Raw genomic sequence first — 275,408 nt, 5'->3', positions numbered from 1 at the left:
AGTTCAGCAAGTAGAAATAGCAGAACACAAGCCAAAAGAGGCGCTAAATAGGATCCTTAAGTTTTAAATTTTACTGGAGACAGGGGTGATGTGTTTTGGAACTGACTATGGGTTTTAAACTGCAGCTTATTAGACCCATGTGCACAATAGGCAACATTTTTTAAAGTTGTATTAGACAACAGACACCTTTATCGGCATTAGAATGGACAGATTGTGGCAGGTGGATCTGAACAAACTGTGCTTCACCCTTTTAAATGTGGTTTATTAATTTCACTATATGACTGTAAAATGCAGCATTTTCCTCGTCGCTTTCACCACCAAATAAAATGTCATCGTGTCCACCAGGAAATGTCTCCAATCAGTGGCAAATTTTCATCAGCAGCCATACTGACAAGTCAAGTAGAAGTGTAATGAGAAGTTGTGCTGGTTTCCTGCACTGCCGTGTGCTGCTGGTGGCTGTTTCCAGGCTTTATCTGAGGAAAGCAGTGGCAACTCTGCTCTGCAGTACAATGTGCACAATATGTCATTATTCAAGGCACTACTGCACCTTTTTATAAAGTCCATGAAAAAGGACAGCTCTAAACTGTTAGAATGTTCTGCTTGTTCTCAGTATTTCTGCACAGCTCTTCACAGATTTTCTTTGTCTTGGATATTTTCCTCAAAGTAAAACAATGTGTGAATATTACAAGGTCTAGAATGAGGCTTAGTTTCAGTTTAGACTTTGTTGAGACTCCTTAAATAGCCACTTATAGTGAAAGGATTATGTGATTAAATACTAGAAATTAACAATATTCATTTAATTTATTCATTTATTAATAAAAGAAAAAGAAGAAAACATTGAAGCAAAAGATACGAACAGAGCCAGTTTCTCCAAATCTCACCTCTATTATAGTGGTGCTCCTGTGTGTTAATATGAAGCTCTGAGTGGAACCGAAGTTTACTTCCCATTTCTGCTCAGACGCAACTTTGAAGAATGTGATTGGTGGCCCCCAGTACTTTGATGGATTGCTTTGGCCGACTGAATTAGATGTCTCTGGAGTTGTTTTCTTTCGCCTTTAGGAATTGAATGAGCCAAAGAGGTATGACAAAACAGATTTTACAGTGCTCTCAGTCATGGTTTGTGCATGTTATTATGTCACAATTGACTTTGGTGAGCAGGCACCAAAAGTGGAGAATCAGCAAAAAGTCTTTTCGTGGCACTACCCTTATAATATAGACCTAAATCTGGCTATGAACAGACTTTTTACTCTCCTTCCCATTAGTGAGCAGTTGGACCCTCTGACTGTGTGTGGGCTCGATTGTTGTGCTTGTGTTGCTGCTTCAGCTGTTCTGGTACTTATTCATGGAGTGAAACTTCCAAACAGGCCTCTTTCATCCGCTTGTCTCTGTCCTCAGGGTCTCTCCACCTTCTTTATCACTGCTCAAAGCATTCACAACCAACTGGTTGACACTGTTTGTATGTGTCTACAAACCCCTTGTAAAAAGGGAATGGCCAAACTGGCCAAAAAAAAAAGCCCTCTGCCATCCCAGCTAAACAGTTTTTCTTGAGCTTTTGGGCTTTACACAAAGGCATTGTCCTCTCAACCTTTTGGTTTCTTCCATGCACTTTCATGTGGATTCTAGCTCTACCACTTCTTCCTTCCCAAAACTGAATCTGATGGCTGAACAAAAGCTTTTTACCTGCATACTATTACTGTATTCTACTACTACTACTAATGTGATTGCTGTCATTGTTGTATACCATGGCTCAAGTGAAACCCTTTGCAAAACATGAATGAAAATTGCTATTGGATTGTATGTCGCATTGTGGAGGGACAAGCAAAATGTTACTTTGATTCCCCCAGGAACTGACAATAAAATTGGCTTTGACTTGACTAATTTGAATATCAGTCAAAATTGATATAAAAATGATAAATATATCAAAAATAGCAATAAACTACAGTTTTAGTCCTGATGCTAGTATTGTCAACCCTTGAAATTGAAGCCTTAAGTCCACATTGTGTTTTACTGGTGGGACTTTGTAACATACCGACATGACTTCTAATCAATACCTCTATTATGCCAGATTTTTTTTTACAATGAACACAATTAATGAGTGATTATTTTTTGGTGCTTGTGATGTGTCCCAGGTGATTAAACAAATCGATGATGTGATCATTCATGTTGCATCCATCACTGTCTGGTTCATGTGACTGATAAGACCCATTCCAACATTTCCCCTGTATTAAAAAACTGGAATGGCTTTTACATTTTATACACTAATAGAAATCAATTCTTCTTCACCTTCCCTAAAACATCAGTTGCCCGTGGCGGCGCATCACAACTTCCCTGACAAAAGAAATAATTAGTGGAAAACAGCAGTTCTATCCTGGTGTGAAATGATTTCCTTGACTGATGAATTACTTTGTATTGTATTGGTGCATCATCTTTTGTGCTCACTAATACCCAATGATGTATTTCCAGCACTAGTATTGGCAGATTAAACGGGACACTGATGGTCCGCCCAAAACATTTTGAACTTTAAATATTACTTTACTGAGTTCTGGTGAATTTTTTATGCACCAATTGATGCCTTTTCTGTATCAGTTTATATCGGAAATGCCTTTATTTATGGGAAGGAAAACATAAAATCCCGGCCTCAGGTGCTTCAGGATTCATTTTGTGTTTGTAAAAAAGCAATTGCAGTTGAAAATTACTTTTCTTATTCTGAGTTGATCCACTATGGACATGTGTGCCCTTTCCCATTTATGCCATCTTCAGTGCTGGTAAACAGTTTGTGTGTGTTTGTGTGTGTGTTGTGGCAGGGGTAATCATGTTTGCCACAAAAGATTCAGTGTTTGTATGAGCTCATAATTCATATTCATGTTTTGGTGTTTACAAAAAAGAGCTGAATAAAAAGACCTGTAAAAGCGAAGTCTTTTACTTCTTCCATATTTTTATTTGAGGTATTTTTATTCATTGTGTACTTGGTTTAATTCTTGTTTTCTTAAATGTTCGTGGAAACTGGCCAACACTGATAGAGAACAGGCGTGTTTTTAGCAGGCCGTAGGCTGCCACTTTTCTAGTGCAAACACCTCGATACAATTACCATATAGCATGAAATTGGGGCTCAGCTTGTGAGCCACAATCTCTCCCATATAAAGACACGATGAAAGAAAATAGCCATTTCCTGTGAGTTAACCATTTGGCTATGTAGTATAGCTCTTAATCAAAGCAGCAGAGCACAGCACAGTTAGCACAACTGTGACTGTGGCTGGAAGGTGTAACCGCTCTTCATCCAGGGACACGCAGCGTTTAATTGGTTAAAGAAGCTCAAGCCCCTGCTCTTTTAAATTGCATGGTTGAAGTGCCCCTTTGAAAAAATTAAGACATAATAATCGTCATAATTATAGTGTTGCTGTTGTCACCGATGCTTCTGCAGTTATTGCTATGATTATTATTATAGAAACTCCTGCCAGCCTCTCATTCAATAAGAGCCGACTTCCTCTTCAGCATCAGGATCTATTTCCTCTAGTGGGTGAGTTAGTTGTTAGGGACTTGAGGAGAATCTTCTTTCCTTTTTTGTTGATGAATATGACATCAGCTGATGTCCAGTTTTTATTGATTGAATCAGTTTTCATCGTAACCCTGGACTTCAGTTTCTATACACTGAATTTCAGACGTACGAGGTCATACATCATTGTTGGGCAGCAACCAGTTGTTAGCACTGCATCTATTAAAGCATTCATACTCAGGTAGCCCACCTCTCCACATACTTTGATGCCTGTGATAAGCACCATTGCCGAAGTGAATGCTAGAGGGGTAAACATGCTCCCTGCCATGAGTGCTGTTTGCATGTCATGCTGTATACAGCTGCAAAACACAACTCGGTATCCTATAAATGACAGATTGTTCATGGTGTTTTTGGAGCGATGAATTTCAGATTCTCGTGTCTTATCACACTTGTCCACATGGTCTTCTCTTCAGGCCCGCTGTACATTATACATTACAGCTGGCTTATATACTCTGTGGGCTGTCATGAGTTTACACAACACTTATCTTTTATTAAACAGTTGTGTCAATGCTTATGTTCAACTTGTATGTATTTGGATGAGGGCTACATGCATGTGCATAATTTAGGAAGTCCCTAGACTCTAAAAACAGCCAATATTTCTCACCATTTCCCTGCACATTTCTACTGAATGTGGTTGTTTAAACGTGGGTCATAGAGATCTCAGGTTTTGATGGAAATTTTTGGCACAAGAAAAAGGAAAGTCCACACACCAACAAAAGCTCCAGAGCAATAATTTATTATCACCCAAAAGGGGAGTGACGTTTCCTGTTGAAAATCCTTCCTCAGACTAAAACAGGTGGGAAAGCAAACCTCTAATATACTCACATGATGAGTCACCTGATTGATCATGTGACAAAATATACACGTTAGTGCACAATATTCAAAAAAGTTACATCATTATAGAACACACAATATGAAAAGAAAAGAGAAAAATGTGTGCACAAGCATGCTATGGTAACAGTAACATGACATAACATAAAAAAAACATCATACAGTCATGTGATGGGTACCAGAGGCTTCTTGATACGTTCATATCAGGTGATAAACAAGAAAAAAAAGGAGAAATGTCACCAAAGTAACAGGAACTTTTTGGCACAAACATTTATTTGGACTTGAGGATGAGCAGTTTACGTTGTGGTGGTCAAAGGTCAAGGCTTTGGTGACCTCACTAAATATGGTTTTGGCCAAGTGAACATGATATCTGAGTAATTCCTTGCAAGTTTTTTTGCAAAATCAGTACAAACATTAACTTGGATTCATGGACCAACTATTATGGCTAGCAGTTAAAGGTCAAGATCACAGTGACCTCACAAAACATGTTTGTAGTCTTGTGGCTACACTATTTCTGTAACACCTTAAGGAAATTCCTTTAAATCTGAAATATACATTCACCTGGACTGAGGGATAATGGATTTGATTTAGTTGGATAAAGGTCAAGGTCACTAAGCACATTTAAGTCATTACTCAGGATGTGACACAGCAATTATGACAAATTCCATACATGGCTAATAGTTAAAGCAGAAGTAATCTATATAATCACTTCTATAGAGTGTTTGGTCTGAAACACGGGTCTGTCAGTCACTCTGCTCTGCTGTAAGCCGAGGAGAAAACTTTCCTTGTATCCTACAACCTTTATCCAATGAGGAGAGAGAACGGCATAAAGGGGCGGTCCTCTCTGTGTGTGCAGCCAAGGGATGCGCGTGAATGTGGTGACGTAGGGACGAGGACGGGGACTGCTAACTCCATCTGCTGACAGGAAGTTAGCCAAAACCACCGGATGGCTTACTTCTGCTTTAATATCGTAATGTCGTTGTTTCTTCTTTTCTTGGTAAAATGATAGTTGTATAGATTTTGTCATAATCTCTGCTGTTTTACACAGTCAGAGAAGAGTAACTACAGAAACAAGCTGCGTTTAATTTGTAGGTCAAACTTTGACAAAATCAATTTTGTGCAAGTTTGTGGATGATTAGGGTTTATGTAAAATCTAAAAAAAAAAAATCATTTAGGTATTGCAGTCTGTTTGTAAAATGTGAAGGACACAAACTACAAATAATAAAAGTCTCATCTTCATCCTATCCATTTTCACTAATAAGCTAGTTTCACAAAGTAACCTTTAATTGAAAACATATTAGTATGCGATTTAAAGGTATTTTAACCTCATCAAATTGTGTTTCCACTGGAGTTGGAGGCTCCGCTCTATTATAATTGGATATAGCTACAGCCTGATTTATGTGGTTTAACAAACTAAAATGTTGGAAGATCAAAACAGCTTTGACTAGGTGGAGTAGTTTGTTCTCATCCTTGACTTTTTCAGCATTTAAATCTTTTTCTTCACCCTAATCATACATTTTTATGACTCAATAATTTCACATGGGAAAATGGAGTGAAAAATATGTAACTCTCAAGCCAGTTTTAAACCAAAATATGTAGCTCCAACATGCTGGCCCAGCAGTGGAGCACCAAGCAGCAGGGATCTCAGTGACATGATTGCCTGAATGGAGTCACTGTGGGTTGATTTTAATCATGATACTCAGACTGTGACAAGGTGTCAGTCACAAACAATATTCCCCCGGACATCAGACACTGTCTGATTAAACTGATGTCTTTTCACATGTAATACAATACTCATCAATCAAGCTTACTACCACACAATAGCTGAATCCATCTCAGTGGATGTGATGTAATGTGTTTTGTGATCACACGGTGAAAATGCTCAGGGCGACTCCACAGACTCATTCAACATTCAAACACCCTTCCTCTGACTACGACCTCATCTCTGTGTGAATCCTCCATGATGATACCCTAAAGATCCCCTATATAAATAATGATAATACTGAACAATCCCTTTTGTCTTAATCCACATCTCCCCCTTTGTTGTGTAAATACATGCTGTATTCTGTGTATCTGCTCTGCATATACAGTGAGAAAAGCACGCAAATGTGTATGCCTCTATAATTATAAATCAATTATCAGCATCTCCATCAATATGTGTACTGTGCACATGCTGACCATTTGTAGTTATAGATGTCACCACAGCAGAAACAGAGACACAGCAGAGATGGATGTTCTGCTCTTTTCATTTTCATATTTATTTAAAAAAAAGTAAATTTGCCAGCTTATCCGTACTTATTATTCAATGCTTTTTATGGTTCTACATTGGCCAGTGTTAATAAATAACACTTCAGCTGCTATCACAGCTTGTGGTTAAGAAAATAAATAAATAATAAAAATCAAACACCCTTCATCAAGAATAGCTTTAAATGTGCTGGTCTTAAATAGTTATCATCAGAGAGTACAAGGGCCTTTAAAGCACGCCCCATGCCTCTAAACCTAGGGGTCAATGATGCAATAGATAAAAAAAGTAAATCATTTAATGAATATATAAATAAAATAAAACAGGCATAAGAGGAAAAATATTAACATTATCTTCCAATTGCACTGATGCTGAAATAACAACTACAGTATAAACGTGCAGAAAGTAAAAGCCACACAGCAGACATTTCTACATCTATCTAGGCCCTAAATGCACTTAAATCATTCATTTGCATGCAATCAGCAAATCGTGGCCGTACTTAAAGCTTTTGGGCATTTTCTTTCCGCTGATAGTAAGCACAAAACTGGGTTGTAGCTGGGAACAGCAGGGACATTGTAGCCAATCAACAGTAATGGGAGGAGGTAAGAGGGGAAAAAGGACAGCGAGGCTCAGCGTGCAGCAGATAAGGACCACTAGACACACTCACACCATAGGTGAAAGTGTTGCTTTTTGCTTGTCTTGCACACTTACCTATGCATATGCCTATGGTGGCTATATGAATGGCAGTTAGATCAGCCTCAGGCAACATGCCCTGTCTCAAGAGATGGCTCATCAAAATGAGTGACAGTGTTGGATGGGGAACTTTGAACTGCTGAGGAGGAAATGAAGAGGCTGAAAGCAGACAGTTGTAGGATGTGCAGCAACTTCTGTCTTCTCTGGCTAGATTAGAGTGCCTCTTGTTTTTGGGGGCTGCGAGTCAGTGATAGTATCTCACACTTTTGTTTGCAGCAAGAGACAGTTGTTGACTCTACAGTACTGTGGAGGGATTCCCTGCCTCTGCACATTTCCGTCTTTCCTGACAAGCTTTCCTGCAGGCTGGAACAACAGCATGTGGAGTACTTTCCCTTGTTCGTCATCGTTCTGTCTTTGGCTCGGGAAGAGTTTTACATCTCCTAAAAGCAAAATGTTTCACATTTTGAATCTAAATGCCGTCTGAAACAAGAATCCAATCATGAGTGGGCTTCTCTGCATAATGTGTTTGTCCATGTTGTTCTTTATGGCATTATTCACCTCCAAATAACCATAACTGAGAGCTTGTGTTGTTTGTTTTCACTTTTGTAACACAGAAACCTTTCTGCTGCATGTTGCCTTAATAAAAGCAAACTGGTCTACTAGGTAAAATAATAGTAGATATCCTGATGACTAATTGCTCCATAATTTAAGCGTTGCGTCAGATCACTACAGTGCCAACGTGTAAATAATCATAGTGATTATTATAGATATGTTTCAGGGTGAAATAATGACCTTGAAAGCCTGTGTAAATGTGTGTTGTTAGATATAACAGTTATTTTTTGAACCATTGTATTTGTTGTTTTTGTTGTTGTTTTTTGATTAATAATACTTTTAAAAATTCAGATCCATCATTTAATTTCACTCAGCACAAAATTCTAATTAACGTGTCTAGCACCATAAATGTCACCCCCACCCCCCTGCAATCTGTAATCCCTGAGGAGTTCACAAACACTGATTAATTCTATTAGAACAGCCTCTTTTGTTTTGGCATTATTGAAAGCAACAGGGACAACACCTCAACACTTCCAGCCTGACTAATGAAATGAAGTAAAGTGACATTTTGGAGTGAAAATCAGGTTAGACTTTCTCCAAAATGTACAATGAACAGTTGCTGGGGAAGGTTTGAATACCTGCGGATGTGCCGCCTGCAGGAAGTCAGTGATGTGCTTTTGATAAAAGATAGAGAGCCACGGTGCAGTGGTGTGGTGGATCCAAGAATCAAAAGACTGATAAACGCTGTGAGATCCTGCCAGTTCAGCAGAGGACACTTGCTACTTGTTTAGAGTGCACTATGCCAGATACAATATTGTTAAAGGGCGGCATGTGGAATATTTGCATGCATTCTTACATCGTTCACACACTGGGCTTCTACCAAAAATGTGGGACTAAAAAAAAATTGGCTCTCATACCTCGAGGATAAGCTGCTTCAAAGCATTGGCATTATATTTAAATTATGCTAATTAAATTAAACAAAGACCATTGCCAAGCAAAGCTCGATGGTTCCCACACACCTGTTCAGTGCGGATGGAACATTTGGTTAATTTTGAAGCAATTTGGCTTCACAGGCATGTCTGTCGATGGCAGTTTTCTGTATTCCAAAGCATAAACTGCTGTTTTGTAACATTTTATGTCAAATTTTCTGCATTTTGGATAACAGAAAAACCAAAGCAGCAACTCTTAAAAACGAGGGCAACTGATTGTTAAAAGTTGTGATGAATGTAATACTTGAGTGTACATTGTATTTGTTCCAGTGTAATGGTAATATGGGGGAATGTTTACTGACCCAGGGCAAGAATGGCTTAGTGAAGTAGGAACATGCGTCATTACAGCATTAGCAAAAAGAAACAGAGCAACTTTAATCATTTCATTTCGGTACCATTGCACTAACAAACACAGTTGAGACATTACTCCTTCACATGAGAGCTGCTTCTGCTAGTATTCCTGGAAAGATGGTAAAAAAAACAGCGTAATATAAAATGTAAGCTATTCTGTTTCCCACTGCTCTGAACATGAGACGCACCTTGAGATCAAAGTCACAGTGGAGTAGCACGTTGGGTTATATCACACAGCCATGGTTCAGACAGGGTGAGAGCTCATTTCTCCTATAGACAACGTCTGAGGGGCCTGTTGAGCATTTCTCATTCAGCCATAGATTCAAGCGAGTATGGTCTTACATGCTGCACTATACAGTACACTCTTAATTTCAATCTCTGTGCGGCATTTGCACATGGTTCACCAATCATTGTCTCTCCATCCGCCCCAGCTCTATCTTTCCCCGGGGAAGCTGCTCGACTCCAAGAAGCAGATCCTTCTTTAGAGCATCTCCTCTGTGCTATATTCATACAGGGATGCCTTAAGTGAAGGCGCTGATAAAATGCGGCTGGATATGTCATCATCTATTACATCTTTAACAGTGGGATTCCCTCCTGCAGCAGTTACACTAGCTTAGCTTCAGGAAATGAGTGGAAAGCTAAGTAGCAGTAATCCCAGCTATGTTTAAGATTTCATGCAGTTCCACGAATGATCAACACCCATTCTTAAAAGGAAGACAGCTCTTAATAATTGATGCATCTTGTTGTGTATTCCTATTCTGGGTTATGGTGGACCTTGGTCTGCGTACACTGGTCAGAGGGGGACAAACACAACACAAACACAGAAAGGCAGTTTAGATTCTCCAGTGACTTGCTTGGCACAATGGAGGAAGAACACGCCATTTGCAGCAGAAGTGATTGCTGTAAAAAGACTGCAAGGAAAGCTCTGCTTTCTCTAGAATGTCAAAATATAAATACTATGCCCTGTTGTGTTTACATTTAATTGACTTAAAATGTGTTGGAACACGGTCAACTCTAAGACATTTAATTCAGATTTATGATGTCGACTGAAAATGAGCTTCCCCCTATGAAAGGCCAGCAGCTGCAACTGATTTCCAGATAGGCTAGGATACTGCTCCTCTACTCTGCTCCTCCTGAACAGATCTGTGATGTAATTATTGTGCTGCAGGAAAAAAAACCTTGAGATTGAAAGACATTAATAACCCTAATTCAGCACTCGATAGAGTACCGTTGTTGCCAAAAACACCAGGAAACTAACTAAAGTGAACTGCGGTGCTTTTCAGGTGTGTTTCTATTATGTCACCACACAACAAAAACCTCCCTGTGTGTCATATCAACCAAAATTCAAAAACTCTCAATTTGTGAGATCCCCTCCCACCAAAAACTGCAGCAAATTAAACGTGAAAAACTGCATTTTAAGTTAAAAGTGTGAACTTTTCAAAGGCTGAAGACGAGACACTCCATTAATCTTCAGCCTCTCTAACTCCAGCCTGTTTGTCAGGATGCTTAGAGTTTTTGACAACTGCTACAATCCTGCAGCTAAGCCTGCCACACATCAAATACTGTTCTCAACAATGAGCAGACTGCTTGAATTCAAATAATGTTTATCCTGGGATCTGGCACATGCATTCCACTCATAATCACCCCAACAATCACAAGTTACAATTTCGCACCACTGGGTCTTCTCTTCTCCTTGTTATCTTGAAGCATTAGGAAGTATTATTTCACTTGACGAGAGTCTGTCAAGTGGGGAGTTTACGATCTTAAAATGACCCCAACATGTCATTTGGGATTTCTAAAACAATCTGTATCCATTGTGGGAGGATGCAGCAGGACAGAGTAAAGAGATGCACACAGTAGGAGACGATGAGAGCAATGTGTGCAGACAAACAGACTGAGAACAGCACAGACACAGACTGAGAGTGACCCACACACACACTGCAGCAGCCAGTGGAGACAAAGGGAGGGCCATCTGTCAGGCAGCCACTGAAGTAAATCTGTGAAGTGTGTTAATTATATCAGTGAGTGCATTAGCGTTCTGGGATAAGTAATATAACGGTATAATCTCTAAAAGATTACAAAAAGGTGAGGTTGTTTTACTGGGCTCCACAGCATTCATTAATGTTGGCTAAGCTGTCAAGACGTCTGCTGCTACACGCCTTCCTTCTGCCGCGCTGCTCACCTGAAAGCTCGGCTGTCACTTGCCTTCTAGTGCTGCTGCTGTACATAGAATATTTCAAAAGCTCCACCTCCACCCCCCCCCCCCCCCCCCCCCGCCCCCCGCCCCCACCTGTGGGCTCCGAGCCTCCGGAGAGAAAGTCATTGTCGTCACTCCCCAACAACCCGCTGTGCTGAGCTTTGCTGCTTCTGAGGGAGGAGTGACAAGGTCAGAGCCTGGATGACAAATATCAGCGCTGTACAGTCAACATTCACATAATGATCTGTTCCATGCACGTCGGCTCAGTCGATTTCTCATTTGAAAAGGCCAAAAACTAAAAATTGGAGGGAGGTTTTTGTCTGTGTTTCAAGTGGGAAGAGAGAGGATTATAAAACAGCAGTGCAGAGGCTGATAGTGGATTTTTAAAGGCTGGTATAATAACGATAATTTGGAGGAGGCAAACGCCGATAGCCAATTAATCGATTGAACAGCAGCTCTGTCAACGTCAGCACATTAGTGACGTCATACATTTCAACCACAATAAGCCCTTTTGTCCCTCGCCATCTCCCTTTTAAACAGAGCAGCTCAGCTCTAGATAGCTCCAGGTAGCTTCTTTTGTATTTAGTGGCTTTGAGTATTAATTATGTCAGTGTCCTTCTGTGTGGAGATCTGGTAAGATGATGTAGCCTGTGGAGCTCGTGCAGTCGTCATGATATCTGCCAAATGTATCTACCTTTAGCACTATAAAAAACATTGTTTCAGAGGTGAAATATTCCACACACAACAGATATTTCACTCATGGGATTACATATTTAAAGGGATAGTTCACTCAAAATTGAAATTTCACTCATTATCTACTCACCAGTCAAACTATTCAATTGTCTGTGGCTGTTGTTATCTATATGTTTAGGTTGTCTACCCTGTTGCTCTGCTCCCTTACACAGCTCCTACAGCTGATAGTCCACAACACAACAGTGTGTTGTCTTGCTTAAAGGGATAGTTCACCCAAAATTGAAATTTCACTCATTATCTACTCACCCTCATGTGGACTAAGGGCTGGGAGAAGTTTCAGAGTCCTCCGTGGCTTCTCTGAGTTACAGGGGGTCTCGGCGTAGCACTGCATGTCAATATAACGGTTGCAAATGGATACCAACTGTCTTCGTAACAAAAAGACACACCAAAAAACATCCAAATACCTCCATGCTGCTCGTATGTAATGTCCGTCTTGTATTGAAGCCCTGAAATGCAAAATTGTCCTGAAAAAAATTAAATAAGTCTATATTTCAAGCTGGTTTTGTAGCAGAAGCTTCGACAGTTGGATACAGTTGGTATCCATTTGCAACCGTTATATGGACATGCACTGCTACGCCGAGACCCCCTGTAACTCAGAGAAGCCACGGAGGACTCTGAAACTTCTCCCAGCCCTTAGTCCACATGAGGGGGAGGAGATAAATAAGTGAAATTTCTATTTTGGGTGAACTATCCCTTTAAAATTTGCTTTAAATCAGAAATAGTTGTTTTGACATGATGGAGAGAAGCAGCCTCAAGCATGTGTCCTAATGAATCAGTGATATGACTACAGGTTGTCACCTACATGAAGGAACCAGAGGCAGCCCAGTCAGTTCAGTCTGTATACTTACTTACATGCAGAACAAGGTGTGGCTGTGTGGCTGTGTGGCTGTGTGGCTGTGCTTTAGCAGCTTTAAATGTGAAGAGTGCAGCAGAGAGAACTGGCAAGAGACACAGGAGAAGAGATTTTTACATCTAACACCATCAATCCTCTCAACAAAAACAGTTAATAACATTCCTCAGTGGGAGTTCACGGTGCGGTACAGTATGTGCTCCTCAATAAAAACCAGGTAATTCAGATTAGTGGAAATATATTAAACAAAAATGGATAAAAATGATTTCTCATTTTGCCCTATCTCAGCCGTCTCTGCACAGCGGTCCAACATGCTACAGGAGACGGTCTGTGGCTGGGGGACTTGGAGCTGCACAGCTTACTGCGTAATGTGGACCAAAGGTGCTCAAATGTTCCCTGCGTTGTGAGATAAGTCCTGCAGTCTGTAAATTGATAAACGCCTTTATCGTGCTGGCACCCAACTGTTTAGCTGTTGTTGTGATTCCCGCTCAGGATTAGTACTGTATCTCATCTGGCAGGAGCCGGTGAAACATATACTGCTGATAGAACGAGAGCGGCGCACCTCGGTCCTCAGCCTGCCCGTCACAGGTACCAGCAGATATAGATATCATTAGGATATTACTGTGAAAGCACACCAAATTGAAAGCTGCGTGAAAACAATCAACCTACAGTTTCTGTGAAAACAGTAGAGCCAAATTTCCTCCGTTCCTTCTCTGAGTTACGGGGGGGTCCGCGCAGCAGTATTTGTCCATATAATGGTTGTGAATGGATACCAACTTTCTTCGTCCAAAAAGACACACCAAAAAACATCCAAATACCTCCATAGTGCTCGTCTGTAATGTCCCTCTTGTATTGAAGCCGCGACATGAGAAATTGTTCCAAAAAATATTAAATAAGTCTATATTTTAAGCTTGTTTGTAGCGGAAGCTCCCAGTGTCTCAGTTCACTGCTCTTCCTGTGTCAGTGCAGATCTCTCATGATTTGTACTGACCGGCAGAAAAATTTCTCATGTCGGGGCTTCAATACAAGAGGGACATTACAGATGAGCAGTATGGAGGTATTTGGATGTTTTTTGGTGTGTCTTTTTGGACGAAGAAAGTTGGTATCCATTGACAACCATTATATGGACAAATACTGCTGCGCGGACCCCCCCCGTAACTCAGAGAAGGGACGGAGGACTCTGACAACTCTCACAGCTCTTAGTTGACATGAGGGTGAGTAGATAATGAGTGAAATTTGAATTTTTGGGTGAACTATCCCTTTAAGAACAGTTTGATCAGTCGCAATTACATTCTCTTTAGATCAAACCACGTGATCTGGGCCGGTGAGGTCACCGTCATCAGTATTCCCTGCTACACTTGGCCTCTGACAACCTCCGTCCTGTAGATTACAGTCTCTGGTGCTTCAAAGAGCATCATGACAAGCCCCCCCCCCCCCCCCCCCCCCCCCTGGCTCCTAACAACTGCCTGTACTTCCACTCCTGGATTGACACTTTAAATGAAATAACCATTGAACAAGTGGAGAAGAGGCCATCTTTTGTCTGCACAGAGGCATCTGTACCCGCTGAGTGTTAGATAACAAAGAGCCATAGGGGGCCTTCGTCGTGGTGATGGGGGTTTTGGCGGTGTGGGGGAGGAAGACGCTCCACTCAGAAATGTCACGCCTGTGATTGTCTCTGGTGTTTTATGCCAGAGATGCAGCCTTCATATCTTTTGAACGCGCATCAGCGGATGAGATGCCTCTGGTTGTGTGTTTCCGATGTGTTGGGTTCACAGCAGCAAAGGGAGTCAGAGGGGCGTAGAGTATATCTCACTGTAGGGACAACCATGGTTGACAGATTTACAGGAGATTGGTTTCAAGCTGTAAAGCTGAAACCACTATTTGTGGATGTGCAATACTGCATCTAAAAAAGACAAATGCAAAGAATTATAGAAAGTGTGTAGTGAGCGACCGTGAGGCTCCCTACAACACCAGTCTGTTGTGTGTTCAGCACTCTGCGGCCTTAAGTTGTTAAAAACTTGACCTATTTAAATCTTCTCCCCTGATCATTTCTTGTCACTACAATGTTGCTTCCATATTTTGTCTTTAGTGGTGTATGCACATTATATGTTTCCCACTTATCTCTCTGTGGGAAATGTACCAGCAGGATATTTACACCGCACACTGTCATGAGCAAATTCAATCTGCAGCCAACTGATTGAGCAATTTGCTCAGCAATTGAGCACAATAGGCCATTGGTGAGCAGGAATACTAATGTATATCACAGACACAGAAATAACAAGGAGTTGCAAGAAAAAAAGTAAACTGCAGTGAGGTTGTATTTTTACCACTGATGATGGTAAACACTGTCAAGAGGCCATTCAGGCCTTCAACTTCCAACTCACTCATTCATATCACGCTTCATTACAGGTATACAGTAATGTTTTGCTCCAGTTGCTATTATTACAAAGTTCTCAATTACAAAACCAAAATTAGCTGCGGTTTTTGATTTGTAAATGTGGACTGTTTTTCTCTTTACTATTGTCTCATCTTCTAACCCACAGTAGGCTGAGGAAGCAAACATGGAGGACACAGACAGACAGCAGTGAAGGGGCAAGCAGATCAGAATACAAAGGGTGTGAAGCAGAGTGATACCACTACATGTGATCCTTTACAAGTGACAGGCGGCTGTTGTCTTTGACCGAGGCTGACTGTGAAGGTCAGGGGACGAGCTGCTGACGGCCGGTGGACAGGTGTGGAAAGGCAGGGTGAGAGTGACAGGAGGGTTAGTGTGTGCAACACGGACCGATCACACCAGGAAGAGAGGAAAACACAGGGTCTAGTGGTTGTCATGAAGTTTTACTGTGTTTCATGGGCATGAGCTGCATTTAACTTGACTTTTAATGGAGGACTTTTATTTCCACAAAGAGATTCCAAATCAAACTAAGTGCCCTTGCTAAAATGCTTATTCAGTGTTTTCTAGTGGACCACTTCACACTGAAATTTCTAAATAACTTTAAACCACAGTGATTTAATATTGTTTACAGTATAAACAATGTTCCATCCAGTACACAAGACACATCACCTTGAATTTAACTGAAATGCATTTTAAAGTAAAGCACAAAGAGTCTCAAATATGTCTTTCTGCAAAACAAATGAGAACAAATTACTCCTCGAATCCTTCTTGTAAACTGTTGAAAACGGAAGATGGCGTTTACAATGAATATAATTAAATCCCTTGAAATGTGCATTGTCTCATGCAGAAAGCAAAATCTCAGTGAAAACAAACAAGGCAGCAGTGAGGGTTTAAATGCACAAACTTTTCTGCCTTGAAAAACTCAACTATGCTGATGAGATGATTCTGAATATCTTACACATGTGCCATAATAAAGATCATGTTGTTCAACCCACAGTGGCATAATGTTGAGGACAGCAAAGACACCCCACTCCACGTGGACATCTGAATTGGTGTCAACAAGTCTGAGGAAAGTCCGACCCAAGACATTAATGACTTTCTACTGACACTGCAGTATCCACTGGGAGGGTGAAGGGTTTCTGATATGAATACCGAATGGAAAAACAAGAAACAAGACATCCAGGACTCAAACAGTGGGATTTAAAATAGGTTATTGGGTGTGCACATACCCTCTGAAGGGATGAATAATGTAAAATAGGCTGGTTAGTTGTCAAATGAAAGTCCTTGTAGATTTGGGTTACTGTGATCTGCTTGGTAAAACTGACTTTGTTCTCATTAACAGTTCAAGGCGAAGCTACCTATTTACGAGTTCTCCACCATGACTTCTTTAATCCTCTTATATTAGCCCTGATTTCGGACGCACAAGAAATGAGACAGAATGATTTTTGCATGAGGCCTGACCTACATGACAGGAGAGAATAACTAAACTAGGCGACAGTGCTCTGATGCAGAGAAAAAACTGGCCCGGCTCCATGTTATTGTATTATTAAACTGTTTGAGCATCTGCCGGAGTGACCAGTGACATGGTGTGCTAGGTGATGCTGTTGCCAGACATGTGCACGCATAAATATGGGACAAGCTGGGAGCAGTTGACAGATGTAGCTCGCGTTAGTTTGGTCTAACAGAGCAGAGGTTGCAAGAGAAATGGTGGAGAGGCGGAGGTAAAGATTGTGAGAACGCCACTTAATCGCACCGTTTGGGATCCGTCTGGGATGCGTCTGGCACTCTTTAACTCTTCACCTCATATTTCTGTGATGAAAGACATGGGAGTATTATTCCTTCCATTTATTTCTTTCAAAAAATTAAAAATAAAAAGCTAATTTGAATCATCAAGTTTTGCCATCAATTGTCTGTAGTAAAAGGGACCAGAACCACTGGGTCATAATTGTTGCAAAATGAACTTGACATTAATTTGTGTGGTGATGACGGGGGCACCTATGACTTCATGGCCGGTGGGGGAAAAAAAAAAATCTGCGCTTTGACCCATTCCTGCTCTCCACCATCACTCTGGATCAAATTAAAAGGCCAGAGTCGATGTCTTGCCTCGGCAGTATAAGCCCCTCTTGTCAAAACGTTACAAGTCATTTGCTGTTATTGTGCGACATTTAATCCAAGTCATGATATTAGCATAATTTCCTGACCTGTCTTCTTAACCTCTAGTCACCTTTAATTGGTCAAAGCCTTTTAATGCCCATGTTTCTCATTGCTCTCAGTGTGTCTCTTCTAATTGTTATGGCTGCTGGATACTGCTGCTGCTGGACATGTAATAGATAGTTACTGTAAATACCCACATATAGGACACCATCTAATTAACAGTTCACAGCACTCAAATGAAAAAGCTTTTCCTGAATCTCTTGGTGCGTTTGACACACTCACCTTCATGCTTATTACTATTGATGTGGGTTGTAGCAGGATTGTCCAGTTTGGACAGCGTGCAGCCGCAACAACAAGCCATCAGGGCTGTGCTGCTGAGCAGCAGATGCCATCAGTGACAGATATGTGGACCCTGCAGCACTTTGCCGTGTGTGAGCTGTGTGCTCCTGTCTTCTCTGGGTAATGGTGTCTTGGAGATGTGTTAACCCTTGGTGGCATGTGCATCGTCCGGTGTGGCAGTTTGCAGCCGCGCTGTCGGCCAGGACACGGCACGTCCCGTTGAGAAGAGTGATTAGGTCTTTAACTGTGTCCCACACCCACGGGACAGTGGAAGATCTCAGAATGAGTGGCAAAGAAATGTGAGTTTCATACACAGGTACCTGCAGATTCCTATTAGTGTCCAGTCATGAATCTCTGAGGGGGGACGAGCAGCCTGGCATATGGAAAGGTAGAAGGTGATTTGTATTTTCTGTAGACATTGCAAACAAACCTAAACTATCATTAGTCTTTTTCTCTGCCTCTCCTCTTCATCTCGCCAGCTCCCATACTTAATTTCCTTGATGAGACGCACACTGAAATAGGAAATGTGATGAAATACCATCTCGATGTAAATTGTTTGACAAGAGGATCCAGGCAATAAAGGCCACACTCATAATGCAAGTCTTAATTCTCAGTTCTGATTGAATGCTTCTAAAGAACAATATCAGCCACTCAAGGTACTCAGGCAGGCATATACTGTATACTGTACTAGTTAATTGCTTTCTTTGCACCTCCACAACTCCTTCATTATAGAAGCTGAATGAAACCAGATGTTCAGATGGAAGTCCCATTGCTACAAGTCATACAGTAAATCTATGTCATACATTAAAGTGGCCCAAATCTACATGTCAAAGTGAAATGTCAGATTTAAACGGACATGAGTCATGTGTTACATGAAGGATAAAAATATTGTTGGATTCATTAACGTTTTGTCTTCCATGTGAATGTGACCAGTGTGAGCAAAACATCTAGAGCAGGTTTAAGAGTTTTAGTTTCAAAGACATGAACACAGCTGGCAGCCATAGACTCAAAGTCTGCTACACTTTGTTCAGCCTGTATAGTCTATAGTAGGTCTGGCATGGATCACTCCTTATCGAGTAGTGATTAACTTCCAGCTTCACTCCACAGAGAACCTTCATGAGGTAGTCTGTTTATATTTCAGTGTGAAATGACCAAAACATGTGGAAACATTGCTACTAATAAATAGATGTAAACTGTATAAACTCTGACAGTGTGTTTGCTGTAAAGTGCTTTAATCTCCTTGTTTATGTGATGTTATCTAGCATTTCAAGAAACAGGATGTCTTTATGTAAAGTATTCACTGCAGAGCAACAAACAAACACATCCATTCTGGTTCAATACAACAACGACTATACATGTGTAGATTTTTCAGCCCCACGTGCCGGACACAACACATCCCCATTAATCCATCCCATTCCCTGTCCTAAATTAACAGGCTACAGACTCTTTACCTCCATGCATACTAAACACCTTCACTTCCCTCCATAAATGTTGAGCCAGATTGTGTTTTCCCCATCCTCCCATCCTCTTATTTGCCAACTTGTGAGCTACACTGAGCCTCAGCCTCAGCCTGGCCTTTAGGACGCTGCAGAGGAGGGGCAGATTCTTCTATAGACCCCGTCCACACCCCACTCCCTGTTTTCTTTTTTTAAATTCCAGAAAATAGACAGTAGGTTATATTTAACACAACTTCCTGACCTGGAAAACAGGTTCAGGCCAAGAATTCACAGCTCTGTGTGCAGCAGCTGACTGCAACTCTCCTGTTATGCTGAAAGATACAGTATGTATTCTATCCAGGGCTGACTAATCCATAATTAGAGAACATCATATCCATCCAGTGTAGGGTTTAAGGATGTTTTTTTCCATGAGCACAACAGTGTAGTTTACTGACAACAAATGATGCACTGTGTTTTAAAACTGTTGCACTTTTACATTTGATCTGCAGTAGATGTGTTTGAAATGAAGCTTGGGAATATGATTCAGAAATTCAAATGCTACAATTTAAGTTAAAAGCTTGACACTGAAAAAATATACCCTTTGAATTAAAGCATTTTTTATTTTTTATTTCTCAACTCAAAGGGTTGTTTGGCCTCCGCTGACAGGAAACATGCCCCTGGCCAAAGGTAATGGTGACACCGTTGAATAAACAATTTTCATGAGCCACCCGGTGAAGGAAAACACTTTGCAGCCTCTCGGCACCTATAACTGAAAGTATCTCATAGCAGTACAAGCTCTCAGTTGTTTTATTTCTGTCTTCATGCCATGGGTATGAGGTTTGTGCTCCACTTTCTTCAATACTTCAGTAGTAAATGAATATCTTTCCTTACATGTCCTTGGGTTTGCTGATGACAACACAGTAGTATCCAATAGGTTATCTGGCAGCAGGATAAAAGGTGATAGATTTCTGCTAAACATCAATAAGATTATTACTTTAAGGTCAAACCAATCCCATTATGACATTTTAGGCCGTTTAGATGTCATGGTAGCTTTGTTTGCTGCATTGAAATTTTAAAATCTGATTACTGAGACATATTTGAGCCGAGTGATTGAAAAGATGTAGATGCAGATGTACATAAAACTTTACTTGTATGACCACTGGCACAGAAATTCACCACCATTGTGTATGTTTGACTGAAGTGACAGGATTCATTCAGATAAGACTGCTGTTGTAAACAGTCTGTGATGGGTGAAGGCTGCTGTGAACGATGCCAGCGAAGAAGATAAAAACTTGTTTCTCCCTCTTGAGTCTGCCATGTGTTTGATAGTTTCCAGCTAGACGGCTAAACTTAATTAAATTGCTAAAGGGCACATGATTTGCATTTGCATGCAGCCCAAAGAGCAAGACGGGCTGCAATCAGATTTGTGATTTGGCAAATGGAGATCCAGTTATGTGGCGAGACAGAACTGTGTGGAATTGCATGTGGATTTTATTTGGATACGAGGCACTCGTAACAAGAGGTGTAAATGGGACTGTTGACACGTTGACAAGTTAGTTTTTGGCCCAGTTCTTACGATATGGCTCTTATCCAGATATGAATCAGGTCTGATAGATGTGGAACACCGAGATACTTCAAATTGATGTTTTTTTCCCCCTCCAACTCACCTTCTGAGCAGCAGTATCTGTCAAACATCTTTCACAGTGCTGGATCCAACTGGATCCTGGCTAAATCCTATGGATAGAAGATATTTAAAGTTACATGGTCAACAATTTAAAAAAAAAAAAATGTTTGTGTGTCGGACTAACTTTGTGCAAGGCTCAACTGCTGCAATGTGCAGTTTAAAAGAAAGAACAGACATTGCTTCAGGGCCTATGAAAGGTGAATCCGATGAATCCGGGTGTGAAGAAAAAAATAATAAAGCTTGATAACATGAGAGCAGTACAAGGAATACCAATGAGAGACCTCAAAGATATTTGTCATTGGCAGGAGTAAGCCCATCTCCTAGCTAAGCTGATATAAAGACTTCACTCGTATTTGCTCTTGCTCACGGTTGCAGAAGCAGAATATACTTCATTAAACGACTACGCCTTGACGTACAGAGTCAATTTCTCCGACAATCCCTTGCTGCCCAGTTGTCTGCACTATTGTTGTAATACAATTCGAATGGTTTCATGAGGATCCTTTCAATGGTTGCATCTCGTGTGCAATGTGGCGGCAAAATAATCATTTGGATGTCATTACCTTTTGTAGAGAGATAATGGCATTAAAGCCTTATGATCCCCATCCAAGACTGCTGTATGCCCAGCAGAACTTAGACACAACAATGGTTCTGTAGCTTCATCTACTGCGATTTGACTAAACAAATGAGATTATTTCTGCCCCTGGAGCTTTTTGAGTTAGCGAAGCACTGAAATGTATAGACACAGGAAGACAGAGAGGTGGGGCGCTGCTGCTGACATGTCTCCAGGCTAACTAGACCGGGGCCTTTCTGAGACAGCTGCAGACACAAGAGGAGAGGGCTGAACACAGGTCACTGGAGATTGTCCCCCTGTAGAAAGTGGCTGCTTCAGGTGGCTGCCTGTGTCATGCGTCGCCATCCAGCGCATTACACGGCTCCGTCCATGTGCAGGGCTCCATCGCTCTGCTCCGACATAACGGCTGCTTTCAAAACCGCATACTACCGTACTGCCTACTACATACTGCGTTAGTATATACTGTATACTGCATACTGAATGTGGGATTCAGTATGCTACTTCAGCAGACCGACACCGTTCACACCGCAGTATGCAGTATACAAGTTTCCCAGAATGCATTTCACAGCAACCGGTAGCGGTAGCTGTAAAACAGGGGAAAAGCTGTTTTATTTCCCGCTCTAGCGCTGTTATTATGTAACTTTATAAAGTGTTAATATTTTTTCGTGCGAGAAAGTAACTGTTGAGATCCCAAATATACGGCCAGTTTATCCAAATAACGGCTGTTTAGAAGTTTGCTCCGATGTTTTTCGGAGAAGTGAAGCTCCGCTACGACCGGGACATCAGAGAGGCAGCAGCCGGTCTGCGGAGCTGCTCGGCCGGCCAACCTCCGTCGTCATCCCGGGGGAGAAAATGATCGCTAAGTAACTTACCCGCAGGTTTTTAGAGGTTTACCACCGGCTGGTTAAATTATTTTTAGGAGGTAAATGTTGGTCTCATTGATGAAATCTAACAATTGTGGCAGTAGCATTAGTTTGTTTGAATGAAAAGTGAAGCTTCCTGTGGGTATTGGACAGAAGAGCAGCTGCCTCGGGGCTCTGTACGTACAGAAATCACCACATTTACATCAATAAATAAATGTTTTACAATGAACCGATCAGTCTACATTAAGTTTTATTTTATTAATTAAATTTTATAACATAGTTACGGTACACAGCTTTGTTGTTGTTGTTTTTTTTAACACGGCTTTGGTTACGGCAGATAACTTCTACGCTGGTTAGACGTCAGGGGAGCATTGCATTGTGGGATACAGTACGCAATGTAGACTTGTCAGATGCATACTGGAGATACAGTATTTCCTGAATAGGGATGGGTACTGAAATTCGGTACTTTTTTGGTACCGACCGAATTCCCACCAAAGTACCGAGTATCGATTCACATAAAGTCAATCGGTACCACATTTCGGTACCTGAACGCACCTTCGTTGTGCAGTCTGCATGAGCCCCGCACACTCGCGCCCGCCCCCTTCTCTCTCTCTCTCCCTCTCTCTCTCTCTCTCTCTGAAATGAGACGTGGAGAAGCGGTAGCGCCAGTCCGTCGTTTTAAATCGCTACGTGAAAAACAGCCGTCCGTCATTTAACGTGAAGAACGGACTGTTGTGACAATCCATACCGAAGCGGTCCGGTCCCGAGTCCCGCTTCTCATCACAGCGGCGCCATTCAAGTCCTCGTCACGTAGCCTAATGAGAGCACATCTAAACGAGGATGAAGTCTCCCACTCTCCTCTCGTTAAAACGTGAAGTCCACATGTTACAGAGTTTGCACTGCCGTTTCAGTTGTTTTTTTTATTTGACAAAGTTTCACACAGAGCTTTCTGATGGCTGTAGGAGTCTCTCCATGTTTCTCCTTTTCCCACAGTAAAAACTGACATTTTTTCAGACAAGACGATAGTCTCAAACAATTTTTTTAGTTTTTAGTTTATTCGTTGAATGACCATTCCATTATATGAAAATCATTGCCCATCCCTAAAACATAAAATACTCTTAAAGGCCGAGGAGTTGTGATGTTGTTAAGAGGTAAATATTCAAATTTTAGACTTTTTTTTATTTTTATGTAATTACCACACACACAAAAAGTACAGATTGCCGGTATCGGTTCCCAGGTACCGAGTATCGATACGATACCGTAACGATTCAAATGCAAAAGGTACCCATCCCTATTCCTGAATCAGTACGACATCCGGGAATTTTTCGCGTACTGCAGATTTTGCTGTTGTTTGCATACTGCATACTGCATTTTGGCCAAATCAGTACGTACTAGCGGTATAGTATGCGGTTTTGAATACAACCAACCTCTGATCTCGTACCAGGAAGTCCAGCTCTAATGAGGACAGACAAATATATTACAGATGGAGGGCATGTGTGCAGAACCAGGATGAGACTTTCTTAAAAATTTGATCATCATGAATATCGGTGTCGATTACATATCAAGTGGCTCTAGTGGTGAGCCAGTCGCCAGGCTTAATCATGTTTAATCATGCCCAGCTGATTTAAATTGCAGAAGGCAACTGATTTTTAAACAGAGCGTCATTAAATCAAATCTGACTTGTCATTTTGCGAGCGCTGTTGCAGGGGCAAACAGCTGGTACTGTTAAGTAGGCTGCAGAAATTTCAAGGAGTTTTAGGATTAAGTCAAAACATAAACCCACATATGTTTTCTAGGACAGATTCATGGTTGAAATGCAGAATTCAAATATATATATATATATTTTTTCAAGCAGATGTCATGTTGCAGCTTTGAACGTGAATGTTACACTGTCCCATTAAAACACATTGCACTGTATGTAGGTCAAGGAGCTTGTATGTGATGGGGGACAGTGCATATGAAGATAGTGGTACTATACTAAAAAAAAAAGTGACTCTCGTGTTTCCTCTGACAAAACTGTTGTGACAGATGTCAAAATATTGGGACATTCAGCTTGATGGTGGGTACACATCAGTTTGTGAGTCACAAAGGAGAGACGGAGGAAGACATGATGGAGAGACAGATGGAAGGACACTGGAGAGAGGCCTGTCTCAAATTAAAAATGGCCAAAACGGATACCCGAGTAAATATTTGCCCTTCTGGGGCGACTGTAATGCCTACACACATGAGCACAGCATGAACACGTCTACACCCATGGATTTATGTATTCAGTCAGTGCTCCAAGTAATAACTACACACCTGAAATATCCCACATTTCACTGCCTGTGACTGACGGAAATGAGTTAGCGGCTCCATTTGCTATTCATCCAGCCAAACACGAACAGTCTTTTTATTCAAAGTTTTAGTTGTTGGCTGACTTCCCACTTGACTGCCACATGCTACCGTTGAGGCAGTCAACACATCTTGCTTTCCTTTTATTCTTTCCGAAAACAATCAAGCGTTCTCTATGATTTCAACAGGGAGGAAGCAGAGATTGAGTGGTGACTGAAGACAGACAGCGCAGTGCTGAGGTTTGGAGAAACAAAAGGGAAAAGGGAGCAGCTCAGTGACTCGCGTGTGTGAGTTTTTGCCTGGCTTAAATTAGTAAGAAGCCTTGAAATGGTTCTCCAAGAAACAGTCAAGGTGAGCTTAGCTTTATAGTGTGTCTAATTCCTAATGATTCCCCCAATCAAAAAGAACACAGAGCCATTTGTACTTAGTTTAATATAATCGTAAGACTGGTATTGCAGTTCATCCTGCCATGATGGGGGCTGGTGCATTAATAACTTATTTGGAGGTAATATAGATCTGCTGAGAGAGAAAAAAGGAAGTCAAAGCATAATGGCCCTTCTGTGAGAGGCACTGTTGCTGCCATAGCAACTGCTACCTGTTTCCACTCTATGATCTGATTGCTTAAGTTGGTCTCCACCCCTTCCCTAAATCCTGTGCACATTTGGCCCAGCACCATGAGTAGTTTTTCACAAGTACAACCAATGTTTAATTTCTTTTCTTCTTTAATCATTTCCATATGCATTGAAGACGAAAGATGCAAGAAATTAATGAGGAGCTGCAGCCACCTTAACAGTGTGAGAGGAAGCAGGTCAGCCAGGATGTTTTGTGGGGAAATAAGCAGGTAGTGGAGAGATGGGTTTCCCTGAAAAATCTTGTTTCATCCTGTTGGTGTATAGCGCAGATAATGAGAGGCTGCGCCCTCAGATCCTAAGGTGAGGCTCTGCACTGATTGCATGTCCTCATTTTAAATCTTACAAATACAAATCCAGTCGACAGGCGCTTCATGAAATCAGCGCAGAACAAGTGTGGTTCATCTTTTCTCTTTCATGGACGTGCTATTCCAGTTTCTACTCCATTAAATAATGTTTTGCAAAATGCACATATATATTGTCTGTGATTTTAGATGAAAAGATTGGGTCCAATCTTCCGACTGTGCATTAAAAATGGAGCTGGAGGCATGCAGGACGTGAAGACCTGACACAGACGGAAATATGCCTGCCAACACCTCCACCAGCACCATTTACTAGACTTCCTGTGGAGCTTTCAGCGTGTCTGTGACAAGCATCTTTGTCAAGTTGTTAGTTCCAGCCCATAAATTCCCCTAAAATAATCACATTGTTCACAGCCATTCAAAGTGAAGAAAAGGAAGAAAATAAATAAGATATAATGGGGTATTTAGTTAATAAGCTTTGCATGTATTGGTTAGTGTGTTTGTGATCTATAGAGAGACTGACGAGCTAAGCTAATATCCTCCTGGCTTTAGCTCTACACTTAATGTACAGACACGAGATTGCTATTGATCCCCTCGTCCCCCTGGGGAAGAAAGCAAATAAGTGCATTTCCCAAAATGTTGAACCATGCCTACTGATATCAGGCACTCTGTATGTGATTGGCCATCTGTTTTACATATGGCACATACAGCCAAATGACTGGAGGGTAAAAACATTGACATTCACATATAAGAACCCACAGCAACTCCTATGCAGCTGGTTGAGTAAATACTTAGTGGAGATCTCCCACACTGACTTGCTCCAGCTTGTTACTGCATCCAGAGCTGGTCAGTAGAGGAGAGTGTGGCTCCCGATGATAATCAGAGTTATAGCCACTGAACACACAGCGTGGTTTTTAACAGTTGGCTACACTTGCCCTTTTTTTTTTTTTTTTGGTCTCACACTCACACAGAGTTAACACATGGCTTATACCCAGTGAGCTGTATCAGTCTCTCCTATCGGCCTGTACAGAACATGTATCTATTTAAATGATGCTCGCTGGGGACAAGGAATGGTCATTTTTTGTAAATCGGCGTGCCTATCTTCTGCAGCGCTACAGCTCCCACCTGTTCACACACCGGAGACACGCTTGGGCTATAAGTGAACTGACGAGGGTGTTGTGCTGGCTCAGCAGTTACCACCGCGGCCTCACTGCGAGGTGTTTGTGGGTTTGAGTCGTGGCCGGTTCCCCTCCTGTCTGTGTGGGTTTGTCCTGCTGTCCTCCCACCATCCGAACACACACAGCTCAGGTCAACACGGATCTCCAAATCGTCCACAAGTGTAAACTCGTTGTCTATGAATTGTAACTTTTTTCCTCCTGCTGTTCACTCGGTGCATGCTGGGGCTTCCATTTCCCCCACGACTTAAAACAGAAACAGGCAGCCATTGAAAATTGATGGTGTAAATCCAAGAAGGATACAGTAATATTTTAGAGGATGACAGAAGAGTTTTACAGGGCTGCATCTAATTTGAATAATGTGTTTTGTCACTGTCCATTGACATGTTAAGAGATTTTCATATTTTAGTTTTGTCTGCCCTTGTATTAGTTCAGACAATTTTATAATTCATCGGATCCTTTGCTGGCTTTGAAACCTTTTTGAAACCCAGTTGGATCAGCTGAAAAATGTATAAATGCTTGGTTTCTCCTTAGTTCCTGAAAAATAGAGATGTTGAACATCCACAGTTCTTACATAACTACAGTCATATAGTCATATATCATATAGACATAATAACACCATGAGATATGGAGCTGTGTGTGTGCTTTATATGAGGCCGAATCTAAAGATGATGTATAAACACCATGTACTGCATACGGAACTATCTCATGCATTTATATGAAAGAAAGAAGTATGCATACGCATGGAAATCAGATCACTGCTAGACACATTCAGACTGAAATATTGAGGCCTTGCTTCTCTGGGACACTTTTATGGAGCATCTAATATATTCACTTATCAGTTTCAAAAAATGTCATTGAACATCAACTAAGATAAATGCTTTTGTAGTTGAATTATGAAGGAATCACATTAGCAATGTTCAGATGCAATTTTCAGCTCTTTCAAGTCATTTCAAACATCTGTTGAAGTTGGGATTTTACATAATTTAACAACAAAATCAAGTGGGATCTCTGTTTGTATCTGTGTGTCAAAGCCCCTGCTCACAAAGCCTGCATGGATTGACGAGTCATTTTCCTGCCACGTTTCTTCACTGTTGCAAACGTGTGAGTCCTCCTTCCACCGCTAAACTACACAACTTCCACACGTGCACATATATACCTGATATATTTCTACGTTGCATCAGCAAATGTTCATGTATAAAAGCTCAAAACAGACATGAATCATCTGCGCCGCGATGCAGATTTGTGGATTAGCCCTTCATCACGCTGTGTCTCCAGGGTGCAATCATGTCATTCACAGTGGCGCTAATAAATACCAAGCTCATTTCACACCACGTTTTGCTTCGATGTTGATGATATCAGAAGCATTATCCGTTTCTGCCTGTGTACTGTACCAACGGAGAGAAGAGCATTGGCCGGGGTTAGTCAATCCATCAGCTGTGTGTTTTTCTCTGTGTGCGAGAGGAGGGTTAAACTGTGAAGTCTACATAAACAGATGGTATGACAAATAGATGATAAATGGAAATGGAAAGTAGAAGTGGAGGTTGGGGTGCTGTGGTGTCCCAGCACACTGGTGGAAGAGAAAGAGACATTATGGAGAATTATTTCAGGAGCCCTTCTCCATTAAGTAGAAAGGGTTTGGTTTGTGTGTCACTTATCGTTTAAGGAGAGAAAAAAAATCACTCGACTGTAAAGTATTTCTGTTTTGTAATTACCTGGAATCTCGTTGAATTATCTTGGTTTTTTTTAATGCACCATTCAGTTTGTGACAGTTTAACTACTCATGCCTGATTGCGGAGGAGCTCTTTCATTTTGGCAGCAGGCCAGTTGGAAGAATTGCTAATTATTACCACAGGTTAACCGCTTAAGCAGCGTGTACGTGTGTGTCTCTGTGTGTATGTGTGCTCCATATCTGGGTATAGTACTTCTCTCCCTTCTACATCAATATGGAATCATCAGTAATGCTGGCTTTAAAGGGATGGTTCACCCAAAATTGAAATTTCACTCATTATCTACTCACCCTCATGTGGACTAAGGGCTGGGAGAAGTTTCAGAGTCCTCCGTGGCTTCTCTGAGTTACAGGGGGTCTCGGCGTAGCAGTGCATGGGGTGCTTCCCGGTTCGTCAAATTTGGACGAACCAGGGTCTGTCCTCTTCCCAGTTCGTCCAAATTTGACGAACCGAGAAGAGGAGCTTCGAGAAGCTTCCGCTACAAACAAGCTTGAAATATAGACTCATTTAATTTTTTTCGGGACAATTTCGCATTTCGGGGCTTCAATACAAGACGGACATTACAGACGAGCAGCATGGAGGTATTTGGATGTTTTTTGGTGTGTCTTTTTGTTACGAAGACAGTTGGTATCCATTTGCAACCGTTATATGGACATGCACTGCTACGCCGAGACCCCCTGTAACTCAGAGAAGGCACGGAGGACTCTGAAACTTCTCCCAGCCCTTAGTCCACATGAGGGGTAGTAGATAATGAGTGAAATTTCAATTTTGGGTGAACTATCCCTTTAATGTGTAAACTCACCATGACCAAGTTTCAGGAGTTTTGACGTTGCATTAGAACAGAAAGTTGGATGACATTTAAAGTAAAACCTGCATGTTTGAACTGGCTCAAGTCATTTAAGTGTATGTTTCTGTCAAACAGTGTAGGTCAGGGTTGTCAAACTCTGTCTGTGGAGCAGCCACACTGAGAAATTAGAGAGCAATTAAAACGTCTGTCTGTAGAATCCACTCAGATCGAACATGAGAACTGTTTGAAACTCAAGTACGGCTTTGAAGATGGAGAAACACTTTCATGTTTTAATTCTTGCAACTCTTAATACGCTCATTCATGCCGTGTATTTACCTCCTGCAGTTAGCGCTCACATACCACACTGTACTTCACCCCGCGCACAGACCTTCGCGCAGGTTTTACTGAGTGTGCGCTGGCAGTGGATTCGCAGAATCGTGTCACTCGATTTGTTGAGACGTTCGTTTTGACCGAGGGTGACAAATAGGAAGAATTACCAATCATTGCGATCTGCAGGGGTCAGTGGACGCTAATGAGTGGTAGCCATTTTTCAGACTTCATTAATCGCACATTGCAGCGAGTAATAAATGCTCCTCACAGCAGTGTTATTGGCTGGTGGGCAGAGCAAACAGCCACAGTCATTGATCAGACTCAGAGGAACCACATCTGCTGTTTTGGTTTGCATGGTTGCTCTCTGCCTCATCTCCGTGCCCCTGCTTAGATTTCCTCTGACCTTGGGGATTCAGCGTTTCCTGCTTTCTGTAATGGCGTCTCCCCCAGCTGCCTTGTATTCATAACGCCGTTTTTATTATCATCAAAGGGGCTTTCAGGTGTCTCAGTAAGCTGAGGTGTGTGCACCTTAAATGGAAGGCCTGCCTCTTTGTGCCCACAAACATCTCGTGAAAAAAAAAATCTTCACCTTGTTGACAATGTAATTCAATGGTTGCAGACTCAACAAAGCAAGTAATGGTGATTGCATTTGAATGTAGACAGAAGTCTATTTCCACAGCGATTACGAACTATGTACAGCCATGATGTGACAGGTGGCTAATGGGGCACTGTACAGCAATCATGTGTTTGAGCTTCATCATAAAATGCCACTTGCTTCTACAAATAACACTCCAAAAACTCTTATCACCAAAACATCAAAAGCATAATTGAAAAGCACTTCTCCTTCAAGGACGCCTCAACAAAGTAGATGTTTTCTTGCCAGTTTGTACATGGACATTGCATGCTTCCATCCTGCTTAAAACAATGTACACAAAATGAAAAGAATCCTAACACCAGTATGAAATGTCAAGTCAAGTGTGTCCACCTACACATAAAGAATACAATATGTAATTATGCAGACTGTAAACATTTTCTGAACATGCCACCTCTAATGTGATTCTAGGGTTTTTACTTTGCATCACAGATTCTGCTCAGCAAAACTTGCTGCCTCTGTTGTTCTGCTTATTATAGTAAGTTTCCAGCGTGATTGTATCAGACCTGTGATTACTCTCGCTGTTCCTCTGCTAATCTCTGGGGCCCAAGGCTAAGCTTATTAAGCCCCTTGATAACAATTTAACAGGATCACCTTTTGACCATCAGCCTGCCCTCCTCTGCGCTGATGACATTATTGCTACCAGATTTCTCAAAAGGTGATGGAGAGTTGAGGCTCCCGCTTCTGCTATAATTATAACAATTTCAGCTTTCTATTTAAACATGGCAAACATTCAGCCACTGAGGAAAATAGCACCCCTTTATATGTAAGTCCTATATAATTACAAAACATAAGAATCCAAATATAAATGGGATCTCAATATTTTATCTTTACCCCATGTCTATAGTGAGTAGACTGTAGCTTATGGATTCTTCCTCCAAGTTACTGAACTATAATATTAGTGGAAATGTGTGTCTCACGTTGTTTAGAATCATGTCTCCGCATTAGATTGTATTGAGACAGGGCTAGATTGAGTCCTATTGATCTGTCAGCCATTTCTAAATGTATCTAGATGCATCGGATTGCTGTGTGTGTTGAGATGTGAATTTAATCGGTCTCGGTGGGTGAGCTGCATCCCTCTCATCGCTGCTGCTGCTTCTCAGACATCCTTAATGTGGTGTCACGGCCCTAAAGCCTGCACCTTTTCTAGTGGGTAGCATTTTCTACACCCGCTGATTTTACTGATTGCTGAGCGACTGCTGTTAAAGAAGCTGATCAGTAAAAGTGTCCTGCATATGGTTTCTGTGTCTATCTACATAGGTTTGTATGTGCATCTGGTAGAACAGGAAGCTTTAGTGAGACTTTTCAAAATAAGAATTTAGAAAAAGTTGCGAAAGAACACTAAAGCGAGTCTAAAGCTAAGTTGAATTTTCAGGTCAGATTCCAAGATGAATTAAAGCTCAGTTGAATTTTGAAAATGTGAAACAGGATTTTTAGACTTTTTCATAATAATAATTAAAGGAATAGTTCACTCAAACTGAAATTTCACTCATTATCTACTCACCCTCATGTCGACTATGGGCTGGGAGAAGTTTCAGAGTCCTCCGTGGCTTCTCTGAGTTACAGGGGTCTCGGCGTAGCAGTGCATGTCCATATAACGGTTGCAAATGGATGGTTGCAACTGTCTTTGTAACAAAAAGACACACCGAAAAACATCCAAATACCTCCATGCTGCTAGTATGTAATGTCCGTCTTGTATTGAAGCCCCGAAATGCGAAATTGTCCCGAAAAAAATTAAATAAGTCTATATTTCAAGCTTGTTTGTAGCGAAAGCTTCTCGAAGCTCCTCTTCCTGGTTCGTCAAATTTGGACGAACTGGGAAGAGGACAGACCCTGGTTTGAAATATAGACTTATTTAAGTTTATTTTGGACAATTTCGCATTTCGGGGCTTCAATACAAGACGGACATTACATACGAGCAGCATGGAGATATTTGGATGTTTTTTGGTGTGTCTTTTTGTTACGAAGACAGTTGGTATCCATTTGCAACCGTTATATGGACATGCACTGCTACGCCGAGACCCCCTGTAACTCAGAGAAGCCACGGAGGACTCTGAAACTTCTCCCAGCCCTGAGTCCACATGAGGGGGAGTAGATAATGAGTGAAATTTCAATTTTGGGTGAACTATCCCTTTAAGCAAGACAACACACTGTTGTGTTGTGGACTATCAGCTGTAGGAGCTGTGTAAGGGAGCAGAGCAACAGGGTAGACAACCTAAACATATAGATAACAACAGCCACAGACAATTGAATAGTTTGACTGGTGTAATCAGTGATCATTGGTTCAATTTGCAGTGGATTGGACTTAACGCACAACGCAGGCCCCTGAAGCAAGAAAGAAGGGAAGGTGGCAGCAGTGCAGCTCGGCAGACCATCACTACATAGAAGATAGTAGTGTCACTGATGCCTATAAACTGGAGATTGTAAACCCAACTTTCAATATAATGACAATGGAGGCTTTGCTGTACAGCAGGACACGGCCCTGTGACTGTTGATTTGACACCATGCAGAACACCCTCTGTAACCTTGGATCAAATGATTAACAAATTGAATCCCTCTGACATCACCACCCCCTTTTAATTTCTGTATAAGTAAGCGTATCAAAGTTAACAGCATTCCCTTTAAGAGCAAAGGAAAGGTGGAGACTGCTGATAAGAAGAGTAGAATGGCTTAGAAATTACATGCTTTATAATAAAATCCTTTCAGATTTCAAAAAGTTGCCACTTGTGGACCTTGGATGAACCTTCTGCAATGAGATACTGAGGAGGAAAGCTTCACTGCCTCCTGAATGTTGTCAACCAAGGCCTTGTTCAGACTGCAGCCCAGATCCAATTTTTTTTTTTTTTTTTTTTTTTTTTTTTTTACAAATCAGAGTCCGATCTTACTGACTGACAGTCCACATTACATACTGCAAGTGATTAGATCTAATCTGCGTATGGTTTTTGGCTATTCAGACTGTCCAAAAAATCAAACTAGGTACAATCTAGACATGCTTAAAATACAATTTGGAGTGGCAGTGTGAACAGGGAGCAGAGGGTATTTCTGCTATTGTTTTGGGTCACCTGTTTTTTATCCTTGTTAATCCAACCAAGATAAAAGATAAAAAAAAAAAAAAAACTAGTCTTAACCAAGACAGCAGCCTCAGGTTCAGTCACGGAATAAAGTAAAGCTGAATAAATTCATAAAAGAACAACAGAGCAGGTGAGCAGATAAAAGTGTGAGGACAGAAACAGACTTAGAAAGGAGCTGCTATACTGTACATTCAGCTGCCAATTTATTCATTTCCTTCAATAAATTCTAGCCTCACACAGATTTGTTGAATTTATTTTTTGCAGTTTTTATTGGAACAGCTTCAACCTGTATGCAGATAGCTGCTTCGCACCATAACAGTTGATGCAAGATACATTAAAGCACAGCTGGCCTGAGAGTATATACCCACTTGTCAGTGCTTAATGCACCCAACTGTTAGTCCTGAAGATAACCAACTTTTCAAAGGTAATATAGATGCTGACAGCTGAACACAAGGGAGGAAAACATATAAAGCGGCATTAAGATATCCTTAAAAACTAAATCTGCACCTACACTGGGATTCTGCCCACCAAATTTCAGTCAACTCTTTTTAAATGGAAATAGACAAAACTTGGTTGAACAGAAAGGCTGAAAACATAACCTCCCCCTGAAACTAAATTAATCCTCTCCCAATGTGTATTTTAATTTCTGTGCATTTCTAGAAATGGATTAAATGAATCAGAGATCCCCTGACAGGGTTTAGCTGGCTCAGTCTTCTCAGTTGCCAAGATAATAGACTCCATCTTGGGTTTGGATGTCCAGATACATCCGTGTTTTCCTTGACTGGCGCCTTGTTTGTCAAATTATGGAAAGAGACAGGCCTTTGGAAGCTTTTAATATGAAGCAAGAACAGTCCAATTTAAAATCAAAAACCATCTTTAAAAGCTGTCAGACACTGAAACGGAGAAAAAAACCCTCTCTGCTGACCTGAGAACTTCATATATGAACCTTCAAGGATAATTTCAGTTTTTTACAACCTGGACCTTATTTCTAGCATAAAATAAGATCATTTACTCACCCAGACAACTTTGGTGTCATTTGGAGTCGTTTTGACAAAATTAGCCCCAGTGGAGCGGCGCGTATCCATATAATGCGAGAACACGGGGCAGCGCAATGCAGCCTCTAAATAACACATTATCCGCCGCAAAACTCGTTCATTTCGCCAATATGTTGTTATGATACACTAGTGCTATTCCCCTCCGAGCCCGTGGTGGCATGTTATCAACATCCGGGGTCTGTAGGTTGACCTACTGACCTCTGATCTGGATGATGTCATCTCCGACCGCTGCCCGGCTCATTCTGATAATAATCATTCTGCTTTGGTATTCAGGTCCATTTTTATCTCAACTAGCCGGAGCTTTAGTGAGTCCAGGTTGAGGAGAGGAAGCCTGTGGAAGCTGAACTTCATCCAGCTGCTCATTTTGTTCTGACAGGTCAGAAACACGCAGAAACGAACCGTAGCATTAGCGGTAGCAAGTTAGCCGCGCCGCACCGCGGTCGGAGATGACATCATCCAGGTCGGAGGTCAGTAGTCAACCTACAGGCGCAGCATGTTGATAACATGCCACCACGGGCTCGGAGGGGAATATCACTAGTGTATCATAACAACATATTGGTGAAATGAACGAGTTTCGCCGGAGATAATGCTTTATATAGAGGCTGCGCTTGGGTGCCCCGAGTACTCGCATTATACGTATACGCGCCGCTCCACTGGGGCTAATTTCGTCAAAACGACTCCAAATGACACCAAAGTTGTGAGTAAATGATCGTATTTTATGCTAGAAATAAGGTCCAGGTTGTAAAAAACGGAAATTCTCCTTTAAGTATCGATTTAGTTTTCTCCTCTGTGTTATTTAACCAGAATGGGTTCTTCTCAGAATCCATCCATTATCTATGTTCCTGCTTGAGAGAGGCTCCTTCACATTCACAGCCTTCTGTTATTCAGGGTTAAAACTTAGTCAACTCTTCACTTGTTCCCTTGGTAACACTAGTGAATCTGAGTAATAGGCCTACCTGCCTCAAAGTTATCACCACTAGATTCACAGCTGAAAGGTATTTTTTTGCACTATAAATACAGGTATTTGAACACTACATCAGATTAATGACTGGTGATCTGGGATGTAATTATGCTGCTAAATCCGACTGAACTGTACTTTGCCGCTTCATTTTTGTTTACTTTTTTGAATAATTCAGTACCCCAGCATTTCCCACATGATGTTATGACATGATAGAAGTAAAATAGTAAAGCCTCCAGCCACTTCTGTGTAGGCTTGGGCAGATGCCTCTTTTTCTGATGCTATCATCAGCATTGCCACATCTCTAGCCAGTGTCTCTCTCCCAGGAGCTTTAGATGTCCCCTGCAGCTGCCCGTCCGTCTCACCCGCAGCCATCCTCAAGCCTGGCCTCTTTTCATGCTGGCGGTTTGAAGCATGGCTCAGCTCCCCCCCTGGCCCTCCTCCACCAGACCACTTCCAGCACAAAACCTGAGGACAAGTCTGAGGTCAGGAACTCTGAAAGCGAGAACTCTGCCTTAGCACCGAGATGAAATTCAAATCACACTTGATCTCCCATCATTGCTCTGCTTGTATTTCAGAGTTGTGCTGAAGCTACTAATGCAACCGGCGGTGGTAAAAGTTAACTATAAACCTCACCTTGAAAGTGAGAGCTCTATTCTATGTTCAGTGTTGCAACATAGCAGAATAGACAGCCCGCAGTCTCACAATCCACAGTTCACTGTATCTAACAGGCAACAGTTGTCCCATTTAATTGTGAAGGCGCTTGATTATTTCATTTCTTTCAACTCAGGCACGCACCAGAATGACAAACGCGCTCTGTGTTGTAAGCTCAGCTCTGCAATGCAGTGTCTCATTCATCCGGGTTCATGTGAGGCCTTGCATTTTAAAAACTCAGATCAGATCCTTGTGAGGAATACTGACTGTTGCAGCTCCACTGGAGCCCAGCAGGTCCCTCGAGGGGCTGAGAAAAAACTGAATTTGGCGATTGGAAGGTCTGCGCTTCAGTTTGGCACGTGGACACATCTTACTTCACTGTGTGTGTGTGAAAGGAGTTAAATGTATGATTGGTTTGCTGGAGAGGGCCAAGAAACTAGAGAGAATTGCCACGAGCAATTAAGAAAGCTCTGAGTCAGTGTGCTGCTTCTGCACCATTTTCCAGTGAACAGTCATTAGTCAATACACTCGCGGTGTGAAACAAGACAGATAAATAGATTGTTATCTAGCTAGGTGAGACAGAGATGAAGACATATGAATATTCAGTCTTTCATAGTGACTTTCTCTAACCAATATTCCTGAAATTTGAAATGTACAAAACAGGACAGTACGTCTGCTTGCATGAGTGCGTGTGTTCGTGTTTACGTAGCAAACTTTGACATTATTTATCTGCTCTGTTGAGTTTTCCCACTTACACTGCCTGCTGAGATAATGTTCATGTTAAAATCAGTCTAGCTTTTTTTTCTTGTTTTTGTTGATTTTTTTCTACTTTGCAAAGCCGCCTCTTATCTTGTACAACATTTTCTATCCCACGTTAATATTTTTAGCACCAATTTTAATTCTCACATCCTGTTTTGTGTGTGATTCCAGGGATGGGGGATTGGAGGAGTGGATTTGAATAACGTGACATATGGGTGTGAATATTAATGTACTGTAAATGTGCTCTGAATGTGATATTATGAATTAGAGAAATCTGCTGTCTAAGGTTTCTGACATTTCTGAACCACTGGTGCATTCTTGGTTAACAACTCCAAGTAGCTACTTGACAGTTTGGCAGGATGATGCTCTACTTTCCCCGAGACAAAATAGAAAAGAAAATCAGAAGTAATAGTGAGGAAAATCATGAAATAATGATACTTTCCAACTAAATTACATGGTATAAGGGAGCACTTTATTTAAGGAGACATAAATTCTGAAAGTGTTAAGGCATCTCAAGTCCTCCTGACAATATCAGCATCCTTTATGAAAACGCCTCTCAATAATAATATGTTACAGGCATAATAACTGTTTGATGTGGATAACGTGCATGTATTTATATGTTTGTTGATAAATCAGTGTTTTTGGTTGTGGCTCAAATTCAGTTTTTGTTTGACCAATGCACATTTTCGAAGGAGACAGGACAGCACTTTGATAACATTGACTGAACTGCACATTTTTTAAGTGGTGAGATGGAGATTGAAGTACTTACACTCTGTTATATGGTGGCATTGGGCAGACCTGAGGTTGTTATGGCTTTCAGGCTTCTCAAAGGAGCTGCATCCTTCATGTTTGATGCACATCGCACAGAAAAGAGTGGGGAGAACTTGGTTACTTCATCAAGCATTGTTTCTGCCTGGAGTGGATGTCAGTGTTGTCAAAGCAATGGTTGAAGTCTAAGATGAAACATAAGTGAGAGGCATTTGATTTTAGTTTCTTTGTTGTTGAGGCAGTAATTTATCCCAGGAGGTTTTTTTCTGTCTGCCAAAACAATATTGTTTTTCATGGAATCTGGTAAATACCATTGATGAAGTGGGCTTGCGTCTTTTCTGCTTTATTTCTGAAACTTGTTGATGGAGCTACAATTTCACCGATACACATGTAAGCCACTGTTTGGGAATGTTAGCATTGAGGTGGTATGAGCTGTTGCTTTTAGCTTGTGAAATAGTGTGAGGATGGATGGCTCTTTTGATAAATCTGCTCTGAGTCAGGTTATTTTTGTGTGATTTTTGTCTGTTTTGCTCTCTGCTATCAGTTTTACTGCTGGAAATTCATGCACACAGTATTGTGATGGTTCACTACTCTCTTGGTGTGTAAGACCTTTTTCCACAATGTGTAACATTAGTTATGTAGATGCATTATTTACACAGAGGAAAAGGGTTGTGCCTAAAAAGTGATGAGGTAAACATGACTACCTTGTGAACTTTGAGCCAGTTCTGCTACAACTTCCTAAATTACACTGAGTTCCTGCTTAAACCTCATTAGATACATCTATTTAGTGCATGTGTATATTACATCTGTGATGTTTTTGATGCTTTCCCACCGGTCCCTCTATGAGCTACACTATGTTTATGAGGTCACAGCTAAGCAGTGTGCATCACTGGCAGTGATTAGATAGAGGCTTGATTGTCTTTATGCATCTGAAAGTACACAGGGGATGATCTTAATTTTAAATTAAGGGCTTGTCAAGAAAGATCGCATTGCGAATGACTTGCTCCCCTCTGAAAGAGAATTACAAAGGAAGGCATGAAGCTGCTAAATCTCCTCTTATTCCTATGAAACGAACACAGCAACACATTAACATCTTCAACAGGGCATGTGCTCGAATGCCTGACATCCATTTTTTGGGCACCTGCATGTTTTCCCATTTAAAAACAAGAGGGATGAATGAACAGGAATGCACTGCAGCAGATAACACAGTACAAGTGGCTATGTTAAAAAATTTAACCACATCAGAGAGAGCGTGCACCTTCCTTTTGGTTTAAAAGCCTCTGTGGCAGAAATCACAAAGGCTGTCGGAGAACAATAACAGAAAATAGTGAGCCCACTGAGGCATTTCACTTGCCAAGTGATAATGAGAGCTTCTCTACAGATATATAGCTACAGTACAATTCAGCATTATATACGGTGTAGAAATACACACATGCACAAACAAAGATTGGAATGTAGTCAACGTGGGATAAAGGATAATGTTTGGAGAATGTATGTTAAATTACAGTGAGATTTGGGATGGGAGAACATGCATCATGAATGTGAAGCAGGGATTCCATGATAGATGGATGAGAAGAAACAGAGATGGGGACAGACATCTCAGCACTTTACACAAAGAAACAAAGATTAGAGAAAAAGGGCTTCTGGGTTTTAAACGTGAAGATAGGAGCATTGGGGTGTTAACGTGATGGCTGCATGTCATCAGGCCTTCATCTCCAGCAGCCATGAGACATTGTCCTGGAGTTTCCTGCAATGTGGGGAAAAAGACCCCATAACTACTGAGGGATTTAGAGTGAAATTGAATGTTGTCTTTTGTACCCAGCTCGGTTACTACTGTAGGTACGGTGTTTGAAATGAGAGATAAAACAAGGAAATCACCCAGCAGGCATCGAGCAATGATTTTCTCATCTATCACAAGGGATCATTTCATTCCAATTTGTTGCTAGAAGGAGGAAATAAAAGCATATAATCATCTCAAAGGCCGTCCTCCCCTTGCTTTACAAAAAAATCTTTTGTTGTCTGGAAAATAAACAATAAATACGGGTGGCCGTTTGCTGTGTTGACACAGTGGGTGTTCTGCACCCCATGGCTCTAAATACCTTTGTGAACTTATTAAAAATGAAAGAGAGTGAGTTTACTTTAAGATAAATCACGAACTAGGACAGCCTGAAAGGGATTTTAAACCAAGGATATTTACTGCAGGTATTTACAACAGTAAACGACACAAATGAACATTCAAACAAGTTATACTAATTACATTAATGAACACTTATTCCTTATTCTTAAAGAAAGACCTTCACCTTTTTTTTTTACTCTTCCCAAGGAGGTACTTTCAATTAGATGTTGTAGTGAATTAGCCCGTCACACATCCTGAAGGCTCCTTCTGCTTTCCACACTGATAATGTTGGACAGGGTGTGCAGTGTGACTGTGTGCAGCTTGACTCTGTGAAGAGACAGACCTCTGGAAGTGCTAACTCATGTCAAATTAAGACACAGTTTGGTTAAAAAGAGAATTCTACAACTTAATTTTAATTAACACATACTAAATGATTCAAAATGCTGATAAATCTGCATCTGATGAGCTGCCCAATGCCTGGAACTATGGGTAACTAACAGGCCAGTCGCTTAGAGACAGAAACATTTTAACTCAGGGTGCAATGAGCACAAACTCACATTTCCCTTTGATTTCTTTTTTTTAAGGGCTTCAAATAATCCTTTGTCTACAAAATGTCAGAAAATGGTAGAAAGTCAACATCTACAAACACCAAAATATGCAAAACAAAGAAAAGGAGCCAATTCTCTGGAGAAACTGCAAATGACTTAAAAAAAAAACTGAAACGAGAAATGAATTATTAAATTAGTTGGTAATTTAAATCAGTACATTCAAATTTGCTTAGTGATATGGAATTACTATTGTTAGCAGTGTTACTAATAATCTTTATCTTCAAGATGATATCTGTATAAATGTATAACTTGGATACAAAAGATACAAAACAAGAAAGTTTAAAAAATCTTCACATTAGAGTAGCTTGAAGCAGAATATACGAATCATTCTTTGCCACTAATCACAGCACAATCTTCATCAAATATGAATGATGATATTTATCTATCAGTAACCATTCAATGTCAATGTCATGTTGTCCAGTGATATGGTCTGGATGTGCAGAGTCCTGCATGTGTGTGTGTGTAAAGAGGAGAAACATCTGAAGTCGCTGTCGGTGTCAGTTTATCTCAGCCTGATGGGTAAATTCACTCCTTTAAATACCTTCAGAAGCTTCTGAAGTCGCCGTCTTTACTCCGCACTTTCACATTGCTATGGTTACAGGCAGTGTTCAAGGCTGTAACTGCCTAAGGAAATATAGCCCACTCTATTTACTTCTTCATACCCAAAGTTCTAATTTCACTCGGCTCAGCTGTAACATGTACGGCATACACTCAGATTCACTCACACAGTAATTATACTTTTCAGTCCCATACACTGAATTGTAGTCTGTGACTCACGGAGTTGCTTGTGTATGAATTACAATGATTACCCTGCTGTATATAATCTGTGGCCGTTTGCTCATGCAACACAAAAGATTTAATCAGAGATATTGGAATCAAGAGAAAGATGAATAGTGTGGCCTGTGACATAAACACTGCTTCCAAACTCTATTAGGAGAGTGCTGACAGTCATTAATTATTAATTGTGCCCGTACGTCTATTTTTGTCAAGAATGTGCTACTTTCTAGGCAGATTTGGTGACCAGTTTTGATATCAGACTGTTTCTTTGGGGGTTTTTACATGTCAGCCGCCCTGACAGCTCATTTCAAGAGGCCTTGTATCATTAGCAGACTCAAGTAGGTCTGCTTATTTCACTTTCAACTCTTGTTCTGGGTTATTGTTCATATCACACCTGATAGTTAATCCACTCCAAAGGTGGTGATGTTAGAAACTTCATAATCTGCTGCAATTTTCTTTTTCCTAACCATTTTTATCGTAGTGTACCTCCCCTTGTCACCTCTATTCAAACTTATATAGTTGTTCTCCCTGACACCATCTGATGTTCTGATTTAAGAAATGGTTTGAAATATGAGCACCATATTACACTCTGAATTTTGCCCCCCTGATTAAAAATACCCAAAAATATTTGAGTGATTGGTAATTGGTGTCAAATACAGGCACTTAAACCATTAAGCCATTGCTGAGGATATACTGTAGTAAAGGCTGCTCACGCTAAGCTAGTCATCCATGAGCTTGCCTGGAGGGCCAGTCTTCCCAGAATGCAGAAGAACTTTAGCTAAATCCTCGCCTGGAAGCAGCCTCCGAACCACTATTGACAATCCAGGAATTAATTTTTTCAATTGAGTGTCTAGACCTGCTTCCTGTGTTGGCCGTTTTCAGCGACGAGGACTCTTTTAGGTCCACGACTGCATGTTACAGTAAAAAGCGCCCAACAATGATAGTGGAATCTGTCCTTGTTTGAAATACCAGTGCACTTAAATGTGAAGAAACAGACGGCAGCTGAAAGTTTTGAACAAATCGAGATACAGTAGATACCTTCAAGCCTTCAAGATTTTCATTTTGGAAGAAAAATTCTGACCTGTCTGCACCCAGAACTATACAGTCTGTGTGGAAAGGATCTGGCTGTTTGTGTTGTTCTAATGCTGGGACCGACATTATAATAGGTTATTATACTTACTTATATACTATACAGTAAATGTACTTTGCTAGTGTAGTTGTCATCCTAAATCTTTTAGTCTTCCTCAGCAATGTCAGCATCAGTCCCCAAAGATGCAGTGTTTGGAAGCCTGCAGCAATGCCTCTGATTTAATTGGTCAGACTGTAAATACTTCAAGAATCAAGAGTGAGCAATTAAGTGTGAAATAAACAAATGACAACTCAATATCTAAATATCACTATTTCACCATATAATACCTACCATACTAACGTGATTGTGGTAAACATAAACAACTCTATTTTCCTTATCCGTACCATTACAAATCTTACCAAATAGCATTTTACCACTTCTTTAGCACCGTGCAAATCAGCTGTGATTTTCCTCACATTTCATAGTGAAAACAGACAGAAATCCCCCAAAACAATACTTGCATTGGAGACTCAAGTTGTTAAAGTAGGTAATATGCAACAGTGCCATCTCCATGATAAGGCGCTGTATGCCATGTAATTTATCAATCTAGAAAAATTGATCTGCCTGCCTCTAGAATTGGCTCTTGTTATGCAGACACCCACCCCAACGCCACACATACAATATCCAGTATAATCAAATCTTAGCAGACACAGTATGTATGCAAACCAGAAAATGAAACCTACGCCTTCTGTCTGTGTCTGTGTGTTTTCAAAATATTACTCGTCCCCGCTCCTCAATACACTGTGTGACTTATTGACTCACTCCCTGCAAAGCCCAACTGCACTGTTTGCTGTCAGGTTGCAGGACTGCAAGGGAATCTATATCAGAAAAAGAACCAGGTGGGGGGCAGTCTTTCCCTGTAGGGCCTCCTACCTCAGGAACCTCTTGTCCTTGTCAGTGGTTCGGACTTGACAGTTTTCACATCCATGCTGCAGACCTGGAATTCAGCACGGCTTGCAACCTGCAGCATGTGCTTGACTGTCTTTTCCTGCAGACTGTGCTGGTATTGTTGGCGGCCTGGATGTGATTAGTGGATGTGCTGTTGTGTGTGCCCACACACACAGGCAGTGATATATTGCACACATGCGCAACCACAAATACACACACTCTGGCTCTGTCTCCCTCTAATGCAAATGAGCTCTGCCTGTCTTTACTGCACTTGTTTGTCCTATATCTTACTTGTATCTTTTGGATTTATTAAAAATGTTCACAGCTTTTTTTCAAACGTTTCAGCAGTTCTATAGAAATATTACCCACTTAGCATGAATTGACCTCCAGTGTAATCATATCCGCTGTGAACTCATATTGGACAGTTAAAGCATTATTGCAAGGAAGTGATTCTGTTCTGTTATTCTGAATGCTGCTGTCTGAAGCCATGCTCAATGTAGCACTAGAAACCACTGTAGCCTACTGGTAGCGACTAGCAGATTGGCATCATATTAAGTATGGACATTGATGCCTCCCTCAAGACAAATTATAATAACTCTGTTTTCCCTTGTGATTTTTCATCTGCTGCCACCATCTGGCTCAATTTTCACTTTGTCAAATCATTTGATCAATATTAGTTCATGGCTAATTAGTAAGTGTTACCATGCTAACATCATCACATGGTGAACATGGTACAGTAAACATCACAATTACTTAAGCAAGTTAGCATGCTGGTGTACTGTAGGAAGCATAGGCTACTTTGAGCTAAATGCTAAGTCTAGCATCACAGAGCTAGTGATCTGGTGACTGTTGTTAAACATGTAGTACCAGTGTTTAAGAAAGCTTTCTTGCCATTCCCCGTATAATTAAGGTTTGACATGGTTCATGATGGCAGATATGATTAAGCTGTTTTCCATAGTTAGGCAACTAAAACACTTGGCAATGCTGCAGTGCACTGACACAGGCATGTACATAATTAAATTACATAAATTGTTTACTCCGCTGACTAAGAAACCTATTCATGTAGTTTATACAGGAAGCTCGGGCTGATTTCAAACCAAGTGAAAGAAACACAAGACCCACTGGAATTTTTCCTTAGAAATCAAGTCATATTAGCGACGTACAGTAGGAATATTTGCACAAAGTGCTTATAAAGTAGGCTATATGACTGTTAAGTTGTGGTAGCTTAGCCTTGCCATCATATGGTTCCCTGAATAGTCATGAGATAGATTTTCATATTTTACACTCCAGCTGGTGTCTTTTCTTTTCAATCAGTCACTGGCTGCTCTCCTTGGCTTCAGAGGAACGTCTGTGTTCTGCTGTAATCCCAAACCACAAATCCCCATAGACGCTCGCTGCTGCTAGGCCACTGTGATGAGCCTGCAGTCCATGAGGTCCGGGATTTTTGTGGGAATCCAGAGCTCTCAATTAAATCTTAAAGCAAGGTTGCTGCAGAGTATGTGTGATGACAGTGGTGCTTCTGAGACTTGTCTGAACGCTGTCTGCTTTGTGTGTGGGTGTCTCTTGGCTGAGGAGACCCAGTTATCTGCCTTAAAGGGAATTGCTGGTATAAACCACAACTTAAAAGATGGATATCTTTCACTTTTCCTCCATTGCCAAGTAAATACCTGGTATGAGTGAGATTACATCATTTAAGATATGCTTTTAATTTGACTTCCTGGTAATCTTACATAAGAACACATAAGAAGCTTGTTTTGAAAAAACACCAAATTATTAATTTAAATGAATCATAAATAATCACTCAAAGGGATTTGATGACTATGAACGTCTCATTATTTTAAAGCTAAGTAAATTGTGAAATCACACCTCAGACAATTAGCATCACCCTGAATATTCTGAATTGCAGTCATGGTTTGGTATTACTGAAACTGTTGAATTGAGCTTCCCCACCCACCATGCTGTACTAAAAGCCAATTCCACCAGCCTCAGTTGTGTGGTCATTAAAATGATTCCGATTGCTGCATCATTGGATATCTCCACATCAAAAGGCAGGAACCAGGGGATTAGCCTGTGGTCCTAGAGAATGCCCCCCGCAAATTAAAGGCTTATTTTGTTGGACTCACACAGAGTGGGGACGCTGGCTCCAAAAACTGTTTAAATATTGGGAGGCCATCTGTGAAAATGAACCAATCCTTGGGGTGTGTTTAATATTAAGTTTTGAAATTAAAAAAACATTTAAAGTTTAAATTGGACCTGATGTTGGTGGGTTAATTATGGATCATGGTTTGGCCTCCTCTTCAACTGCCATAGATAACTGTACACCTCACCATGGTGATCCTGCTCCACACTATTTATAGATTAGAAGATAATTAGTGTTGGATGTCATCTAACTTCTTTTCATTACTGTCTTAGTTTCAGCTACCTGATCATTTGTGCTCAGGTTTTCAAAGGTGTTGTTTGCAAACGTTGCTTTTGCTACATACTGTAGGTAATGTTAAGAGCTGTTCACATGTTGGTCTAGAAGAATTGTGGAGTGGAACAGCACAGCCAATAATAACTCACCTCCATCATGTGTTTCCATCTGTTGAGGTTAGCACACTCCTGTCTCTCCGTTAGCAAAAGTGCAGTGTTTCTTTTATCTCTCTGCATGTTTTGTGGACACTGGACAGGACACCATACACACTTGATTTCCATTGTAATTATCTGAATCTAATTGAAGTGACATCAGAATTCAGAATTTGAATCATGTAAGTTTGCTTGATTATTATGTGTTAGCCCTGAGATAGACTGCCTAAGTTTGTTTACATAAAACACTCAGTACACACTGGGACACAGAACCCCTGTCCCAAAAACTTCAATTATCTGGTTAAGAATTCTTAAAATTACATCTATTGTGCACCTTACCCCTCGGAGGAAAATCCAAGTCTATGAATATGCAAATATCCCTCATTTCCAAAGATAAACCACTGAACAAAATGCATTTTACTTCCAATTGAAGTAACAAAGAGCAAAACATGTTTTTGAATGAAATGGGACAAAGTAAAAAAATAAAACATTACATTTTTCATTTGACAAATAGCCCTTAATAGAAGCATTAAATGTTTCACTGGACAAATAGTCCTTTTTAAAAACATTACATGTTTCATTTTTGGATTGAATGACACAAAATGAGTGCCATGTTTCTATTAAGCAAGTACTGACTTAGTTGGTAAATTTGGGATCAGTGGATAAAAAGATATAGATGTGTCTTGTTGCAAATCCAGAAAGGTACGCCCCAAGTCAGCTTTATGCCTCATCAATTAGCCCAGAATAGAAAGAGGCCAGAGGTACAGGTATCAATCTGACTCTGAGTCGACCTACCACAGAGAACTGGCCAGAGTGAAAGTTTGATGACTCAAATCTGATGCACCAACATAAACAGTGACGTTAATAATATGATGAAGGAGGAAATGAGACTTTTGAGTCACTGAAATGTCAGGGAAGAGTGATGCTGCAACATCAGTTCAGATGCATAACATCTTTTACCCATGCGTATAATACCAAAGGGCCAACACAGAATACTCTTCTTGCATTGTGAATGCATGAGCATCATGTCAGATTCTTTTGCCATGTCCAGCATGATGCGATCACCAGTGAATAGGTCAGATTGTTGTTTCAGAGCTGTACATCCATAATGTTTTCTGTCTATAGCTGACAGTTTACTAACACTTGCCCTAATGATAGTGATGATAATAGATTTCCCTCATAAACTCCTGTCGAGACACCCAGGGACACTTCACAAATCCAATAAGACAAGATGAGATAAAACCTTAAGCAGCAACAATGAAATATATAAATATTTGAATAAAATCATAGTGTGCACTTCACAAAGTGCCAGAAAATGCCTTAGGTGAATTCTAAATAGTCTAAATGGGTGGGTTTTCAGGTGTGACTTAAAAGATTCAACAGATGTGCAGTGCCACAGGCCCTGAGGGAGAGCTGTGTAAAGGTTAGGCCAGCTCCTCTGAAGGCCCTGTCATCCACGCTGCAGAGCCTGGGGGGGGGAAGTGAAGAGTGGATGTGCATCGCAGCTACGTGGAGATGGAGTCGGTGTGTACGGATGGAGAAGATTAGATAGGCAGGGAGGCGCCAAGCCATTGACAGATTTGTAAACAAGGAGAAGTACCTGGAAATGGATGCAGTGTTTAGCCAGGAGCAGGTAGCGTGACTGAAGGTGGGGGGGGTACTGTACTCTATTAACCCCCCCGCGTGATTACACCAAGGAGACGGACATTAGAGTAATCAGGTTGGGTTGTAATGAAGGCGTGGAAGAGAGTCTCTGCAAAGGAGGGCGTAATCTGGAAATGTGACTCATTTATCCTATTGCTAAGCAACAACCGTGCACAATAGATGCATGGTTGATGTCAAGAGTTTCAAGGTTGCTGTCTTAAGAACAAGGGGAGGAAGGGGTTAAAGCTGCTTTACTGTAATAATGTGACTAACTACGTAGTGTTACTTTTTAATCATACATACTCACCTATTTAAGATTTTTTTTTTACACAGGATTGTAATTTTCAAACCGATCAGCTGGAAACAAAGAATGAATAAATCAAACTATCTTTGCTTGTGCCTGGTATTTCATTAGCACTGAGGCTGAAACTCACCTTAGCTTAGTTTTAAAGGTGTAAAACCACATTAGCATGTATTAATCACAGTCTTACTACTCTTCCCCCTTTGTGTCTTTCTGTCAACAGCTGCTGTAAAGTGTCATTTGAAACCTAATGAGACAGTATCACCCCGTCACCTACGGTAAAGGAGAGGTTTTGAGGCAACTTTTAGCTTTGCAGCAAAGAAAGTGCTTATCTGTAAGAAAAGCTGGAGATACCATCTCGCTGTCTGTTTTCTTCTTCCTCTCTCTGTCAAAGTCTGAGCACTTACATAATTTGAGGGTGAATGAGGGCTCGCCTTTAGAAGCCCACCTTGATGATTGCACTTTTGAATTCTCTGCATGAAGAAAATAACAAAATTATACCTTTATGCTTGAATTGCAGTAATGGGTTAGACTCTTCTCCAGATAAACTAGTGGGTGGAATGTAAGTATGAAAGACGAGTTGTGCAAGTGTTTTGATCATCTGTTAGTGATGCATGATTTCACAAACTGCTCCCCTGACTTCATGCTGTGAATGACATGTCTTTGACAACACTTACAGAACAGCAAAGCAAGTGGCCTAAGGTGTGCAAAATGAAATGTGCTGCTTAATTGGTACTGCTCTTCTATCTCTCTTACAACAGAATACCTGTAAATAATGTCTACATTTGGAGTTAATGCACTAAATAGTATTGACCTCCAATGGAAAAAAGAAAAATGAAGCTTCACTCTCAACATTTTGTAGTACTTTGTGTAAAAAATAGTAAATGACATTTTTACATTGTGCAGGCAAAAGCAGATGGGTGAGACTTCAGTGTAGTTGTAACTCAGACAATTGTGGCTTCAGAAAATGATGTTTGTGTAGTTCATTGTGAGGATTGTCTATCAGCAGTAAAAAGAAAAATGCTGCTGGCATCAACGCCCCCCTTGTCCAATCTGAGGAAACATCTACCTCATTTAAGGCAAATTTATCGTTTCTGTGACTGTGCAGTGTTTGCGTTGTTCTCTGCTACACTTGGCAGAGTGACAACCTCCAACCATTTATAGTAACCGCAGCAGCAGCGCAATTCATCAACCGAGGATGAAGGGTCCACTGTACGCTATTAAATATTGTGAAAAATAAGACAGTGAAATTTTTTGGAGCTTGTTAATATTTGCCTCGTCGGACAGCATGAGTTTAAATCAGAGGATATGTTTTAATGTAAAATGAATTTAAATTAGAATTATTTTCCTTTTTTTTGTTTTTTTTTCTTACATTTTCACAGATAATTTAGTTCCATTTTGCAGTACTAGTACAATAGTTCGCTCTAGTCAGCTAAAGCTTCCGCCTTAATATTGCTCAGGGTGCTATCTATCTTCATGCTGAGGTGGATATCAATTAGGTGAGCCAACCATGTAATTGATTTCCACCCTGTTACCTTGAGCTCTGGTATTTGTGATGTTCAGACAGCGCTACTGTTGCCTGTCTTTTTCTGCTGCCTTGTGTCAACACCTCCACACGTACATGCACTTTATTACAATCATAGGAATAAATATGATCTATGTAATTCATTTAGGACACATGAGCTGCTGCTCATTGTGATTTCATTAACTTTAGCTCTGCGCGGACACCGGGTCATTACCAACTCACTATTACAGCCATTACAATGAAATCAGATATCAGAACAAATTACATTTTTTGTCCAATCTTAATGACGTCTGATCTGCAGTGACTGCTGCCTGACCGGCCAGCCTCTCACGTGAGAGGAAAAAGGTCGAGCGCACCTCTCGGCTCTTGACAATTTGAATAATTCACCCAGATGTGTGGAGCCGATTGGTCCTGCGACCTGTGTCTGTGCGGTCTGCCTCACTGTATGCACCGAGGAGATAAGAACCTGAATCACAGACAAGAGATACCTTGGGGAGGCTTGAGGAGCGGAGAGGCGAGCGTAAACCCGGGGTCAACCAGCAGGCCCAGAGTGACAACTCGTGGCGAGGAGATGTGGGACACTTGCAAGATAAGCCGGGCTTTTTGATAGGTCGAGTTTTGAGGGAATATGATAAACTGAGATTTTAAGGTGTGAACGCCCCTAAGTTAAAAAGGAAATGAAACCAATTTGAAACAGTACATCATAAATCTGAGCCAACAATGACGAGGGATATAAGAGAATCCATCAGACGCAGAAAATGCTTAAACAGAATAATTAAGACTGTGATTACTTTCAGCGCTAAGATATTTGCATTTGTCTTTCCTCCCTCAACACATCAAGGAGCTGAATTGTTTAATTTCAGGTATTCTTATTAAATTCAGTCTAGCAGATTGATGGCATATTCTGTGACATAAATATCAGCAGCTGCTTAATTTGGATCGCTTGAGGTGAAATTAGCTGAATATCTCATTCCATTCTGTGTTTTGTGCCCCGGTTGTCAACTCAACTTTCCAACTTAGTGGTAATACTTTACCTCGGGACCACCTCACGTTCTTATCTCTGTAATAAAAAAATGTATTAAGGCAGGATAGAACTTTTGTATTGTCGGACATCACAGCTCATGCTTCTTTGTAGCGTGTGAGCGTGGTTGTGATTTTTTTTGCTGGATGCTGGTAAGACTTTATTTTTCTTTATCTAAGCGGTATCAGCTGGATCGTTATGTTCACAGTAACTCAGAAAATTAGATTTGAATGAAATGCTGAAGTGATTGCAGCAACAATGGGAAATGCCAGTGTGTTTTTCCACTGATAAACCCGATAGAGGAAAACATATTATTGTGAAAGATTATACTCTCCGAGGCGAGATTTCTCACGCTCAGCACGTACACTGTGTTGAGATCAAGAAATCTAAGTGTGAGTCTGTTTACCTGGATGTCATTCATGAAAGCAGTGGTCCACAGAGCGAGGGGAGTGGATTCTGACTACCCCCCCCCCCCCCCCCCCCTTCTCTCCTTTCACCATCCTCTTTGATATTCTGTCAACAAAAACTATGAAGGGTTACTCATGGAAATAAAGAGGCAGAAAGGGAGGTCATTTTAGTCGCAGCCTGCAGGTCCAATAATTTGTTTTGTGGTCCTTGTGGGTTGTGGCGTACTCTAAAGGCAGCTCTGCTCAATGCTTCAAGGTTAACACTGAAGTGCTGTTTTCATCTGCACATTCCTGGAAAAGCAAAGTGCCTCAGTCACTAAAAGCTCCTGTCTGTTTCTGCCGCTCTGCATGTGTCTGTGTGTGTGTGTGTGTGTGTGTGTGTGTGTGTGTGTGTGTGTGTATGTGTGCGCGCATGCACATTCGCGCCTTTTCTTTTTGCCCACACACATGTGCCATCTATCAAAAGGCCCCTCTGTTCCCTGAACTGGAAAAAGAAATGCTATTCCACCACAAACTGTTGCGATATACAAACACAGGCGTTCTCTGTTCAGCATCAGGCTAAGTTAAGCTAAACCCGGGTCGTGCCGTCGCCGAGGGTTACCTCGGAGAAACTCTGTGTGCGTCAGGAGGAAATTGACATCTTGACTGCTCTCAAATTATTACCCTGCAGTATGTCACCATGATGAAATGACTCAACAGTTTCCCATGTCGTAGATCATGCACTGATGAGCCGTCCATTGCCTCCCTGCATAACCATCAGAGGTGAAAGTGAGAAGGAAACTCCTCTCACACTGACCAGCGGTGAACATCAAGGCCAACAACAGACGTGCAGAACGGCTATCACACCTTCCAGTTTGCAGGTCCACCTGACATGACGATTCTGAATTTCTTTCCATGTGAGAAGTCTCTGCAGGAAGCTGTTTGATCACTGCTGAGGAAAAAAAAGGAGAAGATGAAGAGGAGGAGGAAGAAGAAAAGAGCTCATTAAAATGTGTGGCTGTGTGTGTGGAGGGGAGGAGAGTAGCCTGATTTTTTTTCAAGCATCATAAGTTTGAGTTTTATCTCTTTTTTTTTTTTTGCTTGATGCATCTTTTGTTTCCCTGAACACATCTCGGTGGCTGACTGATCTGAGGGATTCCACTCCTTTTGAATGGAGATGCAGCAATGTTCAAATCCAACTTATGACAAGCGCCTTTTTGAAATTTGATTCACTCGGCCATTTCCCTGCGATTCCACACTCCTCAGACACAGAGTGTTGAACAAATGAGCCTGCTCCCTGTCATCTGGGCCCCATCAGGTATCAAAGGTATCGGCCCTGTGTCACTTATGTTGTATGTGACAGTTTGACAGCAGAAAATGCTATTAGCGGGGTGCTGCTTTTCCTTTCCGTCTGCACTATTGTCCTCCAGCTGGTTTGGAGAACGCCATCAGCATCATGTACTTTGCATTGATTATGTTTCCACTTGAGTGCAGTAAAGCAAAAGGAAGACAAACATAGGGTAAAAGGGGTTTCAGCAGGAAATTACATTGCCCTGATGTCCGTGGAACTTGATTTGGTTTATACGGTAATCTTTTTCTTCTTTTTTCAGTTGATTTAGTCTTTGGCTTCCTTTTGTTTTGTAAGCTTACTTAAAATCTTACTTTTACAAAAATAGTCAAAGCTCGAGGGCCACTTACTGGCTTTTCTCATGTGATGACAACTGAGATCAAGGGACATAGTTGACCAAGCAAGCAAGCATCCATGCTGTATAATGGTGCCAATACACCATTGTTTTTGTTTTTTTAACATATAATGCATATTAATATGTTTATCTTATTCATTACAAAGCTGCCTGTTTAATATTTCTCTATGCTGTCAGTGTGTAATCCTGCTAATACACACAACTTCAGATCTAATGGAGCTGCAAGGAGAAAAAAAGACTCACATCTCACTTTCTTTCCTCTGCAAGTTGCTTTTATGTCAAACTGACGCTTGTCAGGACGTGTTGGAAATTCGCAGCACGTGTTAATCACACATTATTGCGCTGCAAAATCGACATAGACTACGCATTCAGCCGATGCTGCCAATGAACTGCAGATGTTACGCGGAGATGTGCCAATCAACTAATGATGAGCATCAGACAAGTGAGGGCTCAGATGGTCTAAAACCGTTCGACTGATTAAAAGGGTGGTTCAAGTTTCTCTTGCTGCCTCAGCTCATACATAAAACATGATACAATGTTTTTGTTTTTGTCTTAAAAGAGGTAATTTAGGGCTGGAAAATAACTCGGTGTCATTTTTTAATCAACTTGTTGTGCGACTGGATCCAGATCAGTGAATTTCTTATGTTTTTATTTTACATGTGTTTTTTTCTGATAGCACAAAGTTAAAATAACCAATTGATCAATTTGTCCATCAGCAGTTATTTTTGATAACTGGTTGGTCGTTACAGTAGTTTTTACACAGCAGTGCCAGTCGTCTTCTGGTTTCTAGTTGCTGTGCTACTTAATTTTTGCTCCCACATAGTTAGCTGAAGTCCATATCGCTCCAGGTTATTGCCACGGTGTGTATCAATGCTGCAGCACAAGTGACATGACAGGCTGTAATGTAAGAGGACAGGTGACGCACAGTGGGGGGAGGCTTCCCTTGAGACACACTGTGAACCAGGTAGGAGATTGTATGTGTGAAATGTCATTTTGAATCAGCAAATCGGAAGACCTTCAGAGGCAGCGTAACGCAGCCTCGCTGTGTGGAGATACGTGCGGGAAGATTACGAGGACAAATTCTTTGTGTGTGTGTCACTGTGGGAGAGGTGTGTTTGACAGCGTGAGGTGTCGGAAAGTTAGCGACATGTACTGTTACTAAACTGATACAAATACATGTGCTCATTCAAAAATGAAGCCTGTGAGTGTTTCTTTTTAATTATTCAGTATAACTTTTCTCAGTCACAAAACAAATATCTTTACCTATTAGGTTGTGACAGTGAAATACTTATAAAGAATGCTAGAACAAAGCTTTGAATTTGTATTGTACATTTTTCTCTCACCATACTTTCAGTGCTAATTGTGTTAATTATACAGTATTACTTTCACATTGCTCATTGCTAATTGAAAAAAAAAACGTCATTATTTATTAAAGCACAGGAATATACTTAACTTTATAAAGAAAAAGTTTTATAAAGTTTGAAATTGCAGGACAATAAATATAGTGGAGGATGGTAAGAATTTCCCTCAGACAAGTCTGTGAGGAATCAGACCCTATTGTAACTTGTCTACATTTTCCCAGCAATTTACAGATGGCATTTTAGAATCTACTTGGCCCAGACTGATAATATCTCAGTAATGATTGGCTGGATTACCGTGAAATTTGGTGCAGACATTCATCAATCTCAAAGGACGTATCTTACTCTTACTCAGTTTGATGATCCCTTGACAGTCTAACAGAGCCACTATGGCTGTAGAACAGTACAAGATGGAAAAAATGAAGAAATTTAAAATGCATATCTAGATAATAATTCATTCATACCATTTTTTTTTTACTTTTTATGTTGAAAAGCATTCCTTTCTGTTGGTATTATCTTGGCATAATCATAATTAGGTCTACCTCCCCATGATGCTTAATTTACTTCAGGGGGACATTTTAACACAGAAAGGTAATGAAAAACACTATGTGACTCAATCTAACATGTTAAATTCAAATGGGAACGCCTGTTGTTGCCTTCATAGTCACATTTAGTCCTCTGCATAAGGGCATCTATTGCAGTTCTGCTTTAACAGCATACTCAATCAGAATAAAAAGAGTTGCCTTAAAACACAAATCTGATCTGGAGCAGCATGACGTGTTCAGTCACTTCCTGGTTTTAATACTTTGAATGTCCATCCATCCATGATAAAGTCTGAGTTAACGAATGATTTCCGTCAGTGTCTTCTGTCCTGTTGTCCAGTGTTTCCACACTTTGACTGTACAGGGTCAAAGCTAACATTTTAAATATACTGTATTAGGCCAGTTATATGCAACAGACCTCTGTTCTTCCCTTCAGTCAATGTGTTTTTCTCATTATTTCCTCAGGATGTGACACTGGTCAGGGGGCTACTATCTCAAGCCAATTAAAAAAAAAAATCCATGAAACGCACACACACACACACACACACACACACACACACACACACACACACACACACACACACACACACACACACACACACACACACACACACACACACACACCAAACACACTATCTAATCACGCAATATACCATGCATTATTAAGCAGGGGTTTGAATAAAACATAAAGGTTAGTGTTTTCCCAAATTATTCTCAGAGGGAAAAAAGGGGAAGAAAGACTGAACATATTTGTATGGTGCTGTCCTGCAGCTTGAATTAATGGGACTTTAATGTTTGTGCTTTAATGTCTGTGCTACGTGCTTTCAACAGTAAACCCGTTTGTTTTTTGTTTTTTTTTCTACTGGTCATCTGTACTGATGTGCTTGGTACCAAATTAACCACTGAAATTCAACAACTCTTGATTCCAGTTTGGAAAAAGTCTTCTGCACATGCAGTCTAACCCTAAGACACACACACACCCCTCCACATAGGCAATGCACAAACAGTAGTTTACATTGACCTGTATGGTGACAGATCAATGATGTATAAATATTTATTTCAGAAAATGATAGTCTTACAGTTACAGCCTATAGCTGGTCGCTGATGATTTACCTCAAAAACAAAATATCAGTATAGACTCATCTGTTAGTTTTTTCGTCCACAAGTTGTGGTGGATTGGTTTCTGCATCTGTTGTTGCCGCCTTTTGTTATTGATACTTCAACTATCAATGTATATTCTTTCCCTCTCTATGAGCAGTTTTCATAATTTTGTAATCAGGTACTGATTATCAGGACATCTCATCTACATGAACATAACGTATCAGATTCAGCTTTTTGTTCTTGTTCCAAAAAAAGGTGAAAGATATCACAAAGACCACCAGAGAAGTTGCTCTTTAACGTTGGGTATTTATTTGTAACTGTGACTCAGGAGATTTGGAAACATTTGATTTAAAGCCCCTTGGTATCAAAGTAAAATATTGTGTTGGAAATTGCTCTTTCCATTAACCACAGGGTAAGATAAAGGCAGTAGGAAAACAGCAGAGGACAGAGGCTAATACTACCTCTAGGAAATATAGCTGTTTCACGGTTTAACAGAGATTTACCGTCCAATGATTATGTTCCCCAGAGACAGGACCACCCTTTGAATAAGACACAAAATGGTGCAAGATAGAGCGCTCGTCAATAAGTCATTGGAGGTCAGCTTACTGTTTGTGGGTGTGAAACTGGTGGCTAATCAAGTAAATAGAGTTAAAGTATTGGCTGTTTAAGGTGTTAAGGCAAACAAATGATCTGTGAAGGACACTGTGATGAACATCACAGATGTGAGAAGTAATCACATGTGTCTGTACTTAAACTGTCTTTAAAAATGTATGAGAGGATCTTCACTATAAGTGACACATTCTGTTTGACATTGGCAACTGAATCAAGCAAACCAAAGAATCAATTTTAAATTGCAGAAGCATGTAAAGCACATGAGATTCTGCATGGAAACACACTTTCTGTCCCTTTTCTACATCAATGAAACCATTATTGATCTGGTTTTCTTTTGTAATGTTCATGGATGGAACATTAATGACGTGACTCAATCAGACCAGAACAATGTTGTTGTCTTGACCCTTTGTAGGAAGATGTCATCATTGATGCATGGTCAGACACACACCAAACATAAGGGAGTATGAGTCCCATATGTCAGGCCATCCAGTCATTGCTATGCTGGTAATACAGACATGTCCAGCTTGAATAAAGATCCATCCTCTCTGGCAAAAGCCAAATAGCTGCTGTGTAGACAGAGTTGGATTTCAATATGAGCAAAACATATCACAGTTGACACAGGCAAATTGAAAGCATAGGTTGTAGTGCATGAGCGAGACTGTCCCCAGCTGGGGCAACCAAATGATCCAAACCCCCCACACCCCCCAGCTCAGGAGTGGGAGAAGAAGCCTAATAGCTGATTGATGCAATGTGCCCTCTGGCGGCCATGCTGGAAGTCCACTGCTTTTGGCAACAACAGCTGAGAACAGCTGATCCCATTTGTAAGCTTATGACTTGGCTGCCTCAACAATATGGAGTAGACATGGCTAATTTCAGTTATGTTTCTAGTTGGGGACTGATGATTTAATTACCGCTGCATCTGTAATATCGTCCGCCTGCTGCACCCCCGTGATAAGATGGCTCCAGACGAACTTTCTAAAATGCATTTGTGAAAAAGTTTGATGCCCAAAGCAATTCCATTGTTATTATGGTGGCATGATCATGTTGATATTGTCTTTAATCACTATATGAAAACATTCATGCGTCATTAAAATGCAATATAATTAGTCTAATTAAGAAATATATTACTTTAGGGTGCATATTTCTCTATGGAGGTGTTCATTAGCAATGACTTGTGTTATTCATTTTGTGGTAGTCAGTGCAATTTGACATTGCATGATTTTCTCTGATGGATTTTTTGTCTCTGTTAACCTGTCAGCCTTGCTTTTGAGCGAAAAGAGTCTTGAGGTCACACTTCACGTGGTGAAGTTTTTAATCCATTTTGTTTGTCCGATAGTTAACAGAATATCTCACGAGTAGGCCATAGTCCAAGGAGGAAAACATTTTTGCACACATTTGGCTTTTGCTAGGGTGAAACCAGAATCAGCACCATGGACAGCGCTTTGTGTCATACAGTAGTATACTGTAGGACTCAGGCCTGGAATTTCGTCATTTTAGGGGCAGGGCCACTTGGCCTTTCGTGTTGTCAATTTTTTGAGGGCACAAAGGCCAAAAGCCAGGGCAGCAAGGCCATAAAATAAAACAATGATTTTAAATCCACGTCTTTAATGAATTTACTAACTACCGGTATCTGTTAAATTAATATATAAAACGGGCTCAAGCAAACCAGAAATGTTCTACTTTAAATTCATTTATGCATTTAATTTTTTGCATAAGGGTCCAGTCCTATGCAGCTATGTTTTGAAATTCCTATCTTACTTGTTCACTATTGCACTGGGCGATATGAGAAAAAATCATATCACGATAATTTTTTTTCATTTGACATCAATTTATATCACGATATAACTCAAATCACTATTTGGTCAAGCTTAAATATTCCCTTATTGTCACAAGTGAGATTTTAAGTTATCAGAAGGTTATTTTGTGATTTTTTTTTTTTCCTGTCAAAAATTAAACATGACAGATGTAATGATGAACATTATACAATAGTATCATATAAATAAAACAGATGTTAGTATAGTAGCTTGCCTGGGTCTGGGCAGTGTTCAGGTCGGCACAGTTGATCTTTACACCTGAGTGCAGTGCGTTTGTGTCGGTGTGAACACAACAGTCGCTCTGGGCTGAGCAGCAGCAGCAGCAGCAGCAGCAGCAGAGCGGCCGCACCGTGACCGCGTCCGTGTTGGGTGAACGCGGCCGGACGTCGGTCTGCTCCAGCTGTCTGGTGTCTCCATTGTGAAAGTTTAGCGTTACTTCAGAGTTAATGACGCACCACGCATCTTTTCACGGTCAGTCATCCGAGTTCTCCTTGACTCCTTCACATTTTCTTCCGAGGCAAAACTCTTCTTTTATTGTTTCTATTTTTTTTTTTTACCGGCGGTGTCCCTCTGCTGACGTGCACAGCTGTAGCAGCCCAAACACTTAGCACGTGTTGGCTCTTTTCCAGCCACATGATTGGTTCGGCGGGTGGGGTGTGTTTGATGAAGTCACCTGGTTGGCCGGTGATAGATTGGTCATCAAACTGTTGTTATAGCCGCCCGAGCGGTTTATGCCAGGCTCGAATCAAACCCACCCCGTGATGATGCTGCCAGAATGTCATCGAAATACGCATTGTTCTTTCTTAAAAGACGCAGGTGTCAAAGCCGTGTTGATAGGAAAGAGGCAACGGAGAAAACCGCAAAATCTACCGGGGCAGTGCGGGTGGGGCATCAAGGCCACTGTGGCCTTAGGGCAGATATTTTTTTCAAGGGCACAAGGCCAAATCGGACGGGCACGAGGGCCATGGCCCTCGTGGCCCTCGTGAAATTCCTGCGCTGGTAGGACTGCAATGAAACTGCTGTACATTACATGTAGTTTGAGAACAAATGAAAAAAAATCACTTGTTGAAGGTACTTTACATTTCACAGCAGTAATATATACTACAAATACTTTGGTTATGACATGATGTTAATTCAACCTGTTTCAGAACTCCTGTACTCATGATCATCCCCTGTACTGCCCCTCGGCAATCCCTGATGTTCTTAAGGTCAGAAGAACATCTCACTTAAAGGTCTAGAGAAAGGATTCAGTTCTGGTCTTGCTTGCTCATTGTCATTATATTGACACAAAAGTGAAGTCAATTATCATACAGTAACTGCCTTGTCTGCCTTACTGGTTAGTCTGTAAAGCATACGTGGGTCTGACATTTCAGTGGAACAGCTCTGGCCCCTTCCTCAGATGTCGACATTGCCTAACAAGATCCCCTCTCTGCTCTCCTGTGCAGCCGGCGCCCCCGCCCCTAGGTTCTGCTCTGGCAGGTATCCCATCTGACATTCAAATGGAGACTGCCCTGTGAACAAGACCTGCAAGGTATTTGCAGGTGCATTGATCCCACTCGAGCTTGGATTTCCTAATGGACGGATCGGATGCAGCCAGGCGGTACAACCAATGTCGTTTCTCCTGATTAACCCTCTCCATCTCCTCATTTAACTGAGAATTGAAGGCCAAAATGCAGTGTCACCTAGAAAATACAGAGACCCCGGGAATCAGATGAACTGGGGAATGACACAGAGAATGATAATTCTGCGAAACCCCATGCATGAGGATATCGCAGTGGCAGCTGAGAAGAAGCTATCTACAATTAACAGCATGGTATTTTCCAAAGGAAGACCAGAAGCGATGGGAAACCGACGAAGAATTCCCTAAGTAATTTTCATTGACTCAGTGAGGGAGAGTTAATGCAGGGATCTTAGCAAGTGGTAGAAACTAGTGAACCCCATTATGCACTAATCCGCTTTGACAGAGTTGGATTTGGGCCATTCCAGGACATCGTTCACCTTTTATAGCTGCACACACATACAGGAACCCTCTAGGATGTATTGCAGGAAGCAGACACAGCAGAAATCCATCATTTCCTGTATTTTGGCTTGAGGGATAGTTGTTGCCCAAAAGTCTTTGAGCACTGGACAGATGCTGAACATGCTTGTGCTTGTTCTGGGAATATGCCTGGATGAGAACCAGGAACACAAACACTCAGGTTTGCCATGCTGACAACAGGAGTGACGTGTCTCTCCCTGGATGTGCACAAGGGTACAAATCCAGAGGAGCTGTGCTGATCTGTCTCGGTAAATAGTGTCTCCCTGGAGATCATCAAATTCAGACGCCAGCTGTGGGAGAAGACATTGATTTTTAATATTATGCAGAGGGTAATGATCAATGCAGCGATGGGGGACGGTCGCCATCAGGCATGCCCACAAAGTAAGGCAAGTTTTCAGATATGTTCTTCAATTTTTGCTCCCTTCACAGTGGAGACAGGATGACAGCGCAGTCACGAAGATGATTCAGAGGGTGAGAAATCACTCATTACCTCCTGAAGACCTCTCAGACTTCTTCATGCTCTGGAGGCACACTGGTCTAGCTGACAACCTTGGCGTGGAAAGCAGAAACCATGGGAGGGCTCCTGGAGAGGTTTTTAGACAAATACCGGCACTATGGACACTGCTGCAGCTGCCCAACAGTCCATGAAGCCGTAAATATCCTCGGACCAGGAGACGCCCAGGGGAATGGAGAGATGAAATGAGATCTCCTTCTGGTGACAACCCTCCAGGACCAGGATAAGTGAGATCGCAATGAGATGAACTTTAACTGACACCAATGGACATTGATCAAGAGCAGTGACTTTAATGGCTCCCTATAGGCAACACAAGTGAATTCCCCACTCCTCACTTGGGAATATGGGATGTTATGGGTATCTAACCCAGTCACAGACCATATATTAAGGGGGTTTGGACCAGAACAACTTATTGTGTCAATAGGTTTGGTGTTTGAATCACCTGCCTCACCAGCAAAAAAAAAAAATCCCTTTTTTTACCTCACATGAGGATTTATTTCCATGTTATTCTGTATGTGTAGCGTAATTTGAGGATGTTTTACAAATATCTACTGTGTGCTACTGTGTCACACGTAGTTACTGTTGCTACCAATGCCGTTTTACATGTATTCATTTTTAAACAAGACTGATTTAGTTAGAAACAAACAACAAAACCTGTAAAGAGGATTTTAAAACATTCCCCCTTGCTGAATGTAATCTGCAATTCCATTGCCTTTTTATCTTATTATTTAGGAAGCATTTATTCTCTAAAGCGAATCTCCTAAACACTTTTCATCCTAACCCCTTATGGAGAAAAACAGAGTTGCACAATTGATACTAACATTTGAATGATCTGAATAACTTCCTCCGCTGGAAGTCCTCAAATATAGTTCTTTTCTTGAGAATCTTCAAATGCTCGCGGCGGGGTAAAAGGAGCACAGTGAATTCCTGGGAGGGAATGACTGTTGACAGCCTGTCAGGTTCAAAGGCATCTTCAGAGCAGGACATTACCTCTATTCCTAAGCAGTAAACAATGCAGTCAGACTCATCATACGCATTAGCAAAGCCGATAATAAAAGATGTGATCTATACAGAAATATGAATAAGCACCGAGATATCACAGTGCTGCAGTTGTGTCAGTCATTTTCTATTATTTATGAAAATCAATTGAGAAACCAACCTCAGGGTGATGCAAATTGTTATTGTGAAAACAATGCATTCAAAATGGCATAATTACGGAGCCATTTGGGGAATGTGAGGAGTTTGAAATGGGTCTAAATTTTTGCCATGAGCCATGAACAGTTTAGACAGTAATGAATGATGTTGTTTGGGATTTTGTAGGAGCGATTGTGAGATTTTTTGGATTGAACTATGTGTTGCAGATGCTTATATAAGTAGCATGGAAAACACACTTTCCTTACCCTTTCCAACGGTAACCCCCCCGTCCTCCCCCCTTAACTTCCACTTCGTTCTCACTCTCCCTTACTTTCCTTTCATCCTCACACTGAGCCACACACATAATAGACATAGACATCAATTTTCAAGGATTATCATTACACTATATATCCACACACATTTTCAATGACGACTGATTTTTTTTTCTTCCTTTTTGAACTTGTCAACCTCTCTGGTTTGTATTGTTAAGAAGAATCAATCGTGTTCGGGGGAAGTAGATGGCTGCCTTAAATAATGCCACAACCCTCCTTATCCTGAAGCAGCTGAATAAGAAACCAGAGTGTGTGTCTGCATTTGTCAACTTGGGCCATCCTCTACATGGAGCAGAAAACGGCTGAACTGAACTGAGCTCCACTTTGAGAAAATTGGATACACTTGTCAGTTCAAGAGACATCTAAATGTGTGATTAGCCCTTTAATAACTCTGACGTGTTTAAAAACAGCCACTTAAACAGAATTACAACAACTTAATTGTGGGAAAACTGGGAAGTCTCCCTTTAATAATGTAACAGCATTGATGTGTCTCTCATGGAAAAAAAAAAAAAAGGGACTGCAAGTAGGAAACTGATGTTTCAAGATACAGCTATTGCTGTTTCCTTCCCCCTGCATGATCAAAGCTGTAGCAGTGATGCAGGCATATAGGAAATATGAGTCGCTGTATTGTTCCATATTTAGCACACATCAAATCTCATTTGTGATGAATATGCATTTAAAATGGGAAAACCAATAAGCAATAATGGCTTTAACCTGGATTTACATCATATTGTGACCTCATCTGTGCTTGGTTGCTATGTTGCCGGCTTTCTGTTTTTTTATTTTTATAAATTCAAACCAAATGCCAAATCTGGCAAATTAAATGAGGTGATTACAGTGTACCTGGAGAGTGTTTTTCACTCATATTCTGATATCAGTGAGTGGTGCTTCCCATAACACCAGGCTGGCCCGGTGCCTAAAGCACTACTGTCCCTTGTGAACTGTAAAATAAGGGATTCATCCACTGCCCACGGAGGTATCAAGTTGAAGTAGTGCTCTAACTCACCCATAAATGATGAGCCTGGTGTTTGGTTTGTTTGCTCTTGTGTGCCGCTGGTGGAAGACATCGGGGTGGCGCCTCCCTCTCCTCCTCCTCCTCCTCCTCCTCCTCTGCCTCCATCCCACCCTCCCATCTCATCGCTCCCTGGGGTGTGTCTATGGCAGCGCCTCTCATCTCCACGCCGTGTAGCCCATTTGTGTGTGTTGTGTGTGTTTGTGCGGCGTGCGCTGCTGTTGCCGCCGCCGCCTCCTCCTCCTCCTCCTCCCTCTGCCTCCTATCTGCATCTGCTGCAGAGCTCAGCCAACACGCATATAAGCCTCTATCCTGTTTCCTCACCACCTTTCCCATCTCTGCCCACCAGAACCTGTCCTGTCTTCTCTCGTTGCTGCTGACGAGGGAGTGAGCGCGCGTGCACCTTCCAGCTGTGGGGTCTGGATGTTGGCGGGTGAGGGGGGGAGGCGCAGGAGTTGAGGGGGAGACATGGGGCAGTCACTAGTCATCACTTTGGAGTATTGAGGACGGCGGTGAACCGGAGGAGAGAGCCGGATGGGATAGGAGCCGTGAAACCCACATCAGTCACCGCGGATTGAGCAAGACCCCCTCCCTCTCTACCTCCCTCCTCTCTCTCTCTCTCTCTCTCTCTCTCTCTCTCTCTCTCTCTCTCTCTCTCTCTCTCTCTCTCTCTCTCTCTCTCTGTCTCTCCCTAGTCTGCAGCCTCCAAGAACAGCCGCCGCATCATTTTTTCAGAGCAGCAGCCCCCTCCCTGCCCCTCCTCCCTCCATCCTCTCTCTTCTCTCCATCTCCCTCTCTGCTGCCTGCACCACTGTGGGAATGCAGCGGAGGTAAACGAATCCAGAGGCTCCCTCTTTTTTTCTTCTTTCTTCTTTCTTGTTCTTGTTCTTCTTCCTCCTCCCATCACACGGCGGGTCTGTCACCCTGGTGACGGACTGCAGGCTGACGGCTCCGGAGACGCACGCGGGCTGTCACTCCGAGAAATCAAGAGTCTGGGGGGTGGTCGGACCTGGATCAGTTGGATTTTAGCCCCGCTTCTCCGGACACCAACGCCACCCTGTCTCCCTGGCACATCAGACCAGAAGCCCCCCCTCCTCCTCCCTCCGCTGCCCCCCCTTTTCCAACCGCACGCGCCTCTCTGCCCTGCCTCGTTCCGGCGGCTTCCACCGGCTTCTCTGTCGCCACTGGATTACCGACAGCTGGAGCCGAGCGGGCAGGGAGAACTAGGGGGCTGAGGAGGCAAAACTTGAAGTAGCCGACAAAGACACCTGCAAGAGGGGGGAGGAAGCCCTCTGGTGCGTGGAGAAAAGGTCAGAGGAACTCATCTGAAGCCTGGGAGAATAAAGGAATTAAGGGCCAACCAGTGGTTTGATGTTTTCAGGACCTTATGCGGCCGATAATCAAGAAATTGAGAGTGGTGAAGGGTGCTGCCTTAGCCTGGGTTGTTGATGTACGCACGCTCACACGCACATGGATTTACAGCTCCAGTCTGAAGCTCACCACGCATCGGATCGATATCCTTCTCCGTTCTTTTCTTCCCCTTTTTTTTTTTTTTTTTTTTTCGTCGGCTATTTTTTTTAACAAGGGACTGAAGCATCCTGGGATTTATCATCGCTTCGTTAGTGCTGAACTACAGTGAGGCGCCCCCTCTCACCTGTCCGTAACCTGCGTGCTCGTGTGCTCCTGTGGAAGTGTGTATATTCTTGTGCATATTTGTGTGTGTGCATGACTGTGTGTGTATGTGTGTGTGTGTGTGTGTGTGTGTGTGTGCGTGCATGGGTATGCTTGGTTTGTTGTCCGCCAGAGGGAGTGTAGGTTATATGGCTTGTGTATGCATCTGAGTGCTGTGCCAGCTTTTAATTAGTAATACGTGACTGTGAGTGATTGTGTCTGCTTGTACTTGTGGGTGCTTGTGCGTAAGTACATGTTTTACATTTGTGCATGTAGGTATATAGGCTAGGCATTGTGCAGGTACTTACTTAAGATGCCCAGCGTTTCTTTTGCACCACGTCCCCTTCCTCGTACATGCCCTTGTGTCATCTGGCCACCTGTTTGACCTCCCCAACACCCTAAGAGACCAAAAAGCTCCGGCAGGATGAGTGAGCGCTCCGGTGCGAGCACTATAGCAGCGATGACGCTGGAAGAGCCGGGGGCTGAACAGGCATCTCCCCGAGCCCCGGGCCCTCTGCGCTGTGGCCCTTGTGCTGTGTGGCCTCGCCAGCAGACCTGGCTGTGTGCCGTGCCCCTGGTAATGGGCTTTGTGGGACTGGGACTCAGTCTCATGCTGCTGAAATGGATTGTGGTGGGATCTGTCCAAGACTATGTGCCCACCGATCTGGTGGATCCTAAAGGTAGCATAGGACAGGACCCTATATTTCTCTCCAAACCCAGTGCCATGCCCAAGGGGCCCGACATCTCCACCTCCACCACCACGTCAGCTGCCTCTACCACAGCCATGGTGTCCACCACCACGCCGCTAGCTGCGGACGGAACCGCCCCGGCACCAAGAACTCGATCAGGGCCGCCGGCAAATCACTCGGCCAACGGCAGCACTGCCAACGGAGATGGCAACCGTGCCCCGCACCTTCACAATCGTGTTAGCGGTCGCACTAGCGGTACCGTGGTTACCACCTCCACCACCCGCGCCGCCCGACTCACCCCGCCGCCCAACGGTAAAGAGGTCACGCCTCGCAGCACGGTCAGGAAAGGAAACGGACCTAACGGAGCCGGAAACTCAAAGCCGGGACAGACTTCTGCTGTCGTCACCACCACGGCGTCCACTTCCACTGCTGCTACTGTAAAGACGAGCGCCAAGCTGCAGCCCACCACCTCCCAGCCAGCGGCGCCGGTCAAACCCACGTCACGCTGGAACCACGGGCGCCCAGGCAAAGGCCCAGCGACACGCCCACATCACCGCTTCAGAACACGTAAGTTTACTTTCCTGGTTGGAGTTGGAGGTGTGAGGTTGTATGAGTGCGTGCAGTTGTGTGAGGTTCTCCGTGGAAGTTGAGGTGAGTGCATCACAAGAGCTCTTTTCTGGGCCTTCATGTCAGTAATAATAGTATGTCACTATAGCTACCAGCTATCATGTAGAACTGCCTCCTTGCTTGGGTTAAAAAAAAATGCTTTGATATGACTCATGGTCTGAGAATATAAATTATTTCTCTTTATATCTACATGGAAAGTGGATACTCCGGCAGCTTAACATTAATCGTATTCATTAGCACAGAGAGATATCAAGGGATATTCTCAGTATTTTCACCCCTCTCGTCTTTATCTTTTACTCGTGCATTAATCCGATATGAATCTTACCTCCAGAGGAGTTTTTTTTGTGCACTAGTCTAAGTACCATTAAAGGCAGCTGCTCCATCTAGTAGAAATGAGTTTGTTTTGTCAGTTGGAGCTGGGATGTTAAAGCTTTGTGATGTGTGCTTTGACCAAGAATGACATGTTTGTGTTATGAAAACAAATAACAGGCGCTGGTAAGGTGTCGGAAGTAGGAGAAAGGTTAGCTCTCACCTCCTGTCTAGAGGAATCAGATACAGCAAGGCCACACATCCCATTTAGATGAGAGGATACTTGGAGCAGAGTGTCGCAGGTACAGCTTTTACACTGCGGGGAGGTACAGAGGGGGAGAGAGGAAACGAGGAGGCTCAGAGGGGGAAAATAGATATAGGGATGAGCATGGGGTTGGATAGGACAAGTGGAAATAGACGAGGTGGGAAATGGGGGGAAAAAAGGAGGGAAGCGCTTTGAAAAACAACATCGAGCTGAAGAGGACGGCGAGGGGAGGAAGAGAATGCAGGAAGCATAACAAAGCAGGAGAATGAAGAGTGGGAGCTGTGAGGAGAGAGATGGCAGATGGAGTGGGCTAAGTGAGGGAAAGGCTTGAGGGAGATAGAGGGTATCAAGCAGGGGAGCTGTGAATTTTGCAAATTTTGCATTGTGAAAAGAAGGAAGGCTTCCTGATTATTCATTCCACAGGGGACATGTTTTTAACATCACAAGGTATTTTTTTGCCGATGTGGGCGGGGCAGGATATGCAAGTGTAATCATGAGCAATGACTGGATATGACAAGGTGGATTTTTTCTTTTCTTCCTCAAACCCGGGATGCTCTGTTGTGTTGGAACATTATATTTCATTTGCGGCTTTGGCTTATGGCTCAGTCATCTCAGTTACGTTTCATATTCACCTTAGGTTTGTAACAAGGCAAAAGCCCCACTGACAAACAAGTGCTGTGATCAACATATCACAGCTAAAATATGGGCTAAACGGATTTGCCATGGGAGCGAATTATGAAACGGTTTCAGTTAGTTTCCTGTTTGTTTTTTTCATCAAAGTGCTCCAGTCCAGTGGCAAAACATTAAAATGAAAACTGACACCGTTTCCTCATATTTCTGCTGTGTATCATATGTTTGGACAATGGTTCCGGTTGCCTACATCCTCTCATTTATCTGCTGGTTGCGTCAATGGCATCGATTCCACGAGCAAACAGTGTCAAGTGACATCATTTTCTTCTTCTTTACCTCAGGGCAGAAATATTTCCAGCAGGTTGCTGGACATTAGATATTGAACCATCTGTACTCTGTTGGCAGCTTCATATTTGTGGAGAAAATAACTTTCTAGTTCCCTCAGCTGAAGGAGAACATGGGTTACATGGGGAGCCTGAATTCAGCCAGCACTGACAATGGTGGTGAGGGATTATAGACATGGCCATGGATAGTCTTCAGACTCCTCCTGCAGCATAATCCACTGCTCCAGAGTCAGTGACGTCACTGGACAAAGAGCTGCTAAACAGCTGAAAGCGGCCAAACGGGGCTGCCCCCTTGTGTGACCATCAGGAGGCATCTGTCTGTACTGTATGCTATGAAAGGCCACTGGCCTAAAAAGCTACCGCATACTTAGCAAAGCTGCCCCTCAGTTAATAAAAGCTTTCAGATGGACAAATGCTGCTCATGGGCAGCTGATGTTTTTGATAGGTCTCCAGCCTCCATGTCGACACCATGCAGACTGGCCTGACATTTTGGCCCACTTGTTGAATCCTTATCCCTGTGTCTAATAAATATCTCTCAGGCATTTCACAGGCACGACAACACATCTCTGCCACGCTCGCTGGCTTTTAAATGAATGGGCACATTTTTGCAGTAAACTGTGTGTTGCCAAGTTTAAATGAAACCCTTACAAAAAAAAAACCTCAAACCCAGTGAACCAAGAATATAGGAACACTAATGAAAGCTGTAACCCCCTCATCCCCTTTCCTGTTTGTCACAACATCACCATAGCAGCTGGAACTATGAATGCCCTGCGGTAAGCAGTGGCAGTAATTGATGACGTCAGTGTTACCGTCCTGCAAAAACAGATATCTGTTCAAAACAATTCTGTGATTCTCTACCTGGCTGTAAAGACCGCTGACGCCTTCAAAGCAATGAGTAATATTGTAAACAGCCTTGAAACTGATGCATGAATACTACACTTCTTTCATTCAAATCCTCACTGATTGAGAGAGGAAATTATCTATTTAATTTATTTATTGATCAATGCGATTGGCTGTGACTTGTAGATCTGCAGTGTCTAATGCAAAAGAAGAAAACAGGGCAGGATCTGAGTTTTCATAAATATATTCATTCTACATGGAAAAGTCAAATAGGTTACATAGTTGGATATTGAATTTGGTATTTTCCACAGATCTGTATCTGTGAAGACTGCTGCTTACTAGTCAGGGCTGCAACGTGGCTTGTGATGTATGATTCTTTTATCTAAAGTGGGAAAAGGAGAGAGTGGGATTCACAAACAGCCCTGTTGTTGTTATCACTCCAGTATCAGTAACAATCAAATACCAGCACAGAGGCAGTTTTATTACAAAACGGAGATTTAAGTAGTTTCCTCCAATTTGCCTGGTGTCTATTCATTGATCCTCTGGAGCTGACCGTTTGACCCATGGTTTGTGAGAGAGCGATCCATAGTTTCTGCCTCCTATCTCTTTGATAGTTGGATGATCTGAAGAGTCCATTTTTTTTGGGTGCATGGCTCTGGACGTTCTTTCTTTGAACCTTTCTCATGGCCTGTGACTGATGCCAGGTCAGGTGTGTCCACTACACTCAAAAGCAGTTTAACAGCCATTGTTTACAACATTATATAAAAGATGTAGACAACCATTATGACATATGACAGGTCAGAAGCTGTAAGATCTTTAAGGAAGAAAAACTCCCTGTTTACAGGGAATATCATGTCTGTACTTGATAAATATCAATAACAATGTTTTTGCTGTTTTGTTGAAGCAGCTCTTTGTAGTTCTATACTTTGATCTGTTGTCTTGACCTAGCTTCTATGCATGAATGCATTTTATTCATTGTTGACTGTGTTTATTGTTTCAATAGAATAGACATTTATGACAAAAATCTACTGTTATTTTTTCCAGATAAACTATACTCTGTACTCTGTGGATTTAACGGCCAACAAAGAAGAGGCATGGGTCTCAACATCTGTGTTCCCGTCTATTTTAAAATGGTGACAGTCATTCTTGTGCAACGCCAGATCTCTAAATCCTTTTCTTTATGAAACAGATCATGAACCTATCACACAATTTTCAATTCAAACAACACCAACCTCTCTATGGCTACAACTGAATACTTATCACTGGGCTTTGCTGCTGGCCCTGAGATCACAGAGTCCTTCCGCCGTTATTGCTTATTCTGTCAAATCAAGGCTACGCTGTGTTAAATGGCCTCACGTTGCTGTGTAATTCTGCCCTGTGCCTAGTTTTGACACTGTTGCTATGGGTTAGAATATTAAAGCCTTCTCTTTACTGGATACTACTTTCTCACTGCTCCTGTGCTGCTAATATTTGTATACATAACCCCTGTGCACAGCATTTATATTGTATGCACAACACTAACACGGTATTCTTAAGGGCAACACTCAGCCTTTTATGAAGCTAACCTCGGAGTTTCGGGAGTGCAGCCTCTTCCAAAGCTCGGTTGTATCGAGCTTACTGTAATACAACGTGGGGTTGAGCAATGCAGCGTATTTGAAGTGTAATGATACACAGAAAACGTCTCAGCTGATGATGAAACGCTCTGCAAAACATGGCTTCAGGTGCGGTCTTGAGTTTCACATAATCTGGACTGCGTATAGGAGGCAGTAACACCGTTTCTTCCCCCTCCCTCTCTACTCATTGCTATTGCTCCTGCTTCTTGGTGAGGAGCTAAATGAATCTCTGTGTCCTGGAAGAAAGACAAGCTCTGTCCTTTGGGGATAATGACATATTTTACCTAGTCCTTTTGTCTTCTTTTTTCCCCCCTCCCTCCCTTTCCCCATGGTTATTGTGTCGGCTCTCGGTGTCATTGTATTCCTCCATCTATTTTTGCTTTGCTTTTGTGCTGTTGGTCCTCTTTTACACGATAGCCTTCTCAGCTCACATTCATGAGCATATGGGCAGACGCAGGAGAAACTGGCACACTCATGAGCACAAAGACAAGCATGTAACGTATGTGGGCCCCTACTCATGAATCTATCATCTGTTTTTCTGTATTTGAGGCTATTATGTATCCGACTCTACTCTCCACATACAAGCCCCATTGGCTCCGAAGTAGGGAAATAACAGACGAATGGAGCGGTGCACAATGAATGCCTGTTGGGAAACCATGGGACTCTGTGTTGGCTCCGGGCCCATCGCACTCTCTCCTCAGCTGTAAGAAATCTTCCTTAGTAAAGCGTGGTTGTAATTCTCTGCACATCTCACTAGCCTGATTCCAGACTTGTGAATCGCTGGCCACATTTAAATTCAAAGGTCTGGTGCTGCTTGTCAACTGATTCAGTGGCAGTTTCCTGGGTCCTGTGGTGTAGGTAGTAGTGGTATGAGGGGTACAACACAGTCAGGCGCCGCCTTTTTTTTTCTTCTTTTTTTTTACGGGTGGCACTCACTTTGGGAATGTCACCTAAACAGAATACAAGGAAAGTGACACAGCGATCAAGGCTGCTGTAAATCAACTGACTGAAACAACAGCTATTAAATCAGAACAGCTGTGCTCTAACAGCATTAGAAGGAAGAAAAAAAAGATGAGAAAGTGTTGTTGCAGTTCTCCCAATGGGTTTAATTTATCAGCTGGCTCCTTTGGCACTTGAAGAAATGAAACTGGAGGATGCAGTGCTTATAGTCAGGCCAGCACACTGGAACTGTCTGTTCAGAGGGTTTTCTTCACGGTCTACAGGCGGCTGAATTCTTAAGTTTGCCATCACTTCTTCTTCTATATAATAATTCAGCATAAACAGCTTTGATTAGCATGATGAATGGCAAGCTGACTTTTTCTGTAGCCACTGTGAATGCCGAGTCTGTGTTGCCTGAAAATGATGTTGGCAGATGGATAAATAGTCAGCGAGATTGGTTAGTGCAAAAAATAAACTCCCTCCTAAACCGAAAACAGCTTAACAATGTCAAACTGAATACTGGGCTGGTAACGAAATGGCATTTGAGTCTGAATAAAACGCTGCCATCATACAGAATTCAAAAGGCCAGTAAGATATTGTGGCACAGCTGATTTTTTTTTTTTGCTTGCAGACAGGAAAACACAAGAGAGTGACACAGACAATGTCTCTGATGTCACAGGAAAAAAAGAACAGAAATGGATGTTTTTCCTGACACGCAAGCCCCTGTATTTTTTCTTTTTTTTCCTTTTTCCTGACTATACATGAAGCCTGCACAAAATACTACTGTAGGACCAGTGGAGCGTGTAAGGGGGATTAAAAACAAAGATATAAATCCAGTTTGCCTTTCTGTCTCTCTCCAGGGAGGTCAGGCTCAGATTTGCCAGGCTGCCTCTGAGGCCCCTCGTCCCTCCTGAGACATGCTCTGCTCTGCTCTGCTCTGCTCTGCTCTGCTCTGCTCTGCTCTGCGTGTTGGTGGAGGCCGAGCCGAGCCGAGCCGAGCAGGGGCCACTCCTGCACAGCGTGACTGCGCAGCTGCACCAATTTACAGATATCTGCCTACTCGGGAAGTGAGCTCATATGCCTCAGCTGCCATCATTTTATGCTTAAAGTTGTTAAGGAATATTCAAGCCCAAACTGTTTTTTGTTTTGTTTTTTTTTGGTCTTGGTTTTGGTCTCAGCATGTGATTGGCAGATCTACAGTAGTCGCACAGCTGCATCAATGCTGTACATCTCAGAGGAGCAGTGTGGTGTTGCAGTCAACAAACCAACCAACACTTTCATTGACTTTCTTGTGCTTCTTGTTGATGCTGGTCACAATGTTTACTCGTGTTTTGCTCCTGGGAAACACCTAATATGAAATGTTCTGTCCATAGTGGCCACTGCACATCAATTTCTCATTTAAGTGGTTTAAAGAAGCTTAATTATTTAAAGTAAATGGGGAGTTATTTCCGTATTCATTAAGGGCTTGCATGAATGCGAAGATACCAGAAATAGAAATTATTCATATTAGCATTACTGGGGGACGCATTAGCAAAAACCATGCCTTCAGACATACAGTGCATGGACTTTTCCTGACAGTGTGCTAACTGGCTTCCTTTAGTGTTTCAGTTGTGCAAATAAATGTACATAGACAAGCTAAAATCAATTAAAAAAGCTTTTTTCTTTTCCAATTAACCCGACAGATTTCCTTTAAAAACATCATGATCTATCCTTATTGAAGTGGCATAGCTGAGATTTATCCGTAAAGTAAAAGCAAGAGATGAGCACATTCTTTGCACTCTCCAATTAATGAAACTGTGCAGTATTCTGCAGTGATGACCCTGAACATCTAGCTAGCAGAGACACTTGACACTGATGGGCACCAATTACAAAGCAGAATACATCAGTGTATTCAGTGGGGGTAAGCCTGCAGACAAATTATCCTAGAGTGACAGCCCAGTGAACGCTTGAAATTTTGCGGGAATTGATCCCATGCCCTTTCCATTGCTAGTGCTGTGCTCTACCCACTGAACCTCACAGAATCAATAGGAAAGGGAGGGAGAAAGCCTTGAGTAGGGAGGCCTGTGTGTGTATGTGTGTGTGACAGAGAAAGAGAGAGCGATAGAAGGACAGAAACCGGTGTGTTGGATAGAAAAGAAAGAAAGAATTTATAAGGGCAAAGACTGTCAAAAACCAGGAGAGCATGTGCCTGAAGTAAGGATCAGGCTGCAAGGTAAAAGCATATAGACGTCGTCCGTTCTGCTCGGGTCTATTATTAGCTCTCATTTTTATGCAGATTGCCTGTAAGGTATTATCCATATTTGAATTTTTTAAATATTTCACTTCAATCCTGTCACCCCAATGTTTGCAGGATGTATCCTGTACAGAACTAAATCAGCAGGTTATGCAAATCAGTAGAGGTTATCGGGGTAGTGTATTATACATTTTGTTGTACCACAGAATGTGTGTGTGTGTGTATGTGTGTGTGTGTTTGGCGTGCCTGCAGAATATTGTGCTATGCTTTGGGCATAAAGATAATAGCTAAATCCTGTATTACACAAACATTCCTGATTGTGTAAGGCTGAATTGATTAGACTCTCAACAGGGAATTAATCAGCAACTATTTCAATAATCATTAAATTATTTCTTGAGAAGAAATGGCAACATTCTGACTGCACAGTCTTTAATGTCGGGAATTATTATTTTTTGTTTTTTGCATATTTGATAGTCAATTTAGGTTTTCGCTGCAGGCTACAAGCAATCTGAGGACGTCACCTTTGCCTCTGACATTTTTTATATCAAACGATGAATTGATTAATTGAGAAAATAAAGGTCAAAGTAATCAAGAGTAAATATAATGTTAGTGGCAGCAGTCACTGTAGCTTTCCTCTGTTTATCCAATAGGTCTTCTTACATTGCATAACATGGTTGGGAGCATGGGAGAGCAACAAATTCTGCAGACAGGTACACATAAGCAGTGTGCGAATGGTTTGGACACACAAAGGTGAAACGGCTACAGAAATATGTCATGTCGGCCTCGCGGTCCAGTGCAGAGTCTACCGTGAAACATCCCAGACCGGAGCCAGCCTCTGTCACAGAAGAGACATTTGATCCACGACTTGAGCCTGTCGGGCTACACTTCCTCTCAAGGTGTGTACACATCCCACCTCCTCTCACTGGAATTAGCCTGACCCCAACCGCAGCCATGGCCTTCACTCTCCCCCTCCACATAACCTTTTAGGGTGGGGTGTTAAAAGGCCTGAGACCACATGCGTCCCGTGGGAATTTTGGGTCATGATGAAACAAAAGTTCCCAGCTTCTCTCTCCCTCTGTGTTTCTTATCACTAAGTAATGTTCCCCCATCCTGCATGCGTTTACAAGCCCAGCAGCAAAACTAACAGCGTATCACTGCTGTAACGGATATCGTCTCAAGTTCACCTGATGCTGCTGCTCTCAGGCCGCAGTCAGGGGACTGCTAGGTTTGGCCAGAGGTGGAAAGGGTTGTCTAGTGTAAGCACTGACCGTGGCCATCTTAGGGATTCTTAATGTCATGGTGTGATTTATGTAGACAAAATGTCCACCGGGAGGTGGCGGAAAGACGGAGAGGTAGGGCGGGGTGGTTGCAGGCTGAAATATTAATGTATGGGAAGACAAACATGTGGAATGTGTGTTGCCGGATGTGTGAATAATTGATGAAGCTTCCCTTTATAAAGTGCTTGAGATGTCCCATACTTGATGGTCTAATGGCAGAAACATGGTATAGGATTTTACAGCATTCAGGTCTTCACGGGCCAAGGCAGCGACCTAAGTGACCTCTCATATTATTAAAATCCCCTGAATACAAAATCAGTTAAAGTCTTGATTCAAATTAAAATTATTTTTTTTCTTCTCTAATCTCTTTTCATAAATGTGGCAAAAAGCCCCCCCACCCCACCCCTTGCTGAGTTAATGGTTACTAATGTTTCCACAGAGAAATAAAGGTGTTCTTCGCCTAAGGAAAGAAATAATCCTAATTGAAAGTAAACAGTGGGATCATTATTGTCTCTGAACATGACTCCTCCACTTTATATCTTTTCAAATTGGAAGAAATGGAGAGTAGAGAACAATTTTAAAGACTGGGTTTAGTGGTGGTGGTGATGTGTGCGTGCTGGGGGAGTACTCACCAACTCACTCATTTTAATCACATGCTGTCATACCTACTTACCCACAAGTCTGCCACAGTGCCTTTTTTTTTTTTTTTTTTTGCTTCTTAGGAATTAGGTATTCAGTAATTAGCCTGGTTCTAATCCACAAAAACCCCGGCATCCCTTCATTCACTCGTTCACTCACTCTTTCACTCATTCATGTTGCTGAGAACACAGTGGCTTGCTGATAGCTCAAGGGGCACTGAGATATGGCGGTGCATGTGACTGTAGCAGTGCAGAGAGGATTACAGTCCATCATATCTGATCTGAGACTGTTAGATCCCAATATTGAATTACGGACCCTGCGGGGTCTCTGGTTCTGTTATCAATTTGCAAACGAATAACGCGGAAAAGGAAGAGGATGATGGGGTGGTGGGGGGTGGAGGTGGGTGTGAGGGTGTGTGGCTTTGAGGCAGGTTTTGGTGGGATGCGATGAATCTAATAACAGACAATTTTTTATTTATTTTTTTAGTGTCCAGGGGACTGCAAGTGGCAACACTGCTGCAGCACCGTGTGTGATGTAGGTATTATGGAGCTCGCATTCCTCCCTGTTCAGTTGGATATATGGTCCCATTTTTCAGGGATTACAGCTGTCATGGCTACATAAAGCCTTCATTAACCATTAAAAACATATTTATGGCCCGCATACCCTTTAAAGCAACATTTTAAAAGCTGCATGAAGGGTTATAAAAGACATATATATGATGTTTTTGAGTTTTATTAAGGTTCAAATATGATTCCCTTTTAATAGATACTCAAGTGACAATTCATATAGAAATAATATTATATGGTCTGCCGCATTTTGAATTTAAAACTTAACACTTATCTTGTAGGCATGAGAATAAAAGCTCCAGTTGTTAAAGTGCAGTTCAGACGGTGTTGCATCAATTCCTCCCAACTCGTCTGCGTCCGAGCGGCGAGCGTGGCAGCACGGAGGGACATTTAAGTCACGACTTCAAGCGGAGATTTGCGCGGCATGTGGAACACGAGTTCTCACTAGCCCTGCTTCGCACGTAGCATCTGGGTACATGACGAGCCTGCAGGAAAGTGTGGATTGCGGAGGTTGCAGCATTTGGATTGATTCACTGCAATGTGTGGCCTGCTGCCACCCCCGGTGACGGGAAATGTGCCATGGTGCCCCGGTTGAGATGGAGAGGCTTGTTGTGGTGTGTGGAGGTGGAGGTGGAGATGGAGGTCACCTCTGTCTCCCTCTCTTCTCCCTCCCACTATCATTCATGACTCTATACTTAGTTTCTCCTTTTTTATTCTCATCCTCCTGTCCTCTATTTTAAGGCACCCGCTTGCCTCTGTCTCTGTCTCTCTCTCTCTATGTCGGCTTTTTCCATTCACCTCACATCACTGACAATATGAACGTCAACCAATGAGAGCTCTTATCTATAAGTGTACCGGAAGAGATAAGAGTATCATTCATCATTCCATATTAGCTTCTGTCGCCACTTCCTGCAAAGAATTCCCAGGGAAATTATGACAAGGAGCCGACGGTATTTCATTATTATTATCAGCACTGCAGATTTTACATAGACCCCTGAAATTCTTCAGCCCTTCACATGTTACTGAGCCTTAAAGCTGCACAGGTGTAACGTGCTTAGTCACCGCTTTCCATGACAGCTCGGTGCCTTACATAATCATCCCCATTCATGTTTTTTTGCACCTTACTCTAGATGTCAAATGGAATTACAAATAGATTGTCGCATCTGTTATTTTGTCAAGCGTTACATAACGGTAATATGTAACGCCTCAGATCCACAGGTGGAGGGATGGCAGAATAATCAATAAACAATAATATTATACCTCCTTTTACTAAAACAAAGACTTTCGTACTCACTCCTTTTAAAAAAACAGTCACTTCTTTACTCGTCTTCCTCCTAGGTTTTTAAGCGTGACTTGAACAGTGTCTCAGATAATGTCCCTGAAATTAAAAACACGTCCCTTGAGAACGGGACCGTCCCAGCCTCGCTCCGTGCAGCGCGTGGTAAGCCTCCTAAGAAAACCTAACCTAGACAGCCAGATCCAAAGTTACTTTCCATTTTTTTCAAATTCTCCTTTCATGACTGTGATACTAGCAAACGTTGCATATAAAAGGATTAATAACTTTGTGATTAAAATATTATCTGAGACTTTGCTGCCAAGTCTTGTCTAAGCTGCGGTTCTGTTGGAAGTCTGCTAGTCATGGCTGCGTTTCATTGAGGTCATTTTGCGTAAAAGAAAAAAGCCTAAGTAACGCAGCTCCACTATATTCAACATTCTGCCGCAAGACTCCTGATCAAAATTAATAAGAGAGAGCCTATCAAAGCAGCTGAAGAGCAGCGATAACACTGGCTTCATGTATCAAGTATCATGAGGCCCAAACTTTAAAGTACTCTAGATTGTACATAAAGCTTTAAGTAGTTGAGGTTGAGCTTGCAAGGCAGCCTCAGAGTTGTTCTACATGTGTCCACTATCAGTCAGATCCCTCCTCTGTGGATTTGTTAGATCTTGAGAAGCAGGGAAAGAAAATTGGAGATGCAGAACTCTGCTCCCAAACTGTGGAATGATATCCCAGAGGATGTTAGAGAGGCAGCTTCAGCGAGGCGGCTTGAAAGATGTCCGTTTTTTGTCCACTTTCATCAAGTCTTTTAACTCGCAACACACTCATGTTGCGGTACATCTTCTCAGTATCATGTTGTGATAACTGAAACTAGAAAGCTGCCACTATTGCTTTATAAACACTTTAAAACGCTACAGACCCAAACAGCAGCTGTGTCAGAGGAATACAGGAATATAAATTCAAACCACAGCCGTCAAATATTGAGCAACACATTGTTTGGGTGGTTGAGGTTTTTACATGCTGGATTATTCCCAGACGGACCAGGTGGAGTTATTCCCAGTGTGTGAAGCCACAGGTGGAGCCATCAGGACATTGATGAGCAGTAGGAGAGGGAAGCCCGAGTGGAGAGGGAGATGAAGGCTGGGATTGACTAAGGTCCTCTCATGTTATTTTCCTAGGGGTGTGCACAGCTTGTCTCATGCGGTAATCCATGCATGGTAAAACCTTATCCATGGGGATAATGTCAACTCACTCCCGAAGATAACAAGACAAAAGCCCTTGCCTAGCGCTCACTCCAGAGTGTGTTTCATATTCCCCTAATCTGCCATCTTACATGGCTCTGTTCTATGGATTTGTTGCCCGAGCTTGCCGATTAACACAAACACACGCACACACACACACACACACACACATACTTTGGACTGTGTAGCTTTGCCGGGTGCTTTTATCACAAAAGATGGTGGACAGAAATGACATTTGTTTCATTTCACTACATTAAGCTCTCTTTTCCGTCGGCTGGCCGAAGCACAAAGGCTGAATGGGAACAGTGCATCGTCAGCTGTTATGGCACTGTTCATCATTAATAAGAGGCAATCAATGGGGAGTAAACACATAGATCATCCTTCATGGTTGTCATTATTAAATATTATTTTAGCCTTGGATTTGACAGTAGCAGATGTTTTTATTATGCGTGGCCCTGGTGGATTACCCATGGCAAGTTGATTGAGCAGGCTTAAGTGCAGAGTTACTGTACGTGGCCCTCTGCACTTCTAAGTTTAATGGAGGAGGAAGTTGTCAATTATCTTTGGACGAGTGTGACTTTTTTTGGCATGTGCGTGTCTTTGAGAGTGTGTGTGTGTGTGTGTGTGTGTGAGGCACCGTAGTTCTTCAGCAGCTCGGCACGAGGATCAAAAGATTATAAAAGGACATTTGGCAGTGTAGTTCATGCTGAAAGTGGCCTAAGAGATCCAAGGTTTAAGAACACTGAATCTTCAGCAGACTGAGAGCATCCATCACATTCACACCCAACCCGTCAGACAACTCAGTGAATTATATATTGAAAGTTCCCCCCCCCCCAACATCCAGGCAGAGACATCTTTCTCTCTGTCTCTCCCTTCCATCTGATGTGCTGCATTGAATCATTGATAGGACATCCACAACAACAGCGCTCCTCCCTATAAAACACCTGTCACAGACAGCCTGAAAGGAATGTAACTGGAGCGAGATGTGGAATCTGTTTTGAGCCTTTTAAAAGAGTGAGTATGCAGCAAAATGATGCATACTCGGCCTTGTATACAAATAATAGGGAGATAGCACTGTTTACTTGTGTAGCTGATATGACTTCTTAAAAGTCACACAAGTGTTTTTGTCCACAGTGAACAAAAAAAAAAAAAAATCAGCATCACAATTTCTCATCATCATCATATTTTCATGAATCTCTCTCTGCAGTGGACACTCCAGGAGTCCTCGTCTGTCCTGTGTCTATACTTACTGAGGAAATGGAAACACCAAACCCTGACATGTATTTTTCCATGACGGATGGAATGAAGGACTCGGTGCAAGTGAGACACTGCCGTCGTAGACACTAATATGCTCTCCTCTCTCAGTCATCAAGTATACTCTTTGATCTCAGCCGGAGTCAGGGATGCTTCAGGGATATGATGGAATATTTTATTGCAGTTGTGGGAAAGCAGTTGATGGGGTTGCCTCAGTCCGACGGTTTCACCCTCTCCCCCTCATAGTAAGTTAAGCTTTAAAGCCTCAGCTGAGTACCCAAGTGACTATTTTGCATGTTGTTACTCCTAAACCGTCTGTTTTACAAAAGGACTGTGTTCCCTCTGAAATTTCAACGTGTGGGTGTGTGAGTGTGTCTGTGTGTGTTAAATAAGGGGTGGCATAGGGCTGGCAGAGGCTGGGAGGGTTACTAAAGAAGAGGCTTGACAGTTCAGCCAGAAAGAGTGTGTGGCATTACAGAGAATAATGAAGATTAAGCTGAGATGGGCTGGTGGGGAAGATGGGAGGGTCAGTTGTGTGAGATCAATGTATGGAGGGAAGTTAAGATGGATGAAGGTGGGGACAGACACATTTCCTATTTCTCAGAAGTGGAAACCGTCTTGATTAAAACAAGCCGCATTCCTCTGAGTGGCCACATCAAGGTCTGATCAGATAAGGAAATAAAGCACAAGGCATAATTCATGGTTTTCTTCTTGGCAGAGGGTTTAGGAGAGTTTAAAGTTTCTGGATTTTGGACCATGAACAGCAGCACCTCTCTACACAATCATCATGTGCCTCTTTAAACCCAGGGCCAGATTCTTTTTTCTTTTTTTTTTAAGAATAGAAAACAGTGACCAGGAACTATGAATTATCAGTCATCAAAGTGCACTCTAAGGGCATTTTATTGTCATTCCACTTCTGCACTTCTAAAGCAAATCATGGCGTATTATAGTTTGTAATAATAAGCAGGCCTGTGCTTTTGTCCTGGGTCGCATCCAGGGCAAGGCCAGCGAACACTGGGCGTAAGTCAGAAAATAGACCTGCACTTGTTCTTTGGTAATCCACAACAGCTGGCGTGTGTGTGTGTGTGTGTGTGTGTGTGTGTCTGTGTCTGTGTGTGTACATGATGGATATCATGCGTGTCCACACGTGCACGTGTGTATGTGCAGAGATAGCGGGGCCAGATGGGTCCAGCTGTGGATCTGGTGGCCTAGATAAAGCCTAGATGGGTGCCACCACCTTCATGAGGTGCCAGCAGAACATTTAGAGTAGGTGTTAAAAGCTCCAAGGCTTTGATGGGCCCAAACATCCAATAGAGACAGAGACAGAGACAGCTCATTAAGAGTTGCTTCTGCATGAAGTCTAGAATGAAGAATGTTAAAAATTGACCATCTGACTGCAGCATCTGTGTCCATTTAATGTTCAAATGACCATTACAGCCTTGATGCATCAATCAGGAAACCAGATAGAACCACTTCTCTGCTCAACTAGTGCGTCAAGTCATTTTTGTTATTGATTAACAGTTTCTCTGAATTATTCATTAATGATTTAATCTATAACTTTTCCAAAAAAAAAAGGAAAAATGACCATCATATTTCCCCAGAAGCCAAGATGATCAATTATCAGTTATTGTGTCAATTATTTTTTGCTGAAGAGAAAATGCATCACATGAAAAGGACTGAAACCGAAAACAGAGACTTGACAGGGTATTTATTTTTGCGCTGCTTATCAATTCATCAATAAATTGACAGCTATGGATAATGCAGATAATCAACAAACGTTTCCTTGATGAATGGCTACAGATTAATCAGGTGAGATTTTGTGTCGGTTCATTTTCCGCCCGACAACAAGTCGATTAATCAACCAATCATGTCGGCGCTCTTACATTTTAAAACGAGGAGGAGAAGGAGATGTAAAAGTGTTATTTTCAGATTTGCCCAGATGGTACGTGCAGCCCATAGCAACCATTTCAGAAAACCTCAGCACATGGCCCACTCCCACACAAACACTTAAATGGCCATTATGAAGGGAGAGGTGGAGAGCCGGTGCTGGCCGGGAGAGAAGGAGGAGGTGAGCTAGACGCTCTCTGTCCTTTTCCAGGGAACTCTAGGACAGCCAGAGCCTTCACCAGCACCCCGGGGAGAGGCAAGACAGATTAATGCAGAGGCTTTAATATTTCAGATGAAAACGTATTACTGCTCTCTTGCTCTTTCTTCTCTCCTTCTCTCCCTGGCTCAGAGAAGTGGGCCCTGAATTTTGCTCCTCACTCTCTCCCTCTCTCTTCTGTCTTCTCCTCTGCCTGGAAGCATGAATGCATTTTGCTGAGGGGTGTATTCCTCCATCCAGAGCTCCTCTGTCTACTCATTGTGACAGGAAGTGGTAGATCAGCAAGAGACACACCTAAATTCATAGTGGAGGGTGTGTTTTTGTGTGGGTGGGACTTCATCCATCTCTCCGTCTGTCGCTCCGAATGCCGCTACGCCCGCGCTGAAAGCTCTCGACCTTGCGACCAGCCCCTTCGCTGTCTATCTTTGGTAACATGCCATATCTATATGTCACCTTGGATGAGATATACTGTAGTTCTGTCCACTTATATCTCTCCGCCACGTAAAACCTCTCTGAGCGACACCGCTGCCAGCACCGGCTCATCAGCCAGACAGCCACCGTCTTCAAGTGTCAAGACAAATCCATTGTGATCACATTTTTCATCTGATCCGGTGACATCTATCCTGGCTTAAGACTAAAGATTCAACCCATCGTATATTACAGCATGCATAGGTTTCCAACATGTCTGCTCCCAAGTAAATCCAGCCTAAGAAGATTAGAGCAGACAAACCCTCTCCACATGTGTGTGATCAGGCCAAATAAAGGAGTGCCGTCAACGTAGGCTTACAGGATGTGTCATAGGGCAGCTCCTCGGGGACTCTTGGACTTTGCACAGAGCTTTTAGAGAGTGATGGGAAAAATCTATAGCAACTTATTGCCTTATTTAATGACTGTAATGTTCATGGATACTCCAATCTTTTTCTAATGCAATAGTCCATTACAGTTCTGTCAGAACAGATGCAGGAAAGGGAGATTGATGCACGGATGTGTTAAAAGAGCCAATACAGAGGAGGCAGCATCTTATAACTAGTCTGGTTTTCCTTTTTTTTAAAGGTCGATGGCAACATGTTTACAATTTAATATAATCTCAACAACAACAGGGTGTGGCAGCCATGGCACAGATAAGGTCAGGGAACAGAGTAGATATGGTGAAGTGGCTGTAACTCATCTCCTGAGTATTTCCTTATTAAATCAATTCATCTATTAAATGTGATCAAATGGTGCCAATGCCAATCACAAGTTACCAAAGTCCAAAGTGGTGTCTAAAAGCCAGTCATATTCAGATTACCATGGTACAAAAAACAGTGCAAATCCTCACATTGGAACCAGTGAATTTGCCAAATGTGCTTGAAACAAAACAATCAAAACAATCAAAATAATCATATCAATGATCAAAGTAGTATCATTTTAATAGGTTTATGGAAAACTATTGTGGTTATAGGAAAAAAAAAACTAAACAATACAAACAAACGTTTATTTAAAGAAAAAATAAGACAAAACACAACACCTCCTGTACTGACAATGAATGTTATTTACAAAGTGAGGTGCGTAAGTGCGTTGACATTCATTCATATGTTCATACATTCTTTCTTTCTTTCATTCATTCAACCTTTATTTCATCACAGGAAAACATTGAAGTAGAGACCTTGATTTCACTACAACAAAAGATAAGTGTCAGAAACAACAATGTTTGCATTATACATCAAATGTAAAGCACAAACACAATAGGATAGAAATGAAAAAGTGTCATGAAATAGAAACATAATAAAGCCTCCAAAACTTAAAGAATAAATAAAAACATTAACAACAATATTTCTGATGAAATATCAAGGTACAGATCAGTTTGAGAGTATTCTGCAAGTCTCATGTTGCAGCTGCACAGAAAGAAAAACTAGATCTCCCAGGTTCACTAAAACAGTCAGCACCTGCAGGATGTGACATTTATACAGACACTAATGGTGCAAATAATGCCTGAATGTGAAACTTGCTGAACAGTGTTTTCCTTTGTGATGGGTTGTTGCAGACATAAATTCTCTATCTCACTCGCTGCAGTTCCAACTGCGGCCACCGAGCCAAATAGCTGCAGAGCCCAGACTGATACCAGACTTAGACTAACTGGAGCTGGAGCCCAGGCTGTGCTATTCAACCCAAGCTGTTCTGATCATTTAACCCCACAGAAAGCATTTCTGGTTACGCAGGTCGGGGTCAGCATGACGACATGGCAATAAGGAGAGCTGTGGGAGGGGAGGGGGTGTAGACTGTGGCCCTGCCCTTCAGTGAGCCTTGGGTCAGAGCATGGTTCTCGCCTGTGATAACCATGTTGCGATTTAATCATGTTTTTGTGATACACCCATCTATAATATATTCTTCTGACATTGACACTTTGCAGTGTTTTTTATATTTCCTTTTTTTCAGATTATTTTTTGTAGCTATACGATGATATGATAACTCTGATGTGATGTGATAACTCTCTTTACATCACCTGTGATAATTCTCTTGTGATTTACTGTAATCATGTCTTTCCGATACATCCATTTTTAAACCAACACTAAGGAACTTTTCAACCTTCATATAATATTTTCAGAACTTCTGTGATGGTACATGGACTTACAACAGGTTGAATGACACCTCTGTCATGGCCTGAGGGGGTCTGTATCACCTGGTAGGAACCCGGCTCTCACTTAAGTTTCACTTTCACTTTTGCAAGTCACAACGAGGAGGGAGCAGCAATACGGCACCTTTCTGTCGGATTGTGTATGTGTGTTTACTGAGAAGTGATCCGCTTAGTTTGGACGTCTTCTGTTAATTTCCATGCACCGAGAGATCAGGAAATTTACGGCGCTACGCGCTGGTGCTCATGGGAAATGGAGTCTTCCTTCAGGCAAAACACTACCACTTTGGGCCACTGGCGCTGCCAAAAGTTCTTTAGTACTGCTTTAATATATTCATTTGATATTGTCACGACCTGCCCTAGCTGGGTTTACTAAGTTTCTTTGCCTTTTCTTTCCCACATTTTCTTTGCTCTAGATTATTTAGTGTGGATATATTTTTCTTATTTGTTTGGCATGTCCTCATTGTTTATAAACATAGCCCTTATTATTATTCTTTGATTATATATAATTTTTGACTACTATATTCTTTGGTTGATACGCACATTGCAATTGTTTACCTGTATTAATTTATCATTTATGGTTTTTGATTAGCAGCCAGCCATTGGCCCACCCACAGAGTCTATATAAGAGACTCCCACCTGTGACTCTGATCCTTGAACCACGCCCTGAAGAAGACCACGTCGGTCGAAACCGGTCGGCGTTCTTTTGTATTCATGCTCTGATTTATTAAAGGCTTTTTACGCATCACCTGCGTGTGAGTGCCTGAAGCCTTGTGCTTTTTTCGTCTCCCTTAGACTAACTGTAGCTGGAGCCCAGGCTGTGCTGTTCTGATCATTTAACCCCACAGAAAGCATTTCTGGTTACCTTAGTCTTTGTGCAGGTCGGGGTCAGCGTGACGACATGGCAGTAAGGAGAGCTGTGGGAGGGGAGGGGGTGTAGACTGTGGTCCTGCTGGGGAAGGTATTCCCTTCAGTGAGCCTTGGGTCAGAGCATGGTTCTCCTCCCAGGCAGCGTCTCCTCCTGGCCCGGTGAAGCTCCAGAGGGAGTTGTCCCCTCTGCCTCTGCACTGCTTTTTTCAATCAGGAGCTTGTGCTGGCAGGTTCATTCTGTTTTTTTTTTTCTTTATTATGATGATTCCCGTGGTTTTCAGTTGATGCACGCTATTTAAGATGTCATTCTTCATCTACCTCTGCTGTCGGAGCCTCGGGCTGTTTGTCGGAGAATGAAGTCCTCTTCCTTCCGACTCGCCCCCCCCCACCCCCCACCCCACTTCCTCACTTCCAGAGCTGCACATGTCACTCGCGCACAAGCTCACATGTGCCCACCAAGGCAGACTGGAAGACACGCTCTCACCCTCATGACACATCCTCTCCCCTGCTCTTCTGTTTCTCTCAATCTCTCAATTTTTTTCTCTCCCCTTCCTCACACACACACATTCATACGCACACACACACACACACACACCTTTATAGTTCATCTCCCCAGCGGCTTCCTGCCTCTCTCCAAGCCAAACACTGTGCTAATGTGCTGACGTGTTTGACACTGGCCCTCCCCCTTGTTTCCCCCATTTCTTCTCTCCTTCTCCCCTTATCACTGTTTTAACATCCACAACCCCTCCCGTCTCAACACACATGCTTGAAAGACCTTTGCACACACAGACACACACACATTGCGCCGCTGTGCCAAAGCAGAATTCTGATGCTGATATTTTCTATAATTAAATGTTTGCCACAACAATTGACTTAATGAACATAATGAAAAAAGTAATGAAGATACATTTACCGGTGAGTGGAACCTGAGTGGAAGGTGCAATCTTAATTGCCAGTGATTTCATTGCATTCAAGATTTAGAGGATGTGTAGAGTGGGCTCCGATTTGTAAAGAGATACCAGATGTTATATAGATGCTCAGCTGCAAAGTAGTTTGTCTTCATAGTGCTTTGAATGTGAAGGTAGAAAAACTTCAATGTTTATTCTAAGTGTTTTCCACACCACAAGCTTATCCACTGATTTATTTATGTCGACTCAGCTATATGGTATCCATCCATCACAGTCTAATCTTCAGCTCAGTCAAAATGTTAACATTGAATATAAATCCAAAATGACTAAAACCACCACTGTTCCTTTTTAGCCTTTATTGCATTTAGAGATTGACTGTGATGGTTTCAGCCATAGTGGCGACAGCCAAATGGAGGTGCACACATACAGACCACATTCACGATATGGTTCACACTGATTCCAGCTTCTCAAATAAGATTACCTTTACCTGTTTTCCATATACGGGAATGTTGATGGGAAGTGATTAGTCAGAAATAAACGAAGAAAAAAGATGTGTTAGTTGTAGTGTTGGTTTATTGAATAAATCAATTCAACTTTGTGCATGCCATAAAACAAATCAAAAGTTCTAAATGCATGAGACATTTTCAAACAAATGTCCAAAAAATTAAATATCACAGCGAGTGAAGCAAACGAGCAAATTGAGGGACTTAACATGTGGTGTGTAGCTGCCCTTTTGAACAATACAAAGTGTTTTTCTGATCTGATAGTGCAGGCGGTTGGACAACATCATTCGTCAGTGCCATCCCAAAGTGTTATAAATCACTGTTAAAAAAAGTAAACAGTGAAAGTTGTTTTGTTTTGGAGCCTTCACTGCATGGATGGATGCGTCTGTTTTTCTTGATAGGACCGTCCCAAACATCACTAATAAAAGATAATCAAAAGTGGAAATAGCAGTCAAATATTGAAAAATGGTGAAGATGAATGTCCCGCAGCACAGAGAGAGATATATTACTCTCAGACACTGATGGTGTGTAGCTGTCTGTATTCCTGCTGTGTGTCGTTTTGTGTAGTAGTCCTGTGTGGACAGCTCCACCTTTAATAGCAGCGCGGCAGCTGCTCCCTCTGACACAGCACTGCTAACAGAATCACCGCTCCACAGTGCGATCTTGCTCTTTTCTTGAAAATAAAGTTCCGTCTGTCCGGTCGAGGAGCTGTCCGGCGCTGAAAAGCTGTAACACGGGCGGCTAACAGCGCTGAGCTTTTAGAGGTCAGCGCCAGTCAGCAGAAGACAGGGCGCAAGAGCAACATGAGGAACACGATGTTGAGAGGCTGAGACACACTGAGAGCAGCTGGTTGGAGGAAAAAGGAGCGGGGGAGAGCGAGAGGTGAGGCCAGGAAAAGGGAGAGCTGGGGAGATGGAGGACAAAATGGGGAACGGGGAGCAATGAGAGTATCATTCTCAGTTACACTGTTTCACATGGTGGAGCCCCTCTTTAAAAGGCCAATTACTCTGTAATAGTCCTAGACTGACTAGGTGATTTCTCACTGTGCTGAGTGGAATGGCAGAGCAGGAGTGGAGTCAGTGCAGTGGAGAGACCCAATCATCATTGCACTGGAGTGAAGGGAGTCAAGGGACACACGCACCCGCACACACACACACACACACACATATATATATATATATATAAATGTGTGTGTGTGTGTGGGGTTTGTATATGTGTCTAGCTGCTGAACAGATTGTGTGTATAATTGTCACTAGTCCACTGAATTCATTATTGAATGTGACCTTCAGGCACTACAAGCTCTACAAGCATTCTTCAGTTGTGTCCGTGTGTGTGCTAACATGCCTGTGATTGAAACAAGCCTCACCCCAGATAAATGATGTGCACCTTCCTGATACAGTTCAATACAGCTGCCTGTGAGACAATACCGAAGGCCAGACTGAATTCACTGATAATCACATCCAACCAAGTGAATTGGATTTTTTTCTCTATTTGTTGCAGTTAGTTTCTGTATTAGTAAAAGGATCTTATTTAAAGTGAATTCAATTTCTTTTTTTTTTTCCAGAAAAAAGAGAAAAAATAAAATACGTTAGCAGCCATTAATTGACAGCCATGATGAATGCTCCTCATGGAACCATCATGCTCACATGTGCCCACACTGAAATCCCTTTTATGTCTTTGTGACTTTTATATATTTATTTTTCTGGCTCCTTTTCCGTCGCCTGCTGTCATGTGTATCCGACATGGAGCCACCTTGCCTTTACAATGACTATATCCTATACTAATTAGTTATTTTCATACATTCCCTCCCATCACTTTGAAGAAGGATCTCAGCCACGCTTAAAGTGTAAATGGACAGGACTGAGAGGATTTAAGGTGCTATACAACGCCACTGTAACCCAGCCTGGTGATGAAAAGATTATCTCTACAGAATGTGTCTAATTCTGTCCAATACCTGCACTATTAATTTAGACATTACTGTAACAGAGAGAGGACCTTGAATCTTCTTAGCCATCATACATGATGTGAATATGGAATAATAAGATATTAACCACTAAAGACAGCCAATCAGGGGATGGAGGTAGCTAACATCAACAGAAAATAAGACAATGTACTTCTTATATAAGCATAATGTAGGAATAACATCATATGAATATGTACATGAAAGTTGTTATTAGTTTGTTTTAAATATTATTAACATTTTTGAATAACTGTACGCATGAACAACTGGAGGGAAAAAAGCCCTCTTTTCATTCAAAAACATGACTTGCAGACTAATTCCTGTCAGAACAGAATCACCCATCACTCATGTCAATGTGACAGCGATATCAACAGAGCGAGCGTTACCAAACGGCCCATAGATCTTTATGAGGGAATGATGGGCCACATCATGAAACATCTAATCAGGAAGGTGCGACAAACTTAACCTACACTTAACGCTCGGGAGTCCAGTGAGCAATCTTGACAGTCTGTCACTCAAGTCTCAAGCAATTTGGCATCAAAAGATGTGGAGCAGCGATGATCTAAGAATAACCCCTTAGGCTTAGCACAGCCAATTATAAAAAGGCTCGGGGTGTTGGAGCTGATTTACCAACTGACAGACAAACCTTCCAGTAGCTGGCCATCTGAAAGAATACTCCACTCCTAATAGACTACACTGATGTTTACAACAATAGACCGGCATCGCTCATGATGAAGGAGAATGCTGCAGCATACATAAATAAACGTGCAGCTTCCTGTTTGTGTTTCTTGACAGGAAAGATTTTCAAACATCAAAACTGTCAGAATTGAGTCTAATTTGATTGTTGCTGGAATATAAACTAGGCCAGGCTTAAAGCACAAGACAGAATTCCCTGACCTCCCAGACTGACTTTAATGGTTCCCAACTCTGTGGTTCCCTTTAAAAGCCAACTTACCACAAGCTAATGGTTGCGTATGAATGTTTAAACACATATGGATGGGATCAAAGATTTTTAGATGTGCGTGACAGCACCCATTCCCATCCCTTGTGGCCTTTGCTGGCCTCAACTAAAGATCCTTGAGTGTAGTCATGCTGAAAGGACCAGATGACACTGCTGCTGCTACTGTTGCTGCTGCATTAGTACCCTGCTCATGTGAGCATGTGTGTGTGCATGCGCCTGTATGTGTGTACTCACAAGGGGAGTGGAGAGAGAGGTATGATGGAGGTGGAGGAGAAGCTGTTTTCACACCCAACAACCTGCCAAGATTGTGATTTAAAATGATACAAATGCATTGCATGTGGAGAGATATAGCGAGCTAGTCCAAGATTGAGAGAGGTTAGCGCTGCCAAAATGGACTCCTCCCAAAACATTCCGGCTTCTACAAATATTAGAAAAGGCCAGGTCTTTGTTTGAGGTAGGTGTGCACATACATTGCACCGGCTGTTCCCATTTTTGTCTTATTTTTGCTGATACTAAATGCATTTTTCTGCTAATTCCTGATGATCCCTTTTTCTATCGCAATTTTCTTTTTTTTTACCCATCAGGCCTGTCTGGTGGTGTTCACCCCTGTCTGGGCTTGTGTACTTGGTGTGACCTTGTACGCTGAGTAAACACGCATGTGCATATGTATGTGAACTAGATCGCAAGTTCCACCAGAGGGGTGTGTAATATGTTGATGTTGCCGCCTTTCACTCAACTGACAAGTTGACAAGACTTTTGAGTGCACAGGCACAACAACGGAGGCACTGGGGAGAAAATACAGACAGACAACAGAATACAAGAGACGCACCAGAACAGTCACACGTCCTGAAAATACAGGCTACAATTAACTGACAAGTTGTCACCCAGGAAGTGGGAGTGATAAGTCTGGTGTTTAACTCTCTCAGTACAGTAGAATGTATATATTTCTGTGAATTATCATTCACAATCATTGGATGGATGGATGGATGGATGGATGGATGGATGGATGGATGGATGGATGGATAGTAGGGGTGGGAGAAAAAATCGATTCACATAAATATCGCAATATCTTTTTTGACGATTTTTAAATCGAAAAAAAAATGTCTTTTCAAAAATATTTTTTAAATATTGTGCAATATGCATTTGTTAGCCTTTTTTACATACAGAGAGTACAGGTTTTGAAAAGGGTTTAAGTTCACTTTATAACGGAGTATGTTTATTTATAGGCTCCTACAGTATTTGTGTGCAGATAAATGTTAAAAATACAGACTAAAAATCGAGAGAATCGGCAATATTGTAGAATCGCAATTTAAATCGAATCGGGAGAAAAGCATATCGTCCCAGCCCAGATAGATAGATAGATAGATAGATAGATAGATAGATAGATAGATCATTTATTCCCTACTTACTGTATGTTAACAATGTTGTCAGTGACAAATATCAAAATGTTTGAATTTTAATTTTTTTCCCTTAATTAAATCAGGTGATTTTCTTTCAAAATATTCTGACAGTGATGTGGATATCAGTCTGAATTATACAGTAATCACACTTCCAAATACAGAGAGTGAAAATGAAGCCCAGAGCTGAAGAGCAGACACTCAGTTCACAGAGTTTATGTGTCCATATGTTAGGAAAACAGTTAATACCTATAAGTGCCTTATGTCACTGTCATGCTGTAATGTGACGTTCAGAGGAGCGACTGTAAGATCGCCAAACAGATCAGTGCAGTGGACCAACTGGATTTCACAAGTCAAATCAAGTCGCTCTAATGCATCAGTTACATGTCCTTATTGCCAAGCCCAGGGGCAGCCAAGTAGAAAAAAATGCATTGCATCTATTTCTCTGTTTCTGCCACTTTCCCAGCAAGTCAATAATATTCCAATTTCACAAAGTAAATGCAAAACGAATGATGTCGATCGGAGCGGTGAGTCGGGGCAGCCCAGGCTGGGGCCTTTAAATTGAATCTTTCCAGATCAGGCCTCACTTTTTGCCTGAGCCTTGTAAACAAAGACTAGTTGCATATTGTCTAATCCAGGATTAGATTCACCTGTAATTGGGCCTGCATGGAGTGAGTTAACTGTTAAATTGCTCTTCAGTGAAGGGATGCCACCTGATACGCCTGGGCCAAACGTCTGGGGAACACAATGATGAGTCTTTAACAAGACGGGATGACAAAGAGCAATGGGCTCCCCAAGAAACAAAAGGCTCTCCGAGTCCTATAGGCTGTTTGCAGCATACACACACTGAACTGTGCACTGCAGTGGACATGATGGGCTGGACCACAATTACCTCTGTCCACTAAATCCCTCATTGGCTCTCCACAATGACAGTGGGCTACAGATTTTGTATGAGGAAGGAGCGACCACATTAGCTGCATTCATTGGTGCATTTGGGGGCAATTTCATAATGATGTAGAGTGGCAGCCATTAGGGTTGTGGTGTGGTAATGGTAATAGTTGGGCGATTGCAGCAGGTGCTTACAGAGGTTATGAGTCCATTCAGGCTTCATCATTACAGAGCAGTTAAGAATTGAAAGCGGATTCACTTAAATCTGAATGGGAGGCAATTTAACACATGCATGCTTCATGTGTTGTTGTCTGCAGCATTTGCTTCTCCTCCTAATGTTTCTCCGCTCTCTGTGACCGATGGAATTAAAACCTCTACACTTATGGGAGAAAACTATCCACTCTTTGCATTGTTAATGTCTTCAATAGCGTTTTTTATTTCAGTCTGTTGTTCCTTTGAACGCGTGTGCCAGCCCATTCCTGAGAGTCTTAAATCACTGGGATCCTATTGTATTCATATGCTCTGAGCTACCCCATTTGGATGGGATTAATATTCCAAAGGGATGTGGGTGATAAAATATTAGCCATGCTTCTCGGCAACCAGACTCATCATTCTGGACAGCGTTTTAGCCAGTGACATATTCCAGGAGGTGGATTGGAATAGACGCCACCAGACACAGTGGGATCCAGCCGTGACAGCACGTAACATCGGCTATAAGGCAGCCTGTATAGCCAAGACATTACATCAGCCCATTTCAGTAGCTGGCAGAGTCTCCTAATGGCTTTCCTGTGTTTTTTTTCTCCCTCCCTTGCTGTATATGCTCACAAGAATGGCTGTACCTTGGTATGTGTTTGCATCCCTCAGGTTGGCCCCAAACTGTTCAAATAACGGCAACACACACCTCCTAAATGGGCGGAAAACAAAACTGTTCACGTGCAAAAGTGCTGAGGGATACACGTTACAAACATCAAAGGTCTTTAGCTGTGTTATTAATATTCCACCTGTGGACAGGATGCACAGACTGCACTGGGAAAACAAACAGCAATAAAATCTTGCAGGATGTGCCACTATGCAACTGAAATGGTCCCTTTAATAATAATAACATAAAAAAACAGATAAGATGAGGTAAACATAACAGAAAATCACTCTTTAGGGACAAACAGTAAATGTTTTACCATATGATATGCTAAATAAACAAACAGAAATAACATATAAATCCATTTTCCATTTGCTGATTGAATATGAGTCTCTCTCTGGCTCCGTGAGCACAGCTGAGCCATGGCTAATATCTGCCCAGAAACTTGCTAGATGGTTCCCCAGATTCTTTTGTGAATAGTAATAATGATTAAAAAAAAACTAAAATAGTGTAAAGTCTCCACATCTGGGGACACCGTTGCTAAGTAACACTGGGGTGTTGATGGAGAGGGGACCTTGGGCACCGTATTGCACACAAGCAACACAGATGCAACACTGAAAGAGTGCAGCATGAACAGTTGATTATTATTGATTTAGTCATCATACTTAATGAAGATACTCAAACCTATTGTAAGTTAGTCATAAATAATGTAAATATTCAAAATAAAAGTTTGAAGACATCTACCTCTGAATAAGTAAAATGCCACGGTGGTCCAAGTTACTTTGTTAGTTTGTGCTGGTGACACAGTTGTGATACAGTGTCTCTAATTCTACCATAAAGGAGGTTTTACTTACGGCCATGTATGGAAGCATCCATGGAGCATGAGTAACTTCCTCAGCTTCCATGTGAGAGTGATTTTGTCCTTCCTGGCAAGTGGGGGAAAAAAGAATTGAAGGTGTAACATCACATACAGTAAAAGGAGAAGTGCTGTCTAACAAATGATATAGGCTAATGGCTTAGAATTAGCATATAGGTGAGTGTGTAAAGAGCTTTACAATCTGCTGCTGTGATGAAAAGTGAGAGCACATGAAGTTGTGAAAATCTCCATTCACACTTCTCCTTTAGGAAGTTTCCAGGAAATGATGAGCTGTAACGCTCCTGACATTTTATGTAACCTGTCGCCACTCAGCCCTGCCATTTTAAATCACTTGTAACCTTGTCTAACAGTGTTAATTTTTATCTGCCACAGCTCCAAATCCGGTGCACCTCTGATTAGATTTCCTCTCACCTCCGTAGCAAAAGCATCTTAACAATATCTTCCTGAGGTTTATGAGGGGGGTGGGTGCCTGTAATGTAGATTTCTTAAAATTATTTTTTTTCCACTTCCCCTTTGATTGCTGTGTCTGTACGACGTGCTCTCAGCTCGCCCCGCAGATGGGGAGTGGCCCTACAAATCATATCAATTATGCCTCATTTCCATTCTGAAGTAGGCCTGCGCGTCTTAATTGGAGAGCACACATGGTCATTTATCCTCTCGCACCTCCAGGGACGGTGAACACATCGTCTCTGAGCTTTTGCCATCCCCGGTTTTCCTGCTATTACTGCGCCGCGGATCCGGAGACAAATTGCCGCTGTCGCCGTGGACAGATTCTGGGTGGTGAGAATCTCTGAGGCTCTTGAGCGCAGTGTCAATATCTTTGATCTTATTAACACAGAGATGTGGGGAAATGATCAATGCATTTCTGTCATGCAGTCACAGTTTTCCTGATGTCTCGATTATAACTAGTTATCATTTTAATATGGTCATTTGGCGTAGCAGTGGTAATTGTCCCTCTGTCACCGTTCATTTGTCTCCATTTCTCAATATTAGAATATAGGCAGACCACTAAATGAAGACCATGTTTTAAATGACATACTCCAAAGCACTTTCCTATCAATTCTCCTTAATGAAAACAAGAGGGAAAATTCAATCAGTATTAGATCATATATATTACAGTTCCAGACAGTACAATACAATGCAGTGCAGTATTTTACAGTCAAGATATTGTGTAGGCGGTCATGCTCCATACTGTCATCCTGCAGGACATTTATCAAGAAGATATTGTGCGTTCGTGAGAAAATAAAGCCAGCACATAATCTTAGAGAGATTGGAGGCTCTTCACAACTATTAAAAAAATGTGTGTATGTGTGCTTGCTTTCGTTTCTTTCTTTCTATTTTTTTATTTTTTATTTTATGGATAATACATGGTGACTTTAGGAGCTGGATTGTCTCATTGACTTCAAAGCTTTGTGTAGAAATGCGAGGGATTAATCTATCACCGCTTTGAAAGAGCGTTTTTTGTTTTTAAATGCATGACTGTCTGGGATGATGGTGTTGATGGAGCTGCTCTGCATCAGACTGCACCTGCAGTGGAGGACTCACTGTAATGGATCTAATTCATACAGTCCTTTAGAAATATGTCAGAGAGTTTCATGTGAATGTAGCTTATGTAAATTGTGGCTTTTTTTTTTTTTTTTTTTGCATGCCTGCTTATGTTACTGTATAATACTTAAGACGCAACAGTGGATTGTTTGTGCAGAAGCTGATGAAGACTGCAGTGAGTTTGTGTTGTAACATTTTTTATAGCATCAACATGATGTAGTGGAATAAGAGTCTGAAGAGCCAATATAGTTTAAACGAAGAAGTTCACAAACTTAACAAGGTTTTCTTTATAATTCCAGCTGTAACTTTTAAAAAAGAGACATACTGTTTATCATTGCTACTAAAAATTGAGTCTGCTCCAGCCAGATTTGAGCACTACTTTCTACAGTAAGTCTGTGTTTTCCTTGCACCCTCTTATCTATAAGACCCTGGATACCCAAGCTATGGATAATAGCAGTGGCTCCATCCAGACACAAACAGTCATAATAAACACTAAACAGTGTCTCACAATGTGAAGGTTGTTATGGCCTGAACCTGAACCATGGATGGTTACTGCTAAATGCGAGGACACTGGAGGAAGAAAATCTCCCTCTACAACAACATCAACATACTGGCAATGGCAATGCCACAAACTTTTAGGTCATATTGAATTGTTCATTTTGCTGGCCTGCTAAAATTCACTAATTAGCACTAAGCTATATCGCCTTTGGTGAAGAAGCCACCATCCATCTGAAAACAGTCAGGAGCAGATTGTATCCATAAAAAGAATGAGAAATGACTGATATTCATACACACCTCGTGAAGTTTCTCTCCTGGCACGTAGTTAATTGCACTTGGTTGGCGTCTCAGGTGTAATCTAATCCCTGCAGTTTAGAAGTTAGAATACAAACCAGGAGTGCTCTGCGGGGAGAAGATGAAGAACTGCTTCAAACGCACCTGCGTAGGGCAGCTGCAGCTTTTCCAGATCTATTGCCGTTGTCACGGTCCTGACTAATGTGGAGTAAAGAAGCGGGCAGCTCTCCCTCTGCCCCTGCCAGATCAGCCATAACATTGCTTGAAGCCAGGGGTTTTATGCCACTTTCATTAATTAGCCACATTAGCAGCAGCCATGTCTGGCTATTCTTTTGAGAAGAGGACACTGGCCGATGCTATTACACACAACTCTGTCCTATTTATCTTTCAGCTGCAGTTCGGAAGACAAATAAATACATCAAATGGGTCAAAGAGTCAAGGATCTCTGAGCACAATAACTTTGCATAAAACCTATGATGCTGTGCAGTGCTTTGCTAGATGTTTGTTCTTATACTAGTGATGGCTTGACCTTTTAGAAGGCGATCCATAATGGTCTGCTCAGCGAGAGAGACTGAAAGTGATCAGATTGGGGCACACCATTTCTGCAGGCAAGGTCTTAATAGCCCATGGCCTTTACTCCTGAAAGACTGTCAACAGCTTGTATTTTTCCTCTTGACCGCAGAGCCAGCAAACAGCCATATCTATACTTCTAAATCACTGGAATTAATCTCTCACAACAGCACTAGACACTTGTTTGTCTGGTAATATGCACCTGAAAGCCCCTTACATCTTCTTTTCTATTTTTACTTTGATAAAAAACGTCCTCTTTGTGATGTGGGATCTCACCACAGTAATATCCCTCTCATTCCCACAGTTTTCACTTCTATGCAGCACAACCAGGAACTGAGGGAGAAATGCAAATACAGAAAAGATGTATGGATGAATCTTATTGACCAAATGGGGCACCCTCGCTCTCACCAGCATCAGTTACCCATGGTGCACAGCTGCATCACCTGTCACCTGTTCGGTTGTCCCCGAGCTTTCCTTTGCTGAACTAATGCGATGCAGCTGCACTGACTGATTTCTGTGACCATCATGTTATTACTCTCTCTCTTATTCTTTCAGTCGTTTTCCCTTACAGTATGGCAGATATGGAACTACCATGTGAGCTATTATTCTTGTTTTACATTGAAATTGCCCCACACATGCACAATAAACCGTCAAAACAGGAAGTAAATAAAATCAGTCACACCAAGGTTTTGTATATTTTATCTTGTGTAGAGGGGCCATCCATCAACACATAACTTAGAATTGTGTCTTTGACTATCATGTCTGTCAATTTCCAATCACATTTATCAGTAAAATGTATAAACCTACATGTGAATCTGCAGCTACTCTTTATTTGTTCTGTAAAAAAAATCTCATTAATCCTGTGTACAGTATATATACACTAATGGTGGTCAATAGACACAAAGAATGATTTAGTCTGCAGAAAAACAAATAGAGGATAGGGAAATGATATCAAAAGTGTTTCAACCTGGCTGTGATTGATTTGGCTTTCTGCACCAATACTTATGATAGATTGATTGCCAGAGTCAGAGACTGTGACTACATGAAAATAACACGGATGGAAAATAAATATCTTTTCACTGCGGGAAGAAAGGAAGCGACACGAAGCAGCTCTCAGAGCAGCGATAAAAGCTCTCAATGAAGTCTTGTCTGGTTTTCCAAAGCACAACAGGTGCAGTAAGCATCACTTAAAGCTTTGATATTGTAGCACTAATGAAAGCTGCTCAATTAAAAAAAAAAGAGGTAGAAAGGAGGTAAAAGTGTGTTTATGATTCATTTGAGATTCATATTAGCATACGTCTTACTTTTGACTTGATAATGGAAGACTGAGATTGATGCAACACCCACGGTCGGTGCTGTTGTTCGCCCCGTCGCCACGGGCAGCCTTGCAATCAATAAGCAGATTCGAAGTGAAGTGGTCTTACTCTCAGAGAAGGAGAAAAGAAAAACAAAGAAGATACACAGGAAATAACCTGTGTATCTACCCTCTCTTTGGGAAGCCGTTTCTCTCAGCTCCTCATTTCCTCTCACCTGCATCCGGCTGATTGGAACAGCCTGGATTGCAGACCCTGATTGATACGTAGGTCACAGAGTGGAGAGCAAAGGAGGAGAGAGAGCGGATGAGAAAGCACAAATGGAGCTCATGGTGGAGGCTCGGCCACTGATGCCATCCGTATCCCCTGAGCCTCTGCTGATCTCCCTAAATACCACCTTTCCTCCTACACACACATGCACCTATGTAATCTATTTAAAGGCCCAACACACCTATGGATCACCCACACAGGTGTTGTTTTGGCTCATTAGACGTCCTCATGGCAGCGCGTGACAGAGTGACTGACTGAGTCAGTGCGCCGACTGTGTTTGATTGAAAGTCTTTTACCACTACCAGCGCCCTGCTCCTGCCTGCCGGCCCATTGGTAAATTGACTGGAGCTATCTATAATGGCATTAGATCCACCTGCGTCTTTCTCCAAGTACATACCACAATGTCTGTGTCATAATATCTATTCCCAACATAGCTGCAGTCAACTTCAGCCTGAGCAGAGCTCTAATCAGCCAGAATAACCGATAGCACCTGTGTTGCTGTACAGCATCTTCAATGTCCTTCTCCATCTGCTTACAACAAGCTGCTACTGACTTCTGTTGCTATGCTAATAGCATACAGTGAAGCTAACCCATGCACCATGTTATATTTAGCCTAATACCAAGGGGGCAGTTGTCGGTGAAGTGAAGAAGTGAAGCTCACTTCCGCGTTCAAAAAACTGCAATCCCCTCGGCTTCCTCTGGGGGCTGGTGTCAGAAAGCAGCATTCTCCATAGACCCCCATGTTAAAAATTTACATCCTCAATAAACATGACCAAAGCCTGGTGTCATGACGTTTTTTGGTCTCAATCGATAGTTTCTACCCCCGCACACACTCTGAGGGGGGTGAATTTTTTTTAAACTCTACTGTTTTACTGTTATTAGGTTAAAATTCTGGCCAATTAGGGCGCAGAAACGTTGAGTGACAGGTCCGAGCAGGTCCGAGCAGGTCCGGAGACAGCTGCTTCGAGGCCAGTGGGCGGGTTCTCGGCCGGCCAATCCAACATGGCGCTGTTCAGGCCGCCATATTTGAGTCACAAAAACGACTCCCCAAAACCAATGGGTGACGTCACGGACGCTACGTCCATGTTTTTTACAGTCTATGCCTAACACCTATCGTGGTGTCAAATGTGCATAAATAACACAGTGGCTACAGTCACATTTACATTACTTGACTTATTTCAAACAGGGTCATCACACTCATTGTGATTGTGTATGTGCTGTAATATTAACTACAGTCTGATGAGCGTGTTTCTGGCTGGAGTAGCTAATTGGAAAGAACCCCCTGTGTGGCGTCCTCCTTTCTTGTTTAAAATCACTTTCCCTGGCACTAAGCTCACCCTCCTGGTGGGTGATGATCCCACTAACCTCAAGGGCATCCCGCAACTCATTTATATGAACAGTGGAAGCCAAATTACACCAGCAGAACGGTATGATTTTTTTTAAAGAAAGGAAGCATGTGTGGGAACAGAAAGTACATATTAATTATCGTAACTTGGAGTTCAGGGTTGTAAGAAGTCTGAAATCCCTCTAAAAAAGAATAAAAGTGCGCTAGTTTATTAATAATGTACTCGGTGAAAGACCATGAGTGTTAAAACATGAGTTGCAGGTTTAGACAAATGTGTCAAGTGGAATCCTCCTAGAATAAACACTACAAAAACTACAGCACTTGGACCAAAACTATTTTTTCTTGTTATACTTTGGGTCAATTTTTTATTTTGCTTGTAGTGGGAAGTGAAAAGAAAATGAAATGTCATGTAGACTGTCAGAAATGAAGTGCTGATTTGACAACAGGACTCAGAGGCTGTTTTGTATTTCATGCACAACTCAAAGTGACACAGAGACAAGATTATTCCACAGTCCATACTACTGCCACTGCCAAACAGCCAATCAGAGCCCTCGCTTCCCCCACAGTACCACTGGCATTAGCAGTGGATGTCATTCAACCAGTAAAGAGTGGGGAGGTAATCAGTAGTGATCCTGTAAGAGAGACAGAGAGAGATGATATTAGACAACTTTGGCTTTGTGCAATCAACATTTAATAGCTGTAATACTATGTTAATGAAAATCACTTCAACAATAATTACAAAGCACACCGCAGCAAATTGAAGATGTACGTAAAGTGCACTTTAAAAGAGCTGCCAGTTCAGCACCACAGAACTTCACAGAAACTTAAAGCAGATATCAGTGGAATGTTTTTGTTAATATAAGTCCTAAATAGTCCTATTTTCCGTCAGCAATCACTTACATGAAGTATTTCAGCCTAAACACGAGTCTCTCCGTCACTCTGCTCTGCTGTAACCCGAGGAGAAAATTTTCCTTGTGGGATACAAGTGTTATCCAATGAGGAGAGAGAACGGCATGAAGGGCTGTGTGTGCAGCCAAGGGATGCGCGTGAATGTGGTGACGTAGCACGAGGACCAATTGATGCCTGACAAGGGCGGGGGCTGCTAACTCATGGTGCGTTCAAAGAAACTCGTACTTTGTGTTTTTCCTTCCTGTGAAGTCATACCAGTTCGATCTGGTACGAGTTCACGGGTCGGAAGTTACGAGTGGCCGTTATAGGGAACTTTCACAGACAACAGGATGGTAAAAACACGAGCTACGGGTTACCTGGAACGCTACCAAGTCGTAGTTGTGACTTGAAGCTGTAACTTACGGTTTCAAAAGCCTGCCTTGAACGCAGCATTAGCCGAAACGGCCGTGAAGCTGATATCTGCTTTAAATAGTAGAAACACAGTCTTAGTCTTATGTTTTATTTCCACTATGCAATTCCTTTGATTAGGGAATTTACTATACTATATATTCAGATAAATGCCCCACACAAAGGACCCTCAACACTGGCTTGGGTAGGATTAATTAAAGCATTAGTAGTAGTGCTAGGGTACATTTCAGGGTTTCCATTTCAGTAAAAGTGCAGGTAGATCATTTTACCATCCAGCTCACCTTACACTACCTCACTACTACATACTGCACTTTGTGTAGAGCTGCTCTCTACTGCCAGTGACAGATCCAAGAGAAAGGGGGATGGAATTGAATTAGCTTTATGAAACACCCTCACTTATTAGGACTATGCAAAAGTATAACACGCTGTAACTTCACTGCAACCTTCCCATGCGAATGCACCAGCAGAATTATCTGTAAGGCCGGAGCCACTGCTGCCAGCACTGATGCATGGTGTTTGGTGGTGGCAGGATGCCACAGTGAAAGGGACACCCTCCCTCCTGGAGGATCGGGGGGAGGTTTAAGCTTCTGTGTTGGTAAGCATTCACCCTGCTTAAGCATCCTTGAGCAAGACACTGATCCCTGCCAGCTTTATAGTAGCTACTCTGCAGCTGACCTTCTTCTGCGGGGTAGAAAGCAGCAAAGAGAGCTTGCTTTTGTAGATAAATTCTCTTATTTGTCATTATTACCTCATTAGAAATGGTCATCTTAACTGGAATTGGGTAAAGCATTTTGCAAGGATACAAAACTGGCAGCCAAAAAGGTTGTAAGTGGTGATGTCTGCTGTAGTCGCAGTAAAGTGTCTAGTATTGCTATTGTTCTAGTATAATACAGTATGCAGCACAGATAAAGTGTGGAAAATACACTGCATGTAACAAGTGTTGAGAATGTGGCTTGTTTGTGTTTTTCATGGGCCAACAGCTCTGGCACACTGGCTGCTTCTCCGGCTAGAAAAACAAGAATTCACAGGTAGGCAGTCATGTGTGGGGACAGCAGAGCTAAACCTGTTGTATTCACAATCTCCCTCAGAGGCGTCTTTGGGTTTTTTTTGGAGACTGGGTTAAGTCCTTCACCGGCACTAAAACAAATGAGGCCTGGGGAGGAGAGCGGCAGAGAGGGGATGGGATGCCATGCATGGGGCCACTAGTATAAAGACTTCATGTGTGACTGAGCTAAAAGTTCCAGGGAGGGAGGCCGTTTCATCCCCTCATGAAACCTAGATTGAAAGCATTTGTGATCTTCTGATCTTCCTTAATCTCCGCGCAACAGATGCCCGACCTACTCTCAAAATGGCTGCCATGCACCAACAACAGTGTTACAGTAATGATTGACAACGATACTAGATTACAGGGCACTGATAAAGGAGGGATTACTGCCAAATAAAATACAACAGTTTAATAAAATCTGATTAAATTTTGACAAACATGGACAGAGTAGAAAGATTTGTGTTGATTTGACTCTGCGCTAACAGCTTTGCACCTGGAGACCTTCTCTTGTTATGAATATGAATATTTTTTTATTCATTACTTTTTAGTTGGCACGAGGTAGATTCTCAGTGTGAGGTCTGAGGTCAGTCTTGGCTCTCCTATTCCCAGCTTTTAGATTATTCAATCTTCAAGGTCACAGGATTTCTGTTTCAAAGGTTCTGTTTATGCTTTTCATCAGGAATTGTACCCATAAAAAAAAATCATTGGACCTGTTTAGGACAGTGCCGTGAATGTGGAATGTAGAGGTCAGGGTCAATGCTTTGAAGACATCTGAGGAATTTTAGATTTTGGCTGTGTTGAGCCCACACTGACCTTGAATGAGAGAGGAAGCTCAGGCTGTTGAATTCACAGTGGGTGACTCAGAGAATAATCTGTTCACTTTGCTAGCAGTCATCAAGCAGTCAGGCCTTCATCTGCATGATCCAGAATTAATTATTCATAAGGTCTTTTTCAATGCTAAAACCTAGCACATCCCCCTGCGCTTTTGTCACAGTTAGAATTGACGATAAAGGCCGACACATGCCTCCGTCTTCCTTACACATTATTACCATTCATTGCAAATGACACAATCTGTACATATAATAAACAAGAGAGTTGAGTCTGTGTCTTAAATTTGTATATTATGATTACGCTTTAATATCAGAAATTTAAATGGACTGGTTAAATTTATGTTTTGCTCCAGAGTTCATTGGAAAATCTCATCCATGTTTAATGAGTAAGAGATACTGTATGGAGGGAAAACAAGTATGAAATGTTATATTTATTCATGCACCATGTACCATGAAAGTAGCATATATTACACTCATTAAACCCACCATACTATGGTGTGCAAAAGTAACTACAGTATATAACAATACTAAACACTCCAGATGTTTTGGAGTTCAAATATCTTGTGTGTAAGTGTGTGTGCTTCCTCTGCACCCTCGGTTGTATGGCTTTTTATTTACAGGTCACAGCTACAAGGCTACAATAGCTTAAAATATAAAGCTACACTGAGTAACAATATAAAGGCCCTCTCATGGGAATTCCTTCATAATAAATAGTGGTTGTATTTCCATTTTATTTGTCAGATTTACTCACAGCTTACAGTTACTATTCATATAATAAAGTCTAATAAAATGTGCATTTGCGGGGTGAATAGGAGAAGGGGTTGTCGTATTGAAAAACAAGCATATAATGCCATGATATGAATGTCCTGTCATGTAAGCTGCATGGAGAGTAATACTGGAACAAAGCAGTGGGCTGTTAAACATGAGTTTTGCATAATGCATGTTAAAGACAACTGAAAAAAATATTTTAGGAAAGAAATAACCTCAAGAACTGTGGACGAAGCTGGAACAGTATAATAGAGTTAGTGAAATATCATGACCAAAACAAAACAAAACAGAACAGAACAAACCACAGTACATACAGAAAGACCATCGTACATTCACTTGCTGTGGAATTGAATCAACTTTATATAGAAAATTACAAACTAAAGATTATTTTCATAATTATTTTATCTAATGATTTCTTTATCGGTCAATGTTTGCCCAGGATGACATCATTAAGATTTAGTCAGATCATTACATAAAGATATTCAGTTTATTATCACTAAAGACTCAGAGATTGTGGCTCTTGTGGATGAAATTGTTGTCAAAGCTGTTCTGTTGACTTATTGTTCTAGCTAAATCTTAATACATTTAAGATACCAAACTATAACGAGTATGAACTGAAGAATTACCAGTGGTCTTCAATTAAATTCTTTTTTTTTTTTTAGTTTTTATCTCATGCCCAGTGTGTGTCTCCCTGCAAACAGCACAATAAATACATTTCCAAGGAGTATTATTGCTGCACTTGAGTGAAACCGAGCTGTGAGGTGGACCACTGTGAATAATCCTGCCGCTTCGTGTTGAAATTGTGTTTTTCTTTATTAAATCTCTTTATTTTTCAGCCTAACTGCCCACACATTGGCTTCATGACTCAGAGAGGCACCGTGACACATAATATATGCATCTGATAAGATAATGAATCTCTGAAACGCTGGAACAGTGGATGTTCTCACGGTAGTCTGATTTTGAAGTCTGGATCCTCTTGAGGATGTTGAACTCTGGACTGTTGTCTCCGAGGTTGTTTAGTTGGTCAATCTGTCTGTAGCATAATTGATTTTACATGAAATGTATGTACCCGGATCAGTTGGAGACATTCATCTCAGATTTGCTGATTTCCACTTGTACTCTCTTTCTCTCTCTCCTTCTCTCCCTCCCTCCCTCCTCTGTCATACCAAAGCTGAGCTCAAGTGCTTTTAACACGAACCAAAGGGAATCCCAGCTCATGGTTAATTAGAATGCCCTCTAAAAACAGAGAAAAGCCCTTTAAGTAACATTTTGAATGTAGCATTGCTGCAATCACTCAAGGATTACTGCCACAATTTGTACAGTGTATGGCAAAAGGCTGCCCGAGGTAAGATTAACTTGCAGCGTTATGTAATCCAGATGTTAGAAGATGTTCTGCTGCTCTCTCTGTGTTGTCCCTTTTTCTGTTAACTGCACTGAAATATTTTTTTCCTAAGCTTGTTACATTTTTTGTTCTTTTGCTTTTTGTGCCTCTCTGACATTGACGTTAACAAGTGACAGACTGCGCGAGCCCATATTTGTGTGTGTGTGTGTGTGTGTGTGTTGTGTCTGTGTGTATCTGTTGAGTTCTTCTATATCAATCTGTGGATACAGAGTATGTATCTCATATGTATTCAGATGTATTTTTCATAGCCTCTTGATTATTCATTTGTGCTTATTTGAGTGTGCAGCCATTAAAGTCTCAGCGAAATCTAGTGAATTCTGTTTGAATTTTTTATTTCATTTTATTTATTTTTTTTTGCTGCGACTCAGCCAGCCATTTGCAGGGTTTACAGAGGCTGATGAGAGGTGCATCTTACAGCTGGCACATCCGTATAATGTGTCCTTCGCAGTTTACGGGCTGGCAGAGCTGCAGTGAAATGTACTGGGATAAACAAAACAGCACTGCTGAATTTTAGTGGGCAAGATGTATGAAATCGACACACAGTGTAAAGCGTACAGTATGTAAAAGCACAGCCTGATCATAACATTTCATAGAAAATCTCCAGCCAGCCAATAAATTCCGAGGTGGAGGTAATTACTATGCTGAGAAGTGAAAAAAATGTTCTTAGAGCATGTTCCCTCGCAGCTTTAACCACTACTGAAAGAACTCTGCACCCTCAACAACATGCAGTAATCTATAATTTAGTGTCAGAGTGTGAAGGAGGGACTGTGTATCAGCAGGCGAGGGTACACACACACACACACACACACACATGCAGCATCTCGGAGCACGGCCTGATCAAAGTGTCATCAGGTCACAAGGTTAGATATGCAGTAATCAAAGGTGGTATGAGGAGAAGGCATCTGGAGGCCCCGGTGGGCCAGCATGTATTCAGAGCTCACAGTGGTAGCCTGGTTCCCGCCTATAGGCTACAGCGCATTAAGCCTGGTGGAGTAGATATAGATTTTTAATGTTTTTATTACGGCACATGTGTAGCTGTCAGCTGAGTGAGCTAGCTCACTGTGAGACCCGAGAATAAGATATCTGACACAATATATGGGGGAATACCGAGAAGCTGCTGCCACTTAACTAATCCCCAGGAATCTCTGGCTGTGAGGGGTCTCCATAGCAACCCTCAATATACATCTTAAAGTATAACCCTTGCATTGCAGATCAATTATAAATAGATGTTATAAGAAATGATATAAAGCAGATTTTTCTGTATGAAATTGTCTCATGCTCATGTTACTCATGCTATACAGTACAGCCTCAGGAGTTGTTTTAATACTGAATGATGGCCAGGCTGGACAGTTTTGCCACACTAGTGCCTGTACCGCTGCATAGTGAAGACCTAGCTGGCTACAAATCACCAAGTCCCTCCCAGATACATATGAAGAAAAAAAGACATTAAGAGAGTTACCTTTCAGAGGGTTTTAACAGTTTCACCTATAAAATGCTGTGTGTATAGCAGTAAGCCCTGGAGAGTAGCTTTTTGGTAGAGTGGCCTCTGTGGACTCCCAGCTCTCCAGGCAAAGAGAGGAGTCAATATAAAGTAATCAGAAAGTGTCATGTCCCCCATTTGCCTGTGGACAAGCCTAAATGAATGTTGAGTCCGGCCGGCCTTGGTTGGTGGCTGCGTCGTTTGTCACCGCAGCACTGAGGGGGCAGTGTGTCTGAGGCTTCTCTCAAGGGTCATTGACCAGTTTGTAATCAAAGAGCTTATTTCATTAATGTGCCATGTGGTGATTCACATGCTGTGTGAATCACCATGGCACCGGGTAAATGGAACTATTCGCTTAAAGACATTTTTTAAATGATCTCACCTGCAGCGTGTGACACTCAACATGTGTACCACTTGGCTTTACAGTATGTTAAAAAAAGTCTTACTATCGAATTTCACTGTAGTAGCTCCTCAAGATTGAACCTTTTGAATGTTTTGAAAGCAGCCACACCCAGCTCTCCACCAATCCCAGGCATTTGCACAATGGCATGGTTCTGCTTTGTAGAGCAGGAAGCTCAGATGAACACGAAGCAGGCCGTCCCTGTGCCGCTGAGCAATGGTATAGCATTGTCTGTTAGCTTAAACGTACCACAGTCTGCATTATTGTATAGTCCGTATCTAATATATAAGATGACTGCAGCTCAGCTCTCTGTATCTATATGGTAATGAATCCTTAACCACCTTAACCCTATCAGTCCCAGTGGGAGCTGCTGCTCCAGATATCGTTTAAGAGAGGCTTGTACACAAACAGATTACGTGACGTGCATCCTGCTGTCAGTCAACATCTAATTAGCCCCCGGCTCTAACAAGCAAAATGAGCTTGTAACCCCTCCTTTAGTTTTAAATGACTAAGTAACATCTGCACATAAAATTTGTTGCTTGCTTCTCCATTTTTCTTAATGAGAGAAGAGGCTGTTAAAATGTTAAGTAAAAAATAGCCTGTCGTTTTCATGTATTTGTTTTTTTTTCTGTTTTGGTTTTTTTGTCCTGTTTCCTGTTTCCTATTTATTCCTAAAAGAAATGGTGCCATACACCCAAATCTGTAGCTGAAAGATAAAGGCAATAGAGAGGACTAGATACTTAATGTTATACTAAATATTCAGATTTTAACTTTTTTCCCATTTGGGAGGATGGAATACAAGAAGAATACAAGAGTTCATCATTAGGATCTTAATCCTTTAGTTTAGGGGGATGCAGCCTCAAATATGTTAATACTGTGAAGCAAAAATAGGTTTGACAGTGCATTTTTAGAATTATTGACACAAATACCCATGCCAAAGATGAGTCAGGATGCAGTGCATTATGTTCAGGTTGTTACAGACTGAGGTTATTTCTAAAAATGTGACACTTAGATTGATAGTTCATTTTCAAAACTGTTCTCAGGGGAAGACAGTTAGTGTTGTGTTTTTCACCCCCAAAAAAGACAAAACGGGAGGAGTGGTTAATAAAAAACAGCTGAATTATTAAAATGTCTTTACCTCCTATGGAATCCATTTGCATCACATGGCAAGCATTTCTTTTGGCTGCTTCTGAAAGCCTTGACTGTAATCTCCTTGCTGTGAATAAATTCTTATACCAAGACAAATGTGAGATGGTTCGGGGTAAAATTTGCTCTTTTTGCATTGACTAGTAGAAAGGAAAACTTGAGGACAGGGGAAGAAAATGTGTATTTCACTTCCTCCGAGCCAGTGTTGCTTCATAAGTTAACTTAAAAGGCAGGAAATCAGGATTGCCCAAGGTTTTAGTTGGGGAGCGGACTAGTAAAACTCACCCAAATGTCAAATGAGGTCTCACAGACATAACTTTCAGCGAGTTGACTGCAGTCTCCTTCCAGTCTGAAAGTACTCTACTGCTGTACATGTATCTACATAGAGGATACCAGCTTACCGGCACCATCACCTCTAGCCGTCTGTAAACCAGAAGGAGAAGGGGAAAAAAGTGTTTTTCTGAGGCAGCTGAAAGGTCAAGTGCAAGCACTGTGTGTGCTGGTGAGGGGGCGCTTTGTGTGTTGGACACACATCACAGCAGTAAAGCTTGAGCCATGGATGTCTAAACATCCTGTTTTCAGAGTTTCGGAGCACATAGAAGAAGAGCAGAGGGAATTGAAGGTTAGGGACAAACAGGAATCGACTGGCATTCAGATTTTTATTTATTTATTTATTTTTTACAGTCTTTCCTATCTGCAATTGCTGCTTTCTTTTTAAATAAAATATGAACTGTAGCTATATTTGTGTGAGGTATCATGCCTATTCCTTTTCTATGTGCAAAATAACTGGAACAATCAGGTCAAGCAGTACAAACTCCAAACGGGCGTAAAGATGATTATTTAAATACACAAGAGAACCAACCTTATGCGTTCAGGGAGACTATCTCATTCTCTGTGCTGCTCTGGTGAAAGCCCTATCAGCAGACTTTTTCTGCTGAGACAGGATAGCCAGCAATCCTTGGTGGGAGGATCTGAGGGGCCTAGCGGTGCTGCGGGGGATTGGACTTTGCTGCGAGGGAAGTTTTCAGAGACCATGCAGAGGTGTGAAGACAAACAGTCGAATTTTAGAGTTTGGAACGAGTGCAAAGAGGCTGGTATTGGCTGTAATGTGGTGCTTTTTTATATTTGAAAAATAATCAATATCCAATTCATGTGAAAATGAGAAAAAAAAACAACCGCTGTAGCCAGGAGGATAAAGGTGCTATAACTGACAGACGATGTGGGAGGGGTTTGATTGTGGAGATAATCCTGAATTGGGAGACGCAAGATTTCACAACTGAGTCGGTCTGTTTGTCAAAGCAGAGCATAAATGTCAGCCCCAAGGTTTTTCGCCATGTGGCGTGACGTTTGGCGATTAACATATCTAAGCTCTGGGCGACGATGAAAGCCATGCATGTTGTCATACAACTGTAGAAAGTTACGCTCAGTTCAACTTTTAATGTTGTGTTAGCAAAGGGCTTTAAAGGCTCTAAAGTTCAACAGGAAGTCCCAATCAGTTTTCATGTTGCAGGACATTCTTTCATTGTGGAACAAAGGGTACCATCACAGGGTAATTGCTGCAATCATACTTTGGATTAAATAACACATTGGGAATTAGACAGACCCTAGGAGACTCTTCTTAAACCAGTGAACCTAAATCCTAGTTGGAGCTGAACTGCGCAGTTAATGTATTTGTTAATGGCGGGGCCATTCAGGGTAACATAATAGTGATAATAATAATAGTGTTTTATTAGTGCCACAGTGGGGAGGTTTGCAGAAACTTCCTTGTACAGTAGCTGCTCTTGACATCATGCATGATCTATGTAGAGTATATGCCACCATATGTTTTCCTGTAGCATATGATGATAATCGTACAGCAGGAGGGAAATGTTTACCCAGTTGTGAGTCGAGGTTTAGAAGAAATAAGCGCTGCTTTCAGACGTAATTGCATGAAGTAAAAAGGCTGCCAAGCGGCAGGTCCTTAAAATCAGTGTGGCATGATTGAGAGGGAGGGAGGAATCTTCTGAGCGCAGCTGGAGTCCCAGGGTGTACGGAGCCCGCGGCTGGAGCGTTGTGTGTGTAGGTTGCCTGCTTTGTGGTCGTGTTTGCGCATTTGTGTTACGTCTGGGTATATTATAGGAAATTATTTTGTGTAGGTGCTGAGATCGTGTATTTGGAGCTTTTGTTTGTGTTGGTGTGTGCATACTTACGCACAGTGACTGTACTCCACACACATGTGGGATGAGGAACAGGACACGTGAGTTTCCTCGGTCTACGTTCCCAGTGGCACCATAATAAACATATAACATAATATCAGTGAGGCGGCAGGTGAAAGCCCCATCCAGCCGGTCTTAATTACATCACAGCCAGTCTTTGACATGCTTGGGCGAACAGTGCTGGCGTAGCGCCTAGCGGCGGCCATGCATGTACAGTTGGCATGGTAATAAGGCTGCTTTCATGGCACCTCTTCTTCTGTTAATGCTTGAAGATGGCCTCAGACCAAAAAAGCTCACCCTCACAAGTAACTGCTGCACAGACTGGAGTATTTATTTTACCTTGAATCTCAGATCAAGCACTTCCACTCCAACAGGCCTTTATTTGGTGACAGGAGATCCTTGCATATTGATAAGAAGTGAGTCTGCTGGGTACACAGGCCCTCCTCTCTTAGCAGGTATTTGGTTCATTCCACAGTCTGGAGGGCCAGAAGAATTCCGTGGCTTCTCTGAGTTACAGGGGGTCTCGGTGTAGCAGTGCATGTCCATATAACGGTTGCAAATGGATACCAACTGTCTTCATAACAAAAAGACACACTAAAAAACATCCAAATACCTCCATGCTGCTCGTATCTAATGTCCGTCTTGTATTGAAGCCCCGAAATGCAAAATTGTCCAGAAAAAAATGAAATAAGTCTCTATTTAAGCTTGTTTGTAGCGGAAGCTTCTCGAAGCTCCTCTTCCTGGTTCGTCAAATTTGACGAACCAGGAAGAGGAGCTTCGAGAAGCTTCTGTTGTGATGTTTTTTGGTGTGTCTTTTTGTTACGAAGACAGTTGGTATCCATTTGCAACCGTTATATGGACATGCACTGCTACGCCGAGACCCCCTGTAACTCAGAGAAGCCACGGAGGACTCTGAAACTTCTCCCAGCCCTTAGTCCACATGAGGGGGAGTGAAATTGAGTGAAATTTCAATTTTGGGTGAACTATCCCTTTAACTAAATGGAGCTGGTCAGTTACATCTTCAAAAATAACTTTTGACTAAGCCACACACACACACACAGACACACACACACACACACACACACCTACCTCTCTACTGTGCCTCTTTAGGCCACTCTCCATCGTCCCACTCCGCCCCTGGGTGTACAGCCAAAGCTTATTACCAGAATGTCCACCAGCGGTTTATAGGAAGCATCTCCTCCATGTTTGCACGCTGGTTTTGCTTTGCCTGGAAGAAGTCCACACTGCAGATGACTCCATGTCGCTGTAGAAACAGTAGTACAGGGCAACATCCTGACAAATTCCTCTGTATATGAGGAATTAATGATTCATGGAGAAGAAAGAGAACATTATAGATTTATTATGAAGAATATGTTTAAATGAAATTCATATTTAAATGCAGGGCATTTGTCTTTTGTAGCAAGACAAATGGTCAAACTTTGGAAACTGTCTTTGCTCATCCTCTTGCCTGTGCATATTCAAATTCTGCGTGAGAATATTTGACCACATTACTTACAGAGAGTCCTAGACTGGGGTTCACTGAACGTAAATACATCCACAGGCTCTTTACGTAACAGATAATATAGAATATATAAGCCACTTCTTTCCATCACATTTAAACCTCGGGGAACATGTCAGAATATGTGATGCATGTTGTATTAAGGCGTTACACTGGATGGTATTTGTAAATCAAAATGTTTTTCCTGGTGGAGGCACCTTTTTCTGTTTGTAAATGTTCTCACATCTTTATGTATGCCAGAAGACTCCATGTATTTCCTTCCCTGCACATAACCTATCCAGCAGGCACCTTTTAAACTTTAAAGTACATACAGACACGACACGCTCACACACTTACACTCAATGTGCATCCACTCTGCATGGTGGCACACTGGCTCACAACAACTACAACCCCTTTCTCACCGAACCCATTTTTGCCCGTGAAGGAGAAAAAAAAAAAAAAAAAAGCCAAACAAACCATGAAGCACAATCTTTGCTGTAAATACAAGGTGAATTTTGTCCATGCTCTGTAGGCAAACATCGAGGCCATCTCATAAATTGTTAAGATGTGCTCGAGGTGAGTAAATTAGGGAGTAGACTCATTACCTGCTTTGTAGAGTAGCCTAGACAGCGCCTGGAGCAGCAGCTGCATACACACCATTTCAACAACACTGCAGTGTACCCAACTCTCTCTCCATCTTCTCTTTCTCACCATTTCCTTGCTGCCTTCAAGCTGCTTTTCCTCCTCGTGTTCTGTTTTCCCTCCCGACTCGGCCTCATTCATAAAATCTTTTACGACTCACAGGTTTCTTTAGCACTGACCATAACAAACCTCATGTTGTCAGATACTATTAGTTTCTTTACAAACACAGTACACAGTGTCTCAGGAGAAGAAGAATCTCCTTAATAAGTTTAGGAAACACACGTCCTTCCTTTACTTGCCAGAAGATGAGACGGTAGCAGCTGCTTAGATGAACATAAACACTGGAAACAGGAGGAATGAGCTCACCTGGCTTTGTCCAACATGATCAAAATCAGCTTACAGCACTAGAAACTAGCGCTGGTTTGTTCAGTGTTTAAAACCACAGTGTTTGGTTTGATAGGGGTTTATTGTATATACTAGCTGTTTTATGCTTTTTATGCTAAGCTAAATCTGCTGGTGCTATAGCTTTATATTTTGCATTCAAAAACAAGAGAGTGAGTACACAAATGTACTGCGTGCTGTACACTGCATATTTGCACAACTGGAATAACTTTATATCTCACATAGCTTCACCTGAGTTAAAGGGACAACGAGGAGTTTTGGAAAAGCAAAGTGTTTCCACACTACATTTATGAGCCTCCGCGCACCGTGAAATTCTTTGACCGGCGCAAGACAGACTCATGTTTTCATTCATCAAGGATTAAAGTCAGAGGTTGGAAGACGATCACATACCGTCGTAGTTCCCACCATAAACGGTGATTCGGCGGCGTTATTCTCATGACTCGCCACGAAACGGAAAGTAAAGAAACGCTGGTCGGCTCGACCAGCATTTCCACCACCACTAATAATAACAAAATAACGATAGAGACAAAACGATATATTTATCGAAAATGGGCCCATTAACAAGTGTTAACGCAGATTCATCCACATTAACGTGAGACTTTTTTATAACCAAATAGAAACTCCTCATTGTCCCTTTAATCCACAATTTACTGTAAAGAAACATTTTCATTGTAAACATTTACAAAGGTACAGTATCACTGTATGGCTCAGCGATGTGCTAAGTGGAGATTATGAACATCTGAGGACCTTGAAAGCATTTGTGGTCAAGTCCATACCATCTGTGTGCAATATGGGATGTGTTCCTTGGTCTTTATGCGATTTTTGAAGGCTGTCAGAAAGGTCGATGCGAATGCAATATCATTATGCGCCACCCAGGATAATACAGAGCTGGAGAAGGCCTTGTCAATGCTTGTTTAAATGCAGAGCATGCACAGTATTACCACTACAAGATCTCTTTACCTGTCTCATAGGCTCCACCACACAGTTAGAACACGCTTGGCATGCAGAACAGAACAGTAAATCCGGTTGAATCCAGCTGGAGAACCATGCATTTTAGAAACTGAGTGGACTGAAGAGGATCTATAACAGTGGGTTTATTTGCCGCACTGTTTGGTTATTTGTGTGTAAAAAAATAAATAAAATAAATGTAAGTGCATCTCATTTGGAGGTTAAAGTCGAACACCTTCTCAGGCAGAGAGAGTTGATGTAAAATACATGTTGCCTTACAGTTTAACTAGCTGAATAATGACTCTGCATACTTGGCTGCATGCACCCTCTTTCATCTGATTAAATCAGTCCACTTTAATTATAGCAGTCATTGATTTAAAGACAGGTTATTACCTTATTCATCAGAATCTTCTATGACCTGGTCAGTCACACAGCATAACTAATACAGGATTAGCCATGCTTTGTTACAGAGAGAACCGGTACATCTCTGGCTGTTAGACATAAAACACTTAAAAGTGACTATTTTACAGTGCACAGCAGGATGTCAATGGCTGTCTTTTGTTCTAACTTGATTCTCGAGAATGAAATCTCCGTCTTTTTTAGATGTCAGGCAGCAGAGGCGTGGGTGATCAGATATAGTGCATGCTCAGGAGGATAAAATAAAATAAATCAGCTGATCACAGATGGATTGGTATGACAGTTTCACAGTTTTGCAGAAATGAAGATTAGCACCCTTGAACATTACCCTGTAGCAAGTCAAAAATAAATCTTTTGCTCTAACCAAGGTCACCCTCAGTTGTGGGATGAATGATAGGATGTTTCGGCGCCTCATCCACCCAGCAATTGGAGAAACAATGCAGCCCAGAGAATTTCTCATTTCTCATATAGTTTGTGAAATGGATTGTAAAACACATCTCTGGATCTGTTTTATGCTTCTACTGCAGGACACTAAACGCCTCTTTTTGTTTTGTTCCAAAGTCTTGGTCCTCCAATCATGTCTGAAACTGATCACAACAATACACTGATGTTTTAGGAAAACATCTCAGAAATGGAAACAAGCGAGGATTGGCTCACAACATTTCACTTCATTCAATTGCAGCATTTGTAAATTCACCTCATGCATTTCACATAATGTCGGCTGTTGACTGTGAAGAACAAGAGGAAAAGAAATATCTTAGTGGTTGGTTTTAGAGAAGGTAACCTCTGTGAATCAAAAACAGTTGCTTAGTTGTTCACATCCAGGTCTAAACTATGCTGTGAAATCAGCGGTGCTCTGCTTAACCATATAAATCTTCCCTGAGTGTTTTCCTTCTATGGCCAATGCAGTAGCTACAACTGATTTAAAGCTGTGTGATTTCTTGGAAACTATTGTTAAGTGTTCTGTTGAGGACCTACTTTATTTCTGGTGTCTGCCCGAATTGCCTTGTTAAGCTCCTTTGTTGCTTATTTTCAAATACATGGATTCACATTCTCTACATTTGACATTTGATATATATGGAAATGTACACAATACAGTACATCGAATTCAAAACCCAATCCTTTCATATGAATGGCTCATGCACAGATATGCAAAACAGATACAGAGAAGTAATTCCGGGTAGGGATGAGCACCATGTGGAAAGAAAAGCAAATTAAAGAAAAAGAGCACACCCACACAATGACCTTCCTCTGCATTGGAATTGGCATTCACACCAATTTCTTTATTTATTAGGTTACAAGCCTCTGGAGCAGAATGTTGCTTTGTTAACATGCTACTTCTTCAGCTATCATTAGTTCAGACTGAGTCAGATATCCTTGGATACTATTTGCCTTGATTTCTGGAGTTGTGTCACAGGGCAGTAATCCTGTTAGTGTAAGACATAAACGAACAGCTCAAAACAGAGCTTGCTTTGGGTTGTGGGAAAAAAAGTGTTTTCGTTACGAGGCACTGGTCCAAATCCCCCAGATACAGAACAGAGACATAATTCTAGTGAAAATGTTTAAAGTTAAAACTATTAATATTTCAGTAATGCTCAAATTAGTTCATTTCTCGCACTACTCGCCCTAGCAGGAGCCTTTCATATAGACAGAGATGCGCTCTTTCAGAAAACATCAATTAGAGACCTTTGATAAAAAAGTGGTTGGTATATTATTTTAAAAGAAATCCGTAAGGCAGTGGAAATTAAAATAAGCCTGTGTGAGATGTGACAGCGAACGCAGCGGGTGCCACGTTCTCCTCTCACTTGTTTCCATGAGATAGGATGAAGTGACAGTCATGAACATGAAGACTTGTTTCTCAAATCGCGGTGTTGCCAGCAGCGCTCGCACATAGAGCGCGCCACCGGGTTTCTTAAATGGTTCAAATATCATTAGAATTTCAAATCTGAAAACCTGAAATACAAGGTAGATTTTCACATTCGTACCAAAAAGAAAATCTGGCAGTGAATTTTTTTCACTGCCATCACAACCACATTCTCAGGTTAGATGGCATGTGAGGTTGCAGCTTATTACATCTAAGTCAATGTAACCAAACAGTGTGTAGATGTAGGTTATATATTTTTTTTATCATCTTGATGGCTTGAATGACTCTTTTGACAGCAGGTGGCACCACTACCAATTGAGCTTGCATGGTTTCTGGTTATTTGTAGCACTCCAATGCAAAAGCACACTTTATGGGCTTCTCTCTCCACATGTCACCTTCTCTATTCATGTTTTCCTCTGCCTCTCACTGCTATTACCGGTGAAGATATAACAAGCGCAGACAGTTGATGTCTCGTTGGGCATCAGTAATGCAGGGGGCGATGAAAAGCCAAAGCTGTGCAGTATCTCTTAGGCTCAGAACACAAGGATAAGAGACGATGTATAATGATGCTCTAAATAACGGGGGGAAAGTAAGCTTTTGACTCGCACAATGCCATGGTCACATCATCTTTTGTGACTGATTTTTGGACTCAAGCTTTTTATTCATTTGACTTTCAGCAAGAGCCCTGCTGTGTGTTTCGAGTGATCACATGCGGGCCTGATCAAGGTTTTTCTTTTCTCTTTATTGGACATGAATGGAAAAATCCAAGGCTTTACACAATGAAAATGGTTCACTTTTCATACACAGATGACGTTCTGAACTGTAGCGGTTTTAAAGCTGTAATACATGTACGCCGAACCAGCGTCATAGTTGAATTACACCATTGTCTAGTTCAAGTTGAGACATTGTCTGCAAAATAATGTCCTTTAGTTTTACAGAAAAACAAATCAGCCATGGTCAATTAGTCACTGGTAGGCCCTTTCAAATACTTTCAAAGTGATCTAATAATTAAATAATATCCATTTATTTATTTAATATGCTTCTTTGAGAAAAACTGTGTAATTATGAGCTAGTCAATTTGAAAGCTGTGGCATTGTTTTTATACAGAAAGGTGGCAAATGGAGAAAAACAACATAAGAGTCTTTAAGTGTCTCTGACAAAAAACAATTCATAAACGGTGACACAGCATCACTAATGTGGACAGGCATATACTCGACAAACAAAGAGAGCACTCAAAACAACCAATCTCATAACATAAAACAGCCATTTTCACAGGGAATATGAACTATGCTATAGTCAAGCTCTATCATGAGGGCAAACTCTGTTCTCCAGCCGCCCTTTACTTTATGTACTTCCACAAGCCAGAAGAGGCAATCCATGATGCTCTCTGACCTTAGGAAGTCAATTACCACATGATCCTTTAAACCCATTATGTACCAACTCTTGTATAGAGATAGATGTTGAAGGCCACAAGGCCAAAACGTCTGCAGGTTTGTTGATATGGCCAGAACAAAAGTAGTGTAACTGAGATGAGTCAACTTTGTCCTGCAGCACTGTTTGTGTAGCATCTCCTCACCTTTGTTTAGTCAGCGTTGTCTTAGTAAAGTGTTGGGCCACCAAATGCCACCAGAACAGCTTCACTGCTCCTTGGTATTGATTGTTCCAAACTGCTGGGGAAAGTGAACACCACTGTCAAGAAAAGATGATGATTGGTCCAAAATCTCCAATTGGTGTTCACTTGGGTTGGGTTGGCAACTCCCATCAAGCTAGAAATGTTTCATCATACAGTAGGGGCAAAGGTGAACACTCAGAACAACTTGGCACTGACTTGTAGTGATGCAAAAGGATTCTAACCATATCAGTATAACACAACTAACAGATCCATAGGCACAGTTGTGTATTCAGGCCATGTGCTGCTCTCATGGTGAACGCCACACATGTGCTCATCGACTGGTCAAGGACTCATCAGATATAATTGCTCTGACCAGTATGGTTATTGCATATTGAACACTCACATGTGAATTAATCTTTCTAATGAGGCATTTATGCACTGAAACCCAGTTATAATGTCCCTTTTATATATTATTCTCGACGGTCTACTCCTGCAGTCTGATCACATCCTACATTGGCATTCTCCGTTACCTGAGGAAGAGCTGCTCCTGCGTCTGTCTTTAAATATTGCAGCATTGTTTGAGCATCGCGCTCATCAAATGTGAAGCTGTCGACCACAATTTCTGAACCTATTTACTGACGTCTTCCCCAAAGATCTAAATGCAGATGTCACGTCACTCTCTCCACAGAAGCATGAAACAGTCGAGCAGTCTTTGTGACTGAAGCTCCTGCCGTCCATGCCCTGACAGTGAACCCTCTTTCAAAGTCTCTTGGATCTTTTCCTCTTGCCAACTTGATACAAAATCACAATCAACTGTGCCTGGTCAGCATTTCCATCCACAGGCTGCAGAGGATGCTGGGATGATTATTGCTTCCTTGTACCAGGCAGTGTGAGTCCATGGGGTCATCTGCATTCGTTATGTTTCCCCACTCATTTACTCATCTTTTTTTCCTTTAATTCCTCGCCAGCCTGTACATCATATCATAGCATATAATAGAGCTGAACTGGAAATGGAAAAGGGCAGCTGTCACTTCACGCAAATCAAGTCACAGATGATGAGAATTGTGAACACCGGTAGCCGTGAAATGACATTTTTAGGCGATACAGTCGCATAGGTACAAGAACAGAGAGGGCCAAAGGCGCAGACCTGGCTTCAGCGGAGGAGTCCTGGCTTGTCCTGCAGTGCTACAGCTGCCAAGATGTGTTCCACTATGTGGGATGGAGTAGCCCTGCTCTCACCATTGAATGGTAATGAGAGTGACTGACGGGGACGCTCGGAGAGGCTGCCAGAAATCATGTTTTGTGTTTTCTTTTGCTCTCTCCACGTCTCTGTCATGCTGCATTCTGGTGTACCTCTCTTTCCTTATTCATCTCTGCTGCTCCTTATTTAACTCCACCGTTGGAAAAGAAATGTTGGAAATTTAGCAAGATTAAAATTAGAGTGAGCTCGAGTGAGCAACAGGAGAGTGTGGCCATTGCAGCAGAAAAATAGGGCAGAAAAAAATAGAGCAGATGTCATAAACGTAATAATTACTGATTTTTACACCAATAACCACAGATCTGGAGTAAAAAAAAAGTGCATTTGATATGGCTTCTACATTTAAACAATCGACAGCCATGTGTCTAGGAAAGTTGTGAAAATGGAGGAGTGGGAGGCATGATTGAAACCATGATGGCGCCTGGTTACAGTAGTTGTAATCCCGCGATTACAGAGTGCACGACATTACGCAGAGCATCTGCATGCGCTGACAGCAGAAGGGTAACAATGAGAGCAATGGCTCGTGAAAGTAGTGTTGCTTTAAACCTGTGGCCAGCGGTTCAACATTCCAGCCACCGATATGTGCCTTTGCTGCTATACAGCCGGGATTACAACATCTGTTGTTGTCACAAAAAAAAAGGCAGAACCACATTGCTTTTCCCTCGCCAGTCTCATTCTTTCTGTCAGCCTGCACTCTGCAACAGCTCTGGAGGGCTTCCATGAGCTGCAGTCTGATGTATTTCTGTGTAGCTATGTCATCGTGAGGCACATTAAGCCTCGCTATTCTTCCCTAGTCTCACTCATTATTCCCCGCGAGTACTGACCAAAAAGGACGGCAAGTTCACCCCTCTATTTCAACAGTGTTCTCATTTCGCCTATAATGATAGATGGAAGATAAAAGTTGAGTCCTCTTCCCTCAGCTCTCACCTTAACCCCTCGGTGCTTGCCTGTCCTGCACCTTTAATGATGTGATAAAATGAACCGCAACACTCTCTCAGGGCCAGAGATAAAAATGTATTCAAAAATAAAAAAGAATGACGTTTTCATCCTGTGACTTGCACCAGATGCCCGTTCGTGTTGCACCTCCATTATCAGATCTGCTGTTTACTTTTGGGCTGCACCACTCCCAAATGTTGTTTCCGTGCTCTCTCATTTCAGGTTTGTTTTTGTGTTGTTGTTTTTTTGCCCTGCACCTTTACCAGTGACCGTATCAGAGAAAGGAAAGGAGTAGCACAGAACGGTACATGTAAACTTTCCCTTTCCACAAAGGATGCACCGTGCCTCACAGCCGCTCAGACCTTTCTTTGTCCTGTTATTCTGGGGTAATTTTGAAAATGGCACAGTGCTGTTGTGAAAAGTGTCAATTCTCCCAAGTTATCAAAATCCACTCACAGGCGTCTGTAACAGTGAATGTGATGGAAGGGAGCATGAACTGAAGACCAAAGTCATCTGCCTGATCTGATTATGCGGGATGGACTCCCACTTTCTTCCATTTTAGATGGAATGAGGTGGCATTAAAAATACATTTAGAATCATTCAAACAGGAAAACAGCAAAGGATACACAGGTTTTTTTTGTTGTTTTTTTTACTTTTACTAACAGGGACAGACAGAAGAGAGGCTGCCATTGGAGAAGTCGTTTCTTTAAATGTGACAACAACTACTAAATGGCCGCTACAGTGAAATTCACAAGATGCCATGTTATATATGGAAACAAACAAATCATACAGGGAAACAAAAGATCAGTGCTGCTGCGTATCGTGTTTTTTCTGCCTTCAAATGTACAACATAATAATTATATAGATGCATTCTTTACTAGTCACCTCATTAAGGAAAAATAAAACAGAGCCCAGTCTGATTTGTGCTGACAATAATTCATCTTTATCACATAATAAAAGGTAGCAGCACTGTTTTAAAGGCAATGACAGTGTGGTGTATCTGCAATTGCATCAAGATCAAAAATATTCATAGCATACCAAAGGGGGAATATCCTTCCAAACTTCCATCTGGGAACAACTCGTCGCCTTTTTGTACTGATTGCTTCTGCTTCAGTAGTTTGAAAAACAATGTGGTTCATTTACATATTGTATTCTTACCCCTTTATGTTTTACTTCAACACCTTCCTTTTTTTTCCATTTCTATCTTTCTTTTCGCTACCACTGTGTCTCCTGTCTAATCTGTGCTACTGTGATCAGTTCAAAGTTCTGATCTTAGCAGTATATTGACACATAATTTTCACGGTTCAGCACATGGACAGTATTCCTGAGAAGACTGTTAATAGAGGAGTTTGGTTTCTGCAGTATAAGGTAAGGGCTTAAGTGCCGCCGTGGCCCAGTCTGGGGGAAGACTGCAATAAGGTTTGTATGAAGCTCTAAATTCAACAGAAGGAGGGTTATCAGGGCAGAGGGAGTTGGGGGTGGGGTGGGGTGGGGTGAGGCAGACAGTGCATGATTGAAAGTTGAGTGAGGGGGGGAGGCGGGGTGGTGAGGAGGGCATGTTAGCTACCAGGGATCAGAGATTAAGCCAATGACGTTGGGGTGGGTTCCACCAGCTGTCTTCCTCCAGACATTCTTTACTCAGTGGCTTAGGAAGGGGTAAAGGTTCAGACTAATGTCAAGCACATTTCAAGGAAAGAAAATAAAACAGGAGCTCGCATCAAAGAAACACACAGTTAATGTCCTTTCAATACAGCGTGGGCTGTCAGTCTGTCTACACGTTGAATTAAGTAGCAGAGTGTCCATGTCGGATGCATTCTCAGCTACTGGCAGAGATGGACAGAGTACTTGACCCCAGTACTTGAGTAAGAGTACAAATACTACTGGTAAAAATTGACTCCGTTACAAGTAAAAGTAGCTCAGTCAACATGTTACTCCAGTAAGAGTAAAAAAGTACTTGCTTTTAAAGGTACTTAAGTATCCAAAAGTACATGCTTTTAAATTTACTTTAAAAGTAAGAGTAAGAGTACATTTCTTATTTTTCACATCAATGAATTACTATAATTTTTTCTGAATGAATTTAAGGAGCTTTTAACTCTTGTTTGTGAGAATGAACTCTGTGAAAGCAGCTGCACTGATGTGCTGCTTTTAGGCGTCAGGGTTTCCTTCTCTGACAAACACAGCTTGTGTCCAATAGGATTTTAGAAAAAAAAAAAAAAAAGAGCAGACCTGAAAGTAACCAGTACTTTTCAGCCTTCCTAGAAATTAACTCGAGTAAAAGTAAAAATATTTGTCTTGGAAATGTATTCAAGTAAGAAATCTAATACTCAAGTAAAGTACAAATCCTCTGGATATGTAGCCTACTTAAGTACAGTACTCAAGTAAATGTACTGTGTTACTGTCACCACTGGCTCCTGGTGTCATGTGGGTTTAGTTGAGCTCTGGGTGGAGTAAAGAGGAGGCAGGGCAGAGACGCCATCCACTGCTCTGCTCCCACATCAGTTCAGTCCACGTTCCGCTGACTCTGCACTAGGTGGCTGACGGGGGTAAAGTCTGTTTAATGTCCCGTCCAACTGATTCCGTCATTTACGTTCTCACATACAGTTTAATGTCTACATAAGTTCAGGCTTGCAGTGCAAGAGTGAAAGCATTGTACACATATCACAACTGTGCAGTGTTTGCAGGAATAACTGTGAGGTAATGATGTGACGGCGGCTGAGATGTGGGGAGGCTCATTGTTCAGTAGTTTATGTTCGCTTTAGTTCTCCAGAGTATGGGAGCTTCCTTATAGCTGATCCGCTCCATGCAGCGTGGTGAGAAATAGGGCAAATAAGACTATTTCTTTTATCAGAATGTGGCTATCCTCACAATCTCTTCTTGCCGTTTTTTTACAGTTTGCTGTGCTGCTGTGTGCTCTGGCTGGATGTCAAACAAAAATGAACAGATTGGGTTGTTTGTGGACACCTTAACTATTCCCATGGCGAATAATAAACAATGGATGTGGTCGGTTTGTAGAAAGACACCAAACAGACTACTAAGGGAAACCTGAGAGCTCGTATCACACTAATAAAACTCCCTGTACAGGAAATTGTTTGGGAACAACGGTAGAGAAAACACAACTAACCAAAACTGAGAATAGAAACAACACAGTCACTCCCAACTGTCGAATCTGGTCCACATTTTGTAGGATGGATGGTGTTAATTTCAAACCATCCGAGCCCAGATATTCCGTGCTGTTCAAAGACAAAGACAAAGAAATGCACTTGGCAACAGACAAAATGACCAAGCAGCTGTGATGGGCATTCGAGCAACTGCTGCCCACTTGCCAAGGAGGACATCGGTTTTGGACAAAACCCTGGATTATGTCCATGACAATGTTTCTTTTAATTTATTATTCATACATATGAGTATGACAGCTACAGAAGAGGATAGGAAAAGTTATTTTGACAACCAGAACTCCTTAGTTTATGTATAATATAAAGGAATGATTGGTCTTTGATCATAATGGTTTACATCAACTTAATCATCAATTATATAACTCAATCTATGATGACTGACAGTATAATATAAGGTGTCATGAATAGGCCTTTGTTGTCATAGATCAATGTGCCTTTGAACAGTTTCAAAATGAGGCACCAAGTTTAGTCATTAAACAATGCAAAAGCTTCATGTATGTATGTACAGTATAGTATTAAACAAATAACTCCTAAAGGTTCCATATACTGTAATCAACACCAACACACAGGACAAGCATTTCTGATATATTCCTCAGTGAAAACATTGTTATTAATATGACAGTACAAAGGACACTGTAGATGAAGCATTTAAACTACTAACTTTCATTTTCCTACTTTTGTTCTTACTGTATTGATTGAGATCACTGACTCATCGACATTTTATCCAGCAATTGTTGAAATGCGAGGACGTGTTGACTCTACTCAACACAGCCGCACAATAGACTCCATTATGTCAAGGGACAGGTTTTAAACAAGTGCCTTTTTGACCTTCGCCCTCATTTCCACTTCCAAATAACTGATTTTAGATAATGTGGTTAAAATATGGTTTGCGATGAGGTTGAAGCATGTGAAAATGTCCAATATTTTTAAAGAGCAACTCACCTTGTTAGGCAAAATTTGTTATGCTTCAAAAACTATAATAGAAATAGCTCTAGTGGACATAGTGTATTTGTTCTTCTGAATAAGTAGGGATAATAGACGCTAGTTGTTTAAAAAAAACAAACAGTCTTTTATGTCGTCTTTGTCTTCATTTTTTTTTACATTCATTGTAGGTGTTTTCTCTTTTGAGGACAAACCACTTATGTTGTTTGCTATTAAGGGGCCTCTAAATTCTTCCTAGAAGTGCTTTTAAATCCTTTGCAACAACACTGACTATTTGCCCTGGTACATACGTCAGAGAAGCCAGCAGAGGGCTCAACTGCTGGTGGGAGAGCAGGGATTTAGATACTCCCTTGTGAGGACAGCCAAACCCCTGCGATTACTGCTTAATCCTCTCCAGCATATCATGTGCATCATGGCAGCGCAGTGAGCCTTTGTAACATAACGGGGGAGGCTGGTGTGGGGCTGCTTAGTCCATATTTCCCTCTGTCTCTCCCATGCTGTCTCTCCTCACCTCCCTCCTCCTCTCTTACTCTCTGACATTATTTCCTTACTGTCACTCTCTTTCTGACTTCTCTCCCTCCCTCCTTCCCTTCATTCCCTCCCTCTCCATTGTCTGATGGTTGGGGAGGATGGGGGGAGAGGCAGAGAGGAGATCAGTGGGGATTATCACTGTCTGGAGAACACGGATGGATTTGTACGCCATCTCCGTAGTTGGATGTTGTGCCAACCTGCCCTCGACTAATGGGACAGCAATGCAGTGTCGTAGGACAAGTTGATATCAGTCAAAAGCTCTTAACCAACAAAAAATGTCCCTTTGGTGACTAATATGGGGCACTTTGCTCCTGGATGGCTCCATGTGAGCAATTCAGTAATGAGCAAACACAACAGTTAAAGAAAAACTACAAAACATCCCACATGAAATTAGGTATGGGAAGACGGCAGGGGGTGCAGCAATGTTCGAATGCAAAAATTAAACCTGCATCCGCTTATTAAAAACAGAGTAAGCCCCTGGCTCCCTTTCTCCCCAATTTTTAATCTGACTCTCTGCTGTCAGTTTGGTGTCCTGCTCTTCATCATCCATTGCTCTCACTCAGTCTTTCAATCATGGCAGCTTTCTTCTGTGGTCGACATACGGGGTCACAGAGAGTTTGATCTTTAAAAAATGCAGCAGCAATCAGGACTCTGTGTAGAACGGGCACTTCCACAAGTCTAGATGGCAGTACGATCCAGGGTCCCATGGTCCCATGGTATACCTTTAAACGAGCCTTTGTGTTTCTCTGCTTTTGAGTCTCAACCCTTTTTCCTATCTTTATATCAGTGACTGTATAAAACGCATGTTCAGGGACTTTGAAGTGATACTCCGAAATGAAGCATTGAGCAATATGTCTGCTTTCATTGCAGGCTCATGACACAATCATCGGTATATTTATTTAGACTTTTTTATGTCAGTGTTGAAACAAAACAAACATCAATTCGACAATCATAGCTTTTGAAAATGACATCTGAAATCTGGCCTGCAGGGTAAATGTACTACTGTCTGAGCCTTCCCTCCCCAGTGATGCTCCTCTAAAAAGCAAACAAGAGGTGATCTTAAAATGCTTGTCATATCTATTTCAGGAAAATCTAAAATTATGTGTAGCCTATGTGTATCTGATACTCTGTAATAATGTGGAATCTCATAATATTTCTGACAGGCATTGGTTTGCCTCTGCAGCTCTTCCAATTCCAATCACATTAAGTTTTTGGATTGCCTTTTCATTATGCATTTTATTTTTTTTGTAAAATTAAATTAATTTTCCAAAGCTGGGAGTCAAATGCAAAACGCTTAATAAATGTGTTGAGTTGAGTTTTCACATTAGCTGGCCTGGTAGCCAAGCTTACTATTTCTTCTTGTCTTGAAGCTAACCTATGCTAATCAGTTTCTATCTCTAGCTATGTATTTACACTGCAGACATGAGCCTGCAGTGGCTATTCATGATGGGAGCTGCTAAATAAATGAATTATATGTTTAGTTGTGAGCTGTCAAGGTGACTGGTAAAAAAGCTAACTATGTCCTTCTGCATTCAGTTTTTAAGCCAAGCTAACCAGCTTCTCCTTCTATATGCGGTAGTAATGCATATATGTATACATAATGTATGCTGCTAAATGATGATAAATGAATGAAATATACTATTCTGAATTATGAGGTTATTTAGGTTAAAAGTAGTCAAGCTAACAGTTTCTTCCTGCATTCAGCCTTTAAGATAGCCTAAGCCTTCTGTCTCTACCTACATTTATTATTTTCAGTATAAGTCTCCATCTTCACAGTTAACTTTTGGCTACTTTAGCCTGTCAAGTTATATCTTGAAAAAAACAGGTTTCAGAAAAGGCATATAGCCGTTGGCTCGCTAACTACTTCCTAAATTCCTTAGAGCCACAATACTTTTATGATGTGTTTGTGACAGTCTTGTTAATTTGCTGTGGCAAATTTGACTGGATTTGTACCCATTTGAGGACAAATGAGATGATCATGATGTCTGAAATTGACAGGCGAAACCACTCTATCAAGTGTGTGTCTGTCCAGCGAAAGGCGAGGCGAGATTTCTCCCAGCTTGGAGGTGAATGCTGAATTTAATGACAGTCTCTGGTGTTTGAGTTGTCAATCAACGTGTCAATTAATCACGGGCGTCAGTCAGGGCCTGGGAGAGTGCTTAGACATATCCCTGTATGCTCTCCAAGATGAAAAAAGTGTCTACTGAAGGAGCCATTTCTGTTCAGTGCTATTCACCAGACACTGATAAGAAATACTCAAGGATGGAGAAAGATGCAGTTGCATTTCACTGAGGGATAGCTGAATAAATCATTACTAAATATTTCAATACAAAACCTTTGTCATGAAAGAATTACTCATTTCAGACCTCAGTTCAACCCAGTACCAATATTCTTTTCTTCAATGAACATCCAAAATGTATTTTATTGTGAGTTATTCTGCTCATTAAAACAAAACAAGAGTAAAATTCTTCTGGAGAGTTGCATTTTCAACATTTTACTACAACACAGAGTCTTTATTTAAGCTTCTAAGACAGACTATACATGAAGGTTAAGGGCTTTTCTTGCCCTATAGCCTATATAGTATGTAGCCTATATCTCCTACAGAAATGGCACACTGCTTGAATGTATATTTTATAGACTTACATCAAGAAACTCACTGGTTCCATTTTTAATGGCTGTCCCCATGGCTATTCATAATGGGTGCTGCTAACCCTTAAAGCTATTGCACGCAGCGCGCACACTCTCTTGCATGTAACCCATAACAATATCACACTCAATTCACACTGTCACAATGTAAATGAAGGTGCATGGAGTGAATAATGGGAGTGGACACATGTGATGAAGCCACACAAGATAAATGTCAGGTTTTCTGGTGTAAATAATAATCATCCATCATCAAGGATGAGTTGCTGAACAGTGGAGCGGAGGAGAGTCTGAAAAAATCAAACGCCATGGTTACGACTGCAGCTACTGATCTGTTTTTTGGTGCAAGTTGAACGGGTGTTCTGCTCCTCCGGTGATCTTTTCATCTCATATGATATGTAGGAGTCGGTGCTCCGAGAGGGCAGATGAGCTGCTACAAGAAATGAGGTGTCATAAGCAGTGGGCAGGCAGTGTTGATGAAGAGAAAAGGTTTGGAGTGCAGTTCTTGAGTGCCTTTTCTGGACAGAAATCAAAGTGTCAAGTAGGACATGACTGATACAATAGGAAACACTGAATTTACTCACTCACCACTTTTAGATTCACTCAGATATCCAACATTTTGGGCACTGACTAATACATTTACAAGAGAATATGAAACATACTGCCATGTGCTGTATGAGTAAGAGCCTGCCTGCAGATAGGGCTCAATATTTTCAGTTTAAGTTTAAGGTTAAGTCTGGCAACTGGTGTTTATTTTGAATTGGATGAAGAAATATGCTTGAAAATCTCATTTTAAATTTCTCTTTCTTGCCCACTTAAAGGAACTCAGCACACAATCAACAACTCATTTGCATTTTCCTTCCATTTTCTCTCTAAGCTCTCTATACCTGAAGAATCTCTGAGCTGACAAGAGGATCTCATTTACTGTAAACTACAGCAGTCAGCATCTTAGTAGAAAGCACAGCCATTTTATACCAATCTGCTCCTCCTCAAAAATCTGTGTATCTTGGAACAACGGTAATAAGAGACAGTCATGTGTGTACAGAGTAAATGTAAGTACTCATGCCATAAACAGAATCATCTTTGTACCTCCAAAAACAAACCTGAAAACATTATTATGTGGAAAGTGCCTTTGGGAATTAAAGAAGTATACCCAGTTACTATATTCTGACACTGGTAAAGATTTTTTGTGTGTCTCACCTGCTAAAGATACACTAAATATTTACACTGCGCAATACCAAAGACATCTCACTAATTGGCAAACAGACAAACTCCCACATTTTGGGAGAAAAAACCTTGTTAACCATGAAATAGTTGTGAGGAATATGCCAAAACCACAGAACACTTCCCTCTTTAGTATCAAAAGCAAAGTCGCCTGTATTTAGTACAAGCTCAGTGAATTTGTTTGGTGCTGAGCAGCAGCGTTGCATCCTATAAAAGGCAGATAATGAGAACACAGGGGAACACAGGAAATGTAGGCACCAAATTATGTAGCACTGATGTGAAGGAGATGGTAATGGTCAAATAAGATTGTAGAGATTGTGTGCTCATTTGGCTTGCGTGTTTGCCAACCTTTGTGTTGATTCCATTTAAAAAATTGCAGCTTAAGCAAACAAGGGAGAGAGAAGGAAAAAAAAAAAGCAGCGGTAGATGCTTAAAGCAGTCGAGAGACACTTCACCCGAGAACAGTGAGGTCTGAAGTGGTTATTGGTAAGAGCACAACGGCTAGCTGGCAGGTGGGCTGTCAAAATGTCTCTGGAACTGTGAATTATGCCGCCAATAGACGAGATAGAATAATACACGTAAGTGACCAGAAAAGCAGAGCGCTGACCATGGTGCTGAAACCAGATGCTGCAGCAGCATGTTTGTGTATGTAGATCCTCCGCGTGGCCAGGGCGTTTGGTGTACGGCATCGGTTGCAGGATCGTGTCTCCAAAAAGTAATCTTTGCTTTGGTGATGTGTTTAGAAGGTGTGAGCCCCACTGCAGAGTATGAATGATAGACGGGCTGCCAGCATGGATGGATGAAGTGTGCTGGCAGTACTGACGCTTGTCTGTGCCAGAGCCCAGCGCACATTGTTCATTCTTGGCCTCTAATCCATGTGATCTGAAACAGAGGTGCTGACTCCAGTCAAAAAGCAGCGAGCACCGTCAGAAAAGAAAGCTACCCCCTGCTCACCATTAGACGTCATGGTTTAAAAATAGCTCCTGTGAAAGAACACACTCTCTCCTCCGTCCAAATGCATTTCATATTCAGCCTGTGCTCCTCAAATTTGTCTTTCTTTTATTAGCCCTCAGGATTATGATTACTCCAATTTCAAAATCGTGCCAAAACAACCCCGGTGGTGTTTCCATCTGATCCCCAAGGCAGAAACAAGCCTCTTCACAGTAAGTTGCTCAGGCCTGCAGAAATGTTTCCAAATGCAGTCACTCAGTAATGTTCAGCATTCTCTTTTTAACAGTGGTTTTTTTAGCAGTCGTTAAAAGAAAACAATAACAAAAAAAAAGAAGAGAAACAATAGTGATGCAATGTTCTGTAGTGCAGCAGTGAAAACACATTCATGAGCTGATCTGCATAGCACAGCTTTGAATGAATATTAACAGGTATAAGGTTAATGAAGAACATATAGCTACGTCTAGGCCCAACGAAATGTCTCTTTTAATCACTCGAGGGAAAAAAAAGATACTGGATCTTTACTTATGTTTTCTCTTAAGGATATTTCAAGTGTGCCTGCAGTCATCAATGTAGACTTTGTTCTCTCTAATCCTTATTACTTAGATTAAATTTGAAATATGTTACTTCTACCCATATAGAAAAGATTAATTGAAATTGGATGAGAAAAGGTACCGTTCCCGTTTTGGAGTAAGTTATCAACGGACTGTTCCCCTTTTATGCCCTGCAGCAAAAATCTGAAATTAAAATCTATTCAAACTACAAGTCAATTTAAATCAAGTTAAATGTTGGCAGTGTACAGTTTCATTGAGGAGGACCCCGCAAACAATGGAAATTCATGATAAACACTGCAGAGCTCCATGTCGCCAAGGGATATGAATCCAGGTCATGACTCTGCATGTTCAGTCTCCATGGCCAGCGGAGACATCACATCGCATCATCTACCCATAAGTGGACATGTTTGTTCTGACTGGTCCAGTGGATCATCAACCTCTCACGCCCCCCCCCCACCTTCCCCCCTCTCAGCCACCCCCACCCCCGGCCACAGATATCTTGCGCTTCAACTCTGTTTAAACAAATCCGAGTGACTGGCTGCTCCTGTCAATGTCATCACCTACCAGACTGAGATCATGTCTCATCCACCCACCCCGCGAGCAGCAATCTCACTTGAGAGGAGTGTGGGAGTGCTGGGGAGAGACACTCTCACAATCCAAAGGGCAGAAACGGCGGCTTGGATCCAGGGTAGTCGGCCTCGCTGGTGTGATGAGCCACCACTGATTCTGTCACTCAGAAAATCAAAGAAAACACTGAGGCTGATCTGAAAACAGGAGGTGCACCACAATGATGATCTTTACATATTCATGGTCGTGAGAGCACAAACTGAAAACAGAGCCATCAGAAAACAGAAGATTCATAACCTTCTCTACAAGCCCCTTTGCATAAACTCATTTCTATGCTCAATTACAGTTTATGTCAAATGAAAGATGCCACAATTAATGTTTATGACTGATTAAGTATTGAAGTGTGGGTTATTGTTTCATGGCGCATTGAGCTTGATGTTTGTTTAAGGGCTGTAAAGACAAAGCATTGTCTTGCCATTGTCGTACATTTTAATTATTGCGTGATTGTTTGATTATGTCGTGAAGGACATTTTTGCATAGATTAAAGGAAGGTCATGTGAACTTGTGCACCAAATAAAGAGTCTGCCATCTGATTATTTGTCAAAAGCAGCTCAGTTGTAAGAGTCTTGAAATTGTATAAGGCCATCCATGAAAGCAGACTGTCATATTCACTATCAAGATACCATATTTGTGAGTATTGGTGCCATCACACTTCATTAATTAGAGAAATTCATCACAGCTCGAGACCCTGCAATACATTTTATGCCTGTGCACTGATGATAATGCCTTTTGTCTTTTCAGAGGCTGTAATAGAGAGTGGGATTTAGTGAAATGAATGTCTTGCTTGAATGAGTGTCTTGAAGACAAATTTATTGTATGTAGAACATTGTATGTAGTTCACAAACAAATTAAATTATGCTTGTCCTCACCACAGGCGAGGCGAGGCAAGGCAAGGCAGGGCAAGTGTATTTGTACAGCGCCTTATCAGAGGATATTCAAAGTGCTTTACAGGCGAAAGATAAGAAAAATAAAAATACGTAAAAGATTTAAGCATAAAAAAGATGAATAAAAGTATGAATACGTTTCATAACATAAAACTGAATTCATAGAATATATTTAAAAAGAAATACCATAGCGAGTGATTAATTGCAGTGGAAAAGAAGACAGTCTTTAGTTTAGTTTTGGCTACAGCTCTGGCATATCTGGAGCTGATTCCAGCAGTGGGCAGGAGAATGGCTAAAAGCCGATTCACTTCATTTGGTTTGGACTCTGGGCATCACTTACTGATCCCTGCAAATCTGAAAGACCTACTCAGCTTGTACTCAGCAAACATACTGTATCTGTGATATATTTTGGCCTTAGGCCATTACGTGACTTGTAGACAGTCAGTAGAGCCTTGAAATCAATTAGGATATATTAAACTTAAATTAAAATCCAGTGAGAGGATCTAAGAATTTGTGAAATGTGTTTCCTCTTCTTTGTATTTGTCAATATTCTAGCAGCAGCCTTCTGAATGAATTGCAGCTGTCTGAGTGTTTTATTGGGGAGGCCAATAACAAGTGCTTTACAGTAGTCCACCCAAGAAATACAGTATATTTTTCAATTTCCAAATCTTTATTGGAAAGGTTCTCATTTTAGCTATGAATGGTGATTTTGTTACAGCTTGGATGTGGCCACTGAAATTTTAAACCCTCATCAATGACTAGACCAGGATTCTTCATGTGGGTGTTTTGGTGTGTTTTAGTACTCTAGAATAAAGGTAAGTGAGGAGCGCCAGCTTCCTGTCTTTATTGCTGAGAAGTTATTTCAGTGTTGTATCAAATAGTTTAAAGTCTTAAAGCACATACTTGGTGAGTCAATGGGACCATAGTCAATTGGCAAGAGATGGATAGATCTGAGTGTCATCTGCATAGATATCGATATATAGATACAACCTTGCAGAATTCAAACATCTAAAGTTTGAATACAAAGAGCCCGAGATCTGATTATTTCACATTCATTATTTCCAATGTTGACTATATCCGCCGCTCTCTTGATATTACTTGAATAACCTGAGAAAGGTTCCCGGGGGCCCAACCAAAATTTCCAGTCTATTTAGAAGTATTTTATGATACACAGTGTCAAATGCTACACTGAGATCCAATAACACCAGGAGTGTTAGACTCGCTGAATCATTTTTCAGGCAAATGTCATTTAAAGTCTTTGAGAGCAGTTGCAGAGCTATGATGTGGGAGGAAACCTGATTGAAAACTGTGAAGGGTGTCATTCCTCTGCAGGAAATTATTGATTTGTTTAACAACTACCGTCTCATGAAGGGAATATTTTGAGATAGGTTTGTAGTTTAGTGTTGAAGCATTCAGGTTTGTCTTTTCCAGGAGGAACCAGACAAGTGCTGTTTTTAGTGATGCTGGAAAGATGCCTGGGACTAGCAAGCCATTTACAATATGCAGCAATCCCACTGCCAAGGAGCTACAAACCTTTTTTAAAAAGGTTGAGCATGTAGATGGTTTAAGATGCCACATTATGTCTGTAAGAATTTTGTCATTAATTGCTGTTAATTCCGACATACACACATAAAGATCATTCTGTTTGCAGAGAGTGAAAAGGTCATAATGTGGGAGAAACTGTGGGCTTGCCATTGCAAACCATTTCTTCCATTTTCTCTTAAAACCTCCAGTGCAGGGATGTGGAGAGAGAGATGACCGGGGTATATCGCAGCTCTCACCCTGAGGTGTGATCCAGCCTGAGTCACGTTTCTGGGCAGACAATATAGAGGCTGTTGTTTACCACTGTGTTCCTCAAACACAGCCATATAATCACTGATGGCGCCATTAGGTGGCGGCCTAGTCAGGTTCATCTCCTTGGGCAATGAGTGTGCTGGCTGTGGTTTGTCGTCCTGTTTTTGTTTGGTTGCAAGTAGAGAGTCCCCTCCCCCCTTTGCGGTATTTCGGTGGGCGCCTGAATCCCTGGCACATGGTGTGAAACATGAGTTTTTGCTCCAGTTCCGTTTGGGAGCAAGCCATTTGATCTAGAAAGCTCAGCCCCTCCTCCTCCCCTAGAATACATTAAAGTTGTCAATAAAATGTAGGTTTAATTGAAAACATGTTTTCTGGAGCCCATGCATCCAGGCTGAGTGAACAAGAGAACATAGTGCTCCCTGCGGCTGGCAGTGGGCCACTAATGAATATCCGTCCTTTAAATGTGCTGAGTGTGTTGAGTAGTAGAGGGAAATCTTTCTTTAAGAATTCCTGTTGCTTCCTCTTCATGTCATTCTTGTCAACAGCCACAGTAATCTGACTGATCGCTTTGTACTCTGACAGAATTAACTCTCTCATGTCAGCCCCAGTTGCATTGACAGTTTGTGGAGTCGCCAAGGAGCAGAGGACTGTGCTCACGGCCAAGTGCTGCTGACTGGTTGACCTTTTACCCATATGAGCCGCATTAGACCCACAATCGGCCTTGTGCTGCTCTTTGTCATATTTGTGACATTCTTCCTCACCGCGAGCCACCCTGGGCCACCCTGGGCGATCCTCACTGCCGTTTGAAGTTGCATCTGACATTAACGGTTCAAATCTTTTTCCATAAAGGCTGGAGCTGTGGCCGATTGGCATGGTAAGCTCCCCTGCGGTTAACATCTCTAGCTTGCTGGACACTTGTAGTAACGCTAGCAGCTCTGCCTAGCTAGAATCCTGAATATGCTCCGTTGCACCTGTGAGCCGAGGATGGAGCTCGTTCCACCGACTGGTGCCCCCATTTGATCCAGTTAGCTTACATAACCCTGATGAGTTGGGGAAATCTATGGAGTTATGCACCGCTAACATGGCTTGCTGCGTTCTGCTGACACATGCTCCCCCACCAGACTGCCCCCCTCCTTAGCAGTGGCTGCAGACCCTCTGGGCAGGAATTTCTGGTTTCCAAAAGCACAATTTTTTGCAAAAGCCCGCAGTAATTTCAACAGCAGGAGGGAATCAGAAACCAGAGGAGGCGTCTTTCAGCCAGACACCAATTTTGCTTAGTACTGAACAATTTGCCAGGTGATGCTGTCAGTCAGGCAGGCGGCAAAGCAGTAAGACAGGCACAGGTCCCAGACATGGCTTCAAAATTAGTTTAACCCCTGTGTGCACTATGTCCAATTACATTATCTAGTGCTGTTCTGTTCTCTTCAATAAAGCATGTCATTGTGTTAGTTTGTTGGTTCAAATTGTTTTATTCAAGACATAACCTCCACAGATGCTATTGTCTGAACTTTTTTTTCTTTCAATCTTGTGTTGGAAATAGTGTTACTCAACTCCCAACACACCAGAATAACATTCAATCTTACAAAACAGGCTTGAGCATAATATCGTAAATTCCAAATAAATTCCAAAGTCATTCAGTCCACTTTAATGTGGACACTAGCGAAACATTTTGGAGTTCAGAAGCCTTCCGCCATTAACAGCAGCTCACTGAAAGCTGCTCAAGCTTCACAGAATCAAAGACACGGGAGATTTGCTTCTTGTTCTGTCCGCTGCCTTTCATTCACCAATAAAATGAAATTCTGAGCTTGAAGGAAGAACTCAAACACTCAACACAGTACTCTTATATAGCTGTGCTTCTGCAGTCCTTTTTTTGGCTGCTTCACATTTAATCAAATCACATCCTATCTCCATAGCTCATTTGGCAGCACCTCCTGAGACCAGGCCAGGTTTGAAGAAGGGTTAATTGAGTGCATTTACCTCTGTGACCCACCGGTCCACTCCTCCTTCTCCACCTTTGGACCAGAGCTTGTTGGAAAGGTACACACTTAGCATTTGTGGGCATTCTTCTGCTTGTTTGTGAAGCGTCTCAGTCAATATCTAACAGCAAATAGATTTCAGAACAAAAGGCAAGCAGAGGGGATGGATAAAGATCTTCTGAATCTGAGAGGAAAATAAACAGTCATGTGGTTTGTCTTAGGTGACTCTGCAACCTCGAGGACGTAGGAAAGTACGATGGTACGAAGCTCCTCTCAAACTGTGAGGTAGTGTCCTCAACGCTGGACAAGTTTGCCATCTCTAAGCCTCATAATCTCTTCCACAAATACACAGACTCTCTTGTTTGGATGCTTCAATCTGGTAATCACTCAATATACATAGACAACAACACCACTGCTTCCCAAACTGTAAAACTTTTTATCCCAGCACATATTTGTACTTATCATCATCATCAGGATCAATGTGCTCATAGTTAGGTATTAATGATATAGTATGTGGCTTTTTGTTTTTATTGTGCCTTGTACTGTTAAAGTTGTAATCCTTCTCAGATTTCACTCCTGGTTACCTTGGTGACAGCCCTTGGAATTAAATTTAAGCAGATGCATTTAATACTTCAGGTCCCAGAATTCTGGGGCAGAAAGCACTCTTTGCCACTAACAATGAAAACTACTGTCTAGAGAGATAATTTCAGTGTAAATACATCAAATGGCTATTGAAGGAGGACGTGCCGACGATAAATAGTATTAGCAATGGGGGATTTCATTTCATGAAAACCTTAAGGATTATAGCTTCAGTGTAAGCATGTTTTCCTGTGAACATCAAGTAGCTCACATTTCACTCATATATATATATATATATAAAAAAAACTAGATGCAAAAACTAGATTTTTTTTTGTAACATTTGTTGTTATGTCAGTGACATGCAGTTTGCAAGTGAAACACATATCCTTTGGGATGGATGCAGCTTTTTTTTCTCTCATTATGAAGATGTGAATTTTAAATATACCAAGCAGAGTTACACACAAGAGATGAAAGGGGAACAATAGTATCCCTCTCAGAGTTTGCCCACGGTTTCCTCAAGCTAAATGCTGAGTTTGTGACACACACTCAGAGCTCATGAATAATGCAATAGCCTAGTTTCATTTTTTGCGGGAAAAAAAAACTTGGGCTGGAGGTGATTATTATATCCACTGTCTTCAGGGTGAATAAACACTGTTGCTTTTGCTCACCCCCTATTGTATATTCCTGGGCGTGCCGAGGATGAATATATCAGCTACAATATGAAGTGGCTGCGAGCTGTGGCTAGCTGCTGTATGGTGAGTTGGTTTTAAATGTGTGAAATGGAGGAACTGACTGTGCAGGTGAGGTTTCTTTAGGTGGTAGTTTGTCTCTTTGCACATCTGCCTAATGTGGGATTGTTTATTGAGTGAGAACATATGGACCTATACAGTAACTAATTTGTATGATCTTATCTCATTTGCAATGATCCTAGGCATTATCCTGTTTTCCTATCTGCAAACGGAAGACCTACATTTAAATTAGGATCTTACAGAGCTGATCGCTGCCTAAACATTATGCAGAGAGGCTTCAATTAACTTTTACAGTCGTCTCCACCCGATACATTCTGCTTTTTGAATCTTTTTTTAATTGTTATCAGGTTCACACATCCTAATTAGCTGTCTATCACATTTAATTGTGATTGTGAACAAATGCATGCAAGCCCTGCGAGCAAACTGTGCTTTACAGCCAATAAAAAATTCTGAAACACAGGCTTAAATTAGAAAGGTGATAATTTGAGGATTAAACATATTCTGATAAGGACATAGTTGGTGGAAAAAAAGCACTTGCATAGAGTAAACAGAGATCGTAAACATGTAATTGGGATATACTGGATAATGAGGAAGAGAGCTGGTTTGGAAATGAGGATAGCAAAATATGGAATGGTTCAAAGACTACTTTTAATTTGAAATTCATTCTTCAAAACAAATGCAGTTTTGATATAGCATGTTTATTTATTGTTTAAAACGTCTACAGCGGAGCTGAGGTAGACTAGAATATATGATTCGAATACTGTTTCATGCAGCACAGAACATATAATTTTGCCAAATGACAATTGATTTAGATTATATGCTTTAAGTTTGCTTTCCCATGCAGGCTGATAGTAAACCATTTATGGCAATATGCTTGGTCGGTTCATGAGTGGCCAGCTCTGATAAAGCACTGTGTCTAATTAACACGCTGACAGCAGCACTGTCTGGGCAATCACACTCTTCCAGTTTATTAAAGTGGTTAAGGAAGTCACTCTGGCCCTTGGGGGACTGGTACAGTAATTTTCCCCCTGCAAGCCAGATGATACGCCCAGAGATGAAGCAAACCAAGTGTGACTGTCTCTCCCTCCTGCTTTCTTTCTCTCTCATCTCTTCCTTTTTCTCTCCATTTTCCCCATCTTTCTCCACATGCCTCTCTTGAACATCAATATCTCTCCTCCTTGTCTCTTTTTCACCCTGCCCCCCTTACCCACACCCTCCGCTCTGGGTGCAAGTCGGAAATGTAATATCACATGAATTTCTGGTCTTTCTCTTTTTCTCCCCCTCCGATGGACTCTAAAAATAACCTTCACAGCAGGAAATGCTGAGTTTTGCTTCCCACAACACTTTAGTGTAAACAACGAGACATTTTGATTGGTCAAGACAGGCTTCTGATAGCAGCACAGGAGAGTTGAGCTTGATTGGTGTCTAGTCAGCAGCAGTAAACAGCAAAAGCACAACACAGAAACACTTTGAAGCCGCGAAACAATAATTAGCATGAGAGATGAGGCAGATCTGGTGATTGTATTTACCACTTGGCACACAGACTGTAATACTTAATATAAGACAGGCTCTTTCAAAAACAATTTGGATGTTTTATTCCTGTTAATTGTTGTTGACCTCTCTCCCCCTGAAATAAATCTATCCATGAGATTATAGCCTTGGCCAAATATTCTAATGTTCGTCAGAGTCGTAGGTGTCTGCTTTCGTGGCTTTGTTTGTGAGGCTGTTCAAGAAAGTCTAAGATGGAGACATGAAGGTGAAAAAGCTACTTTATAATTTGTGAGGGAGCAGTACCTTACCTTCCTGCTTGTTGCTGAACAAGGGATATCAGCTGGCCTGATTGTGTGCAATGGGGATTCAAACAGCATTTGATGTGAAACAGATACCTTTCCGTTTTCTGCCAGCAGTCCCTTTGTAGGGGCCAGTATATTTTTAACCAAGTGATTTTAAGCACGGCTGTGTTGGGGCCAAGGGAGTAAAACATGTCCTTTTTCCCCCCAATTCTTCGAGGAAAAAAAATTCTTTGTTAAATTCATAGCGGTTCAAAGACATCACAGGAAATGGTTTTGCTTTACGTACAGTACAGTCTGTGATATGACTGTGGCCGAAACTGTAGCTCACTGAATTTTAGTGTTTTCCGCATACAGGCTACTGAATGAAAACATCCTGTTGTCACTTCGCTGTTGGAGTGCTTCCACCAACAGATCGCTGCACTACCTCCAAAGATTTGGCTCATGTTGTGCTTTGCTGCAGAGCACTACTGCATGTTGACAAAGCATGCTAATGTTTTTACACTCAAAGGGAAATGTCTTGCTGGGCTCGTTAAAGGCTGTTGTAGTTGTCCTTTCACCACCACCGCCCCCCCACCCACTGCTCTGGGATACACCCAGAGAGACCTTTGGGCAATTTTTAGCACTCCTCTAACTGATCAAAGGTCAACACTTGGCAGGGCGGTGACACTGACCTTAGGCGTGTGTGTCGTGAGGTGGCAAAGTCTAAGGCCTTCTGACATGAGCCATAGTGACTCAGTCAGGCTTTAAAGGGATAGTTCACCCAAAATTCAAATTTCACTCATTATCTACTCACCCTCATGTCGACTAAGAGCTGTGAGAATTTTCAGAGTCCTCCGTCCCGCGCAGCAGTATTTGTCCATATAATGGTTGTGAATGGATACCAACTTTCTTCGTCCAAAAAGACACACCAAGAAACATCCAAATACCTCCATACTGCTCGTCTGTAATGTCCGTCGTGTATTGAAGTCCTGACAAGAGAAATTGTTCCGCCGGTCAGTGCACAGGAAGAGCAGTGAACTGAGACACTGGGAGCTTCCGCTACAAACAAGCTTAAAACATAGACTTATTTAATTTTTTTCGGAACAATTTCTCATGTCGGGGCTTCAATACAAGAGGGACATTACAGACGAGCAGTATGGAGGTATTTGGATGTTTTTTGGTGTGTCTTTCTGCACAAAGAAGGTTGGTATCCATTGACAACCATTATATGGACAAATACTGCTGCGTGGAGCCCCGCCCCATAACTCAGAGAAGGAACGGAGGACTTCTCACATTCTCACAGCTCTTAGTCAACATGAGGGTGAGTAGATAATGAGTGCAATTTGAATTTTGGGTGAACTATCCCTTTAACCCATGCTGCACACTGACTAAACTGTGCTATGTACTTTTTTTGCTTACCCAGCATTGACAATGCCCACACCACTGAGCTACTCGTGATTTATTTTTCCAGTAAGCTTCACTTATGGAATTAGAAAGGTTACGTTGGACATGGTTCAGAGAATTCCATGATTATTCATGTTCAAGCAATCCAAAGATGGAAACGCCGCAAGCAGCTGGCAAGGTAGGAAGTAACTGTAAGGATGTGTACAGTGTGCGTGCAGTGAAGTGTTCCACTGCTAGAGTAAAAATAGAAGATTTATTTATATTAAAAAATAGGTTTGACTCAACTTTATGTTGCCGTTCCACCAAAATGTGCCCTCATCTTGATGCTGCTGATCTTCCTCATCCTTATTATCTCTCACCCGTTCCAGTATTTACACAAAAAAGGTGAAACAAAAAATCATATTATTTTAAAAATAATTTCCTCCTTGAATTACCTTCAAATTTCAAAAGTGGGAATAGCAATGTAACCCTGCTGTGTCAGGAGGTATAATTAAGCTTGTCTCTCCCCACCTGCCTCTAAAGGTTAGACTTATCAAAACAGTAATGATGATTAGAAGGAAGATAAATTACCATAGTGGTTTGTATATGAGGCGCCCAAATCACTGTGACACGTAGCTCACAAAGGAGCAACAACCAACCAATCGACTTCCCGTTAAGATAATTCCGCATATGTTTGTTTATTCCTGCTTAATGATACTAAGGCGATACCTGTGTGATATGGATAATGATGTCGTGATTTGGAAAGCTTACCAGGGACCAGGGAGGGATGTGGCTGCAGGAAAGTATTGATGGCTTAATCTCTTTAAATACAGCCTATATCAGACTGAAATCGCCAAAAGATTAACTGATGACATTGGAAAAAACAACATTTCAAACATTGTGCAGCTGCAATCGACTAGGAATTATATTTTACACATCTGCAGCCAGATGTTAGTGTAATCTCAGATTAAGCATTGTTTTCTCCTTAATGCAAACATGTGGTATCTCTTTAACAACAAATTGACATGTCTGTGTTTCTTTGTCTGGAAGGATCACACAGCTATTATCATAAATTTCTACAAGTAAACACGTCCAACAAGGGGATTTAGGCCGATGCAGGCTATTTCCCTCTACCCCAGTGGTAATCAGTCAACGCACAAAGCAAGTCATTGTGAGCGTAATAGCTTCGTACCTTGATATTTTTTGTATTGTACACAATGTGCCCTGTTGACACCCCCATCCCAGAGGTCTGTTTCCATCCGAGGAGATGCAGCTGGTTGGATGATGTGGGGAGAGGAAGGGGAAGATGAAAAATGCAAATGCATCCTTCAGTTTAACGTCTGCATGTGGGCAGAGGATTGGAGGCCTGTGATGCCTCCGTCAACAGCCACAACCAGACCAAGTAAACACCAAGAATCCTGTTACAGCCTTGCTGTTCTCCAATAAACCCCCCCACCCCACCCCACCTGCCCCTCCTCGCTCACTCACTCACTCACACCCCTCGGCTGTCGTTTTCTTCCTCTCCCCCTGGAGTGGTAGCACCAGTGGATGAGGAGGCACGACTACCTCTACCAAACACAGGAGAGGGAAAGCCTCCTTCATGCCTCATTGACTTTGTTTTCTCTGGCTAATTCCCCCCCCACCCCACCCCCTCAAACACACACACACACACACACACACGCTCACATGCACATGCACATGCATAGACACGTATCCCATTCAGCTGCCACCCTCCTCTCTCCACGCCTCACCGTTTTGATAGTGATTTTGACACACAGGCTGTCATGCAGCAGTTCTCTGGGAGGTTGCGATTAACGGAGCTGTCGCCATATGGAGTGAGATCAGTCGTCAAAACCCTACATAATTGGCTAAGGGAGGAAGAATACTTAGGTAACCGGGCTCAAAAAAGAGGGAGGGCGAGCTCGGCGAGGGCGGACACCTTGGTCTCTGCATTCGCCAATATTAAATGCTCATTAAAACACTTGCAAATGATTCATTACTAATAAGAAACTAAATGCATCGTCGAACCCGGAGGAAGGCGGGGTCGCATCTAGGATTCTGTGCCATAGAAGTGGGGAAAATATTCCCTCCCCTTCACCCCAAAAGAGGAACTGGTGTGCAGCACGGAAACATTAGCCAGTTGTGTGTGGTGATAAGCCACGTAGAAGGCTAAGAACAAACTATTTATCAAATTAATACAGGAAAAACTTGCATTTAATGAAGCCATTGTCATGTCTGCACCTAATATTGAAATGGACTTGAAGTCTGAGCCAGGGGTTTACATTGCTGACGGCCTAATTATATGGATTGGCTGCAGTAGAGCGTAGCCTATCAGCTCTGGGGAAAAATTAATTCTGGTACAGGGGAAGAGAGAGAGAGAGGAAGAGAGGAAGGGGTAGGCTGCAGTCAGCTTCACTGCTGTGAATTGATGGCTGCAGAGGGCCAGGCTGCTCTGTGTGTGTGTGTGTGTGTGTGTGTGTGTGTATGTGTGTGTGTATGCACAGGCTTCTGGATCACTTAAAGCTACACACAGCTTTACTGTAGGGTGTATTCTTTGTGATTTAGAAACTGCGCGTCGCTCTGACAGATACGTGCTGAATTATAACAGCAGCCATAAGCAAGATGTAAGCAACGTTGTGTTGATTCACTGCCATTCGTGTGCATGGGCTTCTTTTCTTTCCTGGCTGAACAGTGCACATTCATTAGCCCTGTTTATTTCAGAAAAACCAGCTGGTGGTCAAAGAAATGCATATCATCCGACGGCATGCTGCGAATGTTGTCTCAGTGTGTGACAGTTTTAGGCTGTAAGCATTTACTCTCCGAAGCAGCTAACTAGATGGATATAGGAGCAGCTGAGGTGTTGACAAGTGAAGGTGGCAGCTTTACTCAGAGAAAACTTGATCATGAATACAACATTTAGACAAATTTAAAGGTTGAAGATAAGATTCTGGCTTTAAAGGACAAAACCAACGACCATGCATGTTGGATTTTCCACATCACAGAGGCATCGAGCGACAGAATGATGTGATAGAGATAAGCTAATATTTATTGAGGTTACGTTGAGCTCCAGATGCTCACAGCCTCTGGTTGTTTTGAGCACCCGTCCTACTGACATTTCTGCAACAGCATGCGCAGGAATCCTGTTAGGCAGAGGTTTTATGTTAACATCTTCAATTATGTAGCGAGGCTGATGTAATGACATTTATGCATGGTGGCACTTTTTTGCCTGCACTGATTGGTCAGCCACCTGCTTTATAAATCTAATATGATATGTCATTTACAGCGTCTGCTGCAGGGCTTATCATGTAGCACTCCCACAGTCTTTTATTAGCTCACTCACATGGACCAAATGAAAGAGGCATGAGCTAGTTTCTATGGGACATAAACATTTTGCTGACATACTCCAAGCCAAGTTAAGCTGAATTCAGGAAATGTGAGTGATTACGGAAACTTTTCACACTGTGAAGCGTCCACGCCCCAACAGTGTGCTAGCAAGGCTCCCGCCACTGCACACGCTGCGTTTCATTGGAGGACGAAAAAGAATTGTATGAAATCAGAATGTGAAAGAAATATGTGATCTTGCAAGCCACATGAGTTTGGATTTGTGTGTCAACAGATGCCATGCATACAGAGAGAGAGAAAAAGGAAAAATATGAACTACAAAAATAATCTTGAATAGTTCAGAAGGGCAGTGAAAGCATCCTGCCTCAGCTCCCTGTTAATTGGCTGAGTCTAGGACTGTTTGGGCTGGAACCATTGCAGATGGTCTGAATGCTGTCAACACAAATGAGCACCTTATACACTCTGTGTTATACGTTTAATGATCAGCTAGACACTCTGGAGTCCCACTACTTATTCAGACTGTTTTTTTTTTTAGAATAGTAAATATACTTGTTCCTACACTTTTTTTTTAATGGTTCATTAATCCTACCTGCAGTGCGTCATAGCTTTCCCGGCTGTCTGCACATCGCTCCTACGGCCTCAGATTTCATGCCACAGCCTGCGAAACGCGACTGCAGACAATGGGGCGCGGGCTTCCAATGATTGACAGACTTGTTGTGTTGTGACTCTTCCTCAGCACAACATCCCTCTCTGCCCTCTCTCTTCTAATGCTTCCATGTTATCAGTCCAGTCAGTCTGACCAGTTTCTTATTTATGTATACCATCACCCCTCTCTCATGCTTTGTGGTGACAGGTGTCAGTGGCTTTGTTAGAAATCCTCCACCAGCTCCTCTATCTTACTTATGCCTGGCTGTGGATTGCTGTCATAGATGGCAGCACTGGTTGGTACTACAAGAGCACTATATATCTTTTTGCATGCCCCAGACAGCTTCAAGGGAATCCATATATTGTTTGATATACCGTATACCCTATAGAGGGTTATATATTGTATAAATAACAATTCATTAAGGGATGTGCCATTTATTGCTATATGCAGAATGATAATATGACACATACAGCATGAATTTAGTGCTTTTTCCCCCCTTCTGTCATTGGGTTTAAGCCTTCGATTACTTCATCTATAACAGCTGTGTACAGCAAGTTCTGTCTTAATAATTTTCCTGCGGTCCCAGTGTCTGTCCCAGGGGAGTGTCGATTCAAGCAGCGTAGCAGCCTCTGTGTCCATCAGCAGACATTTGTCCTATCAAAGCGAGGCACTAAGCTCCTGCCTGCTCACTAAATGCTCACTCCGCTCTATACACAAAAGTGTCAAGTTCTCTGACGCCTCCACCCAGTCAGGTTTTGGACCAGTGGAGTATGAGGATCGACTTCCCCCAGCTCTTGTTTGCTGGGGGATACATTCTGCTGAATTGTGTCTACAAATGAATCTCTATCCTCAATACAAAGTGGAGGTATTTTTACTTAGACATGATGCATAAATACTGCTTGAAAGTCAGCTTTTTTTTTTTTTCTTGTTTTCCTTTTATGTTCAATTTTATCTTCCCCATCCATCACTAGTAGAGTTCCAATAAGAAAAACATCAGTGTCAGCTATGTAAGCGATTGCAGATAGTTGCTCCCAGCCAGTGCCCAGCCGTATACCCGTAATCTGAACATGTCGCAGTCGTACTTGACCTTTCCTCTCACCGGAATGGAAATAGTGAACATGACAAGCTGAGGTTCTGGCTGAAGTTCCCATTTTTTTTGCTAAAACACCCACCCGTCTGACAGGAATAAAGACTGCAGGCTGGTCGGGGTGTCACAGCAGAGCAGTCGTCCTGTCAAGTCACAAAGGCCACATTAACCATTAACTAAAATCAGCATCAGTTCTGACAGCTTATTTACCAGAGCTTTTTTTTCCCCTTCTCATGACAATTGTTGTTTTTGGTCTGGAGGCACAAAGGAAAGATCAGTGAGCTGCCACTTTATAGTATTGCAGTGAGGGTGGCAGTGTCAGCTGCTGTTGTGGTATAACTGGATTAAGGTATGCAGCACACTTTGTCATTTCTTAAGCTCTACTCCCTTATTTGTCAATAGTGACAATGTGAGATTGCCATTTCCAGCGTGAGCTTTTACCTGAATAATGTAGCACTTGCATTGTTGTTAGAATAATAATGACATGTAAACACAATATACTGTGGTCTGATTAATTCAGTTCTTTGTGATGCTAAAAGTTAGGTTTTAAAATACTCCAAATAATACGCTATTTTTCGTTTTTCTCTCTCTATCATCATCATATGGTTCATAATTCCTCCCATAGCACATGCAACAAGTCAGACCAGTTTCTCTACAGTAATAAAATCGTTGGTATGGCTGTTTTGTCACAATTAAAATAATAATGACAATGAGGTTAATCACTTTGTTAATGTCATGATGCTTTGGCCGTTATACTTATTCTAATGTCAGAATGATTTTATTGATAGCTGCATTTTTTTTTCTCATGCAAGTCTAAATGTTTTAATCGCATTGGGAAAATCGTAAATTACGGCGCCGTAATCGTACAGTGTTTGTTTTTTTTCGCTTCGGTAATGAATCATTTGTCTTGTAACATGGTCATAGTTTAAGGTGACCGTGAATGTCAGTGGCAATTGTCGCCGCAATTTGCTGTCATTTCCTGCAATGATTCATCCCCAGCCACTCTCCAGTGAAGCTCTGTTTATTTGCCATTCAAAGCACTTTATCTTGTGCTTCAGCTTGGGAATTTTCTGTTCCCAGCTTTGAGCAACGTGCAGTATCTTCTGCTCCTAACGTGCCAAATTCCACAGAAACAAAAAAAACAAAAAAAACAGACACACCAGCATTTCACACTTTGTCCATGAAGCCAGACTTTTCTACTTTGTTTCCTACAGAGAAAGTTTTTTTTTGTGTGTGCAGTAATTTTAAGGCACACATCCAGTCGGTAAAATATATAACGCCTGCAGCGTTCATTGAGAGTGACATATCAAGCAGAGGTAGCATTGTTGTGTGGAGAAATGAAGGGGACTGCATTGTATTCATCCCCAAATGGCTCTGAGCAAAAACTTCTTTGATTAATATCTCTGTTAGAGAACGCTATGCACCGGGGAGAACCACTTTATGAAAACACAACCATCATTCACACACACCATTTTTGTCCGTCAGGTTTAATGTTTTGGTACGTCCTTTGATGGAGGCCGTAGAGGAGAATGGAGAAGAATATTTTGGGGAAGCAATATGTTGTACAGGGATTTTAACAGCTCCTATGTGTCAGGAGAAATCATCACCATTAATCACCTCATGTACTCATGCTGGGTGACTCATGCATTAAAATCAAACTCCACTGACCGTGCTGCTCATTCTGAAGCCATGCAATTAATTGACGATATTGAAAGAACTACGTGTTGTTAACACTACATATGTGTATGCATGGTGGTATTAGAATAATAATTATAATACTAATCAATTTGATTCATAAGCTTTCAAGACACCCAAGGGCATTTACAAAGGCAATAAAAGCACACGGGAACAAGTGAGAGACAATTATGAAATAATTCAATATAGAAAGTAAACATACACACACATATAATAAGAAAAGTAACAATTGCATCATGTGCTTTATGGGAAAGTAGAAGAATAAGTGTAGGAGTTGCCATTGTGTGTGTGTTTGTGTGTGTGTGTCCTGCCGTCGTGCTTGATCTGAGAGAACGAGGTCACTCCTGAACAATCACCATACTTTTCTCGGCTTAGCACTGAGCACACAAACACTCACACACATATACACAATATGTGTCTCTCTCTCTCTCCCGCACACTCACACTCACACACATGCACGTAAACAAGGCAGGTGGCGAGGTGTTAAACAGGCCATGATTTGGCTCGAATCAGACGGCAGACACTCCCTGAAGGCGGGGGGGGGGGGGGGGGGGGGGGGGGGGGGGGGGTATTGGGGGCCATGCTGCCAGTCCCACTGCATTAACCACTCTGATACTTCTGTGCAGTTGGACATACAGCACAATGTGCGTTTGGCAGCTTTGCTCAGGGTAAAGCCTGTGGGTACGTATGTACTCATAAAACTTTTTTCCAAACTTGTTGTCGCAGTGCACTCCTCACTCATCGTCATGGTTACATTTGTTTTACATGGTCACATCATCGCTGTCACGTCGGCGTTCTCCGCGTCTTGTCAAGTAACGCTGACGACAATCTGTGCTCCCGTGGGGGTTCACCTTCTCCTCGTTTTCTGCATGTGTCACTGTGATTGGATCAGAGCGGTGTCTTTCTGCTGGGAGTGAGCAGTGTGAAAGGAGTTTAATCCTGTTCCCACTGCTCCATGGAGAGCAGCAGGCGTTTGCTGCTGTGTGTAGTTTTGTGTATCTACCTGTGTTTATTTCTGTAGAGCTTTGGGGTGGTAATGCCAGGGCGAATTTGAAGAAACTTTTTATGTGTGTGTGTGTGTGTGTGTTTGTGTGTGTGTGTGTGTGTGTAAGAGAGAGAGAAAGAGAGAGAGAAAGAGGGAGGTAGTCAACCACCTCCAAGATATGGATGGCTATATTGAGTTGTATGGTGTGACAGGGGAAATCTGCCTTGTTTAAAGGAAAGCACAACTCATCAGGGCTTTGCTTTGTCCATGAGCTGCACAGTTAGTGGGATTTATAATTGGGATTAACTGATGTCCCCTAGTGAGTTTTTCCAAGCTGGTTATCATTAATGTAATCCAATTAGTACATTCATTGTGTTTACAGATTTGTCTCTAAATGACTCAGTGCAGGTGTAGACTCAATTATCAACCTTCAGTAAACAGATGCACTTGATATACTTCATTCCACATTTATGCTCAGATTAGTGTAATGTTAATAATTCATTTTTGGTTCATCGTTCTTTTAAATTGTGTGTGATCATACAGTATGCTCCAGTTCAGCAACAACACATGGATATGAATTGTTTCTGAGACCTTGAAATCAATGAATAGCCTATCTTTTGGAAGATTTCTGGAAACAGCTGTTTTTGTTTGTTTGTCGTTGGGTTTGTGTAGCTGCACTGCAGAAGTCTGGAGCTGGTTGCACAGGCCTGACTACAATATCCATAATGGATTTGGCGCACACAATCATGCTTTGACAATGTGCATCACTCAAATTAGAGAGTGCAGATGAAACACACTTGCTAACCAAAAATAGTTGCTCTGCTGGATGGAAAGGCTGAACACAGCTTTTTAGCTGTAGAGCATCATTTTTGAGTTAGACTTTATCATTGTGACAAAAACCCACCAGTGTAACCTTTTTGTGCCCAGGCAGCTGTCCCAAATCATGCAGAATCAGAGCTGCTAGCAGGGCTTTAATATTTAGACTGAACAAGCAGGTTATGTCAGAGTTAACTCTGCTTTTTTTTGATATGTTGGAGTTAAGTTAGTTCTACTTGGATAACATTTAAGAGCTGAAAGTTGACTTTACCTAACACTAGTTAGCTCTACTAACCCTAACCCTAACCTATAATATGGAGTTTACATGAGTTACCTCTAAGTCAGGACAGCAGCTAACTGAACGCAGTTAGCTTCTACAACATTATTTGCTAATTATAGATAGTTTTTTAAGTGAGGGGGAAAAAACATCAGAGTCACTGTTTGTGAGTCAGTAATCTTTTTATCAGCTACCTGTGAATAATCATAATCCTACCCTGCATTGGAGCAGGATAACAGCTGCTAGGTAGTCGGTAGGTAGCAGCTGCTCAGTATCCCTGATGTAAGAACAACTAACTGATATACTAACCAAACAACTACGCACAAATATAGTAGAATTCCACTTTTTAAAGATAACACACCAGTGTTGCTATTATCAATAAATACTACCTACACATGAATCAGTTTTTAGGTAGGTTACAGCAGAATTTTGAAAATAATGATTTGATAGATCTGTTTATGCGTGTTAAAAAGGCTGTGTGGTTGATCTCCTTCAGAGTAACCGAAGCAAAACAAAGTTGTGTCTAAAATGATAATCCAAACACTAAATTTTCATTCCTTAAAGTATCATTTTGCAGCTCTCGTTGGGTGTACAGTTCTTGTACTGTTGTTTATCGCCCTCCTTGGATGGAGTAGTGATCCGAAAAGTACTGCTGAGCCCGTTTGATCTCCTTCCAGACAATCCTGGCTCAAACACCACAGTAGTAGGTATTAATCTTTCCTGGTGTTAGTGCCGTAATTGTAATTTAACTTGTCTAAGTTATCCACATTGTTTAGCTTTGAAGTGGAGAAAGAAGCAGACACCAACTGAGAAAAGGGGGTTTGTGTGTCAGTGTGTAACCAACTGATGTAATGAAAACATGGATGTGCCATGTGTAGCTCCCTGTTGACCTGCAGGTGGGCCACAGATGATACAAACTTGGGCAAACTTGACAGTGAAATTACAGTGCAGTGCAGGAATACCAGTGATGGACCCCCTACTGAGCCTCTCCTCCCATTGCAGCACACATACGCACATTGAATCAGCATAATAACAAACAGGCCCTGGCATGAAATAAATAAAAAAACACAACTCACTGAAAAATATTACTTGGCAATGCACCCGCATGAACCTTAGAATCTGACTCTATGCAGTCTCCTGAAATACTTACACAGCGAAACCATTTCGAGGCAGCGTTTATGTGTCAAACGCAGTGCGAGGCACCGGCAGCAGGCTCACATCGCACTCCTTCAATATCTAGAGTAGGACTGTGCTTGCTTTTTTCATATCAATAGAATCACCAGTTGAGATGGTGTAGGGGCTAATCACAGCTTCCCTCCGGTAAGCCTAAGTCCCAAACCCCATCTCAGTCAATTTTTACACCGGCTCCTCTAATCCCTCTCCCTTTTGATGTTTCCTGCTGTTTGTATAAAATCAATAAAATATACAGCAAAAAAAAAAAAAAAACGCTCTCCTCTAACCTTCATCTTGGCTACTTTGAGCAGACCAAAGCTACCAAAAGGAACTAGCTGCCATCCCACTCATCTCAGGAGTCACAAAGAGAGTAAATGGTATCGGTGGGTGCTCAGACCAGGCCCCCTGCTATGCTCATGTATGCCCTCAGTAGCTCCATATGCCAAGAGAGCTGCCAAGGGAGTGGACAGGCAAGCTCAGTGACTGCCAGTCTGCAGATGCAGGAGCCGTCCGCTCATGCATATTAAACCCACACCACCTGCTCGTCGTACATCACACCCCGCGTTCTCGGTCCCAGGAATTTTAATCAAGCGGGCTGACAGGAAGCTACTCTCTGCTCCACGTAGGTGAATCATTCAACTCTTCTCCTCTTACTCTCGCTCCAGCTGACATGGGGATGCATGTTGATGTTGCATTCCTGCACCATCTCGGAGTTCCCTTGAGGGAGATGGAGAGTGGCAGAGAAGGAGTGGAATCTGAGCCCTGAGGAAGATGAGGCAGAAGAGAAAAGAAAGACCACTGCGCCTTAAAAATAGGAATGTGTCCAGTGCCGTTTGGCTGTCTTTTCTCGTCAGCTCCTTCTGCTTCGCGTGCCATCCCGTCCCAGTTGTTGTTGTTGTTGTTGTCAGTGTCTCTCAGGTGTGAATAATTGTCCGCGTCCTGTTGGATTAACCAAAGAGAGAAAATCAGAGACACAGGAAAACAAGGGAGATAAACAGCATCAATAACTGGCGATCAAAACGGCTTCTCAGGCTTTATTGGTTTACACAGCGTGGTCGAGGCAAATTAGGCGTCTTAACTTTTCCTTTTCCGCCTTTCTTCCCCTCTTTGTGACTGTTTGATCTGTTTGCATGTGCAAACTCACATCTCAAGACAAGTGCTGCATGAAACAGATTTCTGAGTAATTTCCAATTCAAATACTTTTTTCAAGCATAAAGAGGGAGCTTTTTTTAACGCGACTGTGGGGTGACACACAGCTGATAACACTGCATCCCATCTAATCAGTGTTAAGAAATCTGCATTTTTTTTCAACCATTATGACAGTGAAGTTACAGTAAGTAAATGAAGACACAACCAGGTGCTCATTGGACTACACCTCTGTGTCTCTCTGCCAGGTTCTGCTGGCACAGCATAATCCTCTAGAACCTCTAGGATTAAAATTTTATGCCATCTTTTTAAATATAGTCTTTAAAAAAAAGAAGGAAAAAAAGGCAGATGGAGACAGACATTGCCAAGACAAGACCAAGTGTGGTATCAGCAGTGTGGCAACAGTTAGAGGCACATTAACAAGCCAAATATGCCACATTTGATAAATGGCTTGTTAGCAGTGTTAATAAATTGTAATGGAGAACAAAAGACTCTTCATGGTAATAAATAACATATTTTGACGGACACATGCTGTGCACGTACACACACACTAACACAAGAATAACAATAATGATGTTTGTTAATAGTTGATCAGTTGCCTCCAACATAGACTGCTGTAGGTCACGTGTTTTACTTAAAATGTCAAAAAAAAACATCAAACACACACTGCATTTAATTTGTAAGCCTGTCTGGCCATGGGTGCTCTAAATCGCTTTCATGCCTTCTTGCACATTTATGTGCATGAGTTGTGTGTTTTTCATTAGTTTTCAAGCTTCTTTCATGGTGTCCCATTTGTAAATAGTGCTGAATTATTAATTTCCAAGTCTTTCCTCAAGCAACACCACAGGTATGTATATTTCAACAAAACTCCAGCAAGCTTTAATTTGCGTCTCATTTCTCGCGCGTCCTGTCCTGGAATCCAAATCTAAATTTAATATCATTGCTGTGGCAAAAGCACTAAAGCAACCTCACTCATTAAATATACATTTGATAGGTTCAGATTTATTTCTCCAGTTGCTGGTTATCCTGTTATTTGCACTATAAGTAATGGAGATAATGGCGTTAAAGTACATCGCCCATTGTTGAATAAGCGGTGGAAGCTCTCATCCCATTCATAACATCTTTTATTTTCATAGCAGCAGCAGTAACGATACACATAGTTTTGTCATGTAGCTAATCTCCATTAACAGCTATCCAAAAACATACGGACACAAAATAAAGAAATATGGGAAAAGTAATAAGAACTACATACAATGCAGTTAATTGCATGTTTGTGTCATTTCTGAGACGATAATCAGTAATGTAATTTTACCCCTCCTGGTGCTATATTATGATAATTACACCACAAATTACAATCAATGAATCAGGATAAATTATCTGTCTGGTTCCATATTACTGCAAATGGGTTGTGAAGACAAATTATCACTGCAGAAATTACATCTAATAATATTGTTCTTGGTTTGAGCATTTTTCTAAACCTCTTATACAGATTCTGGTTTTAAACAGGAAGTGTGTATCTGACGGATTACGTTCTGACCCTGATTGCCAAGAAGCAGGCACAGTGGGATCCTGCAGGTTGAAAGTAAAAGGAGTCACCGCTGCGTCTTGTCACAGGGCCGCTGTTATGATCCCCGTTTGAAGCCGGTCGGCATTGTGGCTTCGTCACCACCACTGAGTCAGAAAAATGTTCAACTGAAGTGACAAACTGTTTCTGAAAGTCCTAAAGGCGACTTAAAGGAAGTATTTATCTGGGGGTACTGATAATGTATTGTTAATTCATATAGAACTCTGTTCTTTGTATGTTCTCAAGTGTACTTTTATGACTTTAACTACAGTGTATACATTGGTCCAAGGTCTGTCAAGCATTACTCACATCTGTTCAACAAGAGATTCTCAGTGAATACCTGATGTTCAGAACTAACGTGACGTCAGCGTCATTAAAGCTGTTGTGAGGAGAAAAAGCTGCAGGTCTTTTCTCTCTTCTACAGAAAGAAGACCAGTGCCTCCACTTTCTGTGTTTTTCCCCAAGTAACAGTTTGACTCAAAATTACCTCCTCCCTCCCCTGCCCCCACCACCTGATGTCTGCTCAGCTTCTCCAATTGGAGATGCAGGTTGTGTCTGACAGGGTAGACACATTGCACCTCCGACAGAGATATAGTGCACATCAGACAACAAGCAAGCTGAGCCTTGTGATAGAACGCAGTACGGTTTGGACATACAGTGCTGTGTCTTGGCTGCGAAACCCTTGCACTATGTTGCGTGGGTTGTGAGGAGAAATTTCATGGTCACTTTATAATCTGTTTTTGGAGCTGGTTCTGGAGGAGGAGGAGGAGGAGGGGGGGGGGGGGGGGGGGGGGTTGTTGTGTGGACAGATCCTCCAAACTTTAATCAAGATTCAGCTGACACCAGGTCAAAAGAGAATGTAGATAATTAAAACTTGTCATTATTGTTTGAACCGTTCCCTTCAGGTTTAATGCATGTTTGATGTCTTCTGGGGTCGACTTTATTAACTTGCTGCTTTGGGCTTGTCATTGTGAACACATTGAAAATCTTTGTCAGTTTGTCCAGTAATGACACAATTAGATAATGACCAGACTCAAAGGTGTCACAGTGACCCAAGAGGACAAAGAGTACTCTGAACTCCTCAACGCACCCTGCAATGAAGAAGGGAATTGAATTGCATATCTGTTTTTTCCCTTGTGAACCTTTCAGGCACATTTTAGTCTGCTTCCCCATAGATAAAATAAACATCGCAATCAGCTTGTTTATTTGAACATATGCAAAATTATTAGGCATTTCATGTAGAGTAAATAGACTACGTCACAGCTCTGGGCTTTAAACCCACCACCACCACTGGGAATGAAGTGAAGGACAAACAGAGTAACTGTGACAAATGTCCTCCCAGATGCCTATCACAGGGCTGTCATGGCTACCAAGGCCGCATGCTCTTTAACCCAGCAGCGACTGCCACCTTTAACCAAATGTCCCGAGGGTCAACAGCTATTTGTTTGTGTCAGGTCAGGGACAGGGACAGGAGGTCTCCCATGGCTTCGTCTCCATAAACATGCAAGACGTACAGTACACGACAGAATGTATGCACATGTACCTGTGTTTAGTGTTTATGTGTGTGTGTGCATGTGACATCTGACATGTGTGTCCACTGACCTGTAAGTTTACATATATTGACCATGGCTGTGTAAGTACTATGTCAGGCAGCTAAGAGAAGTCCTTACATCTCCTATTTTTCCGCTCTCTGCTGCATGTTTTGCCCTTAGCTTTATTTTCCAAGGTCCTCTAGTCATTCACGCTCCCTCGGTGCGTTTTCTTTCTCACTTGAAATGATCATGTATGGCGTTCACACCACAGTTGATTTCTGTGAAGCTTATGTAACACATAACACACTATATAGCACATAGGGTTCTGCCATTTGTCCTGCTGTAGGTGGAATAGATTACTTTCATAAGTTAGACTAAAAAGGCCAGCCTATAGTATAGTGCTTTGACTCACAATCTAATATTGACTTTGACTGTTTTTCATTTACATAGGGAAACATGGTTAACGCAGATTTCCTGTAGATCAGCTTCTGTTTGTTGCCATATGTTTTACCTGTGAAATATTAGACATATCGATTCATACTTTTGAGTCTTTACACTCTGTAGTAGTTCCCTGTAATAGAATGAGTGGTGTGATGGGGTCAGTAATTCAGTCAAGCACGACTTGACAGCTTAGCTGCTGTTTTCTTCACATTTAGGAGGCTAAACTGGCGTCATGTTTTATGTCAACACAGAAATGACACAAACAATATATTTCTTTTTTTTCATAGGGTGGAAAGAGCTGAACTACATCAACAGGTGCATATTTACATAACTAAGCAAACATGCTTTGCGTTTTTGCCCAGGCTAATGTTTCTTCCATATGCACCACAATACTACAGTATGTGTCCTATATTTCTCTGAACCTGATTGTGTCCGAAAGGCAGCGTTGCATGATGGGTAAGCAATCAGCAAGGCTCTCTTAGGACTCTCCCTTTACGTAGTAAGGCCCTCTTTGATGTGTGCTGCAGTAAACACAGGCAGTTCTTGCCCGACCACAGTCTCCTGGGGGATAAGGCTCAGCACAAGAACACTAATGAGCACATTAGAAGGAAGCCATAGAGGGAAAATGCTGGTTGTAAATGGAATTGTCTCTTGTGTTGTCTGTACCAAGGCACATTCTGTCTACAGTAAGAGTGCATGTCTATATACATTTAATATGAGTAGAAACAAAAAACAGGCCTTCTTAGGACAATTACTAAAAAGCTTGTTTTGGGTTCTTTTCCAACTTCATGGAAGTATAATGTGAAATCTTAAATTGGATTTTAATCAGGGCTGCAAAAAAACCTGTAATAATACCACTGCACCATAATTAACAGTTGAAAGTAATCAAGCACTGAAGCTGGAAAGTGAAACTGTGAAACAGAGGTGACATATGCCACTGACAATAACAGGAGCAAAGCATTATGAATGGAGCTTTCCCCATTTATTCCATTCAAGCGAATCACGGGGCATGAAGAAGTGATGCATCACAATCCTACCCAAAATTTTCATGGCTATCGTGTCAAGGCGTGTGCATCGGATAGAAATGATGTTTGTTCCAAATGATGCGATTGTTATAGTGCACTACCAAACCATCAAAGTTTGTAGGAAAACACTGACAAATGTCTGAATGGCAGGAAAGTAGCACGGGAACTCAGATCTACGCTGTACTGTGCAGCATCACATCTGCACACACTATCTGGCCCACTTTCTGTGCACTTTGATTAGCTCTATGTGAATGCAGAGAGGAACATGTAGCACTGTGACATCCTTTTTCTACTTTACTGTACAAGAACAGTGTCAGTATCGTGTGTCTTTAACATTCACCTGTATTCAGATTGTGTAGTTGCTGTTTGAACTCTCATGGGACTTTGCTTTTACTGTGGAGTTACTGAAACCTTCATGTTGCCACTTCCCCCACCCCCTAATCAGAAATGATGATATTTTTCAGAATGAACAAAATCCTATATTTAGGTTTAAGCTGTTAGAGACTTTCTCAAGCTATTGATTGAAAGCGATTCAATAGTAACGACTGAGGAGAACTTCTAGCCTCAGTATTCCTCTCAGATAACTCTGATCTCTCAAGCATCATCCGAATCTGTGATCCCCAGCCAGTAGATTCCTTGAAAGTTACCAAGGGAATTGGCAATCTGGATTGCCTTTGTGCAACGGGGAGAGCGAGAGACGTGAAGATGATTTCAAAGAGTCCAGGATGAATCATGCCTCCAGTGCAGCTATCATTTATTAGCACATTCTCCACCATTTTGTTTTTTTTCTTAAAGATAACTAATGGTGTTTTTTTAATGGTATAAAACCGCCTGAGTCTGCTCTCATTGAGAGGATTTTATTTTGCAAAGGGGCTCCATTGTAAGCGTTAATGTATGAACCGCATGGCAACTTGTATGTTTGTCATAATTAGTCTTGACACCGCATCTTAATATTAACTAAAGGCAAGGGACACATCATTTATCAGCTATTACCTCAATAATGAAGATGAAGATTCAAATTTAACAAGTGGGATTCACTTTCACTACTGATTTCATATCAAAAATCTTTTTAAAAATTTGCTTTAATTGGTCTGCATGCTCGGATCAATTACAGACTTTACACTGATTTGTTCAGGGTCAGTCCCTTGATAGTTCACAAATGACAGCGCAGAGGGAGAAAAATCACATCAAAACATACAAGTCTGCATTATCACCGCTTTGCTCTGACACGCTGATGAAACTGATTAATTACTTTCTTAACTCGCTTTATTTCTCAGCAGTGGAATATTTAAAGAACGCAGCGTTTGGACAGGATCCTGTTTGACAGATGCTCGTTCAAAAGTGCCCAAGTTGCACTTGCTACGCCGCCGATTTTTTGTTACCATTTCTTGCCTGTCACAAGTGATGAAGAGGGAACCCGTAAGAAATTGACAGGCTCTATTGCTGGAGGCCAAACATATCTGAAGATGGCTTGTTCCTCGATGTAGCCAAGAGGCCTAAAAGAGTGGAGATAATCCTTTAAGGCTTAAGAGGTCTTTTAGCAGATTTCTAAGGGGCTAATCAGTGGAGCCCCTTTTTTAGTGGAAATCTTGTAAAGAATAGCAGCCTTTATTTTGTCGACAGGTGAGAACCTTAGCAGCTTTTGTTCTGATTTATGGAGGACATAATGCTGTAATGTGTGCATTTACTTTCACATGTTATACAAGTCACATGAATCACTGGGTAGTGCTATAGGTGGAATATTAAAAACCACAGGAAATTTGAAAGATCAGCCATTCTGGAAACCCTTTGCACATTTAAAGTATGCCATAATATGTTTAATTTAAGCCACTCATGTCAGCCTGCCTGCCTCTGGCTATGAAACGGGCACATTTACTATTCACTCCATGGAGAAGGAAACCAATATACAAAAAGGTGCTGCTATAATGGGCTGTGCAGTTTTGTCAGAGCTTTGTCCCACATGAAAAATAAAAACGTATGCAGACATCATACATCATCATTGATTCTCGCAGTGCTGCGTCACGGGTAGCTCGGTGACCTTGTGTATTTCAGATCCTACCTCTCTGCTCTGTCAACAACATGTGACAAATGAAATGAACAATTTTGCAGCAGCAAAGCTCCAGCAAAAGCTTCTTTTCAGCTCCTTTGGCTCAAAAAAGAAAACAAAAAGATGATAAGTTATAAAAAATGAAGATTTTGAAACGCTTGAGCACAGATAAGATTACCTGTGATACAGGTACTAAAAAGGTCTTTGGTATCAGCCTGACCTTGGCTTTTCTAATGTAAATATATCAATGTGTAGGCTTACAGCACAAAATCAATTTTCTCTGTTGTCAGAAAAGCTCTGGCCCTGCGCTTCAACCTGAACCACTGACCCAACATGGCGTGCTCTGTCTTTGTATATCGAATGTGATATTCTTCACATGTGGTCACTGCTGCTGTCTAAGGAAAAAGCTACGAGCTCCTTTAAACACTGTGACAATTATTGCCACGGACATGCGTACCACAGGGGGATGTTGTGTTCTATTTTCTATTATTAAAGTTGCATCTTGGAATAGATAACCTTTTGAACAATCCACTCAGGGAATTTGCGGAATTAATATTACAAGATGTAATGCAGTGTCTTTTAAAGCCTAGAGAGTAAGGGAGTCAGCGTGGGGTCGAGGCCTACTTTCATATGCATCACACTCGAGGGACAGATAAATAAGATCTGATCCAGGAATAATTCTAAGAAGCAATCAAAATGCAAAACGCGCAAAAGATACGGGACTTGAACGTATTACCTGTCTTATCTGTCTTAGTACATCCTCTTACATGAGGTTAAAGAATGAGACAGTGACCTCAAATGTGTCTGAAGATATGATCTGAGCTGCTACAGTAAGTGCTTTAAATGATATCTTCCAAAGTTTTTTTGCTCTGACAGAGTGGAGTCTTGGTTGGCCCCAGGAGAGCCACATATCTTTTTTTGTGTTCCCTCTGATCTCTCATCATCTCCTGGGCCTTACATCAAGAGCCCCAGATTTATCGATCAATGACCATAAACAAAACACAGATTGAACTGGGCGCTGGGGCACAACAAACGGATTACCAACTTTTTATTCTACCGACGTGCGAATGGTGGCGAAAGCTTGGGCTGGAAGAAAAAAAGGCCATTGGCCAGCAGAAAGCAACAAAGACTTGGCAGACCGGCTGAAAAAGGATGATGGAAATAGGCCGTGAATGACAAGTTGAAGAATATGGCGTGTGAGGCGCATGTTTGTGCATTTAAATGATGTGTCTGCATGCAACAGTATAAATGGATGAAAGCAGAAATCAGATGTGTAATCCAATTGTATTGGCAAGGTATTGAGCGTAATACCAGTCAATCCAATTTTCTCTGCTTGACTACATGATGGAGTGAAAGAGCTCCTGGTGATAAGTTCTGTGTCACTGTACTGTACTCGTGTGTGCGGGCGCGCTCACTCGCATGCGCGTGTGTACCCGTGCGTGAATGAGTTTGATAGAATATCTGCATACATTAGCGTGTGGCTGCACATGCTAGCACACATTATTTATACGTGGCTCTGACCACATGCCTGACAGCTGTGCATATTTCACAGGGTGGAGAACCCTGCATTGCAGTGCTGGAACATGGCAGCCATGCTCTTGATGCGAGAGCAGCTCAGGGTCAGAGTAAGAAGAAGAGAATTAAAGCTACATCGCCAGGCAGGCCCATCTCTCCTTTGTGCAGTGTGACATTATTATCGTCTCCCTTCTCTTACATCTTTCTTACTCAGGCAGCAGACTGCGAAATGGACTGAGGAGTTGGGGTTAAACTGCATATAAAAGCATCAACATATACTGTACACTAGCAGCACTGATAATGACACTAAAGCATTAAATACTAACAGGTCCTACATCATTACTGTATTTCACTTTCTCTCTTGCATCAGGTCAAAGTCACAAATCTTGAGACAGAAAATGCAAATTTGACTCCGGCTGTAATGAAGAGAGCAGTTCCCTGGGCTATCCTGCCCCGAGCCCGCTGAGTCTCAGAAATCAAGGAGGAAGGAATAATGTCTTCTCTTTCAGTCTGAGGAGAATGGTCATATTAGTAAAAAAAAAAAAAAAGAAATCACTGCAGTAGAACAACGACAACCATGACGGCCATCTGCAGTAGGCAGCACATCAAAAAGATTAAAGAAATGAGAAATGTTCAAGATGCAAAGCTGTGGGAAAGAGACCCCCTCCCCCCTTTCTTCTTAGTTTTTCTGTCCAACTGTAACTAAATCCGTCTCCCTCTGTCTCCAGCAGTGGCTCCCACACTTCCAAGTCTACGTTCAGAAGTCTTCAAGCCGTGTGTGGAAGACAAGGATCTGGCCTTCTGTCTCAACGAGGGAGAGTGCTCCATCATTGAAACCGTGGCTGGGGTTCACAGACACTGCAGGTAAGTGTGTGTGTGTGTATGTGTGTGTGTGTGTGTGTGTGTGTGTGTGTGTGTGTGTGTGTGTGTGTGTGTGTGTGTGTGTGTGTGTGTGTGTGTGTGTGTGTGTGTGTGTGTGTGTGTGAGAGAGGCATTTGGTTACTTTCTGAGCATTGATGTTTCCTCTCTTTGCCCTTCCCCTCCAATCACTAACCTTGGGGTCATTTTCATTCAAGTTGCTTTTTTTGTCTCCAGTCTGACAGACTGTGTTCTTAGAGTGATGAAACAAAGGAAAATCGTTGTGTGAATGCACCTAAAATGCACCGAGGATCTATAATCACCCAAAGCATTAACCCGGGGATCAGAGGTGCTTTGGCTGCATTAGATGCAGCGGATTCTCTGATCTGCACAACCCAAGCGACGCAAATGGGAAAGTAAAAGCTTCCATGCAGATTCAGCTACAGGACACACATGGGGACTAAATGTGATCAAACCTCTGTCTTCAATTTGGTCTGACAAAAGTTTTAATAGCGGTAGCAGTGTTCTAAAAAGGCTTTTTCCTCGTGTATTAACCTTGCATGAATGTTGTTTGATATGACCTCTTTGGTATAAGGTGCATTTTAATGATAGGTGTAAAGACGGGGGCTCTTGCGAGCGCCTTCTTTGATCACACTTAAAAGCAGCTGATTTTTTTTTTCTCAGTTTTCCTTTCTTTCTTTTCCCTTTTGTTTGCCGCAGGCAGTCACTCAAACCCTGACTGCCCATGTGAATACATACAGGTTACTCCTGTTAATATACCCTTGACACACTTTGACACATTGTATAATGTGGCAGGGATAATTAAAATGCCAAAAAATAAACAACTCTAAGCACAACAAAGTATTCCTTTGACAACTTATTTGCCTACGTTAGCAAGCCTGCACTGTTTACCTGTCAGGCCACCTAGTTGTGTTTTCAAAGTTAAAAAGGCGTGCTGCTGTAGGAAGCATTCTTATAACTAATTCATATGTGACTGTATATTACAAGATTTCTCTACATGCATTTGCCATTAATTATTGTCGCTGCAAGTCCTTGCTTAGAACTTCAACCCCTCTCATCTTGATACAGTATATTCCTGCATTTCTGCCCCTCCCCCACCCCACCCCGCCCAGCCAATCCCAGCCCAGCCTGCAGCCCACAGCACACTACCACTCTGCAATCACTCTGATGTATCACTGTGAAAAATACATGATAAGAAACTCTCCGATTGAAGACTTGTGCTGAATGGTGCTGAATTGACAAACAGTTCATTAGCACACCTACCTGGAATTAAAGGGTCCAAATCTTTATCTTTTAAAAATAAAAAGGTGCAGCATAAATAACACATTAGGATGAGCCAAGTTGCTCAGAAAAGCAAAGCTGAAAATAATCAATGTATTGTGCTTTGAAAATAAAACCTACTGACCGAGATTTCACTACGTATACAACATTTTATAGAAGACATAAGATGATACTGAAATCTCCATGGCACTTGTGTATTTAATAATATGATATTTTCACTTTGAGACGGCGAGGAATATTGAAATGAAAGGAGGCGAGTGTTTCCTGTCATGTTACAGTGGCCGGCTCAACTATTTTCAATGTGCCACCTGTTCAGCAGCAGCATCAAGAAACCCTGAAGACCTGTAGCAACTACCCTGGGTTATAATTAGCAGCGGCTCAGTGACTGGATGTGATTGGACTTAGGACAGACTGGAGGGTCTAACCTGCAGCGGCTGCTGTCGGCCCAGTTCTCTTGAGCTGAGTGCCTGTTGTGTGAAAGAATGATTACAGGTTTGTGAGATCTTTTATTGAAAGGTTGTTTCTTTTCCCAGATAGAAGTCCCAGCAGTAACTCAGAGGAACATTATCGTTTTATTCAAAAATCTCTGCAGAGTTAATGTCGTTGCCGCGTGGTTGGAACTCCAGGTGGGCCTCTGTTTTTGAAGACGAGCTTTTGCAAGACAGTAATCACTGGATTGAATTATTTTGATGGCACCTTGCAGTGAGTAATTTGAAAATCGAACATACTGTTATTAAAGGTGCATTAAATTATTTATGACCACCAGAACTTCAGAGAAGCAGGGCCCTACTTCTATAAAACAGTTCAACTTATACTATCAAGCTTTTTAATACCTCTAAAACTTGCCTTTTTCGTGACATAAAATTGTCCTCCTCATCTATTTTCTTTTTTTTGGTTCACCAACTCCTCAGTAAACTGCTGTATCTGTGTCTTTCTGGCTTGTGAAATGTTGACTTTCTTCACCAGTGGTTTGTTTACTGCAGATCTTCGCCATTTCACGCTGAGCAGTTACACGTACAGTCAACTTGTGTTTGCTAAAAATGGCTGGCCACCTTTTATTTATTTATTTTGATTTTTTTTGTTTGTTTTTGTGGGGTTCTTCAACCATGGACTGACAAACAGAAACAGTGAGCTGAAGGCTGCAAATGGCTGTGGAGGTGCTGCTGTGCCATTACTGTATCGGTGCTACTCTGTACACTGTGTTATCCTCTGTTCCCTCTCCCTGTCAGAGACACTGGGAGCAGATAAACCCAGATATTGTCCATCCAGATTCCAGGATGCAGCTAAAACAGAAAGGGTTAGGGTGCAGGAGGTGCTGCTGTTCCCATCCCTCATGACAATAAAGTAAAAAAAAAAGATTGAACAATACCGATGTCATCCTCTCCTTCATGCTACAGTGCAAAGTGCATAATGGATGGTTGGATGTTTTCCAACATGAGACGAGTGAAGATGTCAGAACAATCTTTAAACACTTGAATCATTGGATGAGAACACACTTTCCAACTTGTGGGAATCAATTTATTTTGTTATGAAACATTTCCCCTGCTCTCCTCCTTCACTGTTGCGCCCCCTTCTCTCTCTCAACCCCTCCCTCTCTGCCGGATGTTCATGTTTGCCAATGCTAATAAGGATCCCAAAATAAACATGCAAATGTGAGTTTAAGACCTACTTCCACATCAGTGCAGTGGCTTCTTATACACTAAGTACAATAAATGTACAATGATTTAAAGAGCCTGTGATATGCGGTGGCTCCGCACATGATGATTCAGATCCAGTCACAAACGCACTCATCACTAGAAGTTAAACCATTCTCAATCAAGGTTTATTCAAGGTCTTTTATAAGTAGATCCCAATATATTGTCCTGTTTCTACATTTTTGGATCACAACATAAACTTGTGCTGTGACATGCCACATGCCAAACACGCTGCACTATGTAAAAAAAAAGAGAAAGATTTAAACAAATTTCATGTTTCCAAAATAAATTGTTAAAATGTACTCATGCAATTTGAAGTGCTGTGTCAATGCAGCATCTGTTTACTTCATAGAAAATCTAAAAATAAAGAACTTGAAATGTCAAGCATCAGCTGTCAAACACGGCACGAATCAAAGAGGACTTGTAAATCTCAGCGTTGTCCTGGTGTAGATCTAGGGGTATCAAATCCGCCTTCAGGAGGAGGAGAAACACGATTTTGACGTGCACCTCTGATAGTGAAGGCGAGACGATAAGATGATGACACACTTTTCTTTGGGAGAGATGTCAGACTCGCTGAGGGCACAAAAGTAGAATGCACATATTCCATGAAAATATAAAAAAAGCCAAAGGTGGAGGAATACATTATCAGGAGGTGTAGTGGAGCTGGCCGTCATACCCAATCATGTCAGCTGTTTTTCTATTCTAGTGTTTGGCACCACAGCACTCACACTTTTTTTTTTCATTTCATAGCAAGTATGGAATAAAACCACCTCTAAAGCCTCTTCCCCCCAAGTAGAAAATATCTTTTCATGCCAGAGGGAGCCAATCACCACAGGCGTTTCTATACGCGCAGCACTAAATTAAATCAACATTGGTAATGTTAAAACATGTTCCTGTGATCCTACAAGAACCATGGCCCGGTGTGAATGTTCAGAGTCAAACAGGAACCTGCAGCCGACTGTTGAGACACTTTAGCTGTAACAGAGCAGCAGAGTCCTAGTGCTCCACAGAGCCATAGAGTATAACAGCTACCTCCACAACTGTCACTCTGTGCATAATGGTGCATGCCAACAGCTCTGAATAACAATCATACCACACCTCCACAAGTGTATTTAGTTATGACCAAAATCATTTCATAAATCCCCCCCTCCAGATGAGGGATTCAAGTTGAAATTGCTTTCGCATATCAGCCACAATGAGGCTGTGTTCATGTATTTAAAAGACCAGCATATAACTGTACAGTGCACTTGCTATGATCTATATAGGTGGGTGGAATAAGGGTGATTATGGTAATTAATAGCAGCAGAATTTCAGTGCTGCAGAACCATGTTGTTGCAGTGCTTCCACAAAGGTGTAGCAAAATATCAAATTTGTTTTTTCAGTTTCATTTTTGCATTAAAGCAGAAGTAAGCGGAAATATTTGTGTTAATAATATAAGTCTTAAATAGTTCTATCTTCCAACAGCAATCACTTACATAGAGTGTTTGGTCTGAAACACGGGTCTGTCAGTCACTCTGCTCTGCTGTAAGCCGAGGAGAAAACTTTCCTTGTATCCTACAACCTTTATCCAATGAGGAGAGAGAACGGCATAAAGGGGCGGTCCTCTCTGTGTGTGCAGCCAAGGGATGCGCGTGAATGTGGTGACGTAGGGACGAGGACCAATAGATCCATGACGAGGGCGGGGTCTGCTAACTAACGAAGTTAGCCAAAACGACCAGATCGCTTACTTCTGCTTTAAAAGAAGAAGAAAAAATGAACAAGGTCCAAGTAGAGTTACTGGGAGGTTAATTGGTGGTAGAAAGAGTAAAGCACTGGCTCAGTCCGTATGCAAGGTCCATGAGTTACAGGAGAGCATGTGTGTAATCCAGTGAAGCAGAGCCTGCCAGAGCCACTTAAAGTCTTCCCTGGGCACGAGACAAAATAGGACCTTATGGCCTCTGATAATATCTTTTGGAAATAACTGTGTTGTAATTGATCATTCCGCATGGACGCCTCTTCATTCAGCTTAGCTCTTCTCGATGATTCGCCCCAACCTGGGTACCCTTCTTTCTGCATTTCTTTTTTCAGTACAATCACTCCTAGCAGGTTCTAGTTAAAAAATATTGGACCTGTTCAGTGATGCAGGTTTCCACTTTGAAGTGAAGGCTCGGCAGTGTCAGTCTGACATGTGCTCAGCAAACCAACAGCATGCAGTTAGCCATGGATGGAGGGCGCTGTGGAATATATTAGGCGGAATTGAGGGTGCAGTGCAGCAGTGGCCGCCACCTGCAGTATCATGTTGTTGCTTTGGTGACACACAGCAGTGGTCATGACATTCAGACATTGAGAAGCTGTGCATGCCGTGCTCAGCGGTCGCAATATCCAGCAAGGAAGTGAATTCTTGATTGTTCAGACAGACATAAACAAATAAAAGCTACTCGCATACAGAGTTTCAGCTTCCTCAGACCATGTTTTTTTTTTTTTTTCTGAAATAACATCATCTCATGCTGCAAAGTCATTTTTTCTCAGCTTATAAAATGGAAAACATTGCAAATATCAGTCGGAAAAATATTCTCTCTTCCCCCGCCTGCTTTCAACATAATGCTTCCTAACTTGTATGTGCATTGTATCAACAACCCATAACACAGAGGCTCAGTTGTGTGCAGATGATGCAAAGCTGCTGCAAGTTAGCTGTGTAGTTGAAGCAGCTTAATGCTGCCACCTTGCCAAAGGAGAAACATGAGGAAGAAATACAACTTGTTTATGGATATTCTGGGTTTTTCTACACATCTAGTGAACCAATATCATGGAAAATTTTAACTAACTGATTAAAAGCCCTGATAACCATACAAAATAAGCTAAATTATTGTGTTAAACCAAAGTTGGGAAGATGGTTACACAGAAATCAAACAGGGTTCATTATATTTAACACAGTTTAGTTCAGTGGTTCCCAACCTTTTTTGCTCGTGACCCCATTTTGACATCACAAATTTCTGGCGACCCCGCGGTCACGTGCAGTCATGTGATTGCGGCCATCAATCAAGATGGGCCAGCTCAGATATTTCTATATGCTGCATTTTATTTGAACTCGATTTATATTCAAGAAAGTGAAAATATAGATACAGTTGTTTAAGATTGTGTGTGGTGTATTTAATCATAATTTTGAAATAATAATAATACGTTAAAACAATTATTTTTATCAATTACTAGACATTCCAGGTGACCCCACGTTGAAAAACACTGGTAGTACATTAATAACTGCTGAGATTTTGAAATGCATCTGTTCTTGCATGATATTTCTAATATCAAAGACTTATTGGCTGGTTACAGACCATATTAAAGAAGGTGTGCAACAAGTATACAAAGAGTTAAATTCAGATTTAATGATCCCATGATAACGGATGTTTGCATTATAGATTATATCAATTTGATTCTTGCACCAATTATAGGTTTAGTTTAAGTCAAAGCAAATGGAATTACCCAGCCCCGTTCGTTTGACATTGAGATTTGTTGCTGCCTTTAATAATGATGATCATAGGGGAATAAGTGAGACTTGTCTGATGGTTTCTTTTACCGTGCCTTTAAATATCCGTACGTATTTAATGGTTTCAGTTTTATTCACCTCAGCATGAAGGATGAAATCACTATCCTGTGTGTCTCTTTGTGCGTATGTGCATTAAAAGCCTGGCAAAGCTCAAGGTAGCTCGTGTCTACTATTACCATGGTAACTTCTTCCCTCATTAGTATGAAGCCAGAAGGAGAAGAAAAAAAATAGTTGTTGACTCACTCGTGGTGCGCCTGCAAAGGCAGTTACATTCAAATGTTCTATCATCACTTAGCTACAGTATTGCTTTCCATTCTGTGCATTTATTCAGATTGATCAGACATTAGAATAACTGTCAGCTAATGGTATGAATGACTGCTGTCGTGAATAATTCAGCGAAAAATTTGCACATTTGATTGCTTCAACAAAAGCTTTGCTGACATATTAGCTCATATTTAAACGAACATTGATTTGTTTTATGTTCCTTCCTTCAAAACCCATCTGTGCAGATGGATAACTAGTGAAACCAGTGTCTCATAAGTGCACATGCTGTGTTTGCGTGCGCGCGCGTGCATCCGAATGCCTTAGGGGACATGTTCATCTATCCTGATGAAGAAGCACATGAAATCACACAAAAGCAATAAAAAAAACCTCTGCTCTTCTCAAGTCCCTAAAGCTTAAGGATGGGCTGAGAGCGACTATGTGTGTTTGTCTGTGTCTCTATGAGCTTGTTTTTATTTTTTTGGTGTTTTCCCAGGACCCAGGAGACATTGACAGCAGTATTAACAGAATCTGATATGACAAAATGAATCACATAAATGAAGACCACAGCCTCTTAACTTTCCCTTCCTGTTTTTCTTCCCCTCATCTTCCCTTTTCTACGGGGAGCCAGTTCAGCGATTAAATTGTCACTGCACCGTCAGACCTTGACAGGCTGCACTAATCCACGATGCTGTCGCTCCTCTGCTGATCCATCCTGCTAGGGAGGACGTTCTCCAGGCTAAAAGCCAATGGGCCATGTCCCCCACTACCCCACCCAGCTGCTGTATGAAAGCAACACAATTATAAACGTGGGAGCAGACTTACCTGCTGGCAACATACCATGACAGACCCATCATCTTGCCTCGGAACTGAGTACAGTTGGCAGATTAAGTTTCTGATTCAAGTTAATTAATTGAAAAAAAAAAAGCTGCTGCCCCAAACGGTAAATAGTTGCACATTGTCTCCTCCTTTCCTTTCCTGACCACCAACAAATAGACACTTAATGTCTCTCAGCATCTCTTAATATGAGTTATTAATGCGCTTCTGCAAATCAACACTGTTACTCCTCCTACAGTACATCTACTCACTACTACATGCATACGACATTAATATATACATGTGATTTCGCCGTCCACCCTTCCGTTCTTGCTTCTTCTAGCATTGTATTTTACATTCTGCAGGCCCATCACAAACACTGCAGATGAAAGACTCACGTGTCCATGTTGAGCTAACAAAGGCTGCCTTGTTTTTCCAAGCTACAAGACTTAATAAGCATTGGACAGACATGCTGTCAGGAAATCCACCATGGCTGCATACAATTAAAGCCTTCAAACGCTGTTGGTCTATGATTTACTTTTTAACATATCAGCTTAGTTGTAAAAAAAATGTACATTAAATTGCTTTTTTGATTTCAGCAGTAAGCCATGCAGGCTTGTGTAACAGCGTAATAGGAGGTAGCGGAATGTCAATTGCCCCAAGGTGATAAAACCCTTTTTAAAGTGAAACTGAAATTAAATTAATTGTTGCCAGGAAATCCTCTGTGTAATTATGAAGTGATTATTGACCTCATTTGCAGTTCCAGGTGTCCTGCCAACACTGTTTTAGACATTACTTTGATAATGGCGGTCTGTAGAAAATGCTTTTTTGGGGCCATTGGGGATATTTTTCATTGCTCTCTTGCTGAATGCCCACCAGGGAATATTGACAGATTGGTCAAACACTACGATGCAAAACGCCCCCAGGCTCAGAAGTGTGTTTTAGAAAATGCTTTTGGTCTTACCACAAACTCTGAAAAATATGCAGAACTGCTGCTATATCAATATTTCCTCACATAAAAGTGAGAACTCAGTTGGATTTGAAGACATCTCACCCAAGGTCTAAGCACAAACACATGCGCCTTTGTCACTGCTGAGATGCCTTTGAATCTGAAATCAGACAAAAAAAAAAAAAAAATCTTTCAATTCACTTCACCCTCCCCAACAGACGGATGAAAATTTAGCCCTCTTACAACCCCCATAGACTGCACTTCTTTTTATCACTCTATGCTCCCAATTACAAAGCCACTCACAGGGAGCTGTGCACAAATACATTTGAAAAAGCTCACATCACAGATGAGATGAGAGACAAACCGACACAGACGCGAACACGCCACCTCTCTCGCCGCTCCCTCTGGCCCTCATCAATTGCACACTAAGACTTTCGATAAAGTAATGACAGAGCATTTGAATGTAACCACCACAAAGAGGCTGCATTGGGTTTGAAAGCAGCGGCGCAGCCCCCGTTAGTTTCCTGCTGCACTTTACTTGTCATTTGGTTGTGAGCTCAGCTGGCGAAGAATAACAGCTGCTTCTCATTACTGACGTTTAGACTCAATGATTTTCACCGGTGGACACAGAATAGAGACCAAACAGCTACATTATCATGTCTCAGCCCAGACAACACTGACAACTGATTGTGATAACTCGGTAGCTACCGCATGCAGATGGTTCCTCTGGGGGAGTTTTCCTTTTCTGGAGGACCGCCCACGGTGTCTGTTACTCCATCATTAGATGACCAGACTGGAGGAGGAGGAGGATGAGGAGGAGGGGGGGACAGGTGCTAGTTGGTATGTGATAATTACATGTGATATTTTGTTTAATAGACAAACAATGAGTTGAGGAGAATGTAGCTTCCTCTCATCTCAAGAGTATCAGTTGCTGGAATCTCTCAGATGAGGATCAGGTGCGGTTCAGAGTTGAAATGCACTTCTCAACTGTTGTAAGGATTGTGGTCTGTCCTCCACCAGAGGGAGCTCTGCTGATTTCATCATTACAGGTAGAAACTTCATGAGAAGAGACATTTTGAATGCAGCTCCTTTCCTCCTCGCCTTTCCTTTTGTTCTGCTTAGGATTCTTTATCTGTCAAGAATGCAAAGGTGTTTAGATGTCTGTGTGTGTTTTCCCTTTTCTATATACTTGCTGTAAATAAAGATAAAAAAAATTGCAGAATTCAGTGGGGTAGATGCTCAAATAGTCTTTTGTCTTCCTCGTTTTTCCCTCGCTCTCTGTCAGCTCTGTACAGTAAGACTTGCACCCTCTGTTTTTGGATCTTTACTGGCTTTACCTGAGCTGTAGCTTGTACATTTTTATCTTCGGAGTGGTGTCAAATAAGATAACCAGATCAGTTAGTTGGGAAACACAAGGCAAGAGAGAGGATGGAGCAAAAACAGATAAGAAGAGAGCACTAATACAAGCAATAGGAAACACAACAGGAAAAAAAAGAGAAGAGATAGGAGCAGCTGGTGGAGCTTAACCAAGGTGATGTGTCATCATCAAATGATCTGAGGCGATTCTATATTTTCCCTGATATGTTGGTGCTAGACTCTGCATGTTTTCACAGGAGGGTTTTGCTTTGCTGTTGCATTGGGAGAACTGTCCATGTTTATTGATAGAATGCTCCTGAAATGAATTTAAATGTAATTAAGTAAAGTAGCAAATGGAAAGAGACAGGGAGAGGCTGAAAGAAATCCCTTTGTTCCACCTCAACCTGTCTCAGGCTGAGAACAATTATCAAGCAACAGACCAGTTTAATCCATGTTATCTGGAAACAACAAGCAAACTGGGGATAAATATTTGTTTGTCAATACAGAAAGATGTTAAGTAACCGAGCAGGGCAGACGGAGGAAGCTCTCGCTGCAGAGAAAAACACTCATTTGAATTACTCCTTAAAAAAAGAAATGATTTTATTTTTACTTGAAAAATGCTAGAACTAATGATAATAATAACGGTACTAATGAAATACTGATCAATATGGAAAATGACCAGCCAAGCAGCACTAATCATAGGTCTCCAAATCCTTGTGGAGCATAAGTCCACAAAATTAAATTATATCACCACCCATTTATATGCAGGTGTTTTCCCCTGCCATCGAAGACTTTTATAACAAATGAGACCTTGAGGTAGCACAGCATTTAGAAGTTAGAAAAAGAAACCTGATTAATGTCTTTTAGTAGAATCTATTTACTTGTTTATTTGACAGGAACAGAGCATATCAATAAACACTTCAGTAAATATGCCAGATTTAGTGAAAAGGCTGGTTTCCATCTGTTGTCCCTGGCCGGGTCTTACAAAGGCTTCTTTAGTAATACTAATAGTAGTAATGCAGCACTTATATACAGTAGCCAGCTGAGCTGGATGTATCAATGGATGTGAACGGCATCAGGACACACTCAGTCTAAAGAGTAGGGTGAAGCGGCAGTACCGGAGTAACCGCAGTTCTAGGACCGCAGATTCAGGACCGCAGTTTTAGGACCGTTCGATTTACGTCACAGCACTTCCTACATGTGTATATGGTATATGGCTTCCTACCAAGTGGAGACTGTTGTTACCTGCTGTAAAAAAAATTTTTTAACCAAATCTCGTCTGAGATTACTGCCGTCAGATTTATCGACTACAAATCACCTCAAACGTGCTCCTAACTAGGCTACTTTCTGGACAGTCATTGGACTCTCTCTATTCTAAACTCTACTGGTCTTTTTACTAAAATTAAAGCTTGAATATGTAGAATATTTATTAAAAGCTATATTTTTTCAAAAATAATACACCCACGGGGCGTTTAGAGGGTTACAGAATGGAAGTATTGCTTTGTGGCTCAATTCTCCGCTGTTTTTATTATCATATACATGTTAGGATGGGTATATTTGTGTAGTCTTATCTGTCACTACACTTCTCACTCAAACTGATCTGGCCTGTCACTCTACCTGATCTTTTTACTAAACTTAACCAACTCCTTTCTTCTTTGCCTAACCACTCAAACTCAAAATGTGAACTTGTAATATAAATTTCAAATAATCGCCTCTGGAGCGGTGACCGTTTCCATAGTAACGCAGCAACTTGCGAACGTTGGGGGCGCTGTGACGTAAATCGAACGGTCCTAAAACTGTGGTCCTGAAACTGCGGTCTTAGAACTGTTGCCTCCGGTACTGCAGCTTTACACTATTGAGTATAATGCAAGGAACATCTCTTAATTGAATATATAACTATTATTGAAACTTGTAATGTTCACATTTTCCATATAGAGTAATTATGTGATGGTGATTTTAATGGCCGTTCCCACCGGCAGCCAGGTCTGGTGATTCACACACGTGTGACGTAACCACAGTGAGTGTGTCGTGTGTGCACTCGGCTCGAGGCTGAGCCATCTTATCTATATGCAAATCTCAGTTCAGGGACCTTTTTTAGAAAGCTACACAATGTATGTGTTTTCTCTTTGTGACAGAGTACTTGGCGGAAATGCTGCTGTGTAGTGAGTTCTTGAGCAGGCGTGTCAGGTTGTATTGGCGAATTATTATGGGAGGTGAAAAGTGAATAGGTCACACTGTAACTCTGTGGAGCTACTAATGGAGGAAGAACAACAATGGCAGTGATTCATTGATGGTTTGCAAAGCCCCGCCTCTCTATATCACTGCAGCTATAAGCAGAGGTCTTAAATATGCACTTTATAACTAAAAGGCTGCAGCTTAGGGGGAAAGTACCCATCAAAAAAATGCAGCTGATCCACATGTAGCACTAAATAAAGAACCAGCACTTTTAACATAGGAAGAGAAAAAGCTGTGTAAATATAGTCGGCATGAGGACTAATTGATGTTGTTGGTAAACTAACCCCGTCACTGGGATTTTAGCAAATCAGGTCAGTTGTTTATTTTGGCAGCTTATGTCAACCAGAAACCTCTTAGGCAACATCCACACTAATACGTTTTAGTTTGGTTTTTGTATTTTAACGCCTGGCTCCCACTCGACTCTAAAACAGAGACTTTGGGAGACGCTCCTGACCCCGTTTTACTTTGAAAACTCCAGGGTTGCGTTGCAGTCTAGACTACTGATGGGATCTTATTAGTCATGATTTACCAGTGGTGAATGCACCATGGATAACATTACATTAAGTGCGTCTGACACTGTTGTCTTTGCTAGCAGCTGTTGTGCTGTTAAATTCTGCATTGTAAACTGCTGTTGCTCATCCTCGTTCATGGTGTTTTCTGCAACTGACTGCAGAGTGAACAGGCTGGTTCCTGTTTACACCGGCACGTGTTCCTGCATGGGCATGTGTTGTGCATTGTCAGGTATGACAGGTATGACATGATGTCTGGTGACTGTATTGTTTACTGGGAACTGATTAAACCCTCCCATTCTGATGGAATCACATTTTAAAGTGAGGTTTTATTTTAGTTTGACTGAGCCTGACCTCATCAGGATAAAGAAACTGGGATTAAATCCAGGCCTGTTTAAATGATCTCTGATGAATGGACATGGCAGCTAATGCTCCATGCTCGGCTTGACCGCTGCACAACCTTTGGCACAGTAAATACTGGCATGAGGAGTTGGCTTGGAATCTGAGGGGCTGATCAGGACTGTATTGGTCAGTAGGTCTTAAGGTTTTATTGGTGATTGTGCTATTTCTGCTTATATGTGAACCTGCGGTCAGCCACAAGCTTTGTTTCATGTCATAGAAAACATCGCTGTGTCCGTCTCCCAGTGTGTGGCTGAATGCCTCGTGTTATCATCCAAATGTAAACTAAGATATCTCCTGCTTTTTTCACTCTACAAAGTACATAAGTATTAGAATTCCCAGTAACTTAAGTGTGAAATATAATCTCATCCTGTTTTAATAAATCAGACGCTATGCGAGGATTGTCATTTTACATTAAAATTTACCTTGATTAAATTGTTTGCTGACATCATTAAACTCAGAAGTAAAATCAAAGTGCATATAAAAAAATAATAAAGATTTGATTATAACGTCAATAAAATACTTCAATTGACTTAACGTTTACAAAGGGGTGTAATTAATAAATCACAACATGCGTCAACATGAAAAGGTTTTTTTTTGCTCAAGCCACAGGAAGTCCTTGATAAATGCACCACTCACTACTGCATTCCCTTTTTGTCTGCTCCAAGAAGTTCCTTCCAGTGGAGCTGTCTAAACTTTTCCAAACAGTTCAGTGGATATGAACATTTTACGGGGAATCATGACAGTGATTACATGTTTTGAAACGCCTTTGGGCTTTTGGATGTTGATGTCGTCAAAGCTTTGTTGATATTTTTTGCAACGCGTGCCAGTCTCCCGCTTGTTTCTATGGATCTCAGCAGATCTGGGCTTCTGAAAGGTCCTGCCATCTCTAATTAGGTGTTGTCATTGTGTCGCAAACCAAAGCTCATACAATATTTTGAAAATAGGTGCATTGCGGAACAGCAGGGCTTTTACATGTCAAACTTAATTAATTAATACAAGTACACTCATATAGTAATCAAAAGTACAGTATAGCTGATTGATCTTTGATGAGGTCCATAGTTGCCGCTGTGTTTTTAACTCATGATCATTGATTTTCTCATTTTATATTTAATACTAGCGTGTCTAAATTCAATTAGTATTGTATTAACTTTGTTGAAAGAGTTAATCAGAGTTGCAAAGCCTGCCGGATGCAACAAATTAAAAATAATTAGGTTGCTTTGAATGATTGATTGTAAAGTAATACTACACTACACTCTCTCTCTAACACACACACACACACATACAGTGTACAGGGGGCGAGGAAGAGATTATTTAAAAGTAATCTTCAAAAAAAATCATTAAATCCAGTCCTTTGAGTTAATTCGCCTGGTAGGTTATTAATACTAGTAAAGAGAAAATTAAGTTTCACAGGAAGGCAAGACACACACACACACACTGAAGCTACAACACTGGGGATTTTTGATTAAAGGATACATTAAAGCCACTGTCTTATCTACATACATATGGAATTCGAGCGACCATAAAAAAAAAACTTAAGTCACACAGTTAATTTAATCACATTATAGAAGCTCTTATTGAGCTAATCATAGGTTAATTTCCCAGAAATCTCCAACTTGGTCTGATTTGATATTCAAACACTTCTTGTTTTATTTTTTTGTATGAAACTTACTCTTTTTTGTATGCCAGGGTTTATCAAGTCATGTTTGACAAACGTGTGGCACAAGCTGTAAACTCGCACAAATTCACAGGCGTAACAAAAGCACATCATTAGATTTCAATCATCCACGAACTTGTCATAAGTCTGAACAGAAGGTTAAACTTTCTAATTGATGTCCCGAGCTTCCTTAATCACTGCCTGTGTGAGAGAGCAGAGACCTGGGAAAGACGATGGAGAGAGAGAGAGAGAGAGAGAGAGAGAGAGAGAGGGAGAGAGAGAGAGGAAGATTAGAGTGTCTTGACAAGCAAAGCCTTTCAAGTTTGTAGGTTTGAAGTGCTAATGACATGCAAATGTGTGCAAATGAGTGTGCACCCACCCCCTAAAACTCTTTCCGAACACTTGAAGCTGAGTGAAATTCTGCGCTCGCTGGTGTTTGTCTATAAATAGCGGAAGTTTAAGGAAGTTGGAGTGTTTTTAACTTTATTAGCAGTAGTCCAGATCACTGGAAACCAAGCAGGACAGTGTCTCTTTCCACATTCAAATTAATGTAATTCTAAATTAGTCAAATGTTTTTGTGATCAATATGTATTTGGTGACAAGTCTAATGTATACATTTATAAATCAAATTAAAAGTAATTTAGCTCAAGAAAGTAGCGCTTTCATACTGATAGTCTATGTATATAGGGGGAGGGGCCTTGTGGTTGAACTCGATGAGGCTGAACTTAATTACACAAAACACCAACTGTATAATGCAGCGAAAGTTTCAAGAGAGAGCGGTTTTACCACATATGACAAGACAAATAAATGGACCAATAAACAGATCAATGATCCAATTACCTTAGCTGACACCACAATCCATGGCCGGTGTGGAAGATGGCAAACTAATCCATTTGGTGGCACTTAACAACTTTAATAAAAGTTTGCTTGTAAAACAAAACAATTAGCAACTGCGCAACACAAAGATGAACGATAGTTTCAGACCAGAGGGAAAACATATAACATCATGTTAGACTGAGAACAGCAGCTGCTTTTCAAATACAAAGGGCCACATGAGAATACTTTTTTTTTTGGACTCCTTTACACACCAGACGACTAGGGGGAAAAAACCGGCAACACACACACACAATGATGTATCTGAGATAATCCCCCTGACTCCTGATATGTCACTGACGTCAAGACCTGTAATCTCACAGCATCCTGCTCCAGCACATAGGCATTAATATGCATACTGATGTCACAATGAATTAATACGCCGCGTTAGAAAATAGAATTTGCGGCAGCAGGTGAGAAACATTGATCCCCTTCTAAAGTCTCACGCGCTTCGCCGCTACGCGGCAGTTCCCCGTTTATCGGTGCGGCTCAGAACAGTCCACAGGTCAATTAGAGACGACAGATGGATAAATCTGTAAAAATCTGCCCTGACCGTCACTCCCGACCAAGCCTCTAATGAGGATTTCACATTCGATTGTTGGGATGGATGTGTCTTTGGTGGTAGCATGGCCTCTATAACCAAAATGTAGTGCGAGGACCGGGGGAGACAAAAGAAGCTCCTGCAGCGTGCATCGCCTCGGCAGAAACTAGTTGTGAGGAGTTGCCTAGCATGGTTACAGTTTAACAAGCTACTCTGAGAAATAAACTCAAAGATGTCTCTACTCTGTTCAGTTCAACACTATATTTAGTGCTGAAACTGGAGGACTGTGTTTGGAAAATGCTCATATATTTCAAATTAATTTAAGCTTAGTTTAAATCTCGTTTTTTATTCAGTGACTTGTCGAGGACATTTTTTTTATACTTTATGTAGTTGTTCCATGATTGTAGGGGAGAAAAAAACTTCTAAATAAACTCCCAGAACCTTGATATACCAACTCCATTTGAGATCTTTGCACTGGAATCTTCTTTCTTTCCACCTGCTGAGTGCAAGTCAACTACCACAGAACTCTTTCAAAGTTATGTTTCCTCACTTTTTTTAAACTTTCAAGCTGTGCAAGTAGCACATGCATGTGTGTGTGTGTGTATGTGTGTGCTCGAGTCGCGCACACACAAGGAGCACTAGTCCACTCACTGTGCTGTAGGATAACGCTACACACAGAATACATCAGGGTGTGGGTGAGAACTGCTGGGAATCAGTGGAAACAATGAGCTGAAATTCAACACCAAAAATCCAAAAGTCAAAAATCCACAGAAGTGGAGTTTGATTCTCAGCAGGAACAGGAGCAACTTTCCCACACATGACCTCATGGTGATGTCAAATATGTTATCTTAGAAGATAAAAAGCGTTTGCCTTTGCCAGGTGTAGGAAGAGCGTTGTTGATATTAAGATATTTATGCTTAAATGCTTTGTGATTTAGTTCTTAGAGATAGTCTGTCAGTGTTTCTAAGAGAAAAAAATCTAAATGTCACCACATGCTGCGACTGTTTTTACAGAAAATCCAAAACAAATACACAAAACTGCGTCAAACCATCATTTTAACACTCATCTGTTACAGATGCTTCTTCATCATGCCTGACGGAAAACAACGTGCTCTCAGCTTGAAATGCTATAGCTGAGAACCAGTGTCCATCATAAAGGTCACCGTCCTGCTTTGAATGGACTCTTAGAATAGTGAGAGTTTGATTTTGGAGATTTTTGTGGCTTGTTCACACTTTTATGCACGACTGAATAAATACAAGTCTCTCTGCTGACCAGGTCAGTGTCTTTTAAAAGTTCAATATTGACTGCCTCATGTTGTGGACTGAATGCACTCTTAGCTACTAATTGCCAGGAAAATACAAATTCAAGCAAACAATAATTTTGGGACAGCAGTAGATTAAGAAAATAACACTGTTATTAAGTTGGCAGTCTTTTCTTGTATTGCACTGCTGAATTGACAACTCCCCAGAAACTCAGTAGAGGAACGATTCCCCTCCCTGGGCAAAACTCTTGATTATCTTTCTAAATGTTTCTCTTTTCATTGTGTATTTTGTTCCTTATTTGACAAAATCACAGTTTTCAAGACACAATTAAAAAAGCTCATCAGCAACACTGAAGTCTGAAAAACGAGAGAGACCACTTACATTCAGTATCTGTCACCTCTGAGAGCAGTGATAGGCTGAGACAGCTTTAATGAAAGAGACAAACAAGCTGCTGTGTTGACCAGGCCTTTGCTTTAGGCTCAGGTGTACTGTAGCCTTTGATGCTGTTGGTTTGTGGGTGTCCTCCCTCCTGTTCTAAAGTGCTTTTGCCAAGTAGTGACTAATAAATCGATAGATTCCAGTTCGAGGACTCAGTGTTAGGATTCTTTCCCACAAGTCCAGCACTACTGTATATGATAGCCTACACTATGTTAATGGTTCCCAAACTTTTGGCTGCACGAATTGTAGGTGGGCTGACAAAACAGTTTAATTCTAGTGAGAAGTTCATGAAATTAAAAAAAAAAAGAAAAAGAAAAAGGCCCACACATTATTTAGCCTCCATATTGTTATTGGGGCAGATGTGGGCTGCCTGCATTCTGGAGATTTTCAAGAGTTGGAAAAGGTTTGGAAACACTGCTCTAAATGATTACAGTATTGGTTTTCACTTGAATGAACATGGCATGTAACATTACATTGATTATTATTATTGGCAGCAGTTCCCCGAACAACACATCTTAAATTATGTGTGGATTACTCATTCCGTCTTTTTCCTCGGCAGCTGAGAAAAGGAGATTCCCAGAGAACCAACTCCTGCAATACAAAGACCTCCTCTACATACACACAAACACACACACATACACACACACACACACACACACACACACACACACACACACACACACACACACACACACACACACACACACACACACACACACACACACACACACACACACCAGAAATCAGCCATCCACATATTTGCCGCCCTAACATCTACACAAACACAATCCACAGTCTCTCTTCACTGACTTTCTGGAAATGCACATATCGATTATGGCCTCGGCTCATGCCTGCATCCAAAAGAACAGACAGCTAGGGAACAAAACCCTTTGACAATAGGAACCCCTCTATGAGGACAAGCTTCCCACAATAGTTAGAACCAGACACTGTCTCAGTACTTAAGTCCAGACTCCATTTATTTGGCTCAGCATACAGCCCACCTTAACTCCCACCTTGTCAGTCAGTCTCTTTTATCTACTGCCATGCAGTGTATCTTTCACTTCCCTCTACAGATGGTGTCCGTATTACACAGAGCAGTGCACACATATACAGTTACCATGGTTATATGCACAGATACTTGCTCTGAACCAGTGCATCTGAGCCTGTTACATTTGCTATATCTCCTAAATGCACATGTGACATCGATGTTTGTTATGAGATAAAGTTAAACTCACTCTGAAGAGTTTGGGAAATGAGGAACAAACGACTGTCTGCTCCCTGACATCAGTTTAGTAACTTGCAGTTTAGCATCAAATAACCGTGCAAATGAACTAAAGTGAAGAAAAGACATTTTGGATGTGTGTCGTCACAGATGCTGGTGAGGAGACAGGAATGGGAAACAAATTAACAGTAACTGCAGGTGAGATAGAAAAAACCCAATGGTGAAAGTATCTCACTCTTAATTCTAATAACAAGAAAAGAGAGGACACTGTCACATTTGATAACAGCATGTGATTAGTAATGTGAGTGAAATAAAAATGAACTTAACATGATTGCAATATGAAACAAGCGGTGTTAATGGAAGTTAAAACTGTTACACAAGTAAAGAGTGTGTAGTGATGAAAACCAAATTCATCCTTCAGTGCAGGAATGTGTGCAGGCCGTGTGGAGGATGTTTCATGTCTGTAAATGGCTAAACACAGGCAGGGTAAAACTTAAGGTACGTACGTTCTCAAGGTCCTTCTTGATGGCTAACATAGTTGTGTTCTGATGCTTCAAATGCACATAGAAATAAAGATTTATCAAAAAGATCCTGAAAGAAGTGACTCACCAGCAGAGAAGACATTCAAGACGCTAAACTGCCCGCTGTTATGCCTTTTAAGAAAGTGTAGTCTGTCTGAGAGGAGATGAGGCAGGAAGGAGAGGAGAGGGGGAAATAAGAATAAAGTGGAAAATCACTTAATGCTGTTTTTAACAAGGTGAGCTCATGTGACCTTACAGTCCACTCTAGGCTGAGCAGTGCTTTTATCTGGCTACCAAGCTGCCGAAAACACTGACCGAGAATCAGTTTCACATGACCAGTGATGCACGTTGCACAGACGGTGACGCACGCTGATAATTACTGTGTGTATGGATGAAATAAAGAAACATATGGCTGACACAATACATAAATTAATATGCTGTATGCACTAAAGTTTAAAATAAATATAGGCATTATTTACAGTAAATAGAAAATGTGACACAAACTATCTTAATAAATTCACTCACTGTATTTATAAACCTTTTCTTTTATCAATTCCCCTATTTAATTACTTTTTGCATGTCCATTATATCTGGAATTTGTACATACCAGGTTTATACCTCTTGTATTCAGATGGATTAGCAAAGTGCTTCAGATGTCTAATGACTTCTGGGGACATTACAACATTTTCTCCTTAACAGGAAAAATTCAGTTGATCAGAAGATTAGTCGTAAATGTTCTTAACTTGATTGAGTCAGATTCGTCAAGCATCCTTATCTTTGAACTATGCATTTGTTTCATTTCCAATAAATGTAGTAAAGAGCAGTTTTGTTGGTTTGTTCACTATACAGGTGTTTATTCTCATCTTCAATGTGTTTTTTAGGATGCTGTTTGTACACAGGTCAGATAACCTGATATCAGTTGCTCCTGGTCTTCACTGCTAGAGTTGGTACCGTAGGCCTGTAGACTTCTGCTTGGATGGGTGTATGATTTGCTTGCTATGTCTTATATAAGCTGTGTTTCTTTCCCTCTCCCCCGCTCTCTCTCTCTAAGGCGTCTCGCTGCTGAAATAACTTGTTTATGTTTGACAAGAACCGCTGTTACCGCTCCACCTTTATCTGCCTTTGGTGCTTTTCTAGGTTTCCTGGTATTCTTTCTGTTCCTCAAATTTATATCAATGTCCTTTGGAAAATGAAGTCCCTGTTACACGATTGTTTTATAAATTGCTGATCTTTTGTGGCCCACAATCCTGCACAGAGAAACAGTATAGCCGATGGATGGGGGATCCTTTGTTATGATGATAGGAATGTTGCACAAAAGGATCCTATTACTGTATACTTTTATTTTTTTTTTCCGAAAACATTTATATCTGTGGATACATTCAAAAGATAGAGCGGCAATCTTGTACAATAAGATTGAAATATTTAGAAGTTTGGATTCAGAATCAATGTCAAAATTCTAAATCTGTATTTTGATTATCATTATTATATTTATTCATAATAATAATATATATATATATTGATGATAATAATGTGCGGGTTCAGTACAGATCTCATTGTATTGTACTTTTCTTTTACTACTGTAAAATGGTACTGTATAGTAAGATATACAATACTCATCATGGTAATGTTATATCTAGTGGTCATTTATACAGATCTGGATCTTCATACTCATATGGATTTAATATCATGGCCTCACCTGGTCTGCTGCACATATCGGCCAACGTAGCTCAGGCCACCAATACACATGTAGAGCAAATGGCTAAGCATCAATACAGCCTGATGCTGATTTATGTTACAAGCTGAGCTAAATACATTTCATTATCATGTGGCATCATATGACAGTCTTGTCATACTGTAGCACAGGGGAGAATGTAGTTATTTTTTGCATGCTTGCAGCACTGTAGATGGACAACTGTAAACAAAGTGAGATTGTGAATAGAGGCCTAATTTCTGCATATCACTGCCGTTCACTTAGAGATAGCAAACTGATGCAGTTGGCTAGAAACGGCATGCAGATGTAAACAGTGTCTTATGTCACTCCCATACCTACCACAATACCTGAATCAAAGAGTTACAAAATGGTGTGTGTCAAGGCAGATGTGTGTGATGAATATTTGTTAAAAAACATTTTAAAATCAGTATTTCCCGATATACGGTATATGTAGGTCCCATCATATGTAAGAGTCAGACAAGGTGATAACATCAGGTTTTTTTGTCCCATATAGAAATGTACAAATGTTACAGTGTCATCAGTATAGTATTACTGATATTAATTTAATCCAGTTAAGTAAATTAAACTTTGTAAAGTTCAATTATTGTGAAGTGTTCCCATAGCAGCACTTATCATGTATCATGACTTGAGGAGAGATGTAGTAATCACTGTGCAGTCACATAGGTGCTGATGATAGCAATCAGGAAAAAGTGGCAAGACAGTGGATCTGTTTCAGGGCCTCATCTGTGGAGAAAGAGAGACAGATCATTTAAACCAAAGTCAGTAAGGTCAGCAGAGGAAGTAGTTTGGGGGGAATTGAGGACAGGACCACTGGGTAGTTAAGAGAAAGAGCTTTGAACACCGTCTAACTTCCTGTCAAGACAGGTGACACAACGCTCAGAGGGAGGAGGGCAGGAAGGCATGAGCCCACGGGGGTGACGAGAGATACACAGAGAATTATTTGCCGAGGTTAGAAGCACAGGATTGGAATTAGACGGAGAGGGTTGAGGTAGCGGCTGAAATAAATGTCGATAAGCAGGTGAGCAGCGTTGGAGAGTGAGAGAGGTCATCAGACAAGGCGGATTTGAGCCACTTTCTCTCTGTAACCTGAACCCTTGTTCACTCAATTTGCAAAGGCTTCAGACAGCGAAGAGGCAGTCGGATTGACAGGGAAGTCCAGAAGAAAGTGAACAGAGAAGGTCAAAGGAGAAGAGGGGGCAGATAGAAATATGGATTTACTGTAGTCAGATCACAGAGACGGGGGTGTGAAGTGGAGGAAGTGAGATTAAGGTGGACAAGGAGGATGGAAAGATGCCAATGACTATTTTGCCAGGTGGTGATAGTGTGAAGCATGATGTATATTGAACCTAAGCATCTTGGGAGTTAAATGGAGCAAAAAATAGACACTATATCGAATGTTACTATGGTGTGAAAGCGTCTGACAGAACGGTTTAGAGGAAAAATAAAATTTGCTCCACCATCTTAATAGAAATCTATATCAGCCATCCATTTAAAACTGCAGAAGGTCTTTGAGAAATGAGAGCTATCGATGGCGGCGCGGAAAATAGGAGGGTTGGTCGCAGTCAATTTAAGGATTGGTATGTTACTTCTATGCTCAAGTAAAGCTCAATTAATGGGTTGAGTTTCAAAAGCTTTTTCAGCCGGCGTTATCTTCTGTGCCGCTAATATTCTGAGACTGAGGGTATGGAGGTGTCTGTTGGGTTGAATACGGCTCAAATACTCTATAGTATATCAGTTTGATTCACCCAATGCATTTAAATTGATTTAAAACTGCTCGTGAATCAAATCTGCCGGTGTCACTCCAGTGCTTCGGTGACAGGCTTGTTGTACACGCCCATGCACTGTTTATTCGCTGTACATTAACATATGTGTTTTATGCATCCCAGACATATGTCGCAATCAGCTGTTGTCTTCTCCTTCCGTGAGCCACTTCAAATTCAACAGACTGGATTGGGAGCTCTGGAGCATCCACTGTGACTCTATGCAGCCAATGACACCGCTGCTTCTAACTCAGCTGTCACTCAACATGATGAAATGCATGTTCTGCTGGACCCTTTCTGTTAAGTGCTACCCTTCAAGGACGCCATTGGGTTTTTTTGTTGCATAAATACTATGTGGACAGCTGTAGCCTTTGAATAATTGGAGGTAACCTCAGTCAAATTAAAGCTCTTGTTAAATGAAATACAGCCCTGTACAAGGTTAAAAAGCAGCTTATAAATCCTCAAGAATTCTGTCTGTTTTTTCCCTCACTCTGACTCTCAGCTTCTTTTAGGTGCATACTGTAAAAAGCAACACTCTGATCATGCCCACTACGGCCTGCTTTGAATAATTATTTGACTTTCCATTTGCACTTTATCCAGAAAACGCCTGTCATATTCAGACCATACTCTACATTACCGAAGAGCTGATGCATCTCCACCCCCCTTTAAAATCATTTTCCAAAAGATTTCTGTAGCTGTGATGAGGCTTCTGCTTGTGAGTCTCCCAACACATAATGAATGTGCACCTGCTGATGTGATGTAATTACCCCTGAGTCATAACCCCCGTGTCAGTTTTCGCACAATTGTTGTGTTACTCTGTAAAGACTGTTTCAATACATTTGCTAGGCTTTAAAGAGGCAGTGCCGCTGTTTGATCGTGCAAAGTTCAGTTTATTCATAATGAAGAATATTATTCAGCCTGCAAAAACCATTTAGTAATGTCTTCTTTGGCTCTGAAGGGAGCTCTCCAAAGTTAATAAAACATAATGCTAATGATGTTATCAGGGTTATGGCTTGAGCTACAGAGACGTCAAATATTTAACAAGAAGCCTGCATTTTCAAACTGAGGGTGGTGGGTGAGCGGTGGAGGCAGCGAGAGTCGGACAGCTCTGCCTCTCTCCTTCCACCATCATCACAAGCAGTAAATATGTGGTCACATTTATATAGGATAGCCTGAGGCTAGGCAGATGATCATTCAGCTGGACAAAGCAGAGCTTAGTATGACCCTGCAGCAAGAAATCAAATGTGAAATTTGACTTCCTCCCCGGCGATCAATAATTATCACACAGTCATTTCACAGGTGACGTGTTTGACGGGTGATGGTAACTGAGCCTTGACAGAAATAAGATTTGGTAAGGACAAAGAAACCTTTCAGATTATAGTGTCGCTTAATCCTGCTGGCCTTGTGTACTGCACATAACTGCAGATTTACTCCAAAGGGAACAGATTACTGAAACCAAATGGGAAAAATCACATATCCTTTGGCACACAGTGTAATTGCAGGAAGTTACATGCATCCAAATGTGAAAGGTTAGGAGTAACAAAAAAGGCAATTAGCTTTCTTCAGCCATTTTAGAAAAATTCCCCTGAGACATGGTAAACAAACAAAAAGGCCAACTATTTCCCCCCACCGTGCTCTCAGCGCATGCATATTTAAGGCACGAGTAGAAAGCAACCACTACGTTGAGCTTACAGTCTCAGGCGTCTATAAAAGTATAAATTGTACACTTTACATTTGTTGCTCTCTGCGGTGAAATGCTTTCTTATTGTCATCCTCACAAAGAATCCATAAAAGGTCTCTTTGTGTTTATGGAGGGAGTACATATAAAAAATAAATAAATAGTAGAAATCCTATTTGTTAGTCTTCTTGCCTCCGTGGCTCTTGTCTTCTGCGATCAGTCTTTACAGTGATGCACTAGCGAGCTCCAGTGGGTTTATAGTTACTTTATCGCCCTCCATTAGCACCAGTGTCCTGCATTACAGCCATGTCAGTGACAGATCAATACGATGCAGGGGAGTTCCAAGTGGCCACCGAGAGCTGCTTGATTCTCCCTATAAAATTTGTGTGACGTGGAAAGGTTGACACTGTGTTGCTCACTGTGGCCACTAAAACCACTGAATAATATTTCAGGCCCAAGATGAGCAACCAAACAGTAACCTGCTGTCCCTCTGTGCTCACAATAGATCGCTATTGTAAACGGAAAATAAAATTTGGATCACACTGGGGCGTATTTTCTTTTTTTATTCCTACTGAATGCTGTTCAGGCTTCTGTTTGTTATCATCATCCATGTGTGATTTTATGTAACTCACTCTGGAGATAAGATACTGTGAGTACGCATTGTACATTATGTATGCAAATGCCTGCCAGTGGCTGCTATTGTTGTCAATAAGAAAGGCTGCCTTTAGATCTGTGTCTGTATTTCTTTATTTTCCTGCTCTCCTTCACAATGTCTTCTTGACAAATATCTGTTAAAAAGAAAGAAAGAAAGAAAGAAAGAAAAATCCAGAAATGACACAGAGAGAAAATTAAATTTTCTAATCACAAAGCAAGGACACCACGTTCATTTTTGATATTGACGATGCTGTAAAAACTGCAAGTTCAGTCAGATTCTCATGTATGTGGATTTGTCAGTGAAGGTATCCGGCCCTGCGTGACTGTGAGAGGAAAGTCATAATGAAAAGAACTGCAGTGTTTTTGAAAACTCTTCCAGTCATCCTAATTATCCTCCCCCTTTGTGAGGTTATTCAGCGAGATTCTGTTCAATGTGCTTGAAAGTCTGGGATTGAGGTTAGGCACAGCTATATCTGACCCAGGTCAAATTTGTTGAAAATCCAGTGCCAGTTTGCTTAAGCAAGACATGGCACAGCCAGACTCTGTTCTCTCTTGTCAGAATCAGGGGCACACTAGGGGTTGTCATTTCATTGAATTTAGGACAGGAAGGGAGATGCTTATCTTAATCTGCTCCGAGGAAATATTAAAGTAGAGCAGAGTTTCCGACTGCATTGGAAATTGACCTAAAAATCTATAGCACCAAAGTCACATTTGTGACAGGAACCCTTTGTAGTACAACTGAGCAGAATTACTGGGTGACACATCAGTGCAACAATGATGCTCCACTTAGTTCCTGTGACTGGTAATGACACGAGATGGATCACAGGGACCGAGACACCAAAGTTGTGCTTGAGGGTGATCTTAGGAAACAAGAGATCTTCTGCACGTGGAGAAGAGAAGTATTCAGCATGGGTATATCTTCATATCCCCGCCTTGGAGTTCACCCTCCATTGTTATGTAATCTGGCAGGAACCTACCTTCTGTCTGTCTCTGAGTCTCTTGCCTGGGAATGGCACTGACAAGACATTCTGCTTTTAATATAATATGAAGCACAGACTGCAGCTGCTACAGAACTGCTATATTCAAGTGAAAGAGTCTTCTGGAAAAAAGTTGAGTTGGAGTTTCACTAGGATGCTGTCCTTTCTAGAAGTATTATCACGGCTAATTATGGCATCGCAGTCATCTCAACATCACAGTGATTTAGAAGCTTGACTGTGCTCTGTTTAAAGTATGGATCTTAATTCACTGTTACTGTGCAATTTGCCTCTTGCTGTCTAGCTGGAGGCCACAAGCTGTCTCTGGATTCTATCAAATATCTCATCTTTTCAAAATGTCCCCTCATGAAGTCCCACTTTCTGAAGGGTAGCTAGATTTTCCAAAATGACACAATAGTACTTCTAATTATAGCTCCCCCTTCAGTTAACAGCTTGTTGGCCCTTCTCTGAGACCACCAAAACATGTTTTTGGACTATCTAGTGGGTAGCAGATGGTCGTCTCTTCACTTTCCAGTCTAGTGTATATGGGTTAGGCGAGATGCACACTGTTGATTGGAGGCTGATTTGTGCTCAATTTTCCTTCAAAGGTGTATGAACAAGACCAGAAGAGAAAACATTTGGAAAGCTGTTTTTTTCTGGAAAGTTGGAAGTAGCTAGTTTTATTTTTATTTTTTTCCCCCTCTCTTCACTTTTAACAGTTGTTAATATGTTGAGTACTTTCACAACGACTGCAGTTTGGTTGCCACATTTTGAGGTGAATTCCAAAATTCTACTGTATAGAAGTTTACAAAGAACCAATCCAAACAGTTCTCAAATCATTAGAAGTACAGTTCATATTTCCTGTACATACTGCATTGAACTGGACATAGCAGTAGAGTTAGTTTCATGTTCAAACTTCAATTCAATTTTGCAGCTCTGTTCCTTCTGTTGTCATATACAAACAATACATGGATACACTCATTAACACTCATTAGTAATTGCCCCGTGTGTGTTCCTGCAGTGTTCCCACTAAACTTCTCTATCTGTTCAAATTCAAAGAGCCGTGTTTATCTGAGAGAAAACTTGGAGTTGATTGCAAACAAACAGACCAAAGTGTTGAGCAGTGGGCCGCTTGTGCACAATATTTGTGTAAAAACAGTGACACACACACAGAGAAGCAGCCACATTAATCAACTGTATAATAATCTGTTAACAGTCTCTCTTGTGTTAAAGATGCAACAAATGTTGTTATGATTTAATCCGCGCTCTCTAAACAAACTTCCAACTGATCATCGAAAGTTTTCCAGCCTTCTTGCAAAATACGGAACGCCGTCTGAGCAATCAGTTTATCCTCGTACTTGATAGATGATTCTGTTGAGACAATGATGCTGATTTTCGTCATTAAATAAGCTCTTCTCCCAAGCCATCTGCAGCGCTGCAGTCAGATGCAAACACCATCAGAATGAACAGACACAGTGTTAAGAACAAAAGGACTTTAATAAGTCATGACCACAGATGAGTATAGTATTGCGCTGATGTGATAATTGCAGTTTAAGTGTCACTTGAAGCTCTAGGCTCTCATCAGTTTATTTAGTGAATGGCTTTTAAATTTGAAACCACTGAGTTTGTCTAAATGGTGGATTGATAATCATAGAAGGTCCGATTATGCTAAACGTTAATTCTCATACTGAATGAAATCCTTTTACCAGAAACTTATCAGTTAAATATTGGTTTTTCCCAAAAATGAATTCCACTAATACCACTGTTTTTTGGATTATCAGGCGGTGCATTGTGACCCCGCTCCGATGAATCAGTGCAGTTATGTGCTATTTTGGGTTGTTTGCTGTATAAATGGGTTTGTATTTTTGGATCTTTATGAATCGAGCTTGCAGAGGGTGGACGAGCTGTAATCGTATATCAATTTGCTCTGAGTAGTCGGCTCAGAAAGCTTTTACACTGACAGAACTGCTAACTGTAAATACCTGAGCTGACAGCCCAAGTCACTTTACCACCAGGAGGTTTCTCATGAGAATGTGTGTTTCTTTAACTTATGGTGCACAAATACATTGGTTCTGTCTAGCTTTGTTTAAGTCATGTTATGAAGAGCATCATAAAGTTACCATATACAGTAGAAAGCTTATGGGATTGGCTCCTTAGGTTTGTGCCATGAAACCCAGTCTGTCTGATGTCACTGTGTCTTCATTTGCTGCAGTTTCATGCTGTAGATACTACATGCAAGCCATGGAGCTGGTTGATTATTTCACACATGTATCACATCAAAAACACCATATGGACATGTTACTGTAACATGGTTTAAAACTTGATTTCCATTTGACAATTACAGTGCTCTCATACATACATGCAGAGTATACATATGCATAGCGCTGAATGATTATGTATTTTACAGAGGATGTTGCTACTTAAATGAATTATTACAGCTCACAAAATCAAAGCCAATAATTGAAACCAAAGAGAGTATGAAGAAGAAATACATTTTTTTAGAAGGCGACCATAGTCAGATGGAATCACTTTCCATTATTGTCTGGACTGGACAACAGCACACTGCACAATGTTAGAGCCAAGAATTTAATAATCTTTTGTACAAAGAGGGAAAATACTTTGTAATAATAATTACGGCACAACAAGATCAGTGGCTATATATTTTAAAATTCAGCAATATAATATAAACCAGCAAACAGAAAAAATAGATGTGCAGCCATTAGAGTGTATCAGAAACTACTGGTGCATGACCAAAAGCAGTGGAGTAAGCAAAGGAAGGAAAATAGGTTTTTATAATCATTGTGAATTTAGTCCTTGGACTCTCACAATGGTCTAATATGCAGGGACTCAGTTTGCATTCATTCTAGCATCTCACAATAATATGATATTAAATACAATTGTGAATAAGATTTACTACAATATGAACAAAAATTAACACTCATCTCTTGTCTCGCCTCTTCTTCCTTGAAGATAATAGAAACTCTCAGCGGAGGCATGTTGACCTGGCGAGTGAAAAATGCAGCAGCTCAGAGAGAAACTGTACGATTAATGCTGTTGAATGGGTTTGCCAGGAATCATGCATATGAAATGAATTTCCACAGAGTTTCATTTGTGCACACAAAGGAAAAGCAGTGGGTGTGGATGAGCTGGAGGAACACACCTGGGCAGCAGCGCTTTGTAGCCTGTTATATTAGACCAATGAAGGTTGACCCGTGAGGTTAGGAGTGTTTAAATGGCAAAATAACGTTCCCTGAGAACCTTTCTATGAAGCAGGCTGAGGGATGAATTTACTGTAGTGAGAGAAATAACAACGAAATCGCAAACAGAAGATGAGGAGAAGCCACGTATCAGGAGCTGGGAGACTCATTCTTGAGGAAGAGCCTTTAATCAAAGGCTGCAGTACAGTAATAAAGATGAAATGAAAGTATATCACAACTTTAGCCAAAATCCAGTTTCTTTTTCCTCTTTCAATTAAAGTGCAGTTTAGTTATTACTGTGAGAACACTGCTGCACATCAACACTGCCTGTAGCAGCTTAAGATTGTAGACAGGAGTGGTGAAGAATTTCTATTTAAAAAGAATTGAAAACAAAAAGTTTTATTAGTTTCTTGTGTTATGTAAGACATATGACTTCCTAACATATTACATGTAAGAGTCGAGCAATAAAGATTCTACAAAGAATATTTAGTTCAGAGTTGTTCCTGTAGGTGTTTTGGCTTTGTAAGATGCTCCTAACCTTGTGTGAGTGGGCAGGCAGCAACCGTAGGAATCTAAGAACATTCCTACTTTACGTGGATTTACAATCATGTTTACTGTAAGATGTGTCAGAACATTGGACTGTGATGTTCTTTTGGTGCTTAGCAAGAAAATTGCAAAAAAAAAGAAAAGTCTTCTGAATTCAAATATTTGGAAATAATCAAAAAAGGATCAGAGCAGATCTTTTCCACAGATTTCCCAGTGGACCCATCTAAGTTTAAGGTTGGCTGCAATACACCTAAAAACAGGTATTAGATTATAGTCATGGACTTGAAATACCATGTTTACAGATGTTGGTCGGAAAATACAAACCAAGCAGAAGTCTAACGTGATTTGAAACACAAAGGAAATCTGATTTGTATAAAACTTCAGTTTTGCTCTACAAGGCAGCCAACGACGGACAAACTGCATCATGTGTGGGGGAAAAAAACGTTCCGATTCCTCTTCAGGGAATCTTGTGCACGCACGAGGCATGCAAACATTTGGAGGGACATTTATATTCTAATTTCATTTCTCATTTCGTTTGATTTTAATGTAAATACCCTGCACAGGACTGGGACAGAGATAAGAGTTGGAGTTTGTGTGCACATGCACAGCGTACGGACATGCACAGTGAATCCTTGTATGCAGAGCTTATAGGGAACGTTGCCAAAACATGCAGATACACTGCCAACAATGCTAAGAGGTGGCTTAAAATTTGCTCGCCTACCCGCCCTTCCCCCTCCAAAGATGACAGCGGCCTGGCACTTTGCACTGAAATGTAAAGCTTCTCACTCATTTGTATCAGTCTGGGAAAGCATCAGCACAGGAACAAATGATTCCCTGCATCAAATCGAAGTTGTTGTTTTTTTTTCTTTCTGCTGAATTTGCATGGAGCCTCATGCTGTCATTTCAACCCTCTGATAGCAGTTTGGGCACAAATTAATGACACCAGCGAGGCCCCTTCAGACGCCACAGAGGTTCAGTGGCTCGTCTTTAAACATTCATGTGTTCCCGAAACAATTTTCTCTGTCTAATCTGAGGACGTTAGCTGCGGCGTAAATTATTCATCAGCAGGTTGTCTGCCAGTGAAAGGGAGGTTGTGAAAAGGGGAAGAGATCAATCATGATGGGCATGGGCACATTAGCACATAGTAATAAACATGCAGAAAGTAACTCCTATGCATACAGTTCAAGCTGAGCAGAGCCAGATCAATGTCAAAGCTGGAATTCAGAGATGCAACATAGATCGCAGTGTGATATTATCTGGATGATATCTGATGTGTGCATTTCTTGTGGTTTGCCTGAACATATTGAGAGATGACTGAATTATAAATTAATCAATCAATCAGCCAATGCAAAAATATTTACTTGTTTTTTGCTACTTGTGCCTTTGATAAATTATAAGCCTCATGCAGTTTGTTGTAATTATCCCTCTCATGTCAATATGATTTATTAATTTCAGGTTGTTGTTTTTTTTAATACCAGGGCTTCAAGAACAAGCTCAGTGCTATTGTGCAGTTTTGATTTTTCAATAGTCAACTATCTGTTTTCCTCCTTGCAGTACTTTCCCTGCCCTGCACTTGACCCTAAATCAAGTGATCTCACCAAAAACATAAATCTTTAAAAGCAGCTGAAAAAATACTGTACATAGTTTTGTTTCAAAACATTGTAAGTTATTCCCCAAAACATCAGGCCGCTGCATTTTCTAGCATGTTCTCAGGCAGCAGAAAACAGTGCATTTATTATATTATTTCCACTGGCGGATTAATAGACTGTACATGTACAACTCTGGTGAGCATTTATAGCAGCAGCAGTGATGACTTGTTATCAGGGTGCGTCTGCAATGAGAAAATATAGAATATCAGCAGACAGTGTTCAGTGTTTCAGAAATATTTGTTTGACACATTGCTCACTGTGTAATTTTCAGTTGATCTACACATTTGCACATACTTCTACAAATAGATCACTGAGAGACAGAAGTTGTACATATTTGCACCTCCAACATTATATTGAGAATGAATGTAGTTTGTGGTTGCACATATGATCATAGTGCAAATTATAATAAGCTGTTGAAGTATATTTATATACAGTACACACACACAAATGGTCTTCCAAAACAATCCAAGTTGAGGGCTGGGATTCTCCCTCTGGCAATAGAAGTTGGTAGGTTTAACTCAGTACCTGAGGATGAAAGACTATGCACATTATGTAATTTAAATGTAATTGAGGATGAACTTATATGACGAAGCCAGGCAGTTTTTGTTTCAGAAAATGCAAAATGTGAAACCTGAGTTGTTTTGGGTTGATGATGATGAGGTAAAGTTGGAATGGTTCTTCAGAAAAGAAGTCTTTACTATAGCTACTTTCATAAAAAGTGCCTGGTCAAAAAGAAAAAGTGAATTATTTATGTGAATTCCATGTGGTTTTTGTTTTTGTTTGGTTTTGTCTGTGCTTTGATGATTTTGTTTGGTGTCTAAATATGATGATAATGTGTCTTGTAAGCCCTTATAGGCTGGGCGCCTTAATTGGTGCACGACAGGTAAATAAATATACAGTAAATTCAATTAAATTCATTCCAATACACTTCCCATGAAAACATATCTGGAAACTTAGGAATTTAGCATAACTTTCAAATTAATCAACATTCCAACAAATTATAAGGCATCAATTAAAGAAGTTGTTTGATTCTTTTTCTGTTTCAGCTCTGTTGTGTTTTGAGCCTGTGTGTGGGAATGGATTATCACAGTTTGTCCGTTAATCATTAAAATCACAACACCAATCTGACATTTTTCCATCTCCTAATCAGTCAGTTCAACAAATGATTGCGTCCTGCTGTTTGGCTGTTGGTTTCCTCTCTGGGCTGAACGCTCCTCAGGTTGCTGTGCTGTGGCTGCAGGCTGTGTGCCATGCGTGTTGAAGTGACTGGTGCTGGCAGAGGGAAGTGTTAGAGTGCTGATAAGAGCTACCTGGGGCGCCCTCTGCACACCGGCGGGGTGGAGGGGGCATCTGTGTCGCCGGCAGGATAAAAGAGGTTATCTCTGGACCTGCTTGTGTTCACTGCATGAAAAAATTAATAATATAAACACTGTTAGAAATTATGGACATAGTGCTGTTACTATAGCAGGATAAAACCAGCTTTCACCTGAAGACGTGGAACAATTTTTTTTTTTTTTGCAAAGATATCACACAATCCCTTGACACTCTCCACTGCTGTTGTACTTAATAAGGTGTCTTCTTATCTCATTAATTTCCTTTCACATCCTCTAGCCTATATATGGGAGGGAGTCTTGATAGCTGGAAACATTCATTTTCAACATTTTTCTTCAACTTGCCCATCCAAACACAGACCCTGTTCAACTATTTCTTTTTTTTTTGTTTCATATACTTAATAACTTTTTTTGGGGGGGATGGTCAAACAATATAACCTTTTATACTCCATTTTAATTTCCAAGACCATTTTCTAACAATTTCCCTGACACCTGTTCTCGGAAATGACTTTCTAGGCAAGATGTTTTCTTTCTTTTTCTATTTGTCTTGTCAGGGCCACGCATTGCTTGACTTAGTCAGGTGCATAGGCAATCAGTTGAGCAGGTATTTAATATGCAGCCACGGATTTACATAATTATTTCATTGGCTATCACCTGTTCTGTGGCTCTGAATAGAGATACCTGATGCGGCTCATGGTGTTGCCATGGTAACCTCACAAATCAGTGCTAATTGGAGGTCACAGATTTTGCAGGATAGGATATCGTTATAGTTGTCAGCCATTGTTGTCAACATAATGGCTTTTTTTCTTACTTTGAGATGGAATAAACAAAATAATATGCTCGCCCATAGAGACCTGTATGATAATGTATATGAATATATACATACATTTATATAGCCTACCTACAGGCATTTCTTGTGAATCTTGTCCATTATCCAGTACAGTTTTAGTTTCTTCTCCTACTGGAAAAATATCAGTCTTTAACATGCAATGTTTCACTGCAGGCTGATATTTTTTTCTATTCTGTCTGGTGTTGAATTACTAATTTTTCTTGAATGTATTTGCATACATAAAACTTTATAAGTACATTGTATATTGTTTTTAAAGGATAGAATGTGCAGGTGAAGCAAGAAATGCGTGTTAAACGTCGCCTCTATTCCAAAGTGATAAATTATAGTGTAAGTGTATAGTATAGCAGGGGCATCAAACTCAGTTTCAGGGACCACATACAGCGCAATTTGATCTCAAGTGGGCTGGACCAGTCAAATAATAGCATTATAACCATACATAAAGAGAACTATAAATGATTCCCTTTGTTCGAGTGCAAAAAAGTACATTATTAAGATGTTTACATTTAATGAATTATCGCCCTACAAAACATTATGAACAACCTAAAATTTCTTGAGGAAAATACAACATACATATTCAACAACATTATGCCTCTTCTGTCTTCTATGTAATTTTCACACTTGGCAAATTCATCCCATATAATAGGCCAATTGGACCCTGTGGTGCCGGTTTGGCTCACAGGCCATACTGTACGTTTGACACCCTGATATAGTATAGTCTTATCTTTTAACACTGTGACCTAGTTTGATTGCAATTAATGAAAGAAGTAAGAGTGAACAAAATTGCAAAGTTAACAAAAGTGCTGAAAGATGCTAAAACGCACTATAAAGATAACAGGAAATGCAGTCAGGTGTGTTTATCCTCTGTGAGTTTGTTGCTAACTGTGACACTTTTACATGACACAGCAGTTTGGGGACTGACCATATATAATTGTAGCTTTTAAAAATGATAAAGACTGAAATGACCAAAAAAGTCAGTCTTGTTGGTAAAATGGAAATGTGAGAGTTTGCATGTGTTTCTACTGTCCTAAAACACACATCAAGGCAGCTGCCCTTATTATTTCCAGTTCACACACACACAGTATTCTTAGTAACTGTTTCAAAGGCTGTGTCTGTGTTTGCCGTACAGGTTCATTAAACACAGGAGGAATGTCATTAATCAGACTGCTTCACGCCGCGGCCTCATCCACTACCACCAAAATTAAGTCTACAAGCTTAGAATTGCTTAGAAGAGACCGAATTATTCTCTTTGAAACATGTGAGGTCAAGATGGCAGCATTTTTACCGTTCATACGACCACATATTCAATTTAATTTAATTAAAAATCTGTCGTGAACAACATCTAAATAAACCTGCATTTTATTCTGTTTTTTCTGATAAAATGATTCTCCTAAGGTTCTAAGAGAGACAATTCCCTTTAACAAACAACCAGACCAAAACAAGGCCTTCGACTAAAGAAAGGAAGTGCCAAGATAAAATACTGTTGTTGGGTTTTTTTTGTGTAAAGTCTTGATACCCACAAAATAAAGCTGCTCTGCTCTGTCTTATTTCTTATTGGCAGTGTGGTGTGTGGTGTTAATCAGGTTTGTTTGAACTGTGTTATTCTTCTGTGTATATAGGGGGGATATTTTTTGGGCCACCCGAATTAGCTGAAAGTAAACGCATTATTTGCTTGCATTACATTAAGCTAAGTTAACCCATGAATAATCGCCTCAATGCTTAAATTAGGTTTAATCTACTTTCACGCCACCAGTCCCTAGGTTTCAAACCATGCCAGAGGGATCCCCAGTTTTGCATCTATTAATCTGATCATTAGCAGCTCCGAAAACTTAACATCACTAATTTGCACAAAGCTCATTTCCATTTACTGACATGTAGTGTTGATCAAGCGCTTAACTCTTTCCCGTGGCTAACCTGGTCATCTCTGATGTCTCTCTGATATAAATCACATGTAATTGCTTTTCATTTGAAGTCGACTTCCAGCAGCTCGATTTGCAATTGCAAAATAACAAATATTAGTCGCATTGTTGACAACACAGACCCACACAAACCACATATCAATACAGAATAATTTATCCGATCGGTTTGGCCAATTGTTAAATAAATTGTTTAATTAAGTTGTGTAAAAGAGAATTAATTGAAATATTGATTAATTTAATCATCAGTAATCATCATGCAATTACCACTGACCCATTTAATTACCATCCATTATAAGTTGGGCCATGGCATCTTTAAATTGTCATTGCAGTTAATCATTTTTTCTCACCACGACGTAAAGGCTAAAACTGTATTAATTAACTTGTCTATATTTATTACGGTGGCACAGCAAAAGAAGGGTACCCGCTTTCATTACTCAGCACAGATCTATTTGTGTTCACTGACCAATTAGGCTTCGAAACAGTTTCTGTTGGACAGTGAAGGCAGGTTTACGTGCCTGAGGGATTTACGTATTAGCTGGGTAAACAGTGTTGTGGGCTATGTATTAGCAGCCCAGCAGTGTTAATGATACGTGTGGCGTGTGTGTATTGTTTTTCTGACTTTGTTGGATTACACCTAAAGCAGCGATAAATCATTGCAGCATAAACAAGTGTGTAATTTTTATGCAGAGAAGCATAAAGTAGATATTTTATAAGTAAAATCTCAATTCTTTGGCCTGCTCGGTCAGAAGACTCTGGTCAGGGAAGAGAGAGCCACACTGGTTATATGTTCCTGTGCTTGAGCTTTCCTTCTCCTTTCCCACTTTTCAAACCTCTTGACTGGAAATACAAACATTAAAGATATGTGTTCACACTGTGAGCCAGCAGGCCGCAGTTGTACACGTTGGGAAATGTATTGTATGTGGAGGAAGTGAAGTATGTGAGGTTCCTTTTGTGCCTCAGACACCAGCCTGAGTAAAACATATATTCCCATCTGCTGCAATTACTGGAGACTGGTCAGCGGTCTTGGCAGAAGAATGCTATTCATCCTGCTGCTTACACACAGCTCAGACGGATCTAAACACACTACCCCATTTTCTAGGCCATGCATTACAGCTGATAGGACACATGAAATAGATGTGACGTATGTAAATTAAAATAAAAAATAATCCACAGGATGCAGGGACAGTGAACAGACTCCGAGGCGACCAGAGATCTCCGGAAAAAAAACCCTCAACAACAGGAAAAGGTTGAGTCATTTAGAGGTTCTGACGCAAAATGAATGAATCACTGAAAGGGCTCAGACTACCAGGCACTAGCCCAAGTGTGATGGCTTTAATTTTCTTGACAGCAGTTCTCAAAGCGACGCTGCTGAATACAGTATTTGCCGCTGCCTATGTATTTCAATGCAACCAATCACAGTAAACTTCTCGAGCTTTTAGTGCATGCTGGTTTCCTGAAGCTGGTATGTATTTTAGACTGAATACATTTACCCGTGTAATTCGCTTTGACCATGAACACTGATTTTTCCGTTTTCCAACAAACAGCCCTTTCACACTTCAAAGTCTTCCTCCCTCAATCATTCCATTAGACCTGGCTGAGGACACACAACTTCATTAGGACTGCTGCTTTGAGTAATGCCACTATGTAAAATCAATTTGCAGGACAAGGCATGCTAAATTACCTCTTTTTGGCTTATCCTTTAAACAGCGCTTGGTGTTATTTAAACTGGACATAAAGAAAACAGATGAAAGATTTCTCAAGAGCCTCTGAGTGCTTACAGATTGGTTTTGGTTCAACATCTTACAGGATGTAGTTGAGCTCCCTGTGTGGATGTTCAGAAATAGTAAACTTATATTTACATGAATATCTTCCATTGTTTTTAACCTGAGCATTACCCAGTGTCTTAGAGCCAGTTCCCTATCTTATATCTAAAAAATTACACTTCCTTGGCCGTGAAGAATAAGCTCTTCAAGTAGTCGTCTTCTTAACAATTCCCTTTCAGAAAGCCCACTGTTCTCTCTATATTTCATCTGCTGCATGTGGGTGATTTCAAAGGAAAACAAAAGGGAAAGATCATAGATGAAGTCAGCCTTGAGAAAAGGAAACACAGTCAGTGCTCGGTGTACTTTTCTGAAGAGTAAGGCGAGATGGACCACCAAGGAGCTGTGAAAGTGGTGGTTTGAACTTGGCTCTGGTTTTTACCCATGCTGGGTGGCAAGGCTCTGGGGATAACAATGTGTTTCAGTCAGTCAGTCAGTCAGTCAGTCAGTCAGTCAGTCAGTCCAGACTGAGGTATCTCAGTATTAACTACTGAGTGGATTAAAAAAGACCTCTGTGGCCCCCAGAGGATTAATCCTAATGATGTCGGTAGGTCTGTGACTCTTTCTCTAGCGCCACCATCAGTCCTGCCTTTCACTCATCCTGTCAGATATCTGTGACACATCTTCTCTATTTTAATTCTCGGAGCGTTGAGAGCAGGAAGGCAGCAGCAGTCTGGGCTGCTCTCTGAGGACGGCCTTCACAGTGCCTTCCCATATGTATGTTCATGTAAGCAGGATAAAGGGAGGCATCCGCTGATAACCTAATTACACCCGACAATCAGGGACATCTGGTGGTGGATGTCTGCTAAATAGATACACACACAGCACATTGGAGGAGGTAACCATGTACCTCTCATTTCCTGCTCTATCAGAACGATGATGGTATTTTCTGGCCCATTGCCCTGTTTTAAATGTGGTACGTTTAAGTATTTTACTTTCAAGCGCATCAAGAAAAATAGAAATGCAGTGTATGTGTGTAGGACTATAACTCCACTATGCTAGTCTTTCACATTTTGCACAATCCTCCCAGCAAGACTGACTATGCATATGTTCTCCTGATAATTACATAATGATACTTTTAATAAATGACTGAAATAACACTGTACACTCAGCTGTGTATGACACTGCCACTTTATATTTAGGCCAGATATTCCCCAGAGCAGACACTGCACAATAGAAAATAAATTTTGTTGAAGTCTGAACCTCAGTGATGTCAGCTCCTTTGGGTAATCTCCAGCCCTATACATATCTGCTTGAGTACTGCTTAACAACAGCTTTAGTGCACTGACTCAGCTCCAGTGCTTACCTCCCATTCCAACAGAGACCTAATGAAGTAGACACACATCAGTTAGACGCAAGTGCGTACGCCAAAACACTGACTACATGATTACACACTTTACCACAAATGAACTTCTGGAAAGCAGTGAATACAAGTCACACATTGGTGATGCACTGTACAACAGTGTGAGTAGACATTAATTGATTAGCAGCTATTACCCAATACTTAGAAGTGTCAAAGAGAATCCAAGAATTTTCATGTCACTGCCGCCATGGCGACAGCTGTGAAAGCATTAGGCTTTCAAGTTGTCCATCCGTCCATCCCATCCTCAGGAAGGTCTTGAGGGAATTCCTTCAAATGTTTCACTTCAACTTAAAGAGGAACTGATTAAAATGTGGTGGTCAGAGGTCAAAGGTCTCGGTTGCTGTGACCTCACAAAACATGTTTTTGTCCATAACTCAAGAATTCATATGCAAATTATTTTCGCACAAATGTCCAACCAGAGATGAGAGATGACATTTGATATCCAAATGGTCAAAGGTCAATTCCTCCTCTGGAAAAACCCCGATATTATTATTTAATGCTGCCATTCAGCAACAAAGGGGAGATTGTGATCATAATTCCTGCAACTTGACTGGTTAACAGAGGCATACAACCACAAGGTGGTAATTCTAGTTTTCATGGCTGTGTTGTTAATTATAGTCATTTGAAATCTGCCATGAGCTTGAAGTTAATCAGTAAGCTGTAAATCCATAGAGGAGAATATAAAATGTGAAATAAACATCAAACCGTACAACCAGCAGATGATCTAGTATCCACGAGGCAAGTTCAGTTCAGCTCAGCACAGCACATCCTACTCAATATGTGCGTTTGCTCTTTTCCCTCAATTTGATGAGAACAGTAGTCATGATAGCAGCGCTGAATGTCAACGAGCGGGGAAAACCGTGTTCTTTAGTTCCTGAGCAGAGGGCGCCATCGGGGTAGAGATCAGCCACGTGACAAGGTGCTGTGACTCATTTCCAGCTCGCTGGCATTAACGAGCGGTGCCCTTTCTGCTGGCAAACGCAGTGTGGGAGCAAGCAAGCTGGCTTGACAGTGTGATAAGAAGGAGGGAGTGAGAAGGCTCCTGCTGCTTTCATCAAAGAGAAGTCAAGAGTGGAATACATTCACAGCCGCAGCTCTGCTCAGATAATTGCCTTGATAAAACCTATTCTTTGTTATTTTTGCTTACCTGTTTAACTGAGGCTGTCATGCAAGGAATAATATGGTTGGATACTCTCGAGAGATAATCACGCATTTCAGTGATAAACATTTTTGTTGGCCTTGCTTTGAATACTTTCCACACTAATACTTACTTAAAATCTAATTCTCTGTTTAGTGCCATGTTGATTCAAAAATATACTTCACCATCAGTATTTTATCAGGTTTATACATCGTGCCTGTCTGTAGGTTTATGAGATTTTATTGTTAACATTTTTTCAGAGGTTCTCTACAGAGAATAATGCATTAGTTTTCATAGACAGAACAGAAGCTGTAAATATGGTTAGATAAAATGGTTTTTCATATGCCCATAATCTTTTAATTTACATTTACTCACTTGGCACTGACTCTTGATACTTTCATTTGAGATTCAGTACAACAGGACAGTCGTTCTGAAACTTATTCACAACAAGTAGGCTACCCCTAGACCGGCAAAAATGAGACCACAAAGACCTGCTTAGATTTAGGCTTTTAGATGTTTTATTACAGAATGTGTTGAAACTCTCAACCAAAATAGTCATGCACTGCATGCATGTCATTGTGCTGCTAATGCTGGATGGAATTACAGTGAAGATAAATGATTGTAACTTTTTTTTGAGGACCTCCAGGAACCCCCTTAAGGACCCGTGGGGTTCCTCATACCTTGGGGGTAAACACGTTGTGCTAAATCTGACTGCAAGGAGATCAGGTAAAGTGGCACATACAAGTGTGACTTAGGTGTGTTACGGTGTCAGAGGTGTAAATGAGCTGTCAAGTTAAAGATATACTGTAGAGGGATGCCCCCATATACACTATATTACCAAAAGTATTCGCTCACCCATTCAAATGATCAGAATCAGGTGTCCTAATCACTTGGCCTGGCCCCAGGTGTATAAATTCCCTTAGTTCCAGTGAAAGGAACTTTGAATGCTTCAGGTTACCAAAACATTTTGGACGATTCCATGCTCCCAACCTTGTGGGAACAGTTTGGAGCGGGCCCCTTCCTCTTCCAACATGACTGTGCACCAGTGCCCAAAGCAAGGTCCATAAAGACGTGGATGACAGAGTCTGGTGTGGATGAACTTGACTGGCCTGCACAGAGTCCTGACCTGAACCCGATAGAACACCTTTGGGATGAATTAGAGCGGAGACTGAGAGCCAGGCCTTCTCGACCAACATCAGTGTGTGACCTCACCAATGCGCTTTTGGAAGAATGGTCAAAAATTCCTATAAACACTCTCCTCAACCTTGTGGACAGTCTTCCCAGAAGAGTTGAAGCTGTAATAGCTGCAAAAGGTGGACCGACATCATATTGAATTCTATGAGTTAGGAATGGGATGGCACTTCAGTTCATAGAATGAGTAAAGGCAGGTGAGCGAATACTTTTGGTAATATAGTGTATGTAAGTGGTTGCTCATTAACACAACCATACTGTACCACACATTTATATTTCCGGTGTGATAACTGTTTATTTCTATGAGGTCCCATCATAAGTACCATCACGTAAAACAAGTAAACAAAGCAATAAGTAATACACCATATAAAACTCTGGATAGCTGCTTATTGGTGTAATAACAGTGACTTATGGTCATAACAAAAGAAAACAAACGAAGGGAAATAAAAGTAATATAAACACAATTTCAAACAAACAGGAGGGTTACATCTAAATGATTATAAAGGTGATTGCATTGTTTTCATCTAGATATACACATGAAAGTGAAAATATGAAAGCACAAAATGAAAAGCCGAGAAACTGGTCTCTTCATGTTGTGCGTCCAGTTAGCGGACAGAGCTGCAGCAGCTGGTGCCCAACCCACCAATCACAAATGAATGTGTCCTTTCTGCTATTTGATCAAGTTTTAATTTCACATCACCTGCAGTATGTCAGTGATTTGACTTTAACATAAGTGTTATTCAGCCAAACTCCAAATAAGCATGAGGGTCGTAGTATGATTTCTGTTTTCTCAAATTTGAAATTGAATTAAAAAGCACACAAAGCGCTTTACCGTGAAATATATATGAGTTAAATGATCATTCAACACACAAACCAAACAACAGAAATGACTCCTCCCTTGAAATGGTTGGAGTGCTAATAAGCTCAGACATCTGGCGCTGCTACAGTACGTTCCAGGTGAATATGTCCGTGCCAGAGATGCGGACAAACGAGTGAATGTGTAGAGATAAAACACTGAAGGTTATCCTTCATCACCCCCACGATGTAATCTCATCATCACCGCCACTTCAAAGCAGAAGGATGGAGTGAGAGATCTTGAGCCACCCTCTTGCTAATTCAGCAGACGCCTGATCAGTTATCCTGAAATCACACGCGGTCATGCATCAGGGATCGTTGGTTTTATAGCAGATCTTTTTTTTCTCCTTCTTCATCTTTGTTTAAAAATGGCTATTTAATGGGCGCAATGAAACTGATTTTGCAGATGTGTTGTTATGTTAGTGGCAACAGACGTGATTAGGATCCTTGCGCAGGTACACACATGCCACAACCACACACACGTACACACACTAGGAGCTTTGGGCTGCTGGCAAAGCTAATCAGCAGTGTGTAAGAAAGTAATTAAAAGCTACAGCAGCACTCACATGCAAGATGAGCCAGTTGGAGGAGAGCATTTGTGCATAATATTGACAGTTACAGGTGAAAAAAGAAAGAAAGAGGAAAGCTGCAGATTTCCACCACTGTAAATACTACAAGCCATCAAACAAACGTCTATGTTTGAATATACAGTGTATCGCAGGCTTCCATAATTTCTTGTTTTATTTGGCTAGTTTGAATTGTACTGCTTCAGTCTCTTTGTTATTTTTATTTCTTCTCATTATTGTATTTCTAAAGAGCAAGCCAAGCACCTGCTGTGAATTCCTGCATCTTGGTTTCCAGATGAGTATTACGCCCATGCCAAGACGACTACAATTGGAAGATTTTTACCCTCAACAATGCAGCAGTAGTGACTGGGTGGAAGACTGTAAGAGAGGCTCCGAGCAACAGCATGTAGGGCATCCAGGCTGACAGATTATTAAAGGCTTTAGAGCTCGTTTTTAACTAAATTCCTTTAAAACATTTAAAACACTGTCTGCGGTATCAAGGTCAAACAAGGCTGTGATTAGTGAGGAGATGGAAATGAATAATTTAGGACAAACATCACTCATGTAGCAGATGGGTTGGAGGTTCAGATAGATGGCACAAAACGCTAAATAATTTCACTGTATGTGGGTGTTATGTGCTGACATTCGGCACATAACAAGCACAACAATGAAAACAAGGGGTTCAGGCGCTCTACACCGCTCTACACCGAGAAGCAGGTTATCAGGGGAAGCACTGTCGTCCTTTGCAGTGTTGATTCCGCTGCAGTTTGTTTCAGAGGGGGAAAAAAAGTCTTGATATCACTAATCAGCAATTAAATAACACATTACTGAATGTGAAAGGTCTATTTTCCAAGCAGGGAAAGCTTCGTCATTTCAGTTCTGGTTCATTTTGCAGCACATGCGCTTACAAATGGAAGTGGACTTTAATACTGCAGCAATCACGACATGCGCAGCTCCTGTGTTTGTCCAAGCCAAACAAACTGAGTGGATGGTTCCTACGTACAGGGGAGATCATCAGACAAACACACTGTGTTTCCTGTGACTGCTTCACAATAAAAGTCACCTATTTTTTTCTCCAGTTGAATGCTTTTAATACAAAAACAGCAACAGCAGGAAATGTTCAATTAGCATTAACTCAATAGAGCTCCAGCACAGTGTGAACACTAAACATTGAGGCTGTTACCAATGAGATAAAATTGTGCTGGAGTGCATGCTGCATTACCAGTGGATATATACAGTGGAGTCCAAAAGCCTCAGACCGCTTTCCCTTGAAATATATAAGAGTCTATACACAATACAATGCCTTGGCATGTTTATTTATTTCTCTATTTCTTTATTCTTTTTTTATTCCTTTATTCCTATCATTTATTTTCAGGTTGTCCGTTCATTCCTCTTTCATTCATTTCACTTCATTTTCTCCTCCTCAGTACCCGTCGCTGCATGTAAACAGAACATGGATCTGTGGGATCAACCATAATTTTCCACTCGAACCATGTTAGCAGGCAGCCCAGCTGACTCTGTTGACAATGCTATCAGTGGATGTCAGCTGGCTATTGAGTTGCAAAATGTTTCTCCCTATCAGCATGATTTGTTGAGCATAGGAAAATATAATTAGCCACCATCATTGGGGTTGGAGCTTGACTGACACTGATGCACTCCACGTTGACGGTTTGCCTCTTATAATTCCCAGGCTCACCCACCCTTCATTTTCATTTCTTTTGCCCATCACTTTCATGTTCATCCTTTTAGCCATGATTCTGAAGTGTGACACAGATAGATATAGTGAATTTAACCAAAGGCTAAACGTGGAAGCATATCCACTGACAACTGCATAGCTGGAGCTCTGCTCGCCTCAGACGGATCCATGATCTGAGTTTATTTTTTATGTGCCCAGTGAAACAAATTATAGCAAAATCATCTGGATCTCTCTGCTGTATTTTTTTGCATTCCTTTAAAACGTTGTCATTTCCCTGAAAACTAGCCCCAGATCAGCCGTGAAATATCCACCAGGTGCATGTGCAGCATTTCTACTGAGGATAGTTTTGCTTTGAAATTTAGTTTTTTTTTTTTTCAGTATAATGAATGCAAATAATATAGTCCAGCAAATTAGAAAGAGCAGACTGACCAAACTGCATGGGATCAAGGGTAATTAAAGCAACAGAGGTCATCTATTTCTGTACTCTGGCCACATTTACCTAGACAGGCAGTATATCTCAGCTTCTGCCAGAAATAACAGCAAAACTGGGGGGATTGAATAAGAATTTAATCAATACCAATTCATAGCTGTCCACGAGTTAAAAAATAGCCTTTGCTTACATGAAAAACTCACTGATAGGTAAATCATAAAATATTGGTGTATTTAGAGAGTCTATAGTAAATATAGATCACTGTCCACGCAGAAAAAATCTATAGGGTTGACATCTGCAGTGAGACTGTGAGGTTATTTCTCTGGCTCAATTCTCTTCCAATTAGCATCGCAGCTATAACTTTGCCTTGCTGCCTCATTTTTCATTTCTAAATGTGAAATCCATTCCTTAAATCTTTTAGGGGGGGATTTTGTTTTCTCACTGCCTAAGGACTGTATTTGTTTTGTGTTCCAGCTGGATCCCAGGGCTCAGATTTGTGTTGTGTCAAAGCATTGACCTGCTTAGGGAGATGAATTTTAACTCTCAAGAGTTAATATCAAAGCTTATATACTATTTATCTTGGGTCTAGTATTACAAATATAGACATAGGAGTAGTAAAAGAACTCATTACATAGCTTACACTATATTGCTCAAGTATGCAGTCTTCCTCTTGTGCACAGGGCGAGTGTGGCCATATTGACTTGACTTAAATGACGTAACTGCAGGTTCATAGCAGCATGAAATAAAGCAAATGACTTCTTTAAGGCAGTCGATGTATGCACAGAGCTGTGGTATCATTTGTAAAATCATCAGTAAGTCAGAATATTACCCACATAATGCTAGAGTAGAATAAGCACATTTAGATGTTTGCCTCTAAATGAGGAACAGTTTCATTCGTAATTAATTTACAGCTGCAAAAACTAAAGTCTGAAGAAATGAATGCCTAATAAGAATTCTGGTTGACCGTGGTGGAAAAGGAAATATGCAAAATAGATGATTAACAGGTTAAAATGTATAAAACCATCAGCCTGTCCCTGTTTGTCAGATAAAATGCTGTGGTTGTTTCTGATTCTAAAGCTCTTAAAGCTTCTGCGACAAGCTTGAAAGGTCTCAGTTTGAAATAAGCACAGTTTTCACTGTAGGAATCAATTATTTTTCCATTTGCACCCAGCAGTATGAACATAATACATCACTGAAATTGTGATATAGGAACCAAACAACATCCAGGTCTTTTAAACTGCGTTTTCTTTACTCGTACACATTTGTGACTGGAAACATTTAGGATGCATTCAGCCGGTATTACACTGTGAGATACTGTGTAGACGTAATTATAAAGACACTAGGCACAATATGAGTTTAATGACAGATTCTAAGCTGAGCTAAGATGCCATTCATTGTGTATGACAGTGTGCTGCATGGCAGCGTCTGCCTGCAGAGTAAAGAAATGTGACCATCTATTCAAGGCTGGTTGGCTAAGGCAGTCAGATTGATCACAATGGGAGCAATCTCTTCTTTCCCCCAGACACTTGTTTGGGTTCTGTTAGAGAGCAGTGTAAGCTGTTCCAGCCGTCTCTATCAGAGCACACTCCTCTAAACCTCTTGCACTTGTAGGCAGCTTGCAGGAGTAAACATACCACATTCAACTCAGAGGAGGCACAGTGTGTAGCTGTGTGTAGCCAGCCACTTTAAGATGTAGCCTCTCCTCTCCAGCACATCCCCCCACACACAGAGGCAGACACACACACGCACACACAACTTATTACATTGTGCCTCAGTGTGAGAGTAGTTATACAGGACCCTAATCCATCTTTTACAGCTGATACTGTAGCTGAGCCAGAGGGTTTGGCTTCAAGTCAGTTCATCTACAGACAAAGCTCTGCCTGGACTTTTTGTGTGTGTTTGGGTATTTGTAATTGTTTGTGTGTATATTTGCAAGTGTTTATGTATAGGTGCTTTGGAGTCCATTAGCATTTGCAATGATCTGAACTCAATCATGCTGAATGTAGCCAACAGGATTAAGGTTGTAGCAGCAGATGTCAGCAGCATCCAAAACACCGGACACAAAAGGCAGCGCTGTCCTCTTTCTTTACAGAAAATCATTTTCAAAAAACGAAGGAAAAAAAAAAAAAAAAAGAACATGCAGTGACCCCGTGAACTGGTGAGTGGGCCTGAATACAAAATACAAAAGAATGCAGAGCAGATCAGCTGTGGGAAGAAGGAAAGTTAGCTCAGCTCGACCTCCTTGATGAGTTCCTAATATGAATACAGAGCAGAGGAAACACCTGGAGCCACGTGGCGTCGGGGGTTTTGCACTCGGTTATGCATCACAGAGCAGAATGATCCCTCTGATACATAAACACCAGAGTCAGATTTGTACAATGTAGGGCAAGACGAGAAGCGAGGATACGGCCATAACTAATATCATTGACGTTGGTGGAGAAAACCACAGCATAATCCTGTGCACATGAGAGTAGTATTTATTCACAGCTCTTGGGGGCATTCAGTGTTTCACACCCATTTCTGGTGTAAAAATCTTTGTATATGGCAGCACGTCATAGACCGACCATCATGTTTACGCCATTGACAAAAAGTGTGAACATAAGTGTCAACGTTCAAGTGGTACAACCATCAACAGGAAACTTCAGCATGCTAGATTTAACCATATTTAACGCCGATATTCAGATACAAATACAACCCGGAGTGTTTTTTATAGTTTTGTCTTGTTCTTGAAATAGAATCTGAACTCGATGAAATGTATGCATACAAATAGATGCATGTGTGTACATTCATATTTATCTGTGCACTGGTATTTTATTTATCTGTTTCAGTTTGTTGTTGGTATTAGATTTTTTTAACCTAGGCCTTTATTATTCTATGTAAAATGTTCATATTGATTTTGCTACATGCAGTGAAAACATTTCATTTTTAAATTATTAATCACTGATTGGTCAAATAATGAATTTCCATGGCAGTGCTCATATCCTGTGATCACAACATCCACCCCCATGCTGTCTGTCCCTCACTGCCTCATCATTAAAGGGCCAAACTATGGAGCACTCTGGTTGTGACGGGTGATAATTCAATGTCATGGTTTATCAAATTTCAGCGAGATCGTACCATGATGACATGATCTTATCATGTTTGCATTCACCAAAAATGAGTTTTGGTTTGACACATAAAAAATGAGGCTGATGTATTTCATAACAGCGGGACACATGTGCTAAACAGCTGTTTTAATATTTTGTATTTGATCAAAAATTCAAACGTCGCAAAACAAATGTCGTCTTAAACTGGATTTATGAAGACGATGATATTGATCCAATCATGGAGAGGAAACTCAAAGGGATCCCCCCTTTTTAACATAATAATAATAAAGACTTCTGTTCATGCTGTGACAAAGTATTTTTATTATCAACTAATCTGCTGATTACTCTCCTGATTAATTGTTCACAGTTGTTTGGTTTATAGAATATCAGAAAATAGGGAGGAATTTTAATTTTCAGAGCCTGAGGAGGTTTCCGCAAAACATTCGTTTTTTCCAACTAATAGTAAATTTACAGAGGCAAAAACAGTGCGATACAGTACCCATTATCTCACAAAGTAGTCTTTTTTTTTTCTTTTTTTGTTACAGTGAGTTGCATATGAAATAATAGTAAACTCAAAAGTAAGGTAAGGTTGATGTTTTTGCTCCAGAGAAGATAGAAAATGACAGTTCTCCAGGAGACACTGATACTACATGTCAAAAGATCTCAGCTTGCCACCTATAATCAGTGCCCTTTCCTTTAAGACTAAATTACCAGTTTACAGCAAAGCATCCATCTCACCTCATGATTATAAAGAGATCTCTGCATTTAATGCCTCGCTTATTTACAAACCAGAGCACTTGTTTGGGTAAAGGTCATTTCTCACTGTCTACTGTTCTTTTCCAAAAGAGTGAAGGGAAATAGATATTTCTTACTCAGACTTCATGAGTAAACAATGCGCCCCATCATACAAAGGACTCTTTTATTCAATTTTACAAATTACCTCCTGAAATGATTCAACATACATGTACATTTGAAAGCGTGTAAAGCAATATGCGTGTCAAATGAACAGGAGTTCTCTTCCTGCTCTCTAAGCTGTTACACATTAAAATCCATTCAAGATTCAAAGGCACTCAAGTCATGTTTCCAGTATGGAACATGTGAGTGAATCTGCATTATTCTGAGCGGATCACTGGCTCAGAGACAAGCCCCCCCCCCCCCCCCCCCCCCCCCCCCCCTTTTGTACAATGTGTGCATACAAGACAATGATGCGATGATACACACAGCTTTACTTACCAGAAGGAGGTGAATTATTCAGGTCAGTCAGCTCCTGCTGTGGTGATGTAATCTGCCGCGCCTACTACAATTCTTGGCACCTTTGGTAAAGTCATACAGATCTGTTTACAAATAAATATGCAACTCAATCACGCGCAAGAAATGAGTTATGTCACAAATGCATTTTTCAATCTGTTATTGTAGATCCAGGCAACACAGATGAACTTAATTACTTTTTCATAGCATCAGTCGTGAAGGGGCTTTGTGAATGATACCAAAGAGGATAAACGTTTACACACCGTCTTGACAAACGGGGGCTCTAGTGGTGTTTTCCCCCCTCTCTGTCTCGTGCCATCTTCCTTTATTACTGTTTAATAATCGCATTATGTCCTCTCAAGGTACAGTTCAAACACCCCTGCTAAATTCGTAATGCGGTGCATCATAGCAAAGGAAGCCAAGTCTGCTTTTGTGGCTGTCTGGCAAAAGGAGAAGTCTAATGAATAATAAAAGTCACAGGAATGTCTCTGGTGATTCAGGAAGATGTGTTGTGATGGCTCTCATAGCTTCTTTGGTGTCTTTAAAAATAGACAGGATGGGCTTAGTCCAAACATTCAGCTCTCTTATCATCTGGGAAGTCCCAAATTACCTGAATGACGAATACAATCATCAGTGTTGGCAATAGTTGAAGTGATTAGATTAGAATGCAAAGAGCCACAACTATAAACTTTACCTAATTGCTTCACAAAGAGAGTGCAAGGTTGTAATCTCAGTTCCACATCCCCATAGTCAAACTTCTTCTGTACATTTGCTGAAAGATTTCAAATAACACATTAAAAAGGCCATAACTTTAATACTGGACATCTAACTAGTGGAGCACAGGAGCAAACGGCAGCATATCTGCTGTAGCTGCTTATCTATATTGTTTTCACTCTATAGAATAAGAGCCGTGGATTGTTTTTGCTCCCACTCTACACAGAATATATTAATTGATGATGTTTAGCAAGCCCTCTGCAAACACACCAGATGATCATCATAAATAGACTTGATGGATGATAAAGTTATCCACCCCCCTCCCTCCCATGTGCCTGTGTTAGGCTTGCTCTGTGCCTATATTTAGAGATAAGGAGACAAGAGACATTAGAAAATACATCAGGAAAAAAAGGTCTTTTGTTCCCCACAGCAAAGAGAATCTCTTTTTGTTTTTCTTTCAGTCCAGTGTGGAAGCAGAAGCACACAAGCAGTTTTTTCCAGTAAACCTCTAAATTATGGATCAGGAGAAGTGGAGAGGCTAAAATGATAAAAATGTGTCAGTGGAAGGTTACTTGCAGGTAGTACGTAACAGTACACAATGCAGGTGTCTGGTATTATACCAGGTTAGAAGTGCAAATCTTATGAATATTTAACCTGTATGGACTGCTGGTAGAAATTCATCCTTAATCTTCAAGAGCGGAGCTTAAAGTATTATTCCCTTCAAAAACAGAATAGAATTTCCCAGTCTGCCAGTATTTTTCATTTATATATTTATTTGTGTCTCTGCTATTGTGTTCACGTGTGCACGAGCGCGCACGCACGCACACACTCATACACCCCGAAAGAGAGAGCAGAGAGAAATCTCTGAAGATGAAGAGGAATACATCCCCTTTAGCAGCACCCCCACCCCACCCCACCCCACCCTCTCCCTCTCTCTGACTGTGTCCGTCTCCCTTCGCCCCTTTTTTCCCCTCTGTTATCTCTAGTCCTTTGAAACAGCACCTGTTACAGAGTCGCAGCTTGGGAGCTCCGTCATGATGCAGTGTGCACTCCTGCGTGATACAGTGCCAGCTCCCGGTTTCCACGTTCAGCACCGCTGACACACAAACAAGCCGGGACATCTTCATCCTCCACCAGCTTAATGACTTCTTGGAGCATTGTAGATTGAGCACACTAGACCAGAACACCGTGTGCTCGCGTCTCTCATTGTGTCATGCACCTATTGAAGTACTTTTCTTTCTTTTTTTTGCATTTCATTTTACTAGTTAGCTCAGATGACATTTGATAGTCAGACTGCGTAACTGTGTTTGTTTATCTTGATGAATGAAATGGCTGCAGTCATCTTGTTTACTGTCTTAGCTGATGAAAATGTAATGATCCCTGCAGCAAAATGGGGACATTGCAGCAGCAATTACACCAGGGTACAGCCCAAGAAAGCAGCATACTGTAGACACTAGTTACAAGAGCTGCTAAATGTATTCAAGAACTGAAAAGTAGTGAAACCTTCTGAAAGAAATGAGGACAATATAACCTTTCTTGGGTTTATTCACAGTGTATTTATTGCTACAGTAAAGAGACTCATTAGTACGAACCAAAATGAAATTCTAATTAGCTGTAGTTGTATTTGCATGTCTGAGACTACAGATGTGTGACTGACAGGCCAGATTTTAATCACAATATTATAGAGCTTTATATCACACATCATACTCTCCATGTCCACAGCAAATGAAATATCTTCATTATTGTGCTGTTTTGTCATCAAAGTAATTAAATGCATTCAAATTTATGATGCCAATTATGTAACCGCTATGGTCGCATCACAGTAAGAGAAGTTCCTCAGTGACAGCCAGCCTTCAGGCGCTACATCTTTTTGGCCTCTTCTTGCTAAGGCATTTAAGTTTTCAACAGACACATCCTGGCAGCTGCATATCACTCTTGTATGTAAACAGCTCACACATAGTAATAGACATCCATCAAATTCACTCAAGGTATAAATCATGTCCAGCCTACCTTCCCCGCTGCACTGCTGCACAAGACAGATAGCAATATGTATGGCTTATGCGATAAAGGAAGAAAACCGTCTATTGCAGGCATTTTGGCCTTGATTTGTGTGTATGTTTTTTTTGGGACCCATAGAACAATCTGGCCAGATTGCAGCCAACTCATAGCCTATTCTTCCCTCGCAGCCCATCAATAACAATGAGAGAAGTGTCAGCCGCTGATTAGGCCGTGATATTGAGAGTGAAGCAGTGTATGCCTGTGTGCATGCATGCCGGCATGTGGTGGGCGTGATATGTGTATGTGTGTGTTTCTTATTATAAAAGAAATTAGACCACTGGAGATCTACTTTTTTCCTCCTCATAAAAAATGGATTTTAGTCAGTCATTCAGACCTTCCCAGTGGTAAAAATTAGGCTGCGGTAGAAAGCAAGTGCAGCTTAAATCAGCGGCATGCCCTCAGCCTTCTCCAATGCTGTATTTATACACTTGATAAAATAGGTGTATATCATGGGTGGCAGCATGTGTCATACCTCACAAATGGGCAAATTAGAATACTACAGTATAGGCCAACCTACAACAGTGAATGGAATTTGAATAATTTATTTCAATATTTACCAATTAACATAATGCCATACTGCATCTGTGATCCCCATGCATATGCTAATCTTGATTTTACTATGCATGACTTATAGGTCAAGTTATGGAAATTAGGGGTAACGCCCAACTTAGAAATACTCAAGAGCATCAACTGCACCAGTTGGTGTGCCATACGAAATGTGGCAGTGAGTCAAAATACTTGGTGCAGTGAAATAAATGTGTCTAGTGTGTGGTGAGAACCCCTGCTGCCAAATAATGATTGCCTTAGATAGTGAGACTGAGATTTCCAAGAAGTCGGATAATTAAGAGAAAACGGATTCAGTCCAACATTAGCTGTGTTTCAGATTATTTGTAGATACTTTCTGCTAACTTAACCTAATCACCATCAAGCATAGATTAGCCCAAGTGCCAACATTTCAAAGGCATGCAGTTTGTGTTCCCTCGTTGGTTTACTTAAAGCTTCTGTGTTGTGTATTTATACCACCAGAAAAAGTTATTCATTTCATTTTGGCACTAACAGCCAACACGTATAAGCTGGTGATGGTTAAGTCCCGCTGTTCAGGGCTTTCACCAGCTTTAGTTGTACAGTACGTACAGTATGTCATCCAAATAAATTGAGATGCTGCTAGAGAGCTTTTCACTTTGCTAAAGTTTGGCTGTGCTTGACCCTCTCTTTTAAAAAATGAGATAACCATAGCTATTAATGAAGGCTGCGGGATGCCTAATGCTCTAAATAGGGATGGGCTTTTCAATGCAGCTTTACAGTATATCCCCATTGAAAACCATTTCCCTTCAATCAGACTAGAAAGCCCAGAAATATAGAAACCAATAAAAAAGAAACTTTATAATTCCATATGCACAAAGACAGATGCATACATTATCTATAAAGCTATGCAGTGTGCACTAAATTATGTAATGTAATGTAATATTCAATTTCTTTTTGCTATTGCCATAGTAAAATACAAATGAATACACATACATTATGTATCAATTTACCCAAATGTTACTGCAAAAAGAAACTGAACAAGGCAATTTTACTCAAGACTTACCAGCCTTGTGGCTGTACAGGTGATATTAAGGAGCCAATAAACAACATTTTTTGTAACTAATAATTTTGAAGTAAATGTTGATTGCACAATGTAATGTCTAGAGATCAACAATGAAATTTTGCAGAAAAATCAATGCCTAATTTACAGCACAGGGTGAACGTGCACGGCTTTCCCCAACGAAAAGGAAATGACGGACAGCTGCAGCTGTGACAGAAACTGAGGATCAGCTGGGACTGAATTTATAGATTTTTTTTTTCTTCTGCCAATGCGGTGGTCTGTGGCAGCCCACCAAGTGTTTTATTTGCCCTTCATCAGAGCTGTGAGATCAGGGATTTCTTGAATAATTTGAGTTTCTTGCATTAGACAGTAGCCAGGCTGATCATGATATCCATTTTGCTGAGGCTCCAGCAGCCAGAAACAAATGATTCATTGTCTGTTTGATAATCTAGACAATGAGCATATATTTTGGCTGTGACCTTTCTAAAAGTGCTGAAATGTACTATATTTTTCTTTCCTTGCGGAACAACAGTAATACCACTTGGAAACAGAATGTGGACAGTTCTCTGTTGCTGCATCAAGCCTCAGCCAAGAGCGGGAGCGTACCTATGTTCCCCTTTTTTGAAAAAGAGTCCTATGTTCCCCATGTTGCCGGTCAATGGACTCTCTCTACTTATCTGGACTCTATCTATCTGGCCTGTCTAGCCTCTATCTGGTCTTTTTACTAAACTTAACCAACTCCTTTCTTCATCGCCTAAACCCAACCAATGGGAAAATTCCACTTCTCACTCAAAGTCACAACTCAACTTCTCACTCAAAAATAGGCAAAAATCTGCAAAGTCACAACTCCACTTCCAGGTATGGGTACAAAAACTGCATGTTCCCCGGGTCCGTTTGGGGAAAAGCGGGGAACATAGGACCCTTTTTCTAAAATAAGGTTCTATGTTCCCCGGTCCGGACACAGCCCGGAAGATAGGACCCTTTTGGGGAAAAGCGGGGAACATCAGACCCTTTTTTAGAAAAAGGGTTCCATGTTCCCCGGTCCCATACTGTACAAAGTGGGGAACATAGGGATGACCCCGCCAAGAGCTGGTTAGCTTAGCTTAGCATAAAGACTGGAAATGAGAGCAAACATCTCACCTCAGTTTGTTTAAGGGAGCAAAACTTGCGCTGCAGCATCTCTAAAGCTCACTGGTTCTGGTTCTGGTTGGCATACTGTGTGTGTGTGTGACTATTTCTTGGCTGCAGGACACAATTTCTCCCTGTTTCCAGTCTTGTGATGTGAGCAGGACTGATCTTCCCATCTTACTCTCAGCACAAAAAGAAAAAGTGTTTCAAAGTGTTTGGGGGGGGGGGGGGGGGGTACTGTTGTGTTCAAAGCCAAGAATGAACTTTGAACTTTAGCTCAAATGACTCAAGTCTTTTGTCAAACCTTATAGCACTTAACTGTAGAACCACAATAAGCTGTGTCACTGCAATTTTCTGGTAAAATGTAGTGTTTAAGCTGCTTTTAAATCCTGCATCTCACAATTGATCCTGTTAAAACTACGAACTACACGCCCGATTCAGTCTTGTCATCAAGTCCTCAACACTCTGGAGGCAGTTTTAATTAACAGTGAGCTATGATGCCTCAACAGTTGTAGCTCCTATAGGCTTATTATATAGAACATGTGGAGGCTAATATGGATGGATGTCAGAAGCTAAATGAAAAGTTTGGTTGACTTGATCACATCCCCATCCCTTCTCTCCTCCTTGAACCTCGTTCCCCTCCCCTTGCACTCAGACTATCCGCTTTTTTCCTTCTTCTTCACGCTAATTAACAGGGAGGATGGTAATTAGTCATGAGGCAGTGCTCCCCACCCCTCTGTCATCCTCCAGATTTAGAGGTGTGTTTTCCCTGTGACTGGAACATGTGTTAAAAGCAGCTGGGTAGTCACAGACAGCTCTGGAGCAGTGGGGGAAAACATGCTCCCAGTCTATAGTTGCTGTTCATACACACAGTGACTGCAGGATAGAAACACACACGCACAAGGAAGCAGTCACATATGTACATAGATACACAAACATCAGGGTTCACAGTGAGATATTTCCCCCACTAACACACACATGCATAAATATACTACAAGCTCTTATTCTTCCATTTTCCCTGCGTGGAGATACACACCCAAACACTCACTCAAAGCGCGTCATTATCTCATATTGTTTATCATCTATTCAAGCTTTCAACGCCATGTTCACACAAACACATTACAAAGCATTGTTTGCATCTCATTGAGGGATGGCTGAGCTTGTTTCACAGTGCTACAAAGATGGTAGGAGGGGAGAGATGGAGACATAGACAAACAGAGAGCAGGCCCAGACGTAAACAGATAGCCAGACAGGCTTTCTGCCTTTGGGTTTGTGATTCAGAATACTAACAAGGCTTCTCAGCTCACTCTCAGGGATAAAAGGTGTGAGGTAGGGCAGAGGCAAGTGATGCAAGGGGAGGAATGATGTACCCTTGAAATCTGACTGGCTGCCTTGGGTGCCTCCCTGGATTTTGCAACGCATCATTGGCTGTTTGACTGAGACTGGCACACTGACAATAAAGAAGGGGGCTGAAGGGACAGTGCATGTGTTTTGTATCTACAGATGTTACTGGTTCAAATTTGCGGACTTCACGCGTGGTCCACGCGAGACGGCACAAGACTCATGCATTTTTTTTCTTTGGCGAGACAAGAGGTTTTAATGAAAAGCCTCAATGTGCCAAAACAACCGCCAGGTGGCATCTGTGAGAACGGAGGACGACAGGCGGATGACTCAGTGATCTGTGCAGTAATCCACAGCTTAAACTCTAGGCTATTAAACTAGAACTAACTACTGTATACACTGCCTAAATCACAGAAACTATTGTAATATGATAAAGCCTGTCTTGCTTTATGACTTGATGATTATGTATCACATATCGCCGCGATTAGGAGTGGCGCTGTTCATGATACAGAATACAAGAGGATGAAAGGAGAACTAGCTGCAGACAGTAAATAATATAGTAGCCTAGTTTTTCAATGACAAAATGTAACGACGGCAGCTACAGTAGACTATAGCCCACGTCTCACTCTCTTTTTTCGGTCATCTGTCTCGTCATCTCCAAAATGTGTTTTTAAAATGAGCCAACTACAGTACTGTGCAGTAGTGCCGCAGATTTCTCACTCCGCACCTTGTTTGAGAGTGCAGCTGGATGATTTCTTGTGAATGAACGGGTCTGTGTCACTTTGGGGCTGGGCGATAAAACATAGGATAAATAACTTTCCCTCGATAGAAGACGCGGCCGATACAAAGTGACACCGTCAGCCATGCAGCCGGCCTGGACTTTTTATTTTTAATTATGAAGGATCATCTGCGCAAGGCAAAGATGATAGCATCAACAAAACACGGCGTAACACACGCGGCTGTATGGGACAGGCTTTTATTTAATTCAGAACAAACCGCTTAGCAAAAATGGAAAATATAGTCTATAATAATTAATTGATCTGTTGTTTGGCCACTGTTTGAAAATAACCCGAATTATGAGCAAATAATCTGATCCAGAACAGCAGTCATAATCAGACTTCTTCTAAATAAACCTAAACATTAAATAACTGGGTCAGGTCGGACCATGGGGTTATTTTTTCTCTTCTTCTTCACGCGTTGATGTTTTGTGATTTATCTGCTGCCTTGACTCTGCCCTTTATACATGTGCGTTCAGATTAACAATAAGACAAGCCATGGTTGAGTTTATTGAGTTTTAGCTGCTCAATCTCATTGTTTCAAAGAAAAGGGATTGATTTTTATAACGAAATGAAACGAAAACAATATTATATTGATACATTGTTGTAAAAAAAATCCAAAAGAAACGAAAATGAACTAAAGAAAATAACTTTCACACACACACATTAAAACAGTGCGATTGGTTGAAAGCTGATAATTAGCCATGTGCTTATAAGCTGATTGGCCGAAACCAAGAACAAAGCCGCGTGAATGGCCAATCGCCATGTGTTAACATTTCCATATTCCGCACATTCTGTGACAAACTGTAAACTGTTTTCTTGTCTGTAACAACATCTATTGCACGTCTGTCCGTCCTGGGTGAGGGATCCCTCCTCTGTTGCTCACCCTGAGGTTTCTCCTGTTTTTCCCTGTTAAAAGGGTTTCCATGGAGTTTTTCCTCAGTCGATGTGAGGGTCTAAGGACAGAGGATGTTGCTACGATGCCATGTAAAGCCCTTTGAGACAAACTGTTTGTAAAAACGGGCTATACAAATAAAATTGCCTTGCCTTGCCTTGCCTTAACGGCCGACATGTAAATCAGCTGTTTCGATGGGCGTTATATGAATAGAGATGTTAATGTGGTACTTTGCACATAGGCTACTTTCTGTAACTGGAAGAAAAACAGCCAGCTGGAAGAATGTGTTGCCTAAATCTTTTACTGTGTGGGAGATCTCCACCAACGTAGCCGGGGAGAAAGTGATCAAAAGTTGTATTGTGTGTTTAATGCAATAATAATATGACCTAACAACAGATGAATTCGTACATAAACAGGTCCTAAATTATGAAATGTCATAGTTTTGAAGTTTAGAGGCAAAACAGGTTTTATTGTCAGTAGTCGCTGGAGGGACGATTGATACAGCTGTTTCAAATGTCCCTCACGCCACCGTGCGTAGTGATTGTGGTCACACTGCGCGATCAATATCTGTATATAAATCACCAAATTAATAGCCTAACTGTTTTGCAATGAACAACAACCGATTTGAATGAACAACATGTATTTTTAATAAACACCACATATTTTTAATGTTCGTGTTTATGACGTGAATCAACAGATATTCAGCAAAGTGAGGGGAAAATGCCGAGGGAAAAATGACAATATGTTCAACTGTGTATCCATAAACATGACTTAGGGCGGGGAAATAAGTAAATTAAATGAAAATGCAGTTGTCCAACAACTCGTACAAAAGAAGAAAGGCGAGTTTAATCGAAATGCGGATCTTGACAATTGCGCACGGGACAAAAATATTTATTTGACCTATTTATATTGTGAGAAATTATGTGACATTTTGGCAATAACAAGTACACTAGTATGTTGTCCGATATGCTTCATAAAAACGAGAGTAATGTCAGTAGTTTCTGTTTAAAACATGCTGTTTCAACCGTCCCTCCTCTGTGTCTCAAACGACCCGCATAGGTGGGGCGTTTGAGACAAATGTCAACTTACGTTCAAAGTTATAAAACAGCGCGATCATCCAACATATGTGTTAAATTACACTTGTAACTAAGAAAATACACATGTGAGTTGTTGATCACATGATAAAAATGTTTGTGTACATAACGTCATCTTTGAAAAAGACGTTTAAATGAAAAGTGTATCAATCGACCCGGCTCTCCCCTAGACTATATTTTCCATTTTTGCTAAGCGGTTTGTTCTGAATTAAATAAAAGCCTGTCCCATACAGCCGCGTGTGTTACGCCGTGTTTTGTTGATGCTATCATCTTTGCCTTGCGCAGATGATCCTTCATAATTAAAAATAAAAAGTCCAGGCCGGCTGCATGGCTGACGGTGTCACCACTCTCATTATCACTGGCTGTTTGTGTTGTCTGTCAAAAAATGGATGAATTAAACCTATAGACTTTGTATCGGCCGCGTCTTCTATCGAGGGAAAGTTATTTATCCTATGTTTTATCGCCCAGCCCCAAAGTGACACAGACCCGTTCATTCACAAGAAATCATCCAGCTGCACTCTCAAACAAGGTGCGGAGTGAGAAATCTGCGGCACTACTGCACAGTACTGTAGTTGGCTCATTTTAAAAACACATTTTGGAGATGACGAGACAGATGACCGAAAAAAGAGAGTGAGACGTGGGCTATAGTCTACTGTAGCTGCCGTCGTTACATTTTGTCATTGAAAAACGAGGCTACTATATTATTTACTGTCTGCAGCTAGTTCTCCTTTCATCCTCTTGTATTCTGTATCATGAACAGCGCCACTCCTAATCGCGGCTATCAGGCTGTCAGCATTGTCCCCAAAACGTCTGAGCAGTATTTAGTACGGTGCTGCCACCTAGAGGAAAACAGTTGTGGTGAAAAGTCACGCGATCACGCGATCCTGCAGTGCAGGAAAAACCCCGCAATTTTGAACCAGTAACATCTGTAATCAAGGATTCAGCGAAAAACATGGGGATGCCCAAAGATTTTTTTCAGCTCCAGCAACAAGAACATTACTCAACTCACAAGCTTCCCTCTTCACTTTGATATGCATGTGGAAACTTAAGTTCCACGCAAACATTCAATTTTCACATCCAGTGCAAGATGAATGCACGTGTCAATGCTCCTCTTCCACTGTGGCCCTGACTTAATTTCCACCATACAAAAGCAGTTTCCATTGGGTAATTAATCTGATATCATTGCATTAGTCATTTGGACTGGTGCTTTACGCATCATATGGCATGTTCTTTTTGCATATTCCATTTCACTGTAGCTCAATGTTTGCTCTGTTTTAATAGTCTATCTCTGCTGGTGATTAATGATAACGTTTTAAATGGATACTCCCTTTCCATTTCATCGACGAGCCCTCTTCACATCACTTTAATCATGTTGCCATTCGCCTATTTGCTCTCCAAAATGCATACTGAATGCATCACAATGACCATAGGAATCCAATTGAGGTTAGAAATTGTTATGCTAGATGCTGTATTATGCATGTAATTATGCAGCAGTGCCAATATATAAATACCATGAATACTTAAAATGGAGCTATCATATGACTTATGACAACAGTTTTTTTTTCTGTAATCCCTCATTTCATCATATCATAATTGTTTCCTAAAAATTTCTCCAGCAGTAATCATCCCAACAAAATGACTTCATATAGCTCTGTGTGCAGCTCTGTAGGACAACACACACAACACACACAACACAACACAACGCAACATATTCTGTGTATGAGAGAGGAGGATGAGAGACAGAGTTTGGAGGACGCTTGGATGTTTGAAGTAGTATTTTTTTCTGTTTAATTAAGAGGTAGATGTCTGCAGGAGAGACGGCCACAGCGGAGAATCCAGTTCTTTATCCCCTCCTTTGCCTCAGCACTGTGGAGGTTTTGTGTGTTTTGCTTATTACTTTGGAAATGAAATGACACAAAGAGTTTGCGATAGAAGATTTATAGGGCTTAATTCAAGGATATTTTTCACACATCGGTTGAAGAGTAATGAGAGCCACTATTTAAAGGTGCTGTTAGAGGGATTTTTACTGCCACATAATACAGAATGACCGTTTCAACGATCACGCCCTGCAGCTTGACGGGGCCGCTGATCACTGTGAATGGCACCGTGTTTTTGAAAAGCTTTCCACATTCACTCGGGAGCACGCCCTTCACTTTTACATCTTTATTTCACAGTTTTTTTGTGAAAAACAGTGCAATAGTACTAACGAAAAGTCAGCTGATACAAATAAAAAATGCTGGATACCCCACTGAATTATTTTTCAATCTCTTGTTATGCAGTGCTCTGTGTAAGTAGAAATACATTTGTTGCCAAAATTGCACTGAATCACCCGAGCACTAAGGCACAACTCTAGTGCTCACCTCGCCTCACCTGCTGCTCCGCCTTCTCTGGAAGGAGCAGGTTCCTTTGGAGCAGCAATAGAAAAATAAAAAACAGTAAACAGACAAACTGAAAAGGAAAACTGACAAAGTGAAAGTGTTGATGCAGTTGCATTAGCACAATCATCAGCTTTGAGCCAGCGTGAAATTAGAGGACCATGTATTCTATTTATTTTCATCACTTTTGCAGTTCCATCCTGCATCACAGCATAAACAGAAAAAGATAACAAACGGCACATATTGCTGAGGCACACTGAACAAATGGAGCTGAAACTACAGCTCGAGGTGTAAAAAAAAAGGGAAGTAAAAGAAAGATGACAATCTATCACAGTTTTCACTGTGATCTCAGCCCTAACCAGTAACTTGTGATCTCCACCGCTGCTTTTTTCGTTTTACATAGCTCACTTGTTGTCGGCCGTGTTGTTTTGTCTTCATTTATCAGGTCAAGCCGAGCTGAGTGAGACTGCGAACGGTCCACTTCTTGCCTGTCACCCAGAGCATTACACTGTATGCAGGATCTGTGACGCAGGTGGAAATGTGGTGGACAGATATTGATGGAGCACATGTGTGAGAGCGCAAATCCCCCCAGTTTACCAACAATATGTCACTGACTGATGGAATAAAGAAAATGCGGACAATTCTGACACGTCGCTCACTCATGTACAAGTTTATGTTGAAACAGACACATCAAAGCAAATCCCTCAATTGTCTCCCCTAAGCTGTGAACGAGCAGAGGGATGGATCAGCCCACTGGATGTGCTCACAGTATGGCCATGTTGAGGACAGGAATGAAAAATGCTTAAGTCCTCTTTGAGAAAAAGAAAAAGAAAAACTACTAAGCATTGTGCCAAAGTGGGGCTGCGTCCTGAGGAACTGCGCTTCAAACTTTCTAATTTTTGTCTTTTGTAACTTTTTTTTTTTTTCATTTTCAAAGTACAATTTGTTCTTCAAGTCTTTCAACAACCAAAAGTAAAAGAAATGAAAATGAAATCCTTAATTAAGAGGAATTATAGGTTAATTATAATGTACAACCAACTCTCACAGCTCTTGTATATTTAAGGATTTTTATAAAATATTGCAACATAGACAGCCCAGACTTTAAATGACATCATTTGAGTGGGTATATTTATGACAGGTGCTGGGGGATCTGCAGGCATCGACAGTAGAGGGATATTTATTTGGTGATGAAGGCAAATATCTGGACTCTGCCAGAACTTTGTTTATATGGCTGTTCCAACTATGGCAGCTTCCCGTCCGCTGCAGATCTTTGCGTCGTCTGCATCACGCCAAACACTCTTCATCCCAGTAGCCATGTCTTCCGCTGGGACCTGGCATTCCTGTCAGTCATGTGCTATCAGTGAGGCTGCAGGCGCTGCTTAGGCCTGCCCAGCCATCCTCCCCTTCCTCTCTTTCTTCTCACCCCACCCCTCTCCACAGTTTCTGTGTATCTCCCACCGCCACCTCAGTCCTCAGTGAGCACTTCACTTTCTTTTTCTTTTTTTTCTTCAACCGTCCATTCACTTCTGCGTCTCGGTTTTCCTGTTCTTTACTTTCCTTATCTGAAAGTCTTCTTGTTGTACCTCAGCACTTTTTGCTTGGTTTGTCTTACTTCTAATCTCAAATCTGTCTTTTTTTCTCTGTCTCTCTCTCTCTCCTTCAGGTGTAAGGAAGGTTACCATGGACTACGCTGTGACCAGTTTGTACCCAAGACAGATGCTATCTTGTCAGATCCAAGTACGCTCTTTTTTCTGTTTGTTTGTTTTTCATCGTACAGTAGTGTTGTATTGATCTGCAACATGAAAACAAGTCCATAGCCAGTGCATGTTGCATGGCCTCGAGTGAATCTCTATAGAACCATAAATATAAATCCAGAGAGATAAGTCTTAGATAACAGTTGCAGCACACAACACTGAATAACATCTAGTTTCTAGTAAAGAGAAATCTTTACAGTCATTTGGGTATTTTGGTAGTTATAGTGTAGTCGTTCTCATTCTTGGTGCACAATAAAAAGCATCGTTTCACCTATAGTAAGTCCTAGGAACATTAAGGACACAAAACATTCTGGCACTCTTGGGCCCAGAGATGTTAGATTAAAGTCTTTTATTTACTCAGGCATATTGGTTAAAACACCGTCAGGTAAATAAATACAAAGTGGTTCCAAACTCATGGACAAACTAACTTGAAAACTGCCTAAATAAAAAGTTTTGATCAGGTTCATTAAAATGTTAAAGGGACAACGAGGAGTTTTGGAAAAGCGAAGCGTTTTCACACTACATTTATGAGCCTCCGCGCACCGTGAAATTCTTTGACCGGCGCAAGACAGACTCATGTTTTCATTCATCAATAATTAAAGTCAGAGGTTGGAAGACGTCGATCACATACCGTCGTAGTTCCCACCATAAACGGTGATTCGGCGGCGTTATTCTCATAACTCGCCACGAAACCGAAAGTAAAGAAACGCTGGTCGGCTCGCCCAGCATTTCCACCACCACTAATAATAACAAAATAACCATAGAGACAAAACTATATATTTATCGAAAATGGGCCCATTAACAAGTGTGGGTAACGTAGATTCATCCACATTAACGTGAGACTTTTTTATAACCAAATAGAAACTCCTCGTTGTCCCTTTAAAATGCTTTTACTTGTGTTTTGATGTCGAGGGGGAAAAAAACCCAACACATAGTTCTCTACATAGCTACAGTATACTAATATAAGAGGAAGTGTTATAATACATTTATTGGAGTGTTTAATTCATAAGAATAGATGTTTTTAGTTGCTGGATTTTCTACTCTACTGTAGGTTTCATATCTCCATTGCTTATATGGTGGCCACACATCAATATTGTTGTGGTGTGTGTGGAAGAGCAATTATCATACAATATGAAACATTATTAAGTTACTAAACACAGTCAAAATGAAAATCATGATCCTGTGTTTTTTTTAGCCCTTTGCTACAGTGAAGATATTAGAATTAAATCCTGCGCATAAACCCTCCTGTATCTTTTATTATAGTCTTTAATCTTCCTTTTGCTTTAGTCTAGATAAAAGGAAGGAAAGTCTTCAGTTTCCTATTGTTCATGAAAAATTCCCCTGAAGTCTTTGAATCCCCATGACAGCTGTGTAGTGTAGTTAAAAAATAAAGCAAAAGTCAGAGGTACAAGGAAGAGAAATTGGAGGCCCCCGAGCCTTTCCCATGAGACTGCGGCTTTACCAATTCACACTGTTTTATGGAGTGACTTGGCTCCTCTGCAGCAAGAGTCAGAGTGAAAACTTAACTCCTATTGCCTTCTGTTTGATGCCACCAGGTCCACTGAGAGTCCATTAATGGGGTCACAAGCCAGTGTCAGGAAGTATGTTTCATGCTCCCTTATGACGCCCCGTTTTCACGATGGGATTTATTTTATCTTCTACCGGCAGACATCAATTTTCCTTCGTGCCCAGATCAGAAGATTTTTATGGTATTCTTTTAGAGATAAGCTGCACTGTATTGTGTTTTGCAACAAAAATGCACACAAACAGAAACAAATAGATTACCATGCATCTATACCACATTTTTCAAATACCTAAAATATTAGAGACAATAAGCCCCAGAAGGTAAAATATGAAGAGGGTTTGCTTAATGTGAGAATGCATTTTTTATGTTATTTTATGCATGTTATAAATTTTTAAAACTCGGCAGTAAAATATGCTATATATATTTCCTACTATTATTCTATTTGTGTCAGTGTGAATGCCTAATTCCAAAAGGACTGAAGTATTGGATAAAACATACAATATACCTTCCAGAGGGTTAAAACTGTGCATCAGGGACATGCATGTTTGACAGTAGCTGAAGGTAAGCCTGTGAAGCAGTTTGATCAGCATGTTGGGAAACGCAACACGTCAGAGCAGAAATCTCAGACAGCAGCAGTGTCTCCCAAGGTAAAGAGCTTTATTTGCACAGTGGCTGCTGTTATAGTGAGATACTGCTGCAGTGCTGTTTAAGTTGGTGATTTACAGTGATTTTTTTTGTGACCCCAAACAACCGTCGTATCTCTGAGCTCATAGACTCCATATGATTAGTCAATTAGGCAGAGTCATGTTTTCTTCTCAAATTGATTAATTTCGCATCATTTCTAGACGTGTGTTGACACACACAATGACTCATTAATATGCACAGAAAACCAAAGATTAGAGCATGAGAATAAAAAACAGAATTTTGAGTAGGAGAAACGTAAGTTTTATTATTTATAATTTCTGTACCCAATGACAGAAGATGAAAGAAAAACTTAAAAAGTTTCTGAATACTTTCATGTGGACACTTTCCTCCAGGTGAAAATGCAAAATGTATTTAGAGTCCTAAATAATTCATATATTAAATGATGTCTCCACATGTGGCAGATGGTGCTGAATGTACACATGGATATGGTGTTCTAGCACAGAGACGGAGTGTTTGCTGTAGGTGGAAAAGCTGCTGTAGTACAGGAAGAAGGTGGATGAGTGCTATATGTCATATGTAGAGTACTGAATGCAAAACACCGCCCATCGCAGATGTTAAAGTAGGCTTGTTTCCAGAGGGCTCCAAAGCGAGGAGCTATCCACCCATGGCCAATATACTACACATACATATCTATACAGTATACAGATATACAGCCGTCCCTATGATATGATCTAAACCGCAGCTTTGCCAGACCTGTCATGAATATAAAAATCACAAGGAAAGCGAGGATAGACCATCTTTTATCATGGTTATATAAGCTTTTGCTTTCATCTAACGGAAGGATTTGGGAGCTTAAAGGCCACACACCAAGGTTGTGTACGTGCCCGCTCTTCACTTCCGTTGAGTTAAAAGTTCCGTTTGCACTTTTGCCTTGTTTTCTTTTTTATGCTATGTTCCTAAGAGCCACCGTGGAAATATGACTGGCCCTGTCAGTTTAAAGTATATGATGGTTACGCATACTAAATATCATTTAATGTTTCATAAGAATAAGTTGGTACATAAAATTTATTGGATTTAAAAATACTAGAAGGATCACTATTGACAACTTCCATCAAATATCTACCATGGAAATAGATTTTGTCTAGTAATTTTTTTCTAAGTAATTTTGAGCCATGACCTCATTGTGACCTAAACCTCTTTTAGGAGAGAAAAATAAAATATTGACATCTCTAATACCAAACTGTATCCAAATTGTTTTGTATGGCCACTCCACGCAAGCACCTGCTGCCCACAGACGGCTGTGCTGTGGCCACAGTCGCTGAGCCGCCATAAGAGATAAGTGTACCCTGGAAGATTTGAAAGAGGAATGAAGCCTATTTTGATCTCTGTTGATACAGAGTAATCTAAAATTTACCCAGATTACCAGGGGTTTGGAGGATTATCCTGCTTTCAAAAGCCAAGTCATGTAATAACACACACACATACATGCGCACACTAACAACGGCCACAACTACAACTGGGACGAACTGTGGTGAAATCCGATTGGCTGCGTTTGTGTGTTTGTTTTTACATTCATGTTTCCCTGCACCATTTAATTTTACATTCTCAGAAATTGATGTGGCAGCTTGAGTCACAAATCACACCCCGTGGTGAGGAAAGTTTGATCTTCCATGCACAATCTTCTCCTTTCACCTATTTTTTCCCCCCTCTTTCTTTTCTGTAGTCAATCTCTGTGCACCTTACAGTCACAAATCATCCATCGTCCCTCATCCTTTGTTTTGATATTGACTGGCCACAAAACAGCCACTCAGAAGAGCAGTTTGGATTGGCTTGCACGCAGTGCCACTCTGTCATACTCACATCTTTACAGAGGTAGAAAGACAAACACACTGTTGTGCACATCTCAAAAGCCCAGGGACAAAGGGGAGAAGAGGCTCCCTGCCAGGTGCTGCAGCGATACTGCTGTGTGCTCGGCTTTGGAAATGAGGAAGGGAGACGGAGCTTGGGGGTCTTGCATATCGGTGTACAGTGGCAGCAGGGGGGGGTGGGGGGTGGGGGGGGGCTTTAATTGGAAGCATGGGAGTGTGGGAAGGCTGCAGTTTAGCTTATACCAGATAAACAGCTGCAACCCGTCTCTTCCTCAACTGTGAGAGAGCTGAGATCAGGCCACTAATGATGATCTGTTGGGCCAGTGGCACCTTGGAGACCACAGGCTGATGTTTGGTGGGAGATTGAAGAATGGCGGAGGGAGGTGAGCCAGCCTTTGGTTTTACCCAGCTGAGTTACAAAGAGGAAGGAGGCAAGGCTAATTTGAACTATTTATCTCTGGTAGATATTATGCCTGGAGTTAAGTAGCTACACAGGATATTGGGTTCAATAACACACAGGCAGACAAACAAACACTCACATACACATTGGCTTCCCAGTTCCCTGCTCACCCAAGTGAAGGAGGGGATTAAGGATTTGATTCACTCCTGCCATTGTCTCTCCCACCTGCCAGATTCCTGCCTTTTAAAGCATCTGACATGAGCAGGTATTCTCCGAGCTTCCTCAAGGCCTCCCACAAGACGCCGTAAATGATTCCCCGGGGTGCTTTGTGTTGCCAGTGTGAGGGATTGGGAGCCTGCACATATTATGATTGGTGAATGTCTCCAGACAAGTCAGTGCCAGAGGAAGGGATGTGTATCAGTGTTGTAATGACATCATCTGCACAGGCTGTGACAGTCAGGGCGGTTTGGAGTGGAAAAGTGTTCGCTGTTGCCATGGGCAATCATAGGGAAAGGCTTGAATGGATAACACAGATCAGGCAACATCACTAAGAAGCTGCATTCACCTCTCTGGCCTTGGCAAGTGTTTGTGCCACAGCGACAGTAGAAGCACTTAGTCACAAAAGTCTGGACCGTATCTTAATCATGCAAAACACCTTATGGCAAAAAAACGTATTATGTCTACAGGCCAGAATTGATTGACTCTTAACTGTTTTAATCATTAGCTTGTGAGTTGCTTCAGACTGACTGTGATTCAGTAGGAGTGAATGATAAATGCCTGCATTTGTTAAATAATCCTCCAGGCTACAGGAGATAAATTGGGAAATGATAAACTTATGTTGTGTTCAGTACAGACACAATGACAATTCCTTCCTGTTTTAATACAAAGATGAATTAATTTGTTAATTGATTGATTAATTTGGGAATTGCAGACTCTGCCTTTCAGGCTTTTTTCCCCTCATTTCTCTCCTGTTATCACCGTAATCATGAAAACCCCCTCGCCTCATTAAGAATCTGTCAGGCAGTCTGAGAGGGAAATGACAAACTTGGCTTTGTATTTAATAATATCATTTGCATTCTCTGAAACTTTCTGGAGGTGTCGTAAGTTTGCACGAGATTTCATATTACACAATAAAAAACCGACATATTTCCTCAAATCACACCCCCTTAATAGAGCGAGATAACTCTGTTATTATAATCCATTCATCCCAACGTTCATTAGTCTTTTTCCTTTCTTAACCTCACTCCGGTTCCGTGGTTGTTATTTCCTCAAATGTGTAAAGCCACTGCACTGACAGATTTCCCCATAGTACAATCAAACGCATCCCTGAGCAGATATTTTTATTATTATTATTATTTATTAATTTCATGTTTTATTTCCTGTGTTTTTTATAGGGTGTCCACTGTATAATCTGTCAGGGGTTTGGCGGGCCGTTTTCTATTTAAAACTCAGGCCACCTCTGTCAGAAAAGCAATTACTAGTGAGGGTTTCATTTTAATTTAAATGAGATTACATTACAGTGACATGAAAAGGGGGCACTGTCGGGATGGAAAGTACACGAGTGCTCCTCTTTTATTTATTTTTTATCTGTTTCACCAGCTCTGGCATTGAGGGGGAAAGTCTTGAGCTGTGTGAAGAAAGACGGAGCGAAGGGAAGATCTGTGTCACAGTGTGTGTGCGCAGACGAGTGCAACGACGTGCTGTACTGTATGCCTTTGGGTGTGCGTGCGTGTGAACGTGTGTGTCGGTGTGATGCATCCTAATGCCACCAGGGTGTGAATATTGAAAAGCTATGCTTAGAGACAGTGGAGAACAATTACTGCAATGCCTCGGGCTCAAGTCAATATAAAAGGCCCGTGAAAAGCAGTGTCAGTGACATAAAGCCATATGATATGTCATTTTCAACTTTTATTTTCGTGATCCTTCCTCTAATCCTCTCAGCCCCCGTATCTTTGTTGTTTTCTTTCTTCATCCCAAGCTTCTGCAGGCTGTGTGAATTCACAGTGTATCATGGAAAAGCATGGCTGGCTCATTACCTGCTGCACAAGGGACAGCCATGTCAGAGGAAGCCGTCAAACCAACTTTATGGTCGTGTTGCAGCATGTGTGTCTCCCTAAGGTGAATTCTAAGTGAGATGGAGGCGCATCATGTTGTAACTGTTTCATTCTCTCCCTCTCTCCCTCTCTCTCTCCCTCCCTCTGCTTACCTATTCCCTCCCTTCCTCATGCTGCCCGGCCTTGAATGGAACAGCGGATGAACTTGGGATCGAGTTCATGGGTAAGACAACTTTTCATTGACTGTGCTGTGTGAGTGCTCAATCTTTAATGTGCCTCATGTCTATGGAATACCACACACAAAACACACAATCCAGCACAACAAGGCCGCTCACCTTGGAAAATTAATGTGGGCCAGTCTCCATGGAAACACCGTGGTGGTGAATTAGGTGTATTCTGTCTGCATGAGGAGCAGTACTGTGAGAGAGGAGTTGTGTAATGAGAATAAAGCAATAAAGTCAGACAGCTGCAGTTCATGTATGAATGTGTCTGCCTCCTTACATGTATGAAGAGGCTGAGGCTGTTACATCAGAGTGTGAAAATAATATTCTTGTGTTTTGAATCACACATACTTCATCTGGATTTGCAAATACTGTAAAATTCATTTTAAACCAAACACTAATAGAGAAAATTTTTCCAATAAAGTAGGAGGTGGTGGAAATACAATTTAAACCTCTTTGGAATTCCCTTGATCTTATTTAACGTACCTTTCCACCTTCCAGGTGGTTAACAAATCTTTAAGAACCAAATTATCTCGCCCTCTTCCTTTAATAGTGACACACTGTTCTTTGTCCAGAGGGAATACACAATCTCAGCCCGCCACACACACACACACACACATATACATCTTTCTCTGTCACACTTGCACTGTTTTTCATTTTCTCTCCTTGCCGTCTCGTCCTCGCTCTCTGACTGCCTTTTGTGCATACATAAAAACCAACACTGCATGCTGTGAAGTTTTCCATTAACATGGCTTCATACACAGCCGTCACATCACACGCCTGCTCCAGGAAATAGAAGGAAAAGAGAGGACGGTCTGAAAGGGAAGCCGGGCCCTGCTGCACATAACATTCCTCAGTTCAGTGATTTTAATCTGGGGTCTAAATTAGTTGAGAATGCTACTGCAGGTGGGCGGATGCATTAGAGGGCAAATGAGAAGTGGATTGATCGATAGATAGCCGGACAGACGACAGACAGAAGCACTGATATATATTATGCAGGTACACTCTGTGCATGCTCGCTCGCTTGTTCATTGTGCTCGGCTATAATTTCCACTTTTCCTTTAGCAAAGAGTCTTTTGATAGTTATATAAGTCCAGGGTGTGACAGTCAGAGTCTGAGACCGTCAGTCTGTGTTTGAAGTGGGATTGAATGCTCTAAACATGATCTTGTCTTTTAATTTTCTTGCATTCTTTACCCCAGCAGCTGCGGCTCTGTGTGTCTCACTAGTTTGCTCAGATGTATTTCAGGCTCAATACCCCCGTTTGTCATGGATACTTTAGCATGGTCTTCATTCTAGCATTGTATAGAGTTGGTTGCTATGGCACAGCTGGCCATATGGGATTGTCTTGTCCTTGTTTTAATATGACATGGCTTAGTCAGTATAGCTGAGGCTGTTCAGTTTGTTCCCTCTCCCAATGTGCGCTCGCATCTAATTTCAAGAATGCCTCGTAGGCATCGGGTATGAAAGGCCTGTAATGGTTTTATGTACAGACTGCATGTTGGCTTTTCCTTGCAGCCATTCAGCAGAGCTTTGTCAACAGCTGTTTTTATGTTCAGATTTTTTAGAAAAGCTTATTCCGTCTATCCCAGAGAAAAAAGGCAGAGGCTTGTCTCAGGTGTAGCTCCACATGAGCAGCGACGATTGGGCAGCATGGAAGGACTTCTCCCATGTTTACTTCTCAACCGAGAGGTCATTTCACTAATGAAAAGTAAAGGCTGGAGGGTTTACAGTGACACAGATAAACACGTGGAATATTATATTACAAAGACCAGAGGCAACTTCTGTTGTTCATTTGCAAATCGCGGCTCGAGGACATTCACTGTTGCCTTCAAACAGACGTCACGACGGTCCAGCATCTGCAAGTCAACAACTTGTTCCGCCAGTTTTACAATAACAGTGTCACACGTGTGAGATAGAACCTGACAGACTGATTTCAGAGCTGAAATTATAAACCATTTTTGGCTCATTATACTTGTATATATTACCATATACATAAATATTTTAGTGGACTGAAATAGTGTTTGTTTATGTGCTTTCTTCACTTCTTCTTATTCAAGTGATTATATTCTAATTATGTATTTTTTATGTCTTATTTATGTTTTAAATTTGAACATTTTTCATTGGATGACATTAATATGTCTATAGCTTATGAAATTAACTAATATTGTTGATTTTTCTGTTGAAACATACGTATACTGCCACTAAAAACTCCATCACAGCTCTTGCTACAACCGTATCAATTGGATTCTGGTCAAAATATTTGTTGTACATTTGAGTGGCTTTAGGTATTATTCCATTTCTATTGTCCTCAAATGTCAATATTGATGTCAACATCACAGATCCAGCACCACACACCAGATTGCTCTTTAAAAAACATTACTGTATGCCAGCAAAAATGGCTAAGCTGTAACATTCATCCCAATTTCAAACCTTTTATTCATTTGTCATAATAAAGCAAAGCCTCATAATATCATGCATCATGTATCTTAGACGTTTTTTGATTCGCAAGCAGAATTAGCCATGTAGCAATCTGTCTGTTTGCCGGTGTTAAATAAGAAATAGCAAGTGTCACATCTAACCCTGCAGCGTTTCTTTGGACTTGCTCTATTTTAATTCAACTCCAGTTCTACCTTTGGCAGCAGCTGAGTGGGCAGTTTGGACCTGTGATGTATATATATATATGTATATAAATATATATATATATATGTGTGTGTGTGTGTGTGTGTGTGTGTGTGTGTGTGTGTGTGTGTGTGTGTGTGTGTGTGTGTGTGTGTGTGTGTGTGTGTGTGTGTGTGTGTGTGTGTGTACAGTACATCCGCATTTTATAACTCCAGGATGTGTTCAGATGTTATCTTTAACTTTCGCCAGAAGCATTCTTATATTAAAAAGGTTTCCCTCCGGTTTGAACTCAGCTCCTTCATACCCCCCCAGTATATATACAGTATATGTTGATGCAGCACTGGAGGAGAGTGGATAACATAACAAAAATGGAGCAAACAGACAGTGTAGTTGTGCTATACTGTAAGCTTTGAACACGGGAAGTTCTCCAACAGTCACTGTGCCCTTAGAAGAATTTGGGGGAAGTTGACAGACCTGGGCAGACAGACAGGGATGAAGAAGACCTCCCAGGACACTTCTCTGTTGACAGCATCAAAAGCCATGAACAAGCCCTCAAAGGTCATGAACAGGTTACACTGATGTTTTCTGCACTTTTCCCTGCAGCTGTCAAGGTGGTGAGATCAACCACAGGAGGATTTATTGTTGCTGAGAGACGGAGTGATGTCACAGGATGTTGTGTTCAAGGTCGTTAGCGAGAGCGGGAAAGAGAAGTCGCTCCAACTCTTGACAGTGGATGTCAGCATTAGTTGCGTACCGAGTAACCGCTTTAAAGGGATAGTTCACCCAAAATTGAAATTTCACTCATTATCTCCTCCCCCTCATGTGGACTAAGGGCTGGGAGAAGTTTCAGAGTCCTCTGTGGCTTCTCTGAGTTACAGGGGGTCTCGGCGTAGCAGTGCATGTTCATATAACGGTTGCAAATGGATACCAACTGTCTTTGTAACAAAAAGACACACCAAAAAACATCCAAATACCTCCATGCTGCTCGTATGTAATGTCCGTCTTGTATTGAAGCCCCGAAATGCGAAATTGTCCCGAAAAAAATTAAATAAGTCTATATTTCAAGCTTGTTTTGTAGCGGAAGCTTCTCTTCCCAGTTCGTCCAAATTTGACGAACCGGGAAGAGGAGCTTCGAGAAGCTTCCGCTACAAAACAAGCTTGAAATATAGACTTATTAAATTTTTTTCGGGACAATTTCGCATTTCAGGGCTTCAATACAAGACGGATATTACATATGAGCAGCATGGAGGTATTTGGATGTTTTTTGGTGTGTCTTGGTATCCATTTTCAACTGTTATATGGACATGCACTGCTACGCCGAGACCCCCTGTAACTCAGAGAAGCCACGGCAACTTCTCCCAGCCCTTAGTCCACATGAGGGTGAGTAGATAATGAGTGAAATTCCAATTTTGGGTGAACTATCCCTTTAAGATGGACACTTTTATTGTACTCATTTTTTTGGGAGGGGACCACCGGAAATGGTGTCAGGTGAAGGTTTTGCTCCCTGCTCTGTGCACCCCAGCAGGCGGTGCTGCTCAGACAGACAGATCTCTGCTGGGATCAACTGCTACTTGTCCCGGCTGCTTGTGACCTTAAGCCTCTGTTGCTGATGTGCAGGGGTCTGACAAGAAGCTCCGGGAGCATTCATTTGCTGCTAATTCCCTGTCGCCATCAGTCTCTGAATACTGACACACATAAAGAACTCACACACTCACACACACACACACACACTCACTTGGTGTGGCCCCCGCTGTGCTGAGACAGTCCATCGGTGTTGCCTGCTGGGTTTGTCTGAACGAAATGATTATCACACTTCAGTTAGCACATGTCACTGAGCCCTGCTTGTGTCTGCCATGTCCCTATCCCATGCTCAAACACTGACATTTACTGACAGCAGCATTGGTCGCTTTATGCTAATACAGATTGTGGGTGGATGTCTGTGTGTGGCTTGTGTGTACGTCCGCCCGTCGTTCGTGTGTGTTTGGTATGTTAATTCGCAATACAACTCCTTCCTTTCCCGGCTCAATCACACCCTGTATCCTTTGTGTCACAGTAGAAATGCGATGGCCTGAACTGTCTTGTGTCGTCCACAGAGAGCGGTGACACCTACCAGAGGCAGGTGCTGTCCATCTTCAGCATCGCCTCGGGGATCTGTCTTCTTGGAGTGGCGTGTATGGCTCTCTACCGCCGCAACAAGTGAGTGATGCCAGCCTGCACCACATTAGTAGAGTATGCCCCCGGCTGTGCAGAGAGAGCACTTTACTATCATGGCATGGAGCCCAATGAAAATCTAAGTGTGAGTCAGCTAGTGGATGTTTTAGCAAGGCATCAGACCTAAATTGTGTAGGATACATTTGCGACAGATACTCTCATGTAAGATTTATTTGTAAAGTGCTTTTAGCGAGCAGGTGTGCGGCAAAATACTCCACACAAAACAAAACACACAGACAAGGCAAAGAGCTAGATCAGGTTCAAAAACATTAGACCCTGAGTGTATGTGTGTGTGTGTGTATATATACACTATGTGTGTGAGAAGCAGGCAGCACAAAAAGCAACCCGTCAAAATCAGTTACTCACTGCAGGGCAGAGGGAAGAAAAGGAATGTAGACAAAGAAAAGTAATGGCAGAGTGTAAAGAGGGGAGCTAATGTAGGTTCAGTTGATTGAATTGGACGTGATAAACAAAAATGGGTTTTATTTTCAGCACTGTAGAGCTGTGAATAGTGCAGCTCCAATCGGTCAGCACGACCCAAGAGCCCCCGCGCAACGGTAGAGTTAATGTAGCGCAAATGATCCAAAGCAGAAACCTTGCTAAATTGAATCTCTTTTCCCCAATCCCCAAATGTTGTTTGACAATGCAGCTCAGATAGAAACGCTTCTCCCGCTCATACTTAACGTTCATTCTGCTCTTCAGCAAAGACCTAAAATTCTATTTGTATCATATCAGTGCTTCACACAGAAGATTAGCACGGCTGCATACTTGATTTGGTTTGAAGACTACGGCGAGGAGTCGGAGATAAGAGATGTACTTGTACATTTTTAAAGACCAGAAGAAATGGAAATCAAAGTCAAGTTAATTATATGTGGTTATAAAGTTTAGTAATTAGGAAGGACGTAGGAGTGGGACTACATATCACCAAAAGTGCTGACGCTTGCAAAATGTGCAGCGTCAGTTGCTGATTATCATTGGCTGGACTGTAATGAAGTTGATTATCTAATAAGTACCGTACTATATTATACTATAGTACAGTAGATGATGTAGTAAGCTTCTCTATAATAACTGAGCACAGCTGAATTAAAACAGAAATAGTCAATGAATATATATAAACTGATGGTTTTTAACGTTTTGCCTGATCTGTTACACACTGTTTCATTTTAGAAAAGTCATATGGTTAATCACAGTTTAGACTCTTGCTCTCCAGATGTGAACTCCCTGCCGTGTCCTTTGCGCAGCAAACATGAAACAAGGGCCCCGGCTGCAGAGAGAGTTCAGCAACCCAGTATTTAAAAATGAACATTTAATGGTGAATTAACATTTAATCCAAAAGTTTTAAGCATCAATTAAATTTTAATCCAATCAAAGTTTAATCCAAAGTGAGAGAACATTCCCAAATGTTATGTTTGGCGTAGCTACAAGATGACATTTTACTTTTCTTTCACCTTACTGTTTGTTCAGAAGTGGTTTTTGGTTGTTTTTGATAGTAAGAAATTATTGAATGTAATTATTTAAGTGACAAAATAAAGATATTTTATGGTGCAGAACAGACTGAATATCTGCTGAAGTCACCAAATGTACTAATAGATTATAAACCATTGTACCAGCATCAGGGATGTGAAATGCCCAATTGATTATTACATACTTGTGCATCATCCATAACACCCAAACATGATACCAACCAGTTTCTTTGTAAAGTGAGAATCCAAAACTCTGGACTCTGTGTTGGTATTTCTGGAAAATCTTTCTTACTTTCTATTGCCAGACTATTATCACAAAGGCATGAAATTGACGTTTCACGGAACATTGCCTTGATTAAATTTTCACTTGTGCAAGACATCTTCTCTCCCAACACTACTTTTTGTAGCCTTTCTGGGAACCTTTCACTACCGGCAAACCTTCAGTTACAGCTCAGGCTAAAAAAAAAAAAAAAATGCAAATTGACTGGTGCTCATTTTGTCACCTTTACTTTTCAAAGTGTAAAACGTTTGACAAACGTCTGTCTGATCTCGTCGTTTCGCTGTAAGGCAAATCACAAGTCCTGAACTGTCAGAGATGTTTTTCAGAGAAGTTATAAAAATGTATACGTGTTCGCTGTCACATTTCTAACAAGCATCCCTGTCTGTAATGAAGAGATGTGACAGTTTATGTGCAAAGCTTATCTCATGATTTATGCACAGTATATGTGTTGGTTTTGCACACATACACACACACACACAGAGTAAAGCAAACAGACATTTTATAGTGGTTAGGGTGAAATGTACCACTGTGTTTGTCGAGAAACCCTCTCTTGTTCTGATCTTTATTTTAGTCATAATGTTGCCACCTCTGTTTCTCTGTACACTTGCTTTTTCTCCACAGGAGACACAGAGAGAAACTCCAGGCTCATTTCTCTGACAGTCGCAGCCTGAGGGACTGCAGTGTCAACGCCTCTGGCCTCATGTCCAAATCTGCTCCCAGGCTTCAATACTGCCTTCAAATCCAGAAGGTAAGCCTTTTTTACACAACAATATTACATTTCTACTCCATGGCTCCACAATTACTATCACCATTTTCATCTTAATATAATACAGCTTTTCTCTAAGAAAACAATAGAAAAGTGAGTTTATAGAGTGTTTGACAGGATGATGTATGATACATGTCCTAATAATCTCTCTACTGGCTGAAGCCTTTTGTTCATACTCACGGCTGACACCAGCTGAGAGACAGTGGGGAATTATAGTTTAAAATAAATGCCTCGTGTGTTATACAGGAAAAATCTGCTTGTCATGTTCAAAATGACAGATTCAAGTGACAAACTGCAGATTGGAAATTCTAATCTGTGGCGTGTCAGGGATCTTGAAGTCACCATGCAAACGCAGCAATAATACTGTACTGTGGACAAGTCATGTCAAACGGCACCTTGCTACTGTAGGACTGCTACTAAGAATACCAAGAGTGTATGAGACATTTTGATTTTACAAATAGAGATACCCTTGTAGTCATTTTTTTTGGTATATTTTAAAGCAGAGGTGAAAAAAAAGAGAAGTTTCCAGCTCTTCAAGTGATAAGATCAAATTGGTGATTTGCATAGAACCACAAACCAAGACATTTTCAAAAGAAAAAGCACAGGGGGCCAAGGGATAAAAAAATATCTCACCTCACAATAACAAATTACAAAGAGGAACTCCCGGTTGAGATAAAAGCAGTGGCGGGAGAGAGAAGTGACCCCGGCATTAACAGCAGAGCAGGTGGAGGATGTAGATGGCCCTGATGAGGCTGATGTCTCACTGACTCCCGAGGTAATTGCAGCCTAATGCACCCATGTAAAGGTCTCATAAAGAGTGCAATTGCCATAACACATTAGCACTTCCCTGGATGTACCCTAAAATGGTCACGTATTCTGTTCACGTGTTATTTGCACCTGCACTTTTTTTATTTTAATTTTTGAGTTATTTGTTCTGTCCTGTTACTCCTTTCCTATCACATACTTGCGCTAACAAGCGGGAATATCTAGGTGTTGCTCACTCTCACTAATTGCAGGTACATAAATAAATCTGTCACTCCTTCCTCCAGCGATTTACAAGACTGGAAATATGTGTGTGTTTAAAGGTTGGTAATTTGAGTAGTGATAACAAACGAGCCGCGCGGTGGATGACATGGAAATGTATCTTCCAACGCATTTGTTTTAGACACAGTTGTATTTGTTGTCATCTGAAATTCTTCATTCAGGTTCAGCCTTGTTCTGTCATCTCAGCTTTTGCCAAGTGTAGCCTGTGCTGAGGCTGTTTAATAATGCAACAGTGTCTAGTGTCACCCACTGAAACAAACACCCCTGAAGCTAGCCCCACCCACGGAACTGCAGTTGGCACAATCTGAAAGCTTTTGGAGGGTGTCATTTGAAATTATGGCTCTGAGCGGTTGACAGCTGAGAAGTGATACAACATTTGATGTAAATTTTGTAGCTGTTAAGTAGCTGTGTTTAAGTGACATGGGGGGAAAAAAAGGAAAAACATTCAAATAAGCCAGAGCACAGCTTAGGATTTCACAACTGCACAGATGCGTTGTAACACTACAGAGGAACCTTGTAGCTGTGAAGAGCTCCAAAAGTTCCAGTGACACCAAACCATTCTCAGCACATCAGAGCCCAGTGTAATGTATTTCAGTCAGACGCAGCCACTATTGTCCCATAGCACAATGGCAGGTTATTATATACGGTGATGAGAATGTGCCAACAGGAATATGTGAAGCCTCGAATTCTGCCACAAAACTCTTCTCCGAGCTGGACACACAGATCAAACCAACCAGGCAAAGATGAAACTAAAAGACAGTAATAACACAAGAGCACAGAGACAGAAGCTATAAAGGAGCAGTGTGAGTGAAGCTTAAGGTTGGGTGTGTGAAAGATCACTGACTATAAGCACCCAGGAGGGGGGTCAGAGAAGGAAGATTAACAAGTGAAACCTATTTTTCCACACATTTGACAGGCTGACCCCAGACCAGCTCCTCTCCACCCACTCCCTCAGCTTGCAGCCATCTACAGAAGGGAACGTGTTCTGTGGGTGGTGCCGTCCTACAAGTTCCTCCAGCTCGTCTTTAAAGTTAAACTGACTGAGCAACGGAAGGGAAGAACAGAGCAGAGTGTTCTCACAGAGGTTCAAAAACATTTTGTGCGTGCTGCATAACTGCTCGGCATCACAACACAGTGGGTTTCAACCGTGTGCATTTGAGGCAGCAAGGTGGAGGATGAGCACAATGAGCTGGAAACAAAAGCTCTGTTGAGACAGGTGCAGAGGGGAGGATGAAACACAAGTCCATTTTGGTCAGTGCCTTGCACAGCATCTCTATGATAAACCGAAGCACCGCTCTAGTATCTTTAAACCAGCGTGTCAACTCCCGGAGCTGAAGGTGTGTGGAGAAGCAGTGCAAAGACTTTTACAGTATTTTCTGACATCATTGTTAAACAGTGATTTCTGCAGCAATGCTTCAAGTCAAATCCAACTAAGAGAATAAGTTAGAGACCTTTATTATCTTTTTTTCAGCAGGCACCTGCAGCGTCTCTACACTGTCTGTATTTTCCATCCCTGAACTCCTGAATCTTGACTTCTTTGTGCACCAGCTCTGGCATATGCAGCATGTGTTAGATATTTCTTTATGTGTTCCATCTGCCATCTCAAATGCCTATACATATTTGCACATCTGGTAACATTCCTGTGCATATGCTCCCTCCATCTGCAACTCTGAGAGAGTAAAGCGGTGCGGATGGCATACAGTACAATCCCACACTTCAATATAAATGCACAGATTTTGCAAACGGTTCAGTCGTGTATGATCGTGTGCCTCCTTTCAAAACACATTCTAAAGGCAAAAAGGGGGAAAGAGAAATGGGAATGTAATTGCATAGTTAAACGCCTCTCACCTCATCTGAGATCTGAATCAACACGTTTGTGGGAGCAACACTCTGTCTAAATAAAAAGTAATGAGAGTATGCACCCACAAGACTCTCTCCACTGAAACAAGACATGCACTAACGTGAAGGAATAGGGGCCCACAGGCTGGGAAGACTAGACACAGAAAGTCAATCCCCAGATGCTGGAAGCATGAGTGGTGGTAACTAACTATTCTAGTCTTACTCCAAGAAGAAACTGAGTCACCCTCAGGAGTGATGCAAAGCTATGGGTGAGCATACTGCATGAATTTTGCATGGGGAAAGAGAACGAGTCGGGCCACAGACCAGAGCACAGTGTACCTAAAAAAAAAAAAACACCCTTTAATGTGCCACAAGGCTGTGTTCTGTTACACCACAGTCAATTTTATAAAATTCTGAGGTTGTAAGACACTGTGTCTTCTTTCCAAGAGTCAATACTGCACCAATTTCTAAACACCAAAAGTATATTTTCAAAGTGTGTTGACAGAGATACCAAAAAGCAAAAGAGAGAGCTTCAAAAGCAGAAAGACTATGTTTGAGAGCAGTTTGTGGAATAAAAATATCAGAAACATCAACCAAAAAGATTTACAGCGACACTGCAAGTCTGTAAAGAGGAAACAGTGCATACATTCTTTGACACGTGTTAAGTTAAACGCATCTTGATATAATAACACTCTGGGTTTTTCCAGATACAGCCTTCCTTGGTCTGGTGTGACTAGTGGCTTGTTGTGGCTAATTTCAGTCAAATCCAGCTGATTGTGTTGGAAATAAGCGTTAGTATCTATTAACCATTGTTTATTCCCATTTGTTTCAATAATTGCTACATACTGGAGGCTTGCAACATGTATTCAGTAAAGTGGGTGTCTTCTCTCCTTATTGAATTGAAAAAATATGTGGACTTCATATGGATGAAAGTGCTATGTGTTTCATCAAGTTCTGTTTTTTATTATAATAAAAAAAAACTGAAGACACGGTGCAGAAAACAGCAGAAGACTGTTATCCACATGTTCAGCAGGTGTTGTGACAGCGGTGGGGACGATATTAAAGTGTCTTTAGGTATCTCCATGATTAATATAACAAACAGGCTAGTGCAGCTAGGAAATTAATAATGTTGTCAACAGTTACAAACTCCATGCTAATGTGAATACCTGTGGATAATTCTAAAACAAATGATTAACATTTTGATATCAGACAGAGCCAAAATTGTGTTTACCACTAGAAGCTGTCACGTCTTGGTTCACCGAGTTGACACACTGCTCAGGTTTAGTATTAACTCAGAATGTCTGCTGGTGTTCTGTGACCCTGTTCTTGTTGAAGAATGATCAAATATCCCATTATTCACAGTTCAGGACCTGTGATTTCATGATAATCAAAGTAGGACTAACGCAGCTCTGACTGAATTATGTGGTTGATTGTCAACTGATTGGTGGATTCTTCTATTATTTTGTCAGGCTCATGCATTTTCCTGCTGCCTGTCCTTGAAATGAAGTCCCCATGCTTTATGTTTGTCCAAGGCTTTCGCAAGTGGCATAAAAACAAGGCAAAAGTGTGATCGGAGGGAATGAGTGAAACTGGTTGCGCCATGCTGGTTCACCATCGTCTGCCCCAGTCCCCTGGCACAGATAGTGTCCTCCAGGAAAGTTTGCCACATCAATTGTTCCAGAAAGCGCAGCACTCTCCACCCGCGGGGCCCGCATACGAGAGGGTGGCCAAAAATGATCCAGTTTTCTTGCACAACTAGTGAACAGCAGTAACAGCTCCCTCTGGGAGTCAGGGTGTAAAGGAGAGAGAGAGAGAGTGGCTTATCAGGCATGAGAACCGTGAACCAGCTCTAAGTCACATGCAATTGCTTTAATGATGCACAATCAGACAGAGAGAAGGCAGGACAGGAAGTGCTGCAGCTGGAATAACAGAATTATCTCCTGACGTAGTGTTTCACAGGGGGGTTCTGGTTCTCGGAGCATTGGTGGTGGCTGCTACCACAGCTCTGTCTGGGGCCTGTTGTAAGATAATGGTGTTCATTTTGATAAGAATAAAGGGGAAGAATTGGGGTGGCAGGGTGGTGGAGGGGAGGGGGGGTACTTTAGGAACCCATTAATGTAATCTTGTGTTGGATTAATTCTTGAGTGCAGCGGGAGTGCTGTAAGGGCCAGTGCGAAGTTTATTCACAAAGCGTCCCCGTCTAATCTCCAGTTTAAAATGTAAAGTGTAATTAAAGACACTCTGCCGCAGACACTAAGCCTGATGATTTGCTTCTTACTCTATCAGAAATTGTTTTTGTGATCTGCTCGTTTGGAAGTCATTGACTTTGCAACGTGGGTTTAGAAACGGGCTCTGTAAATAAAGATTATTATCACTATTATTATTATGGGGTTGCATTAGTGAGACAACATCCTCAGCCTGACTGGGAACTCAAGTAACCTGAGTAGAGACTTGGTGCTATTCCATATATAGTATCAGCAGCATTATACATTATACTCTGAGCTTTCTCCTGTGTTGACTCACATAATCACTTACAGTACACCTCAACACTGTGTTTTTGTTTTGGTTCATCATATAACAAAAGGATCCAAGCTAAGCTATAATAAAGAATATTCCGTTTAAGGGTGCACTACACAACATGAGTATAATAATGAAGCTACATCCCAAAGCCACAATTATAGTGTTTTACCACTTACTCTATGTGCTGCTTATCTTCTTGTATTTTTTTCTCTGCAGGGCTGTGGTTCTCATGGATCGTCTATCAAGGGCGGCAGCGTGGCAGCAGGCACATCAACCGTAGCCCCGCCTATTCTCAGCAGAGCGCTGTCTAAAGGGAAACGCTTCAGGTAAAAATGTGGCATCCTCTTATTCCAAGCCTGTCTTTCATATAAGCAGCGTCTTTCTCTCTGTCAGCCAATATAGTCCGATACAGGAGGCAGCCAAGGGAGACATCTAATCACCCTGCAATATGTTGGAAAATACAGACCTTGAAGTAAAAAACAGATCATTTGTAAACATTTTCAGACAGATTTATGGTGATTATAACCAGCGTTAATATATATTTTGTATACACTGCCAAGCACCAAAAGCTTTGCCTCTGTGCATACCCTTAATCAGATTCAGGCCTTTTATAGGAGGATTATTGGTTTGGCTAACTCCATAGAATGAAAATTAGATCCTCTCCCAATGGTTGGAAAAAGTAGATGTCTTTATTTATGTCGTGTCCAGTAAATTGTGCAAAGTGATTAAATGTGTACTCAGGCAGATTCTGAAATGACTACTTGCACACTGATAGGGAAGAGCATACAGAGGAGGGGGAGCAGACCTCCTGTGAGGAGAAGCTAATTTTAATGTGCAGAGTTAAACATTGATTCAACCAAATGCCTTTCATGCCATCCTTCAAATGACAGAAGATTCAACAAAATTAACAACACTGTGCTACAAGGGATCGCAGAGGCAGTTGTGCTTTGTGATCACAGCAGTCGGTATCAAAAGCCATAGCCATTCCCAAATCCTCAGAAGAACATAGGGATGCGTCTATGGAGTGTGCTACGCTGGAATCCTTACAGAGAGGCTTCATTTGCCTTGATGATATGGGTGCAGGACACTGTGACAATTAATGACATTCAGCCACACAACGTGAAAGAACTAATCTCACAAAAACTTTATTTCTCTTTGCGCCTTCTACATTCGGCAAATCACTAGCAAAGTGTTTGATTGCTGGTAAATCTTCATTTCACCTGATTGTGATTGTGTAGAGCAGAGCTGGGAGGAACTCTAGATCAAAGTGTCATAAATGCAAGAGAACAGCCTAATGCATAAGGCTCCAAATACTCATTTCAGCTTTAATTACATTGTGCAATAGACAAGCCTTAAAGGGATAGTAGCATTTTTTTAAAAGTGGGGTTGTATGATCTACAAATAGCCCCTAAGTACTTCAATTGCAGTAGAAGACTCTCTGCACTCCTCCCGTTAGCAACGCCAGCCCATAGCCCTGCCCATAGATTTACAACATAGTACATTGTTGTGAATGGACCCAAAGAAACGGCCTATTTTCGGTTTTACCTGAAAAAAGAGGTTTTACCTGAAAAAAAAATACACAGTTCCATTGTTCGCTATAATATACTTTTTTCCAGCCCTTCAAAGTGCAGGAAAAACGCAGTTTTAACCATCTGTGTTAACCAACTCACGTATCCCTCCGCCCAGGGTTAGCGCCCGCCGATCAGCTGTTGGTTAGCTCCAAATAAAAACTGTGTTTTTCCTGCACTTTGAAGGGCTGGAAAAAATTATATTATAGCGAACAATGGAACTGTGCATTTTTTTTCAGGTAAAACCTCTTTTAGGCCGTGAAAATAGGCCGTTTCTTTGGGTCTGTTCACAACAATGTATGTTGTAAATCTCTGGGCAGGGCTATGGGCTGGCGTTGCTAACGGGAGGAGTGCAGAGAGTTTTCTACTGCAATTAAAGTACTTAGGGGCTATTTGTAGATCATACAACCCCACTTTAAAACAATTATACTATCCCTTTATGCGTAACGCCATGAGAACATATAGCGCAGGATGTACAGTGATTAGAGGGAGCTGTGTTTGGGGACATAATGGAGGTTGTGTGTTCATACAGAGGGAGTTTTAGATGCCTAGATGACTACGTTGACAACTTCAGTGAAAACCCAGCGGAGGTGCCAGTTGTTCTCTGTTTTAATGGACCAGAACTGTGTCACAGAGGAAAGTTAGGTTTTTTTTTTTTTTTAAAGGTTGTCATGTGTGGCCACAGGGATGTTGCCAACCTGTCCTGGCTTTTTTATTCTCCACGGTGTCATGCAGGTGCTTCATGGAGGGCGGCTGACAGTCAATCATCAGTTCAGCGTGTTCTCAGAGTCGGAGGAGGCAGGGGAGAACTAGACTGTGATGGATGATGTCGAGATGCTTTCAGCTATTGACCTGAGAAACTAGCCCACATTGTGAGCTATCAGGAGAAATGCCCCATAAAAACATGTCAATATGGCCCATCAATATTGCTGCAAAAGGTTACCTGTGCATCATCGGCTTTATCACGGCGTATGACCATGTGCAGATTGATTCACCTGCTTGAATGCAGACTATATCTGTTGAAGTGCAATTTCTGTTCAGGATGGTGAAGACATCACATAAATCACTGAAAATATAGACTTCACAGCACAGACACACACGTAGCCTAATGTATACTCAACAAGAGGAACAGTCTGCTCTTTTTATTTATTTTTTTTTATTTAACCTTTATTTATCCAGGAAGGATCCATTGAGATTTGACATTACAAAACAAACAATCAACAACAACAAGCGAGAAAATACATAGCAAGAGCAAGGTAGCAGACAATGATCATTTATACAATAAAAATTTTACAATAAAAGAGACCCCAAAAGTGCAATACAATTTGAAAGCTAAGAGTCACAGGTGCAACTGGTGACTAATAGTTCAGAGAGAGATTTTTTAAAGCTAGAAAGGGATGAGAGATCCCATCCTCATCCTGACTTGCAGCTCATTCCAAGACCAATGCCCAAAGTAGGACAGGGTCCTCATCCCTAACTCTGTCCTCATTAAGGGAACCTTAAATCGCAACCAGCTACATGTGTAATTTGAACAGCAGTAAACTTTGAGCAGCGGTATGGAGGCAGTTTGCCTAAAATAGCCTTATGTATTAGAATATACCAGTGCTGTAACCTCCGGGTGTTAAGGGAGGAAAAACCAGCGAGTGTGCATAGAGTGCAATGGTGAGTCCTGAACTCTGAATATTGCTTTGAGATAAATGCTAAATTTAGCATCCTATCATGCTCACATGCTAATGTGTGTCATGTTTACCACATTCACCATCTTTGTATAATGTCTTAGCATGCAAACCTTTGCTAATTAGCCCTAAACACATACAGTACAGGCTGCTCGGAATATGACCAGTGTTTAGACTTGATGATGCCCAGTGGCAGACTGGGACAATAATTCAAGCTGAGACTCTGACTTCATTCCAGACAGCCCTTTGCACGCAGAAATTGTAGGCTCAGTATAAGGCTTGTTGATTTAACAATTATACATTTTGCCACCATGCTAATTAAGGAGGAGAGTTATCAGAATTATTATCAATTATTCCGATTTTTTATAACATGAACTATATTTGGTGTCATTCATATCTGATCTTATCATTGTGTTGCAGTAAAGCTGTATCTGTGGCAAGGGCTTTTTGTTTTGTCTCCCTCCGTGCTCCATCTTTCATACATTTCCTATTGTGACCTCCCATTTCCTGCAACTGGATGTAAACACATGGCTGCATTAGCATATTTAAAACATTAGAGCTTTGATATTTTTGATTACTGTGCATCACCAAGAGGCGTGAGCACATTGCTGCCAGATAAGAGGATAAATGTATTCTTACTTTCTGTATTTTCATGGGTGAAGTTGACTGTTCAAGGCCAGATAAACTATTAAGCCACTAGGAAATATACTGGTGCTCCTGATATGTGACAATGGTGCCAAACAAAAACATGGATCACCAAAATTACAAGGCAGGTGACTGAGGTGGACTTGAACAAGATATCCTCCCAATCCATCCAACAGCTACAGAGATACTTTAGAGGATCAGGGGGATTGTCAAAGTCAGTATGATGTATCATCTGGGGACTGTGAATATCTGAAGAAAATGCCATGGCAACAGTCAAGCTGACAGACTGACCTGGCCATCCATAGAGCCATATGGTTAATATGGCTTAAAACAATTCAATTGCTGCATTTACACTTTAAATAGTCAGAGTCACACCTGACCTGTGTTGCGTAGCCGGGGAAAATGAACAAATCATTCACTTAGCACAGATCATTTACAGTTTCACTACATCCTAAAGGAGCTGACCAGCACTCAGCTCACACACACACACACTATTTCCTACGGATGCTTTGCCAGCAAAATGAGACGGAAATAACACCTTCTGAGTCAATATGTAATCATCACACTGCCACTGGTCAATCATTGTTTTCATTTGTACTATTGTGGAATTTGATCAATCACTAAGAGTCCTTTGTCACAATTGGAGGGAAATATGTGGAAATTGTGGTCTGATCAATAATGCTGTCAGTGAGCATGAGCGCTTCCACATACCGTTACATATCACCGCCCCTCTTCCTCTCTCTCTCTTTCCACCATGTCCAAAAAAATGCATGAAAAGAGAGGAACTGATTAAAACATGTGCAGGATTACACTCCTGGCCACTCTTACCCATTCAGCATCAGGAGGCTCTACATTTGTACATTTTTGGTGAATTGTAGAGATAAGCAGCTGCTGTTCAGTTGGGTTTTTTTTTTTTAAGACATTAACATTTAACATTCATTAGTCACAATAGCCTGGTGAGTTTGTCCACAGAAACAGACTTTAATTTTTCCAGCTTTTGCTTAATCTTAATTGAAATATCAGCATGCTAATAGGCAACAAAATTGACATAATTCCGCTTTATTCATATCAACTTTTCACAACATCAGTCGATTCAAAAGCTAATGCTGGCAAAGACTAGAGCCCACATTAGCCATGCTTATTGTTGCACAGCCACGGCCATTTTGAAATGATTACAGCTGAATTTTTTATTATTATTTTATTTTATTTACACAGTGTTCCATTCAGCTATCAATTAATAAGCACACATCCACAGGACTGTTTAGTTGACTGCCTATGTGACTGGGAGTTCAGTTTAAGGACAAGCTGGGAAAGTTTGAACAGAATGATCACTATTTAAACACCAAGAAGACGTCAGTCCACACACTCCAACCAAGAGCTAGAGGCAAGCTGTGAGAATGGCTTGTCAGCGTCAGTGATTTGTGTTAGTGTGTTACAATACAAACACATTTTTCCACCCAGCAGTCAATAAGTAGTTTTTGTGGTCCAGTTTGACTCGACACAATCAAGTGACCGACTGCTCAGAGGAGAAACAGAAGCAGGGACACATGAAGAATGGTTTCAAATACATCTAATAACAAATAATTCAGGGCTGTGTTTCACGCATGCCGTTTGAGCTGTTTGTTCTTGTGCCATATACTTGCACATCAGCTTGTTGTATAGTGCAATATAACTTTGATTCACATTTGATGTCATTGCTTTATTGCAGCAGATGCGCAGGGATCTGCTTTGAAATCGACCACCTACTGGCCACAGAACAATTTAAAAACAGTCTTCCCAGGGAGAGAGAGCACGGTCTCTAAAGATCTGCTCTGATCGTTAACTGCAGCGGGGTGTGGATACACGCTGGTCATTTCATGGTCATGGCCGTATGAAATATTGTTTTCAAACATATCGTTAAACACAAACCTAGTCCATCTTTAAGTCCACAACCAGAGAACTTTTTAACATTTGGTGTTTTACATAATGCTAGTCTGGTGTCAGCCGGTCAGCCCAGCACTCTGCTCCACATCTTGACAGCTGTTGTATGGATTGCTATGAAATTTGCTGCACATATTCAAGGTCCCTAGAGGGTAAATCCTAATGACTTTAGTGATCTGAATTTTTCTCTAACATCACTCCTGCTTATTCAGGGAAATATCTCTCAATGTAAAAAAAAAAAAAAAAAAGATGAAGAAGAAGAAGAAAAAAAGAAGCTAATTTTCTCTAAGCGGACTCTGAATTAGCTCCCTGAGATGGATGGGTACAAAAAAAATCTTGACTTTGGTGATCCCCTGACTTTTAATCCAGCATTATCATCAGCACAGAATGTATAAGTAAGTGGCTAAGTACAGGCTCACAGAGCTGCCAGCATGGCTGCAGTCTCAGACTTGTTCTACAACAGCTCCATTGAGCCATAACAAATGATTTAATGTTTATGTAAATTGCATTGCTTACTGGTAAATTACTATTCTTATACTCATCTATCTGATACCCCAGTCTGCAACTTAAGACTTCAATACCCAAATTAATTAATGCACAGAGTCAACTCAATGTGGAATATTCTGTTTTTTTCTTCCTCTAAAACATCAAACAGAAAGGTCAGTTCATCTCAGTCCATTTTACATCAATGAACACAGAAGATGATACAAATTTGATGCAATAAATGAATTAGTGGGCACTGTGTGATGTGATGCAGCTTTTGTGAAATAGTGTGTTAAATGAGTGATATTTACCTCTCCCTCTCCCCCCGCTCGTTATTTGTTTCTCCTCTGGTTTGCAGAAGCAGCTCCCTCTCACTCAGTCCTGCCCAACAACGCAGAGAGACTAATTACTTCAGGACTCCGCCCATCTCCAGAGGGAAACACAAGATATCGACCAATCTCATCGATGGATCTAGAGTGGCTGGACATGTCTACAAACATTTGCAGGAAGACGAGTCAACAGACATGGAGTCCATAAGAAGGTGAAACCTCTTCTGGTGTTTTGTTAGTTTTCTCATGTTTGCTCAGCCCTCAAAGAGGAAATTCTGTCTGCTTCTCTCCACACCGAGGTCAAACAGCCGGTTCAGCGATGCGGACCCCCGGACTAACTGAGGTTAAGTTGGAGTGGCAGAAGATAATTTTGTGAGAAATGAGTTTATGGCTGAAATGCTCTCAGTTCAAATCTGTGAACTAGTTTATGAAATCTGATCCAGGGAAATAAATGAAATCTGCTGTGCCCTCCTTCAACTGGGACTGTCACAATTAATTTGGAGGAGGCACTTGATCCCAACCGCTCAACAGTATCATGGTGCTGGGGAAGTCCAAGATATGAGTCTGTGTGTTATCCTCCCCTCGCTTGCCACCAGGCTGCTGCTGTGAATGGGAATCTGTTTTATCTGCATGGTTTCATCGTGGTTAAAAATACAACAACTGTGCCTAAGCTAATTAACAGCTGATACACGAGTTAACACGAATTTCGAGATCTCCTGAATGGTGTGATTTTGGCTAATGCTTGAGCATTACGTGAAAGCTTCATGGTCCACATATCAAAGAAATAATTTAATTTTCTGTCGTTTACAAGCTGAAAGTGGAGCCATACTGGGTGACTGCAGCCCACTAGAACAAGACTACAAATTGCAAAGGATTAATTTCAGGCGTTTACACTTCTTGAATTCTCCTCTTGCTCATCCTGGTGTCAAGTAAGGACAGCAAGTTGCCCCCATTTCCATGGCTATCAGAAGTGAAGCACAGCTACTGGCGCTGATTCAGGGAGCTTAAAAAGCAGGAAGGACTCCTGGCAGAGCCACCTCTCACCAGTTGGCTATCTGAAGCCTGAAAAAACTCACATTTTACAAGTACAGTCTGATGATCCTCACTGGCATGGGTTTAAAAAAGGTAACCTGATGAGAAATCCTCTCCGACACGTTTGTTGTCAATAGAAGATGTGTGTTTTTCCTCTCTTTCCTCTGGTCTCCTCGAGAAGGGAACAGATTACGTCCATGTAGAGACAAAGTTTCACACACCAGTTGAAACTTTTCTCCAAGTTTAAGAGATTATAAATAAGATTGATTGTTGTGTAACAGCTACCAAAGCTGGGAAATATCTTATCTTACACTCTTCATTGAGGTGCTTGTTTCCCACAGTAGAATAATGCAGAAAGTCAAGCAGCTCCACTGACATTTCCTCTTAAACAAGTGACGCCGAAAACACGGAATAATTTTAGGTTTATTTACAGATGCAGAGGAGAACGTCTTAAAGCCTGAGCAAGGCAGACCTATTTAGCATATTACTCAGAAACAGCCTAATTTGCTGTCTGTGTGTGCAAACTTGAGTGATGGCACTGTTATCAGAAACGTCTGTCATTGAAGCAGTCGCCGCACCCCCGTGCATTGCACACACTTAAAAGTGCCTCGCAATGTTCCTATTAGCATGCCAACCTGCCTGCGTGTTACAGTGACTTGTAAGATACACTGCATGCTGCCAAACTCTTTATGTGACCTATTTCCATAATTTACATTTTTAAACAAAGCTCCATGGAGCTCAGCAGTTCTTTTCCAGTGGTTGTGCGGAGAGATCCGGCAGGACCACAACAGTCTCCCCTTCGCCACACACACACACATATGTGCACAAGCACACACACGGGGAACAAGAAACAAACTAACTAATAAAGAAACTAATGAGGTTTCTTTTTTAAAGTCACAAAGGTAAAATCTGTAAGCTATAGGCAATTAACTCTAACACAGCTTTTTCAAGTGTTTAGGAGAGGAGCTAGAATGAGAGGGATTCTCACCTTCCTGGGAATAAGCTTCACATTTGTGCAGTTGAACAGTTTAGATGTGATTAGCCATTGATGATTCCCCCTCGCAGATCTGTCAGCAGAATGTGGCGTCCACTGGCCTTCAGGAGGTTGAAATGACCTATTTCTCAACTTACCAGCCATGTAACACCAAGCTACCAAGCTTATACAGCCTCCTCCTCCTCCTCCTCCTCCTCCTCCTCTTCCTCCTCCTCCAGCCCCCACCTCTACACTGTTGCCATGGATACACCCTCTCCTCTCTGGAAATGAGAAACGGGAGGTGGAAAGGAGAGTGAGAGAACGCGAGTCGGAAAGTGAGGAAAGGAGGAAGATTGTGTCGAGATGATGAGAGTGCAGCGAAGGAAAGATGGAGGCACGGAGTGTAGTGTGGTAGAAAGTGTTTTCGACGGGAATAAGAAAGAAAAAAGGAAAAAGAGGCGAGAGACAGCAAACAAACATGAGAATGCTCTCCATGTTTTCCATTTTGTGACAACAAATCCCCGCAGAATACTGTCAGTTTAATTATCCAGTGTCAAAACATATATTTACCCATCGCAGATAAGGACAGAATTGAAGGCAAATTTGCCACGGGAGTTATTTTTAGATATGTTTTGATCTGCCGGATTTACCTCCAGCTCTCATTCGCCCCTCTAATACTGAGGGAGGAGTGGGAAAGTAATTCAATTATTAAAACTTGGTTATGCTACAAACAGTCTCTGAAAGCCGACAATAACACTGGCTGTCTCCTAAGGCTGCGCCGGGGTGATTCTAAATATGAATTGAGTCTTCAGTAACAATATTAACTCTTGTGCACATCCATTGTATATACACACTTATCCACTTGACTGTGAATAAGTTCTCCAGCTCTGCTGCATTATTTTCACACTGAACACGATGCTTCTCAAGCTCATCACCAAATGTTTTTGAAATATGTGATTGCAGGAGACGCCACGGCGATGCAAACGTAGACGCTGAGATTCTCACACCCACATTCACCCCCAATGTCACATCACAAGCCTGCCAGACGAGGCGCGCGGCAACGCTATATAATGAGTCTTGTTTTTGAGCACAAAAATTAGAACACAAATGCACCAATCCAAGGAGGCAGTATATAATTTTTCCACATGTCCACCCCGTCAGGGTCAAGAATCCTGCAGCTGTGTTGCTGCAGCCTTAAATCTCTAGAAAAGGCAGTCATGAGAGAAGGGATTTCTCAGTTAAACATTCATACAGCAACAATGCAGGCTGCTCATGCTGAGGATTATAAATAATTACACAAAGATTATGAAAGAACAATACCTAAACAATTATTAATCATTCAAAAAATAGTAATATTATTGGTGCAAAATGGTTTTTTTGAGGAATTGAGGCGAAATGGTGAAAAGCTAAAGAGGATGGAGGCTTTATCTCCATATTCTGTTATTACTCATGCTTTTTTATTCCTCTTAGGAGATGAGTGTCTAGGACGAAAAGGTCACAATATAAATCACTCTCTCTCTCATTCTCACCCTGCCGTTTCTATTCTTTCCTCTGCCTAAAGGTGTGATTCTGCTAGCGGCCGGGTCGGCGCCCTCCTCAGCAGGACCTCGCTCACTCACTTTGCGGCCAGAAAAGGATGGACCGAGGTCCCCTGCACCCGCCTGGATAAGGGAACAACCTTCCTTCCGGCCTCTCTGCGCACCCGCTCCGTTCCCATCATCCCCTCGCTCCAAGCCAGCGACCTGGAAGCGCCACACGTGGACACGGGCGAGCGGAAGCAGGGAGCGCTCCTCAAGTGGCACCCTGCGCTGGCTGGAAAGGCACCGGTGCCCATTAGCAATTCTCCATCTCCCCGATGTGAGACTGCAGTGCTGGCGCCTGGTGGTGTTATGCCCGGCAGTGTTAGACCTCCCTCTGCCACCTCCACCGCTCCGCCGGGGACAGAGAAGAATCCCTGCTCCGCACAAACACCCTGCTCCGTTGAAATTACAGTGGAACTCGCGCAGGAATTAAAACAGAAAAGCCTTTCCAGCTCCGTGAAAATGTCTGGGTCTCACAGCGAGATCCACAGCGGTGGCACAAACACTCTCGAGGCTAGAACCGCGCAGGAGTCGGAACGCAGAAGCATCCAATATCCAGCCAGAGTTCAGCACACGGGCGGTGGGACCAGAGGTTTGAAGGCAGCAGGCCAAAGAGAAGCCCAGGGACGGTGCCAAGGTCAGACATCCCTCGTGTACGGAGGCGCAAACTACTCCTTGGCCACCAAAGGACCCAGCTGCAGAGGAACTGGAAACGCTCATGCCAAGCCGTCTGCAAGCTGATTGGATTAACTCTGTAAAGCTTCAAAGACACCGTTCCCAATAACTGTATACCTTTTGCTAGTGGCACAGGATGGTTAGCAGGTGTGACCGTCTGTGTGGCCACACGGACCAATGACAGATGGCCGTCCATTTTGAAGGAACACAAACAGATTGAACTGCGGAGCAAAAAAAAAACAAACTCTGACATGACAAAAGACATGAAGTTATAAACGAACAAGAGACAGACAAACACACATTGTGAATAAATGTGACTCAATTACAAAAACAAAAACCGTGACCTGAGTGGGAGCTTGACTTTAACAGTGTATTGAAAAAATAATGCCACTATTTAAAAGGAGCTTCTACTTAGAAACCAAAATAGTGTGTCATCTCTATGTTGTTTCTCTAATGTAAAGAAATGAAATTATATATGTCATATAATATATGTCATATAGACGTATATATATTTGACATACAGTTGTGACAAAATAAAGACTAAGATAACAGTGTTAATTAAGGGCTTTGTTCATCTCAATCCATCCTCACCACACTGATCTGAAGCAAGTCTCTGCTTGTGTTTGCTAATTGTTGTCAATAATATACAGTGTAAAATAAACAATATAAATACCAAAGATGGTCAAATCACATCAAGCTTAAAATATGACAATATTTGGACAAATGGCTTTATCTCCTTGGCAACAGACACCTGTAGCAGGCACATCCTTCTTCTTCCTTTTTTTCTTTTAGAGTGGATTTAATCATGCTTAGTTATCCCTCCATATCCTGACCCTATAAACAGCCGCACTAATTAAGTATAGCTCATTATTTTTGCTTTAGATATTTACCAGGTGTTTTTTTGTGGTTGATGATCTTCAGGTGTGTGTGTCTGTGTGTGTGTGTGTGTGTCGGCGGGAGGTCCATTGGAATTAATGAGGATAAAGAATGTGAAACAGAAAGGAGGAAGTTCTTCCCTGAAATTATCTTCTCTCCTATTCTCAGATTTAGGCAAAAAAAAAGTTTCCACGTGTGTTTAATAATGGTGGTACCAAATGAGCAGAGGATCATGGGTAAAGGTTTGGTATTGGAGCATGAGCAAGTCAAAAGTCTGAGATGCTGTGAATGATTAGAGCGCTTCGGAAATTTTTCTTGCGGAGGCAGCATGTTCATTATTTCCCATGATGCACTTTACACCATGCCCATAGGCTACAAACACAAAGGAAGAACCACTTTACTGTTCTGAATTACAGCAATGGCCATGAGGTTTGTTGCTGGAAATGAAGCAGAGCCGCACACAAGCAGAGCAAGATTCTTCATTTATGCCTCATTTAAGTCAAATTCACTATATCTGAGTTTCTGCCCTTTCAGGTTTGCGACGCTGCCGCCAAGTTAAGTTGTACAGGACTTACAAATGGGTATTATTAAGATTTCTTCATCACTGCTCTGCAGAATAAAACTATCTGGAGTCTATAAGAAGGTTCTTCTGAAGATTAAAATGAACTTCATTGATCCCCTGAGGGGAAATTGAGCCAAGGCAGCTGCAAAGTAAAGATAAAATTACCATAAATAGAAAATATTTAGGAGTCTAAACACACAGAGAGACTGTTGGCTAGACAGAACTCACCGCATTTCACTGAATTTTCTAATGTTTACGGATTTACATACTGTATTTACCCTGCAGTGCAAGACCACAAAGGCAAGGTTGCAGACCTAGACAAGTGCCAAATTAAAGGAAAAACCTGAACAAATAAGAGGAGAAACTAAATGAATATGGATGCTCTCACATTCACTGCTGATAGCTTTTCCTGATGTGAGTGATATGCATTGTCAACAGGACACCTATGGGGGATTTTGGACTGAATCTCAAGACCTCAAACATTTTTATTTTTTGGAAGAATGGTATTCATCCCTCCAGAAAGCTGTCTGAAGACTGAACATATTCCAAGGAGTACTTAGGATGTCCCAGAGGCTCCTTGCAGCCTGAAACCGCCCTCTCTACACATCACTGTCCAGTCACAGCATCATGATTCAGATGTGAAGGGTGCTAAGCAATCTTAGGCAACCATCAAAATTACTCTGTAATGTTTAATTTGAAAATCCTGCTTCTGCTGTGTCACATTTGACTCTTCTGCTGACTCTGATAATGAAATTAAATATACTTACATGTGGCTTTATCCAGCAGGTCACCACATCCTCACAGTGGCTAGTCCAGAAATCACTAATCCCTTTTCATAGAGAAGAGCCAATAGTGACATCATAAGTCATTGCTCATCCTCCTTTAATAATAAATCCAGATAACTGCCAATTTGAAAGCACTCCCTAAAGTGCAACACCTTTTTAAAAAATCCAGCATTGTACTCCAATGTAAAGCTGAAGATAATGATACTACCATCAGTTCCTGTCGGAGAAGTCTCCTCCCAGTGTGGCACTAATGAGAGGCCATGTGGATTTGAAAAGGAAAGGATTGGTCTTTGATCAGCGCTCATACTGAACACTGGAAACACTCTTTGAAGTACCACTCGAAAGAGTCCCAGTCTCTGTTTGCTGACCGGGTTCTCCAACTTAAAAAAATAAATAAATGAGTAGTCTGAGCTGTGGCACCAGGCGATACGCCCGAGGCTACGTGACTTGGTGAACTGTAGCTGTTACTGTAATCAAGGCTGGAAATGAGAGTGCTGTGAATAAGAAGCAGCTAAGGTTCAGTGAATGGAAATAAATATAACTTTGATACCACGCTTGTATATAAATATATATATACGATGTATATATATCTCGTTTAGGTCTTCATTAAGGATTATATTAGTCACTTTCCAAAAGATGGCATTTTTTCAAGAACATCAAAGGGATTACATTTTTACCAGTGTCAATAAAACATCTTAGCCCACACTTTTTTTGCAAAAGCGTGAAGTCAAAAATTCTTAGTTTCTATTTGTGGACAACATGAGAGGATGCCGACTTTGCGAAGGGGCTGTAATGCACCCAAGCAAGGACAACAAGGAGGAAGATTAAAAAGTAAGTGTTCTCATTACCTGAAATGAGCCAGGTTTGTCGGAGGTGGGCCCTGTAGCCCTTCCATTAATCCTCCCTGGTGCTGACTCTTTTATGTTACTAAGGAATGTCACACACACCACTGGCCTCCCTCGCTCAGTGTGAGAGGAATACTAATGTAGCAGGGGTGCGGGGGGACAGTGAGGTTCCCCAGCAGATGGCATGGAGATTATGAGGACAGCAGGCCGGCATGCAGCAGCACCAGAGTGGATGTCTGCTATCATCCCTCACCAGCTCTTCCATGTGGTATCAGGTAATATTTAACACATCCAACTGTATTAACACCACTGACAATTTATCTCCCCAAAATCAAATACTGACTGATTTTCTTGTTTTTAGCAACCAGCCACCAAATAAAAACTGAAATGGTAAAATAGGCACGTCTGTCATAGCACGATGCATCAGTGTTGCTTCTTTGTAACACTTATGAATGTTTAATGTAATAGAAGTAATAAAGTTTGTTATTTTGTTTGTCATGCCATCTGCTTAGTCTGCCATATGCCTAATCTTTAACAAATATATATATATATATATATATATATATATATATATATATATATATATATATATATATATATATATATATATATATATATATATATATATATATATATATTGAAAATGTAAAGTTACAACAACTCCACCAGCTGCACCATCCACAGTGTGAGGAAAAGTGTGGAATATTTGTGTAATTACTCTCTCATGAAGCTGATTAATGTCCAATTATTTCAAGCCAACACTGATGCTGCCACCACTGCTTCCATCATCCAGGGTTTCAAACCGGAGCCCACTCACCACCACTGCCCTGGTGACCATGGTGACCATGGTGACCCGGACCAGGAGGAGACCATCAACTAGGACGCCCTCTGTGCTCCGCTAGAGCATCTGTAGCTGCTGCCATCCCAGAGCAGATCATCATCATCAGGACAGTGCACTGCACACCGCCCAATCACAACCCTCCTCGGCAGTGAGGTCCAAACACAGCGGGGTCAAAGGTCACTGTGGTGGAACATTTCACTTAATAGTAACACACACAGGCTGCAGTCAGCCTGGGTCTGGATCAAAGCTGAGGCTTAAATTCCGTCTTCAAATAAAACTGGTTTCAGCTATCTTGGTGGGATCTACTTGGCAATTTCAGTTCAATCAGGAGTGACTTCATTCTCGGTAAACAAATTAACAACTATGCAAACTACAAACCCCGGAGGTCTAGACTCTGGTGGTGGGATAGAGAGAATAGAGGTCTGGATGTGATAAGGAGTTGACTTGTGATCCTGGATATGAAGATGTTAGCATCTTGACATCTGCATTTAGCTCAGCGCACTGTCCTGATATAGCTAGTAACTTGATTGTAGACCTTTGATCTTGTAGTTCAGAGTGTGATTGTGCAAGAAGAGAAAATCCACTATATCTCTGTCAAAGGGTGACACAGCGTTACCAATTTTGTGCCTGTATTTTCAGATCTTCTGAGGCCACTGTTAACATAACTGTTTAACATAAGAGGCTGCTCTCTGAGTGACATCTGAACAATTGTGCAAAATGTGGAGCGGGAAGAAGAATTCAATTCAATTATATTTGTACAGCGCCCAATCATAATATACATTATCTCAATGCTCTTTACAGAATAAGGTCAAGATGGGTCTTTTTGACAGCTAATTTTCTTCCTTATTAATTCTAATATAGCTGTTCTGAAAATATCTCATGATGATCCCATTGTACACATAGTCTGTTATCTATGTGAATTAGACAAGGGCTCATTTTTCCATTACGATCTCTTGCACTATATGACCAGATGTAGCGGTGTATTTGGATTTGAATAGACTGACAGAGTAATGTACAATAGTTAATGGGTAGTTTTATTATTTTCAACGCAAAGATAGTCCATCTGCTCCGACAATAGTTTCAGTAAACTAATGGTTGGTAACAGCAAATAATAATTAATTACAGGGCTCATCATTGCAGACATATTCTCTAGTGTGACACGGCAAAAGAATAGAACGTTTTTTAAAAGTGTGTGATCATTTAGTCATGTTGAGCTGAACAAACTCCATGAGAAAACTCTGATAAAACAAGACACATCTATGACTTATAGTCAGAAATGCACACAAATGTCTGACTTCAGGCTTCATGGCTTCATTGGTGGCAAACAGTGGTCAGTCAAACATTTTCACAAGCTCTGGCATTTCTGTAAAGAACCAGCAGGCATGTTTTTTATGAGGTTTCTGAAATCCACAGTGCAAAAGCAACAAGCATCTTGAAACACACTCAACTCATTAAGCACACCATTGGGAATCATCTTTTCACATATTTTCTTTTTAAACAAACTTTGACATCACAATCGCTTAATGACCGACTCAGACGTGTTTATGTGGGAGAACATCTTAAACGATTTGATTGGACAGAGCTCCTTCCTTTGGGTTTAGCAAAACACAGACCCTCAAACACTCACATCAAGAGTAATGTCCAGTGTGTTTTAGGCGATTTCTGAATCATTAGGTCTCACTGACACAAACATCATCAAGTGATATAGCAGGCAGCTCATGTATTAATCAGTTCTCAAGTTATGTAACTGCTTGGCTTGTGGCTAAACTTACCCCATGTTTTACGTCTCATTAGGTTACAGGAATAAGCCGGGCTAGTGCAATGAAATACAATGTTTCAAGAAAAACACACTTTGTGTATCTTAGTGTCAGTGTTAGTGTTATCGAAAATAAAAACACAGTCTTCTCACTCGGCTTACATGAAAGGGCAAAAAAACAACAACAGTGAAATCACAGTTTGTGGGATAACAATGACTTACTGTCATGTTTGCTGTTGCATGTATTCTAGGCTTAATGGCATTCAGAAACATGTGACCTTCAACCCAACAGGCCAAAGTCATAGAATATAATGAGCATTAGGTACCTATTGCAAAGACTGCAGTAAAGGGGCTCTGTACAGAGGAATAATACTGGAATAGTCTACTGGTGGATCGAATATGTCAAAGGTCATGTCCCCTTCAACAAATTACATCGTGTTTACACAGTAGAGGGCAGGAAAAACAATTGAGATCATGTACATTTGATCTGTAGGTCAGCTATGACATGGAGGACACAATGGATCATGATTTAGATGTTTGATAATGAAGATAATGCACATGTTTGATAAATTTTTCATTTTACTCCTGTTACACTCTTTAGAAATTAAATATATGTGATTTATGACATTTAAATGCTATAAAGTACTTACGTATGTCATCAGTGATGCCTCGAGGTGTCCATGTTAAACCAACAACAGCATCACATCCAAGATACCAAGATCTAGCTTCAACACTGTAAACCTCACTATTTAAATGTCCTACAACAAAACAGTTACAGGTTTTATCATTTTGTTAGATAAATGTCTGTCTGTCTCTGGAATTTCTTGTTGGGTCCAAGCCGTGTCTCTTCAAACAGGTAAGCAAGGGAAACCGGAAAATGAATGTGTAATAGCTAAAGTCCTTTTATTGACAAAGATTGAAAAACGTGTTTGTTGATCATTAGGATAATGTCTTCTCCCTCCAAATGCTGTGAAGAAAATGAACAAGAAAGTAAATAATCTGCTTGCTCCATGCTAACTGCCGCCATCACAACAATCACAAGCGTGTATAGGCTGGTATTGGTCAAAGGTCTGTGGCCTGTGGCTCTATGACTTTGACCCAAATCATCACCAAATAATGCCACACCACTTGACACCATGAATTGAGGTTAATGCTACTGTGCTGGTGCTGTTTGTTTTCCTTTCAACGATTTCTCCATCTTCAAAAAATCAAAAACACAGTAGTAGTAGTAGTATGCCCCGTTAGCTCTGTTACACCACCCCTGAGTGACTAAATAAAGGTTAAGTATAGACTATATGTCCTTACCACAAGTAACTAACCAATAGCAAATCTCCTCTCCTCCTCTCAAATCCTTCAGGACGCCTACTCAAATCTTGCCTCCTCACAGAACAATCTTCTAAACTCAGCTAAAGCGCTGACATGCAGGGAAGACAAGCATGCACTGCAGCACGTTTTTATATGAATCTCCCACAGCACATATAAACCTTAAGGGTGGCTATGATTGCTGGGGCATCGACAGGCCAAGGCCCTCTGATCCTCTGGGACTCCCAAGTCAGCCTTCAGGACCAACTCAGCCTGCGAGGCAAGATTGTGGTCCTGACCTCAGACCCTGTTGTGGTCCCTGCTATAATCAGAATGCCCCGTATGCACAGGCTGTCAAGATGCACACTTTGTTATTCTGCTGTGTTCAGAAAGACTGTGGGAGAAATTCAGATGACCAGTAGGAGGAAAGCAAAGAATCTGTTCTTCAAAATGCTGCTATTTCTTCTCTATTTTATGAATAATAAATAAATAAAAACAATGAAGACTGCAAATCCACATCTTTTCAACACTAATCCATAGATTATATGTTGCACAACAGCTGTATATGATCTCCTCCCTGAAGACTCCCTAATCAATTCTGGCATCTAAAATTCTCCAAAATATCTGTATCAACAGTGAAGTAACAACAACATCATATGTTACTGTTTTTTAACTAAGAATGCTCCACAAATTCAGCCTGTGTGCTCTCTGACACCTGTAAATAGATTTTCAATTACCTTATCAATCAATAAATATGTAAAATAAAACTGCAAAAAGAGGAAACTCATTTGAAGTTTTAAATCAAACATTTCACCACAACTGAAAATGACTTATTGTGATTAATGCTGGGTCACAGCCGAGGCTGCGTCTACCTGGATTACCTTAACCCCACCTGCCCTGCATTGTCCTCAGTCCCCACCAGCTGCATGGAATTGCTGCAGTGTATTTAAGGCAGACTCTCCTGATGCTCTTGTTGGTTTGTCAGAGCTGCCTGTCATTCTAGCTGGAGGCTCTAAAACAAGACTCTGCTGCTCTGTCTTGCAATCTAAACTCTCTCAAGCCGCTATTTAGCAGTTTTACCCAGTTCTTTGTTAAGGTGGTCTGTTTCCCTGAACCAGTGCATCCAATCCCTTCAGTCTACGTTTGTCTGCTTCCTGTCAGTCTTGAATCATCCACCTTGCTTATTTGCTTGTGCAGAACACCTCTGACTCTGGTGATTCACAATTCACGCTGCTACCCCTCCCTCTGATCTGACCTGAGGACCTTGCGAATGAACATTTTTAAGCATGGACGGATTACTGAGCAGGTGTAGCGGGCAAAAAGGGTCAGAAAGGCCCCCTGTTAATATATTTTTTTCTTGTTGGAAAGTCAGTGAAACAACTACAAAGACACACATAGTAAAAATAGACACAAAACAAGTATAAAGACATGCAAAGGCACAGAAAACGAGCGTGACTTGCCCCACGATGACTACAAAGAGCTACAAAATGAGTAAAAATAGATGCAAAATTGCCACATAGAAATGTAAGAAGAGCCAAAAGAGACACAGGACCTCTAAAAAGAGATAAAAAAAAAAAACAAAACAAGTGTGGCAGACAAGGAATTACTACAAAGGGATGTAAAGTGACCATAAAGAGACACAAAATTGGGGGGAAATACTGCAAAAAATGACAAAAAAAAGAGGCACAAAACAACCAAAATTAGATGCAAAATGGTTTCTGTCTCTTTCAATGGGTGTCTTGCTGTAATGTGGTAGGGGGGCCGGGGGGACTTTGACATGTCTGTACAAAGAGGCCTGTTGTCTTCTAATCCGTCCATAGTCTCAGGGCAACAAATACTGCAACAGCTTTAACAAGTCTTGTTCCAAAATAAATGTACTATAATCAATAATTTCAATTAAATCAATTGCCTTTGAAATGTTGTCAGTCTTGTATTATGGCAGTGAAGTGAGGATGTAGCATTAAAAAGTTCAAGTTTTCTGCATGTTTTTAAATTGTAAGAAAATGTATTGCATGAACTTAAGTGATAAATGTGGTCAATAATTCTTCATCAATGACCAGATGTGAATGAATATAATGTATCTTAGGCACAATAGAGCAATAGCAGAGATGGCTGTTTCTTTGAAACATAGATACTATATAATACATGTGTACAGAAGTAAGTTAAATGTATTGAGATATCTGTGGTAAAAGTAATCATTATGTGGAAATAAATCCTTTCAGAGTGTTCTACTTTTATTGCATTAGGCCATTATCACATTAAATTCTGAATTTTTGAATGAGGCTTTTCCTTTGCTGGAGAAAAAAAAGATACTGCACCGAGTTCAGCAGAGATGGACAGATTTTCAAGCACTTTTAGAAAAATATGTTCTTGGCTGAAAATGGGTTTTATGTGGCTGGGTGGTCGATTATACTCAGACACTTAATGTAGGTCAGACAAAGGTCTAGAGAGGGATCATCTCATTCCCACTATGCAGACGTTGAAAAAAGGAAGAAGTGTGCGCAAGATGATGTCTCTGGCACTTTGTGGTTTAGTGGAGTGACCTGTACCGAGCCTGAGAAGTCTGAGAAGCAAAACCATGCAGCATCCGTTTGTAGAGAGAAAAAAGCCTCAAGATGCATTGAAAGCTTCACATTTTTGATACTATAGGTCAACCAGGGTGTGTGGGGGGTAGTGCATAACCACTTTTCTACTGTCTCGATACACTCCATGAGTGTGTCAGCACATCTCCTCTCTTTGAGGAGTCTTTGTGAAAGAACTCTATCAGACGAACCTCTCACTTAGGGATCAATGTGAGAGATGTTGCTCTTTTTACAGGAGGGTGATATTAGTGAAGATGAATGGGGGGATCACTTCATAATCACCAACCACAGTGGAAGAATATAGAAATCAAGAGAAGAGCTTAAGTGACCCATCGCCATATCGATGGCTGTAAAATCATATGGCGTTCCCTGGACTCCAGACCCTCACCATAGATGATATATGACCTATGTATAGGTGTAAAACAAAGGCCCCGGTGAGAAAACTCAAGTTTCATTGCATTGACAGTGATGTCACATGTATGAAACAGAGGAAATTGCTCTTTTGGCAGCATGGGAAATTACTTGCCTGTGTCACTCAAGCCTGCATCATCTGGATCATCAAGTCCTCAAATAGCCACAGCACTCTTGGGTTGAAGTGACATGCAAATGGGCCGTGACCCTCCCCCATACAGAGGAGGAAAAAGAAATCAGGGTGTTCATGTACCAGGCTGGATGTGTTGCATCCGTAAAGAAAGCACGAGCCAAACCTAGATCCTGTAGCTGTTTTTTGGGGGTTTTTTCACCCTACAAAAACCACCGCCACAGCAAATCAATCAGTCCAGGAGAGGAAACAGGGGATGCTACTGTGCATGAAGTGAGGGCAATCAGATATAACCCAGATGGCACAATGGAATATGAGCTGCAGGACTGTCTCCCCATGGAGACCCCTCCTTTACTGCAGGATGAAGCACACACCCTGTGACACAGCAGCACAAGTCACACCTTTTGTTGTGTGGTTGATAAGGTGACATGCGCCGCACATAGCAACCATTGTTTTAAAATCCATTAGCCTACTGAGCTGAACTTGAAGATTTTAATTATAACAATGGTTGTAATTTCTAAGACTCTAGAGGAAAAAGCCTGTGACTATATGTTACCTGTAGTCGAAAATTGGTTCAATTTTCTAGTCATGCTGGAATAATGACGCACAACATCGAAATTACAATTGTTTCTTTTGTAACCCAGGGTGTTTTGGCTGTGTTGAACATTTGGGTGTTTCCGTTTTTATTTCTTTCATTTTATCAGATTTTTTTCTATGCCTGTCTTTTGTTTTTCAACCTTTTTGACCTTTTGTGCATTAAGAAATAATTTGGATAGTGTATAAGCAGCGACAATCAAGTCTAACCACCTTCTTCTTTCTCTGCTCTTTTCTTCTGGCTCCTCTTTAAACATCTGGACTATAAGAAATTCATTTTTTGCTACAGTATGTGTTGCAGGTATTCGGCTGTTTGTTTGTTTTTTACTACATGCTACATACAGTATGTATGGAAAATTAAAACTTTTATAATATGAATATAATATACCACAAGTCAATAGAATGTAATGATAAATGAATAAATACTGAAATTATTATTATTATTGTATTCATTCATTTCCTTGAAATTCCACAACTCAAACACAACTGATCTATGAACTCTCACATGGATTAACCAATTGCTGTTAAGTGACACAATCCAGACACATCCCCTCATTACCATAAAGTTTAGGAAATATGTATATTTATTTATTCATTTCTTTGTTTCTTAATATAGTCCTCCATATAAGTTTTCTGCACTTTGGGATATCCAGATATTCTGGTGTTATCATCACCGTGCAGAACATTCTAAGAATAAAAAACAAATCCTTTTTGCAATGCAATTTCTTTTGAATGGAAATGCACAAAAAGATCTGAATTGAAAACAATCAAAATTAATTTCAGTTTATTCTCTGGGTCTTCCTCTCCCATGCTGGAATGGTTTGTCTGATCCCGCTCCTTGTTTTGACCTCTGTTCTGGTGTCAGAGGTTTGTTCCACCTCTTCCCGCTGCTCTGTGTCTGTGTCTGGCCGGCTGGTGGTCATGTCATGCTGCATTGGAGTGATGACAGGAGGCTCATGAGGGGGGATCTGAAGAGATGGTGGACCAACAGCAGAATCTGGCTCAGCTTAGAGCCAGATTCTGTTGGCTCTTCCTCTGCTTCATACAGGCTGTGGTCGGTGCCATGTTGGATTGCAGTGTTGACTGGAGCTTTAGCTGTTGGGGTTAGAGGAGTCTCTGGATGCAAAACAGCAGCAGTTGGGTTCACTAGTTGAGTCTGTGTTTTATTCCAAACCAGACTAAACATTGTCATAGAGGATGAGTCCAGTCACATTACTGAGGTCAACCTGTTACTTTTCTTTGAGCCTTTGAGCAGGGCATCTTCACTGCAACACTTTCTTACCTTTACTGACAGTACCAGCTGTCTGTGGTGGATCAGTTTGATGTAGTGCAGTGGTTCTCAACCCTTTTGGGGCACTGGACCCCTGCCTATTTTTTTAGCAACCCTGAAGACCCCCACTTGTTCTGGGACACCTCATGCCAAGATAGTGGTGGGGGGCAAAAAGTCCCAAACTAATTTAACAGAAATAGAAATAGCCTCTTTAAAGAAGAAGTAAGCCATCCAGTGGTTTTGGCTAACTTCCTGTCAGCAGATGGAGTTAGCAGTCCCCGCCCTCGTCCCTATACGTCACCACATTCACGCGCATCCCTTGGCTGCACACACAGAGAGGACTGCCCCTTTATGCCGTTCTCTCTCCTCATTGGATAAAGGTTGTAGGATACAAGGAAAGTTTTCTCCTGGGCTTACAGCAGAGCAGAGTGACTGACAGACCCGTGTTTCAGACCAAACACTCTATAGAAGTGATTGCTGTCTGAAGATAGAACTATTTAAGACTTATATTAACACAAACATTCCGCTTACTTCTGCTTTAATTGCATCATTTCGTAATTATTTCGTAAAAATATAGTTCTGAAGGCAAATATGCAATTTCAAAAAGTAGCTGTGCACTGAACATTACACATTAGTGAGTTTTACACCATCTTCCTGTGCGATATTTCACAATAAAAGCCCAGTTATGTTTAGACAAGAATGGCTCCAGTCACAATTTTAGTAAAATGATAAATGTCTGTAAGGGCCACTCAATAAAATACATTTCATTGTTTTAAGTACCACTTACATTAACACCAAGTACCACTAGGGGTCTGACCAGCCCTGGTTGAGAAACACTGTGGATAAAGCAGGGACGACCTGGACTATAAGGGCCTTTCTGATCCTGTCAGCCATTTCACTAAGTTGTCTTGGAGAATGTTTAAGTAGGTGCGTGGAAGAGGCACCCAGAGGCTCTGCAGGACTTAGAGGAACCACCTTGATCGTCCCATCCTGTGGGATAAGCAGCTTGTAGCTGGGTTCCTCCTGTCGCTGCTCCATCAGGATACTGTTGGCAGAAACTCTCCTCCCCTTCTAATGATCTTAGGATGTTGAAAACACGGAGGACTGGCCTCTGGTGCGTTGACAAATATCCTGGCTTCAAATCCAACATCTCTCATCTTCATGCTGGTGTTCACCTCCCACATCAGCGTGAGAAGAGGTTTGGCAACAGCATCATCAAAGTCTTGGAGTTCAAACTGCCGAAGCCGCACGCTCCGAGTGCTTTCGCTCTGCTCCACCAGCAGGTCTGTCATATCCTCAACAGTCACCTCAGGTGGGATCCTGCTTTCCTGCTGAAGCCTGATAAGTTGTGCCACCAGTGCAATCTGAGCCTTGTATGAGCTGATGTTCCAGCAGTGTTGGAGGGTGCATTCATATATAGGTGTGCCAAACAACACCCTGGTGGGCCTGTAAATGGATCGGCTTACCTTTGATGAACTCCATGAATAACATGTTGCCGTATATCTCAATACAGAACAAGCCAAAGTGTCAAAGCAATGACAGAAGATTTAAAACAATTGGCTGAACCGTCAAACCCAAGATTACTCAGACACAGTCAATACTTCAGGAGTAAATGTGTGTTCAGGGAGGAGACTGAATCACTTCTGCAAAACTAAAACTCACCTGACTAGAACACACATACTGTATGTATGTGGTTGTTTTTTTTACATAAAAAATCTTTACATTCTACATACGTATTCCTCAAAATGTCCCATTTTCAATGATCTTGCGCCCCTCTGAACATGTGGAATATGATAAAAGTGAATATTAGACACATGAGATGTAAGAATGTCAAGTAAATGTGACAGTTTCATGATTTATATTAATTTTTAAAGCTTTGAGTCGACACATATGATCTTTGCCATCATCCATTATTCTCACAGAGGAGAGTCGAGTCAGTACAGTTCAAGATACTTACTGCTAACAAGCATGTGGCCAGTGGAGAAAAGTACATTTACATTTTTGTGGTAAATCATCTTAGTATTTCCATTTTCTGCTGCTTTATACTTCAACTCCACTACAGATCAGAGACAAATACTAAATTACATTTATCCAACAGTTATTTTTCAAATTCAGGTTGATTATACAAACTGTAATGCACAAACAAACATTTTTTAAAGAAATAATATATTTATTAGCCTCATGTAGCTGTAACACAAAAGTGATCCATGTTAATTCATCAACAACAATCATAATCCACTAATGTCATAAATATTATTTGGAAACGGGCCATTTCTTTTTCATATTACTTACATTTTTGGTAATTAGATGTTTTTTTTTAGTATGACTCGTCCTTGCTCCTGTAGCTTTCAGCCACATGTCATCACTGTCCTCAGCAGATGGAGTTGCTCAGTTGTCATGGAGAAAATTTGAATAATACAGCCAAAGATTTGAAGTTTAATCGACAAACCCAACAGTGATTCAGTCCAGCTGTCACACTGGACTCACATTGAGGAGTCCAGATCCCACACTGAAATCAGATTAGATGCAGAAGGAAGCCTCTCCTTCGCCTAAGAGGAGAAATACTGTACCAAATATATATTATTCATGTCATTCAGTAATTAGAAACAAGGCTGTTTTATTCCAGTTAAAGTGATGATGCAGCAGGAAATGCACCCTTGTAAGATTCACATTTTATGTTCTGGATAAAGTGAATTCACAAGAGACGTTCTGCTTTCTTTGAAGTCGTCTGGCTACTGGCTCAGACTTTGAAATAAATAAATGGATAACACAGGGGGGAGAGAAACTTTTAAAGATATTCCATCAGAATCAATTCCTAGTTGACAGAGTCAGTATTGCGGCTTTAAAGTCTCTCTAGTCTAGTTCAATGCGGAGACGTGTGACATAAGAAACTTGCTCATTAAATTTAAGTGGTGAAGTTTAATCTCTGGACACACTGTCGTTAGGGTTAAGTTAAAGTGCATTCAGACTGATGCTATTTTAAACAAATGCTCAAAAGTCTGAAGATGCAGCGGGAGAGAGGAGGCAGGTATGAAAAAGATATGTGCATATTGCTTTTAACATACATACTGTAGGCCTACCTTTCTTCCATTTGTGAATTTCTATACCAGTGCTTACATATTGAAAAAAAAATTTTCATCTTTTCTCAAACACATCAGACCAAACCTGTTGAGGCTGATGTTAAACTTTTGTGACAGAATAAGTTACTGATCAAATTTCTAATGAAGCCTTCAGTACTCAGACACCAAATCATTCTCCCAAGTATTCTGTCCAACACTGGCAGCAGCCTGCCATTGTGATATCCGTAGGGGCTGTTGACAAACATGAAAGCAACCAGCATGTGTCTATTTTCCAGAGGAAACTCAATTCCTGTCCTGCAGTGACACAGATGAGAAGGGCATCAAAGCATGTGCCGTATGCAAAATGACTGCCAATGCTGTTTCACTTAGGTAGCGTGGTTAACTCAGGTTCAGGGAGAAATCGGGAGGATGCAAAAGATACTGAGTGAGTTGCAAAACAACAAGTCATGCCAGCTGTGTTATCTGACAGCAGCTCGTATACAACAGCAATTGCTTCTTGCTGCACCGATGTGACTCAATTAAATAGCCTTCATATGTTACTTTATTTTCTCCTAGGACTGCTGTGCAATTTAAACATGTGTATGCTGTATCCACCAGGACAGTGCTTATCAGAGGAACGGCGACAAATAGATTTCTCTTGATATGTCACACTTAAATGGCACAGCAGGGTAATGGCCACATGATGGCCCACACATAGAAAATTCCATGTGACGTTAAAGTGACCTTGCCTTATCCTTCATGCATGGATTGCATTTGGGATATCAGCACAGCCACATGGTGGATGCTCCAAGAAAATATACAGCTGATGCAGCTTCTGTGGGCGAGTTTATCGTCAATATTCTCTCAAAATGCCGCCAAAGTCAACAGAAATAACATCAGATTTCTCCATAAATGTACAGTCTGCATGGTTCAAATAACCACTCCAGCCATCAATTTACATCCATAATCTCATGAAATGATTCGTTAAGTACTTTTAACGCAAAGTACTTATTAGCATTTACTCTCAGTGAATTTATAGATAGACTGGCGTGCCATGAGAGCTTGCTTTAAATTATATGTTTGTTAAGGAATTATATGTTCACATACTCAGTGCCTAAATGATAGTATTGTGAATGGAGCCATTCATTCAATGAATCTGTTTGTGAGAGACGTCTGACTGAAATGCCTTTTCAGAAGTAGTGCTGCTGCTGCATACACATCATTACAGCATCAAGGGGATGGTATAAAGAAATAAACACCCAGGGAGAGGTGTTAGATTTGTCTACTCAGCAATATACCTCAATTCTTTTTTAAGCTTAATACCATATTTCATTAGGAAATGACACTGGACTACATTGTACATTTTATATCTAGAATAGTGTATTTCCATGTGGACCAGCTACTACAAAAATGGCTCACACATCACTTTGTCAATACTTTATATTTTCACAGTGGTGCATTTTCAGAAATGAGAATTTTCATTTTTAATGCTTGATTCATGCCGGCCTTCTGGGGCTCTTCTGTGTCGACTTTGCATGTTCTCTTTCTGCCTTTGTTCTCTCTGGTTACTCTGGTTTCCGCTCTCAATCCAAAGACATGCACAGGTTAATTGGCAACTTCAAAATGCCCATAGGTGTGAATGTGGGAGTGAATCATTGCTTGTCTCTAGACCTTGCCCAATGTCAGCTGGCATTGGCTTCAACTCCATAACTATAATACTGTAATACATTCTCTAGCAACTCAAAAATGTAGGAATACACTTATTTGCTTTTTTTCCTATTGGTAAATGGACTTGCACTTATATAGCGCTTTTCTAGTCTCTTGGACCACTCAAAGCGCTTTACAATGTAATGGTCACAGTCACCCTTTCACACACATTCATACAGCACTGGGCATAGTGCAGGAAACTAAGCATTCACACACATTCGGGGCAAGTGTGGGTCAAGGACACTTGACATGTTGACTGGAGGAGCCTGGAATCGAACCACCGACCTTCCGGTTAGTGGACGACCCGCTCTACCTCCTGAGCCACAGCCGCCTGACTCCCACATGAAGAAAAAGGTGAGGAATCAAATTGATAAGAATGAAAATGTTTTATTTTCGCTGTCAATCCAACAGCAGAAAATCAACTGCTGTACAAAGACAGAATTTATTTGTCTGTCAAATTTTTACGGCAAGTCAAAAATGACACCCAAATTTCCCAAATTTCTGGCATGTTTACAGAGTATTTGAAGACAGAGGCCGGAGAGAATTGGCTTTACCACTGCAGGACATTTCAAGTGACAGGGAAGCTTAACAGTGGTGACAATGACGTTTTCTTATTTATTTAGGGTTTTTGTGTGAGTGTGAGTGTGTCTGTGTGTGTTATTCCTGATTCCACACAGAGGTTGTCGTGCTACAAATATGATTCCCATTTGGGTCACGGTTTGTAGTCTTGTGAAAGACTGCATTATGTTGTCAAATAGATGATGTCACCAGCGAAGATGATGGAAAGATGAACTAGAATTTGGCATTCCTCATATACGGTAGATCTATTGGCCATGAGTTTGTGGCTACATTGGTTTTCTGCCTAATGAAAGGCTGTGAGGGTACTTAGAAAATGAGGCTTTGATGTTTACAAATGATTGAAGGAAAAAGGATGAAAAGGCTGAAGATCATTTGTAGGTACAGCTCACAGCATGGCCTGTAGTGAGGCATCTTTATTTAGGAAGAAGTCTCTTTCTCTGTGTCAGGTGATGAAATGCCCTTGTCACATTAAGTGGCAGCTCTCAGGACACTTAACATTCCTCCCCACCCCCCTCGGCAGATGCAGTGTGTTTTTAATGACATTGTCTGCTTCCTGTCAAGCCAGCTGGGGGCTGATACGCAGAAAGTCACCTGTGGAAGGACGGCGGGAGGAACAAGTCTTCAAGGGCAGCACGGGAACTCAGGCTGGCTTCTGACTCATGTGCTACATTAACTGTAAAGGGGGAATCAGGCCTGAGCACACCGCAACGCACAGGAGCTTAACCATATCAATCTTAGCACTATGCAATTTTCCGTTGGTGTGTTTTCTCTAGCGTTAGCGCACTGTTCTTTTAACTGGACTCATAGGAATTATTCCATTGCATGATTGAATGGTTTATGAAGACGTCCAAAGGGAAATATAAAAATCTTTTCATCTTAGATATAAAAGGAGAAAGTGTTCAGATAGGAAGGTACTTAACTAGAAAATTGGCGAGAAAGACAGCAGGGTTTGGGGTTGAATAGCATGTGTGTATGTGTAGCCGCGTGCATTGATACTTGCACATGGTCCCTGCTTCACAATTCAGGTGTGCTTTGCTTGCTTAAACTCTGGTCAGCTTAATCTTCAATTCAAATGAATCTGCTCCCCTCAGGCACTCGTCTCACCTCTTTCTGTCATTTGGTTTTCTCTTTAATTTCCTCTTGCTGGTCATTTTTCACACAGAATCTTCTACAGGAAAAGGCCTGCCAAGGTAGGGCAGGAATCTGGGCAGGAGGGATGAGAAGATGAGAGAGGAGCTGGTGGGGAGAATCCCCTATATAAAAGAGCCTGCATGTCCGACTCTATCTGGAGTGAATGCATGCTTTCCCACACGCCACTGACCACATGTGGGTACTAATGATTAAAGGCTACACCAAGATAGTGCCTCTTGGTGGTAAAACTGTAGAACTGTGCTCTTAGATAAAGTTGTTGAGAGAAATTGAGAGTGACGTGACATGTTCAGTATTCATTAATGTGGAGCCTGTGCCCCTCTTGTTTGATTTGACTGAATTGAGCTTTACATGGGCAAGTTAAAATTATTGGCTGCCTTTTGACAGCAGATACCAATTTCATTTTGTTTCAGGGTATTTTTGTTCTCATTTCCAGAAAATAAGCGCACTATTAAAAGAAACGACTTTGTGTCATACTCAGCCAGTTGTGAACATTCATATGTTTTATTTAATCAAATCCAAGCCTTCTTAGCTGAATGCTGCACAATATATTTTCTATGTAATATATATGTGTGTGTTTGTGTACTATTTAATGTTTATGACTCCTATACCTTTCCTCCATAATGGATATTATGGACTGTACATATTATTACTGTTAATGTAATATTTTCTGTTTTTGTTTGTTTGTTTATTCAGCTATATGTCACTTGGGTGCATGCAATGGAAACAAGCCATAAAACAGTTTGCAAAAAAGCCAAGTTTAACCTGAACTAACCTAGTCTGGGGCAGTTGACTTGCTGTTTTGGTAAGGATGGAGGCCTTTCCGTCAAAATAAAAGCACTAAGCTAATAAAATGCGGTGAAACTCTTTAATTTAAGGAATATAATTTACAAGAAAGTCGCAGAGCCCCAAAAGCAACAGTGAAAGCAGGGGGGGTATTTCAGAAAGCGGGTTATATGAAAACTCCGAGTAAGTTAAAGGGATACTGTAGTTCACCCAAAATTAAAATTTCACTCATTATCTACTCAGAAACTACAGAATTTTCAGAGTCCTCCGTGCCTTCTCTGAGTTACGGGGGGGTCCGTGCAGCAGTATTTGTCCATATAATGGTTGTCAATGGATACCAACTTTCTTCGTCCAAAAAGAGACACCAAAAAACATCCAAATACCTCCATACTGCTCGTCTGTAATGTCCCTCTTGTATTGAAGCCCCAACATGAGAAATTGTTCTGCCGGTCAGTGCAAATCACGCGAGATTTGCACTGACACAGGAAGAGCAGTGAACTGAGACACTGGGAGCTTCCGCTACAAACAAGCTTAAAATATAGACTTATTTAATTTTTTTCCGAACAATTTCTCATGTCGGGGCTTCAATTGATAGTTTTCATGTGACGTCACGGCCCGTATGGAACGCCCCCCTGGCGGTCAAAACAATCCACTTCCCCGCTGTCCGCTGGCTGGACAAGCCAGAAAAACACACACTGCTCCCTGCTGCTTCAAAATACCGGTGTTATGGCCCAACTGGTGTCTGATGTAACTGGCAGCTGGTGTTGAATATGGGTCACAAGTGCCCAAAACTTCAAAGTTGTTTTTATATCTTTTTTTTCTCGGCTGCTGACAGATGATTTAAGTCATTACTCGGTTGTTTGTCAATAGAGAGTCCATTGCGCCGCCATTTTGGAATGTTGCTTTTGACCGCCAGGTCACTGGGAAGTCACGTGACTGAAAACTATCAATACAAGAGGGACATTACAGACGAGCAGTATGGAGGTATTTGTCTGTTTTTTGGTGTGTCTTTTTGGACGAAGAAAGATGGTATCCATTGACAACCATTATATGGACAAATACTGCTGCACGAACCCTCCTGTAACTCAGAGAAGGTGACGGAGGACTCTGAAAATTCTCACAGCTCTTAGTTGACATGAGGGTGAGTAGATAATGAGTGAAATTTGAATTTTGGGTGAACTATCCCTTTACACTATACTGGGACAGGCCCAGAGTCGACTTACCTAGATCAGATCAGCTGTTCTGGAACTGAAAAACTCAGAGTTTCACTTCACAGACTAAGTCAATTCAGAGTTCAAAGTTAGGCTCAGAGTTTGTTGAACCTTCTGGAGTACCCCTCTGATCACCTGTTCTGAAACCGAAAAGTTTTCCAGCTCCGGCTCAGTCAACCCGGAGCTCGGGATTTGAGTTTGGTGTCGAGCCTGCTTCCTGAAACGGGGTCTTGAATACACACCACATATTATGCTTGATATTTGTGAATTAAGTTCTTCGAAGTAGCCTACGTTTTTGAAAAATGTAACAGGAAACAATGAATATAAATTTCAACTCATTTATTGCATGGAAACTGAAAGGCCTGTGGAACAGGTACCACATGGGAGCCTATTACTGAGTTTCAAAATAGCAGTCATTACAAACCACGTCCAGCATTTAAAAGAAGCAATAAGATTTTTATTCAGTGCTTCGGTTGAGTAATTATGATGCCAGTGACCTCCTTTTCTTTCACTCCGTTTTTTCCACCCCAGCTGGAATGAGGCCTCCGGTACAAGACAAGAAATATTAACAAATATTCTGGGTGAAAACTCGTCCATCAGTCTCAGAAATATCTGATTTTTGTGATCACAACAAGAATTGTTCTCAGCAGCTCTGTGGCGTTAATCTCTCTGATCTCTTTCCAATCCTGACTAGGTTCAGCATTGACAAACAGGAATTTAAAATTGATACTGAAGGGACAGAAAAGTCATGCTGATGAGGACTAGGCCATCAGGAACGTGAGCAGGGTTCCTGATGAGCGGAGCCTCACCTCGCTCACGATTTCACGCTGTTTCCCCGGATCAGAGATAACACTGGCACATCCTGTAGTTAGACACAATTTAACAACATGTTCTCTGAGAGAATGTAAAATTCTCAAGTGTTGTTCTGCCGAGTAACGACTCCTTAACTAGTTTCTTCACCTTTTCAGCACTTTGTTTTTTTTCTGCAGAATGTGTTGCGCGTTACACATAAGAGGATGTGATTTTGAATGTGTGAGTATTATAATTATAATTATATATTATATTATTATAATATATTATAATTAGACATTTAATCCATAGGAGACTTTTTATAGCTTCTTGGAATATTCTCCTATAGACTCAATCATTAAATCCCAGGAAGAGGAATGAACCATACAGTTTAAATCATAGATGTAGATTATGATTATAGAGCATCAGAAATGCACTTAAACTGTAGCAAGTGATTAGATATTACAACTTTCGAGTCATGCTGCTCACTCATCACGGCAAATCAGGTGTGTAATCAGAGGAGTCTCACCATATGTTTAGTTCAGGATTAAACTGCTGGGGGAAAAAGTTGATTTAGGCAGAGAAAACTTAGAAAGGATGTTATCAACCAAGCTCAAGATGGTGATGAGAACACAACGATTAATGTCTGCAGGAATAGATGCAACATAGGTGTAGGAAGTTTTCCCCAACCGTATGTCCATGTGATCCAGTAGACACCAAACGATTTAAAGTTGTGCTGAGTCAGTGGACAGAAAATGAATCATTTCAATTTGAACATTAAATTTATTAATCAAGCAAAAATGCCAAACATTTGTGTTTTTTTTTTTTCAAGTACGAGGACGTGCTGCTTTGGTCTGTTTATCACTCTACAATAAATTGGATGTCTGTGGGTTTCAGGATTTGATTGAACAAAACAATCTGTTGGAACTTCTAATTGGCATTTTCATTCTTTTTTCACTTTTTAGCAACTAATAAATACAGCAATCAGTTAACTGGAAAAATAACCAGCAGGTTGATAATTGATCATGGAAATAGAGTTGCTGCCCCCAGAGTCATATGTAAGAGCCACTGTGCTTTACAATACAATAGCAAATATGTTCTTTACATAATTTTTTAAGTTTGGCAATTAGGTCTGCTATGACAGTTTAAATTGTCTTTATGTCACATCTCAAATAATGTCAATTTTGCATTAAAAGTGACATAACTTACCGAATTACATTTAAAGCAGAAGTAAGCGATCCGGTCGTTTTGGCTAATGCTGCGTTCCAGGTAGGCTTTTGAAACCGTAAATTACAGCTTCAAGTCACAACTTACGATTTTATAGCGTTCCAGGCAACCCACTCGTGTTTTTCCGACCTGTTTTACCTGTGAAAGTCACTATAACGGCCACTCGTAACTTCCGACCCGTGAACTCGTACCAGATCGAACTGGTACGACTTCACAGGTCGGAAAAACACGAGTTACGGGTTGCCTTGAACGCACCATAACAGTCCTCGTCCCTACGTCACCACATTCACGGCATCCCTTGGCTGCACACACAGCCCTGCATGCCGTTCTCTCTCCTCATTGGATAAAAACTGTAGGATACGAGAAAAGTTTTCTCCTGGGCTCAGAGCAGAGCAGAGTGACTGACAGACCCGTGTTTCAGACCAAACACTCTATGTAAGCGATTGCTGTCGGAAGATATAATAATTTAAGACTTATATTAACACAAATATATCACTTACTTCTGCTTTAACGACAGCTGTCATAAGTATTCATTGATGTTTATGACAGCTGTTATGTCATGGTTATGACAGTTTTATGTCAATCTTATGAATACCTATTCAAGAAA

At 41.3% G+C, this 275,408-nt stretch overlaps 1 protein-coding gene across 1 annotated transcript; it reads left to right on the top strand.

Moving 5' to 3' along the window:
- Positions 1 to 64,799: 64,799 nt before the first annotated feature.
- nrg3b (neuregulin 3b) lies at positions 64,800 to 252,406 on the top strand (the record flags this gene model as incomplete). The annotated part of the gene is given in 10 exon segments (XM_083994729.1): positions 64,800 to 64,834; positions 64,836 to 65,701; positions 158,916 to 159,051; positions 221,913 to 221,986; positions 228,692 to 228,718; positions 233,430 to 233,532; positions 235,912 to 236,038; positions 241,676 to 241,785; positions 248,110 to 248,292; positions 251,647 to 252,406. Coding segments are annotated over 10 exon segments (2,421 nt in total).
- Between the last annotated feature and the right edge of the window lie 23,002 nt (positions 252,407 to 275,408).

The sequence above is a fragment of the Trachurus trachurus genome (assembly GCF_905171665.1).
Source record: "Trachurus trachurus genome assembly, chromosome: 19".
NCBI classification, from domain to species: Eukaryota; Metazoa; Chordata; class Actinopteri; order Carangiformes; family Carangidae; genus Trachurus; species Trachurus trachurus.
The sequence above is the reverse complement of the archived record's forward strand: the minus strand, read 5'-3'. Positions and strand labels throughout refer to the sequence as shown.